General features: G+C 43.1%; 1 protein-coding gene across 5 annotated transcripts; it reads left to right on the top strand.

Annotated features, from left to right (window-relative positions):
* Positions 1-96,402: 96,402 nt before the first annotated feature.
* Positions 96,403-253,458, top strand: Dgkg (diacylglycerol kinase gamma). Of its 5 annotated transcripts, none has more exons than XM_076867243.2 (24): positions 96,403-96,469; positions 108,316-108,392; positions 116,014-116,170; positions 116,744-116,806; positions 125,947-126,117; positions 130,040-130,089; positions 133,599-133,673; positions 134,369-134,491; positions 139,483-139,600; positions 141,259-141,347; positions 144,286-144,402; positions 145,396-145,488; positions 147,467-147,526; positions 150,011-150,090; positions 151,210-151,284; positions 153,731-153,816; positions 159,274-159,363; positions 160,459-160,619; positions 169,456-169,520; positions 195,830-195,920; positions 216,494-216,671; positions 238,223-238,343; positions 241,149-241,209; positions 253,083-253,458. In XM_076867243.2, exons 1-24 carry the CDS (start codon positions 96,403-96,405, stop codon positions 253,179-253,181), a joined length of 2,367 nt encoding a protein of 788 aa, XP_076723358.1. In that variant the 3' UTR covers positions 253,182-253,458. The 5 variants fall into 5 exon arrangements, with proteins under 5 accessions (XP_076723358.1, XP_076723357.1, XP_076723361.1 ...); XM_076867242.2 differs by having other exon boundaries at positions 116,014-116,179; XM_076867246.2 differs by lacking the exon at positions 144,286-144,402.
* The last annotated feature ends 34,900 nt before the right edge of the window (positions 253,459-288,358 follow it).

The following is a 288,358-nucleotide window of genomic DNA, read 5'->3' as shown; positions in this document are numbered from 1 at the left end:
TGGCAACTGGAGTGTCTCTCTCTGCCTCCTGATCATCGTGATGTGAGCTGCTTTCCTCTGCCACCCTTTCCCGCCATGATGTTCAGCCTCACCTCAAGCCCCAAGGAATGGAGCTGGCCTTCTATGGACTGAGACCTCTGAAACTGTGAGCCCTCAAATAAACTTTTCCTCCTCTATAATTATGCTGGTCAGGTCCTTTAGTCACAGCAGCAAAAGACACAGTCACATATATAACCCCACCCCTTGATGGCAGGTCCATACCATGAAGAAGGCAAAACAAGATATTCTGGTAGAAGATAAGTGGCATGGGGATGCTTTAGCTACCACGGGACCCTTTGAGGAGGTGACATTTGAGCTGTGACCTCAGTGATGAGGAAGCAGCCATGTGTAGGTGTGGGGACAGGACAAAACAAGCAAGAACTACAAGGACAAAGATGACAGGTGGAGGACCGAACTTGGCAGGGAGGGGAGAGGAAGCCAACAGTGACTAGAACACAGGGGGGTGTGGACAGAGAGGCAGGCAGGAGCCAGATGGTGAGAACAGGGCTGGCAAATGGTTCCCATCAAGGGCCAGAAAGTTACTAGTTCAGGCTCAGTGTCTGCTGTGGCTACGCAATGCTGACCTACGGCGCTGCCAAAGGAGCCACGGATAATCCGTACCTAAATGGGTGTGGGGTGTTCAAGTGAGATTTTATTTACAAAAACAAACAAGGGAGGAAACATATTGGCTAGAGTTTGTCCATCTTCGATTTAGAGTTTTTGAAGACCTAGATGAAGAAAGTGGCCTTTATTCTCCATAAGGGCTTGAAGCAGAGGAGCGATAGGGTCTGACACGTCCAAAGGATTGCTCTCTTCTGTGGAGGATGGACGAGAGAGGCAAGTGGAAGCAGGGACCTGGGAAGAGGCGGCTGAGGTGGTTCAGTAGAGGTGACAGTAGTGCATAATGAGTGCAGCAGAGGGGCTGAGAAGTGAACCGATCTTCATTTTATATTGGATCAGAACCAACAAGATTAGGGATGAATTAGATGTGAAGATGGAAGGTGAAAGAGAAATAGAATGATTTGAGAATTTTGGCTTTGACCACCTGTAGCCAAAACCACATGCAGTGAGGGGGGACACTAGGGCAGAGATGTATCAGGAAGGAGAAACAGCAATAGCTCCGTTTTGCCCCTGTTGAGTTTGAGATGCTCATCAGACGTGCAGCTGGGGATGTGCAGCAGGCAGTGATGTGTGTCCAGCTAGGACTCAGGGAGAGCTCCAGCTGGAGATGGAAATGTGGGAGTCATCGGTGTGTGGGATCAGACAGCCCCCAGATCTATCTAGGAAGAAGGAAATGAGTCAGGAGGACCAGGGTAAAACTGTAGGTCCCTCCAGAGCATGGAAGTCTGGTAGAGGCAGCGAGAACAGCAGAGGAAGCTGGGAACTGGGGGGGGGGGGGCAAGACAGGTGAATGTGAGGGTCAAGGAATCATACCTGTCTCAAGAAGGATGCCCTGGGCCACTGCGCTGTACTCTGCCGAGTGATCCAGGTAAGAGGAGGTTTCTAAGATTCACACCTGGAGTCCCATAACTCCCATTGTGCTGTCTGGGATATTGAAAATATGATCCAATTTACAAATATACAAAAATTCAATTTACTCATGACTTCTCGGTGACATAAATCAGCTCAACCAGTGTTGAGTTACTACCATGACTCACCTTTCTGCTTAGAAATCATTGGAACAAAGGCAATATTACAAAATGTCTTAAATAAAGCAGCCTACACTTCGTGGGGGCAGATCATAATTTCCTGTACTTCTAGGGTTATAAAGGTAATAAGCAAAAAAAAAGAGCCTGTTTTCCATCACCTCTGCCAATCAGAAACATAGAAGGGAAGGAGAACCGAATCCATCAGTAATTCCCAAGGGCCACAGGTGATCTTTTTCAAGCAGTGGTTTTCATCTCTTCTACCACTGACATTCATCTTTAAATTACAGGCACTGAGAAGAAAGCCTAATTTGAGTTTCTCCACCCTTCTCCCTCTTCACTTTTAGGAACAGTTGATGATCTTAAGAAATGAACTGGCCAGTGTACATATACCAATATGAATCAACAAATCCCATCACCATGTACAACTATAATGCACCAATAATAACTGTGGAAAGAGAAAAACTAAATAAATCATATGTATTGAATTAAATATATACTTATACATACTGAATTGGATTAATATTATATATTATATTAATAATTATATATTAATTGAATTGAATTAAATGTATATATTATAGCCTGGCATGGTGATGCACACCTGGAATCCCAGCAGCTTGGGAGGCTGAGACAGGAGGATTGCGCGTTCAAAGCCAGCCTCAGGAAACGCAAGGCATTAAGCAACTCAGTGAGACCCTGTCTCTAAATAAAATACAAAATAGGGCTGGGGATGTGGCTCAGTGGTTGAGTGCCCCTGAGTTCAATCCCCAGTACCCACCCCCCCCCACCCCCCAAATAAAATAAAATAAATGAACTGGCCAAAGAGCACAGGGAAAGGAAGAATGATCAGAAGGCTTCTAGATGGCCATCCATCTTTGTTGTCCATCTTGTTCTCTGTTTTCTGCAGCAGCAGTGGGCACCTCAGCTACGATTGCTGGTGGAGATAACCCCCCAGGCAGGTCAGTGGCCCTATCCACATTTTCCAACTTGCATTCAAAGGGTGGTTCTCTTGGTCCTGTTGGGCCACTGGTCCACACACTCAACTGCCTCTTTAGTGGTTCCCTTTCTCATTTCAATCCCCTCCTTCCCCTGACTGCTTTTCTTATTCCTGCTCCAAGAAAAGTGGTAAGGTTTCTGGAGGCTGAAGGGGAGCAGAGTACCTGCTCTGTGAAAAGAATTCTGAAGCCTTCCCCAGCTTTGGCCTGAAAGCCTGAGCCCAGCAAGGCCCCCCAGGGATCCATGAACTAAAAAAATAGCCAGAGGCTTGTAAATGAAGGGGAACGGTTTCTGCTGCCTTCTTCGTCCTTCACAGAGTGCGAGGGCCACAGGGGAAGTGCACGACTCCAGCGCCTTTTATTTTTCTAGCCAGGCCTGTTGGAGCCAAGAGCCCTACCCCTGCTGCTTGGTGGATTAACGATGGCATTTCCACCCTCTCGCTTCCCAGTCTCCCTCCCATGAAGGTACAACTTGTCCTGTTCTGGGACACCACTTGGCAGTCCTCCTGGAGGAAGTGGATTTTCTGTTGCATTTCAAAAGAAATGTAATATCACACCAATGTGCTCTAAATGGAGCGCTCTCTTCACTGCCAGCAGAAATCCCGGTCCCCCAGCTCTGGTTCTTCTCCCTGAGGACACTCCCTGCTGAGCGCAGTGACAGTATCCACCCACCTATCTGCTGATATTTTCTGAAAGCCTGATAGGTGCTATATAGGATGCAAAATATTTCTGAGTACTATGCTAGATGCTCAGAATTCATACATGAATAAATGTGGTTTATTTATAATTTATCGTTTTCTCTGAGAGGCAAGGAGAAGGGGAAGGGTGTTCTCAGGGTCTGTCAATATGGCCCAAGAATTGGCAAGTTCAAGAGCACAGTGAGGAGGCGGCGGCCAAGGTCATCTCCAGGGTCTGGGGATGAGGAAGGGGTTTTCCTCAAGGTCCAAAGCCCCTAGCTATGGACTTGGTTGCCTTTATCTTATTGCCATATTTTGGAACCTAGTAGGGCTTCCACACATGGTTATAGAGTATAATGATTAAAGTTGTGGGGTTTTGGAATCTGATAGGACTTACACGCTTGCAGGGGACCTAACTTCTCTAGGCCTAAGTTTCCTCATCTGTAAAAAAGGGGTCATGATTAAATCTTCCTCGAAGGGTGGTTGTGAGGTTTGAGTGAGACTGTGGGACTAAATCAGTCATTCTCCTGCATGGCATAGAATAAACAACAAATGGTATTATTTTAAAATGTCGTGCATTAATAGAAATTTTGAGTTACAAACAGATGCAAACAGATCTGAAGATGACTGTCATTAAGAGGAGACTTTGCTACTCACAGTTTCCAAGAAGAGGGGCATGCTGCGCCATGAGTGCAGGACATGAGGAAGCTTAAAGTCAATCAGGATTCAGGAGGAGAAGGAGACAAGAACCTTTATTGTGGTTTCCACAAGAAGCAACAAGTGAGGCAAGGAAAGAAATCTTGTTAGCTAGTGTGAATAATTTCAGCAGGCTCTGGGATAAAGGGACTGTCTCTAATCATCTAATACCTCGTCAAATGATCAGGACAGGTGAATAGTACCTGAGTGTGAGAATGCTATGAAGGAGGAGTTTCGACGTGGAGAATCTGAATTGGTTAGTTTGCATTTGCAAGGGATAATCTCAGACAAATCATTTTCTGTCTCTAGGAATTGACTAAACTTCAGAGGGCAGACAGACCCTCAGAATATACTAATGTGTTAATCCTCTTTTCTTTGCTATGACCAAAATACATGACAAGAACAATTTAGAGAAGGGAAAGTTTACTTGGGATCATAATTTCAAAGGTTGAGTTCACGGTTGGCCAACTCCATCGCTCTGGGTCTGAGATGAGACAGGAATCATGGCTGAAGGGCACAGTAAAGGAAAGGTTCAGCTCATGGCATTTGGGAAGAGGAGTGGGCAACAGAGGGGTCAGTAATAAAATATAGTCCAAGGACATGTCCCCAGTTACTCACATCCTCTGGCCTCACCCCACCATCTGATTAGATCAGCTCATTCATTATCAATGGATTAAACACCAAACGGATTAACCCACTGATGAGATTATATAGTCATAATCTAATCATCCCTGCATTATCTAACATGTGAGTACATCCAGGAAGCCTCTCCAAATTTCTCCCCAAAATGTGAAGTAATAGTCTATGGGGAAAGGCCAAATAGGTGCCCCACAGACTGTTCCCTCTTTTACCTGTACATTCACCTAAACAGTATTTCTCAGCCTCACTTGGTGTTAGGTTGGTAATGTAACTAGATAATGGAATATTAGGTTAGTGGATGTGGTAAGGGCCACTCTCAGACTTGGCTTGTGAAAACCTCCCTTCTGTACTCTTGTCACACTCACAGACTGGATGCCTCATTTCCAGAGCAACCTCAGGGCCACATGTTGGAGATGGCAGAGGGTCTGGCTCACAGATGATCACACAGAACAGATTCCTCCCAATCCCACTGCATCCAGCCCCATATTGAACTGTTATGTGAGAGAAAGAAACTTCTATTATGCCAAACCGTTGCATTGATCTATTTGTTTCTTACTGGAGCCGATGTTACCTTAACAGATATGCCTTCCTTTGAGGATTTCCTTCATCCAAATACTTCATAATGGTTGATTTACATATTCATCAACTCCATAAGACACTCTCAGATCCCCAACACACACATGAGAGTGAACTGAATTAAGTTCCATTGAATCCCAAAGGCAATTTTGAAGGGGAAAAAAAATTACAAAAGGCAGCATGCAGGATACATACCCAAAAAGGGAAAGAGAGTGGAGTTTATAGGAGAATCAACTTTGCACTTTATTAACACTTAAACTACGGTGGCTTCATGGCTTTTGTCAAACATAATCTAGAAGCTTACTTCCCACCACTCAGCTGCTCTGGGGGCTTCAAAATCTAGGATGCATAAAAATTACTTGAGGACCTTATTCTATGACATATGTCTGAGGTCCGCTTCCCCCAGGTTCTAACTGAGCAAGTTGGTGCAGGGTCCAGACAAGCACATCTCTAATAAACCTTCCCCAGGTTCTCAAGGAAAGTTACTCATACCCAGATGAGACATTTGGACAAATGCTTCTCTAATGCCACTTCTGAGCCCCAGTTCTCCATAGGCTGCCAACAAGCTTGGAGTGGCCATCAGAGCCCACAGGTAGAATTCATGGGGCCCAGTAACTTTACCAGTTTGATTCTTGGCAACTATTTTATAAAAGATATGGTGTTTTATGCACTGGTCTAAAATTTAATTGCCAAGTATTTAGTAAATGTTTGGGAAAATGAATTCCAGTTTAATTAATTACAAGCTACCTTTGGAAATAAAAACCATTCTTAAGCGGAATCTGTCTTCACAGGTGAAGAAGGTACATCCAATGTTAGACAAATAAAAGTATTCTCTGAGTAAACACTAAAATTAGCTCATGGTAGATCTGGTGGGTGGTAGGAATATCCACCTTCAACAGACAACCCAGGGCTCTGGTCTGGCTGATTTGGTTGATACGCAACTGCCTCATCTTGTCCCATCTTCTCAATTCTTAACAAATCTGCCTTCCTTTTTTTTTTTTTTTTTCATTATTTACTTAATATTTCTCTTTAAACTGACACCTGCACACTTATAGGGTTTTTTAGTTTTTTTGTTTTGTTTTGTTTTGTTTTGATATTGAAAAAGAAACTCTTTTGTAAGGAGAAAATATGTATTTGAAAATTAGGAAGGATCCTGGACCCAGAAACAAAGTGATGCTCCAGAGTGAGAGGTCGGGATCATGCAGACCAGGAGCTGCAAGCACCTACAGCAGGCGGAGGAGGCAGAGAACAGGCCATGGGGCTGGGTAGCCCAGACCGGAAGAGAGAACTCGTGCAGGGGAGAGAAAGTTGGCTGGGAACACATGGAGGAAGACAGAGGGAGGTCAGCGAGGCCACATGTGGGAAAGGAACTCTGGAGACTGGGAGAGAGGTGCTAAGGGGTAGGGAAGGGAACTGGGGGAGAGCTGCCAGGCGTCCAAGGCCAGAGTCGACTCAGTCTGGGAGCTGAGGTTCCTGCAGGCTCAGGATATAGGGAGGAGCCATGGAGGGAGTTCCAGGGGAAGCTGAGGCCCAGTATGAGATGCTGGGGGAAGGTGTTAATGATATAGAGTTGGGGTGGAGGAGTTCAGAGAAAAAAGAGCTAAGGGACCACAGCAGGACACGTGGGCATGAGGAAGTGCTGGGGGCAGGTACAGAGTGTGCACCCCTCGGTGCTAGGCTGCAGGGGTTGTCATGGGCCCAAACTGGAGCAAGGTGATTCGGTCAGCAGCCAGAGAGAGAGATGGTGGATTTTCATCTGCATTTCCTCCTCAGGAAGAGACTATGTGAATTTGTCCTCTAAACAACATTCTGGTCACCAGAAGGAGGGCTGCTTGGTGTGAGAGGGCAAATGCCGGCCCTGCCCATTCTGAGCTCCATTGATGGGGTGGACTTGCTCTGTCTGGTGCTGGAAAGGAGATCCACTAGGGCAAGAATGGGTAATTTCCCATTGCCCCCGTGTGCCAGAGCAGTTCCTAGCCTACAGGAGCTCAAAAACATTTGTTGAATGAGTGAGTGCCTGTGTAGGTGGCAGGTGGCATTTACATATGTGGTGAAGGTGGCTGAGTCAGACTCAGCCCCATGTTATTCACCTTTGGATTTTGACAAGGAGCAGCTGCTAGGCCATCGAGCTCACAAGAACCCTTGATCCACCTGCCTGAGGGAGGGAAAACTTCCTCATGCCAGACCCAGGCTGCACTCTGCTTGGACAGTCCATGGTTCCTTGACCAATGCATAGCTCTCTTCTAACCCAAAGTATCAATTTTGGACACAAATTCATTCTCAGTATTTTGGAAAAAAACAACCTTCTGAGTCTGCCAGATGGATACCAGGCTCTGGATCCTGAACTTTATAAAAGTATCAGCAATAAAAAAGATAAAATTGCTGATCCTTATACCAGGCATCGTACCTTAACATACATTATCTGAGTTGGTCCTGACCACCCCATAAGGAGCATCCAGCAATGACCCTGTCGGAGAAGTGAGATTTTTGCCTAAGTATGAATGTACTAGCAAGTGGTAACAGCAATTAATTGCAGGCAGGGAGACACAGCATTCAGGAGTCAACCATGCTTCTTTTCACTGTCTGTTTTGAATTCCACCAGGGTCACCCCCTTTGCAGTGCCCCCGCCTCCACCTTAAAACTTTTGCAAGATAGTCTAAGAGCACTGGACTAGGAGACAGGGACTTGGATTTGACTTTTCTAAAATTTGCTGTCTATATAACTTTGAGAAACTGGGCACTCAAGTTTCTTTGAGTGAAGGAGGCAGAGAACATGCCATGGGGGTGGGCAGACCAGACAGGAAGAGAGACGAAATCTGCTCAATGCATGTAATCCCTTTTCAGTTAAATCAAGTAGGTAGCATAGATGGTCACTCTGCAAAATACACAATGCTGTGTTGAAGGGATGGTAATCATACAGATGATTAGAGCAGGTGGATGGGGACCCAGACCCAAGCTGTTACTGTGGTTATTTTGGTTCTAAGGGAACAGCATTGGCTTTTTACCCTTGCTCTGAGCCCTGACTTGGGATTGATCTTTCAAAGGAGTCTCCAGGGTAGTGGTTCTATCTCAGTGTGAAATCCAGGAGGTCAGGACAGCAGAGGACCAGAGATGGAGGAAAGGAGGGAGGGGATGTCCATTCTCCTTGAGATAAGGATAGAGAAATTGTTTCCAGGGATCTCTCCCTCACCTGACCCAATCGCATGTGTAAGTGCTGTCTGCTAGTGGTGATGGGACATCCTGATTCTGACCTGCTAAGGTTGCTGGCTGAGTAGGACAGTCTGGAATCTGCTTCCCAAAGTCTTCAAACTGTCCTTCAGTTTCCTGAAATGCTGGGCTCAGGGCCGAGTCTCAGAGCCTGATAGCTTCTCCGGAGTTGGAGGCCAGTCTACCCTCTTAATACCCTGGACGCCGTTCCAGCCTCTGGTCTCCTCCCATACATGCCCACAGGCCCAGGGGAGTCTGAGCGGTTCCCTGAAACACCCAGGCCTGAGGGTGGCAGCCTTCATCTGGGAGTGGGCACGGCCATTCCCCAGATGGACACCTCATCTGTTTGGACAGAAACTTCAGGCTTCTTAGAAGCTTAACTTCAGCTCTTGACCTCTCTGACTGTTTTCTTTTTCCACTTAAAGGGAAAAAAAAAAAAAAAATCTATTGGCCAGGCTATTTTAGGTGAACTCACTGAAAAGACAAAAAAATAAAAATTAAAAAATAAAAAGAAGATCAACGTGAGGACGTCACAGCTATTTTTAGCTGGATCTCCTCTCCCTCCAGGACTCAGGCTCTATTTGGGAACCTTGTGTCTTGGTGGGCAGCCAAGCTTGTGCTTTTTCACAGAGTAATCCCCTGGCATAGAGCAAAGGCTTCTGGTCCTTCTCACTGTTTTATGGACAGCCTTAGTCAGTGACAATTGTGGCTTCAAGCTCCCTGTCTCCCACAGCTAAGCGACTTTTCTAGGGTGCAGACCACTGAGCAATTAGGACCCAGGCTCTGCCCCTCCAGGCTGCAGACACTTGCCAGCAGAGCAACTTTCAACAAATGAATGAATTTGCATTCTGGGTCACGTATTGTTATGGAAAATCACTCATTACAGGATCCTTGTTAACTGGAGGCCTTGTGCCTAAATCCAGACCCAGAAATTCATGTGCACTTTTAACTCACTTAAAAGAAGTTACCTCGCTTTTGAGATGGATCACACTGAGAATTGGGGGAAAGAACAGACAGAAATAAATGGAACTGAAATCTACCTGGGACCAAACCTCAGGGAGCTGAGATGCTGGTCAGCATGGGCGGGGATGAGATTCCGTGTGACAGGCGATCGGTCATAGCACAAGATCTCAACAAAATGGACACGGGGTGCGGGGCACAGATTTGGTAATCTCACTCAGAGAAAGGGCCACTAAGAATGGCAAAGTCTTGGATCCCAATTTCTAGTTAGAAGCTGAAGGAGTGAGAGATTGCTGGGAATCCGATCTCTCTCAGCAGGTGGAAGGGGCAACAGATGGATTTCATCATCAGTAAGGCTGGATGGTCAGCCACAGAGGGTAGTATTTTGGGGGGGACACATGGATGATGTATTTATTTCTTCATAAGTGGAAGTGGCTTTTTGCTCTGAGCATAAATATAATTTATGTGCATTAATAATAATAATAATAAAAAAATCATCCCAGCACCACCACCCAGAGATCACCGTAGTGACCATTTCCGGGAATAACTTTCAGGCATGTGCTTAGATACACATGTACACAAACACACTGAAGCTCACAGAATTCTTGAGGCATGGTGGAATTTTGACTGTGGGAGTCCTGGTTATTTGCTTTTTTGTTTTGTTTTGTTTTGCTTTTTTGATTTTTATTTATTTATTTTTGGTACCAGGGTTTGAACTCATGGGCACTTCAACCACGGAGTCACGTCCCCAGCCCTGTTTTGGATTTTATTTAGAAACCGGGTCTCACTGAATTATCTAGCACATCACAGTTATTGAGGTTGGCTTTGAACTCGAGATCTCCTGCCTCAGCCTCCCAAACTGCTGGGATTATTTGTTTTTGACTCAATGAGAGAGGAAGAGAGGCCTAGGTTTCCTGGGAGTGGCAGGGGAATGAGATACTTACTCCCATCCTTCCTTTCTTCCTCCTCCTCCTCCTCCTCCTCCTCCTCCTCCTCCTCCTCCTCCTCCTCCTTCTTCTCTCTCTCTCTCTCTCTCTCTCTCTCTCTCTCTCTCTCTCTCTCTCTCTCTCTCTCCCCCCTTGCCCTCTTTCTTTCTAGTACTTGCAATTGATCTACCACTGGGTTGCATCCACAGCCCTTTTTATTCTTTATTTTGACATAGGGGTCTCACTAAGTGAATGAGGCTGGCCTTGAACTTGCAATCTTCCCATCTCAGCCTCCTAAGTCTCTGAATTCCAAGTGTGTGCCACTGTGTCCAGCTCTGGTTGCTTTTTCTTGACATCATCTACCATACTGCCAGTCTAGGCTCACCTGTCTGTCTGGAGGGAGCTGCCTTCCTCTGGAGATGCACTGACCCAGCTGGACCTCTCCCCATCCTGTCTCTGGCGAACCCTGCTCTGGAGCTGGTCACGGAGGACTTTTGTTAACTATTCCCAGAGCAGCCAGGAGACCCTTTCTCACTCAGAGACTGCAACCCCAGGTGGATGCCAGCCTGGAGGGGGTCAAGGGCTTCAGAAATGAAAGATCTGGATCCAAGGAATGGCCATGATTTAAAGGGCTTGTTTGACTGCTGACTCTAGTAGTCCTAGTAAGATTTGGGCTGGGGTTGTAGCTCAGTGGTAGAGCGCTTGCCTCGCCAGTGTAAGGCCCTGGGTTCAATCCTCAGCACCACATAAAAATAAATAAATAAAAATAAAGATATTATGTCCATCTACAACTAAAAAAAAAAAAAAGGAAAAAAAGCGGGGAAGATTCTCTGAACATGAACTCTGCTTTCTCAAGACCTGCTGCTCGCTTGTCTGAGTCATCCTCTGGCCCTGGGGTCATCCAGTAATGGTGATAGTTAACACTTGTTGACTACCAACTTCACCTAAAGTATGTCATTTAGTGTTATCCTCATTTCACAGCTAAGAAACAGGCCCAGAGAGGTTAAGTGGCTTGCCCAAAGTCACACAGAAGGGGAAGACGTGACCCCATGTCCATGTCTACTTGACTCCAGAGACTAAGTGCTTCATGTTATGTAGCTGCCTCAGCAGTGTCAGGTAGTACAGTTTGTGATGGTTAATTTATGCCAACTTGAGAAGGCCATGGGATGCCCAGATTAATCATTCTGAGTGTGTCTATGGGGGTGTTTCTGGATGAGATTAGCATTCTAATCAATGGCCTCAATGAATTGCCCTTCTCAGTGTGGCCCAGCCTCGCCCCAGCTATTGAGGCCTGTGTGGAACAGAAAGGCAGAGGAAGGCCGAATCCGCCCCTTTTTGCTTTCTGCCTCCAACCGGGACATTGGTCTCCTGTCCTCGGGCTGGATCTGCGCCAGCTCTCTGGCCTACAGTTGGGCTGGAGCTATGCCACTGGCTCTCCCGGGTCTTCTGCTCGCTGACTACAAATCTGAAGCTCAAACCAGTTTAAATTTGTCAGGGGGAGTTTCTTCGGTTTGGCTCCGAGTCCTTTTGACACCACCTTGGCCTGATAAGACGTCCCAGGCTGCTTTGGCATATCTCCTTCTGCAGACCTGTAACCTGTCATTTCTCAGAGGGGCCTTGGTTTCTTTGTATGACAAGTACTTTAGGGACATTAGAGATGCGTCCCATGTGACTTCTGACTTCACCTACAGAATCTCCTTTGGTGCTCCCGGCTCATCTGTTATTTCAGGCAGCTTTTCCACCGCTTTGACCCGACAAGAACAATTTTAAGGAGGAAATGTTTATTTGGGGCTCATGGTTTCAGAGGTCTCAGTCCATAGAGAGTTGACTCCATTCCTCCAGGCCTGAGGTGAGGGCAGGTCAGGGTGGAAGTGGGTGGCAGAAGAAAGCACCTGGGGACAGGGAGCGAGAGAGAGAGAGAGAGAGAGAGAGAGAGAGAGAGAGAGAGAACACCCTCATCAAGGGCACGCCCCCAATGACGGACCTCCTCCATCCATACCCTGCCTGCCTACAGTTACCACCCACTTAATCCCCATTAGGAGATTAATGTACTGATTAGGTTGAGGTTTTCATATTTCAATCACTTTACCTGGAAATTTCTTGGATTGTTTCACACATGAACTTTTGGGGCACACCTCATATCTAAACCATAACACCTGTGAACTTGTGTTATTCTCATTTGACAGCCAAGAAACTTAGGCCCAGAGAGATGGAGCATCTTGCCCAAAGCCACACAGCAGGGAGAAAGGTAACCTCAAGTCCATATCTACTTGACAGGCTGCTGGTTGGTGGTTGTTTGTAGTTCTTTTGGATGGACCAAGGAAATGTGGACTGTGAATAAATGCAGAATGAATTCATACTGATAATTTAATTTAATTTTAAGACTACTACTATATTGGGTGGAACCATCTGATATTGCCGTTTAAGTCACAAATACTTAAATATGGGGAGTTTGGATTGGTTCAGTCTGATATATTCATACCCCTCCTTTTTAAATAAATGGCAATATGTGACACCTACTTTTCTCCCCTGTGTTTTTTTTTCATGTAAAATAATAACCTTTGTTACTTTCTAGGCATCCTAGACAAAGTTCTAGTATTCCTAGAAATCAGTTTAAAAAAAATCAATAGAAAATACTCAAAGGTTATCATCTTAGCCAATTTGGACAACTATAACAAAGTATCACAGACTGGGAAGCTCATCAACAACAGAATTTACTTAAATTTATTCCTTACAGTTCTAGAAGCTGCGAAGTCAAGATTCAGTAAGATTCATCTGGTAAAGGCCTCTGGTTGGTAGATGGTGCCTCCCTCTGGCGTCCTCACACTGCCCAACGGAGGCAGGAAATCCCTGAGGTCCCTTCCACAATCCCATTCACAAGGGGTCTCCACTCCTTCCAAAGGCGCCACCTCCCAATACCATCACTGGTGATCAGGCTGCAGTACATGAAAGGCAGGAAGACTCTAGGGGCTGGGATGCAGCTCAGTGGTGGAGCAATTGCCTGACACGCTCAAGGCCCTGGGTTGGATCTTCAGACCCACATAAAAATAAATAAATAAAAGATTGCAGACTTATTCCCTTAAAAAAACATTCAGACTACAGCATTTATCGACATAGACTTTACATAAAGGAACAGATAAAAATATGCTCAGCTTTATTCAACTAAAAGAAATGTCAATGAAAACTACCAAAATATGCTATCTTTTCACAGTTGATAAGTGATACTCTTTGGGTAAGTCTATGGAGAAAGAATAACTCTCATCCATTGATGGTATAGAATGGAAGTTGGTATAACCACTATGGAGTACAATTTGGCAATATCTACCAAAATAAAATATTAAAAGTCAGCAATTCAACATCTAAGAATGTACCTTATGAACATTAATTACACAATCATAAAATGACACATGCATAAGGTTATTTACAGGTTATAACAGCATTGGTGTTTGTGATAGCAAATAAATGGAAGTGACCCAAATGTCCATCCGCAGAGGACTAGCTAAATAAAATGTAGTTTAAAGAGAATGATGAATCTATGTTCTGAAATGGAAAAGTCCCCAAGAAAATCAGAACTGTAAAATTATACTCTGAAACTTTTGTGTAAAAAATGTGGAAGGAAAAAATGGAATGTGCATTTGCATTTTGCTCATGTATACTAGGGAAATTTTAGAAGACCCCCCACCAAGCATTGATGACCGGGATTACTTGGAGCAGAGATGGGAATTGTGTGGATGTGGGCCAAGGATGGCAGACAGACTTTTACATATTCAAACTTTATAAACTGTGTGAACCATTACAGATTCAGAACTTTTATTTTTAAGAGGCAAGTAAAAAATCTAAAAAAAAAAAAAAAAAAAACTGATGCTCAGGCTCAGCTTCATTCCTGTAACCCGGTTAGCGTTCATCGTTGGCAAACTGGAGAACGAAACCTCTACAAACCACAGGCACTGAACCATGCCACACATGACTAACAGAAATAAATTAGATTTGTGAAAAAAATAATAACATAATTAAGAAGGGGGAGAACTTGAGGCTGACTTTTTGCAAAGGGAAATCATAAGCTCATTAATTTTTACAAGTTATTTGAGTGTTAATTAAGTATCCTGTCACTGAAGTAGAGTTTATCTTTTGAAAGAAAATTGCCAAGAGGAGAATAGGAAATAGTGTTTGCCCACTGCTATGGTTTAAATCCAGGTGGTGTCCCCTGAAGGGCCATATAAGAAGGCTTGGTCCCAGGGTGATAGTGTTGAGAGGTCCTGTGGACCTTCAAGAAGTGGGGCCTATCTGGGTGCAGTGCAGTGATACACACCTGTAATCCCAGTTACTCAGGAGGCTGAGGTAGGAGGATTGCAAGTTCAAGGCTAGCCTCAACAACTTAGTGAGACCCTGTCTCAAAACAAAAACAAATAAAAAGGTCTGGAGATTTTTAATACTGAGTCACAGACTCAGTAGTAGAGCCCCCTATTTAATCCCCAGTACCACAAAAAGGAAGGAAAGAGAAAGAAAGGAAAAGGAAGAAGGACAGGAGGGAAAGAAAGAGGACAAATGAAAAGAAAAAGTGGGGACTAGTGGGTGGTCCTTAGGTCATTGGAGGCATAACTTCAAAGTGGATGGTGGTACCCAAGTGTCCCTCTGTCTTTCCTTTCTAGCTCAAGATGTGAGTATTCCCTCCAACAGATACTTTTATCGCAATGTCCTGCCCTTGCCAGAAACATAAACCAACAGGGCTGCCTAATCTTGGACTTGAACCTCCAGAACATGATCCAAAAAAAACTTCTCTCTTTTTTTTCCATAAGTAGCTTGTGTCAGGTATTTCATTATAGTAATGAAAGGTCTACTACTACACCCACCATTCTTCTCAGTGAACATACTTTCTGCAAGATTTTTTTTTTAACCTTTTTTGTATCCTGTATATCCTGATGAGCTTCAGGTAGTTCTCCACCCCTTTCTCTATGTTTTGGACTCAAAACAATCAACTGGGAATCCCCCACATATCTCACAGGCTTCCCAAACTCGGCCTGCCCAGAGCTCAACTCAACACAGTAGTTTCCCCAATTTGTGGTTTTGCTTTCCATGGTTTTAGTTACCTGTGGTCAACAGTGGTCCAAAAATATTAAGTGGAAAATTTCAGAAAGAAATAATTCATAAATCTCAAAGTGTGCCCCATTCTGAGCAATGGGATGAGATCTCACACTGTCTGGCCCCTTTTCACCCTGAGTGAAAATCATCCCTTTGTCCACGATACCCATATTGTACGTACTACTCACCCATTTGTCACTTAGTAGTCTTCTCAGTTGCCAAATTGACTCCCTTGGTTTTGCAGTACTTGTGTTCAAATAATACTTATTTTACTCGACAATGGTTCCAAAGTACAAAAGTAGCAATAGTAGCAATTTGGATGTGCCAAAGAGAAGTCATGTTCTCTTTAAGTGCAAAGACAAGTTCTGTGCTTAGTAGGAAAAACATGGTAGACATAGGATTTAATACTATCTGTGGTTTCAGGTATTCTCTAGGATTCTTGGAATAGATTCCCACAGATAAGGGAGAACTATGGTATATGTCTACAAAGTCTGGTCTAGATGACTGTGGATGGTGCCTCTCCAGTATCATCTACCCTGTTCCCTAATTAGGAAAGTGAGGCTGTTTATTCTTCCTCTCTTCCAATTATAAAATCTCAAAGATCTTGCCTCCTCCATATATTTTTCACATTTTGATAAATCCTTTTCTTCTGTTTTTACCCATTACCACCACCACCTCCCTTCCAGTCCCACTCTATCTTGTGCTATCATAACAGCCTCCTAAGTGGTCTTCCAGCCACTGGCCTGTCCAATCCATTCCTCCAATGCATCTTCCATATTGGTGTCCAAATGACCTCCAAAAAAAGTAAGTCTAGCTTTGCCACCTCCCCGGCATGACTTTGTCATGTCTCCCCGTTGCACATAGGATGAGGTTCAGTTTCCTTAGTGTGGCCTCTAGGTGAAATTGACTATGCCTCCCCGTGAACCAGGACTATTCCAGGTTAATACGATCATCTTGAGATACTAGCTGGCTAATGGTCTCTCTTGCCCTCAAATTATCCTGACTTAGATAATAAATTATTTGGTCACCTTAAGCCTAAATTCTTCCATAGCATGATTTTTGTTTGCCTCTCCAGTATCATCTCTACTACTTTGCATTGCGAAACTAGAGAATTGTGAAACTAGAGATTTCCCACCTCATATTTCTCATCATTGGGCTTTTCTCCTTGTCTTTGTGTTGGTTAGTTTTCTGTTTCTGTAACAAAATACCCAAGACAAATCAATTTAAAAGTGGGAAAGGTTTATTTTACTTATGGTTTCAGAGATTTTAGTTGGAGATCACTTGGCTTCATTGCCTTTGGCCTGTGGTGATGCCATCCATCGTGGTAAGAGCCCGTGGTGGAGGAAACTGTTCACTTCATGGTAACCAGAAAATGAAGAAAGAAGAAGGGGAGAGGCCAGGGCCCCAATATCCCCTTCAAGATTATACCCCCAATGAGCTAACTTTTATCCACGAAGAGGTAGAGACCTAAAGGTTCCACCACCTCCCAAAGCACCATAGACTGGGAACAAAGCCTTAAACATGTGGACCCCTGGGGGAGGAATTAGCCAATCAGAGCAGTCTTCTCTGCCTGGAATGTTGGGACCCTCCTTCTTCCATACACTCATCTTTTCCTTTGAGACTAGCTCAGCTTTGCTCTGCACAAAGTTTTTCCTGAGTGTCTTCCTGGATCCGTGTGCTTGCACGCCTACACACACCACACACACCAAACAAACCCCATACACACATACACACCACACCCACATACCCACAAGTGGCTAGTTCATTTCTCTGTATCCATTGTGTCTTTAGCAATCTCTGTTCCTGATTTTAGTAGACTGCATTGTAATTGTCAATACATTCATCAATGTCAATGCTGATTGTCATGGCTTCCCCTCACCAGATGGAATATTCTTAAAGGAAAGGACTTTCTACCTCTAGAACTTGAAAAGTTCCTGGATTCCGGGCAGAGCAGGCCACAAGAGTGAAAGCACAGTGGTCGAAACCAGGAGAGGATGTTTGGGGAACAGAAAGAAAGGAGGTCTGTGTGGCTGGGGCAGAGTGAGGAGGAGAGTCTAGCACAGCATGGGGCCACTGGACTGGATAGCCAGACCAGGAAAAGGCCTCAGGGCTTGGTTGGCACCCTGGCCTCCAGACTACCCTGCACTGTGCTTGAGAGAATGCAGTGAAGGTGGGATTTGAAGTCCAACTGACTTGACTTTGGCAGCTGGGTCTCTTCCATATCAACTAGGTGAACGTTAATGTCTCCAAGTCTCAGTTTCCTTGTCTATAAGATGGACATCACAAAATTGTGGTGAGGAGGAAAAGAGGCAAAACCTATTAACCATCTGGCACAGAGTCTAGCATATCAATTTACTTCATTAAATTAGAGATACTACGGTTATTTCTCAGGAGAGGTTGCGGAAGTTCTGAATGTGGAGTCGATATTCTCAGGGATGAGAGAACTTTCTGTGCTCTGAGAAGGGCTGAGAGGTGACAGCAGTGAGAAGACCCCTCAAGGTCAGAAAAGTGGTGCAAGTTTAGATTCTGCAAAAAAAAAAAAACACTCCATTTTGCAAAAGCCAGGATGCTTTGTGCAAGGCCCATCCCAAGCTCTGCCTGATTAGAAGCAGGCCCTTGGTCCATCAATAACCAACTGACTGAGTATAACTCTCATATTTTTTTTATCATGAGACTCAGTAAGACAATCTGGTTCATTTGAAGAATCTCACCATATGTCTGCTTTTCCAGGCAGACATCCTTTCCGTATCATGAGAGATCCTTGAGCAAACCTTCACAGGTACTCAGTCCCCCTCCCTCTAGAAAGACTGCATCATCTGCAAGTTACCTCTGATGCAAGAGTATTCTTATTCCAACTCAGCATTTCAGATATTGCTTAGCTTCCAGGGCCCCATTCCACAGTTTTCATGAGCTCAAGCAGGAATGAAGCCAAACTACCCCATGACTGGTACAGCACAAGCAGAGACCCGGGAAGGCTCTGATGCCCAGTGATTGTCCTGCGGGGCTGTCCAGGGTGGCTGGGGTGCTAAGAAAGCACCCAGGTGGCATTGGGTACAAATCAGACCACATTTCTAGAGCCACCTCAGCTTTTCAGTGTGTATCTCCTGCGTGACAGATGGGGACAGGAGTTCATATGTAGGAAATCTATTCAGTGGTGATCATTGCTTTATTCCCCATGCATTTTCCACCCAGCAATATGGTGTGGTTGAAAGGTATTCAGATGGGAAGTTCAGCTCACGGGTCCTAATCTAGGCCTTGCTTGTTATTATCCGTGTGATAGTTGGCAAGTAAAGTCCTTCGTGTGTGAAATGGGCTGACAGGCTTGCTGACAGGGATAGTGTGAGAATCAAATATGATAATGCCTAACCCTAACCCTAACCCTAACCCTAACACTTAGTAGGTGCTCAATGCATGGCAGCTTTTTTCATTATTCTCTCCAATAGCTAAGAGGAAATTAGTTTTAGTCAAAGCCAGATTTGAGAGCAACTATTTTCAGGGTGCCACGGGACAAAGGAGACATCGATGCTGGTCTCAGAGTACCTTCAGTTGATTGTTGGATGAGCAGCTCCCAGGGAAGGCAAGACATTGACCAGAAGCTGGCTGAAGCAGATTCCTACAGCCTATCCTCCCAGCCCCCAAGGGAAGCACATGCGGAGTATCCAACTTTTGCCAGCCCTATGGTCTTGGTTTTTGTTTTGCAGGGTTGAGGATCAAACTCACGGCTTTGTGTATGCTGAGCAAGCACTCTGTCACCATGCCACATCCCCAGCCCTGAAGTCCCTTTTGAAGAAGGACTGCAGGGCACTGAGTAGGAGTGTCAATAGGGAGAGTGTAAGATGAACGGCTGCCTAGGACCATGAGGTAGGAGAGGGGTGGAGGGGTTGGTACCTGCCTTTCCCCATCCTGATTTTCTTCACCTCCTGCTCACCACTGTGTTTTGGCAGTTTAATAAGGTTGCCATGGGAACAACCTGCATGGTGGAAAGAACAGAAACAAGCAGTCTGAAGATTTGGGTCTAAATCCTGGCTCTGCTGTATTCTGGCCATATGACCTTGGCCATGCTATTGAATGCCCAACACTCTTCTTCCATGACCTCCACTTCTTGAAAAACAGAGATTCTGTGCATTCCCTGTCCATCTGGTACAGTTGTTGTGAGCTTTGAAAGACATGTATAGGCAATGAATTTTGTTAATTACTCTTCAAACTCAGCAAAAACTGAGTTTCCCTAGACCTACCAGCAAATAAGGCATCATTAACAGCTGCTAGTTTTATTTCACAGGCTGCTAGCCTTGCAACTCAAGACGGGCATTGACACCTATAAAGGGCCCCCTTAGGATTTCTCACATCCTGGGGATACCCCGCAGTCACCCACACAATCTGAGTCTCAACAGGTGCACAACTTCTGCACCTGTTCTCCTCAGTGGTTAAGCACCCCTGTGTTCAATCTCTGGTACCAAAAATAAATAAAATAAAATGCTGGTGACAACCCACTAAGCCAATTTCACAACACACTAATGAGGTCTGACTTATGGTTTAAGAAGTCATGACCTACATAAAAACCACCTGGTAATAAGCTCTCTGGACTTCCTAGCCCCTCCCTTTAATTTTAATTCAAATCCACTTGTAGTGAATATTGGGGCCTTGATGTCCTCCATTAGCATTTCAGCTAGAGCCCATCTGTTGCAGGCCCTGAGGACTGTGTTCTCCTCAGAGGTGTCTAGGACTGCCTCCGGGGTCATATCTGGGGTATAGGGGTACAGTGAGACCATCACCAGGGTCACTCCAATTAAATTTAAGATCACAGATGGGGTGTTGTTATTTGCAAGAATAAAAGTAGTGATTCATAGCACATAATATTGTAGTCAGCATACCACCTTTAGCCCAAAGACATCCAAATGTAGACAGCTCATGAAAGTGTTTTGTTTTGTTTTTCCCCCAAAATTCAATGCCTGAGGACTTTTGACTTTGGCTGTTTTGGATGAAGGCCTTGATGTGGAGAGAGACAGAGATGATGAACAGGAGAGATGGATACCTGTCTCCTGCTTGGCCTGGGGATTAGAATTCAAGCTCTAGGGAAAGAGGGGCTGCAGAAGATGTTCCTCTGCAAGTCTCTGTTGGCACCCCAAGGAACCCAGGGAATTGTGTGTGATGTGAGGTGGGGGCAGAAGAGAGGGTGCAGCACTGCCCCGGCTCTGAGGAGGTTCTTGGGCATTGGCAGCATGCCCCCCGGGCAACTCCAGAGCAAGTGAGGACCAAGGAGAACAGGTGCAGAAGTTGTGCACCTAGGACCATGAGGTGGTTGTCTCTAAATATTTTATTTAGAGACAGGGTCTCACTGAGTTGCTTTAGGACCTCACTAAGTTGCTAAGGCTGGCTTTGAACTTGTGATCCTCCTGCAATAATAAAAGTAGCCTCCTGAGCTTCTAGGATTATAGGAATGCACCACTTCATGTGGCTTGTCACCAGCATTTTAAAAGATGAAATAGGATAGGATTAAAATATTGGAGTGAATTACACATAATAAGACTGAGTATTGTTTCATGACATCTTTGTCTCTGTTGTAGAAATTGAACTATATGGAATTGCCATTTTTAGGTAAAAAAATCAGATATCTATAATTTCATATAGTTGATCTTAATAATATATGTGTTTATTTGGCCATAATATGAATTTTTTTTTTCTGTGAATCACAACTTCTAAAACCTTTTGAAAAAGACTATTGTTTTTGGAGTCCAAAGATGTGCATTTTGATTCTAGCGGAACTAGTTGCTCACTGTGCACTCTCAGCCTCGATTCTTTTTTTCTTTTTGTGCACAATAAGGATGTTCAGACTAGTGTTGAGAATTGTGGGAGAGAACACATGTGGCAGCACATAGTAAGTACTCGCTAAGCATGATTTAAATTTGGGAGAACAGTGGATACAAATATGTGGGAGTCAGGATTCTCAACCTGCAAGTAATAAACTGGATGCTGGGCAGCTGCCTTGGTCTGTTTTCCACTACTATAACAGAATACCACAATTGGGTAATTTATGATGAAAAGAGGTTTATTTATTCATAGTTCTAGAGGCTGGAGAAGTCCAAGGTTTATGGATCTACATCTGGCAAGGAACTTCTTGCTGTGTCATCCCATGGGGGAAGGCAGAAGGGCAAGCGATCAAACTTATAATGGACATCAATCCATTCCTGTGGGTGGAGCTCATGACTTAAACACTTCACACCGGACTCCTCTTTTCAACACTGTTATATTGTGGATTAAGTTTCCAAAACATGCTTTGCTGGGGGAACACTCAAACCACAGCAGCAGATACAGGAAAAAAAAAAAAAAAAAGTACCTTAGGAGCTGGGTGGCCTGAGAAATAACTAGATGGGGAGACTCAAGTCTCTGTCCCTCCTACTCCTTAGCTCTACTTTCCTTTAAGAATGGAGCTCTTATTCAGCAAGAGCAGAGGGGAGCATTGCTGCCCACAGATCAGGTCTGTATCATCCCTCTAGTGGCTCCCAGATGCTCCCAGAGGGGCACTGGGACCCAGATTGCTACACATGCTCATCTAGAAGTGTGTCTCTATGACAGAGAGACAGGATGAAATCGCCCGTGTGGCTCAGCCTCCCCTGTGGTCAGAGGGTAGGATTTTGCAATTGACCATCCCAGGAAAGACCTGGCAGGGCAGTTCCCAGAAGAAGAGGAAGTTGTTACCACCAGAAGCAAGAGAAAGGAAAGAACACTGGTCAGACCAAGATGAGTAAGAGGATTTGAGGTGCCAGCGTAGGGAACAGGGAACACTATAACTGATTATGGGTGTCTAAGATGTGTATCCACATAATATATACAGCTCACCCATGGGGCAGCTCATCTCTTATAAGCTCTCTGAACATGGCACTTGCCTGAAATCCCAATGGCTTGGGAGGCTAAGGCAGGAGGATTGCAAGTTCAAGCAACTTAGCAAAGTTGTAAGCAACTTGGTGAGAACCTGTCTCTGATAAAATAAAATATAAAAAGGGCTGGGGATGTGGCTCAGTGGTTAATCACCTCTGGGTTCAATCCCTGGTCACCCTCCCTCCCCGCAAAAAAAAAAAAGAAAAGGAAAATGCTTCTTTCTGGTCATGGCAATATGGACCTCAATGCTGAATTAGGCCAAGTGAAGGATGAGGACTTTCATAAAGAACATACCCTTTACCGAAAAGTGAGAGAAGAGATGGGAGCTGAGAAGATTTAAGGCTACCTGCAAGTTTATAATGCTCGTGACCGTGGCACCATGCAGACGAGTAAGTGAGTAACTCAAGAGGGGAGCAGACCTGGCAGAACCTGGGCAGAGGGAAGAAATGCAGGAGTGTCTGGTGCAGATCATAAACCTGGCCCAGGGAGAATACAGTCACACAGGGACTTGTGCCATTCATCCACTAGAGCATCATTTGGCTAATGGTTTCCCTTCCAGACTATTTTAGCTGCTAGGGAATAAAGGAAGTAGATAAATTTTCTAGACCAAATTCTAAACTATAAGGAAGTCGAGATGATGACGTGGTGGGAGGCCAGGAATGGGGTGGAAATGAACTTGGGGATAATGCTTCTGAGTAGTTCCTGATGACAGGGGAACGGACAGACACCTATATGAGCCAAAGATCCACCTGGGACTGGGACAAGCAGATATCAGAGTGTTTGCAAATATAGGCCTGATTTCATGACTGGGGGAAGCTGGAGGGGGTCGGGAGGCTCCCAGAAATACAGTCCTGATGGTGTAAGTACAAAAAATGAAGAGGTGGTGGTGTCTGAAAAAACAGAAATGGGGATAATTCACATAAATGACAGATGAGTTTTCTGTTTACAGTGGAAATAAGTTCTCTAAAAATCATTTTTAACTTCTTGTTAGTTTCCCAAATATCCATCTACAATCAGTGACCGTGCCGACAGTTTAATCTCTTTCTCTATCTCATACATATACAAACACACACAATTACTAGTTCTCCAACAACTAGATTCCCTATTTCTTTAACTTCCTCTTTTTCTACTATTGACAGGAAACTTGGGCGGTCACTACTTTTGCCGTCATCTTTGAGGTGCCATGCTATATTTGGAACATACACTAAGAAAGTCTATGTTATCTAAAATTCAAATTTAAACTGGACATCTTGGGTTTTGTTGTTGTTGTTGATGTGTTTTGTTTTTTGTGTTTCATTGTTTGTTGTGTTTTCTGTTTTGCATGTGTGTGTGTGCACACACAAAATCTGAAACCCTACTTCCCACCCCAGCCCCTCATTTTTGGAAGCTAAGATAATGGTAAGGAGTCTTGGCAGGGGGTGCATCTTGGGGTAGGGTGCTATGGTCAGATCTCACATCTGTGGGTTCTGGATCTGTGGATTCCACCAATGCAGATCAAACTATTAGGAAAAAAAATGCACCTGTATCCACCATGTACACACTGGGTTTTTTAGCTTTTTTTTCTTTTCTTTTTTCTTTTGGTCATTATTCCCTAAATTAACTACTGTTAGACTGTGAGTTGTGATCCACATTTTAAGAGATGAAATAGGATAGAATAGAAATATTAGAATGCATTACATGCAATAAGGTTAAGTATTGTTCTGTGGCATTTTACATACCATGCATTGTATTAGTTACTGTAAGTAATCCAAAGATGGCTTAAAGTATACAGGAGGTGTACTGTACGGAGGTTACATGTAGAGGACGTACAAAGGTTATATGCAATACTACACCATCTTATATAAAGGACTTAAGCACCCTTGGATTTGGATCCCTGGCGTAGTGGGCGGGTCTTGGACCTGTCTCCATGGATACCAGGGACAAATGTAACTCCAGGCTCCAGGGATTCCCCGGACTCCAAGAAGGGGAGGCTGCCGCTCCCACCCTCCCAGCCTCCTCATTCCACTTGGCAGTTCCTCTCCCACACTCTGAGCCCAGCCACCCACGAGGGAGGGGGACTTCTCAGTGCTGCTCTTTCAACTGCGCCACTCCTAGTAGGCTGGTTCCTTTTCTGTTTCACAAACAAAGAGCTGTGAGGAGCCAGTGCTTTCTCTCAGCACCCAAAGCAGGGGCATTGCTTCTCCTGAGGAGGCGCGTCCTTCTGTGGGAACCGTGCCTCTCCTGTCATTGGAGCCCCTCAGGATTCTCCAGGCTGGACCCTTCTTCTCTGCTTTGTCAGTGGTAACACTGCACCTCTGCCTCCTACCTCCTCTGGATGCTTGGTGGGGCCCCTCTCCCCTTCTTTCAGGCTTCTCTCCGTAGTCCATTAGATGGTTGCTGCAGGACACACTCCAATTTGCTGTGGTCTTCCAGAAACAAGCTGTGCACAACTAATCCCAGCATTGCAGGCTAGACTCTTGAGGAGGGGCCTCCAGGCCCATAGGGACAGGGTACAGGGGGCATCCTAGAAGGCCAAACACAGCCTCTGACCCTGGGTGTTAGGCTGCCTCACCTGTCCAACTCCCTTTTACCGAGTATCTATGAATTAGAATTATTTTATTTAGATATCTCTGTTCTCCCTCCCCCTAATCAAATATCCCTTAATTAGGATTAATGAATGCAACCATTTGGGTAACTGTGGAGTTCACATATACAGGTTCCATAGTTGCATGAACAGCATTCCATTTCCTTCTTGTATAAATTTTTCCAATTCAGAGCTAATAAAAAAGAATTGATCCCATGAAAAACAAATCAAGGAGATCTTATTATATACTAGCTTAATGAAATTGAGAAGTCATTTGCTCTTAGGAAAGCATCTTATGTGTCTGGAAGAAATACTTTGAAGATGATAAATAAGGTCAGTGGGGTGGATGGATGGACATTTTCCCCCAGAGGGCTACTCAAGGATCAACAGATTGTCATTAAATTACCTTTGAAGGAGAGTGGGTGGTGTCGGTGGTTAGAGACCTTTCATTTCCTTAATCCCAGGAGGAATCTAAGTCTGTGAAGGTGAGAACTCTTATAAGAGGAGGAAAAAAAAACATAATGGGGTGAGGATATCTAGGAAGAAGGAAAGAACTAAGAAAAGCAAACAAAAACTTCTGCCAGCACTCTAGCTACATGGGGGCTTCTGACTTAATGTAAATCAGAGGTGGTTAAGAGATGGGTTTTTGAAAGTAGCTTGGTACAGGATATACAAGGTAAATCTGGCTTGCGTCTTCTTATGAAACCTTCAGGAAGAGCCCACATTGCTCATTATGCTTTGGGTTGGACTAAGTCCTCTTAGAGAACCCAAAGAGATGCTGGGTTCTGCAAGTGGGTTGTACAGGGAACAAAGAAAACAAGACTGAACTGGAAGACAAAGGGCAAGCCAAAGTGAGGGCTGTACTTGTGAATTATTAGCACTACTAGGTTAAGGAATTTATGTATCCATTAAAAGTGATGCCCAAAAATCAGCTGGGGGGCAGGTGACTCAGAAGTACATGTTTGCCTAGCATGCTGAGGCCCTGGGTTCAATCCCCAGTCCTGGGCGGGGAGGGGAGAGGACTATATTGAAGAAACTTGCAGAAAAGTGATGTCTATAGAGAATTAAAAAAAATTTTTTTTTTTAGCTGTGGATGGACACAATACTTCTATTTATTTATTTTTATGTGGCATGGAGGATCAAACCCAGGGCCTCACATTTGCTCCACAAGTGTTCTACCACTGAGCCACAAACCCAGCCCTCTGGGGAATTTTTGATACTATGAGAAATGGTTATTGTTAAATGTTAAAATGAGAGTGCAAAGTTTCAATTATACATACTCTTTGATCTCAATTATGTGAAAATTATAGAAAAATGACCGGAAATAAATGTACCAGAAGGTTAACCTCTGAGAGGGTAGAATTACGATGACATTTTTCCAATACTTTATACTTGTATGTACTTTTCAAATTCTATGAAATGAAAATATACTACTGTAACAACAAAAACAGAAGAAAGAAAATAAGGCTTCTCAAAAACTCCATGTGATCAATAGAAACTTTGTATTTGACTCCCTCCCCCAGGAGTCTCTAATGGAACCCAGAAGAACCATGTTGGGACCCCAACAACCTGGGTAAAAGAAGAGGTGTGACTTAGTAGACAGAAATTGGAAAACCCTAATTCTGTTGCGATTGCTGCTCCTGAGATACAAATGAACCAGAAACAAGCTGTGCACAACTAATCCAGGACAGAGAGGACTGGCTGCTGTACCTGGAAGTCCAGGTGCGGAAAGTATCTGGAATCCACATGATTTTCCAAACAGGAAACCAATGGATTCAAGGAGAATCACCAACAGCACCTATGGGAGGCCATCCTCGCATGTGATATGAGTTTCCTCCCTGGCTGGGTGAGAGGCACTTAGGCCCAGCTGTGTCACAGCTTTAAGAAGCACCTTTTAGTATTAGACATGGTTCTTTGATGGTGAGTTTCTAAGAATTTTTCCCTGTCAAACTCGGAATAGAGTGTGTGAGGAGGGAGAGAGTGTGAGAGACAGAGAAATTGAAGAAAACTCAATTATATTAACAAGGACAATATTGGGGACTGTGAGAAAGTTGTAATTTGGAGGTCATGTGTACGCTCAGGCCTCATTCCTTTTAATTAATTAGATCATTTATTCATAGATCCATCCATTCCTCCATTCATTCACTAAATAAAGATTTTCTCCCATTCTGGAGTCTCTCTCTTTGCATTCTTGATTGCACAAAGCAGTGTTCATGAGCCATCAGACTCATGCCAAATCCTCTCTCCTTGCTGGTGCTAAGGTCATGAGCACACTAAGGATATTCATGATCTTCTCTAAGTCTGTGGATGATGCACATTGGTGACTTTAGAAGCTGGGAAGGAACTACCTCATAAACCCTCCTTTAAGTCATTTACACCTTGTCCCACTGCTTCCTGTTTCACAAAATTAGAGTTCAGCATTGGAGAAGGTTGGGACCACCAAGATCCACAGAAGTTTCTCCCGACCTGATTCTTCTTTGTATCTCCTAAGGACTGTATGTTGATATCAGTAGGAATCTGCTCAGGACTGAACCCAGGAATTTGATAAAAATAACAACTGATTCCTGACACATGCACAAAGCTTTAAAGGTGCCAATCGGCCTGTAAGTCCATTTTATAATGTAGTCCCAACATGACCGCGGTGAGCTAGTCAGAAACTACATGTTCCAATTTTTCGAATGAGAAAACCAGCTTGGGGAGGTGAAGTCCTCTGCTCACAAATGCTCACAAATAGTAACAGATGACCTTCAGTTCAAGTCTTTGACCTTCTTCCAAGTTCATGGCTTTTTGTGTTTTTGCTCATCCAAAGAGTTGAGGCTAACTCCAAGGGAACAGCAGGCCTGTGGCATACGCAGGTATGGGTGCAGATGTGTAGGAATCGGGGGCAGGATGAGGCTGGGTGTATCAGCTTCCTATGACAGCTCGAATAGATTACCACAAACTCAGTGTCTTAAAAATAACAGGAGTTCTTTGTATAATGGAAATTAATGGTCTATCTGAAGAGCAGGTGGCAAAGATTTTCTCCCATTCTGGAGTCTCTCTTTTTACATTCTTGATTGTTTCTTTTGCTGTGAAGAAGCTTTTCAGTTTGAATCCATCCCTTGTGGTGATTCTTGATTTTACTTCTTGTGCTTTAGGAGTCTTGTTATGGAAGTCAGATTCTAAGCCAACATGATGTAGATTTGGGCCCATTTTTTTTCTTCTATTAGGTGCAGGGTCTCTGGTCTAATGCCTAGGTCCTTGATCCACTTTGAGTTTTGTGCAGGGTAAGATGTAGGGGCTTAATTTCATTTTTCTACAGATGGATTTCCAGTTTTTCCAACACCATTTGTTGAAGAGGCTATCTTTTCTCCAATGTATGTTTTTGGCACCTTTGTCTAGTTTGAAATAACTGTATTTATGTGGTTTTGTCTCTGTCTTCTATTCTGTACCATTGGTCTATGTGTCTGTTTTAGTTCCCATATCTACAGACTTATAGAGATACTATAGACTTATAGTAACAATTTTTACTTACTATAAGTCTGTAGTATCTCTAGCATCTAGAGAGAAATGCAAATTAAAACTACACTGAGATTTTATCTCATTCCAGTCAGAATGGAAATTACCAAGAATACAAGTAACAACAAATGTTGGTGAGGATGTAGGGGAAAGGTATACTCATACATTGCTGGTGGGACTGCAAATTGATATAACCACTCTGGAAAGCAGTATGGAGATTCCTCAGAAAACTAAGAATGGAACCGACTCTTGAACATGTTATCCAACTGCTCGATTTATACCCAAAGGACTTAAAATCACATACTACCATGAAACAGCCAAAAATGAATGGATAAAGAAAATGTGGTCTATATACTGAATGGAATATTATTCAGCCATAAAGAAGAATGAAATTATGGCATTTGCCAATAAACGGATGGAACTGGAGATTATCATGCTAAGTGAAACATGCCAATCCCAAAGGCTGAATGCTTTCTCTGATATGGAGATGCAAACTTACAATAAGGGGGAAGAGGATAGGGAAGAATAGAAGTATTTTGTATTAGCCAAAGGGGAATGAAGGAAAGGGAAGAAGATGGGAAGAGGAAAGATAGTAGAATGAATTGGACATTACTATCCTATGTGCCTATTTTGACTACATGACCAATGTAATTCTATATCATGTACAATCAGAAGAATGAGAAATTATACTCCATATATGTATAATATGTCAAAATATATTCTACTGTCATATATAACTAATAAGAACAAGTAGAAAATGCAAGCACTTTCCCTCACAAATGTAAAGACAAGAAGTCCAAAATCAGCACTGTGGTGCAGAAATTAAGGTGTCCACAGGACCACACTGTCTCCGGAGGCTCCAGGGAAGAAGTTCTTCCATGCCTCTTCCAGCTTCCAGTGGCTGTTGGCATTCCTTGACTTGTGGCTACATCACTCGCTCCAATATCCAAGGCCAGCATATTCAAATGGCTTTCCTCTGTGTGACAAATCTGCTGTCTCCCCTAATTATATGTGATTGCATTTAGGGTCCTCCTGCATAATCTCCTCATTTCAGAATCCTTCATTTAATCACATTCACAAAGACCCTTTTTTTTCAAATAAGGTAACTTTTCCAGGTTCCAGAAATGAACCTGATATCTTTTCAGGATGGGTGGGGGGACTTTATTTAGCCTACTACCCTGGACTGAGGGCTTGCATGCTACGGTGACCTCTTCTGTCTCTGGGTAATTGCACAGTGAAAGCTGAATATACTTGTGAAAAAGGAAATGTGATATGGTGACAAAAGAATTCTGGGAAAACTATGTGGAAGAGGGCAAGACTAAGATAGCCTTCCTTAAATAGCATGTTTGGTCACTGCAGCCTCAAGGCGTCTATTGATTCTGTCTTAGATCTGCCCCTCCTGCCCATGCGCCTGCAGAGTTGGCCCAAGTTCCCAGGCTCTTAGCCTCTGTTCTCTCCAATCAAATTCAGGGAAGATGAGCTGGCTCTGCAATCCTGGAATGTCAGAGGCAGGCAGGTCCCTGGAGATCACACTGACCAGAATGGGGACTGGTGGAGAGTCTGATGCTTAGTGAATAACCTGGTTTACTGACCCCCCTTCCCCATAGACTGTACTAGCATTGAGTTTGCATTTTTAAAGGGCCAGCAGAGTATACCTAAAAAGGCCTCAGCTCTAGGAACGCCAGCATCAAGGCAGTAGTTACCAGGATCGACTGAATATGTGGAAATCATCTTGGGAGAAAGACAGCTGGGTGTCCGCTCCTTCTTTGTTCTTTCTGAGCCTGGCTGTGGTGCTTCTCGCTCATCCTTCCTGGGGCTCTGGGCGATCTGTCTTTCACTCTCCCATATCTGGTCCTCCTCATTTGCTGAAGTCTCTGCCTCAGCCTTAGCCTCTCCTCCCCGGCCTTAGCTCTCAGTCTGGAGGTCGAGGCAGGACTCCCTCTTACCCTCCCTCCCCTTCCCCCCTGGTGTTCTCAGCCTGCACTCTTAGGCCTCCTTGGCAGTAGCTCTTTGGTTAGTACGATGAAACAGAGAAGCACAGTGGCTTCCCAAGACAAAGAAAAACAATTTTCGGGGGGGGGGGGGCGGGGAAGGAGGGTGGTAAGTTTAAGGCCTCTAAAACAGAAAAATAATGAGGAAGGAAGGGGGGATTTGAGGGTGGAGGGTTTACCTTACCTTCTCTATTGTGGGTTTCACTTGCATGCATTTTTCTGTCACCAGAAGGATGAGCAGTGGTGTGAGCATCCACTTGTGTAACAGAAGCGTGAGCACAGGAGCAAGAGAGACCTCCATTCCTTGGGTGGCCAGACTGAGTTGTACTTCTATCAAGTTCCAACCTCATTTACTAGCCATGTGACCTTTGGAATGACCTGTCCTCGTCTTTGAAAATCATGAGGATAAGGATATCTGCTTCACAGGGTTTTTATGAAGCATAAATGAGATAATGCCTGTGAAATCCTCTGGCACAGAAATTAGTCCCAGTTGACAGTAAATATTCGTGGAATTGATATCCAGGTCATTTCCCCTGTGAAAACTTTTCTGATCTCCTACTTCAGGAGAACTGACCTGTCCTTAGTGACCCATTGGTACCTTATTTATGTCCCTGTCTTGGAACTGATCATACATCATTACCCTACTCTTCCCCCAGCTGCCTGCACCCTTACCTCTCTCCCCCAGCTCTGAGCCTGTGCATTGAAAGCGCATTTAGCTCATCTCTGTAATCCCAATGCCTAGTACAGCAACTGGCTCATGGGAGATGCCCTGTAAATACTGGTTGGACTGTCTTGAAAGGTTGAGGCTTTCTGAACTTAAGCCTTTCAGTCCGGGATTATTATTATTTTTTATTTATCATGTCCATTTTTTCCTCTTATTTATTAAGATCAATGGCAAAAGCCCATTGAAAGATATCTGGCTGTAGTAGCCCCAGGAGATTCTGCCAGCTCTGGTCCATCCCGGGCAGAAAGGCCTTATTAAGAGAGATCAAACTGTTTACTATGCTGGCAGTGCCTGGATTTGCTTCCCTCCCCAAGCTGGTACAGTTTCCCATTTGATGCAGTCACATTCTTGAGATGGCAAAGGCTCAATGAGAGCCACATACCTCTCCAACATTTCCCAAGGGACTGCCTCGTGGGCTCATGTTCCCTGAGAAGTCTCCTCTGGTTACAACCAGAGTCCTGTGTAGATGTGATGATGTATACTCAGGGAATCACATCTCAACTGGAAGCATCCTGGGGCCTGTAAGTGCCACAAGCCAGTCTCTCTCTCTCTCTCTCTCTCTCTCTCTCTCTCTCTCTCTCTCTCTCTCTCTCTCTTTCTCTCTCTCTCTCTTTCTCTCTCTCTTTCTCTTTTTAAATATTTTTATTTGTTCTTATTAGTTTTACATGACAGTAGTAGGTATTTTGATATATTATACATATATGGAGTAGAACTTCTCATCCTTCTGATTGTACATGACATAGAATTACACTGGTCATGTAATCATATATGGACTAAAAATTGGTGCAGCCAATCTGGAAATCAGTATGGAGATTCCTTGGAAAACTTGGAATAGAACCATCATTTGACCCAGCTATGCCACTCCTTGGTTAATACCCAAAGGACTTAAAAACAGCATTCTACAGGGACACAGCCATATCAATGTTTATAGCAGCACAGTTCACAATAGCTAAACTGTGGAAACAACCCAGATGCCCTTCAGTAGATGAATGGATAGGGAAACTTTGGTATATATACACAATGGAACACTAGTCAGCATTAGAAGAGAATAAAATCATGGCATTTGCCAGTAAATCGATGAAGTTGGAGAATATAATGCTAAGTAAAGCAAGCCAATCCCAAAGAACCAAAGGCCAAATGTTTTCTTTGATATGAGGATCTTGACTCATAATGGAGACATGGGGAGGGAGCATGGGAGGAACTTTAGATAGGGCAAAGGGGAGGGATGGATAAGTAGGAGGCAAGAGGGTAGGGAATGATGGTGGAATGAGTTAGACATCATTACCCTAAGTACATGTATGAAAACACGAATGGTGTGAAAATACTTTGTGTACAATCAGTGACTTGAAAAATTGAGCTCTGTATGTGTAATGTGAAATGAATTGCATTCTGCCATTGTGTATAACAAATTAGAATAAATAAATAATTTAATAAAAATTACTAAACAACCATTTTTAGAAACAAAAAAAGGTGATGAAGAGAAACCCAAAACCAGCACAAGGGAAAAAAATAAACACAAAGACTAACTTCAATGACACTGTACAGACTCGTACAATGTAGACGAAGTAGTAGTTTTCTGGAGAAGCAGGAGCTACCATAGGAACATTTAGATGGTTGGGTGACCATCAGGGAAATGAAGTTCCTAATAGGAAAAGCTCCAAAGAGATCTTCAGGTGTAGACCACATAACAGAGAATTCTACCACACTTTTGAAGAAGGGTTAATACGAACTGTATATAAACATTTCCAAAAAGTAGAAGCAGAGCAGACAATTCACAATGTATTTCATGAAGCTGGTATTACCTGGCCACGAAACCAGAAATGACGGTGTCAGAATAAAACTATGAAAGAAAACAAAATTTACAGACCCAATTCCATCGTGAATGTAGATACACATATCCCTGCACAAGGCACTTTATGGACAAGCTGAGGAAGACATATGATGGTATAGATTAATGTAGAATAATGATACAGCAAAATTCAACCCCCATTGATAAGAACTCTCAGGTAGCATCAGGGCGTGTTATGGAATAAATCATATCCCCCAAATACATGCGCAGGTTCAAAACTTCTCACCTAAGGATGGGGTCTTTTTTTCTGAAGTGGCATTATTATGATGTAGTTACTTATGATGGGGTCATAAGGGGCTAGGGTACGCTCTTGCTTCAGCCTGGCTTGTGTCCTTACAAGGAGAGCAGGTGGACTCTTGATTGAGTGTGGCCTGCTTCCACACCAAGAGCAGGGCAAGTTTTGATTCCGTACAACTTAAGCTGTTCTGTGACCATCTTCTCTCCTGTTTAGATGATGTTTGTGGTGAAACACTTTAGTATTTGCACCTCTCACTGGGGTCTGTCCTCTAGGTATTTCTCTGTAGCTCCCTTTCTTTGTGGTTCCATTTAACATGAGAAAGGGACATGACCCTGGTGTGAATCTGCAGCAGGGCAAATTCAGTCCTGTAGAGACTGCTACTGCTGTGCCTCTCCATCCCACACCCTCAGCTGCTGATGTCACAGTGGTTACCTGTGTAGACACTGTGTGTTCAATACCATAGAACACAGTTGGCATTTTCTGCCACACGAATCTGTTACATCTTGTAGAAAACAAAAGTGGCCCTAGTTTTAATTGTCGTGAATTTGCTTTACCAGAGATGTTTCTGTCTTCATGGAGATCTGAGTTTTTAATCTGGTGTCCTTCAGGTCAACCTGAAAGACTCCCCTCTGACAGGGGACATCTGGTGGGGACCAACTCCCTGGGCTCTTGTCTGTCTGATGCTGTGGTTGGAATGTGTGTGTCTGTCCAAAATTACTGTTGACCCTTCAGCCTCAACATGATGGAATTGAGAGGTGGGCCTGGAGGAGGCGGTTAGGCCATGGACTCCACCCATGGGATGGGATGTGTCCCTTAAGAGTGCTTCTCCAGCATGTGCAAGGACCTGGTTCACTTCCAAGCACATCCCCAACACACACACACACACACACACACACACACACACACACACAAGCTGGGAGCAGTGGCATATGGTGATGTTTTAATGAGCTTTTCCATTGCTGTGGTCAAGACATCCAACAAGAACAACATAGAGGAGGAAAAGTGAACCTGGGGATCACGGGTCCGAGGTCTGGGAGCACCATGGCCAGCTCCATTGTTCTGGGCCCAAGGTGAGGCAGCCCATCAGGGAAGACAGGCCCAGCAGAGGAGAGCTGCTCACCTGAGGGCACCAAAGAGGCAGAGAGAGAAAGAGGGTGGGGTAGGAGTCACAGGGAGTCACAGGCCCAGGGCATGGCCCCAGTGACCTACCTCCTCCAGCCATGCCCCACCTGCCTACAGTGACCAGCCAGTCCTTTCTATGTTGGAGGGACTGATAAAGTTACAGCTCTCCCACTCCCACTTTTTCACCTCTGAATATTCCTGCACTAGCACAGGAGCCTGTACAGGGGACACCTCACACCCAAACCATAATAGGCTGTAATGCTCTCAACTCAGGACACCGAGGCAGGAGGAACACACGTTGAAGCCCAACCTGAGGAACGTAGTGAGACACTGTCTTCCAAAAAATAAATAAATAAAATAAAAACAATAACAACAACAACAAAAAAAAAAACCCAGGAAAGTTGGGGGACTAGGGAAGTACTTCATCTGTGGAGCACTTTCCTGACATGCCCGAGGCCCTGGGTTAAATGGCCAGTATGTCCAAACAACACAAAACACAAAACAAAAAAGGCTTGAGAGAATGTGGTCAGCATGTCTGCCCCTCCCATCATGTGAGGATACAGCAACAAGGCACCTGACCTTGGACTTGCCAGTCTCCAGTGGTGGGAAGTGGATTTCTATTGCTAATAATCTAGTCTAAGGGGTTTTGTTAACAGCAGTGGAAAAGGACCCAGGAGTGTGGGAATGCCTCCATTTCTTCACCCAATGGGAAGGACATTTGCTGGTTCTAAGATTGTCGGCTTCTCTGTTTGATTTCTCATCACTTTGAACACACCAACCCACACCCTGCTGTGTTCCAGGGGATTCCAGTGAGAAATGTGATGAGAACCTTGTGGGGAAATGATGATGGACGCTCCCTCCCTCTCAACCCCACAGGTGTGAATGCCTAGTTCTAGAGCATCTCAGGGAGCAGAGCGTTTTGTTATAGCATCACGATGTGAGTGAAGCGCTCCCATCCCTTGGATCCTAATCACTGTGGGTTGGAAGAAAGGGGAATTGAATACTTTTGAGTGTAGATATGATGAGGTCTTTAAAAGCTGAAAGTTATTATGGATTTTCAGACTCCAGATGGAAAGACCATTGAGGCATCATACCGGTTTTCATGCCTAAACAGGTATATCAGTCTCCATAACCTACGGAAACAAAAAGCTTCTGGGGTTCTTTCTTCTTCTCCTCATGAAAGTCAAAAAGGTCCTAGAGGCCCCAAGTGAGATGAGCCCTGGGGGATAGGCCCAGGTGTGACTGGGTCATTTCTTGCTCTGACCTCACATGGAGCCACTGTGAGGGAATGTCCAACACCAGGTATATAAGAAAGTGGCCTTGAGTGGGTTTTTGTCCATAAGTACAGGAAGTTCTTGGTGGTGACCTGTCGGACTCCCAGCTAGTTAGTGCGTTTGGTGGTTGGTGTTTGTGGTGGTTTGCTGTTGGTTTTTTAATTTGGGTTTTTGTTTGTTTGTTTTGTGTTTTGCTTTTTGATTGTTGGTTTTGGTGTTTTGTTGGGGTTTGTTTTTTTTTTTTTTTTTTTTTTTAGTTAGCAACCTCAGTTGGTGTTCTAGCTTAGGGATGCGCAGAGAGCTTAGAGAGAGTAGTGTAGTGGCGCAGGGGAGCAGCTCCTGCTGCGAGAGGGCCCTCACAGACCATTATCAGGTCTTGAGGGCCATTGGGGAGGGGAGCTTTGGGAAGGTGGTACTAGCCCGCCATCTCCTGACTGGGGTAGAGGTGGCAGTGAAAGTTCTGCAGAAGGAGGAAGATGAGTCCCTGCTAAGCGAAAGGGATTCGTTGAAGGTCCTGGAACACCGAAGTGTGATCCAGCTCTTCCAGGTCATCGAGACTATGGACAACGTGTACCTCGTCATGGAGCGTGCACATGGAGGAGAGCTCCTGAGTCACATCCCACTGTCTTGTGGCATAAGGGAGGTGAAGGTCCGCAGGCTGTTCAGAGAATGGTGTGCATTGTGCAATATTGCCACCAGAAGGGCGTGGTGCCCCTGGACTTGAAACCAGAGAACTTCGTGGTGGATTCCAGGGCCCACCACCCCAAGCTCATCAACTTTGGCCTGAGCACCAGCTTCATGCCTGGGCAGAAGCTGGATGGGTTCAGGGGCACTCTACCATACTGTGCCCCTGAAATCATCCAGGGGAAGGAATGCAAGGGTCCCCCGGCGGATGTCTGGAGCTTGTGTTATGCCAGATGAAGGAGTGGGATAGCTGGGTGAAATGGTGGTTCCAATCCAGATTTTCTAAGGAGTCTCCATACTGCTTTCCATATTGGCTGCACCAATTTGCAGTCCCACCAGTAGTGTATGAGTGTGCCTTTTTCCCCACATCCTCGCCAACACTTTTTGTTGTTTGTAGTCTTGACAGCTGCCAATCTGACTGGAGTGAAATGAAGTCTTAGAGAATGAAGCAGTTAGAGAAATGCAAATCAAAACTATTCTAACTGCTAGAGATGTTGAACATTTTTCATATATTTCATTCTTCTTTAAGGCTGAGTAACATTCCATTGTGTATATATACCAGTTTCTTTATTCATTTATCTAGTGAAGAGTGTCTAGGTTGGTATTTTCATATATCTTCTGAGAAGTGTCTGTTCAGCTCCTTAGCACATTTGATTGGGTTATTTGGTTTTGTGTGTGTGTGTGTGTGTTAAGTTTTTTGAGTTCTTTACGTATCTTCGAGATTAGTGCTCTATCCCATTCTGTAGGTTTGATTGATACCATGTATTTCTAGGTCATTTTATATTTGATTCCTAATCTTTTCTGGAATCTCAGACGAAATGAAAGAAAGGAACAAAGAAGACATGCCTCCTGTGTCTACTGTGTGCCAGACACTCTTATGGGTTTTGCCATTTCTTTTTCACAGTTGTCCTTTAATAAAAAGAAGTCCTTGAAGCTCAGGGGAGTTAGATGAGTTGCCCACCCCTGCTCATCTGGGGTGGCAGTAGCAGAAGTCACACATTCTTTCAGATGTCATGGCCCAGATTCTTTCCACCTTGTTGCTTCTCCTCACAATCACCAGATGTTTCCAAAATCCAGAGAAATTGATGTCAAACTTTATTTTCTCCCCACAGATCAAGAAGGCTCCCCAGAGCTCCTTGGGTGAAGAAATGTCCAGGAGATGCCCTGCAGTCAACATCCTTGTAGAGCTGCGGGCACTGAGCCAGGGAGCCTTCCACAGGGGCAGGATTGTTCCTGTGGTTGCACAGCAGAGAAAACTTCCCCAAAGGTAGCAAGAACAAGGAAAATTGGAGGCAGTAGGAACAGAAAGCACCAGTAAAATGAACCCCTCAGCTTTTCTGCACAGGTCACCTTGAAGGGAAACCTGTGCAGAAAAGCTGAGGAGTTTTCTGATCCTGCAGAGAAGGAATTAATTTAAATATCTGACAAATGAAAAAACTGAGCCTCGGAGAGCGGAAGTGACTTGGCCAAGGCGACATAGCCAAGCTTTGTCCCAGGATTCAAACCAAAGACTCAGGGCTCTAAAACCAAATGGAGTCACATTAGTTTCTCATTATGAAGCCAGAAATAGATAGGCAGTGTAGATAAGTAAATCGAATCAGGAGGCCAATTTTGAGTGAGTCTGGGAAGTTGAAGACTGTCTCCTGCAGGTTACTGTTTACTCTAGTGTCAACCTTAGTAGGACCACTTGTGAACAAGCTAGTGGCTTTCATCAAGGACAGAGTAAACACAGTTCAGATGATGGTTCTGCGTACCTACTATCAAGCCCTAGACCCAGAAGGAGAATCTTACCAAGATGGTAAGGCCTGCCCATATAGACCCCCAACTGAGGGAACCATGATTGGTTCCCAAGTTTCCAGACAAAGGAGGGAATGAGAAACTAATGTGACTCCATTTTTGAGAAACCAGCCTGTACCTCAGAGCAAAGCCTGTCCAAGGAAGGGGGCGTGACCTTTGTCCTTGGAAAAACCCACAGAGCACTCCTAAGCACATACCCACCCTGCTGAGTTGTTTGTCTGTAAATAACAGGAGAGATCTGTGGTGCCAGGTGTCCCTGACTCAGGCTAGGTGAGGACCCATAGCAATCCCTCCAGCAACCTCCAATCAGCATGAGACAGGAAAAATACCTGGAATGCTAGATGACCCCCAAGTAGTTTATGGTGGTCGATAACATGATGGGAAACCATGTAGTTTAGCACATACACCCCTCCTGGTTTAAACCAGTCAGTTCAAATGAATCCCCCTCTTGTATTAACCAATCACCCTTACCCAACTTGTTCCCGCCATTGAATGTGCTAATCAATGTTAAGAGTTGTTTGATTTTCCCACGGTATGGAATGACTTGCTGTGTGATGTTGTGACGCACAGAGTATCCCCCCAAAACCTAAAAAATCTCACTGAACAAAGGACCGGGACGCTGCAACGGGATTGGTTGTGAGTCCAGGCTCGAGCTTGCAATAAAGACTCTTGTGTGATTCCATCCGATTCAGCTCCTGGAGGTCTATTGGGGTCTCACGAATCTAGCATAACACCTGGGCGTCACTCTTTATTTTATGTTGACAGGGAAAAGGCCATTCAGGGCGCTCACCAATAAGGGGTTGGAGCATCAGAACTTGAGGGCAAGGTACAATATCCCCAGGTATGTGTCTGAGGGAGCGCTCAGCCTCATCCAGCAAATCCTGATGGTGGACCCCACTGAGAGGCCCCCCCTAGAGCAGGTAATGGGGCACCTGTGGCTGAGCCAGGGCGAGGACTCCTCACCCAGCCCTCCCAGCCCTCTCAGCCAGCCACTCCCCAAGCGGTGGACCCCAGCATCATGACCTTGATGCTCAACATGTGTTACAACCCATACAAAGCCCGGTTGTCCCTGGCAAATCGTCAATTCGATGGGGCCATGGCTACCTACCTCCTCCTCCAGCACAAGAGAATCCAGGGGCCGGCCAGTGCGCTCTGGGCCAAGGTTGTGCATAATGGAATGGCTGGGCATCGCCAGGCCCATTATGGGGCGGATCCGTCCAGCGTCCACCCCAACAAGTGCCCCAGTGAGCCTGCCCTTGCCTTGCCCTGTGAGCAGCAACCGCCAGACAAAGCCACGTCCTCCGGGCAGAAGGGCACCGCATGTGCCAGCATGCCTGTCTGTCCTCTCCACCTTCTCCACGTGAAGACACCCCCTTCCAAGCCAGCCTCCCAGCAGGACCCTCTGGCCTTCCAGGATGGCTCCACAGGGCAGCCTGGTGAGAGAAGCAGGGACTGCAGGGGGGCCATCACCAGGCGGAAGGCCATCTGACTGCAACAACTGTGCTGCTGCCTGCCGTGCTACCGCGGCCTGCCTTCTGCAACAGAGTGGCTCCCAGGGGCGCAGGACACAGACCCCATAGGTTCCACAACAGAGTGGCTCCAGGGAACATGCCCATGTAAGACAGACCCATGGACAGCCAGAAGACCCCGGGCTCGGAGATCCGGACCTCATGGCGCCAGCACAGGTCAGGAAGCAGACTCCAACAGCTTCAGAAGTGAGGTCGCCAACTGGCTCAGGCTTCTCTGTGCAGATTCCAGCCAGGAGCGCATCGGATCCACCAGGACTCTCCTCTGCCCCCACCTGCCGGAGACATCAGAGACTCTTCCCTCAGACACTTCCCCCTGCCTGCTCTTCTCTGCCATAGCAGAGATGGTTCTTAATAATTTTCTTTCTCACAAATTGTATGATAAGATTGACGTTTCAATGATTTACTTAAAAAGTGAACATGTTTAAAGTAGGAGGAGGAAGAGAGAAAGAGGGAGGCCTCAGGGCAAGGGAGGAGTCCAGCCGCCATCATGCTCCCAAGGCCTGGACTGAGGTACCTCCCTCTTTTGTTCAGTGTAAATAGAGACCCCTGCCCCTTGAGCCAGGGCTCAATGGGACTCAAACACCTTGGGCCAGTGTAGATGGGGACTTTCTTGCCTTAAGTCTGTTTGAACTGATGGCTTTGGCCACAAAAAATCACTCTTGCGGGCATCAGGCCCCTCCCTGAGGTGTGTGGAGAGGGTGGTGGCAGCTGTTGGAGAAGACACATGTGTCAAGGCACTGGAGACTCCGGAGTGTTCTGTGGCATCATCTCCATGTTCCCATTTGCACGCAGGCAAGGGAGACTTAGGTCAGAGGGCAGGGGTGGGCCTGCCAGCAGCAGTGGCTGGATGCTTCACCACATGCCATGCAGCCACTGAAGCCCAAGTCTCCTCTTGGTCACTGCTAGAGGTCATGGGTGTGAGCACATGGGATTTGGGGACTGGAGGTGTTAAACCATCTCAGGGTTGCTACTTACATTAAAACCAAGTGCACCCACATGTAATTGCTCTTCTCTTTGGGTTCTAGGGACTTTGAATTTTGTAAAGAAGTACACACCAACAAAGAGTAAGAAACCCTCAGGTCACTCAGGATGGGAGGCTTCGTGCACTTTTAAGCCCTGGCATCTCCACAGGGCTGGGACTGGCAGAGCTGCTCTGGCAGTTTCTTCCTGCCTTTCCCCTTAATGGGCAGAAAAGGATACCAAACAAGAAAGTTTGCCATTTCCTAGGAGGGGGCTCTAGACTTGTAACATTATGAAGCTTAGAAGTTTCTAAAAGTAAAGTCTTTAATAGTTTTCTAAACAGAAAGAACATAAGAACATGGAAAATTCCCCTAAGGTTAATCCCCTTCCCAGCTTGAGGCAGGGCACACTGTGTGCAGCCTGGAAAGGGAAGAGTCTGAATCCAGCCTTGCCCTTGGGACTGGATCATCTAATCGCTGCCTGAAGGTTATAATGTGCGAAGGTTCTGGGAGGCAGGAGAGGTATGATGAGGGGAATGGGGCAGTGTGCCCAAGGAGGAAGCCCAGGGCCAGGCTCTCAGGGGGACAGCCGCAGTGGATATGCAGGAAGTCTGAGGAGGGAAGGGAGGCAGTGTAGAGGAGGAATGCCTCTGGTGCACCTTGTGTGCCGTCTAGGGGGTGGAAAGGAAGGGCTTCCTGGGCGCTCTCTAGACCTGGTGCTGGGCAGGTCTGGGACTTGTCTGATAGGTTTTCTGTCTGTTGCTCCTACAAGTGGAAACTGGCATTCTCATGGTGCACACAGTAAAACTCCCTGAGAGGTGTGGAGAAAGAAGGGCTATTTTACTTACTGCATGATATAGTTATGTGAAGGCTGAGCCCCTTCATGCTGAGGCCCTTCTGTCAGTAGCCCAAAACCATGGGCTCCATTCCTACAGCCAACACTCACTTTCCCACCATTGGCCCCAAATGTCTGTTCTCCCTGAGACCTCCTTTGGTTCACCACTTCCTAAGGCCTCTTCTTGGCTGTTGGTCTCAAGTGCAGCCAAGAGAGGATGGGTGTTTGGGTCAGTGCATGTCTGTAGGTCAGAGGAGTTTAGGGTTAGCAGTCCAAAAAGCCAGAAATAGCAACCATCTTCACAGACTCTGAACAGAAGCAGGCCTCAGTGATCAGTGAGAACAAGACTGCAGCCCTGAGAGCTGCCTGTGTGGGCACCCAGGAAGCCCCATGTAGGTGAACCTGAAGGATCAAGAGAGTTTGCTCCAAGCAAATAATGGAGAGAAGAAAGTTTGTAGCTGCTGCTGCTATGACTTTTAATAAGTAGAGCTTCAGGACCTATGACTTGGTCTATGGTTAATGTCATTAGAGATCCAAAATGAGAGTGTAGAGTATGGCACAGAAAGAAAGTAGGGCCTCATTTTCCAACTGTGGTGAAAGACATGATTCTGTAGACTTAAACAGCTCAGTAAACCTTGGTAGGATAAACCCAAAGAAGTCCATGCCCAGACGCATCGAGAACACTTACAAAGGAAAACACTTGAAGTCAATTGGAAAAAAATGATACCTTAATGTCAGACATGGAACCATTTAAGTGGTTATGGAATTCTTATTATAAATTAGGTAGGACAGAAGGCAGTGAAGTGACATTTTTAAAGTGCCCAAAGAAAAAACATAGGAAAACCAAAATCTTGTATAGCAAAATGTTCTTCAGAAAGGAAGGAAAAATAAATATATCTTCATACAAAGCAAAGCTAAGAGCCACCAAAGTTGTTAGCTAAAATAATCATTGGTCCTTCAGACAGACAGAAAATCATACTGGAAGGAAACCTGGGCATCAGGGATAAAAAGAAAAAAGAAAAACAAATAATTATACAGGTAAACAGAAGAGGCTATTTTTGTCTTTTTAAGGTCTTTAAGATATGTTTTGACTATTAAAAGGAAAAATTGAGAAAATATCTGAAACCAAACAAAAATTAAAATATGTCATATCATTGCACATGCAATGAAAACAATGCTTAGAGAGAGATTCCTAGCACCAAATGCTTACAGTAAGCAAGTTAAATGTTCTCAAATCAAATCAATAAATGGGATGGATTCCATTAAAAAGCTTCTTCTCAGCAAAGGAAACAATCAGTGAGGTGAATAGAGAGCCTACAGAATGGGAGGAAATCTTTACCACAAGCACATCAGATAGAGCACTAATCTCTAGGATATATAAAGCACTCAAAAACCTTAACACCAAAAAAAAAAAAAAAAAAAACAAATAACCCAGTCAATAAATGGGCCAAGGAACTGAACAGACACTTCTCAGAAGAGGATATACAACCAATCAACAAACATATGAAAAAAATCTTCAACATCTCTAGCAATTAGAGAAATGCAAATCAAAACTGCTCTAAGATTTCATCTCACTCCAGTCAGAATGGCAGCTATCATGAATACAAACAACAAGTGTTGGCGGGGATGTGGGGAAAAAAGCACTCTCATACATTGCTGGTGGGACTGAAAATTGGTGTAGCTAATCTGGAAAGCTGTATGGAGATTCCTTGGAAAACTTGGAATAGAACCACCATTTGACCCAGCTATCCCACTCCTCAGTTTATACCCAAAGGACTTAAAAACAGCATACTACAGGGACACAGCCACATCAATGCTTATAGCAGCACAATTCACAAGAGCTAAATTGTGGAAACAACACAAATGCCCTTCAGTTGATGAATGGATAGGGAAACTTTGGTATATATACACAATGGAACATTAGTCAGCATTAAAAGAGAATAAAATCATGGCATTTGCCAGTAAATCAATGAAGTTGGAGAATATAATGCTAAGTGAAGCAAGCTAATCCCAAAGAACCAAAGGCTGAATGTTTTCTTTGATATAAGGATCTTGACTCATAATGACGCTTGGAGAAGGGAGCATGGGAGGAATGGAGGAACTTTAGATAGGGCAAAGGGGAGGGAGGGGTAAGGAGGGGGCAAGAGGATAAGAATTAAGGTGGAATAAGTTGGACATCTTGACCTAAGTACATGTATAAGACACAAATTGTGTGAAAATATTTTGTGTACAATCAGTGTCTTGAAAAATTGTGCTCTATATGTGTAATATGAAATGAATTGATAAAATCAATAAAAAAGAAATTAATTGCATTATGCCACCATGTATGACAAATTAGAATAAATTTTTTAAAATGGCAATTTCTTTCAAACTAGCCTTCATTTCTATAGTTGGCTAGACTTGGGGTTTGTCTCCTAATAAATAGGCTGGTCCAGTCAGGGTGGCAGAGACCTGGTAGGCAGCTATATATGCCTAAGCCTTGTGTCCACAGATGACTTGGTATTGTGCATGGAAAATCTCTGGTCACTGTCCAGAATTTCAAGGGGCTATAGGTACCCCATGGGCATATCCGGTCCTAGTGGAGACAACCAGGGTATAAAAGAAGCCCTTAAAATTGAGTCTGGAGAACTGCCAGGGACCAAATTATGCCACTGTCTGTGCACACGCATGCAGGTGAACACTTTGTCTGGTGGCTGTCCTCATGGCCTGTGGCCTTTGGAAGTTCTGTGTGTGATCTGAAAATGCTGAGTTGGGCCCTGTTTTCCATGAGGCTGTCTGAGCCTTAGGCTGGCTCTTTCCCTGCACCATAGTTAATGTGGCCCAGAAAAAAAACTGAGGAGTTTCCACTCTGTATCACTCAGCCCTTGGGCCCTTCATTGAAGGCACTTTTTTTTTTTTTTTTTTAATACCTCCCCAAACCAGACACCAAAGAAGGAATGACATCTGCATGCTCTTCCTCCTCCTTGCCCTAGATATTATTACTCCCCACCCTGGTAGGAAATAAGGGACTCTGTTAAAGGCAGGTCCTTTAATAAGTTTATGGTTTGGGTGGTATTTCTTGGAGCATTTGGGGTGATGGCTGGAGGGGTGCATGCAGTGGAGAAGGAATATTGTGGAGCCTAATAAACAGCAGGTGTCATTATGGGTGCAGGCTACACAAAACCAGCCTTGCACATAGCCGCCTGCCAAGGAAGCGGGTGAGTCACACCAGTTAATATAGATAACACAGAAAGGGAGTTTCCTTCATCAAGCACCCCAAATATCATTCCTGACAGGTGAGAGGGCAATGGAACTAAACAGAAGGCAAGCCTGGAGTCAGCTGGGGGCCCAGCCATGGCTGCATCAAGGCCACTCTTTGTGACTTCATCTGGCACACTCTCACTTCACAGAGGCAAACAACATATTGCCTGTCTTCTCTGGTGATGTCTCAGCAGCTGAGTCAGTGGCAGAGCTGCCAGCACTTGTAACCACCCTGGATCAGGATGGTGGAGGTGGACATGCGGCACACTAAGCCACTCTCCATCCTCTCTCTACTGACTTTTAAAGACAAATACCATGAGCTTTTGCAGAAACTCTGTACAAGGGTTGGCTCATACGCATAAATGTTTGTGAGTATGTGTGTGCACATGAGTGTATGTGTAAGTTTGTCCGAACGTATGCAGTGTGTGAGCATATATGTGCCTATTAGAGAAAATGTGCCGATTAGAGAAAATGTGTAAGATTGTGTGGACCTGAATATGTTTCCATCATAAGCATCTCCACAGAGGCTTGAAAAACTCTGCCAGGCCTCACGGCGCTGTGGTCTGGCCATTTGGGAATGGAGGATACTGGCTGTGTCTGGCAGATTCCAAGAAGCATCCTGACCTGGATGGGCCAGGAGAGAACTATGGAGTTTTTCGTTCTCCTCTCAGGGATGAGCTACCCTGGAGCAGTTTGGGCAAGTGTTTGATGTTCTGAGAAGAATTTACCGCCCACCAATATGGATGCTGGGGCTTTCCCTGTGTGCACTGGCTCCTCCAGCGTTAGGGAGTCCAACTTGCACCAAACCGTAGACAGTGAAACATTCCCTCCAAGACCATTACCACCACCAGTTCTAAATTTATCCCCACTTCCTTCCTTAGGATCACCTCCGCCTCCCTCTCTAACCACCACCACTATCCCCACCCTACCCACCACCTCCACTTTCATCTTCAACCACTGCCACCACTTCCACCACCCTCTCCTCCACCAATCTTGCCTCTACCACCACTCTCACTGCTTCTACTGTCATTGTCACCACCACCTTCTATTACCACCAACACCACTACTATCACCTCCACTATTACCATTCTGGCCATCACCTTCCCCACTACTAAGATCATTATAATCTCCATCTCCAACACCACCTCCATCACCACTGCTAATACTACTACCACTACTGTTACCAACACCTCACCCTCTCCACCACGACCACACCCACCACATATTCTGGATGCTTATAGTATAAGCCTATGCATCTTTGAGGTTACACCTCACTTTTCTACCTCTTATGACAACCTCTCCCTTTATAAAAATCTATATAGTCTCTACAGTTCCAAGCACAGGCTAGAAAACTATTTACTTTTTGGATTATAACTTTAATCTATATCAGGGATTCAGATTAAATGATTTAGGGATTCTCTTTCAGTTCCAAGATTCTTTGTAGGTGTGTGTGTGCATGCATGAGGTGTGTGTGAATGCATAGAGGTGGCCAGTTCAGCCTGGTATTTGTCTTTCTATTAGAATTTCTGAACAAATCCTAGACTTCAGTCTGTAGGCTATGAAGCACAATGGCCCACTGTGCACACATAATCCCTTCCAAGATCACACTATTTGGCATTACCTTATAATCCAGTAATGTGTCTCAGAAATTCTGGTTTGTAGCAAAGATTGGTCACATGAAATAAAGAGTCATCATAGGGAATTAGAAAAGACTGGTTTTAAAATCTTTTAGGCCACTTACTCACTGAACAGCCCTTACTCACTTCATGTCCCTGAGCCTCAGTTTTCTCTACCTGTAAATTGGGATAATTTGGGCCACTTTCTAGCATTAGTGATAAGATTAAAGAAAAGACCACTTGTGAGATTATCTGATGCCAGGCCTGGAACACAAGGGGTGCTGGTTCCCTCCTCCCTCCCCCTCTGCTCTGAGACCCTGCAGCCTCCAGTTGCTGGGGGAGCACTGTTCTTGATGCAATCCTCTGAGACAGTGGGCTTCCTGTTCCCAGTTCTATCTTGTGTGGCTCTGAAGAAAGAACACAGTGATCCTGTAAAATGTCACTGAATCAGAAGCTCAGCAGCTTTGCCAACAATCTGGGGGAGAGGACTCCAGAGCAGCTTCAGGAAGAGTGAGAGGACAGTCCTGGGGCTGAGTCCCTGGTGGGTCTGGAGGGTAAGTCCTTCATCTCGTCGGTCTCTGAAGTATAGGGACACCACACACACACACACACACACACACACACACACGCACGCGCGCGCGCGCGTGCGCCAATCCTACTTTTGGGGCAGAGGACAAGACAAGCAGAGAGCGAGGATTAGAGACCCCAGAACCTCAGAACTGTGCTCATGAGGCCTGAATGCTTCCCAGCCTCCTCCCAGCAATGCTGCTGGACGGTGACTCCACAGCAGACTTCTGTAGGCAGCTTGGGAGCGCAGAGATGAGCAAGCTCCACTCAGCAGGTTTCCTTGCCCTGCCTCTCTTCCTCCTGACTCTGTGGGAGAGTGTCTCCAGCCCTCTGCCCATGGCTCTCCCTCTCCATCCCACCGACCTCAGCCAGGTTGGCAGGGCCTTCTTGTGGGAACTAGACAACGACTTTGTGACAATGACCTTCTCTCTGTTCCAGCTGCTAGCATTATCCTCGAAAGCAAGCCCAGGGTCATCTCCTGAAATTATAGCCAGGGAGCCAACTGCTCTGCCTACTCAGGGGCCATGCTGCATCCTGTGAGAGGCCTTCCTATTTCCTTTTTAGCTCACAGACCCTGCAGAGGGAATAAATGAGGACAAACCCTGGGGTTCATCCACCAGAGGTGGAAACTTCACTAATACCCTGAGCCCTGAACTTGATCCACTTGCTAGGCACAGGGTTTGGGGGAAGTTACTTATCCTCCTTCTTTTCTTCTTACTATCTTAATCTGTAGGATAAGAATAAATAACGACATCTGTTTAAGAGAATTGTGAATTTAAATGAGATTATTTAAATGAGTTGTTTCTGGGTTTTACAAACATTAGCTGATGCTGTTCTTACTATGGCTGCCTCCACCCTCCACCACTACCACCGTCACTGTCATTATCAACAGTTTGTTATCTGAATGAGCCCCAAGCCCCAAGAATCAGCCAAGTCCCAAGCCCCAAGAATCAGCCTCAGTTACCATTTAGTTAGCATCTACTGTGGGAACACATCAGTTTAACTCTTTTGACCTTCACAATTAGCCTGTGCAGCAATCATTTCCACCTTTTATAGATGAAAAATCTCAATAATAATAGGGAAATCTCCTAAGGTCTCAGGGGAGTAGGGCAAAAAAAACTGGGGTTCTGTACACTTCTGATCTGGGCATTTCTCTGGTTGTTTATGCCTTGCTTCATTCCAAAGAGGAGTTGAAGGCATCTCTAAGTCATCTGGGTGCTGGACAGTGGAGTGTCCTAGAAAATACAAAAGCATCAAAAGTGGTGAGACCTGGGTGGGAGTCTCAGCTCGATCCCTCAGTAGCCAAGGGACTTGGGCATGTAACATTGAAGTTCAGTTCAAGTTCAGCTCCTTGAGCTTCAGTTTCTGCCACCCACAGATGAGCTGTGCAAACTGAAAGGTAGTCATTATTGGCCCCAGGTTTCTGATGAGTAAATCAAGATTCAGAGATTTTGAAAGTCTATGAAGTTTACAAAGCTATTATGTAAGTAAATAGTGGAGCTATATATTGGCCTGCGGTTGATTTGATTGCAAATTCCAAAGTTCCTCCTCTTATTTCTGAGCTATCTGAATGATATCCTTCCTAAGTGCAGAAATGGAATTAAAAACAGTACAGGGTTTTCTATTACAACATGGTATTATTGGGGTTTTTTTTGGGTGGGGGAGGATCAGATTTAAGGGGAAAACTAAAACAGGTCAACAGCCATTCTGATTCTCTAGATATCTGCTTTTCTCCGCTCTATAGTGACCTCTTCCAAAAGATTAAGTTTCTTAACCCTTTCTTTCAAGAAAAATTCAAAGTAATAAATATGGGTGAAGAGAGAGAAGGTGAATCAAAAGAAACCAAAGTAGCCCAGATTGCAGTTTGAGTTACTGGTTGGTTTGTTCCCCCCCACCATCCTCTAAGCCACGTACCATTGCAACAGTCCATGAAAAAAATATTCTCCCAAGGTCACCACTGATCTCTCTGTGGCCAATATCAAGGGTCTTTAAAATATTTTCATCATTCTGAAATATAGTAACACATACTGTGTGAGTGCACTGTGATAGGGATAGGTGATTACAAGGGTGCCAAACACAAGCAGATTGCAGCTGTGGTGGAGAATGACAAGAAGGAATGTGGCTAGGATGCGACGTGGAGTAGAGACAGCTGGGAATGTCACCTTACCTATCATCTCTCCCACCCTCCTCCTTCTCACCCTACTCATCTTTTCTGTGTGATCTTCCCATCCCCATGAATGAAGCTACCTGCCTGGCAACCACTCCCCACTCTGCATCTCCAGCCCAGAATCGTTTCCCTAATTAAGCCCTAATCATTTAGTTGCCACTTTGATGGCTGTGACGGTTAATTTTATATGTCAACTTGACCGAAATAAGGAATGCCCAGATAGCTGGTAAAGTATTATTTCTGGGTGTGTCTATGAGGGCGTTTCCAAAAGATATTAGCATTTGAATCAGTAGAATGAGTAAAGAAGACCCACCCTCAGGGATGTGGGTGGGCATCATCCAATCCACAGGCAATCTGAACTGGAAAAAATTAAAAAAAAAAAATTGGAGGAAGGAAGAACTCTCTCTTCTCTTCCTGAGCTGGAGCACCCATTGTTTGCTCTTCTGGACACCAGAGATTCTAGTTCTTGGGTCTTTGATTTCAGTCTGAAATTATACCTCTGGCTTTCCTGGTTCTCCAGCTCACAGATGACAGATCGTGAGACTTCTCAGCCTCCATAATGGCATGAGCCAATTCCTCTAATAAATCCCTCTATAAACCTACCTTATATCATATTTCTATCCTACAGGTTCTGTTTCTCTGGAGAACCCCGACTAATACAATGGCCTTCAAAACCATTATGTTCACAATGACACTCACCACCATCTTGGCCACCAGCAACAACCTGTTGGTAGAAGGTGGCATTGTTTACTAGCTGCTCAAACAAAAAGCTTGAGCTCTCCTTAACATCTTTTGCTTCCTCATCCCCCAATTTAATCATAAACACTTTCAAATCTTCCTCCTGGATATTCTTTGAACATACATCTGCTTTTCTCATTGATACCTGGTTTAATTTGGGCTGCCCTGTCTCTTATCTGGATTGTTCAATCAACCTCCCAGCTGATCTCCTTGTCTCTACTTCAGTCCATCCCTGACCTGCCACCTACACTTTATAGAGTGACCTTTCTAAAAGCAAAAGATCTGATCTTTGCCTCTCATGCTTGAAATCCCCACTGCATTCAGTGTAAAGATCAAAACTCTCAGCCTGATCCATCTTGCTCTTCAAGGTCTGGCTCCGGTCTTCTCTCTCTCCTCCTTTCCTTCTCTCACTCCACATCCCATTATGGTCCATAATTAGGGTGATTGAATTTTTTTCATCCAAGTCAGGATACTTATGAGAATGAAATGAGGTCCTATTCACAATTATGCTGAGATAAATTGGGATTCTTCAGGGCAACCTAGGACATACAGTCATTCCATCCATAATGGCCATTCCAGCACCCAAATCTGTTTTTCTCTCTTCCCCAAAGCTTTCTGTGATTCCTGGATCAGGTCTTCAGGGCTAGAGAATCCTTTTTCCCAAACTCATCTTTTCAAGGCAAGCCCAGGTTAGAGCCCCTGGCCAAGCTCTGGATTGGTTAACTGGCCTATATCAGGTAGCGAGGATGGCCTAATTAGGAGTGTCAGTGTGGGGGCTGGTTTATGGTGTAATACACGGCCACTCACATGTTCACGGTCACTCACTGAAGCAAGGTGTCAGGTAGACACACCCCTTGAAGTGGAGGTAGACAAACAGTTACTCTGAAATATTTCTAGAGTCTTAGCAAGTATTTGTGGAATGAGTAGAGGAATGAATTTTAGTCTTTTGTTCCTAGTCTATTCCCAGCTCCACCTCAATATCTCTCGTGCTCATTCATTCTCCCTCCAAAACTTCATCATGCTAAGACTCCTTAGAATAAGTGTCAGTAAAATGTCAAACAGGCGGTAACTCTGGCCTAAAAACAAAAATCAGAAACAGGGTTGACCTTGGAGGCTGGATTTGAGAGGCAATATAAGACAATGGTCAATAACAAGGCTTTATAGGTTCAAATCTCAGCTCCACCACTTGTTAGCTGAGTAACCTTGATCAAATGACCTAATCTCTCTGGCTCTTCATTTCCTCATATGTAAAATGTGCTAAGACTTATCCTAAGGAGTTCATGCAAAGATTAAACTCAAGATAAGGATGAAATTAGTGCCATAACATTTACTAGCCATCATTATGATCATTACAATCAAACAAGGAGAGGCTCAGCCTAACATGAAGTTCCGACAAACATGGGCATTCCCCAAGCACATCATGCTTTTTGTACATCCCAAAACAAATTCTAGCCAGGCACAGTAGCACATGTCTGTAATCCCGGTTTCTTGGGAGGCTGAGGTAGATAGAAAATTTGAGCCCAGCACTGGCAACTTAGTGAGACCCTGACTAAAAAATAAAATAGAATAAAACAAAATAAAAAGAGCTGGAGATAGAACTCAGAGGTAGAGCACCCCTGGGTTCAATTCCCAGTACCAGGAAATTTTTTTTTTCCAAAAAATTTTCCTCAAATAAATGGGAAGCTCAGTTTGATTTGAATAAAATGTGAAGAAATCATGTAATAGATGTATTAAATTCTGCAGCCTGGGCAACTCAGCAATAAAATAAAAAGGGCAAGGAATGTTGCTCAGTGGTAGAGCACCCATGGGTTCAATCCTCAGTACCACACACAAAAAAAAAAAAAAGAGAGAGAAAGAAAGAAATGTATTGAATTCTGTTTAGAAACAGGAGGAAAAGCATTTTTCATATTGTACAACTTGATACTAGAAACAGGATTGGAGAATAATTAACTTGTGTTGTAAGCGAGTTCAAACTCCATTCAAACTCTTGATGTTGGGGTTTCCCATACAGCACTACCAATCAAAGAGCAGTGGCCTCACCACTACCTAGGTGATTCACTACTTGCTGAAGCAGCTCCTTTTATCTTTATCATCTTTGATCATTAGGACTTGGTTTCTTATTTGAGCCAAAATGTATCTCCCTCTGAATTTTGGCCTGTTGTCCTTGGTTCCAGCCCTTGGCTCCCTAAGGGAGTTCAGAGGAACTTATCTTTGTGTTCAAACCCCATAGATCCTGGAGGACCTATGATTGCATCCCTCACCTAGGCCATTGCTGATTGGTCCAAGGATGGGAATCTGACTCAAGTGAGGCCAATCAAAATTCTTCCCTGGGATTTTAAAAGTTGGAAGCAAAGCTAAATTTCATTGTCTTCTGCCACCTAGAGAAAGTCAGTCTGAAATGTGAGAGGATGAGGCAGAAGTTCAGAAAGAAGCCGGGATAAAATTGGGTTTTAGAGGTGAGAGAGAAGGAGAGGAGAGAGATTGGGAGAGAACAAGGCCTTACGGCATCCAATCCCTGGGTTCAGTTGCTCATGATCCATTTGTTTCTCTAGTTTTTCCACAAGTTGGTGATTCAGAGGTTTGGGGTATTTCCTGCTATTTGGACCACAATGGATAGGTCAGACTTTCTTTCCCAGGACCCCAAATCTTTGAAGACAGTCCTTAGGTCCTTTCCCCTTCATCATCCCTGCTTCCAGCAGGGTCCACTCATCTCTGTGCAGCTGTGGTGCTCAGAGGAGCCAGATGAAGGGCCACACAGAGCTTTGCCTTGTTTTACTATTGGGCTTATCTATAAGACTCAGTTTGAATTCAAGATTCTGTGGTTAAAAAAAAAAAAAAAAAAAACTTGAAAAAAATGCCTTTAATTTAAAATTATTCAAGTCAGAGCCTATTTGGGATTCACCCTTATATTTTCAGGGCTTAGAATAGACCATGGCATGACGTGGTATCAATAAATGTTAGATGAATGAATGTATTATTGGGTTCAAGTTCCTTTATCACCCTGGCTATTTTCCTCTGAAAGCATTGGCCTGGAGGTCACCCAGAACTGTCTTTATCTACACTATAAAACCTCCTCCCTCCCTTGGGAACATTTGCCTTGCAGCAGGCCTTGACTAGACACCCCTGAGGTCCCACACAGCTCCTCCTCCACACCCCAGCCACTCTGCCCCACACCCACCAGCACAGCCAACTCGTCAGCTGGCTAACTTGGAGGATGTCCTTCCTTCTCAGCCGAATTTTCTTCTCTCTTCCTTTCAAATCCTGCTGTGCTGTTATTCAGTAATGAAAACAGCAGAAATCATTTTAGAAAGGAAGCCAGCTGGTTCATTAGTCTGATTAAGCTCAAGCAATGGGATCCGAGCACAGTTCACATGATAAATAGTGTGCCCTCCCCCAGGCCATAGTTAGTTTTACAGTGATTATTAATCTTGGGGCTCAGTCACCCCTTGCATCTGCAAAATCATGTAGGTCAGAAAGAAAAGACAGGGCTACAGCAAGATGATGTCAGGGCTTTCTGAATCAAAGTGATTCAGTCTCCCCTCTCCTCACTGCATACCTGGCCAACTCTACAAAGTTTACTAGGCTCCCCAAGTCTTCTGGAAAGACCCTGGCCCTCAGAACCAGTGAGAATTGTCTTTAAATCTGATTTTGCAATGTGCCAACCATATGATTTGAGACATCTCAAGTGGGGGATAAAAATACATATTTTTAGGAAAGTCAGAAAGACTGATAACTACTTAAAGTTCCAAAGGCAGTGGTTCAGAATGTGTGGAGTTTAGGGAGGCATGGGGAGATGTGAGAAATGAGTCTGAATAAGGTTAAGAGGGAAGCCAAATCACAAAATGTCCTATAGGTTGAACAAGGAGGTTTGAATTTTATAATAAAAGTACTTGGGAGATTATAAACATATAAAATCATAGGAAACTGATGTGATGAGAACTGCTTTGGGAAGCTCTGGCTGCAGGTTAGACATAGGCTGGGACTGCTACTGTACTGACAGGAAGGAAGGAGAACAATTAGGAATCTCCCTTTCTTGCAGCAGATTTGGAAATCAGAAAGGAAGCAAAGTGAATGGTCATTGCTGAAGGATAGAAGGTGGAAGGGCACCAGGAGAAGAGGAGAGAAGAAGTTTTAGCTGATCCCTGAAGTTTCCAACTTGGATAGCTTTACAGAGTGAAACATTTTCTAAGGCAAAAAACAGTGGAGAAACTAATTTGTGGCAGATTGAGTCTGGGACATGTTGAGTTTGAAGTACTCTTTTCAAATTTTCCAATTTATAGTATAGAATCCAATTTGATGGGGACAAAACTAGACTGAGTTTGTCTGAAGCTAATAGGACCTAATAGGTCCTATTCCCCCGGGTCCTAGCTGAACTAGCCCAAACCAATTTTTGTTCATCCCTCAAATTTGAATGTTTTTGGGGGAAAGTTTTTGGAGGCCAGGATTGTGGCTGGGTTTAGACATGCTTCTAGGTTTTCTGCCAAGTGATCTCAACCCCCATGAAGAACACCTAAATCCACCATTTCTTATTTTCCCCTCACCTTCCAGGGATGCCCGCTACACATAAGCATTTTCTCTGCTGGTTTGGAAAGGAGCGGGAAGCAGCTCCACCAGAAGGGAACATAAGCAGGTTTGTCCCTTGCAGAAGAGGTCAAAGACAACCCCAGATAATTGTTGTTACTTGGGGGAAAAAAATAGAATGATGGTCAAATGTCAGGGACAAGCCTAAAGATAAACGATAAGCAGGGACAATGGAAAAGAAAAAAAAAATGTGGCAACCTATATCTAAAGGAATCCCCCAAGTGATCTACAATGGAAGAGAAAAAGAAAATTGACCTCAAGGAGGCCTGTCTGGAATGGCTTGGCACAGTGGAAAGAAACCTGGTTTTAGAGCCCTGAGTCTTTGGTTTGAATCCTGAGACAAAGCTTGGCTATGTCAATGTTTATAGCAGTTCAATTCACCATAGCTAAACTGTAGAACCAACCTAGATGCTCGTCAATAGATGAATGGATAAAGAAACCATGGTATATATACACAATGGAATGTTACTCAGCCTTAAAGAAGAATGAAATTATGGCATTTGCAGGTGAATGGATGGAGTTGGAGAATAGCATGGTAAGTGAAATAAGCCAATCCCCCCAAATCAAAGGCCAAATGTTTTCACTGATATGTGGATGCTTATCCATAATGGGGTGGAGTGGGGAGGAAAGAATGAAGGAACTTTGGATTGGGCAGAGGGGAGTGAGGGGAAGGGAGGGAGTATGGAGGTGGGAAAGAGGTGGAACGAGACAGACATTATTACCCTATGTACATGTATGATTGCATGAATGGTGTGGCTCTGCATCATGTATAACCAGAGAAATGAAAAGTTGTGTTCCATTTGTATACAATGAGTTGAAATGCATCCAGCTATCATGTATAACTAACTGAAACAAATTTTTAAAAAGTAATTGTCAGCAGAAGGGAACAGAAAAAAAAAATCCAAAAAAATAAGCCAATGCTGACTTTGTGAATTGATGGCAAATTGGCCAAGTTGCTACTTCTCCGTGTTTTTAAAGCTAGAGGGGAGGTAACCCCAGTACCCAGGCTGCAGAAGATGTCTCTGTGTGTTTACATTTTGAGTTTAATTCTTTTCAAATACAAGAAGCCAATAGTCATCTAGAACAAACTAGGCCAATGAGGTTTTGTATTGTCAGCAGCTCAGCTTTAAGAGTTCAATTACGGGGACTCTTCTCCATCTCCATTCACTACCCAAAAGCAAGAGGATAAGTAGCATATTTCTGCTGCTTGTTACTATATTACGGAATCATGAAAAGTCAAGGAGTTGAAGCTAAAATTTCTATTAGTGGTAATGATCAAACATGGGGCAGTGAAGAAATAAAGCATGCATTGATGTATTTCAAGCTTCAATACAGTGGTGTATTTCAGCAACATTTCTGGGGGAAATGTTTGAGAAGACCTGGGTGTCCCTACCTGTGCCCTTATCACCCTTGGGAAAATGCACCAGCTAAAACCAGCACTATGTGCTTCTCTGCAAAGTGCTATAACCCCTCACTTCTAGAGAATTTGTAGGGCTTCAGTTGAGGGATCCAGGGAAGGACAGAGTGAATCTAAGAGTCCTGAGGGAGTGTTTACTCAAGAGCTTCCTGGAGTTAGGGACAGAAAGACTAGGCAGATCATCCACATGTTAGAACAAGAAGCTAAGTTATGTCTCCATCTCGTCCCAGCGTAAGTTTCTAACATGGTATGAGGGTAAAATGGTACAGCAGGTCTGATGTGTACTGGTAAATATTTAACAACCTGGCAAGGTTGGGGAAGGGGACCCCTGATCTATGGCATTTGCATATTGCCATGGCTTAAACACTCCTGCTGTTGCTGATTTGAAACTACTAATAGATACCACTGAATGCAGAATCAGGAAGAGACAAGGGCCATCATTTCTAGCATCCCGGTGGGTTAGGCCCTGAGGCTATCACCCTTTGCAGTTGTCAATAGGTCCTGTCATGTCACAGAAGGGCAAGTGGCGGACACAGACTAGCCCTGGGGACACAGATAAGGCATCAACATCTGCTCTGCGAAGTACCTCCCCGTACCAGCTGGATGCCTGCATCTGTCTCTCCCTCCTAGATCACCTATGAGGCCACAGTGTCGCCATCTGTCCACATGCCAGTCCTCCCACGTAAACACAGGGTCCTTTCTTCATTTCCATTCCCCCAGCACCTAGCAGAGTGCCTGGGAAAAAGTAACATATAAAGAATGTTTGCTAAATAAATGTGTATTGAATGCATCCCAGAATAACACAAGTGAATGCTCCAGGAGAGGGGAGGGAAGAGGAGGGAAAAGAACACAGAAACTGCTTGAAGCATCCACAGAGATGTCTTATAAAAAAGGGATTTGATGTATTTTTAGGAATGACAGTGGGTGAAACCAGAGCCAACAAGAGGAAGTGGCAGGGAAGTCGGTTTAGGGTCTCTCTGAGAAAATAAATGGAATTCCCAGCTCCTATAGAGGCATAGGATACAGGATATTCCCTAACTTCCACCTTCCTGTTAGCATCTTGAGTTTATTCCCAGCCTCCAGCCCCACCTCTCACTCTAGCCCAGAGAAAGGAAATTTTGCTATTGCCATTAATACTGAGGGCACATCTACTGGTATGCAACCCTAGTCCAGCAGAGTTTGGGGTCATTCAAAGTAATAGAGATCACAGTTGTGAATATCTCTCCCAGTAAATATGAAAAGATCTCCTGGCAAGTGCTCAGGGTTTCTCTCCCACCCTTCCTCCACAGACTGCTTGACTCTCTCTGCCTTAGATCATTACCCACAGCCTCTTTCTTACCAGCACTTCCCTGTGTAGTCTATAATTTATGTTTCACCTACAAAGCCATAAGCCCCTCTGGGACAGAAAACAACACCCTGTCCGAATCCCCAGTGTCTAACAGCATCAGGTGCATGTGAAGTGCCCGAGAAGCACTTGTTAGATAAACATACAAATGAGAAAGAAAGTCCATTTTCTACACCTCTAATTTTGATATCCCAAATTGGCTAAACTCCCAGAAACATCTAGAAACAATTTGCAGAATCAAGTAAGCTATGAAGTTAGCCAGCGATTGTGAGAAGGCAATTCAGGAAAACCCAGAGTCCCCGGTCCACATCCTTGCAGGGCCAATTGTAAAAATCTTTTTCTCAGACACAAATTACTACCAAAAACTTAAAACACATACAGTTCCCTACTTAGGAACATGTTGTATTCTGAAATTCTATTTATGAAACTGTTGTTTGAAAAATCAGAATATGCTCTCTTAAACCATGCTCAGAAGGGGAGCTGACAACGTAGCTCTAACGCCAGACATTTGCAGAGGAAAACAGTAGGAAGCCAATAAAGCTATACGGTGGAGTCAACTTTCTTTTTTTTTTTTTTGCCATCATAAAATAAACATAAAATATGCAGAACTACACAGGAGCCTCCATTCAAGGGGCCACACTGCTAAGCAATAAAACTAGAGTTTACATGGCTTTTTGTTAATAGATGCTGATACTTAGAGAAACAAAGCTGGTTTCTTTGGAGCAGTACAGAGGTTGAAAGAGACACCCAAGCATATTCTCAGCCCAGGCTCAGGTACTCAGGCTTCCAGAGGTACTCTACTTCTGAGCCACATTCTCAGTCCTCCCCACCCCCTTTTTGTACCAAGTGTTGAACCCAGGGGCGCTTAACCACTGAAACACATCCCCAGCCCTTTTAATTTTTAATTTTGAGACCAAGTCTTGCTACGTTTCTAAGGGCCTCACTAAGTTCTGAGGCTGGCTTTGAACTCTTGATCCTCCTGTCTTAGTCTCCTGATACCCAGTCCTTTTTATTTTTTTATTTTGAGACAGAGTCTCACTAAGTTGCTCAGGCTGGCCTCAAGCTTCCAGTCGTTAGGCGTCAGCCTCCTGAGTAGCAGGTAACAGGCATACAACTGCCTCTGGAGGAATATGCCTTTTAACAAGCATGCAGGAGAGTGACCAGGGGGTGTGAGGACCACGTCCCCAAGTGGGGAGAGCACCACCTCCACTTGGGCTGCAGCGTCCTCTCCTGAGATGTCCTCTGTCTTTGGTAGAGAGCTACACCTTTCTTTTCCTCCTGTTTCCTTCCCTAGTGGGAGAAGGCGGAAATAACCATCTGTCATTTCACAGGATGTATATGAATCCACAATTGAGGGTTAAGAACACAGGTCAACCATGAAAGAGGCCTCATAATTCATTTAACAAGCACTGAGGACTGCAATTGGACTGGTATGTTGGTGATTAGAATAATCTCAGCGCTGAGTCCTCCTTCCTTCAGTAGTACTCCCCTGCTGGTACCTACCAGTTGCTCTCTGAAGAATGGGATTACTGTAATATATCTTCTTTGTGGTGTGTGTGTGTGTGTGTGTGTGTGTGTGTGTGTGTATTGCTAAATACCTAAGTGCTTAATAAATGGCTATTTATTATTATTATTATTATAAAACTTTATTTTATTTATTTATTTTTATATGGTGCTAAGGATCGAACCCAGTGCTTCATACAAGCTAGGCAGGCACTCTACCACTGAGCTACAACCCCAGCCCCTATTTTTATTATTATATCGCTCTACAAGTAATAATAAAATCCAGTTGTAGGAAAAAAACAAAAATATCAAAAAATTACAGCCAGGCAACCATAAGCCAGTTTTGTATAATATGGTTCAATTTGTTCACAAGTGCCATAGAAGGGAAATTAAGGCAAGCCCAGGTGGGAGCAACTTCCTTAGAGGAAGAAAGGACTACCCCAAGGCTTCTGGTTTCTGGCACCAGCTCCACCACTTACTGGCTGGGAGATCCTGAGCCATCAATCCCTTCACATGGGAGACCGATGATTCTCTCTTCACAGGACCAGGACATTTTACACAAAGTCTGCATATTCCTGGCACATAGTAGGTGCTCAGTGGATAGGTAGTTCTTTTTGCAAGTTTTGAACATGGGGTTAAACTTGAACTCAATTGTGGAATCTCAGGGCAAACTGAGACCTTTAGCTGCCTTTTAAAAGTTCAGTTTGATATGATTGACCTCCCTACTGTGTGCAGTAGTAGGAGGGTGGTAAGAAAATGATTAAGATTTGATGTAAGGAAGACAGATGGCTACCCCAGGGAGGGGGCAGGGCAGTGGGTAGGAAGTAACCATAATACAGGGAGCCTGTTGTAGGCACTAGAAGAAATTATAAATGAATTTCAATGGGGGCATAGGAGAAAATATAATTAACTTCAATGGGGTGGATTTAAGAGGCAAATTGTAGAAAAAACATACGAGAGATGGAAGGCAGTTCTCCTGGCCGTGGGAGCAGCCTGAGCAGAAGAGGGAGAAGGATGGGTGCACCGTGTTTAGAAGATGAAGTTGGTGGCTCACCAGAAGTGTGAGTGGATGAGTAGCCCGGGACCACTTCATGGAGGGCCCTGAAGGCCATTTTGGGGAATATTTAACTTTCCTGTAAAGCAGTAACAACAATAATTCCATTCATCAGGAACCTGCTATGTGACTGACACTGTGCCCAACTGTTTATAAATATTTCTTCTAAACCTGGCCAAAGTCTGTGCATAAATGTTACGATATCCATCTCATGGACAAGGAACCTGAGGCTTTGAGGCTTTGGAACAAAGGGAGGGCTCTGGGATCTGTACTTCCAGAAAGCAACCGAACAAGAAGAACAGAGGAGAGAAGTGGGGACATTTAGGGGCTCTCTCGATTTCTTATATGCTGTGACTTTTTGTCCCCCCAAAATTGGTTAACAGGAGAATAAATGGCCAGTATTTCTAAAAATGGACTGATCCTCTCAAAAAATTTTGTGGGTTGGGCAGGCTTTGAAGCCTGTGGTCATTTATGGAATTAGAACCTTTTCCTTCCTGTGGTCCTTCCCAGCGTTCCCCATGAAAAGCATCCCCCCCCAGGGACCACAGTGAAGAATTCCACAGCAGTGTCTCCTGACCAGGCAGAGCAGAAAACAAACCCGGAGTAATGTAGTGAACCAAAATTAGCTTCTTTACAAGCACATTAAAGCATAAAGATAGAGTCCATTGCCCAAAATATAACAGGAAGGCAAAAGCTTTTCTCTTCCATTTTCTCCCTCCTCCCTCACACCTCCCTTCCCTTCTTTTCACCATGCTTCTCTCAATAGGCAAGAATGCAGGGTCTTGGATGAGTAGAGTCCCCTTCATTTTCAAGTAAACTCAATCAACATTCCCAAGAAAACCACTGTGTGCAACTTCAGTGACATTGCCGAGTTCCGGGCAGGGACAGGTTTGCCGTCTGTTTATTAGTCAGTCCTGAAGTCGGCCAGCTTCTTTATTAAGTTTTTATGTTAAGATACTACTATCTTTAGGAGCACGGAGACAGGGATGCTGACCTGAATCGCATTGCTGCTTCTTAGGAAGCAGACAATTGAGCAAGTACTATGATAATTGAGCTAAAAAAAAAAAAGATTGTCTTTGGGGAACAGATTATCTTTAATAGCAATACTTTACATTTTTGCATAGCATTTCTAAAATTGACAAAGCATTTTCACATATGCTTCTTCATTTAATCATTACCCCACCCACTGATGTAGATATTACTATACCCTTACAACAGAAGAGGAAACTGGGACTTGAAGACACCCACCTAGATCTTTCAACTCCATATAAATGACCTATTTATTACTCTTAACATCACAGTGTCTCTTTTGTGTGTTTTAAAAAAGCCTATCAGCTGGTATTGTAGGGATTTTCCCAGCTTGCTTTATGGAGGAATCCCACCCAGGGGCAGTACTTAAAAGTTGGATGGTGGACAGTACATAGCACAGTATCAGAGCTAGAAAGATAAGTGGGGGAACCTGCCTATAATCTCAGGACTGGATCCACAAATTCCTTTCATGACAAAATTATAACAATTCTGTCCCTATTCCAGTCTCACAAGCCTCCTTAAACATAACTTTAACAATCAAAGCCAAGAGGAAAGCTAAGGTTGGGACCTGGATAACAGCAGTTCCCAACCTGTCTTGCCTGATAAAATGAAAGATCTCACTGTGAAATCGTGAATCACTAGGTGGGAGGGAACTTGCCCACAATCTGGTGTAATCCTTTGCTTTTGTGTATAAGGAAGGTGAGACTAACAGAGACAAGCAGAGCCCCCAAAGCCTGAACTCAGCTCTCTTGGTCCCAAGCCACCAAGCCTACCTTGTGCTTGGTAGTCCTGTTCTCAGCTGTGCTCAAAGAGTCAAGTGCCACCCAGCTGGTCAGAGATAGTGGGACTGAAAGATTTCCAGGCACAGGTACCTGTCTCAGCTTTGGCTTTGCCTTGGCAGTAAAGACCAGGCATCAGCTGCTGGCTTGGCTGATGTGTTCCCAGAGCAACAGGGTGAGTGTTGGCTGCCAACATTGAAATCTCAGGGAATGTAAAGTGTTGAGCCAGTTAAACATCCCAAACTACCCTGTCTCTCAAAAACAAGGGTGACTCATCATAGCACTTCTGTGACTGGGAGGGTGTTAGGGAAGCCACAGGGCCTAAAATCCCACACTCAGAAGCCCCCAAATCCCCTCCCTTGGCCTTTTGCTCACAACTCTTTCCTCTAACTTAGAACCAACACATGTACTACAGCCCTCCTCCCTGAAGCTCACCTGAACTCTTCAATCCCAGAGGAGGTTTGTCTTCACACCCGGAGTCTGCTGTATGTAGTTTGGCACTTGATTCTATACTTCTTTTACTGCTTCTTAGCCATTTTGAGTGTTTTGTTGTTGACCTAGATTGTAAATGATCTGAGAAGCCGAGTTTCCTCCTCTGCACCCTACAGCATGTGTCAGAGTGTCACCCAAGAGCAGAAATGTGTGCAGGCTCACAGACAGTCCTGACTTCAAGAGCCTTTACATACCTACCATATAGCAGACGCTCAATAAATTTTAATTTGCTTCACAGTGGCTTCTGACTTTTCAAAAAAAGGGCCCATGAGCCAGGCCTCTGCATAGGTAGAAAAAAGATACCCCTCCCCTGGGCAGACCCAGCCCTGCCAGGTTGCATGGCTGAGCCAGTGGAGTATGGGCTAGAATCCAGTCCCCCAGCTGGGTGCCCTGTGCCGTGAGCTCCTATACCACCTGAGCTGTAGCTCTTTGCAAGGGCAGCAACAATATCTTTCTCTCCACAACCCTCCTCAGCTCTCCATTCTGATGGGGAAGGTCTACCCTGGGAAAGCTGCATTGAACACTTCCCAACATATTTCCCAGCATCTTTCCTGTTATAAACAAATGAAAACCAATAATAATAATAATAATAATAATAATAATAATAATAATAATAATAAAAGATACACCTGCAATAATTCTTTGCCACGTCTAAGCTCCCAGCAAGATATTGGAAGGCCCTCTGCAACACTGTCGCAACCTTCTTTTCTTCTACTGGGAAGACCCAGAACCTACCATGAGTTGTCCTAATTTTCTGTTTTTGCTTTACCTCAGTGCCCCTTTCCTGTTGCTCTTTGGGTCATGTCCCTTTGCCTCTTTCAAATCCCTCCCAAAACCCAGTCTTCTCCATGTTGCTTCAAAGAGAACTACCCATTCTTCTTGGTACCATTCCCATTCCACTTTGCCTTCCATTTACTTAGATCTCTCTTGAAACTCTATTCCTCCATGTTAGCACGTAACCCAGTGGTGAGTGGGTTAGCCCTCTGTCCACAGAAGATTCTGGGTACTCATCCTGCATCAACCCAGATGCTTAATTAACTACACACTATCCTGAGCTTCCCCAAAAGGACTCATTCACAAACAATCTGGTGAACAATCTTGACTTTACAAGAGATTTATTTTATAGGAACAGGTACTTTCATAGTCCATCCTACAGAAAACTATTTACCAATCTTTGCAAGCAATGCCATTTTCCAAGTGCTTACTTGGCAGCCTTGTCCTGAGAGTTTCTCATCACTTAATGTGCTCCCAGCCACAGTGAATCTCTAAACTGTCTCTGCATGTCTTTCCCATTTTCAGATCAAACTCATTGTCTTTCCATCCTAACAGGCAGAAAAGCCCGATGTTGCCTCAACTCCCAACTGCTCTCATGCATCCTCCAGTCTATCATGACACTCAGCCAAATATAGGCTCTTTTTCAGTTTAACCTTCTTTAGAACAAATCAGGAACAGACAAGCCTAGAATATTTTTTCTGTTGACATGCATTTGAGTATGCTTTCCTCCTTGGAGGATAAAGCTCGGATGACAAGGACTGAGTTTTCTATATCCATGCAACCTATATAGTAAAGATGCATATAGTAAGCCTGTGACCAGGGTTTCCTCTACCCAAAACAGGAACAGAACAGTTCCAAGTCTTTTCTGTCTCTCCATTCTTCTTTCCTCCCAAGTAAGACCCAGAACTAGAGTCAGGGGGAAATGCCTGAAGATGAAGTAGACACTTCATAAATAGTTGTGAAATGAATGAGTCAGTGAGTAAAGAGGAAACAGGAGCAAATAAAAGAGCACCGTCACCAACAATATTTCAGACTAGCTAAAGGGAGCTTTGAAAACCAAATCAGGGGGATAGGATGAAGTGTGAATGCTGAATGGTATCAGCTCTGCTTTCATCACCATTTGGAACCTCAGGAACATCTTTGGGTCTCAGATCCTCATCATTCCATCCCATCCACCTGCCTGTGCATTGCTCAGAGTCCTCAGGGTAATTTGACATTCATGCATGCAGTGTCTTTCCCCAAATGTCCAGCCACCCAGTGCCCCTCGGTGCCTCTGCACTCTGCAGAAAGCTTTTCTTGGCTGCAGTCCTGGACCAGGGACCTTCATCGCCCGTTAGCAGAAAAGAATTCTCAGCTGTGGAAACTGGTAAACTCCACATATTTTACAGATGACAGTCTAAACTCCTGGTGATTCTAAATGTGGTGTGAAATGGACAGAAGTCATCCTTCTGGTGTGATATGGCTGAAATAGCATCACTACCACCGTCACCCCCCATGTACACATGCGCGTCATGGAAAGAGGAGACGCAACAAGTTACAGGGCCTTGGCCATTGGGGCCTCTCTCCATCATTCACAGCCCCTTTTCTGGGGTTTTCTGTTTTTAAAAAAATGTGGTCCATTTGTTCTGCAAGAAAATAGTTCAAGGTCACCTAAAAGCAAAAGAGGGGATTTATAAACCACACTCCTGAGACCTGATCCATCCATCAGAGTCCAGCTCTGAAAGGCTGCACAGCACCCCCACCATATATACCTGGGGAGGAGAAAATCTTTTCCGGTTGAGCAGCCACCTATCCACTGCCACCAGGGTCAGAGTTGTGAGAAATGTCCAGGGGCATAATTTGGATACTAACAATATTGAGCTCTTGGGAAACAGAAAACTTGTTGAATTTTTAAATATTTATTTTCTCTAATTTGGTTAAGATATTAAAGCAACTTGAGCTCTAGGTTTCTAGGCTGAGAAAAGGAAGAAATTCCCAGTGGATATTTGATTTAACAATCGTCCTCCACCACCTGGTCAGCTGGCCTCTGATGCCCATCACTGTTACATCCTTTTTGCACCTCTAAGCCTGTAACTCCTCCTACCAAGCCAAAGCCCTGCGGGTAAGAGGCGCCCCAACCTGCTGGCACTCAAGTTACATCAAAGGGGCGCAGGTTCCCACTGAACGCATCCGCATTTATGTGTGTGCGTGTGCGCGCGCATGTGTATGTATATGCGCGCGTGTTTGTGTGTGGAGCGTGTGTATGCGCGCGCCCGGGTCCTTGGAGGGGGCGGGCTCTGAGCCCGGGGGCAGGGCTCCGCAGTGAAGAGTGGCAGCTGGACTTGCCAGGCTGCGAGGGACAGGGTGCAGAGCCGCAGTGCCGTAGTAGCGGGCAGGCGAGATAGACTGCTTTCAAGCTGCGGATCCCCCAGCAGAGGTGGAAGACCCTGGGAGCTGCCTAACCGCAGGCGGGTCGCTTTATCTCCGAGCACGCACTGGAGCCGCCATCCCCCTCCCCCGAGAGGGCTGCGCGGGCGGGAAGACGCCGAGACGCCAGCTTCGGTCCCCTTTCTGTCTCTCGGTTCCTCTTTCCTCCCAAGTAAGGGAATAAGATTCGAGAAAGGAGCGCCCCAGGCAACCGCGCAACCAAGTGTTGCATAGTGAGGTAAGACCGCTGCCGTCGTAAAGGAGGGGGTCTCTAGCTCCGGAGGCGCGGGGTGTAGCAACTTGGAAAAACGAGGGCAAAGCGGGAGCTGGTCCCATAGTCAGGGAAGAGGCTGCAGACAAGGCCACTGCACCCGCCCTGGCAGTGCCACCTGCCACAAAGCTGCAGGAGGGGATGCTCCACGGGAGGGGTGCAGGGTGGGGCGCCGGCTCTCTCTGTGATTGGGAGGTCCCCAAACCGAAGGGCTTGCGAAGAAAGGCAGCCTTGCTACAGGCAGGTTGGTTAAGCAACTGGTCGAATTTCTAACCTTCTGGACTTACCTTGACTCCTTGGAATCCAGTTTGCGCTCCTGGGAGCACAGAGCTGCGAAGAGCACGGGGCGCTTTTCCTACTGTCTGGCCGCCAGTGCCTTCTACAGTCCCGCGGCCAGACTTTGAGGCACTCCACAAAGCCTCTGGGTTGGTGGGCTTAACAGGGAAGCTGAAGAGAACACGGACAACTTGGCAGATAAAGAAAGGGGAGGATCAGGAAGAAAATTTAACGCTAACCTGTGTAGTCTCAGAGCAAGCTGTGTCCGCGTGTGTTTGTGTCTTGAGGGGCGCGCATTCAGAATCACCTGTGGGGCTTTCACAAACTCCATCAGTCCACCTCTCCCTCCATATTCTTAGATCTTTCACTTCCAACGAGTGGAGTAGAATTTGGGGAGGGGGCTGTGGAGCTCCACAAAGCCCCTCAAGTGATTCTGCTATGTCGCCTCCATCCCCGCCATCACTGCAGTGGAAAGCACGGGACGAGGCAGAGGAGACATTTCCCAGACGTGAGCGATCCAGCTGTGGAACTCTGGGTGGCATTGAAGACCCTTCCCCCAATCGCCCCAGGCGGCAGGAGGGTCTGATGCAAAGCAAGGTGATTTGTGGCTGCGCCGCAGTGGCGCGCGGGAGCGCTGTGAACCCGTGGTCTCCCAGGTCGGTGCTGAGCGGTTATCTCCCCAGGCCTCATTAGCATACGTTGTCCTCTCTGTGGGGAGGAAGGCCCAGGAGGGCTGTTTGTCATGCTTTCATTTCAGGGGGTCTTGCATCTAAAGGTGCACAGAGGTCACCTCTAGACATGTTGAGGAATAGTGATCAAGTCACAGGACCAGAAACTGCCCTTCTGGTCCAGATGAGGGCATCAACTTGGTTATTTCTGTGCTGGGATTCTGTTATAAAATACAGCTTGCAGAGCCACTTGCTGGAGCACAGGGCACCTTCGTTGTCAATGAAGGACATTAGATCATAGGGCTCAAATGTCAAGATCTGGTCACAAACCGGGTGCACACACATGCACATACACACCCTTTTATGCTTTATTGCCCTTCTCATTCCAGGGATATGGCCTAATGTGGGAAGGTATTTCCACATTTGTCATGTTAGAAAGGACTATATTTGCCAGAAATTCCACTCTGAATATAAATTGTACTTACTAAATAAAGTGGCTGCAACTAAGCTAACTTTTTGTTTTACTCCTGATCTAAGTGGAGTTTTGTTATTTTGTTTTGTTTGTTTTGCCAGTTGTCTTTAGTGTGTTTAAGTCCAGCATTATAGGCGCTATGACAGGTATTTTTTCTGAGAGGGGTTTTGGTGGGAAGCTGGTAGATGAGTCCTTCCTACCTTACGTTATTATGTGATGTTTGGTTCAGATCAACCAAGACTGGGGGGAGGGTGTGATAAGGTGATAAACATCAGAGTATCTTGGAATGTAGCTTCTCAGAGATAGGAGAGGCTACTAAGATATTTATTCTAGCTTCCCCTCAACTTCCCACACAATACTACAAAAAAGTGTCAAGGATCCCTTCAGCCCTGACACTCCCAGAGGCCCAGACCCTGCATGTGTGAGGCTCTGCCAGGGCTGGCCCCCAGCTCCTTTGGGGAAGGGAAAGAGGAAGAAGGAAGAGAAATACTTTCATTGTGGTAAAATTCTTTTTTAAAAATATCTGACTGTATGACAACCCTATGTTATACTCTTAGTATAAAAGTAAGCTGAGTCTATTGCAGAAAATTTTGGAAGTTGAAAACTGCAAAGAAACAAATCACTCATGATTTTGCCACCCAGGCCTCGCACTATTCATATATTGACATATTTCTTTTCCATCTATTTTTTTAATATTTATTTTTTAGTTGTAGTTGGACGCAATACCTTTATTTTATTTATTTATTTTTATGTGGTGCTAAGGATCGAACCCAGGGCCTTGCATGTGCTAGGTGAGCACTCTACCGCTGAGTCACAACCCCAGCCTCTCCATCTATTTTTATGACTTGAAATTATACAGTCTATAGAGGGCCAACATTTATAGGTAACCTAGTAAATGTACTTTGCATGGTTTTAAGCATTTTATACTCATTATGTCATTTACTCCTCAGAAGTCCCTCTGAGATAGATAGTATTATTATCAACCCCATTTCTCTAGGATTGCATAAAGTTCAGGTGACTTGCTAAAGTCAGGCAGCTAGTAAGCAATGGAGCCAGAATTCAAATCCAAGCTGCCTGACCCCACAACGTGGATGCTTCACCTCTGTAGCTATTCTCTACTTTTCTTCTTAATTGGTGTTGCAGCAAAAGTCTTTCATGAACATCATTATCCTGGCTGCATATTATCACACTGTTAGTCATGTAAGTTGTTTCCTATTATTAACAACTACAAATAACTCTGGGCAAAGTCTTTACTGCACACATTTCCAATTATTTCCTTTGGATAGATTCCCAGAAGTAGAATCACTGGGCCAAAGGGCACAACTGTTTGAAAGCTCCTAACATATATCAGAAGTCACTTTTCAAAAGGGCTACACCAAGTTATACTTCCATTCACCAGAGGCAACTTTGTTATAGTCAAAGCAGGTGACATTGTTCAGGGCCTCACAAGACCAAACCACACCACAGAAACATTCCCTAACCCGATAGGAGAAGGAACCACACACATCACCATACTTTATATACTCAATTGTGATTATAGAAATCAAATAAAGATATGTAGAATTCTTTTCACTGTTAAGTTTAAACAAATAAACTATTGTGAAAATATATAAATGTGCATAACATAACATTCACTTTTTCACGCAAGTAACTATTAATAACCCTCACTTATGAATGTATAGAATTCCATCATAATAGGAGTTGATATTACATCAGAAGTAACAGAGTTTGGCTAAACACACATACATACAATTTTGAAAGAAAGCAAATTGACTGTAGCTATGAGTTTTCTCTAGATCTGTATTTGCCCCCTAGTCACTCTGCTACTAGCAGTAGGCTTAGCCCTGGGGTACAATTTACTATTGCACATGGAGTAACTACAGTTGAGCCCCACTCTAAGATTTACTTTTGCAAGACTCAGCTAATGACTTAAAATGTCCTTCCGAGAAGCCCTCCCTTGCTGTTCACTGGAGTTGGGACTCTCAACCACCCACAGCACCTGTACATACATTTACCTCACTGTGGTGAAATCAATTATTTGCATATCCCCCTCTAAACTGTGAGTTCCCTGAGAACAGAGACCATGTCTAATTCTTTCCTATATTCCCCAGCACCTGAGATTGTTTCAGTGCATAATTGACAATTAAATGTGAGGAATGAACAAATAAAGATTTCCAGGCACTGTATTGGGTTCTTTATGTGCATTTTTCTTTCAGTGCATATTTATTCTGTAAGCCTGGTCAGCCTTAGAAAGGTCCCTGTCTATTTTCATATAACATTCTTTCCATGTTCATTTAAATCTTTGAAATGAAATAAAATTAAAAATCCAGTCTTTAGTCATGTTAGTCACATTTCTAGTGCTTAATAAACATCACATATGGCTTTTGGTTACCAAATTGGAGAACAGACAGAACATTTCATCACTGCAAAAAGTTCAACTGAACTATGCTGGTTAGAGTGTAAACTTAGTGCAGGCAAGGAGTGTCTATGTCCACTTTATTTTCTACACCATATCATCTTCCCTGGCATCAGGCCTAGCCCAGAGGAGATGAGGGGAAGGAAGAAAAAAGAGGGAAGGTGGTAATAAATGTCATAATAATACTAGTTATAGCATTTACTCGGCATCTACTTTGTGTCTTATATTGTGCTATATTTGAACGTGGGTTGTCTCCTCTTAATATTTGCATTACTGCAAACCTGAGTTAATGCCTTCTCACAGACAAGAAACTGAGTCTCAGAAAATTTGAGTAACTTGCCTGTGTTTGGCAAGCCCGTAGGAGAGGCTGAGTTTTGAACTTAGGTCCATATGATTTCAAAGTCTTAATGTGTGTGGTGATGTTGATGTGAATTATCACCATCTTGGCTTCTCAGGAAGTCAGAGAAGGTCTGTTTTTGAAGGTGTTCCAAGGGAATTGCTATCATTTTTGAACAGCATTTCAACAGTGCAAATTTGTGCTCAGGGACTCAGGAGGCCTTGTCCCTGGCTGGGATTTAGAAACATACCCATAATGTGGCCTGAGTAGAGGACCAAAACCTTAGAGAGAAAGCCAGCTGCCACCATCTTCTCCTTGGGGAGTCCTGTTACAAGCTCCCAAGAGGAATATTGGCTTGGCCAGAATCTTGAAGCCCATTAACAAAGTCATCTGGCTCCTATTCCCTGGCCTTAGTCCTTTCCACTACCCCATCCTGCCTTGTAGGCCACTTACTGCACCATCCCTTACTGTCATCATCACTCATGTCTCAGTTTTCTCTAATATATATATATTTGTACCAGGTATTGAACCCAGGGTTGATTAATGACTGAGCCAAATCCCCAGCCCTTTTTTCTATTTTATTTTGAGTCAGGGTCTCGCTAAGTTGCTTAGGGCCTCACTAAATTTCTAAGTTTGACTTTGAACCTGTGATCCTCTTGAGCCGCTGGGATTACAATCATGCACCACCATGCCCAACTAATTTCTTTTTCTTGAAGAATAAAATGCAGATTTTTCAAGGGAGGACTAATCGGCACCGTGAAGAGTGAGATTATCACTTCTTCATTCCACATTTCTATTTTTTGTTAAAATCCTCTAAGGTCTAAAAAAAGAGCTCTCATTCTTTAAGCTGTATGTGTATGTAGGAGGGTTGGGTGAAAATTCTGCAGATGACTGAGATAGTAATTTTATTAGTTGTCGCCCGCCTAGGACATAACACCTACCATCAGAGTAGGCAGGACAGAGTAAGTGTAAATATTAAATTACTTAAAATTTTCTTTCCCATAAACTGTCACTAAAATTTGGCTAAAGAATATTCCTTTGTAGAAAATAAACTTTGTGGTGAATATGTCAATCGTTGTAAGTAATGCTATTGTGCTTGCAAAGGTTCTTTTTAATGTTTTAGACTATCCAGCTTCATTATTGCACAAGTAAATTGCTTAATCTGTGAATAAAGGATTTCCAAAGCAAACAAAAAAATCCTCTAAGGTCCAATTATGAATCTATACCATTGACACCTATTGCTCTTAGTATCAACTGAAATAACCCAACTCTCCTTAAAACTCGCCATTGAATTATTTCACCCACCCCCTGACTCCCTCTCCATACAGGTACAGATGATATTTGGAGTACAGATAAGGACCCACTACACTCATTCCTCATTTTGTCTTATTCAGCTCTGTCTGTCTTGCTGGCTTGCCCAGATACTTCTGTGATTATTATCCAGTGTTCAGTGGCCCCTTCCAGCCATGCCCCAATCTCATGTGCATGGCTGCTTTTTCTAAGTCATCAATAAAAATAACGAACATTACAGGTTCTGAGGCATTTCACTATAGGCTCTATAAAGATAGATACTAATCCAAGCCACTTATTTAGAACATGTATTCAACTTGCATTACCATTAGTCTATATTTCTCTATCTTTTTCAAAAGATTATCAGAGTAATCTTATCAACGTTCTTGGTAAAGACCAGATTCCCCATTACTGGTATTTCCTTGACCTGCTGTTCAAGCAGGCAGAGGTCAGCAAGGCCACTTTGATCCTCAGATGCTGAAATGCTTGAAATGTTTTGGCCTAAATGTTTTCATTCCTTGATGCTTTTCTCCACCTTTCTGCTTTGGGACAACAACCCACAGCACTTCACCAGTTGCCTCAGTCTCCCCACATTTGGTGAAAGTAAATGAAGTAGAGAAAGCTGTCTCCATCTATAAGAGGTTCAGGTTCTCTTTCCAATTGAGAATCACACAAAGTGGGTATTCTCATCCAGTCCTCCTTATGACCCATCCTAAAGTCCCATCAGCAAGGATGTTCATGACACCCCAGAAACTGACCCCAGGAAACCTAGTGGTGGGAGTCCAGTGTCTTCTCTTTTCTTGTGCCATGATGTCCAACTATTCACAAAGTGACTTTTCTCAAATATTAGGAAGCCAGTAGCCATATGTTCCTATAGCCAGATTAAGGTCCTTTGTTCCCCAAAGTACATACTGACTCAAATCCATAAGTCTCACAAATCAAAACAAATGCTCTCCCTGAGAAGACTTGCTCAACCATGAAATCAATATTAAATCAGCAAATACGTATTGAGCACCCATCTCGGTGTTAGGCATAGAACTAATTTCTGGGGAGTACCAAAAGGGTTTCTAGCAACAACCAGAAATAGACATGATGTGGAGTTATCATCTTTAGATGAGAGTCAAGGGGACGTCTCCTCTACAACCTGTGAAGTAATCAGACCAAGAAAGAAGGTCAGGTAATACTCTCTAGAGTAAATGAGCTTGATCTGAAACTTAAAGGTGGAGGGAACAGTCTGAGCAAAGGCAGCTCTTGTTGTCTATGGTTCACTGTAGCTAGAGCAGAATCTACAAATCAGGAAGTGATGGGAGATGAGTCTGGAAACGTAGGTAGGAGTTGGACCCTCATCTTGCCCAACACATTCAAGAGTTGTTTTGTGTTGATTTATTTGTCAGTGGACCTTTATTTTATTTATTTATATGCGGTGCTGAGAATTGAACCCAGTGCCTCACACATATTAGGCAAGTTCTCTACCACTGAGCCACAACACTAGCCCTGTAGGGTTTTTTTTCTCCTTTAAATTATTCCAGAGGGCACTGAAAACTTTTAAGTGGGCACTGACATGGTCAGATTTTAATGTTAGAGCAATCCCTTAAACTGTAGTGTGGGGAGGATAATAGAGAGGAAGGAAACAGGACGACTGCCCATGGGTAGCTCTGGGTATGGATGTAGGGACAAAATCAGGAAAGAACTTGTAAATGAGTGAATGTGAGTGGAATGAGTGGGAGAGGAATTGAGGGTATCTTACAGGCTCCTACCCTGTGCACCTGGGAGAATGGTGATTACATCTACCAGGAGAAATGGGGAACAAGAGCAGAGTGGCATTAGATAATGAGTTCAGCTCAGGGCAGGTTTAATTTGAGGTGTCAGAGAGACAGAGGAGATCCAGGTGGAGATACATTTGGATAGACAAACCATTTTGCAGAATTAAAATCATGCAATGGAAGCATGAACATTAGAACAATGCAGAAAACTCAAGATGAATGTACTTCCTCATAGTACTGATGAAAAACACGTGAAGCAATGGAATAATGAGTGAGAAACATGGAGGCTGCAGTTCAGTCCACTAAATACACAAACACAGAATTTTTCTAGAAAGGGAAACAGGAAAGGGAAGAAAAGTTGCAATAAAAATATAAAAACATTTCCCTGAGTTTTGTTCAAAATTGTTCATGGTGTACCAGAGGAAATTAAAAGTATATTCTGATGAAAGTTATTAATTATAAGAACAAAAATCCACTTGTATGAAATCAGAACAATATCTTATTTCCAAAGAAAAAATAAACAAGTGTCAAATATTCTGCAATATTTAAATATCTGTAGGAAGTTGCCTTATATGACTACAGAGTTTTGAGGTCGTAAGATTATGACCCAGAATATGTTTAAGAATTTTCTTCAGGAATATGTGAAGAAAAAAAATACCCATAAAGTAAACCACTGAAATTGTGTACTGAAAAAAAAAGTTTTTTACTCAAAATATTAATGAATTTGGAACAGAAGATGTGCAATATTAAAGATAAGAAATAAACAATCAAAGCCACTTGAACATGGACTTAAAACTCAGGTTAAATCCTGTCATTTGTGCATGGATAGAACTGGAGATCACTGTGTGAAGTGAAATAAACCAGGTACAAAAAGACAGATACCACATCTCACTTGTATGTAGAATCTAAAGAAGTTGAAATCATGATGGAATTTGAGAGTAGATGGGGATTCCCAGAGGCAGGGACAATGACAATGGAGGGACAGAAAGAATGGGAAAAGGATAATTAATGTGTATACTAAGTTACAGTTGGATAGGAGCAAGAAGCTATGGTGTGTTGTTGTACAATAATGACTACTAATAACGATGTGTTCTGTATATTTGAGAAATCTAGAAGAAAGATTTTGAAAGTTTTCACCATAAAGAAATGATAACCATTTGAGGAGATGAATATGTTTAACCTGACTTAGACATTACATGATACATATATCAAAACATTACATGGTACCTCATTAATACAATTTTTATGTTTTTAATGTATCAATTAAAAAATTAATTTTTGAAAATTCAGGGTCCTAAAAAATTTAATAGAAGTGCTAAACTTCTAATTTCAAACTGTAGGAAACATTGAATAATTTTTCATTGTTGACAAAGAAATTTAAAGAGTATAGACAAATGTAAAATAAAAAATGCCATGTTTCACTTCAAAATCAGAAGGAAAAGGAAAATGTTGAACATTATAGCCAATATTTAAAACTAAAGAAGTAAATATAAAAATAAAAGTATAAAGTGATAGATAGGTCAAACATATTAATTATAACATTAAGTGTGAGTTGTTTAATCATTTCTATTAAAAGATGAAGAGCCAAAATCAATTCTAAATATATGTTATTTTAAACAAAATGGGAAGATAGAAAGGGCATAGGTATACCAGGAAAATGCAAACAAAAGAAAGGAGAACCATATTAATATTAAACAAAGTAGACTTTAATACAGAAAACATTAGATATGGCTGAAAGATATAGTCTTTTAGAAGTCATAATATTCATGAATATATTATTCTGATTAACAACTATCAAATTTTATAAAATAAAATTAGCAAAACCCAACTGCAGAGGAACTTCAATCTATTTCTATCAATCTTTAGCAGATTGAATGATCAAAATAAATGAGCATAAAAAGTATGTTAAGGAAATAAGCAACTCGATGAAATGGACATATATGGGACTTTACATTAAAAAATGAAAGCATAAAATGTTTTTAAATATTGAGATCTTTTGATCCCATCAAAGAGAAAATCATGATGCATTCCAAAGAATAGAAATTGTTTTGGCATTAAGAAGAAAATAAAATGGAAGTATAATTACTCTAGGATAATATATTCTCAAAACTCGGCAAAGGCCTGGGATGTGCACACATTCACTTGCCACTATTGATTTCAGCATTCGGAGGGAATAAAACCAAAGACTTGTTATTTGACAAACACCAAGTCTGTAGAATACTTCCCTCTTTATGAATGAGCAAAGAGTAAAGCATGAGGAAAATGCAAAACAAGGGAGCAAAGAATAGCATACAGTATGAAAATGAGCCACTCCAGCTGGACCTGAAAGAACATTTCAAGAGACTAGAGTCCTCATAAGAGGGCAGAAAGGCATGGCTTTTACAAGGCAGAAGAGAACAAGAATAGGGCTGAGATTAAAATGAAACATGGTATTCAAAATATGAATGAAATACGGAGGAATCGCAAGGAAATGAAAAAATCTTAATTGCAGAATTAAAATGTGCTAGTGGGAATTAGTAAGCAGAGTATTCTATCGAAAATCACGTATGAGGAGGATGTAGAGTGGAAAGAATAAGCAATTAGTACTGAAGCCAATTAAAAATACGAGATGTCTAAATAATCATTGTAAATCCAGTTTAAAAATTTTGTGCACAAAAGGAAAATCTGTTCAAAGAGCAGGTATGCAAAGTTACAAAAAATTCTGAAATAACAAACTGGGTTTGATACACCACATAACTTTTTTTTCAAGCTTGAAAATGTTTGTCTAGGTCAATAGGGAAGGATGGGAAAAGGAAAAAAAAAAAAAGTTCTCAATTCCTGGGTTCAATTCTGAGAGTCTGAGGGTCATTTCAAGCTTGACACTTAAATTTAGAAAATAATAGTTTTAGAATTTCTTTTTCCACTAATTCACTTTCCAAACCAAGAGGCAAACTCTACATAGGTAAAGAAAATAAAGGCACAGCAAACCCTAAAAATAGTAGTAATAGGAACAGGGAAATGATGACACCAAACACCTTAGTTATAACAATGCATATAAATGACCTAAATCACCCACTTTAAATAAAAGCTTCATATTGGATCAAAAACTAAAATTCAACTGTATGTTGTTTGCATAGACAACCTTAAAACAAGATTATGAACAAAAATTAAAAGCAAGATGCCAAGAAAAAGTGTAGTTGAGAGATACAAACAAAAACTAAAGCAGAATCATGAAATTAATATTAGACAGAATGGAGCTGGGGTTGTGGCTCAGCCGTAGAGTGCGCACCTTGCACGTGCGAGGCGCTGGTTCAATCCTCAGCACTACATAAAAATAAATAAACAAAAATAAAGGTATTGTGTCCAACTACAACTAATTTATATATATATATATATATATATATATATATATATATATATATATGTAAATCTTAAAAAATATTAGACAGAATGCAGTTCAAGACAAATATCATTAAATCATACAGTAAGGATTGACTTAACATAAATAGAAGAGGCCAGTCACAGAGACCATGTAGCTATCAAGGAAGTGGATGCATTGATTAATATTGCAGCCCAAACTGAGAGAAACACAAAAGTGGTGGAAGATTTCAAAATGCCACTCTCAGGCTTTTTCATGTCAAGTAAGCAAACAAGACAGAAACAAAAAATACAGAAACTTTGTCATTTAATTAATATTATTTTAAAAATATGCTGTTTAGTACCCAAAATACAGAGATGAAACTTATTTTTTAGAATTCATGGAACATTTGCAAAAATTAATTATGTATTAGGTCACAAATAAAACCTCAGCAACTTCTTTAAAGCAAAAATAGGAAAGCCATAGTTTCTAATTATTGGAAATGAGTTTTTAAAACAAACAACAGTGAGTTAGGAGTAGTGACACAAACAGTGTAATCCAAGCCACTGCAGAGGCTGAGGCAGGAGGGTTGCAATTTCAAGGCCAGCCTCAGCAACTTAGTGAGACTCTGTCTCAAAATAAAAACCCAAAGGGCTGGGGATGTAGCTCAGTGGCACAGCACCTCTGGGTTCAACTCCCAGTATTGAAAACGAAAACATAGCCACTCCTAAAACAAAGTGATGTGCAAAAATTAGAAGTAAAATACTGAGAAAAGGGAACTGGAAATAATTTATGGTCTATTTATGTAATAAAATAATATGTAGCCATGGGAAATAATATTGTATATAGAAAAATGTAACAAATAATGGTCATCATGGAGTGAAAAAAATAGAAAAGAGATAAATGAAGTTAAAAGTAAAAAAAATGTATACCCCTACAGGAAAAATTCTAGAATTTATAGCAAAATGTTAATTGTGGTTATAATTGGGTAATGAGAGTATGAGCAATTTTTTTAAAAAAATTTTAATTGTAGATGAACATGATACCTTTATTTTATTTAATTTTTTTTTATGTGGTGTTGAGGCTTGAACCCAGTGCCTCATGCATACTAGGCAAGTGTTCTACCACTGAGCTACAAACCCAGCCCATGATATTTACTTTAAAGTAATTTAAAAATATGATTTGGATTTTCAGCTAAGATTAATATTGGGTCCACAACTGAAATCTATCTTCTTCCATTTTTTGACAGTGACGTTAATATTAGATTTACTCATTTCTAGTCCTTTTGCTTTTTTTAAATTTGTTTTTTATTTTTTAATTGATTTTATTATTATTATTATTATTATTATTGTTATTGTTATTATTATTAAATACACGACAACTGTGGAATGGTCCTTTAGCTTTTTGCTGGTGTTCTTTTCCAAAAATTTTCAAAGACCAGTGAAAGTTGTTCAGAAGTCTCCACTGGAAGTTCTCTGGGACATCTTTATTCCCAAGCAGTAGACCAGGCCATTCTTTGCTCTTTTTGCTCTAAAATTAACCAGCTCATTTCCCGAACTTCCTCCAGCTTTTTTTAGCCTGTAGTGGTGTTTGTCATTTAGAATTTCCAGATCATTTCAAGCTATTTTTAATGGCAAAAAATGATATTTTATTTCTTTATTTCATGTTTATAAAGTAAGCACTAAGGCATATGAAGTTAAAAAGCACTAAACAACTTCATTTTAAGCTATTTTTTTAATGAAACGATTTTCATGTATACGTTTGTGGCATATTCTTCCATATGCCTTTGTTTTCCTTTTTTCTGAATTTTTTTTTTCCAAATATGAACCTATGGGTTCATCCTGCAGGACTGTTTTTAAGAACCATTTCTTTTTTCTTCGTTATTGGATTTTTTTAAAATGTCTCCCCATTTGGGAGAATTTCAATTTGATTCCATTCCAGAATGTTTTACCATCAAAGCTATCTTTGTTTAAATTTAAAAAAAAAAAAACCTATATGGAAATATGTCTGCCTAAGATTTCTGGTTGTTTATTACTACCAGGCTCCTTCGTTCTCCTGAGAGGTCTCTCGTGCTGCTTCACCAAGCAGCATCTTTCTGTTGGTTAATGAGGGCCAGAGGAGTTCATCCAGTTCAGCTTCTCTACTCTGCATCAACAAGAGAAACAAGATGCATCTGATGTGCTTCTTTTAGCAGAATGAGGCTTTCTGCAAATGTTTTGCTGCTGCAAGTTCACTTTCACTGCTCTGACTTCCTTTGTGCCAGAATAGTGGTAGTGAGGAATGCATCAGCTGTTTCCTCCTTGTGGCCTACAGAAAGTGCTCACAGTGCTATCACATGTGTCCCTTACCTCTTTCTGTCCCACTCGTGTGATGTTCTAGGTGCTTCATCCTTAGGGTCATGAATTCTCATAAAAAAAACCAGTGTTTGGTCTAAAGCCATGTTGCCATGGAGACACACCAGTCCACAAATAGTTTATAATATTCTTTGTAATTATGTTGACATTGTGTGTATGCGAGTGTGTCACTAGGCACATCCCCTCTCGTGTTGTTTTGCTAGCATTCCTATGATTCTAGTTCTTTGATGCTTTTTCTTGGAGACTATAGACAATACTGTATCCCACATGTCCACAAGATGCATGTCCTTCATGACTAGACATGAAGTTATGCTTCCAGCAAATGGAAAATTATGGCCCAGAAATCAAAGCCAGTTATCAGCATCATTTTTTTTTTTTTCTTTTTGTCCCGGAATCTCAACTGTCAGCAGATGGAATGGATGACACCCATCTCTGTTCCAAAGTCCTTCACCATTTTGTCCAAAACTAGTGGGAGATCAAGTGAGACAAGATAATAATAGACTTGAATACCTGGAAAAATAATTTGACACAAACTAATAGTTTAGTTTTTGAGCTAGGAAATTGCACCTAGTAGTTTCTGTAAAGTGCTCCCATGGCAGAGCAGACTGAAATGCAGGAAGGTAGTTATGGGGACTAGAAGCAGATGCTGTCACCCAGAACAGCGTGGGACAGAAGTGTTGTTCCAAGGAATAAAATGCAAAGAAAGAAACAAAGCTGAGAAATAATCTAAAACAAAACTGAAGAGTTGGTTTCTGACTTAATATTGACATTTTGGGAAAGGAGGAGACCATAGGTAAATGAAGCCAGTGTATCAAGCCCAGTGAACGTGGAAAATGACATTTCCATTGAAAAAGGTATTGAGTTTTGGAGATCAAGGTGAGAGGAAAATAAGTTTAAGAGGAGAGCTATTTGTGTTTTTAAGTCACACCTAGTAGAAGGATGGAGGAATGAATAAATGCATGTGATTCCATCAGCAACAGGGTGTCTCTCTGAATCAACTAAAGTCAGTGTGTGATTTCACACTATGATCAAAACAATGTCAGTCAAATAAAATGGTATTTTCTTTTTTCTTTAGTGGGGGCTGGTTTCTGTTGGCTATTTTTGCCTAGTCCAAAATGATTCACCCAGGGAGTCCATTCCCTCCAATTGGATTGAAATTTATTAAATGCATTCAGCCAAATGACTAAAGGCTCATGTCTCAAACCCTCCAGTGTCCTAATCTAGCCCACACATCCAGCCACTCCTACTCCTTATAAGCAGATATTGCCACAAAATTCATGGTTTTCTGCTTTGTTCATTAATCGCCTCAAGGAGCTAAGGTGAAAATTTATACTCTTCCATCTTTTACAACTGGTGTGAAAAGTATCTTCTTTCTTTCCCATTCCCTTCCTTAAACTGAAGCCTAAGGTTTTTCATCTCTAAATTCATAACTTCTCTCATTTAAACCCTTCTCCCTATGAGGGCACTCAAGGTATCGGGAAATGTGAAATATTTACCTATATCTGATAAAGAAGGGACGGCAACTAACATCCACTCTACCCTCTGTGCCAGGCACTGTGCTAGGAAATCTGTATTTATTATCTTTAGTCCTGAAACTTAGGCTCAAGAGGTAAAGCACGAGTATGGTGCTCAGGACTACAAATTGAGTAAATGTCATGGATGAGATGCTGACTCAGGTTTGTTAGACACCAGAATTATCCTCTTTTTCTGTTTCCTGACAGAAACAGATTTCTGGGTGTAGGTGACTGTTGGCACATTTTTCTCCACATTGGAAACCAGTGGTACAAAGGAGCAGTTAAAATGAGGGCTTCTATATCTCATGTCCCAGTGTAAAGATGTCCAAACACACTTGAATAAATTGGACTCCTTAGTATGGAATTTGGGAGAAATGAAATGGTGCATTCCTAATTGGTTTGCACTGAGGAATCCATTAGCTATATTTTCATTGAAATTGAAAATATAAGAAATAATCTCATAGCATGAAAAAAACTCTTTTTAAATGAAACCCAATTTAGGAGTCTTAAAGTTTTGATTTTAGCAGTTCCCCTCTCCAGTGCAAGTATGTAAAACAAGACAGTAAGTAAACCCAGGTCTTTTCTTCTTATTTGACCATATCAACATCACAGCACACTGAGCTCTCCTTTCTCTGAGACTCACAAGCCTTCACACACATTGCCCATGCTGCAGCGTTTGTGGAAGCTTTGTGGTGTTCCCAGTGGGCTGTTAGTTCACTGAGGGCTGAAATCAATCATAATCCATCTGTGCATCCCCATAGCTCCTAGCAGAGCAGTGTACACATACTAAGAGCTTGGTAAATGTACAGGCATAATTGTCCTTAGAATGTTATTTCTTTAACCAAACTTTATAGGAAAGGATAGGATAAATAGAAGAGTGAATAGGATTTCAAGTTAGAAAAAGTGTTCTATGATGCATAAAATAGCCATTCTGGTGTAAGAGAACTGTAGGTGTAGGCAATTTATTTATTTAACTATGATATACATTCCTGCAAAGTCCAAAAATATTAAATTCATATATAACAAATAGTATAAAGTACAGAAAGACATAGTACACATTGTCCATACTGTAAGCACACACACAACACACGTTCATATGTAGTACTTTCAAATGAAAGTACACATAAGGCTCAGTCTCTAACCTGTGTAGGTAAACCATGAGAAACTAGATTTGAGTTGTGCCAGGAAAAAAATAGAAGAAGATCCAGATGGTAGAAATAAGGAATTCTCTTTAAGTTTTTGAAAAGAATATAAATAATACATTAATACATTTCCTTTTTAAAAACAATTAAACCACTACAAATAATAGAACGGTAGCTTCTAATCTCTATGTATATCTTGGAGTTAATCTTTTTATTTTGTGCATGTTTCTATTCATGTTTCTATTTTTTTACAGTTAAATACATGTTTGTACCATTAATAATATTGCACTTAATTTTGAGCTTTTTAAACATGCCATTTAGTTCTACTAGTTCTAACAGTCAAACACACATACAAACATACACACACACACACAAAAAGAAAAAGAAAAAAAACTCCACAAAAGAGAGTCCATTCTTATGAGAAAACTAAGGCCACATACTTGTAAATACCAGTGCTAAAGTATGCCTTCCTAACCATGAATAAGATATTTTACCATTTATCCAGTCTTCCCTTTATGTTCTTCTGTAAAGTTCATAGGTTTTTCTATAAACATCTTACACATGGTTTGCTAGATTTATTCCAGGGCACTTTATAGCTTCCATTAAAATTTTGAAATAGCTGTATTATGCCATATTTCCTAATCGACACTTGCTAGTATAGAAGATCGTTAATTTTTAATATTGGTTTGGAATCAGCCTCTTTTCTGATACCCCTTAATTACTTGTATTTATTGTATTCTCCTGATTTTTCTAGGTATGCTATTATATCACTTTTTAAATGTGAGAGTTTTACCTTTTCTATTCAAATTTCTGTATACTTTACTTTTCCTTATTTAGTTGCATTGGCTAGGACGTCTAGTAAGATTGTCAATTAGTACAGGTTATAACTTGCATCCTTTTCCTGTCCTTGATTTTTGTTTCCTAATAATGGGATGCTTCTAGTATTTTCCATTTAAATATGAAGTTTGCTGTGGGGTTTTGGTTCATAGCCATTATAAAGTAAAAGATGCTCCATTTATCTTCTAATGTACTTAGAGGTTTTGTTTGCATTTTGTTTTTCATTATTCTTGGGTGTTAAATTGAACCTTTTTTCTACATATTGAGGCAGTCACATAAATTTCTATTTTATTATGTTGATAGTATATTTGATAGGTTTATCAATGATTACTTCAATCTTGCTTTCTAGAATCAAATCTATATATTGTTTTTGTTTGGTTGTTTATTTTTTTGGCTTTTGTTTGTTTGTTTTGCCTTGGCAGTGTTAAGAATCAAACCCATGCCTTACATGCTAGGTAAGCACTCTGAGCTACTTCCTCAGTCCCCTGTGTATTGTTCTTTTAATGTAATACTGGATTTTACTTTTTTTTATGTGAGGTTTTATTTCATTTAATAGGTGAGGTTGGTCTTTAATTTTTGTTTATGCTCTTCTTATTCAATTTTTGTAACCAGGAAATCTGACTTCATAAAATAAATGTAATTCAACATGTTTTTCTGTGCACTGTGCAGTTTGTGCAAGAGGAGAATTATCTGCTCCTTGGCTATTGTTAGAAGTGGCCTGTAATATTTATTATCTGGACCAGGGGAGTGGGGCAAGTAAATCTTTGAATATGGATTCAATCTCATCTGTTGTTTTGATAGTTTATATTTTCTCAAAAAATTCCATTTCAACTAGGTTTTCAAATGTATTGTTATAAAGTTGAATATTCTCTCATAATTTAACAGAAGTTCTTACAGTTGTGTCTCCTACTTCATTTCTAATATTGCTGCTCATGCTCTCATTCTTCTCTCTCTCCCTCCCTCCATTCACCCCCTCCCTCCATCCCTTCTCTCTGTCATCTGCCAGAAGAATTGTCTAGTTTATTGGGTTTCCCCACCAGTAATATCATCAACAAAAAGAGCTTTTGGGCCAGGCATGTGGTGCACACCTGTATTTCTAGCAGCTTTGGAGGCTGAGGTAGGAGGATCGAGAGTTCAAAGCCAGCCTCAGCAAAAGTGAGGTGCTAAACAACTCATTGAGACCCTGTCTCTAAATAAAACACAAAATAGAGCTGGGGATGTGGCTCAGTGGTTGAGTGCCCCTGAGTTCAATCCCTGGTACCCTGCCCCCCCCCAAAAAAAAGAGCTTTTTTGTTTTATTTACTTTCCCATTGTTGCATTTGTTTTTTGGTTACTAGTCTCTAATTTCTGATTCACTGCTGCCTTTTTTTTTTTGGCTTTATTTGGATTTCTCTTGTGTTCCTTTTTCTACCTTCCTGAGTTGGAAGCTGGATTCACTTTGGATTTGTTTGTTTTCTCATCTGCCTTGTTTTCTGAAAAGTTCATCTAAAGGTCTGAGTGTTCTTTAAGCACTGTTGGAGTCAAACTGCACATCTACTAAATCAATACGTAATGCTTCCATGTTTACATTTTCTTTTTAAACAAGAAATTCCTAGAGAATGTGTGGGGCATTTTCTTAATTTCAACATTGCCACAGATCAGAATTCCTGGATCCCAGACTCTGAGTTGGATATCACTGTGCAGGAGGGTTGGTTTTACTAAGGAATGCTTAGGGGAATCACCACATAGAAAGGAAGGGACAGAGAAGCACCTGGCAAAGGAAGAAGTTGGACGGGGATAGTCCTGTGGAGTGTTCCCAGTTAGGAAGAGGGGGCCAGGCCTTTGGACTTAAGGCCTTGGTATCAGTGGGTCACCCAGAAAGGGGCCATGACCTTGGGAAAGACAGCTTTTTTTTTTTTTCCAGCTGAGACTATTTCTGAAAAGCATTAACAACTGAGAATTGACTGCCAGCTGCATTTCTAAGTAACTGAGGGAATAAATCCTTCTTTGTAAGGAGGATCTGGTTTGAGCAGTTCATTACCTGATATGAATATTCACAGTTTAATATTTTAACTAACTTTTGTTGTTGACTTTTAATCTATATAAGACATTTCCCTATGAATTTGAAAAATTTTTAAAGCATGTGTTTTAGTGATTTTAGAATATTTTGCTAGATGTATGTAATAAAACATTTCTAATGAACCCATGTTGTATTTCCTTTAAATTGTTTGGATTTTTGGCTGGTATTAAACAATGCTGCCACTAATATACTTGTAGTTGAAACCCTGCAGAAGTAGCAACAGTAGTTGCAGAAATAGTGCTGTTCACCAGGCATGGTGGTGCATGTCTGTATTCCCAGTGGCGGATAGCATGTTTGAGGCCAGCTGCAGCAAATTAGCAAGACTCTGAGCAACTTAGCAATATCCTATCTCAAAATAAAAATAAAAGGGCTGGGATGTGGTTGAGTGGCTAAGCACCCTGGGTTTAATTCTGATTTAAAAAAAAAAAAAAAAACTGAAAAAACTGGTGCTCTTCTCATTGTCCATAGTTACTTCATAGGATAAACTTACAGAAGGAAAATGGAATTACTGTTAGAGGAAATCTTAAATATGTTTACTCCACTCTCCACAATTATCAAATGAGAAACTTGAAATCTAGAGAGTGAAAGTGACTATTCAAAATCACCTAACTACTGAATGTCAATACTGAGATCAGACACAAGGGCTCCAAGCCACTACAATACCCTCTCTGGTTTTCTTGGGAAATAAATTTGTTCTTCCTTCCCATTTTCCAAAACCCATCAAACTGTGGTTTCTCAAAGGGGATTCATGAGCTTTCTGGGATGTGTTTTTGATTTTGTGTTTTATTCAAATGACAGTATTTAAAATTATTGTGATTATATTTGTATTTTCTTGATGACTATCTTTTGTCAAGTTTTATCCTGTGATTTCAATGCCACTGGTTATCTTTGTGACCTGCTTCAGAGTCAGATCACCTGGATTGAATTTTGGGTCCATCAGTTAATAGCTACATGACCTAAGAAAAGTGACTTAATCTCTGTGCTTCAGTTTCCTCATCTTTAAAATGGGCATAATACTTGTGTCTACCTCACAGAGGAGTTATGTGGAGTAAACCAGATAACAGTAATTCACACAAATGGTTTAGGACGGTCCAGCACATTGTTAAGGTTATCTGTTATTAACGAGGTGCTATTCCAAACTGGATTCTAGATACCTCTGGAGTGGAAGGGGGTATCCAGAGGTATATTGGCGGGGGTAGGGGGTTGGGGGATGAAGTGTTGGTACCCCGGGTGCTGTTGTCCATGGTGCTGAATTGTTACTTCATGGTTGTCCACTAAAATATTGTTGGTTCTGTGAAGTTTGTGGGGGAAGAGGCACTCTGGCTACCCAGTGCCTTCTACAAATAAATGCTAGAATGACCCAGGGGATCCATCCTCAGGGAGTTTATAATCTAGAGGTGATATTAATAACCTTTCTACAGCAGCAAACCAATCCAGCTGCTAGGGGAATGTGAGCTTTACCTTCAGGCAGACATGAGTTTGAACAATGGCTCAGTTGTAGGGAGTTGGTCCTGGGTACCCTGGTATAGTAATACTTACCTAGAAAGGTTATTTTGAGCAGTGCACTCATGTAGAGCCAGTAGGTGCTCATTAAATGGTTGCTGTTGTTCATATTGTTCTGAGAAGCAGGAAAGGGAGGAAGAAAAGGAAAGGAGATTAGAGAACAGGAAATGGGAGAGGCTAAGGGAAAGGGAGGGAGAATGTGAGGTTCCTGAAGTGGAGAATGGGGATGGGCCAGCTGACCACAAGTTCCTCCTGGTCCATGAAGCTCAGTGTGGTTTCACATACTGTTCTGAACTTGAATGTTGTCCCTCTGGTGTGGTTTTTTTGTGGTTATTGTGAACACACACACACACACACACACACACACACACACATCACCAAATTACCTGGTGCTCTTTGTAGGCTCACCCAAGAGCCATACTCACACTTTTGAACCAGAACTTTGTGGAGTCTCTTCTCAACATTTCTGTTTCTGAGTTGTGGATGAGCTGCCAACATTAATGGAGCTGTCATTGTCTTACCTTTCAGGTTTCTTTGTTTCTGCTTCTTGTCCTTTCACTTTCTGGTAAGAAACTTATAATCCATTCTGTGCCCTCCATAGATGACATATTTGGCACAAAATGTCACTAAAGGAGTATGATAAACAGATATGGATTGGAAAGAAAGGGAAAACTCTGCAGGGAACATAAGTCATAACATGAGAATTTTAGGAGTGTGGCAGAATGACAGGTTTCTGGCAGTCTTAGAGCCCTGGCTTCCTTCTAATGTTTTCTTGCCTCAAGAATGTGGGACTGACATGAGAGATCCAGAATCTGTCTGCTTGAGGGCTCCTTAAGGAAAAGGAATAGCTCAGGTACTCCAAGGTCCAATTCTTTGTCCCCGCCCCCGCTCCCATGTTAATGGAAACCAGTGGTCACAGAACACTTGTTCCTTGCTGAGCCACCCTGAGTTTCTGTAGGTCAGGGGTGGGTTCCAAGAATTTTTTTTTTAAACATTTAACTCAGGTGATGCTGTTCTGCTGGTGTGGGAACCACAGTTTAAAAACCATTGAGATATATATATATATATAAGTTCTACTTACTTACTACTAACATTATGCTAATAATTTTGTAAAGCATGTACTAATACTATTATTATCCCTGTTTAGAAATAAAGAACAATTTCTTTCATATCACGTAGCTGTGTGTGGTAAAACTAAGATTTGAATTCTGATATCTCTAATTATAAGGCTAAACTTGTTCTTGATGATTTGGGCAGAAGTCTTCCTGATACCAGGTCTGAGTCTAGGAAATAAATTTTCCCCAGATAATAATCTCAAGAAAGGGACCTTCCATTACCCGCTCAGCCCTGGAGTGGCATCGGACCTTCCTGTTGCTATGTGCAACCTTCCATTTACATTTCCCCTGTCACACCCCTAGTAGCAAAGAAGAGCAAACATCCTCGTGGTTTCACAAACTGGTGGCCCCAGAGCAAGATTTTGTTGAAGTCTCATGTTTTTGCCTCCAAACTTCCTCCATATTTTGCATTCTATTCCATTCTATGTTCATATTTAATATAGTCTATTTCCCCTCAACAAATATTGGAACAAATATGTTCCTGTAAGGAACATGCTATGCCTTCTTGTTTACCTTCCATTTGAGGATGAGGGTATAGGATCTCTAATTCTGGCTTATTGATTGATTATATTAGCACCTTGCACAGGGCCAGGCACTTAGGTACTTAATATTTTTCACCCAGAAGTAGTATGGTGGAGGGAAAACCTAAATAGACTGGGTCCAAATACCACCCTGTCACTAGTGGAAAAATCACTCTGGGTCCGTTTTTACAGTTGTAAAATGGGCATAAAAAATACCTTCCTCACAGGGTTTGATGAATATACAGATGTGGTGAGTAAAGTACCAGATGTGCCCTAGTCTATAAATGAAGGTTGCTCTTATTATTGCTGGCTATGGCAAATTTTCTTGATTAGGTGAACACATAAATGAATTAATGATTCATCCTTGAGCTATTATCCTCAAGAGACTCCCCAAATCAACCCTCAGCCCCCCGAAGTATCAGGTCTCAACTTCCCCTAAGAGCCTAAAAGCCTCTGATGGACACCAACCCTCCTGATCTCTGCCCCCTGCACATGAGAAGCTCAATTGAGCCTGACATTTTTGTGACTCCCCTGGAGCAGACTCTCATCTTCATTCTCAGGCCACTAAAGGGGTACAAAGTGTTCCTCAAATGGAAGTCCTCTCTGAATTCTTATGAGTGGCATGTCATATCAAGACTAATTTTTATGTTTAAGGACTACGGACCATATGCTGCTAATCTACTAAATGAGTTATTAGGTATTACTCATATTTGCTATTCATAAACTCAAATTAGCTCATTACCAAGTTCCCTGAAGGCTCTAATTCAGTTATCTGTGAAGTCAGCCTGCCTCTAAAGGCTCAGCAGCTACTGCCCCCGCACTTAAGCAGATGGTTAGAATCCTGTGACCTGGGGGAGGGACACGTTGTTATCATTGCAATGTCAGTCTTGTTTTGAGTTGGTTGTGGTTTTTCAGCTACTGCTATACTTTCTTTTTTAATTAGAAATTATAGTTCATTTGACTTCAGCATTATCATATTAGTCTGTGGAGGATATTTGGTTAACCCTACAGCATGCAGTGGTACATATTTGCATCAAATGTATTTTTAGTCTACAATTTTCCAATTACTAGATTTTAAGATATGAACAAGTTGTAGTTCAAGAATGAATCATGCATATCCTGTTGCTAAACAGATACATATGTAATCTGAACCGAAAAGTGCTTATACAGTTGTTTTGGTTATCTATGACTACATAACTAAGTACTCCAAAACATACTAGCTCAACACTCATTTTATTATTTGCATGATTGTGCACACAGGAATCCAGATCAGGCTCAGCATGAATAAGTTATTTCTATTCTGCATGATGTTAATGAAGGCTGGAAAATCCAAGATGGTATGCCCAGCATGATGGAGTTCTGGCTGAAATGTCCGACTGGGTCTTATATGTGGGGTTTCAGGTCTTGTCAGTAGCTGGGTTGCTCAGTTCTCCTCCAAGTGATGTTAACCTCTCTTTGTCTGTCTGGCCTTTCCACGTGGTCTCTCTGTGATCTTTCCAGCAAAGTGGCTGAAATTCATATCAGGCAGTTCATTGTTCCCAAGAACACAAAAATGGAAGCTACCAGGACTTTTCAAGGCTTGGGCCTGACAGGCACAGCATCATGTCCGTCCACTGCATCTCTGTAATTAAGACAAGTCACAGGCATAGTAGGAAATATGGTTTCTTGAGGACCACCAATATAATGGGCTGTGACAATTCATTAATAGATTCAAGGAACTTAATAACTTGAATCTACTATCAGATTAAGCATAATAAAGTGGCCATGTTATAAGTTTGTAGGTTAGAGTTCATAATCCTGATAGCCTTTAAATTTATAGGTCATATTTTATATTAAAAGGTATGTGTCAATCCATATTTTATTATAAAGTCAGCAACTAATAAGGATACTATCAACCATTTTATTCCAACTTGAGGATTTTGTTCTCCAATTCTTTATTATCACTCTGTTCTTTCTCTACACGGACATGCAGTCAGATGTGGTAAGATCTTTTGTTCCATGCAAATGATCTCTGCCAAAAAAGGTCAAGCATGACTTTTCTAGTGGTCAAGAAATGAACCTTCAGAGACCTTATAATGACTAGAGCTGTGAAGTAGATGGAACACTTTTTTCTGCCCAAAAGGAGTTCAGAGTTCAATAGGAAAGAGAGTTGGTATTTAAGTCAGCTTTTTTTTTGTCACTGTGATCAGAAGCTCTGACAAGAACAATTAGAGAAGGAACAGTTTATTTGGCTCACATTTTCAGAAGTTTTGGTCCATAGACTGCCGACTCCATAGCTCTGGGCCTGGGGTGAGACCGAATATCATAGTGGAAGGGTGTAGCAGAGGAAGGCAGCTCAGGACATGGCAGTAAGGAAGCAGAGAGAGTTCTGCTGGACAGAGATACGCCCCCAGTGACCCACTTCCTCCAGCAATACCCTACTTGCCTACAGCCCAGTTAATCCATATCAGGTGATTAATCCATTAATTAAGTGAGGATCTCATAACCCAATCATTTCACCTCTGAACTTCCTCATATTGTCTTACACATGGGCTTTTGGGGGACACCTAATATCCAAACTCTAACAATTGGCAAGTCCATATAGTGTTGTAAGTGTCATAATGAAGAAAAGCCCAAAGTGCTATTGGAGAATAGAGAAGCCATGCCCAGACTAGGCTGGGCAATGTACGAGAACTTCTTAAAGTAGGTGATATTTGAACTGAAATGCAAAGGCCACATAAGTGTCACGGGATCGAAGAAGGAATAATGGGAATAAATGCCAGAGATGGGACAGTTGTCAAGAGGTGACTTGTCCCAAGTCTGGGAAGAGAAAGGACTCTTTTTAGCTTCTAGACATTCTTCTTTTATTAAAAAAAAAAAAAAATGGGTGCCTTATGGCTTTGTTATCTATCTTCAGATGCATATAAATAAGCTCCCCCAATCTGATGTCATATTCATGAATTAATGTTTTTAGGAGAGCAAAGAGGAGATGAAAAGGTGTTTGTTCCTGGATAATTGGGTATGGATGATTCATTCAAATGAATAGAGAGACCTGGGGTGCAATTCAATACTCATTGAATTTGCCATCTCCTTCTGACTTGTGATTTCCATGCTGACATCTGTACAGAACAAATAGAGTTCGATCCAGTATACAAAATTGCAGAGCTAGAAAATGTGTCAGAAACCATTATTCCCACCCCCTCATTTTATAGGCAAGGAAACTGAGGCCCAGGGAGCTGAAGCCATTGCTCAGAGTGGCATAGCTTTAGTGACATCAAATACTCTTCTCCCATCCAAGTCAGACAATATCCAATCTGAGTTTTATTTAGAAAACCCTATTAAATTTTGTCCTGTCAGGAAAGATGCTCAGGGTGGTAATAAGAAGATTGTTTACACTGAAAGGAGCCTCTGAGAGGAAAGTGATTGGGCTGGCTGCTGAGAGGAAAAGCCCGCTGATGGGAGCTCCAGCAGCCCTCTTGTGTGAGAGCTGTCATCCCTATCAAAGGGCAGAAAGGCTGAGGTGGGCTGTCGTGTGGGATCCATTTACAGAATCAAGCAGTGTTTCAGCCCCTGTTTTCTCCTGGCAGAAATAAAGAACAGTGCCACTCCTTCCCCTGTGAAGCCAAGGCCTGAGCTACAATGGAACAATGATGGTAATAATAAGAGCATTTGTTGAGTTATTACAACAGACACCTCTTCCCCTCCTTACCCCTCCTCACCAGGTGCATCAGCTCTTTCAGGAAGCTTCCTGACCTCTATGGCTGCTCAATTCTATAATGCCCTGGCCATATCTGTACCACTACCCTTGCAGCTTGTGACTGTGTTTGTTTTTTTTAATTGTATATGGAGTCAATGCCTTTATTTGTTTTTATGTGGTGCTAGGATTGAACCCAGTGCCTCACACTTGCGAGGCAAGTGCTCTACCTCTGAGCTACAACTCCAGCCCCATGGCTTGTGTGTTAATTAGCTGTTTAAGTATTTGTCTCCCACACGGGACTGTCAATGTCAATACAGAAACATGTGGAGTTCTATGGAACACAACTAGAAGAGCAGATAAATTTGCTCAAAGAGTTCCAAAAAGGAAAGAAGCAACTTTTTATATGGAAGCAGAGAGATGAGTAGCAAGTGGTTTGTTATAGGAAGGAAGTAATAAAGGGCATCCCAGGTCGATTAAAGGCATGGCGTATTTCTGAGGTCCTGCCATGTGTCAGGCACTTTGCTAGTGCTAGAAGTAGACAGAAGGTCCATCTGGCTAAAGCATAAAATGTGTGGGGGAGGAGGTAATTGGGGTGAGAATGGGGAAGTGAATTATCACCATGGGTAAAGGACCTCTGGAACTGGCTGAGGAGTTGGCCCATTAAGCCCCAAGAAGCCTCTGAAATGGAATTGTTAGAGTCACATTTGGTTCCAAATGAGGAAGATCTCTATGAATAGATATGGAGTGATTCATAGACTACATTGTTAACTGAAAAAAACAATGCAAACAACCATCTATCATGTGCTGTCTTTTGTGGAAGGAGGAAAGGGAAATAAAGTGTCCATGTGTCTGCTCGCTGTGCAACAATTAACACAGGAAAGATTGACAAGAAACTTTCAGGGGTGAGTGGGAATAAGATGGAAAAAAGAGGGATAGGAACAGAGAAAAAAGAATGGGGGGGGAAACAATGCTTCCCTGGGTGTACCCTTTAATATGATTCAGGCGTTTGGAACCACACTGAAAAGAAACCCTGGGAATGGAGAAAACACCCTAAAGTGAAATTCAAACAGAAAGTAATGGGGGTGGGAAAGAACTGACGCAAGCAGCTTTGGAAAATAATCTTTTGAGGAGAGACGGTTGCCTGAAAATCAAAGAACCTGAAAGCAAATTGTGAACTCTTTTTCACAGAGGTGTGAACTAGCGGTTCCAAAATTTCTGTGTATGGTAAGGTTGAACAAATAAGTATCTTGTCAATAACGGAAACAAAGTTTGTTGGAGAAGAGGGCTTAAAAATATGGAACAAGGGGAAGGCTAAAATGGACATTGTTGGACTGGAGTTGGAGGCATGAGCATGAAGTCAGGGTGATAGATGGATGGAGAGGCAGACAGAGATGAGATGTCTGTGTGCATGTGCATGTATTTCCTAGATCTGTAGGGAATATGTTAAAAAATAAGGAACCTCCTCTTAATCTTGTTCCAGGTGGTTGGAATGAGCTTCTGATGTTCAAATCTGGGATAATTTGAGAATCCAAACAAATAAAGATAGCAATGGATTATAACCCACTGGATAAAATAAGAATCCATGAATATAATTGAATATATATTATATATTACATATAACATAATATATATAATAAATATAATATCTATATTAAAGCTACATATTTTATACTTATTTATATGTGTTCATTATTTATGTTTACTTTATATAATTTGTATTTATTATATATGTACTTTTCATTGTACATATATACTGACATAATAATTTATATATATATATATATATATATATATATATATATATATCTGATATAAATAAATAAAAGAGAAGGGAAAGCTCCTTCTTGCAATAGATTCTCAACTAATAAATATATAGAGAATGATGGAATTAGAAAATCACTATCATAGTAATAATTAAACTAGTGGATAAAACTTTGACAGTAATTACAAAATTCAACCACCTGGAACAAGATTAAGAGGAGGTTTCGAAGTCTGTGACACACCGCAGACCTTCCTTCCAACTGCTGTCAGCTGACTGCTACGCACTGTGTCAGTAGTGGGTAAGAAGAGTAAGTATTCATTGAGTGTTCACTACATGACAGGCATTGTGCTAAGTGGGAATTTGGGGGCTTAGTATTCTGCGTATATTAACTCACTTATTCCTGACACCAACTCAGTGAGCCTTTTTTCAAAATCGATATCCTCACCAATTTTTGTTTTCCTAGTACCAGGGATTAAACCCAGAGGCACTTAACCACTCAGCCATAGCCACAGCCCTTTTTATTTTTTATTTTGAGACAGGGTCTTGCTAAGTTGCTCAGAGCCTCACTAAGTTGCTGAGGCTAGCCTTAAACTTGTGATCCTCCTGCCTCAGTCTCTTGAGCCACTGGGATTATGGATATGTACCACCACACCCTGCTGGTATCCTCATTTTTAAGAGGAAAAAGCTGAAGTTGAAGTAATGAAAGATTTATCTAGAATCAAATCAACAAGAGACAGAGCCTCAGATTCCAATTCCCTGCCTTTGGCATTGAGTCCAATGTTGCCCTATCATGCGGTATGTCTCTGGGTCTTCTTAGAATTCTGCTTACGAAAATGTGAAGAATAATTAGACCATTGAGGCATTCTTAAACCAAAGCAGTAGTGGCTGCCTTTTTCTCCTTTTTCTGCCTCCTCATTTTCCTCACCTGCAAGATAGAGACAGCAATACAGTCATTTTTCATTTAATGGCAGGGATGTGTTCTAACAGCTGCATTGTTAGGCAATTTTGGTTTTGTGTGAACAACATAGAGTTACACAAACTTAAGTGGTATTAGGTCCAACACTCAACACAGTCTCTTGATGTGAATGAGGGATGTGGTTACATGGGGTGTATGAGGCCACTGTCATCATAGCATGGCCTATTAGTTTAGTAAGCCTTTTGTTTAATAAGTAGGAGAACACGTAAAACAATGATAAAAAGTATTGCGTAGTATATACATAAACCCGTAACTTATTCATTTACTATCAAGTATGACATGTTGTTTGTAGTGTATGTGCTATTCTTTCATATTACTGGCAGTGTAGTAGGTTTGTTTATACTAGTATTACCACCAACACGAGTAATGTGTGGAGCTATGACATGATAGCGAGAATATCACTAGGCCATAGGAATTTTCCAGCTCCATTATATCTTTTGGGACCACTATCGCATATGAGGTCTATAGTCTGTGTTGACCAAAGTCATTTTGCAGTTCATGACTATACTTAATGTACGTGTTCTTATGAGGACTAAATTAGATAAGGTACATAAAGCATATAGCACAGTGTGAAATGAGTGTCCATTAAACGATAGCAGCAGCATTGGTAATTGCGGTTGTAATGTTGAACTCCCTAGTAAGATGGAAAACATTTCTAAAAGACATCTCTTGCTTTGGGACTGAATTGATGATCTGGGACTAGATCATAAAGAGCTCGTGTATCATGAAAAGAAGATTACATCTTATTCTATAAGCAATAGAAAGCACTGAAAAATTCTGTTACTTGGAGAGATGTGATCTGGTTGGCAATTTGCAGAGCAGACCAAGGGGAAGAGAGAAAAACTTAAAGACTAGGAGACAGAGGAGGCTGTTGTCAAAGACAAGGCAGAAGATGATGGGGGCCTGGTGCTGGTGAGGAGGGGATATGGAGAGACAGCCACACTCCTGAATGGGTGCTTGGACTTAGCAGGAGAGAAAGGGGAGGAGCTTAGGTGAACCTTCAGCCTCAGGCCTGGGTGTAGACCTGGTAAGGCTTGATCAGCATGCAGAGTAGGATCAGGCTGGAGACCTGGAAGGTGCCAGCTTAAGGTGGTTTGGAACAATCAGCAAAGTCAAGGTAGAAACTTGGATAATTACATCTGGGTGGAAGACTCTGAAGATCCAAATATTCAGATCCACATCGGGAAAGAACTTAGCCCCTGAGAGTAAGTGAAGCTGTGGAGACAGATGAGGTCCCTCGGGGAAGGGAGGGAGGTAGAGTGAGGAGACAGCTGAAGATAGAATTTTGGAAACACCAATGTTTACAGAGAAGAAATTCAAGAAATTCACTCTTAAATGCTCCCAGCGATGCAGGCATCTCACCTGCCAGCCATGCACTCCCATCTACTGCCCTTCCTTACAGAGCTGGAGTCCCTCTCCCCCCTACCCCCGCATCTGGTCAGCCCCCATCTGCCCACCTATTCACTTCTCCAGAGAATTCCCCACATATGCCTGCCCACTGGGACCTCCACCCTACATTGCTTGTTTGCTCCAGGATCCCCAAACCTGCTTTGAAGTTGGTTCCCAGGATGGATACTATTTTATTAGAACCATTTTTTTTTTTTTTTTGTACTGGGGATTGAACTCAGGGGTACTCGACCACTGAGCCACATCCCCAGCCCTATTTTATTTAGAGACAGGGTCTCACTGAGTTGCTTAGCACCTCACTTTTGCTGAGGCTGGCTTTGAACTCACGATTCTCCTGGCTTCAGCCTTCCAAGCCTCTGGGATTACAGGCATGTACCACCGTGCCCGGCAATGGCTTATTCTTTAGTAACGTAAGATCCTGTGTCTTTATTTCTCCTCCTATTGGGTCGATGGTTTCCAACCAAATTTTTTAAATCTCAAACAGAACAAGAAATATACTCCTAATTATGATCAGTCTACACATACATGTATAACTGAAAGGCAAGTCCCCAGGCAAGGCATACTTTTACTATGGTAGCTGCACAGTAATATGTTCAACTCCATTTCATTCTACTCTGTTCTATTTCATGTTTTTAAGTGCTGGTCCTGGCCTACTACATTAATTTTATATCCCACAGAACTGATTTACCGTAATACGCCGTGCTAGGAGGGGATAAAAGAAAAAGACTCCATTTTTCTAAGTCCATTCCCTTTCCCTTCATTTAGGCCCCTCAGCACTGAGGCCAGCAGGCCTTCCCTCTTACCTCCTTTTTATGGATCTGAGAGGACACAGAACTGCTTCTATCACTAGATTTTAGCCAATCTTGGGATTATATGAATTTTCAAAATGGCTCACTAGGGGAAGGTAAGCAGCTATAATAGTAGAATTTAGAAATCAGTGAAGGAGAGAATGGCTCACCTTTCAAATCTCCCCTTATATATTACTGTTCCTGTAATTACTCATGAGGCATCCTAAGGCGTTTTCATTCCATGCAGATTCCTTTAGGTAGCCCTAATACTACCACTCACCTGAACCAGTTAAACTTTCCCAGTACGTCCTACCTATACAGGACTTCCCTGCATGGCCTACCTATATTCATACAGGCTACAGATTGCCACCTGACACCCACCCGCAGCTAAACAACAAACGGCAGTTGTGTTGCTTTGGTTTCTATGCCCTCTCCAGCCCTTTCGAAAGGGAGATTGCTCCCTGAAAACCCTCTGAACCATTACCTTCTGTGGATCTTTCTGCAAAGAACTTTTGGGATTTTCTTTTTTTTTTTAATTCTAACATTCTCATTTACAATGTCTTTTCTGCTTCTACCTAGGAAAAGCTAAAATTTGTGAATTCACCTTGACTACAAACAGGAGAATGTTACCTGAGGAATAGCAGAGGACTTTTCACAACTTCAGAGACGTGCCTGCCACTACCAGAGGCACTTGAGTCCCTTGAGAAGTATCCTGAAGGGTTCATTTGTTGCACACCTGCAATGAGCCAGTCCCTGTGCTGGGCCTCAGCTTCACCCTGGTGAACACAGTTCCATCCCTGGCTTCAACGTGCTCACACCCAGTTTAAAGATGAGCGAAGAGCAATGGGTCTCTCTCACTCCCGAAGAATTTGACCAACTTCAGAAATACTCTGAATGTAAGTAAATGGATGAATGGACAGACATGGGATGGGATTTCATCTTGCCTGGAGAGGGTATTTCTGGAGAACAGAGCAATACAATCATTACAAAGCCACAGAGAGCAAGGTCAGGCCTGACAGTTTCTATTGCCTTATAAACACAGAATTAGGGTCTTTAATATAAAAACAAGATATTTTTAAAAATATATAAGAAATTACCTTTAGGCTCTATAAGTAATACATGCTCACCACAGAATTTGGGATATTCATTGAAGAAAACAGAGTGGGTTAAAAATCGCTGGTCAACCCTATGATCGTCTCAGATCACTCTCTTCCTGTAATTACTCATGAGGCATCCTAAGGCATTTTCATTCCATGCAGATTCCTTTAGGTAGCCCTAATACTACCACTCACCTGAACCAGTTAAACTTTCCCAGTACGTCCTACCTATACAGGACTTCCCTGCATGGCCTACCTATATTCATACAGGCTACAGATTGCCACCTGACACCCACCCACAGCTAAACAACAAACGGCAGTTGTGCTGGTCTGGTTTCTATGTTGCTTTATATAATTGAATTCTAACAGTGTACCTTGTTTTTGAAACCTGAGCTTTTCACCCAACACCATCATAAGCATTTGGTCAAATCAGTTAAACCTCTTCATTGCATAATTTTGAAGTGCTGCAATTTGTATGGTTTCCGTGTTACTCATTGACTGACTTGAACACTTTTGCATTTGGACCCAAAAACCTTCTTTCAGTTAGGGACTGAACTCTGATGTGTGAATCTCTCTTGACTTTGATCTGGGAAGTCTTGGGCTTTTGCTTGGACTCTTGGTTTCCCATTCATTGTGCCCAGGAACCATTTCAATGCATTAAGTCAGCAGTGGAGAGATCCCTTGACACATGGGCATTTAGCTGTGCCTGCCATGGGTCACTGCTAATCCGGACTGGTGACAGGAATCTGCTTAGGCTGAGGCAGAAGCCTGTGTGATCACTTCCCTCTGCACAGAGTGGCCTTCATTGATTGTGCCATGGCACTGATTTTCTTGAGTGCTTTGTCATGCAGAGTGGCCCCACCCACCCAATTTCCTCTCCCTTCCTTTTAATTATAATGGCAGCTTTGTAGATCTTTGGGCCTGTAGCAAGTTGACCACCTGCCTGCTGAGGTGGTACAGGTCCCCTCCAATTGCCCTTTTGGTGGCCCCTCCCTCTCCCTCAGGCAGCCCTTGTCCATACCACTGATCTGAAAGTAAACCAGGCCCCCCACAATTACCAGCTCTGCTTCTTGAGACAGTCCTTAATACCCCAAGCCTCCATGTCCTCTTCTGTACAATAAGAGGACCCAACGAGGTGTTCTAAACCTGTGGTACCATCTGGAACTAACATCCTGTGACGTCACATGGTCCCGAGGTCAACAAGAGCCTCATTGGATCCTGATCGTTCTCCCTCTTGGTACTGTGGGGCCTGTGCTTTCTTGTCTAACCTTGATGAGTTTAAAGAAACTCTACAATGTATTGACAGGGAACAAGGAATCACCCCCTGGGGTAGCTTGAATTTAATTTAGCCTGCTCCATAGGTCAGCAAAGTATCAGCCCGACAAGGATGAAAAAGAAGCATATAGAAGAGTCCTACCCTAGAGGGATCAGAATCTTGTTAGGGTGTCAGAAATGTGCTCCTGACATAAACAGAGAATTGCTCTAGGGCATCAGGAAGGAGGTGTTGGCTAAATGGAGCTTATAAAGGCACAAGGTATAAGGAATTCAAGGGCAGGGAAATCAATACGGGAGAGCGTGTACCACACATAGGGGGATTCAAGAAATTTATTGTCTTCAATCAGTGGGGACTAGAAATCTAAAATCAAGGAGTTGGTAGGGGTGGTTCCTTCTGAAGACTGTGAGAGAAGGACCTATCCCAGGCCTGTTTCCTCAGCTTGTCATTGGCCATGTTCTCCCTGAATCCCTTCACATGGTCCCTGTGTGCCTGACTCTGTCTAAATTCTCCCTTTTTATAAGGACATGGTTTTATTGAATTGGACTCAGCCTATTCCAGTATGACCTCAGCTCAATTAATCTGCATCCGCCCTATATAAAGTCGCATTCTGAGGTACTGGGGATTGGGACTTTAATATATGAATGGGGGGGATACAATTGAACCCATATCAAATGATTTAGCTGAGTGAACTCTAAGGGAGAAAGATTTAAAATGCAGATAGTAGATGATAAATGCAAAGGCAGAGGGTCCCAGAGGGAGAGGGTGCCCAGGGGGTGGTGAGCAGAGGTCTGGGCTGGATTGAGAAAAGGAGCAGGAGGATGAGGTTGGGAATCTGAGGAGGGACAGGGATAGTAGAGGCCTTGGTCTTGCATGTCAGGTGTGTGCCTTGGATGGAAGTGACTAACAGAGTTGTGAAATGGAGGGTGTGAGCAGGTGACTCGGATCAAGGAACTGGCAGGTTAGGGAATCGGGCAGAGTCCTTTGGGCAAATCTAGTTTGAGCTAAGGGACGAGGCTGGGATGGCAAGTGTCATAATGAAGAAATGCTGATTTGTGGGAAATTGCAGTGGATTCCCCAATAAGGAGCCATTGAAGACACCTCAAAGGCTGAATCTGTAGAAAATGGCAATAGTGGGCCACAGGGCTGGTGGAGACCATTTAGGAATGTTGACTTTGAGAGGCTGATGACACGTCCACTTATGCATTCATGTGCCAGGCTCCAGGGAACCAAAGGATGAGATGCAGTTCCTGTTCCCAGAGAGCTCACATCCTTATGGGGGAAGACAGGACCCAAACAATGATGTCACACTATGGCAGGTGCTGAGAAGTAGGGAGCCTGGAGTAGGAGACCTAGACTGGCCCAGCGGAGGGCTTCCTGATGCAGAAACAGACTGAGAGCCTGGAGCACATGAGATGGGGTGAAGTGGAGGAAGAACTAGAAGGCAAGTAGGACCCCATCACAAGGATTCTGCCTTCTAAGTGAGAGATCCTGTGTGTGGTGGGTGTGAATGGGAATGAGGGGTTAGGCTACATCTCTGACTTGTGACTCATGTGTGGAGACAAGAAAAAAATCAGAATGAAGACACCTTAGAGAACCAGAATGTTGGAGAAAAACCAAGAGGCTGGAGAATATAGCTGAGGGTATATCCCCCGCTGGGGGTCAGTGAAGTAAAGGAGTCAGAAGACACAGAGAGGCAAATGGGTAAGAAGGAGCCCAGGATGTAGGGAGTGAAGGGAAGGGGGGTTCCAGATGTGGCAGAGCAGTTGAGGAGCAGAGGGAAGGGAGAAACCAGAGTATTTAGTAATAAGTGGCTCTTCCCTAGCTTGGATTTTTTTTCTTCAGCCATCATCTTTGTCCTGTGACCCTTTCTCACCCTTTCTATGTTCCAGGACTAGACAAGGTACTCCATTCCTGTTGTTATAATAGGAGAGGGAAAAAAAGATAAAATTCTTGGAAAATGATTAGTCCTGAGAGGAAACCCTGAAAAAGTCACTTTTAGATGCATTCTGGTATTCAGTCAGATCACATTGCCATAGCAACTGCTCTTCCACAACCACATAAACAGGAGCTTTACAATAGCGAAATAATGATGTGTACAGCCGGAGAACTGAGAACTTCCTCCCATGAAGTTACCAAGTGGGAGGGGTTCTTGGAGTGCTCCATTTATGTAGCATAAACCTGCATATTCTCTGGTGGCTTTCTGGGAGAGGAAAATCCATTCTAAAACTGCTCTTGGAAAAAATCAACCAAGTTATATTGTTAAATTTTGTGCCTCTACAAATATGTAAAAACAAATTCCACTATTACATATAATTATAATGCAATGAAAAGAAAAAAATGATAAAAACTGCTTGTGGAGGCATAAACTTGGGAATATACATCCAATACTATTTTGTATGCTGTTTTCTTCACTCTAACAGTATTCCAATTATCTATTGCTGCATCAAAACCACTTCAAAACTTGTCGGTTTGAATAACAAGTTGTGAATCTGCACAGGACACAGTGGGCATGATGAGTCTCTGGTCCACATGTTTGAGGCTTTAAGTGGAACAACTCAAAATGACTAGACCATTGCGTGGTGGTTCCTAGGTGGAGCCTCTGTCCAGCACCTCCTCATCTTCCAGGACCTCTGCATGTGGTCTGCTTCTAGCAGGACTTTTAACATGATGGCTCAAGACTCCAAGAGCAAAAAGGCAGCAGCTGCCAGACCTTTTAAACACCTTGGCTCAGAGGTCCTAGAATGGACCTTCTACATTCCATGGTTTAAAGCCATTCCAGGCCTGACCCAGATTCCACGGGGTGGGGGAATGGACTCCATATCTCATAGACAGTGGCTCACAGTGAGAGATGGGGATGGCAGGGATGGACAACCACCATCTTTAGAGACCATGATTCCATCATTCAACGAGCTCTGGGAGCATGACTTTTAGTGGTTGCAGAGACTTCTTTTGAATACATTTAAGTATTTCATTTCACCAAACAAGTTATTACAATCTTAGAATACATTAACACACTCATTGTGTTTAGTAAGGCAAATTGGGGTCCCCTCCCGCCCTACCCTGATCATGCCTCTCTGGACATAAAACATGTATTTATGGGTACTACAGTTTACAGTGGTTGATGGATAAACCACATTTGTTTAAGAAATGTTGCTGGCAGAGTGAGGGCCTCCCAGCCTGATTGTGGAGAAATAATGTGTGCTTTTGCTGGGGAAGAAAAGGAAAAACTGCTTGTTTATTAAAATATGTCAGTGCTATTTGGGGAAGAGGTGATAAATTAATTATGAATGGTTTCAAGATGGTAGCCCTGGGGCTAGATGGTAGCCCTGGGACTAGTGGAAGGAAATCATAGGTCACGCCTGTACAAGGTAGAAGATTGGATTTCAAGGGTTGAGTTTCCTTTCCCTGGAACTATGTGGCAGAGTTGGCCAAGGCACCATAAGAAAGATATGAACCTGGGCTGGGGATGTGGCTCAAGCGGTAACACGCTTGCCTGGCATGCGTGCGGCCCGGGTTCGATCCTCAGCACCACATACAAACAAAGATGTTGTGTCCGCCTAAAAATAAACAAATAAATATTAAAAGAATTTGTTTACTATTTAAAAAAAAAAAAAAGAAAGATATGAACCTTAGTCGTCTGGTTGATTCAGTGACCTTCAGGAGCCTTTCCGGGATTTAGTTTCTGTGTTTATAGCAAGTTTCTTTTTCACTTTAGAGAGAATTGCACATGGGGACCCCGATGATTGCGCATCTTTCTGAGAATACTGTTGTTTTGTTGGGATGGGGGAAATTTTTTCCAGGATTTATTTGTTTGTTATTTAAAAGTTCCGTGATTTGTCAATGATAGAAACTATTAGTTTTTTTCAGAAAGGAAAATAGTCGGTGAAGCCTCAGTTTGACTTTTAATTCTATAACATTTCCTTCATCAGCTAGTAGTTTCTTAGATCATGAAGAATTTTTAAAGCTGGAAGAGATCTTACTCATCATTAATTCTAATTCCTACCCATCTTATGAATGAAAGCACTGAAACCAGAAGCCCAAGGTCACACAGAAGGTCAATGATAGCATAGGAATTAGAACCAAAGTCTCTCAATTCTAACGCAAGTTCAGTTTGTTTCAATATCATTTCAAGAAATTAAAAAAATGTCCAAAGGAGTTCAACTTTCAACCATACCTTAGTAAATAGATGATAGATAGCCCAATTATATTATAATAGAGCAAAATTTTTTAAGTATATTTAAAAATAATGGATCAGTACATTGTGCCATTAGGATATATGTTTTGTTAGAGTCCAGTGAAGGCGAAGTTTCTGACTTTAATGTGTAGATAGAGTTAGAATCCAAACCTGTCAATGTGAATAGGGGAGCCAGAGAAAATGTTTAAGGCTGATAAATTAGAACAATGTAAGGGTCTGAATACGCATTGTTGAAACCTGCATCCGAGGCCCACAAGGGTCATCTCTCATTGCTTCTTAGAAGAAAGAACCATGACTATTTCTCATCCATATCTCTTTTTGAGTACAACTGGTCTTTTTCCTTAGTGAGGACCAGGACTCTGCCCACAAGGAGTTCCAGAATCCTATGGATGGGGAGAAATTCTAATGGAACAGTGGCTCTCCAAGTTTGGTTTAGCTCTCCTGGAGAGCTTGTTTAAATGCAGATTCTGAATCACATGCAAAGCTTTGATCATTTTCAATTCCACCCTGGACCATTTACTAATAATCTGGAGGCATGGGACCCAGGCATCAGTATTTTTTAAAGCTGACCAGGTGATTCCAACATGCAGCCAAGGTTGAGAACACCTGGTTTACTTGTTCCCCCTATGCTCCTGGGAATTATAGGGCACATGGCACAAGCAAGACCAGATCAATCCCTTTTCTAGCCCTTGTTGTTCAATAGATCTTTATTGAGTATCTGTTTGTGCCAGGCAAAGAGCTACACGCTGAGGATAAACAGTGATCAGGAAAAGAAGCCTAGCTGGGAGAGTGGGATATAAAGTGAGTCAATGCTTATGAAGCTGGTCTTCTTGTAGGTGCTTCCACATCCTGCTCTGGGGCCCAATTCCTTCTGACTGAAGAGATGGGACTTTCAATGCAGTGCTCTTGGTCCTGGCTCCTCTGTTTGGATATCATCCTCTCTCTTTCAAGGGTCTCTTTTAGGACCCTCACAATTTTTTTTGTGTGTGTATCTATCTCACTGTGTTCTTTACTCCTTGAAAAAATTAGAAAATTTATTCGTACATTCCAGCTTTATTCGAATATAGAAAATTTATATTTTATTTCTTTCCTCATGTATCAACTTTCCCCCCCCCCTTTTCTCTGCATCTCCACCTTTCCTTGTCTTTGGAATATGTCCCTGTAGCCTCAGCATCATGGTCTTTTCTGGTTTGTGACAGGCAAGCCTCAATGGTCAGCCCACAGATCTGCAGGAATGCTGCCTGGGTCACCAAAAGTGAGGTCCATGAACTGCATAAATGAGTGCATCTGGATCTAATTCAAAATGCAGAATCTCAGGCCTTGGTCCAGTTCTGCTGTTAGAATCTGCATTTTCACCTGATCCCAGGCAATTCGTATGCTTGTTATAATTCAAGAAGCTCTTCAAGAACTTTGAGGAATGAAAAGTTAGGCACCTTGGATTTTCACTCTTATATGTGGGTTTTGAGGTTCACTTTCAGACATGTTGACTTATGATTACTTTAAAGTTTAAAGTTCAATAACCTGGTGCTCAAATACTCAGTGTTCTTAACTGGAAGACAATGTATAAAACTCTGGGTTCTGGTCCAGACAGCACAGCTGATGTTCTTCTATGAACACAAATCTCTGATTTGTCTGTTTATATGGAGGGCATTTCTGCTCCATACCAACATGGCATCCTCAACTGTTTGTGAGCAGAGCCAAATTTTTTCCTTATATAGGTTTTTAAAATTTTTTTTAATTGTTTAGAACATTATAGTTATGCAAAATAGTTGGGTTCATTTTGACAAAATCATACATGCATGGAATTTGATTTACTCCATTTCAGTTCCCAGTTCCATCCCCTTCTCCCTCCCCCTCTTCATCTTTCTCCCTTATATAGGCTTTGAACTTGCTCAAAAGCTAGGAACAAATGCTTGATTAAGGACCCAGAGTTCTCGGTACATAGAGCATAAATAAATAATTTTGGATTGAACAACTTAGTGCAGTTGTTACCACTAGCAACCTTCACAGAAAAGAGCCTTCTAAACAACAGATTTGAGGTAGAACTATGGATTGATGGTTAATGCAAAACATACCCCTGCTTTGTCAACCAGGTGAATAAGTTGACCCACTGGGTGTAATTCTTTAACGTTTTCTTAAACAATGGAGCATGTCTGCCATGCATAGCAATTTTAGATTTGTTGGAGTATGTGCTTTTTTTTTTTGGCAATAATTATTCAACAAGTTCAGCTGCTTCTTAAGACAGTCTTTGCTTATTAAGAATAAAATCACATCAGAGAGCAGAAGTTCTCAACTTTGAACATTTGAATCCCACAGGAAGGTTTAATATGTATGAATTCCTAGGTTTTCCAATAGATGTTGGCTTAATTAGCTTAGGGTGAGGCCTGAGTTTCAGTGTGTACAGAGTTTCCCATATGATTCCAACACACAGTCAGGCTTGAGAGTAACTGTCACAGAGGAAGGGTCTTGTCTTCTGATTTGCCAGTGTTTGTGTATCCAGTGAATCTCAGAGCTGTGTCATATTATTCAGATATGTTAAAAATAAGAGTGACTCACTCACTAGCTTTGAGCCCTTGAAGGAATCACTTGAATCCCACAAACCTCAATTTTCTCCTCTCTAAAAGAGGGCTAATTCTCTTCTCTAAATTGGGGATAATTGTTACATTAAAGGGGAGTTATGGAGATTTAAATAAAATATTAAGGCTACTAGGTCAGTGCCTAGTATATAATAAGCACTCAACAAAATGGGAGTTGTTACAAATAATGGTGGCCATGGCCCTGTTTTGTATACTCAGAAATGGAACTCAATGTCCTCTGAGTCTGGTGGTAGCCTCATGATACAGGCTTTGACCACAGAGTTCTCTACTGAGGTTATGCTACTAGGAATCTGAAATAAGATCAGAGAATGCTCCAAAGAAGTTCTTCATTGTTCTTCACTGTCTTAAGATGAAACAAAATGGAGCAGTGATCAGGGAAGTGGATTAGTCATGCATAATACCCACTCATTCCTCATGGAAAGAGAAACCCAGCCCAGAAACCCTCTGAGAAGAAAACTGCCATAAAATATCAGGGGACATCCAAAGAGAAAGTAATGAGTTTCAAATTTGACAATTAGGTTTTTTGAGGTTTTTTTGGAAAAAAAAAAAAAGCCTATAAAAGCCCATAAAACAAATTTAGGTAAATCATGATGAGGAATATCCTTCATAGAAATTTAGTCAGAAGTCTTTTGGATTGTATTGTTTTTTTAAAAAAAAATTTAGACTATTCATCAGATATCTTAGAATAAATGACTTCAGTTTTTTTCTTTTTAAAATATCTTGTTAAATGCAAATTTGATAAATATGTATGTCTATACATATCCTAACTAAATATAAAGCAGTATTTTTAAAAATAGAGTCATAGCACTTTAGGGCCAAATGATTTTTGCTGGGGTGAACTGTAGAATCTCCCAAATGTGATGTGATAAATGTGATGATAACATCAAAAGAGTATCACTCCCTTGGTTCTTAGACGGAAATGCTCACTTTATACTACTATTGCAGAAAGAATACCAGGGTTTTTATGTGCTCAAATTTGCATTTTTGAAATCTGATCACTTTGGTTGAACTGAAAACCTCCCATTAAAATAGATTCTAAAATATGTGAGTGGGGGGGGGTGTTTCTAAATAGTCTAACAGCTTGTAGAATAATTAGAATATACATAGCATGGAACTGAGCTCTGACCTAATTCTGAACTCTATTCCATTCTGATTCCTGAGTGGCCGTAGAAAACAAAGACCTTGTTATGTTATTCCACAATCCAAAAAAATCTTTAACAATTCAAATCAATAACCTTAACTCAGCATTAAAGATCCCTATAAAGCTGGCCCTAAAATGTTATCTGATTCTAACTTTTTAAAAATGTTCTGAGGTGCCCAGAACAACTGCATCAATTGCTTGTTCTGTCTCTTCTGAGAATACTCCTTCCACTTTATGTCTGCCTTTCAAAACTTGACTCATTCTTTATGCCCCAGCTCAAATGCTATCCTTTTGAGAAGATAGACTCAGTCTCGGCCTCAATCTTAATTTTACTACTTTCTTGCTCTGTGTTTCATGGAGCTTCATATCCTTTCTACAGCATTAATTATACTTTTTGTTTTGTTAAAAATTATTTGGAAAGCCATAGTGAATGACATATAAGGGAAAAGAACATAGACTTTGAGCAGGAGAAGACCTGAGCTAAAACTCTGGCTCTTGGGCAAATCACTTAATTTCTCTGAATTTCAACTCCCTCATTTTTAAACTGAAAAAAAATTGCTAAATTTGTGTGGATTAGTAGGGGATATCTTATGAGAATACACAGGTAAACATCCTCAATAAGGGGTAGCTAATATTATCACGGTTATTCAGATCCTCTTCCCACTAGTTCATTAACAGTACCTTATAGCATCTGACACTCCATAGTGATTTCTGAGTTGAATGGAAGCAACCCAAATTGTTGGCATCTGCTGCCAGGATCTTACTGAGCTATTAGTTTTTCAACATCTGTTTTGAATTTCAGAAAGAAATTTCCATTTTTAGACAACAGCAGCATTTTCCTGTGGCATTTCAAATGTCTCAATACTGCAATGATTATAACTTCTGCTTGATAGAATCCAAGTCAGCAAAACCAGGGTGAAAGCCCAGCCTACAAGTATGTCTACTTTACTTAGGCCCACAAGACCATAATTCTCTGTACAAAGAGCCCAAACAACAAGGAACACTGTGTGAGCTTTTAATGACATTGCCCTTTGCTCAGATGTTTAAATAGCAGCAATAATGGAGCTTGAGAAGCTCTTAATTATCCACAATACTTGGAGACAGAGGAAGCAGGTCATAGAAAACCCTGGTTTTCTTTGATATCTAAAGTGCTGATAACTATACGGGATGCACTCACAATGTGTTTTTAATGATAGTTATTGAATCCCTTTTCTTGACTCCCAATTCCTTTATAAACCTCCCCAAAGAAGTCTGCAGTAGTTTCTGAATTATTTCCTGTAGAAAGCAGAATTTTCTCACTTACCATGATTCCTGAATAATCTAAGTATTTTTTCTTTTTCTTTTTTTTTTTTTTACTCTTTCAATTCAATATATATATAACATATAGGGGATGCTGAGGGGAAAGCATGAGGAGCAGGGGAAGGCTTAACTTCCAGAGGAAAAAGTTTTGGCTGTCAGAAATATAATAGAACTGCCATAAGAATATTAAATCAGTCATGCTAATTATGAAACATAATTGAGGTTATGTATTTGTGTCAGGATGAATAGATCAAACTCCGCCCCCCATCAAGATAGAAAATAAAAATCAAGAAAAGAGAGGTAGAGATATTAGGATCCCAGAATTAGAAGAAACCAACATGCCCTAGTGGGTAATGATGTTTCAGCACCAAGGACAGAGACAAGGGCCTTAATACTCACCCATCCTATAAAATTAGCAAAGTTTTTAGTGTTTTAAAATCTCCACTCAAATGATTGTATACTCATCTATATATTGTTTTTCTGAACATTGATTATATTTTAGATCTTGGTCTGATATATAAAGACGCCAGCCAACTGCAGCTCCCAAAGTAAAACTAGGCAACAGATGAACAAGATAAATTTATAGTTATAATACTGTAAGTGCTATTACACAGTTGTGTACAAGTTGTGGGGGACCTGGAGGAGGGAATGATTACTCTGACTAGTGCAAAGAAAGACCTTACAAAGGAGTAGACCTGTGAACTGGATATTGAAAATTGAGTTTGCAAGAAAGAGAAGTAAGACCTTGAAAGTACCCAGTACATTCAGAGATTTCTGAAAATGTGATTAGAGGTGACTGAAAAGTAGGCTGAATGGGAGAAAAGGATTAGGCTTGAGCACATCACCAAATGTTGAACTCAAGCTAAGGGGGTTAGGCTTTATCCTGGGAAAAGGGAAATTCACTGTTTCCGTTTTAGAAAGAAAAGTTCAGAAAGATAGTTCAGACATCAGAGGGGAGAATAAACTAAAAAAACTTAAGGAATGAGAGGGTAGAAGGTTGAATAAGGGATGTGTGTCCATCTTGTCCTGGGATTGAAGGCTGCTCCATCATAACCATGCTTAGACAGTGAGAATTTACTTGGCTCAGTTTTCATTAGCTGCTCACAAGAGTTTCATATGTGGATTGTGTCTCTCCAGATTCCTCCAAGAAGATAAAGGATGTCTTGACTGAATTTAATGAGGGCGGAAGCCTCCAACAGTATGGCCCACATGAGGTAAGAACATTTCCATTCTAAGCCTTTTTAAAATCCCCATGTTCCAGGCTTTCCATAATCTATTTTCCTCTTAGAGGCTTAGCTTGCCTTGAAGACCTTGCTCCTTGATCTTTTTTTTTTTTTTTCTTTTTCGCCCTCAAGTCTCAAGTGACCCATCAGTGCAATCTGGCATTGTTTCAAAAATCCATTCATCCCTCCGATTTTCCTGCAGACCACATCACACCTTCTCCTCTGTGCCCAGTATTTCATTCCTCCTACTCCCCTTATTCTCAGCTAATAACTGAGAAAATTAAAGCAGTCAGAAAAGATCTTCACAAGCTACTGACCCATGCACCATATTCTCCTGTTACTAGGAGAATATGGTTCCTCTTGTGCATTCAATCCCACCCTCTTTTGGCCTGTCTTCAGGCACTGCTTTAAACATCTTCCCCAGTTCCTTTCCCATTCTCTCTCTCTATTTCTGTTTTTCATACCAACTTTCCTACATATATTAGAATTTTCCCATTAACATATAAACAGAATTACTTTTCCTATATTAAAAAGTGTTCTCTTGACTCCACTTCTCCCCTCTAGCTACCATTTCTCTCATGTCCTTGATAGCAACGCTATGGAAAAGATTTGCCTATACTCATCTCCAACTTCTTTTCTCTCTACTTTCTTGAAAGTTCTTTTTTCAGTGTGTAACTCCTGTTCCTCCACGAAAACCCCTGGTCCAGATGGCCAGAGACCTCCACGTGGCTAAATCCAATAGCAGTTTTGCCCAGTGGACTTGGCCACTGTGAGTCAAATCCTCCCCCAACATTCATTGTGTTTCAGGATCCCACACTCTCCTGGTTTTCCCCTTACCCCTACACTTGACATTTTCCACTTAAAAAAACAAATGGGAATCTCAAACTTACCATGAGCTAAATTAGTATCTTTAATCTTCCCCCATAAAACTTGTTTTCCCAGCAGTCTTTCAGTCAATGTCACTTCCACTCTTCAAATTATTCAGCTAAAACTGTGGAATCATCATTGGCTTTTTCTTTTGCTCTTATAGCCCCCATCAAATACATCTTCAAAATTTACCTTCAGAATATATCCGTAATCCAGCCACATCTCACCACCGGCACCACAACCATCCTTACCTATATTATCATGGTAGTTTGCGCAGATTATCCCAAGAGTCTTGTAACTGGACTTCCTGCTTCTTCCCTTTTCCTTTAACATCTATTCTTCATACACATCCAGAGCAATCTGTTAAATTATGTCAGAGCCTGTCACTACTCTTCTGACAATCTCCCAGAGTTCCCTCACCCCCTATTCGGAGTAAAGGTCAGGTCAAGGTCATTACAATCTGCACTTCCTCACCTTTTACTTCTCTCCTCCTTCTTGTTCCTTTCCGGCCAGCTTAGCCTCCCAGGTGCTGTCCAGCAGGTCAGTGTTGATGTAGCCCCAGTACCATTGCATTTATTGTGGCTTCTTCTTAGAATGTTCCTCCCCAACATCTCCACGAGGTTCATTCCCTCACCTCAACTCTTTCACATCTACACTCAAGTCATTTTCTTGGTGATTGTCCCCTTCTTTACCCAAAATTTGAAGCCCTCTTCCCTGACCCTTCCTGTCCAACTGCTTTGCTTTATTTTCTTCCTTAGTGCTTCTCACCATCTGTCACACCATATCAGTTACTTAATTAATTGTTTGTCTCTCCTACTAGAATATATTTGTTCATTGCTGTGTCTCCGGTGCCCAGAAGAGTATCTGACTCATAACAGTCATTTGACAAATATTTGTTGAATGAATAAATGAATGCAAGACCACTTCTATTTCCAAATTCAATGCACATTTCTTGGGTGCCCAGGCACTATACTGGGAACTACAGAAGATAAAAAGATGAAGAAGCACAGTTTCTTCCTTCCAGAACTTACTCTTTACCGACAGGGTCAAATTCAAAAGACATGACCCCAGAGTCATGTAGTCTTAGGTTAAACTTCTACTTCTGCCATCAACCAGAACAAGATCTTATAAGAGCTTTCACCCCTTTGAGCCTTACTTTCCTCATCTGTGAACTGAAGATAACAAAACATAAAAATCTTTAAGTTTGAGCATGAGGCAATTTTTGCAGTGTCACTTTACAGGACACTTTAAAAAATTGCACTCTTTACTACTCCTCTTCTATCACCCTTTCGCCAGGATGCTTTAAACTCAGCTATCTTTTCCCTGCTCCTGGGTTTTTTTATGAGGGCCAGAAAAGGGACGGATCAGAAGGACTAACTTGGGGAGAGGCTGGCCACTTACTTATTCACATTGTCATCCATTCAACAAACCTGAGTCAATGCCTTCTCTGCTGGACCCTGGGAGTGAATCAACAGAGCCCGTGCTCTCTTGGGGGGCACCTGAGAGGAGTTAAAAGACACTAATTGCTGGGAGAATGAAGCAGAAGGGAGGTTGCCAGAACAGGGGAGAGAATGAGAATACACCATTTCAAAGAACATTCCTGAGGAGAAGCCATGCAGAGAAGATGGCAGAGCCAGCAAAGAACTCACTGCCCCACACCTTCCACCCCCAATGCCGAAAGCATGGGAACAAAGGCTGGCGGGGGCTGCTAATCAGCCTGTTTTCTCCAGGGACTGATGCATGGGAGGAACAATTTGGTCAGGGCCACCGCGGGTGTGAACACCACGGGAGCTTTCGGAAGTGGGGGCAGCTTTTTTGTTGAGAGCACGTGGCCACCCCCGCCTCCATCACACCTGGCCCCCATTCTTTGTAGGCCTGGCACTGCTGCATCCCAAGGGAGCTCTGTCACTCTGATTTCATTCTTTCACAAAGAGCACCTGACTTCTGGTAGGTGTAATGTCATGGCATGGGATTAGGAAAACAAGAAGGGTTTAATTTCTCCTGAGCTTGATGGCTTGCTGCTGCTAAAATGTCTCAACAAGAAAAGAATTAGCTGTGGGAAGGGGCAGATTGCTAGGAAAGCTGGGACAGGAATCCAAGTTTACAGAATAGTGAGGCTGTATCTGGCCATCATGAATGTACCCTTGCCTATCAGCACCATAGATCCTCTGGAGGCTAAACCAGTGACAGACAGCTAGGGAGGGCTCAAAACCAGCAGAGCAAAATAGGCAAGTGGCTTGGTGATACTGTGAGCCTAGACTCAAGACACACCAGAGCCCAAATTTCAGCTCTGTCACATATTTGTGATCTTGACCAAGTTATTTATGTTGTCAGAATTTGTGGGGTTTTAAAAAAAATTTTTTTAGTTGTAGATGGACACAATATCTTTATTTACTTTTATGTGGTGCTGAGGATCAAACCCAGTGCCTCACATATGCAAGGCAGGTGCTCTACCACTGAGCTACAGCCCCAGCCTTCAGAATTTGTTTTATCCAAAAAATTATAATAAGAGTCTGGCTGGCATGTCATCCTGAGAATTCAAATCCCATGCTTGGTGAGCCCTCTCTCTCAGTTTCCTCCCTTCTTCACCTGGGTAAGATGAACCTGTTCTCTTGGAAATAGGTTGCAACAGCTGCAATTGCCCAGCTGCTTCCTGCATGGAATTTGCTGCTGCTGGGGGGAAAACGGAGTTCCTTGGACCTGACAAAGAGGGTGTAGTAACATTCCCATGGCACTCCAAGAATTGCCAGTGGACCTCCTAGTGGTTGTTAGGTAGTTTGGGTATAATACCAAGCTACCCCCTCCCACTCACACATTCTGCATTTACTAAGTAGCTACTCTGCCCCTAGCCTGTGCTTATCAACAATTTTCTTGTAACCCAGATATCCTTTGAGGATGGCATGCAGTGACTTACTGAACTTATGGTTCTTGCGGGGAATGACAAGTAGAACTTTGCCAACCCTGGAATCTGTAACAGAGACAGTAAAGATCTGGCTTCAGGTTTTACTCTGCCACTAACTAGCTGGGGCAAATCACTGAATCTCCTGAGCCTGCATGGCATGAGGAGTCCCAGTCCCCTCTGAGCCTTTTCTGGTTTGAATGTTCTGTGTTCCCCCATTTATTCGATGCCATTCTGATCCCCGGGATAGGGACATGAATAAATGGGCATGAGTTTCATTATTATTGTTTTCTCAGTTCTCATGGAACTCACCACTTCTGACTATATATTATTATTTCAATATCTTTCTGGTATATGTAACACCGGGTCTCTTGAAGGTGTGAACCTATGTCTGATTCAATGGTGTGTTCTGCACTGGTGCTCAGCCCAGGCACAAGGCCATTCCTGAAGTGCACCAACTAGGAACCCATCATCCATTCAAAAACCTATCAAGGCACCATGATTGGTGGTTTAGGGAATATAAAAATGTAATACAACAGATACCTCAGCATCTCTACCTTCTAGGAACTCTATATCTAGTACAAAAAGTAAGATATGTCACAGATAACTAGATTAATCAGAGCAGTATATACAAGTGTCACAAAATAGGAACCAGGGTTCAAAGTGTAGGAATTCAGGTACAGGAGAGCCTGTCAGGCTTCCTGGAGGAAGTGGTAGCTGGATTGGACCTTAAAGCCTGGCTAAAATGATGATAGATGGAGAAGGAAGTGGTTTATGCTGAGTGAAGTTCACAGAGGCTTGGCCAGGAAAGAACCCCGAGACCAGCATGAACAGAGTGCATAATTACACATAGGGAATGACAGGAGAAAATACCAGAATTGTCTGAGAGCTTGAAGTAGCTACAAATTCTGATTGGAGTGGATTATACAGGAGGCTGTGAATCCCAAGTTCTCAGAAACTCCACAGAATGATCCATTGGATCATAGAAACACTACATATCAGATCTCCTATTTATATTCATTTTTATTTCATCTAGTTTCTTTTTGCATGTATTTTATGATGTGTAGTACAGACATACAGTACTACATCCATGGATTGCAACACTTTCTTGGGCAATTAGAAGTCATAGAAAATTTGGGGGGCTGGGGCTGTAGCTCAGTGGTAGATCACTTGCCTAGCTTTCGTAAGGCACTGGGTTCCATCCTCAGCACCACAAAAAAATAAACAAATAAAATAAAGGCATTCTGTCCATCTACAACTACAAAAAAATAAAAATTAAAAAAAAGAAGTCATGGAAAATTTTTGAGTGGGGAAGCAATCTTATCAGAATCACACTTTAGGAAGTCAACCTGGCAAGCATGGATAGACAGATGGGAGGACCAACAGATGGAGGTGAGGAAGGAAGCCCTGGAGAGGTATTGCAGCGGTCCCAATGAGGTTCATGAAACAAGTCAGAAACTGGTGATGGCAGCAGGAGCAACAGACATGGAAAAGGTTCAGATATGACAGACATTACCAAGGAACAGTGGACAGAAGGAAGGGACAATAAATAGTCTTTGGTCATTGAGAGTTCAAAGCTGAGTCTAGAATGTTGGGAGAATTTCTGTTGTTGGCTAGTTTAGGGAGGAAGCTAAAGTTTAAAACTTGAGATCTTCTAGCCAGCCACCTTACCTTGTTGAAAAGAGAAACTGGGGCTCAAAGAATGTGATAGATCTGAGACCATCAGCAGATATCCTGAGTCTCACACTTATTTTGTTTTTTACAGCCTAATGTTAGAATTTGTCTAACCAAACTAGCTTTTTGTTAAATCATTTAGTAAATCTGTTTTCCAGAAATACATCATTTCAATAGTTCTCAAAACTATTAACCAAGAAATTAACAGTACATTTTGGGATTCAAAACTACAGCTTAAAACAGTCCTGTCAATTAAAATAGTTTGAAAAGACAATGCAAAAGAGCTTTTTGAAACAAGTTAATGAACGCCATTAGCAAATATTCCATCAAATCAAAATAGAGAATGAAGAGAACCAAAATAGAACAGAAAACAGAGTTTCAACAAGGAAGACTGAAATGCTGTCAAGAAGCCAAAAAATTAGAAAGTCTAAAAAGAGATGTTTGCATATACAACCTTCAAGACAGCAGGTTCAGAGGTAAAGGGCTAGTGCCCAAACTGAATGGGATGAAAGCGGTAAGGGGGGCTAACATGGTCTCTTTGGGAAATGGGAAGGAAAGGGTAAGAAGGATGCTCTACTAGTTCCAGCAGACAGCGATTGCTTCAGAACGGTGACCATGGAGCAAACTTGCTGGTAGAAGTCAAGCAAATGCTGGAAGATGCAACCAGAGACGGACATGCAACCAGTGGAAGCAGGGGTCACCATGGGTGGGTCACATTCAGAAGTAGGAGGAGAAGATTTTGTACTGGAAAAAAGGAGAAGGATGTGTGAAGAAGGGTCATTCTGAGGTGATGTGGTTGTGAGATAGAGAGGCACAGAAAGAACGTGAACCAGGGAGACACAGACTCCAGAAAAGAAAAGGGACAGAGATGGATAATTGTCACAATAAATGCAAATCTGCATGTGCTTGGTTTCCTTATTCTTTATCTAAAACAGTCAGATTTCTTCCCCCCAGCAAAGGAGATCTCTAGAACAGTCCTGCCTGGAGCTAGACACAAATTGCTTGATGAGCTCCTAGTGGGGTAGGTAGGGATCATTGGATTGTAGGGCCAAGACTTGGAACCTAAACTTAACCATTCACATGCAAGTCTGCTCCTGGTTCTGAGAAGGCTCCCAGAGCTCCCAGGGTGGACAAGGGGTCAACTTTTGGATGGGAGCACCAAGTAGGCTCCCCGCAAGGGGATTTTGTTCTCATGGCTGTTATTATTCACAAAAACCAGCACAGCAGATTTTGAAGTAGTGCTTCCTAGGCTGATTTCCAGGAGCATCTGCCGATTTGATGAAGAATCTGATGCCATGAAAGCACAGCTAGTGATGACTCACTGCACACTGTTGTTGTCGTTGTTGTCGAGTGTTTGCTGAGTGCAGCAGCTCTTTCTGGCACGGATGCTCTCAGCCTGGGACCAGAAGCCAGGCGGTACCGGGAGAGACGCAGCAGGGAAAGGGTCTAGTTTTTGGCATGTCTCTTGGTTCTACCTTCTGTCCTTGGCTTCCTACTCTTCTCCTGGTGCCCAAAACCTTCCCAAGGACATGTTTCGAGAAGCAGCTGAGCCAGACACACACAATCCCCTGTCATCTTGGGATCTGTCCAGGGAAGATCAGAAGGATGAAAGTAATGAAGGGTGGAGCTTGTCCTTTTCTCTTCCTGGTCTCTCCTATTTTCTGAAACCTGAATACTGAGGAATCACATCCTTTAGGGCACAAGAAGAAAATCGAGATACCACAGAGGAACCATTTCTTTTCATCGTGTTTTCAACTGTGTCCTTCTTCCTTTCAGCTGGATTCCAGGGCACTAATCGAGACCCTGTTCTCTAAAGCCATACTCCTCCCAGACAAAGGCAGAGCCCTCCACCTCCACAGCTCACTCGATTACCCACTTTTTATCCAAATTTAGGCCACATCCTATCTTGTTACATAATCCCACTCTGGTTTGGCGCCCCGTTGAGCCCCGATATGCAACTGCCCGTGTTTTCTTACATTCCCACCTCCGGCTCCCTAGGCCTGTCATTCTCTGTCACCTCCCTGGCCCTTTCACTCCTGTCCCCATCACCTCTACTTCCTTCGCTTCCTTCTCCATTTGTCTCACCGACCATTTTCCTGCTTCCTTTTCCATCTTTCCTTCCTCCCTGTTCCTTCACTTCCCTCCACTGACTTTTCTTTCTGTCCTTCTCAGCCAGTTAGCTATGATGTCTTCAAGCTGTTCATGAGAGCATACCTGGAGGTAGACCTTCCTCAGCCCCTGAGCACACACCTCTTCCTGGCCTTCAGCCAGAAGCCCGGACATGAAACTCCTGACCACCCAAAGGAGGGAGCCAGCAGCAGCGAGCCCAGTGGCCCAGGTACGTGGACCAGTTTTCCCCAAGGTGGGAGGATGTGAAGCAGCTCCAAAGACCTTGTCACAAACACAAGCTGTATTTCGAGAGGGTGTCCTGTGCATAGTAACTTCCCCATGGGGTGAGAATGAGGATCGAGGGACCAGGACTCCTTTCTTGTAGGACCTTACAGGAAGTCCTGTTTGATGACTCCCTTGTTAAGAGAATAAAGATGAGAATAATTCCTGCCCCTTAGGATTGGAGGGTAGGATGCAGGGAAGAGAGAACACAGACTAACAAGTGGCAGTAGGAAAAAAGCCCTCAGCAAAGATTCTAGTTTATAAATAGAGCATATTCAGCCCATGTCCAGGGAGGACTAGCGTAGGAAGGAGAAGGCATGGCTACTATCTTCCTGGAGCTTGGGCTGCAAGAGGAGAGACAGCCCACCTCAATCAGTGAGCATGAACCAAACTGAAAGTAACCCAGGAACAGAGACACAATCTGAATGAACATTTCACGTGGGAAGGTCCCTTACCTCTCGGTACGAAGCTGGAAGGCATAAGGTGACCTTTAACTCTCTTTGTTTCCCAGATTCTAATGTACAGAATGCAGATAATGCTGCTAAAGCAGACGAGGCCTGTGCCCCTGATACTGGTGAGTCTTTGGAATATAAGATTTGGGGAAGATATGGGGAGTACTCATCCTTGGGGAGAGCAAGGATACCTAACTGCCAGTTTTGTCTCCACACAATTGTATAGCTAAAAGAGATCTTTCCTTATGTTGCCTTCAGAACCTTCATCTCTGGGGCTCTTGCCATTTGAATGTTCTGCCATTCCAAGATTAGGTAAAGGTTCTTGTTTCACTTGTCCTGGATCAAATGTTACCTCTGACAGGTCTGCCTGCCCAGAGACAGCAAGCATTCTCAGGAGAAGGGTGGGTGTGCTTTCCTGGGTGTGCACACACACACAGGGTTGGCTCAAAGGCTGAGATACAGGTGATTCTATCAATGGATGGATGAAGAGGGTATAGCAAGAGTAGAAGTATGCCCTGATTGACTTTTTTAAAAATATTTTTTTAGTGGTAGATGGACACAATACCTTTATTTTATTTATTTATTTTTATGTGGTGCTGAGGATTGAACCCAGTGCCTCATACGTGCAAGACAAGCACTCTGCCACTGAGCCACAACCCCAGCCCAAGATTGACTTTTGACAATAAATAATTTACACATTTGGTTATATAAATTGGAGAGTTGCTAATAAATTTAACAAGAGGAAGCCAGCTACAATCGTTTTGAAGATATATTTGCCATATACCTTTTTATTACATATTCCTCTAATCATCATAATCATAGCACTTCACACATGAGGAACAGAGGCTCTAAGAGATTATATATGAGAAGATTATATAAGAGAGAGGAAGCAGTGGTTTCTCTTGAGGTGCCTAATGTTTGTTTTACTACTATGTAAAGGTGCCAATTTTTTTAGTACCTGGAAGAACAATGAGGGCTATATGCTTAATGGGGCTATTGTAGTGCCTGCTGTTCACAGGCCCTCCCCTGGGCTGTGACAGATGTGGAACCTTCCTTGATACACTTATCAGTAGAAAGCCATTTCTCTGTGCTATTAACAGGCCCAGACCCAAGGCAAGAAGCTCCTGAGAAAACTGGAAGAAGCAAAGATTACCATCTTTGACTTCCATCCTCATGTCCAATACAAATTTCCTGGTCATTGCCAACCTAAGTTTTATCAGGCAATAGAGCCTATTGGTCAAGAATCTGGACTTCAGAGTTAGACTGCCTGTGTTTGATTCCCAGCTCTGACATTACCTAACTCTGAAACTGGGCGGGGGTGGGGGGGGCATGTTTGAACAATGTCTTTATGCTTTGGTGTCCCATTTGTAAAATGAAATGATAATATGAAGTTATATGCAGATTAAGTGAGTTAGATACGTGAATGCTTTGAACAGTGCCTGACACATATAACATTAGTCTTCAGTTCAACAGTATTAGCCATTATGATTCAGACCGCCTTACAGAAGTATATTCTATTCTTAACTCATCATGGTCTGCCAAACTCTCCTTCAGTCTGCATCCTCAGTCCACCAGTGTGTCAGCTGGGCATCCTGTTCTCATGGATTCTTTCTCCCAGGTTGCTCCTGAAGCTACAAATATAAACCTAAGAGAGTTGAACCTTGTTTGCTATACATTTTATTTTATAGAAAATATAGGTACATGATGGTGAATTCAAGCACTTGGGATGTGCCTAGGGAATAAGAATGTGGTTTTATTATATTCTTCATATATATATGAAGAATATATATATGCAAGACAGATAAGAGATACTACAACTGAAGGAGAAAGAGAACTAATTGTTACAGAGATCCTGGAATATAGTTTCTTTAAGTGGACTAAGTATAGTTTTAGTCTTTATTCCAGTCACACCTAAAAGGAAAACTAGAAGGATTCTGGAATTTTCATTGTAACACTAAAGGAGAGATGAGATTTTTAAAACTTCACTATTAATGGGAGTAGAGCATGGTTTGGAAAGGAGAGTGGCCTCTGCGACTGTATGCTTTTTAAATTGCAGGCTGCTCATGGAGCCTCAGAGAGCAAGGATGAAGAGCATGAGTGTTTCCTGATGCCTTTGGGGACCACAATAGAATAAGACCTTATAAAAGTGTAGTCTCAAACATGCCTGCTCAGCATTCTACCTTCTCCCACCCGTGCTCAGGCCAGAGACCCTTGATAAAATGGATTTAAGACATAAATAAGTCTTACATGGAATAGAGAAGACATATTCTGACAGAAATCATCCTCATAGTAAGAAAAAAGGGGAAAAATAAAAGTTTTGGGATTTTAAACTCCTAAAAAGAAAATCAATAGTGAAAAACACCCTGCCCCAAGCTCTTTACCCAGAGACTTTCTTAGTCCAAGTATCTGGTACCTCAAGAGGAATAGGGGAGAAACTACATTTCATTCTTGAAGTTTGTTTTAGATATGTTTTAGTGGCTGAAGATTTTGAGGTATCAAGGAAGAACTTACAGCAGAGAAGCCATTATGTGATATTTGAGAAAAGACAGTGGATAACCATAATGGAAGTTGGCTGATTTATGGACCACCATGCTTATTTTAAATAGCTACATCATTATAGAGCTAAAAGAGAAACTTCCAAAGATTTCTCCTGGAGAAGTGATTTGTGATGCGCCATTTTCCTGGCTTATGAAGAAAATCATGTGGTCAAATCATGAAAGGCCAATTATCTGATTTCTTGGCCCAGGGGGAATATATAACATTGGTTTTTTTGGTTGTTGTTGTTTGTTTTGGTTTTTTTTTTTTTTTCATCTTTTTTTCTGAGACTTGAGGATTAAAGGAGAAAATTGTTTTTCTGCTAGGCCCCCTTCAATAGATGTCTTAATTAAATGCCCCTATTCTTCAGAAACAAGAATCATGGCCAGGCAGATGCCACACAGAGGGCCTCTGCCAGCAGGGAGGAGCCAAGTCCTGGAATCACCAGAGATTAGACCATCTGTTGAAAATCCCAGCCCTTTCCTGGTTCCCAGGCAGAAGCCAGAAGAAGAAACTAGATTCTCATTTGATATGACCTCTCACCTCTCAGATCAGTCTGCAAGCTCAGGTCTAGCACAACCCTCTTCAGGTTATTCATTCCAGAGCTAGTGAGTGCATGTTTGTCTCTATAAAGCACTTAGGATGGCCTTTCACAGAGTCCAGTCATTGGCTCAATCTGTCATTGTCATGATGTCAGCTCAGGAAGGACCTGGGCAAAATGAAGAGCTATAGTTTCCTGGGTTGTATTTCGTTTCTTATGCTGTTGAGATATTTCAGCAATTCAGAATGTTGAAGTCTCAGGGAAAGCCCTATTTTGGAGAGTTTCTGTTCTATTGTTTTTAGTTTTCCTCAATTATAAAAATAGTTTACTTACATTATAGAAAATTTGAAGAGTATGAAAAAAGAAAAGAGAACAACAAAGATCAGTGATTGTTAGAGGTTGGAGAGGAAGGGATAAATAGGCAAAGCACAAAGGAATTTTAAGGCAGTGAAACTATCCCATCTGATGTGACAACGTGACAATACATGTCATTACACATTTATCTAAATCCGCAGTATGTACAACAACAGGAGTGAACCCTAATGCAAACAAACTATCGATTTCAGATGATAATGATGTGTCAATATAGGTTCATCGACAAATGTTCCAGCCACTCTGGTGAGGGACCTGGATACATGGGAGGGAGGCTACACATGTGTGGGAGCAGGGAGTGTGCAAAGAATTTCTGTACCTTCCTCAATTTCACTGTGAACTGAAGCTTCTCTTAAAATTTGTCTTAAAAATAAACGAAAAGAAGCAACAAAAATACAACGATGCAATTGTGTGTGTGTGTGTGTGTGTGTGTGTGTGTGTGTGTGTGAGATTTCCTTGTAGGATTTTTCCACTTATTTTTTTACAGAATCAGGATCAGACTGTGTGTATAATTTTGGATCAAGATTTGTTTTTCACTTAACATTGTATTCAAAAAAATTTCTGTCACTCAAGACTTAAGAGAAGCATCAGTTTAATGCAAGCGTCTCCTCTGATAGATGAAGATAGCAAGGTTGGCTGTAAGAAGTAAGCTTATTTGTGCAAGATCATACAAAAGTTAGCAGAAATGCAGTACAAGTGTGCCTGTCCTGCTTCCTACCTGGTTCTATTTTCATTATGTTACATCTCCAAATGGAAGGAAATAAATAATACAGAGATTAGGGAAGAAAGTGGAACCAGGCAGGGCCACCCAAGAACCTTCACATGAAAGGATTTATGATGGCACCAGGAAAGAACCTCTGTGATCTGGAAAAGGACTTTGACTGTTTTTTACTGGTGGGACCTGAGGGATGTATTCAGGTGGACATAGGTTAGGGATATTTCATAAAAGGTGACATAAGGAGGAAGGAGAGCAATGGGACAGTGTCACAGCATCTCCATACAGGAGTGAACACTAAACTCAATGAAAACTAGAACAATGGCTCAAGATCCACGCATAGCTCTAGTGATGCAAGGATCTTCAGGAAAGGCTGTAATCAAGTTAAAAAAAAGTTTTATTAAAGTAAAATTGGCATAAAATAAATTGCACATGTATATATATATTGCACATGAATAAATTGACACGTATTGTAAAAATCAGTACAATCATCAATATAATGAATATATCCATGATCTCCAAAAGTTTTCTTTATAATTTCTTTCTCCCACCTTCCCACCTCTGAGCTGCTCTCTGCCACTGTGTTTTAGATTGCATCATCTGGATTTTATATAAAGTGAATTCTATACCATTACTTTTGTTGGTCTGCCTTGTTTCACTCAGCATTATAATTTAGAGCTTTATCCATTTGTGTGTATGAATATTTTAGTTGCTAACTAGTACTCTAGCATATAGATGTTCCACAATTTGTTTATCCACTCATCTATGGATGGACATTTTTCTTTCTTATTACATATAAAATTGTTATGAATATTCTTGTACAAGTCTTTGTTAGGATAACTTGCATTTTTCTTGAATAGAAATAGAATGAATAGTCTAATATAGTAGGTATTGCTATACATTTAACTTTATAGGAAACTTTCAGACTCTTTCCAAAGTGGTCAAACAATTTTGCATATCTAATAGCCATATGTGAGAATTTCTGTTGCTCCATATCCTCAACAGCCAATGACAGTCTTTTTATTTTTAGCTATTTCTGTGCATGTGGTGGTATCCCATGGTGGTTTTTGTTTACATTTCCCTAATGACCAATGATGTTGCACATCTCTTTATATGTTTAATTGCCGGCTGTATATCTTCTTTAATAAAGTGTTCAAATCTTTTCCCCATTTTTAAATTGGACTTCATTGAGTTTTAAGAGTTCTTTACATATTGTGGATACAAGTTCTTTACCAGGTATTGTGACTTGCTAATATTTCCTCCCTCTCAGTGACTTGTCTTCTCATTCTCTGTCTTTGAAGGAAAAATAGTTAATTTTTATGAAACCCAATTCATAATTTTCTGTCTTTTTTATACATTGAGCTTCTGGTATCATATCTTAGAAATCTTTTCCTAACTCAAGATCAAAAAGAACTAACATTTAACATAACGGGGGTTCCAATCCTTTAACATAACCTATCTCCTTATTTCTTTGGTCTCATTTAATTTCTTTGGCTTCAATTTGCTAAAACTGTATTAAGAACTTTGTACTTATGTTCATTGATATGCATGTTCTTTTCTTGTATCCTCTTCAATTTTGGCTTTAGAATAATGCTGGTCTAATAAAGTGGGTAGAATTTCTACCTCTTAAATTTTCTAGGAGAATTTCTGCAGAATTCATGTTATTCCTTCTCTAAATGTTAGGTACTATGTATTTTTGCATTTTGACAGATTTGTTTTGGGGTATAGTTAGGTTACTTGAAAATAATTTGATAGGGGAGGTCTAGCTTTTAAGTTTCTTGGGCAGAAACAGAAAGGCCAATATTGCTTCACTATTAAGGAAAAACTCTTGAGTCCTCTGCTGATGATTTGGGGGTTACAGGGATTATCTACCTAGATGACAGGAATAGACATTATTCCTGATTCTCCTTGCATTGCAGAGCTTGTTTTTCTAATCCTGGTTCTTTCCCCTCCCCAGGTAACTAGCAAGCTTCCTCACACCATAGCGCTAACTACCACCACTCAGCTGAAAAATTGAGAGTAACAATGCTGTTCTACAAAGGGGACCTTCTATATATGTCTGAAATTCTCTCTTGTGAAGTTTCCTCTGCTCCAACGCTCTGCTGTATGACCTCTGCCACTTTGGGCTCCCCATTCTCCCAACCCCATCTCAGCTCAGAGAGACAGCCAGGTCTGCCTGGGTTTCCCCTCCCCTAATACAGCCCAGGAATTCTTTCCAAATAGTAAGATGTGACAATTGTAGGGCTCATTTCATTTGTTTTCCATCTTCTCAGGAATCACTATTTACTGTTACATGTTATTAATGCCCTAGGAATTATTGTTTCATGTTTTCTGTCCAATTTTTAGATGTTTAAGGTGGGACTTCTCCAGCAGGTATCACTATCAAGGCACTCTCTCTCTCTCTCTCGCTCTCTCTCTCTCTCTCTCTCTCGCTCTCTCTCTCTCTCTCTCTCTCTCTCTCTTTCTGTGTGTGTGTGTGTGTGTGTGTGTCCATGTTAGTCAAAGTTGAAATCATTGATAACATTCTAATGGATGAATAATCTGAGGATATAGCAAAAACTTGGGATATAAGTAACGACTCAGAATAAAGGACTTCTCTCATTTGTCTTCTACATTATTGCTATATTTTTCCATGACTTTTCCTTCACTGGTGGTTTTAATATTTCTGTTTATATATAATTTTATTATAATCCTCCCCTATCTCACTATATATCGACTCCGACCAGCAGAGTCGAACAAAAGAAAGACAAGGACCCGGCAGAACTGTGACAGGTTTTATTGAAGGCGCAACAAGAGGAACACGGTACCAAGAAAGTGCGTAGTATATATAGGACATAGGAGCCAATCACAGAGGAGGTCACATCTCAACCTTGTGGACACATAATAGGAAAGACAGGAAGCATTTACTGGGCCCGAGCTCTTGTGGTTTCTACCGGCCAATGGGGTGGACTTCCTGGTACAGGCACAAACTTGTTTACGCCAAAGGTGGCTGATTTGGCCCAAAACCAAGCCCCATCTTTCCTTGGGCAGGGGACAGCCCTAGGCCACAGGAACTGTCCCCGACAACTATCCCAGTTTTTATCTCATCCAGTTGTAGTTCCATCTCACCCCTGAGGCTTTCCACTCTAGTTTCATAAAGGTTGTATCTCTCTATACCTATTGAGGGTCCTGTCCAGTAGGAAATTATGTTCAAAGATCTGATCCCCTGAGACTTCAGAATGAAACATCCTTTCCTTATTTTGTAACTGTTACAAGCTCCATCTTGGTCTCTTCCTGGAGTCCTTTATAGCACACAGAGTGCATCTGTCTCCCCTACTATCCCTTTGACTCCCTTCAGACTCACAGTCTAAGCCCCAAGACCTGGTAGGCTTCCATCTAACACAGCTCTTCTGGCCTGATATGGAACGTTGACCCCCATTACTTGGCTCTTTGGTTCTCTGAATGAAGACAGTACAGGCCACATGGACTTCTCCCACAGGTATCACTATCAAGGCGGTCTCTCTCTCTCTCTCTCTCTCTCTCTCTCTCTGCACACCTGTGTGCATCTTCAGCACTCATTACTTGCTAATGTTGTATTATTTGGTGGTTTTACGACACACAACATGTATTTCCCACTGCCAGTCTTCTTTTTCTTCCCAGTTGTTTTCTGGGATCTGCTGGGTATAAAGTGAATCATTTCTGATGGGTATCATTTCTGAAAGGCTGAGGAACAAGAGAAGACACTCAAGGTACCTCAAAAAGTAGAATTCACGTTGGATGAAGTGACACATGCCTGTAATCCCAGCGACTGGGAGGCTGAGCCAAGAGATCACAAGTTGGAGGCCATCCTCAGCAACTTATCAAGCCCCTGTCTCAAAATAAAAAGGGGCTGGAGATGTAGTTCAGTGGTAAAGTGCCCCTGGGTTCAATTCCTAGTACCCTCCCCCAAAAAAGTAAAAAAAAAAAATAGAATTAACACAGTAAAATATCGCTGCTTGATTTTCTTATTAGTATTAGATCTTATATTTCTGAACTAGAACACAGTATGGAGGAAACAAAGAATTCTAAGAGGGAAAATTTTAGAGGGAAAACTTACTGTATTCTTGGGTTACAATAAGTGTATTAGTCAGCTTTCCATTGTTGTGACAAAAATACCTGAGAAGAAAAACAAAAGAGGAAGGATTTATTTTGATCCACAGAGGTTTCAGTCCATAGTTGCCTGGCCCTGTTGCTTTTGGGCCCGTGGTGAGGTGGAACATCATCTCAGAGAAGAACTGGAACAGATGGCCTCACCTCCTTGAAGTGAGAAGTGAGGTTGGTGGATGAAATATAGTCCCCAAGGCATGACTCCCAAGGACTCACTCCTTGCAAAGAGGCTCCACCTCTTCCAGTTTCTGTCACCTTCCTTTCAATTATGAACCCACCAATAGACTGACTAGTCCACTGATGGCATTAGAGACTTCATGATCCAGTCACTGTCCCAAAGCCCCACCTGTTGACATTGCTGCATTGTGGACCAAGTCCTCAACACACGAGCCTTTGGGAGACATTCCAGATCCAAACTAACAATAAGTCATGTTCTACATTTTCTTTATTCAACTAATTAGGCTTGCAATTAGTCAGAGTTCTTCCTAGTGTCTGGAAATTATTCGACTTTCAATTCTACCATTCTCTATTGAATATTTATCTCTTTGTCTTTAAATGAGTTTAAGAATAAAAGTATGAGTATATTGATAAGTGACTACTGATGACTTGCCATCTTGAAATGCCAAAATTACTTCTACAAGTTGAGTGTGTTCTCCAAAAGTAAACTAAATGACACTCACCTATAGACTATTAATATTATCAAGAGTCTCTATCATCTTTTCTGAAGAGTTCCCAAGAATAGATGGATTTCTTACAAGGAAATAGACTCTTAAAAGGGTCAGAATAAGGTCCAGAGAGTATGACCTCCACTTACTGGATCTCTAGGACCACTGATTTGATCATGTTTATGTAACTCAAGCTTTTGAGACACCAATATTAAATTCTTAACCTCTACCATAAAGAGACTGGTGAAACAAAGAGGGTTAGTACTAAATAGAAAGTGTCCTTGAATGCTCTCCTTTTTCCCATTGCAGACTTGAAAACGGTGGAGAAGCAAGCACCATCTAAAAACCAAGTGGCTGCAACCCCCCTGGGAGCACCAGCTGCTCCATCTTCAAGCCCAGAATCCCCCGTAGTGTACCTGAAGGATGTGGTGTGTTACCTCTCCCTGCTGGAGACGGGGAGACCTCAAGATAAACTAGAGTGTAAGTATTCACCCTCTCAAGGGAGCTTTGGTTATTTCCTAGAGGAGGATCTGGGATCCTGTCAATCATTCTTGAACACACTGAAGATTGATCTAGGCTCATGGATATGGGTCCTACCTCTTTGGGGGAGGTTCCTCTGTCCTTCTGCCAGCAGGGATAGGAACATTTCCTAAAACCCACCCTAAGACACAGTGTCACTTCTATATAGGGTAGGAAGGGCATCTAAGTCGTTGGCTGTGAGAACCAGAATTTGGAAAGGGGAGAAGTGCTCATCCAGGGGTCAAGACTCCTTTGCTTGGCTGGCAGGGCCTTCTGAAAGCCTCTAACTCAAAAGCTGCTGCCTTTTCTGATGGATTTTTCAAGGAAAAATCTTCAATATCTGACCTCCTTTCCTCCCCTAATTCATGAGGAATTCCCCCCTCTCCCTCGGGCTCTAACCGACCTCTGTCATGGTAAGGTTTATTTCCATTTCTCCCCCACTCTCTACCCACAAGCTCTTTGGTCTCTGGAGAAAGGGGATTAATTAATTGGAATTGAACTTGATTTCATGGTGCTACAAAGATGGTTTCAAAAACAGATCTTCAGGAAGAGAGTAAGAGCTGGGGCAGAGAGAGCCTGCAGATTGAAGAGGACTCGGCCCAGGAGTTGTTTTCACTGGCCTCTGGAGCCTGCGGGCATGCTTTTTAGATCAGGGGAGGATGGGACCTTGTTAAAAAGTACCTATTGTCTTTGCTTCTCTTGGGACCTTAAGTAGACAGGAAGGAAAAAACATATACTTTATAGCAAATGTCGAAATTCCATTTAGTAATGAGACTAGCCAACCAAACTTAAACATTAGCACAGGAAGTCTGCCAAAGGTTAACCCTGCCAAAAACAAAATGAAACAGTTTGCTCATTAGCCCAGCTTAAAATCTCCCCCATAGGTTTGAGGTGTTAACAATTGCAAGTCTTAAGTGCTAATTTGGTAGCAAATGTAGCAGATTTCTGTTTTCTGCTGGCTAGTGTTAAAAGTGAAATGTCAAATTATTTTCAACATTGAGCTAGATTTTGACTTTTAGGCATTATGTTTATTAATAACCAAAGTGAAGGTAGCAAATTCTTCATATTAGTGACTCTCAGTCTGAGTCTTGAAATGGCAATGTAAAGAAACTTCAAAGTTTCTATTATAAAAAATATTTTTAAACAATATTTATTTTTTTAGTTGCAGTGGACACAATATCTTTATTTTATTTATTTATTTTTATGTGGTGCTGAGGATCAAACTCAGGGCCTTGCACATGCTAGATGAGTGTTCTACCTCTGTGTGTTCTACCAGCCCTATTATAAAAAATCTTGAAGATAGATATAGGTAAAGAGTAGTGAACACACACATAGGTCTTACTGAGCTCCAACAAGGATCAACTTCTAGTCGTTCTTGTTTTGTTAATACCTCCCAACCTTTCCCTCTGCTTCAAATTATTTCCAAGCAAATTTCTGGAATCATACAATTTCATCTGTAAATATTTCAGCATATGCCTCTAAAATCACTGTTTTAGTTCCTTCTTAAATAGAACCACATCACTATTATCACATCTAAAGACAGTGATTCCTTGCTATTGTCAAATATTCAGCCAGGATTCACATTTTCTGAATTATGTATGTATTTTTAATTATTTATTTGAATCCAAATCTAAAGAAAGTCCGTATGTTGCCATTGGTTATTATGTCTCTTTCTTCTCTTTTAATTTCTTGTTTCCCTCTCCATTTTGCCGATTTTTTTCCTTGCAAATTTGGGTTATAGTAATTTGGCCACATATTCTGTAGAGTTTTTTCATTTTCATTTTTAATTTAAAGACATCAGTTCAAATCTTTCCCTGAGAACAAGCTTTCTTTTAAAAACCCAAGCATGTGCCTTTTGGGAAGTAATAATCTGAAATCTCAGCTATTACCAATACAGTAATACTCTCATCCCTAAACACCTTATATTTGCTACTTAGTTTAAGTGCATTTTGTCATTTTCATCTCACAGTAACCCTAGAAGGTTGATAGGATTATTCTCGTTTTACATGTAAGCACAGGAAGGTTGAAAGACTTGCCCGATGGCCCATCATTGAAGGTGGGGCTGTTCCCTCAGCTCCTTCTAGTTCTATGGTTCATACCCAGTAGGACCCTAAAGAGGTGCTTGTTAGACAGTCACCTGGGCCCAGAGTCCAGCACAAGGTTAATGGGAAGCTCCATCCTTCTGTTATTCGACCATCTGCACAGGGAGTAAGCAGCATGCACCGCATGCCGCTGACCAGGACATTCTGACCAGGACAGAGGAGTCACAAAGAATCAGAAGCCCATGGTTCTACTTTCAAAGAACCTAGTCTCCATCGGTACATACCACTGAAAAAGAGACAAAATGCAGGAACCTACTAAAACATCTAGAGGGCAACTCGGGGTGACCAGCATGTATGAAGGGGTTACCTGAGAACAGGGTCACCTGGGGGAGTTTCCACAGAGAAAGCAGGCATGATGAGGAGCTTAAAGAATAAGAGGAAGAAGAAAAACTGTTTAGCCCTGTTTCCTACCGTGCATACTTCAGAGGCCACAGGGAGCCCATCTCTGTCCTTTGGGTGAATAAAATATAGGTTTCCAGGTTCTATAAATGAACTTTTAGTCTTTAATTCAAAGTTCCTTCCCAGATTTTCACATATATATGTGTAGACACAATACCTTTATTTTATTTGTTCCTATTTTTAATGTGGTACCAGAGACTGAACCCAGGACCTCAGGCATACTAGGCAAGCACTGTATCACTGAGCCACAACCCCAGCTCCCCAGATTTTCTTTATATACATCACCTCCCTACAGCTGGAACATAACTGAAGACATATGTTTCCAAATAATGCCTTGACATTCAAAAACAAAACAGACATTCAGATTGAGCATTCCCAACCTGAAAATCCAAAATCTAAAACGCTCCAACATCCAAAACATTTTGTGTCTCAATATTATGTTACAAGAGGAAAATTCCACACCTGGCCTCAGATAATAGGTCACAGTCAAAACACAAGTACACAAAAAAATATATAACATTACTTTCAGGTGATGTATCATGAAATATGAATGAATTTTGTGTTAAATTTGGGTTCTTTTCACAAAATATTTCATTGTGAGTATGCACATATTGTAATTTAAAAAAATCCAAAACCCAAACTTTTCTTGTTCCAAGCATGTCAGATAAGGAATCCTCAACCTGAAATAGCTTCTGGAGTAGTATTTACCTTTTAAGATTTTTTCTGAGGATTAAGTAATAATGATAAAGTACATGTAACAGTACCTGGTTCATATTAAATGCAATATATAAATGTTCGTTAATAAAATAAATAGCGTCCATTGAGCACATTCTAAGCACTGTCAGTATGGTATATCAATTATATTCTAATCCTCAAAATAACTCTAGGAGGAAGAAATTACTATAATTCACATTTTACAAATAAGGAGACTGAGCCCAAAGATGTGATAACTGATTTGAAACTCCAGAAGTGGTGGGACACACCAGCATTTAAAATCTTCTTAATTCCACATTCTTTTTAAGTACAATGGAAACAAAGGCCATCTATAATGCTGATACCTCTGCCCCACAACCACCTGGGCATCTGCTTTGAGTGGGTTCCAGTGATGCCGAGGGTGTGCTTGCCCTCCAGAGGTCACATCTGTGACCTGAATCTCATCAGCCACAGAGTTAATGCCCAGACAGATCCAAACCCAAGTAGCTTGTTTCTCCTTCCTCATGTCCCCTATGTAAGAGAGCCAGACTGTGCACTTTGGAGGGTGGGTGAACTGACTACAACAGCTTCATCCTAGTGATGGCCAGCCAGAACTGACCCAAAAAACTTGGTAGCCCATCCCAAGTTCCTGGAGGACACTTCAAGCCTGACTTCTGTGTTTCTTGCAGTCATGTTTCGTCTCTATGACTCAGATGAGAACGGACTCCTGGACCAAGCGGTAAGCTCTCACTCCAAATATCCCTGCTGGATCTGAGAAAGGGTGGGGTATCGGGGAGCAGGTGGAGGAAGAATCTGAAAATTCTCCATTCCATCTTTACGGGAATTACAGTGTCTTAATAATGGCTGCAGAAATCTGAGCAGAACCCCTGCTTTTACTTCCAAAGAGCCAGCCTCGCAGAGGGTGAAGCCCAATTTATCTTTTCATTGCAGAAGCTTGGGATCATAAAATCTCGGACTGCAGAGATGTTTTAGTATTTCATCTAATCTAACTTCCCCATTCACGAGCTTCCCCTGAAATTTTCTGCAGCCAAGAGGAGCAGGCCAGTGAGGCAACAAGCCCAGGGCAAGAAAGAGAGGAAGGGAGGTGACCACTGGTGTGCTTTGCTGTCACCCTTGCTTTCCTCTCATTCCCCAGTGCTGAGAGCCTGGTTCTGCCTGCTCTGAGCACTTGATCCCATCCCACTGCACCTGAGAAAGGTTGTGGCTCACCTCGCCCCTTCAGCAAGTGTCAGGGACAGCTCAGGGACCATAAAGTAAGAGAAAGAATAGAAAAGGAAGAAGGTAGAATGAGAAGGAGGTTCACAACATCAGATAGACCCTATGGCCATGACTGACACCTCGAATCAGGGCCTAGTAATGGGAAGGCTGTGAGGTTGAAATGCAAGGGGCCAAGTCAGACCAGAGACAGGATGGAAGAGAACAAGTTCACCTGACCAACAGAATTATCTCCACTCCCTTGAAACCCAGGTGCCTGTGTGGGACTCCTCCAGCCACATGGCAGTGTTGTGGGTTGAGGCATTTGAGGGAACAACCAGAGAGCTCCAGACTAGCAAGCATTTGGTCACTGAGTGTCCTGGATGACAGGCACTATTCTAAGCACTGGAGATACATCAATGTCTCTAACGGACAAAATTTCATCTCCTCGGGCAGCTTTCAGTCAGGTGCAAGCATTGACATTAAACAGCATAGGAAGGATCTGTGCTACAAAAAAAATAAAAGCAGGAGAGGAAGCTAATGGAGGGAGTTGCACCTTTGGCTAAGGTTGTCAAGGGGCCTTTCTGGGGAGGAGGTTCTGAACAGAGACTAGAGGAGGTGAGGGAGTCAGTCATGAGGCCATCTAGGTGAGGAGCCTCCAGGCAGAGGGGACAGCCAGTGCAAAAGTCCTAAGAGGTGCTTGGGTATTAGAGGACTCACTGGAGGCCTGTGTGACTGGACCAGAGTGAGTGAACAGATGAGTCAGAGTAAGGAAGTAATAGAAGATAGGATCAGAGAAGATATGGAATGGTGCTGGGGGGACTTTACCGAGTCTATCAGGCTTTCTGGGTAATTAGAGGGTGTATCTTTTACTCTGGGGAAATGGAAAACCATTGAGGATTTTGAGCAGAATGACATGATTGACTTCTATTTTAGCAGGCTTGCTTGAGCTATTGTGTTGAGTATAGACTGTAGGGGTTGCAAGCAAGGGTACCAGTTAGGAGGTGATGAAAATAATTAAGGCATGAAATCATGGCAACCGTGCACGGAGTGGAAGCACTGTCAGTGGTCAAGAGTGGTTCAATTCCTAATGTATTATTTTCTCCTCCCCTGTCCCCAGTACCAGGGATTGAACTAGGAGCACTTTACCACTAAGCCACATCCCAACCCTTTTTATTTTGAGAGAGGTTCTCACTCGATTGATTAGGGCCTCGCTAAATTGCTGAGACTGGCCTAGAACTTGTGATCCTCCTGCCTCAGCCTTCTGAGTCACTGGGATTACAGGTGGGCACCACCACGCCCAGCCCAGATATATTTTCCAGGTGACATTTGTGGACTGAAATAAGTCTGAAAAGAATTGTCATGTTGAACTTCCCACCTCGAATCCCTGGCCAATGGACTTCCATCTTCTTTTTGAACCATCCCAATGATGGGACTCAAGACAGCCTTTCACTGCTGGGGTGACTGTTAGAGCTACCTTCCTGCACACAAGGCATCTCTCTGTCTCTCTGCTAGGACCTGATGCTCTTCACACTTCCCCAGCCCGACAGGGAGGCCAAAGTATAGTCTGATCCTGGAGTTCTTCCTTTTCTCCATCCTTCAGCTTCCCTCTACCCTCTGTAGCTGACCAAGACAAGTGGAAATCAGTTCCATACAACAGGCTTTTGAAGTGCTGTCGCATCTCCCCAACATCTCCTCCAAGCTAAGAGTGTCCCTGTTCATACATTGTTTCTCATGAGGCAATTGTAAACGCCTGCCCCACACAAACTCCAGTTTGTCAATGCCATTCTTAAAATATGACACACAACAGACCCTACCACTCTATGACCCTTTATCCAACTGTGGCCTGACCAGGGTAGGCATTGGAGAACCAGTTCTTCCCGAAATTCACCCACTCTCTTATTTACACAGCCCACAACTGGATCTATTCCTCACTTTCTGAATCATATTTTCTCACTGAATCTTGGACCTGAGTAGATTCACAAGTTATTTTCCTTTGGAACTTCTGCCAATCCCTGACCTCACCTTTGTACCCACTTCCTTGCCTTTACCTAATGCCCTATCCTGTAGTTTTCCTATAGATTACTCTTTTAATTTAAGTGAAATGTAATTTTTAAATCCCTAATGGGGTTTAGCTTGCTTGTTTTGATCTGACGTTCAACCTGATGGAGGTAATACTTTTCAACCTTGCTTGAGTCCACCCACACATCCCCCCAGAACAATCTTACTACAAACATCTTAGATGATGCCTACGCATAAGATGCTAACTTTGACACCAAATAATTTCTCAGTCTGATATGTTCCAGTGGGGCTTTCTGTACACTGACTCATTAGCACTGAACAAATCTTTTAGATGAAGTATGGCCTTGGTACCAAAAAGCTTACTTACCAGGCAAACATATCCCTCAATAACTTCCTATTTATAGAGTCCTGGGTTCAGGGCTGGACCATGATGCAAAGGATGAATCTAAATTTCAGTTCATAGTAATCAAATGAAACTGACCCCTGAGAGAGGGGAGATGGATCCCAAGTTGCTAATGATAAGGTGTGACAACCTCTTGGTTTATATTTGTAGGAGAAAGCAGGTGGACTCTCTATGCCTTTCTAGTTAAAGGACAAGGGAAGGAAGGTGGCCTAGGAGAAGTCAGTGCTGAGAGTGCTTTCTGCATACCATGTCCTGTGCTTCTTGTAAGCATCTATTGGCTTTGTGGTCAAGGCAGAAACAAACAATAAGCTCCTCATGAAATACCAGTTTCTGGGCTGGAGATGTAGGTCAGTGGTAGAGTACTTGCCTAGCACGCATGAGGCCCTGGGTTCAATCCCCAGCACTACAATCAATCAATCATGTATCATGCCCTCTTAGATGGTGATTGGAAGTGTATATTGGGACAACTTTTAAAAAAGAAAAGAAACACTGGTTTCTTCTCATACTCTGTCCTGCCCATCTTCCCACTCGACTCACTTTTGAGTTTTGCTCTTAATAACACCTCTTTGGGATCTTCCCTTGATATTTTCTCCCCTGATTTTTTCTAGGAGATGGATCGCATTGTCAACCAAATGCTGCATATTGCCCAGTATCTGGAGTGGGATCCCACGGAGCTAAGGCCTGTGAGTTTCTGTAAGCAGGGGGTGACTTTGGAGTGAGCTTTCAAAATAAGAGTGGGACCTACTCAGGACATGGGTGCCAGTGTTGGCTGTGCAAGTGCTTCCTTACTGACAGCTTCTTTGGGGTCCTATGCTGTGACCTGCTGCTTCTCTGATAAGAAAAATGTAGGTGGCAGCAGAAAAAGTGTAGAAATAAAAGAAATAATAACTGCCTCTAACCTTTCCACCAGTGCTAAAAGTCTTATAGCAAGAATTCATAGATCAGAGAATTTGAGCCAGAAATAATTTTAGAGATTTTTCTCAATCACCAGGTAATATTAATAACAACAATTAACTCCATGTGGGGGTTTCTTATGGACCAGGAATTATATTAGATGCCTTGTACATATTTTCTCTAATCCTTCCTACACTGCTGCAATGATAGTGTTATTTCCATTTTGCAGATGAGCAAACCTGAACCCAAAGAGGTGGGTGATGTGCCCAAGGCCATACCGTCAGGTCAAGACAGAGTCGGACCTAGGACCCTGGTCCCCTCACTTCTAGTCTTGTCCCTCCCTGCTCTACTCATTTTGAATAAGAGGGGAAAGGGATAAAACAGAAAATGGGTGATGTAGAACGAAAGAGAAAGCAGTGGCCAGAGGGAGGTAGAAAAATCAAGGATGAAAATGGACATGTTTGTCACTTTCTGGATTCCACAGATATTGAAAGAGATGTTGCAAGGGATGGACTACGACCGGGATGGCTTTGTGTCTCTACAGGAGTGGGTCCATGGAGGGATGACCACTATCCCCCTGCTGGTCCTCTTGGGAATGGATGACTCTGTAAGTCGATAAGCTGGAGTTCAAAGGTCCTTGCCATCTTGGAACATTGGAATCCTTGTTAATATATATGATATCTAAGCCAGACTTCCCAGTGGGCTTGTCACACCCTCGGATTGGCTCAAAAGTCCTTTCTATTCTCAGTTCTTTACCTATCTTCATACCGCAAATACATTCATCCTTCAGGAAACATTTGCTAAGTTGTTAATAAATTTAAAAACATTGTTCTGCATGCTGTGAGGGCACAGATATGATATTTGCCTGCAAAAAGCTTATGCTCAACCAGGAAAAGAAGAAGAGAAACTTTAAGAAAGATGTCAGGTGCTGTGGTACATGCCTGTAGTCCCAGCAGCTTAGGAGGCTGAGACAGGAGGATCATGAGTTCAAGGTCAGCCCCAGCAACTTAGCAAGGCCTTGAGCAACTCAGTGAGACTCTGTCTCTAAATATAATATAAAAAAGGGTTTGAGATGTGACTCTGGGTTGAGTGCCCCTGGGTTCAACCTCTTGTACCAAGCAAACAAAACCTCAGGGAAGATTCCCATCTTTTCAACAAATTATATTTTTAAATGGTAAGAATTAGAGAAGGATAGAAGAAAGGAAGAGAAAGAGAAGGAGGGAAAGAGGAAAAAGAATGATGATCTGCTACAGGGTGGGTTTCATGAATAATCTCTTATTTAACAGAACATCCAGATAAGGTAGGTATTTTTATCCCAATTTGTGTAGATGGGAAACTGAGGTTCTGATCCTAAGAAGCAAAGGAAGAACCAGGATTTGTCACTGACTCCAGAGACCCTGCACTTTCTAATTCCCCACACATAAGTGTAAAAACAATAGGAAGAAACTGGGGGTGGGGGGAGTGTTGACCAAGAAGAATGTGTGAGATTTTGAAAACACATTCTTGAGAGTAATGATCAGGTGGAAGGCCCTAGGAGGAGGTTTGATCTTGCTGTCAAGATTGGGTGTGATGAGGCTGGTAGAAGATGGTAGAAGAGAAAGCTTATGCAGGCAGAACAACTTGATCAAAGATTCAGATGGAAGAAAAGTCAGGGAAATCTCCCAGTTGGATCATAGGAGGGGATTCATGTAATGGCTTAATGTGAAATCAATGGTTATAATAGCCTGCATCTGACCCAGTGGGTTACTGTATTTTTTTGCTTATTTACCAAGTACACTAACTTCCATACCTAAGGGAGGAAAATTACCCTGCAGAAGGGTAAATGGTGACATTAAGGATTTACCAGAACAGTCAAACAGGTTGTGTGACCACTCCTTTGTGATTTCTGAAGTATCATAGAGAGAAATAAAATAGAAAGTGAAGTTGGGTTAGACTCAAGCTGACTATCATGGCCCATAACTCCATACCACAGGCCTGCAACTCAGGACTAGAGTAGAGCCTTTATTTCCAAAGCTCAGGAGCTAAGAGTCCTGCCCTATCTTGCAGCATGTCCAGTTTTTCCCAAGTGCTAAGTGGTGATCAAGGAACCAGGATCTACACAACTCCTTTCTTAATCCTTAGAGCCCTAGAGGCAGAAAAGACCTTGTCATTCCTGGTTTGTCCCTTCCATTTTAGAAACTAAGGTCTAGAAAGGTAAAGGACTCACCCAAGGGCACACACCAGGTCTGCACCAGAGGCCACCTGCCACATTCCATAACATCAGACCCCGCATGAAACAATATGTATAAGAACCCACATGAGCTGGATGCTCAAATGAGTAAGCTTTTTCTATCAATACTTCCATCAAAATGGAAGTTCTGCCTGGGTGCTTTCCCAACTCCATTGTTTGGTTTTCCTCATTTGGGAAATGGAGATAGGACATTTTCATCACAATGAACCCATTTCTGTTTTCTGCCCTATTTGGACTTGGTTAGGTTCAAAATACCACCGTCTCTGCATGAGAGGACTCACTATTTTCTGGCTAGAGGAGAGAGAAACTGACTATTTCTTCAACATTCTTCCAAATGCTAAATCAGCCTTGTAGAGGATCATAATTTGTATCAGCAAAAATGGCAAAGTGAAAATAAAAGCAAATTTGATTCAAAAGCTTTTATGCTTTCTTTTTCTTTTTTCTTTTTCTTTCTTTTTTCTTTTCTTTTTTTTTTTTTTTTTTTTTTTTTTTTTTTGATACAGGGGATTGAACTCAGGGACACTCAACCACTGAGCCACATCCCCAGCCCTATTTTGTGTTTTATTTAGAGAAAGGGTCTCACTGAGTTGCTTAGCACCTTAGCTAAGGCTGGCTTTGAACTCACAATCCTCCTGTCTCAGCCTCCATAGCTGCTGGGATTACAGGTGTGAGCCACCTCGCCTGGCCTGCATTCATTTTTAAATATATACTTTAAATAAAAAAAAAAAATTTAAGGCAATGACTACATCTTTTTCCTTTTACCTCTATTTTGCTTATTTCTTTTTATGTGGTGCTGAGGATCAAACCAGGCCTAGCACTTGCTAGGCAAGTGCTCTACCACAGAGTCCACAGCCCCAGTCCCTTAAGTAAATTTTTAACATGCATCAATGTCTTTAATGTCCTATTGCTTGTTTGGCCTCCTCCAACCCCACAGATGATCACTGAGGAGTCTGGGGATCCGTGAACAGGACATATATAAAAACAGTCTCTCTCTCTCTCTCTCTGGATGAAATTGTAGCAGTGGCATAAAACCTGAAGGCTACTGCCACATTCTGCAGCCTCCCATGTGCAGAAATGAAAAAACCACATGATGGTGCTGTAACCTAAGCAGAAACATTTCCTGGCTCCAAGTCATTGTCCATTGGCTTCTTGTATCTAGAAAAGCAGCAGCTGAGAAAGCCGAGCCAGCTGATTGACTTAGCGAATAACGGTATTTTTCAGATGAAATGATAGTCCTTTTAGATGCATGGAGAAGCTGGATCTTCTGAAAAGGGCTGTAATTTCTTTTCTGTCCATGAAGGGAAATCCTGGGTGGTGGAGGTAGGAGAGAGGCCTGGAAGGAGCTTGGGCTCTGAGACCAGCTGGACCCCCCAGTTCAACTGCTGACCCCATCACTTATTCTCTAGATGGTCTTGGGCTAGTTATAGTCCAGGAGTCTCTATTTCTCCTCTGTAGATTAGGAATCAATCTAATCTCCTTACTCCTAAATATGCACTCTGTTTATTTTCATGTCTCCAGTAGCTATTGCCGAGTAGGAACAGTAAAAATTTTAATGTACTTGGCAGTGGATTATGAGCTTCACTTACATTATTTAATTTAATTCTTGCAAAAATAAAAAATAAAACCTTGAGATAGATGTTTGCTGATGAATGAATGAATCAGTCATCTGGTAAATCATTATCCATTTGTATCTCTTTCCTGAAGTGGAGCATTAATTCTGTAAAAGGAGCATTAATTCTGTAAAACTCAGGTCTGGAAGAAGCGGGGTTTTGAGGTGGTGAGAAGGAATGAGCTTCACCTGGACCAGGGGAAGAGACCAGCATTTGGAAAAGAATGTGGGCTGCTGCAGAGACCATAAGCAGGAGTGTGGGGCCAGAAGTAGGACTGACCACAGTGACCAGTACAAAGGCACAAGTGGCCAGAAGTAAGGTCTGGACTTGCGTCCTGCACATTGGACTGTATGTCCCTGACTGTGGGTCCCCATCACCTTATTACCTACCATACTTTTTCCCTTCAGACCAGTCCCAGAGATACTCTTGTGATGGAGTCTTCAGAACTAGTATATGTGGGGAGGGGTGTCCTGAAGCCACAGCCTGGAGCCACACTGAGCTCCCAGGGCCACAAGGTGGGAGACTTGGTGTTCCCCAGAAGATGTGTGATTGTGTGGAACGTGGTCTGTGTAGTGGGTAAAGATGATTTCACCTCTGAGCCAAATCTGGAGGAGATGATCCCTCTCTTTCTGTGTCTTGCTCTTTACTATTTTTTTCTGTGTGCAGAAAGTTTGTACAAGAAGCACATTATTTTTACTAAACTATTTTTTTCTCTATTCGAATACTAGTATATAGAGTGGAAAATTTGGAAAATATAGAAGAGAAATTAGATAATAAAATTAATGCACAATGCTGTCAGCTATAGCTAACCTTTGTTGACAGATCAGTGAAACTCCTTTCCAACAAAGATCTTAGTTCACAAAGACTGAAATCAGAATATATCATCAAGCGGGTGCAGTGGCGCATGTGGTGACCTGTAATCCCAGCAGCTCTGGAAGCTGAGGCAGGAGGATAGCAAATTCAAAGCTGGCCTCAGCAACTTAGTGAGACCCTAAGCAACTTTGCAAGACCCTGTCTCTAAATAAAATATTTTTTTAAAGGGCTGGGGATGTGGTTCAGTGGCTGAATGTCCCTGGGTTCAATCCCTGCTACAAAAAAAAAAAAATTATATATATATATATATAATGAAATTTACCTTCTGGTTTTTTTCACTCAGCAATATATCATGAACACATTCTCATGCCATTAGATAATTCTTTAAATGACTTTTTGGTTGCCCTCTAACATGAAGTCATATCAGTGTACTACCATTAATCTTTTAGTAATTTGGAGACTTTAGAACATTCCAGTTTTTCATTATTTTAAGTAATGCTGGGTTAAACACTCAGCAGAGCACAAAAATGCTCATCTGTCTTTCTTTAGGAGAGAGACCCAGAAGGGAAATTTTCAAGTCAAAAGTTGTAAACATTTAACAGATCTTTAGATAGACAGGTGATAGAGATAGACATGGAGAGAAGATAGGTAGGTAAGTATGTAGATCGATCAAATTGTTCCAATTTACACTTCCACTGCCCATTTGAGAAGAGCTTATTTAATTCCCCCACATTCCCATTTAGGTATTCTTATTTTTAATGTTTGCTAATTTTACAAAGCACAAAAAGAACTTTTTATTTGAATCTAAAACAGTTTTAAAAACAAGTGACTTACCTTCCATATACAAGAGTCCTGTTTAGAAAATAGAACATGCAGGAGGCACCCTCACCCACTTCCTCTAGCTGGGGCTACAAGCTCAGGGTCTCACCTCCTGTACCCCTACAGGGCTCAAAAGGGGATGGGAGGCATGCCTGGACCATGAAGCATTTTAAGAAGCCAACCTACTGCAACTTCTGCCACATCATGCTGATGGGGGTGCGGAAGCAAGGCCTCTGCTGCATTTGTGAGTAAACTTCCCCTAAGCCTCTTCCCCACTTCACTGTGCTGCTGTGTGCATGGTTGATCAGGCCATTCTAGGGAAAATCGAGATCTGTTTGCTTCTGAGCTTGAGGGACTACCCTTCTTGTTCCAGCAACAGGGGTAAAGAAGGCCTCTATGTGCTATCCTCAAGTCAAATGGACGAGACCTGTAGTATGGTTGGAGTCAATAGGCCACTGATCCCCTAGAAAAAATAAGTTCATATGTAATTCAAAAGCATCTCATACTGATTTTCATTGGGTTTTCTAGTCAATGTTTATGTTCAAAGGAACCTGTTTTGTTTTTGCGTAGCTTTGAGTCAGTGAAGCAATGCATTCTAGATTCTGTAAATACAATCAGAATTAAAGCAAGACATTTGTTTCACTTGACAACCCAATTAGTAAAGAAAAAACCTCAAGTGAGAGATGAGAGAAAAAGGGGAATGAGAGACTGGAAAGATGAGCAGGAGAACCAGGTGAATAAGAAGGAGAAAGAAAGGGTGACAGGGAAGAAGGGGATATGGGGAGCAGGGAGGAAAGGGGCTCCCACAAGAAGTCTTTGAAGGGGTCACACAGTCCTACCAACCACAAGGACATCAATAGAGCTTAAATCTACCAAAGGCTGTGCAGAGCTGGATGAGGCGGTGCACACCTGTAATTCCAGCAGTTCAGGAGGCTGAAGCAGGAGGATCACAAGTTCAACGCCAGCCTCAGCAACCTAACAAAACCCTGTCTCAAACTAAAAACTGTCTTAAAGGGTCTAGGGAAGTTTCTCAGTGGTTAAGCACCCCTGGGTTCAATCCCTGGAACCAAAAAGGGAAAAAAAAGACTGAGTAAGGAAGTCCCTTCATGTGGTCCAGATCCTCTAACCTGCACATGTGACCTCAGCAAAAGGTCATCTTAGTGGAGTTGGGTCTGCTGTCCATCAAGATCAGGCCTCAGCAAATTAAAGAAGGTGTCCAGTGACCTTTTGCCCCATTCAAATCCCCCTTCTTGACACTTTGCATTGACCAGTTCTCATTCCTCTTAAGTTCCAGGCCTGTGGACCTCTGCCATTTGCATAATAGTAGAAATGACAGTGGTAATTTGGAATAGCTATTCTCACCCAGCCACATGGTGCCTCACGTAAATTATGTCATTTAATGCTGCCAAAATCCCTACAAAGAAAAAGACTATTTATGCCCATTTTGCAGAAAACCCTCAATTTCAGAGAGATAAAACAATTTACCCAATATCACGTGGACTTACAAATGGCAGAGCCAGAGATGAAGCCTGGCCTGCCTTCCCAGAGACCCTTGGTCTTTCTGTCCACTCCCCAACTTCCCTGACATGGGCACAGTAAGCAGGATGATATTTCACTCTCCCCTTTCTGGGGACATTTCCCTGCTGCATTCACTGCTCACAGAGAAAGGCCTAGGTGCCTAGGTGGAGGCACAGGAGCAGAACTGGAAGATGACTGGGGACTCTGCTCAAGGAACAGTAGGAGGCTGTTGAAAGTCCATTAGGCGAGGCCAGCTCCACATGTCCCCAGCCCTTCACAGGAGGAGATCCAGCAGGAGATACAGGCCTTGGCTGGGAGGTTGGGGGATGGCTCTTCCTTAGATAGTCACTCAAATATCTTTCTTATTATTTTTTTTCTTTGTAGATTGTAAATACACTGTCCATGAGCGCTGTGTATCCAAAAACATTCCTGGGTGTGTCAAAACGTGCTCAAAAGCCAAAAGGAGCGGCGAGGTTGGTGACACCTGGTGCCTTGTTCTACTGCATGCTGCATCTGGGGCAACATGTCCATCACACAGAGTCCTGGGCAGGAGGGGCTTTGGGAGCTTTCTCCCATCCCTTCTCTGCTTTGAGGATCACCCTTAAATCATCCCATTCATCCATCAATCCATTCAGCATCTCCCCGGGGCCCACCACTTGCCTGGCACTGTGCTAGGGGGCACGCAGGTTATAAGAGGAAGTCCCCAGACTGCTCAAGCACTGCCCAGTGTACAGGGAAGGACAGACATGTCAGCAAGTGCACAGTAGTGAGGTGTGCCATCATAATAAGGCTCTGTGGAACATACGATTGAGGCACAGATGAGGAGCCAGGGAAAGTTTCACAAAGGAGGTGGCATTTGAGTTGTGCCCTAAAGCTATTATCAGGAGGACTTCAAGAGGTATTGAAGAGTAAAAGCAGTCCAGGCAGAAAGAGTGTGTAAAGGCCCAGGACATGACTTATTCTGGGATCTGTACTTAGTTTGGTGGGGCTGGAACTGAGGGTGCTTAAAGCGAAGTGACAGGAGATGTTATTCAGAAAGAGATCCCACCCGGAAGTGGTCTTGTAAGGTCAGCTCAGGAATTGGAAAGGAGTTTTCTGTGCAGCCACAGGGTCCTCAAAGAGCTTCAATCAAGGAGTGATTGAATTTGCAAGTCAGGTAAATTGTTCTGAGTATGGTGTAAGAAAGAAATCCCAGCGGGGGAAATTCTTGGCATAATTAAAGCAAAAGGCAGTGTTGCATTGAGGGCCCCTCTGGGTGGGGTCTGCATGGCTGAGGCCCTGTCTGTGCTGACATCCCTGGGGCCATGCAGATCATTGAGTATTGACTGTTCCATTGACTAAGGAGGAGAGACCGAGGGAGAGGTAATTTGGAGGTAACCAGGACTTGGTGATGTGATGAGAGAATGAAAGAGGGAAAGAGGTAGGGCTCCCAGGTTTCTTTCTTGGCCATTGAGTGGTGCCATTTGCTGAGTCTGGAAATTGAGTGTCCTTAAAATTAAGGGCAGGGCACTCTGCGTTGCTGCAAAAGGAAGATTCCATTGAGGAAGCTGAGTTGGGAGATGTTTAGCAGGTGGGAGTGGTACCCACCCCTCCCACAGAAGTACTCCTGAGAGAGAAGGGCACCTCCAGGGACTCCTTTGCATGCCTCATGGACACCGCATGGCCTTTTGTCTACTCCCTTCACACCACCCCATGTACACCCCTTTCCATGCCCATGCCTTCCACCGGGGCACTTGGCGTGCCTCCTGGGCTCAGGCCCTGTGCCTGCACTCTGGCTGCCTGCCACTCAAAATAGAGTGAGGTCACTGAGAGGCCAACAGGGCACATTCACAATTTTCTGAGTCTGCAGGGACACCCGGAGTCCCTCACCATCTCTTCAGATCCCAGAGAGGCTGGAGAAGGCAACATGGCACTGGGGAGACAACCCTGGACTTGGAGTCAGAGACCTGGCTGTGGGTCCCTGCTTGGCCAATTACCAGCCTAGGAACCTGGGGCCAATCACTTAACCTCCCTGAAGCCTTGCCTTTTTCTCTCTGCAAAATAGAAATAACAATGATCTGAGAGCAAATTCAATGTGATCATGTAGATGACACATCCATTTACCAACCTAGCTCTATCAACCACCAATAATGCATGGCAGAAGATGAGAAGCTACAAACTAAGTGTGACACAACTTTTGGAACTGTGATCTTTACCAAAAAACATTCCAGAGTGGGAGCCATCAAGCAATTTAATTGCTAAGTAATTTAAAACATTTATTTTTATTTAATACAAACATGGGATAGTCTCGTACAAACATTTCATATATTTTTAATACTGTGCTTGAAGTTGGGCACTCAGTGCTGCACTCCTATCTTCCCCCAGGGTTCACATCCACTTCTTTCTGCAGCTCAGGGTACCTTGATGGAAATCTGAGAAGTCCTGTGGCATTGCAAGGAGAGCCAGCTGGTAATGCTGGCTCTTGGATGGTGGTATCACAGGTCAGGGGCCATCGCTTTAGCAGTACCTACACATGCACATACACCTACAGACATTCTCTCCTGCTTCCCAAGATGCTAACCTCCCCCGGTTACACTTCCTGGGCAGGAAGCAGATTACAGCCAGCTCTCCAGGAAATGGTGTGAAAGTAGGACCCTCACTAGTTTCCTTGGACTTTTTGTCTAAGCTTCATCTAGAGTTCATTTCAACCGTGGCCACACGTTATGACCACTCAGAACACTTTAGAACATATTAATGATAAGAAGAGACTAATTCATTCAGAATGTGGGGTGGGCACTATGACTTCTAGAAAATTCCTAAATGGTTCTGATGAGCAGCTCAGACTGAGCAGGGGGGAAGGAATTAGATATCCAACAGTGGGCACCTTCAAAAGATGGGGACTGTTGTAGGGAGGCCCTTCCAAGTGTGTTTTCTTATTGTATCCTCCCAACAACCCAGGAGTGGGACGTATCATACCAATTTGTACAGATGAAGCACCTGAGACTCAGAAAGGTCTAGGAACTGGTCAACAGTCATCCTGCTGTGAAGTTCAAAATCAGTGACTCCAACCAGTTTTGTCTGCAGCCCAGGCCCTCCCATGTTCCCTGCTCTGTGCTGCCTTCCAGAAAAGGGTCCATGCAAGCACATCACTCTGCGAGGAATTCTGCAAGACAGACAGATGGACTTCCAGATGAGATGCTGCTCACTCTGGCTGCTTGCCAGGGCAAATGAGCAATTCAAAAGACGCAGTGATTTTTCATCTACTTTGATTAGCACAATGGTGGTCAGGCAGAGAGGGAACCAGCATCCTATGAACATCTAAATAGGAAAGAGCCTTCCCCCCTCCTGGACTCCTCCCACACCCTCCTGCAGCCCCGGTCCAGGGTCATGGTTCTGCTGCCTTCCCTGGTATCCTTCGCTTCCCTCCCACAGGTGATGCAGCACGCGTGGGTGGAAGGGAACTCCTCCGTCAAGTGTGACCGGTGCCACAAAAGTATCAAGTGCTACCAGAGTGTCACCGCGCGGCACTGCGTGTGGTGCCGGATGACGGTGGGTTGGTGCCCAGGTGGCCCTGCTTCTTTTCCGTGTGATTTTTTTTTTGCTCAAGCTGCAGCCTGGGAGCAGTGAACATCCCGCCAGAGAACAATGGAGTTAGGCTAATAAGGCTAGGAAGGCCCCAGAGCCTCTGTTTCATGCCCTCAGTCTAATGGTGCTCCCATCAATTACCAAGCTGCCCAGAGAGAGGGGACACCCCCAGAATCTTGAGAGTAAGGGCTGCTTAAGAAGCTGCCCAGCCCATTGCCTGCATGCCCAGGCAGCTGGGAACAATAGGCTGGATCACACACTTCCCTCACCTATGTGAGGCCAGGGCACTGCCAGAGTGGGAGAAGAATTAGCCACTAGAGTGCCTGCCCCTTGAGGCACCAGAGGAAGGGGCACCTTCCCCTCAGACACTTTCCTTGCAGCAACCTCACTGCCTGGTCCAGGGGCCTCCGCCTGCCGCCACCAACCACAGCATAAGATAGAGTCCACAGCCCTTCTGGAGCCCCTCTAGAAGCCACTGAGCTGCCCAACCTGCCTGCCACATCCAACTCAGAGCCATGTCTTGTCCCCTGACCAGGTTACAAGAGGAGGTGTCTCCAAACCAGACTGCAGAACTCAGAATGCAGAGGATGAGTTGCAGGGTTTACTTACAAGTTTGCTCACTGAGATCTCCCTTCCAGAGTCTTTAAGCCTGGGGAGCAGAAATCCAAGGAGGGCTCTGGAATCAACAGGGAGAGCAGGGCATAGGCCCGCTCATGACCATTTTGCTCCAGTAGCCACGGGCGGGCGGCTCTTGGTCTCCTCTCTCTGCCCATGGCAGACCTGGCACCCCTCAACACACCTATATACACACGCTCAGCAGTCCTTCCAGAGCCAGCACTGCTCACCGTTCAGGGGGCATTAGACAGCTTGCCTCCCAGCAAACCTCTGCACCCTCCGAGCTGCTGGTTCCTCGATCACCTTACTCATTCTCACTCTCCTCTCCCTTTTGTCCTCCAGTTTCACCGCAAATGTGAATTATCGACGTTGTGTGATGGTGGGGAGCTCAGAGACCATATTTTGCTGCCCACCTCGATATGTCCTGTCACCAGGGTAAGTCCTCCTGCCCAGCCAGAGCTCTGTTTCTCTGAGTTCGTGGTTCAGATGTAGGCAGCACTCTGACCTTCCTGCCCTGCAGAGGGCTTCCCCAGCCACTCTTAGGGTTTGTGTTTTGGGTGTGCATTTGAAAGGGTCAGGGATGTGCCAGCCAGATTGTGAGAGAAAACTCCTCAGATGCAACTGGTTCCAGCTGCTGGGTCCAGATGGACCATGGAGTAAACACGTTCACCCTACGCACCTTGAGGGCAGACTACAGCTAAAGCAGGGTGAGGTCTCTCTCCTTCCTTACCCCCACGGGCCTCTCTGCTATGTCCAAACACGGATCACCCCTACCTTGACGCCTTTCACTGGGGTGTGTTAACACTCCAGAGAAAAGAAAGAGAGAAGCAAAATTAAACTCCTTTAATACTCATAATACTCACCTGTATTGAAGACTCCTCTCTCTTTTCTATCTTTTTCTTTTTCTTTTCTTTTCTTTTCTTTTTTTTTTTTTTTTTTTTTTTGGAACTGGGGATTGAACCAGGAGCATTCTATCACTGAGCTACAACCCTAGCCCTTTTTATTTTTTATTTCTCATAGGCATATGGTATTCATGTAATGGAATACCACATTGCAGTGGGAAAGAACTTGTGATCCTCCTGCCCCCAGCCCTACTGAGTTGCTGGGATTACAGGAGTGCACACCACCAGGCCAACAAGATTCCTCTTTAAAACAAGCACCAATTTAACTCCTCTTCTCATCTTAAAATTGTGCCACATCCCACAGATTCCTCACTTCTTGCCCTTGACTTAACCAGTTATTTTTTTTTTTCACTAAAAATCTACAAATTTTCCTTTTGAACACCATTTGGCAGTATCAGACATACAAACTCCATAACCCAACAATTCCCCTTCTGTGGATCTTTCTGAGAAGTACAAGCATTTACTCCATGTGTGTAAGACATGTATGAGAATGTTTGTGACAACTTTATTCATAGCAGTCAAAACTGGAAGAAATCTAAATGACAATAAACAGGAGGATAGACAAATAATTTGAGACCCATAGGCATATGGTATTCATGTAATGGAATACCACATTGCAGTGGGAAAGAACAAATTGTGCTCCCATGCAAAAACAGTATTTTAAAGAAATAATGCTGAATTAAAGAACTTGACTCAAAAAAACAAAGCACTCTCTCTGATTCCCTCTCTATAAAATCCAAAAGTCAATCAAAACCAATGTGATCTTGGAGCCACACAGGGCTATGCTTGGAGGGGCGGCAGTTCTAAGGACTCATACATATGCAAAAATTCATCAAACTGTCCAATTTCAAATTGAGCATTTTGCTGTAAGCTAAGTAAACCTCAATAAAATAATAAACACTGAAAATACAAAACCAAGAACCACGACTAAATGCTGTATCATTAGATAATGCTAAGCAGAGAAGCTTAGTGTGAGACCTTGCTTTTTGTAGTCCAAGCTTCTCCATCAACAAATTAGATTTCTGCCAATTCTAGTAAAGTCTCCTGTGTCCCTTGCCTGTGTCTCAAGGTTAAAGTCAGATCAAGTAGTGAGGGGGTCCTGGAGAGTCCCAGAGAAACTCATAGGTTTGTGTTCCTTGAAATCCAAAGTCCCACATTGAAAAACTACTCACACTGACCTGGCTTTGCTGATACTAGCCATTTGTTGTTGTTTTGGGGTTTTCCTTTTTGTTTTTATGGTACCAGGGATTGAACTCAGGGGTGCACAACCACTGAGTCACAGCCCCAGCGCTTTATTTATTTATTTATTTGTTTATTTGTATTTTATTTATAGACAGGGTCTCATTGAGTTGCTCAGGGCCTCACTAAGTTGCTGAGGCTGGCTTTGAACTTGCCATCCTCCTACCTCAGCCTCCAGAGCTGATAGCCATTTGTTTTCATCGGATCTCTTCCCTTATATTAGGTTTTTATTTTTCTTTCAATAGATGCTTGTCTTTCCTCTCTCCTCACAGGACAGACAAGGTGGAAAGTCTGATGGCAGTGTGGCAGCCAAGGGCGAGCTGGTGATGCAGGTACCTCACGGGTTGCAGTCCAATTGCTCATTCCAAATGAGTCCAAGGCAGTGGCCGGGAGGCCGGGGTTTGGGTTCTAAGGAAATGTACTCAACGTTTGCTTTCTCATCTGATCAATTCTGTCACGCAGGAGGACACTTTATTCCGGGCCTCTGGAGTTACCTTTGACCGCCACACTGTAGGCAAGTGGTGAGAAGGGAGGTTGGCTGATCCCATCGCTGGTCTAATTGGCTTGATCACCTCTGTAGGAGCAAATTACATAAGCCTTCAGTATGCAGACCTCCTAAACCATAACAAAAGTGTGGCCTAGAAGTAGACAATAGGTTTTCCAAGATTGCCAATCTGTCTCCAGAACACAAGTGTCAAAACGTAGTTTGCCAAATCCAAAAGTTCTTAATCCTTCAATGTATGTTTAAGAATTCGTTTTTACTCAGGCTCACTAGTGAACACCTTTTCTTTCTGCCTTCCACAAAAGAAATGCAAGCAAGGCATCCTGAAGAGGTACAAAGATCCAGAAAAGGAAATAGGAAAGTTAGGGCCTCCTCTTCCACCCTGGACCTAAGTCTCCTTTTGAAAAGGGTCATGGAAATCCTTGTACTCCTCACCTCCTGGAGGTGCTGCGAGATTAAATGAGAGTGTGCAGATTCGTTTGTTTTAAAAATTAAGATGAAACAATGGAGATGAGAAAGCTCTAGACACCCAGAAGGGCAGCAAGTCAAGTGGAACACACACACACACACACACACACATATACACACACACACACACAAGCATGCAAGTATAACAGTTGTTAGACATGGATTCTTCTGCTTGTCCTGCATCAGTTCTGATCGGGCAGGACCCTTGCTGTATAGATTGCTGAATACTTCTAAAACTTCCAGAAGTTAAGGGCTTATTCCTCAGGCTCCAAGATGATTCTGGGCATCACAAGTCCTTGAGCAGATAAGAGAATTATTAAAAATCACAAACAGTGCTACTGTTCTCTTCAAACCACATGGCACGCTGTGTTTGCTGGCTTTTTAGTTTAAGATCAGAGAGAGCAGGCGTTAGATGTTGAACATGGAGCAGAGCTGCCTCTGTGTCAGAATGTCATTCGGCTGAATCCACAAGTGCTTATTGATTGCCTGCTGCTGTGTCTGGTGCCGGGGGCCCTTGGGAAGAGGGTTATACACACACCCTGCCCTGCTCCTGAGCATTGAAAATCCATCCTTGATGCCAGGTTCAGAGATACCTCAAGGTAATGCCTTGAGACATTTACCTAAGACAGTAAAAGACAAAGACAAAGACAAATAAACAACAAAAGAAACTCCAAAAGATATGACATGTTTTAAATGTAAAAGCTTCAGTTGCCATGATTGAGGGGAATTTCATAGAGGAGATGGCTCTGAAGTTGGGTCCTAAGGATGAAAAGTCGTTTGGATTTTTTTTTTTTTAATTTTAAGATGTCACAAAGAAGGAAATGAGCATTTCAGGGTAGAGAACAGGAGGAGAATGGTGATCAGATGCATGGGAGAGAATTTAGGAGACACTCCCTGAAGGGTGCAAGCAGGGTTGGGCTGGAACTGCAAGCTGGGGTTAGAAGAAATGAGACCACAGCAGTGGAATGGGGCGAGATCCAGAAGGCCTTGATGCCAGGTTCAGAGATACAGATGTTATCCCCTGGGCAGTGAGGTGTCACTAAAGGTGTTTGCCCAGGAGAGGTGTGCCTGACATGGTGTTCTGGGAAGGGGGCAACATACAGGACTTCCCTGGGATGGAAAACACCCAAGCAGCATGGGTTCTGTGACAGCTGCTAGAGATGAAAGGACATTCCAGGGGAAGACTTGGCAGATTAGGATCTTCCCTGAAACACTGGATGAATAACAGTACCTTTATCAGGAGCACAGAACCAGGAGAAGATCAGTTTGATGGGAAGAGAAGAAGTCAGGTTGGGGCATGTTGACCTGGTTGTGATGGGAAACATCCACTTGAAGGCAGCCATGCAGGACAGTCAGAAATGCAGGACAAGCTCAAAAGGAAAATTGGGTTTGGAAATGCAGATCTAGAAGGTGCCAGAGTGGAAGTGATTTTTTTTCACTCCATGAGTGTTATTTTATTTATGTGTGTGACCAGATGGTCACACGTTCTAGGATTGTGTTCAGTTGTGTCCCTCACAGAATTTAATCGTGTGATGTGGGCACAATGCCACACCGTTGTTGAATGACTTGAAGCTACAGTGCCATTGCCCCATCTCTGATCCCAATCTCAAACCCTCATTGCCATTAGCACCCTTGAAAGGCCACTTGAGCTGGAAACACGTAGCCGCTTGGCCCCTCAGAAAACTCAGCCAGTGGACAAAGACCTGCCTCCCCGATCACCTCTCCTCCATGCCTGGGCCTGCTTCCTATCCACCTTTCCGAAGCTGTCTAAGCATCAAGCTCTCTTCTCCCCCGCCCCGCTCTCTGGAAAAGCAGACCTAATTTTTTTTTTCTTTTGCCTTTTAAGTATAAGATCATCCCCACCCCGGGCACCCACCCACTGCTGGTCTTGGTGAATCCCAAGAGTGGAGGGAGACAAGGAGAAAGGTACGTTCTCTTCTCTTTCAAAGTGGAATGGCTAAGACAAGCCCCTTCCTCCCCTTGACCACAGCAGATTGGAGACCCAGGCTCGCATCCCAGCACCACCACTGGGCCTTCATCTCCTGGCCCCCGGGCCTTAGGAAGATAACAAGATCTCCTCTCCTAGGTTATTTTAAGAATTAGGATAGCCCAGTGCTTAACGCAAGGTCTCTCTCATGAGCCACTGCAGAGTTCAGACTGAATCCTGAGAAGCCTCTTCCTTCCGAGTCTCACATGTCTTTTCTTGGTTAGGACTCACCTGACCTGTTCTCATCCCTGAGAATGCAGAGCACCCACCTCAGGAGTGAAGAAAATGCCCCCTTGTCTGGAAACTGGGGATTGCTAAGCAGAGTGGGAAGAGAGAGCCACTTCTGCCTTGGAGGCTGTTCAGTTCCAGGGTGATGAGCAGATGACAGTGATCTGGAATCCATGTTATGAAATAAGAATAAGTAGAGCTAAACAAGAACTTACGAGGACCCCCGTTCTAGTCCAAGGGACCTGATTAGTCTCCAACTAGAGCCCTGAGATCAGGCCCAGACGTGATCGCTGCCCTTCAGGTGTCCAAGCCCAGCTCCTCCTGCATTTGCTCCTGATTGGGGGCTGTAGGGGCCTTTCCCTAGGGGGTCCTTTGATACCTCCAGACATCACACTGCCAGAGCCACACAGAACATTTGGGAGAACGTCTCCTTGGGGAAGAAATTCTGGGTTTCTCTGCCCTGTTCTCTGCAAAGAAGGGGTGAGGCTCCTGGGGTGGGAGTTGGAATCTTAGATGTAGGGGCAGCCTTGGACCAGGGGGTGAGGATGTGGTGATGCCAGATAGACCTGGGATATACCAGGTCTGCAGGCACTCTTCTCCTATTTCACATTTAAAAGGGTGTTCAATCTGACTACTGATTTCTTTTTCTTTTGCCTTTTAAGTATAAGATCATCCCCACCCCGGGCACCCACCCACTGCTGGTCTTGGTGAATCCCAAGAGTGGAGGAAGACAAGGAGAAAGGGGGTCACCCTAATGTGACTTTTTGCAATGACATTTTCCTCCCCTACCCTCTAAATTTTTTTTTTCTCTCTCTTTTTCTCCCCCATAGAATTCTTCGGAAATTCCACTACCTGCTCAACCCCAATCAAGTTTTCAACCTGGACAATGGGGGACCTACTCCAGGGTATGGAGACAATAATCTTTATTTCTTATTCCTCTCTTCTAACCTCTGCAGAAGATACCTTCTTTCGTCACCTTTTTAATGTGTTTCATCCCTGAAAAGACCATTGGATACCTTTTATCTTTCTCACATCACACTCTTCTGGATGTGTTCAGAATCACCCCTTATGGCTAACTCTGAAAAGTGGCTTCCTACCTTGTCCCCCAAAGAAAGGAGTTGGTCTATAAGATGGGGAAATTGCATATACCATTCCTTTGATTGCTAGGAAGGCGACTGGGGAAATATTTTAACTTGATGGTAAAGCTGTGCTAGCAGGCATCTTCCTAGTCAACCCCAGGTAGGAGAAAGTGTTCTTATCACTAGCATTTTGGAAATCTATATGGCTACTCAGAGGTCTACCCTCTGTTCCACTATGGGGGCATTTGAGGATCAAGACACTTGGTTATACAATGAAATCATTGTTTTTCTGGATGATCAATTTTTGAGGTGATTACACTCCCTGTGGCCCTTCTCCTGCTACTCCTCTTGCTGTTTCCCTGCTCTTTAGCAGAAGGTTGGAGAAAAGGAAGTGCTTTATATTTTGACTGAAGTTCTGATAGGAGGAGCTGGACCCAGTGCAGCAGCTACTATGAGGAATTTCCAGACCCTGTAACTGGAGGGCTCCCCAGCATGGGGCCGGAAGGCACGGAAAGACTGGGCTCTTCCCAGTCAGAATAGGTACTCTAGCACCACCTGCTGGCCAGTCTCAGCCTGGAGCTGTGCACAACTAGCTGGGTTTTCCCACATCTTAACCTGCAGTTCTAACTCTGAGTTCCAGGAGACCCCTCAAAGGGGCTGGGCTGGAGAAAAGACCAAAAAATAGAATCCGTCCCTGTCTTTGATCGTCTGACACAAAGCTGTTATTTATAGCACTGGCAGGACAAAATCAAGTTAAAATTAGAAATGTGCAGCAGATTCAGTACTCCTACCACAATTTAACTATAAAACTAATTTGAAAGCAGAATCCATCTAGACTGCTGAGGTTTCTGCCTTGGTTGCCATAATTGCCCATTTTTGTTGGATAGCTGCAGCCCACAAGTGCCTTCACCAGCCCACCCTCCTCTTGGGTATTGCAATACTGGAATGCAGTCCTCTGGCTTAACCTTTTTGATATTCAACTGTTTTACCATGGGTAACAGGTCAGGGGCCAACTCTCAGTGCTGGTGGGTCCCGAATGTCTCTGATGTGTGTATCTATCTGTAATCAGACAGGCCATCTAGCTGAAGGGAGCCTCCACATTCAGAATTCACTTCTTGTAGGAAAACAGAGTTCTGCAAGAGAGATGGAAAAGAAGAAATGTTAATTTGCCTACACAGGCATCCATGACTCAGAGAGCCCCAGGGGTCTTCTCAGACCACCAGGATGGCAGAAAAGAAGTATAACCTTAGATTCTGAGTCTCACCCAAGGTGTTCACAGGTCACTTCTGTTCTAAAACAGGATTTCTTAACCATGTTATGTCAGACACCCCTTTGCCAGTCTAGTAAAGACTATGGATCCCTCCTTGGAATATTATTTCCTAATACACAAAATGAAATAATACAAGATTACTGGAGAAGATAATTATGTTGAAAAATATGTATCGATACACTAAAAAATAAATTAGTGGTATGGGTCTACATATGCTTTACCAACACATTAAACAGAACATCCATAGCCAGGTCAAATAACTATTGCAAATTCAAAGCAGCAATGAACATACATGATAGGTTGAGATATGTGCCACACTGTAAAAATATCTGTGATTTTGATTGCTGCCAAAGTCACAGGTATTGTTAATAACTCTGTGGTTTGTTGCCTACAGTCATAATTTAAGGAAATACTAAATTTCAGTGAGAGGTTAGGGAAGACATGGATGTAAGATATTCTTCTTCAAGTTCATGACCTTCTGAATTCTATCCATAGACCCCTTGGAGATTGATGGACCCGTAGTTGAGAAGCCTGCTCTAAATTAGAGTTAAAACTTCTAGGGAAAACTGGGTGATTTCTCCACTTCGCTCTGGATCCATAAAATTGCAAAATGAATTCAGCTGATTCAGCGCATCTCCCTTAAAGGGGAGGTTGCAAGGACATAACAAACAGGAGAATTCAAAAAGAGTCAAAATATTGGGGGTTATTTGTATTGTGCAAACTGTGGCTTTCTCTGCCCAAATCATAGAGAATTTCTAGAAAACTGCTTTCTATTTATGTTGAATGTTGAGTCAGATTCTCCTTATACAAGGATAGCTCTCTGGGATTTTTCTACATACTCAGTGGCAATGCATAATAATTTCTAGTTTCAGAACATTGAGTGACCCTTTCAACTCCAAAAAAGAATCCAGATCTTAACATACTCCCGGGGAACAGAGAGACTCTAACTCAAAAAGTCAAGCTTAGTGACAAGACTAACATGGACTTTCTTCTATTTCCCAGCTTGAACTTCTTCCGTGATACTCCAGACTTCCGTGTTCTGGCCTGTGGAGGAGATGGGACAGTTGGCTGGATCTTGGATTGCATTGGTAAGAATGGGTTGGAGGAGGGCCTTTGCTGGTTATTTATAGGGAGTATATTTAAAGTTAGCAGAAGGCAGCGGGGCGTGGTAGCACACGCCTGTAACCCCAGTGGCTGGGGAGACTGAGGCAGGAGGATCATGAGTTCAAGGCCAATCTCAGCAACAGTGAGGCCCTAGGCAACTCAGTGAGACCCTGTCTCTACATAAAATACAAAATAGGGCTGAGGATGTGGCTCAGTGGTTGAGTGCCCTGGAGTTCAATCCCAGGTACCCAAAATAAGTAAATAAATAAAGTTAGCAGAAGGCAATAACAAGAAGAGAGAAATGTAGCCATACTTTGTTCATCCTTATATTTACTCTTGAACTGATGCTTAACTAAATATCTACTTTGGATTAAAAAAAAAGAAATTAAAATAATGAAAGTACTTCCAAAGACATGAAGATAACAGTTCAGTTTCAGGTCTTTTCTCAAAAACATGTCATGGCCAGGGTTGAGGAGTATCACAGGTCAGATTTTGAGGGGAAGGAAGAGGGGGATTGGGACTCAAGGCAGATGCCTGGTGGACAGTAGAAACCAGAGCACTAAGCATAGCTGCATACGCAGGGGAAATCATCAGGAGATGAACATCTGGAGCCTGGGTCCAGAAAGCACATCTGGACCCAGATGTGGCTCCATGCAAGCAAAGAAAGATCACGCTGGGCTGTGTCCTGTATGCCCTGACCAACAGGGCATTGGAGAGGCCCAGGCTGCGAATCTGGAGGCCAGGGTTGTGGCTCACCCACACCTGGATCAGTGGAGACAGCACCCGCAAGAAATGATGAAAACTGGCTGTGAAATTCTGCCATGGGGCATAGCCAAGATCTGACCCCAAAGGACCCAGAGAAACACTGCAATATGGAACATAAGGACAGGAAAGCCACCAGAGGAAGTGCTGGGGAGTGCAGTCGTCAGAGTCAGGGAGGCTCAGAGCCAGGAGCCTGCTTCAGGTTTCCCATCAGTCCTTCAACAAATGCCTCCTGCATGCCTCTATGTGCCAGGCCCTCCTGGAGGATGTGGAAGTGCCACCTGAAGAAACAGGTGAGCATCCTGCCCTGCTGGAGCCCACCTTCCAGAGGCCAGAACCAGGCAACACAGAAATATGTGAAATATATAGAATATCAGAAGATGAGAAAAAAAATATAACCAGGAAGGAGCAAAGGAAGCGCACAGGTTAGGTGGAGTTGCAATCTAAAACTGAGGGGTCAGGGAAGACCTCGTAGAGGAGAACTTGTTTGTAGGGACACCTGGATAAGGGTGAGCCTCATGGATGCCTTAGGGAAGAGTAATCCAGGTAGAAGGAACAGCAGGTGCAAAGGCTGGGCTCTTGAAGACAAACCAGAACAGAGGACATACAGGGAGCATTAGAGAATGTGACGCAGAAGTCATGAGGGAGCAGGTCACGAGGACACGTAGGACATAACACGGAACATGGCTTTTAACTTGGGGAGTCCTAAGACATCAGGTAGTTTTGAGTAAAGGAGGAACCAGCAGGAAGACTACTTAGGACAGTACTGCAGTGACCCAAGTGAGATGTGACCAGAACTGGCCACAGTGGAAAGAGGAGATGGTGAGAAGTGACCAGAGTCTTTGGAAGATAGAAGAAACAGGATTTGTGGGCAAACTGGATGTGGGGGATGAAAGGAATCCAGGATGGCCAGGACCAGGTGCTGAGCTGTGCAGTGGTGCAGAGGCTCCAGGAGTTGTCACAGGCCTCCCAGGGAGGGTGCCAAGGCACACCTGCCTCCTGCTGCTCCCCCACCAGCGCAGTGGTTTCCATGGACACAGCCCTGCTGAGCAGCCACCCACGCTCTGCTGTCACCTCGGGCTCTGGAGTTGTTTGTGGGAGGAGGGAGGAGTTCTCTGGGGGCCCAGGAAGAACAGTTGATATGAAAAAGGCAGGCGGCCGTGGTACTGGGCTACCTGCAGGGTCCCCTATCTGTCATGAGGGAGAAAAACAGGCTTTGGGGAAAAGTTGCAGAAGATTTATTTATCTGCAGAGAACACAGGTGCCAGAAGCTGTTCGGAACAAGGAACGAAAGATCATGTGAGATGGGAAAAAAAAGTGTTAGGTTATTTTCCACAGATGAGAAGACCAAAGAGAAAAATCAGAGGCAAAGGGATTCATTGCTTAAGGTGCTCCCTCCTTCCCTGGAGCCGCGTTCAGGCATCCTTCAGTGGTCTCCACTGTCCCCCATGGTCCCCTCTCTGGTCTGTTCCCCCACCTTCAGCCAGGGAGTGGATTTTTCCTGAATGCCAGTGGATTCAGGACGTGAGTGAAATCCATCAGCACCTTCCCTCTATCCTCAGGATGAAGGACAAAACCCTTCAGGTGACCTGCAGGGCCCTGGGTGGCCCAGCCTCCACCCACCCTTCCAGCCTCCTGTAACTTGTCTGTCCCTCCCCCTTGGGACTTCCGCCACCCAGCCCTTCTCTCAGACCTCTGGACGTGCCAGTCCCCTCCCCACACAGGCCATTGCCTAGAATGCTCCCCAGCCTCTGCCCATGGACTTCTGCCTCAGATCTTAGCCTCCCCTGACACCCTGCCAGCCTCAGTCACCTCATTGCAGAATCGAGCTCCTTTCCTTTCTGATATGAATGTGAAATTGTGCTTTCTGTGTGTGAGGACCCTGGAGTGTATGGTAAGCACCAGCACCAGGGTTTTTCCCGCCATCAGAGCCACAGCGCCTCGCCCAGCGTGTGGCGTGTAGTAGGCCTCCAGAAACTCGTGGAGAAGCCGATGCCAGTGAGACATATTCCCCTGGGGGCGGGGCTGCCGTCCATCCAGAGGACCAATGAGTGGGCGATTGCCAGAGAGTGTGATGAGGTCATCCCTGGGGCTAAGAAAACAGCCTGAGGTGGCACCAGGTCTAGGCCAGGGGAACCAGGGAGGGCCTCCCGGAGGTGGCTTCTGAGCTGAGCCGCAGAGAGCTCTATGATTTGTTTCAGGATGGTCGACCAGTGGAGTGGGCGGCCAGGCATGCAGACAGACGAGCCTAGGGAGAAGGCAGAGCCGGGGCCTGGTGCCGCAGAAGGAAAGCTGAGGTGATGGGGCCGGAGCCCAAGGGTTGTCTGCCTCAACAGAAATGTGGAGAAGACACTAGGAGGTAGAACTGGAGGCAGAGGGGACAGGGAGGAGGCTGTTGCAGCGGTATCAGTGGGAAGGGATCATCCCTGCACCCAGGCATTACCGTGGGGATGGAGAGAAGAGATCACTGAGAGTCTGTTTCGCATCACTGACAAAATATCCGAGAAAAACAGATTAGAGGAGGAAAGATGTATTTTGGCTCACAGTTTCAGAGGTCTCAGGCTGTGGTGGGTGGGCTCTGTTGCTCTGGGCCTGAGGCGAGGCAGAACATCATGGCGGAAGCTGTGGCAGAGGAAAGCTGTTCAGCTCCTGGCAACTGGGAAGCAGAGACAGAGAGAGACGAAGAGGCTGGGACAAGAATACCCTCCTAGAGCTGGTAGTGGTGGCACACACTGTGATCCCAGGGACTCAGAAGGCTGAGGCAGGAGGATCGCAAGTTCAAAGCTAGCACCAGCAACTTAGTGAGGCCCTAAGCAACTTAGCAAGACCCTGTCTTTAAATAAAATATTTTTTAAAAGGCTGGGAATATGGCTAAGTGGTTAAGCATCCCTGGGTTCAATCCCTGATAGAAAAAAAGAGGGGGTAAGGGGAGGGGAAATACCCTTCCAGGCCACGCCCCCAGTGATCTACTTCTTCCAACCAGGCCCCACCTCCCAAAGCTTCATGTCATCAACCAGGAATTCATCAACTGATGAATGCAGAGCCCCATAATCCAATCACTTCCCAGGAACCCCACCTCTGAACACTGCTGTGCTGAGGAACAAACCTTTAACACCCGAGTCTTTGGGGAACATTCCAGATCCAAACCACAGCAGATGACAGGGGTTTCCAGGCTCAGTGCCAGGAGGATGGCAGACCTGCCAAGATGGGGACTCCAGAAGAAGGGGCGGACGAGGAAACAAAAGCCTTCCAGGCAAAGGGGACAGCATGAGCAGAGGCAGGAAGGCATCAGCTTGAGTCCCAGGACCAGGATGGATGAGTGAATGGCCCCATCTTCCATCTCAACAGTGGCAGGCATGCAGCCCCAGCTTGAGCCTCCGCTGCTGAATCCTGCCATTCCTGCACCCCGAGTCGCATTGCTTACATCCAAGGGCACCGTGACACAGGGTCTGTCAGTGTGCCCCTCTGGAGTTCAGTGGGTGCCTACACCTCCCTCTTCAACCTGCCTTGCCTATGAACAGGCTGCTATGCATTCTTTGATGGTTCTGTTCAGTGTTCATTCACAACCAGCAAGGGAGAAAAGAGTAGGAATCTGTGTGTTCCAAATTCTGGAAAGTGGTAGAAATAATAAACTGGTATGGGGTGTCCGTAGCACCTGGAGATTTTGCTTGTTTAACACAAGGGGTTTGTTTGTTTGTTTGTTTTCTGAGGGTGGGCGGTGCTAAGGGTTGAACTCAGGGGCACTTGACCACTGAGCCACATCCCCAGTCCTGTTTTGTATTTTATTTAGAGACAGGGTCTCACTGAGCTGCTTAGCACCTCACTTTTGCTGAGGCTGCCTTTGAACTCATGATCCTCCTGCCTTAGTCTCCTGAGCCACTGGGATTACAGGCATGTGTCACCTTGCCCAGCTAATACAAGATTATTTTTTAAACTTTTAATTTTTTTAAATGCCCCAAATTTTCAGTTTTCCAAATGCCCCACTATTCCTTAATGTTTTAGACCTACCCATTTTATTAACCTCTGCACCTGCCAAGCTCCTGAAAAGAGGAGAATGGACTTGGAGCCATAAAGATCTGGGATTGGATTCTGGCTCTGGATTTATTTTCCCTTGGTGAATTTCCATTTCTTCATCTTCAAAGAGAATATCTTGCAGGCTTGGTGTCAGAGATGAATGGGAACAAGTGCTGGTTATCATTAGGATTGAAAAAAAAGGCAAACTAGGCTGAGGCAGGAGGATTGCAAATTCAACTCAGCAAGACTGTGTCTCAAAAAAATAAAAATAAAAAGGGCTGGGCGTATAGCTCAGTGGTAAAGCACCCCTTGGTTCAATCATTGGAACCCAAAAACAAACAAAAATACAAACCAATGTTTTTGAGGGGCATACTGTTATCTCAAAGAACAGAATTAAGATGAAATTTGGACCAACAGGTACAGGTTACAGGGAAACAGCTTTAGCTCAACATGAATTGCACATTGACAGATGTGGCACAATTTGTAGTGGTTAACACACTGCAGATGGAAGAAATGGCTTTAGGAAGTAGTGTGTTCTCCATCATGGGAGGTGTCAAACAGATTGCTGTGGAAGGGTTCATGCATCAGATCAAGGATAGCAAAATAACCCAAGAATTCTGTAATCCAATGGTATATGGTTCTCTGTTTCTTTGCATGGATTGCAGATAAGGCAAATTTTGCAAAGCATCCACCAGTGGCTGTCCTGCCTCTTGGAACAGGAAATGACCTTGCCCGATGTCTCCGTTGGGGAGGAGGTGAGTATATGATGCTACCCTGGGGACCAGAGCTCTGCTTACAGGGATGCTCTACAGAGGTGATCTGTGACCCTTTCGCTGCCTTCTGTTCCCTGTGGGTCTCAAATAGAAGCCCCTCTCCTGGGCTCTGAGAACCCTGTGCTCACCTCCCTATAATTACTATCATCCTGAAGCCATCAGCTTAGAGCCAATAGAACATATTCAACTTTAGGATAAAGACCAAATCTCATTTGTCCCTTCCCAGTGCCCCTTCCAATAGGAGTTCACATAGACAAGTGTTTTTTATGTAAAATTCCCTGTCCCCCAAACAATGATCTTCTGAATTAGGACTCAGAATGCAGACAAAAATACTACATCCCCAGTTAGAGTCATTAGGAACATTCAGATTATCCCAGGTGCCCAGGGCTGTGGGCTCTCTTTTTGAAATTCCCCTAAAGCGGGTCACAGAGTGGTAATCGGTTTACAGTGCAAAGAGCAGGCACTAAGGAGAATTTTACATATGGCCACAGTCCCCGTGGAACTGGGCAAGCTGCAGAGGAAGTTCAGCTTACCGCAGAGTGGACAGATCGGTCCAGCAGGCAGAAGAGCTGCAGGGACTCCAGATGGCTGATCAATTCAAGGAGTGATTGTAGACCAGTCAGGGTGTATTAGGATTCAGAGACTGGTTCTTTCTTGGTGGGCAGGTCAGAGGAAGCAGGAGCCCGCCCTACAGGCCAGGTTAACATTCTGCCTACCACCCTGTCCACCTCCCACATGACGCAGTCCTGGCATGGATCCGTTATCTCCCCCACACAACTTCCCAACCATCCAGCCCACCAATTCAATAGGGCTCCCTTCAGCTCCACAGACCCACCCACCTTTAGCCAGCACCCACCCCCACCTCGGACTTTCAAATCACTCCAGCCTCTTCCTAATTACTCTCTATTGTCCTTCCCTTCTCTGTGGTTCAAGGAACATAAGAGTCTCCCCCACAGACACACTGGAAGTTACCTGGTCCCAGATGCCCGTAGGGTCACCTGTCCTGACAGCTACCTGGGCATCAGCAATAACTTAGCCTTTCTGCTCTGGTGGCAAATGCAATGCCATCATCCACAGGTTATGAAGGGGGCAGCTTGACAAAAATCCTGAAGGACATCGAGCAGAGCCCCTTGGTGATGCTGGACCGTTGGTATCTGGAAGTCATCCCCAGAGAGGAGGTGGAGAACGGGGACCAGGTTCCATACAGCATCATGAACAATTATTTTTCCATTGGCGTGGTGAGTTGTTCAGGGGTCACCTTTCTGCATAGTAGAAAAATGCCCAAGAAGGGCTCCAGTTTTCCACTGTCCCCTCTGGGTCTGTCCTGCCCTGCCTCAGTCTTGACTTGTGTCTGAGCATCCTGAAATCTGGTATAGGTGTGGACACCCTCATGACACAGCCCTTCCATCCCTTGATTATGGAGGAAATTGTTTTCTCTATTATGTTAACTAACACACAGTGAAAGATTGGAAATTTTTCAAAAGACATATTTACCCTTTAGGTAATTTGAAGCAGTTCAAGAAAACTAACATGGAGAAATATCCAAGGGGCTCTGGAACAGGAGGAAACATTCACATAGGCTTCAGGAACTGGGAATTCTGATCCTCAAGGGAGGACCCTAGGGGTCACCTGGCTTGGTGGGCTTAGCACTCAGGATTTCTTCCTCTCCTCTCCTCAGTGCTCCAAGTGCTTCATAAACCTCTGCGAGGAGGCGTTTCCTCCTGGCTGACCACCCCCTGGCTCTCGTGGTCTTTGATGCTCACCCGTTAGCACACTCTGCATTGACTGAAAGACCTAGCTTGATGTGCCTGACTCACCAGTGCAAGAGCACATGCCCTCCTGAACACACACACCCACCCACACACACACACACACACACACAAACACACATATAGCACAAGGACAGCAACGTGTTACCTGGCATCCCAAGCCCTCAGAACAGCTAGTTGTAGCTCAGTCACCTTGTTTACTAAACTTTGCTTCTGATCCAAAGAACATTGAATGGGCACTGCTTTCTATACTGCTGGGGACAGGATGGTGGGGAGGGGACAGTGAAAGGATGGCTCATGTTCACAAATACAGCCGAGGTTTGGGAGAGGACTTACAGCCAGGACACTAACACTTATGGAGCATCTACTATAGGCTTTCCACATTGCTAGGCTTAATGGGGTCTAGTCCTCACAGCAGTGCTGCAGATACCCTTGTTCCCATCATCCCCATTTTACAGAAGAGCCTTCAGGATTCTTGACTCATAAGAGGCAGAACTAGGACACAAACAGCTGTACTCACCCTGAGCCCAGGGTCCTTCCTCTCTGTTTCCCCATTTTGGGAATTATGCTACCAGGTTTTATGTGCATACAAATCCCTTCACCCAGTCCTCTGGCCCCAGGCTGAGTGGCATCTGCACTCCACAAACTCTTTTGAAAAATTTGGTGGTTAAAAAAATATAACAGTGAGGAAACACAAAGGAACTGATGGGTAGCTTGAGGGCACGGCAGGTTGAAGGAAAGTGTTTTATTTTTTACTAAGAAGGCAAAAGGTGAAGCACGGGAGAGGAAAGGATTACATATAATAATATCTTCTATTTGCAGAAGGATTTAAAGTTTACTATATATTCAGTTACTTTTTATTCTCATGACTACTTGGAAGGGAATTATCATCTCTATTTTATGAATGAGGGGAACAGAGACTTGGATTTAGGGACTCACCTTCACTTTTTTCACATTTTTAATCATACATGATAGTTGTACATAATGATGGGATTGTTGTTACGTATTCATACCTGCATTCAATATAACAATATGATTTGGTCAATATCACACCCCAGCACTTCCCACCTCCCACCCTGGTCCCTTTCCACTACTGATCTCCTTTCAATTTTCGTGAGATTCCCACACACACTTTTTCCTTTCTCCTCCCTAGCTTACACATAGGGCTCTTGACCTTTTTTTTTTATTATTTTTTTGTATTTGTTCTTTTTAGTTATACATGACAATAGGGATGTATTTTGACATATCACACATACATGGTGTATAACTTCCAATTCTTGTGATTGTACATGATGTGGAGTTTCCCTGGTCGAGTATTCATATATGATCATAGGAAAGTTATGTCTGATTCATTCTACTGTCTTTCCCATTCCCATCCCCCCTCTCTTCCCCCATTACTCCCTGTCCAATTTGGTGAGCCTCCAATACTTCTCCCACCACTGTGAGTCAGAATCCCTATATCAGAGAAAACATTCAGCCTTTGGTTGGGGGGATTGTCTTGTTTCCCTTAGCATGATAGTCTCCGGATCCATCCATTTACTGGCAAATGCCATAATTTCATTCTTCTTTATGGCTGAGTAATATTCCATTGTGTATATGTTCCACCCGTCTTAATTTTTGATTCTTAATCCAGAGCTCTTTTTCTATGGCCAAAACAGAAGACAGAAGCTTTGCTGAGCCCATTATCAGGTTCTGAGAGGCTGGAGATAATGGACTAGGAACAAGTTTAGAGGTTCCTGTGCCCCAAACTAGTTTATCCCCCAGGCCTCCAGCCTCAGGTGGGAGGGACATCTTCCCCTAGTGCCCCCTTCCTGGTCCCCCATCCAGTGACCAATGCAGACACCCTCCCTCCTCTCCTTGCTCTAAGAACCTTCCCCTTTTCATACCTACTACCCTGGTTCCACTTCCCCCGACTGGAGCACTGCCATCTTCAGCTCCCAACAGTCAGATGTGACCAGTGTCTGGTGTCCAGAGGGCTCCTGGAACATGGACTCCCAATCATTAGTTTTGCCAAACCTTGGGTCTTCCCAACAGAAACCAGAGTACAGCTTGTTAACATTTATTGAGTACCTATTAAGCACACCAGGTCCAGTTTCCATGTTGGTACATGAAGTCATCATGCAATTTTTACTGTGTTTTATAAGAGGGAGTGATAGCTTAGAGAGCTGCAGAAGGAGTCCAAGCCCCTGGGTGGTGGAGCCTGGAACCCTCAGCATTGAGCTCCGGGCCCGCTGAGCTGCGGCCTCTGCACAGCCCCTTCCATCTTCTTGCTGCCAACACTGTGGGTGTATTTGGTGGTTTGGGGGGAATGTACCTCAAAATAGCTTACAGGGCCCCTTATCAGAAATGCAGATTCTGCTCACAACAGATTCTGATTCATATTCTGACTCAGGAAGTCTGGGAATTTGCTTGCGTGCGTGCGTGCGTGCGTGTGTTTTGCTGGGAATGGAACCCAGGGCCTCACACATGCTTAGGCGAGTGCTCTGTCACTGAGCTACATCCCCAGCCATTTTTATTTTCACATAGGAATGGCCTTGAACTTGCATCCTCCCAGCTGGGATTACAAGGCATGTGCTAGTGGGAATTCGCATTTTTAACAAGCTTCTAAGATCATTCTGATGCAGATGATCCTGACCAGGGCTTCAGAGAGGGAAGACAGCCCTCAGAACAGAAAAGAATGATCAAAGGGAAGTGGTTCTTCAGGACACAGAAATCAGAACTGAATTAAATGAAGGAGAGGGAATGTAGAAAGCAGGAAGTGTTAGCCCATATAAGCAATGAGCAGGGAGACTGGGTGGGCTGCCTGGAAGATTCCAGATGGAAAGGTACAGTCATGGCTGCCTTCAGAATCTTCAGCCCCAAGTCTTCCCACACACTCAGCTCTAGCTGACAAAAACATGATTCCCAGCATCTCCTTGTCTGTCTCTGTCGATTTAGTGGCTGCATAAAGTGGACTTCTCTTAGTATTTTTTTCCCCAAATAAATGGATACACAAAAAGAAATAGACAACCTTCTCTAAACTAAATAGCTGGACCCTAAAGCCAAGAGCCAAGCCTGATCAGTAATCATTCTTGAAATTACAAATTATAACTCATTCTTGAAAATATAAATGGAAGGAAGGAAGGGTGAGCCAGCTAATCATCCTCCAAGAAAACATAGAAACATTCTCCATCATCCTCAAAGGTCAAAATATTTTTCTGTCCTGAGATGACTGATAATAATCCAATGTGTTCATTTTTCAAATTACAAAGACCCACACAATTTCTTCCTCATGAATTTTTTTTCTTATACATTGGATTTGTGCATGTATTGCACAGGAGTGAGGGACTAGAAATTCCTATCTCATTTTGGTGCACCCTTAGCCTTCTCTCAACAAAACGTTTGCATCATTTGTGTGCTCGCTCTTTAAAAGTTGGAAAGAGGAAATCTTGAGAAAACAAGTAACCAACACACAATCCTGACAGAGTCTGGGGCTGACATTTGCAGAAGGTCTTGCTCCCTATTTGACTTCCCCAACTTCGTAAAAGGAGAAGTAGGTATGTAAACCAACCCAGTTTTACCTCCTGATGATGATTAAATAGAGTCGAACTCCTTTGGCAAAGAGATTTCTGCAAGGTCTATGCCTCTTCTGAAGGACATGGAATAGCTTATTGATACCAAGTGGCTGCTGCCTTGCATCCTAAAGATGATGACAGTCACCATTGCTATGGTACCCTGGGTGCTGTAGATGGGAATTTGCCCTGATGAGTTCACACAGTCCCTTTGGTACTTACAGGACCTATTTAATAGATGGAGGATTAAATAAGACACCAGGGAATGACTGTGGCCTCATTGCCACCACATCTCCATTCACAGGCCAGCTATAAGGACCTAAGAAAATTGGCCTTATTGATCCTTCTTACTGAGAATATCCACTGGCAAGAGATTTTTAGCATAGCCATATCCAAGACACCACTTCCTCTGGCTTCCTCCTCCCTCCTATCTATTTTTGGATTAGGCAGATATGTCAGGACAGCCAGGTATCAGTGACAGGAAGTTTGGAACTACAAAATAATTCCTGGAGAATGCGTAACTCTGAACTCCTCAAAGGCTCTGCTTTCACTGAGCCTTAACTGTATGGGTGAACAGCTAATCCCTTGATTCAATGAATCTATTTCAGATGCTAGGGGAGCCTAGGGGCCAAGGAAAAACCACAGTCATCACACCAACCCATGTGGCATGTTCCACCTTACAGATTGTTTTAGAGTTCACCAACCAAGTTTTCCACAATCGAGCCTCCTGCCCATTAGGGAATTTGTGAACAAGAAATCAGTTGCCTGCAAACTTATGGAATCAATCAGCTTCAGGTGTTTTTTTGTTTCTTTGTTTTTGTTGGTTTAGTACTGGAGTTAGCCCGAGGGTTCTTAACCACTGAGCCACATCCCCAGCCCCTTTTACTTTTTATTTTGAGACAGGTTCTGACTAAGCTGCTTAGAGTCTTGCTAAATGGCTAAAGCTGGACTCGAACTTGCAACCCTCCTGTCTCTGAGTCACTGAGATTACAGGCATGAGCCATCATGCCCGGCTCAGCATCAGGTTTTTATCTGTTGCCAGGAAAGGTACTAAGTCGATGGAAATCACTGAGGGGTGACAAGGGGTCTACACTTTTCCATTCCTCAATCTGGCATAAGTTTTGAGAACAATCTGAATTTCAAATAACCTGTCCTATTGTCTCTTTCTGTCTTCTTATCTCCCTAAATTGCCAGAGTGACTTGGCCCTGCCTTGTCCAATATGGCAGCTGTGAGCCACATGTCACTATTGTGCACTTGAAATGAGGCTTGTCTAAATTGAGATGTGCTGTAACTGTAAAATACACACCACATTTCAGAAATGTGCTATAAAGAAAATAACTTAAAATATCCCTGGGGCTGGGGATATAGCTCAGTTGGTAAAGTGCTTACCTCACATGCATAAGGCCCTGGGTTCCATCCCCAGCACCTTAAAAAAATAAATAAATAAAATAATAATAATAATAATAATTTTTAATATTGATTACACATTGAAATGATAATATTTGGGAACTATTAGGTTAATTAAAATGTTACTAAAATTAATTTTACCTTTATGTTGATATGTGAAAATATTTTCAAAATATTAATTTCATCTGCTTCTTTTTTACTTTTTTATGTAACTACAAGAAAATCTTAAGTTACATATATGGCATACACTAAATATCTACTAGACAGCACTGGCCTAGATGTTCCAATATCTCAAAGTCCAAATAACAGCTGCTTACATTAAAAGGGGCCCAAAATTGTTGGTCCAACCGTGTGCTTAAGAGTTTTACTTGAGGAAAAAACAGCCCCACGTCCACACCTTTCTTGGTCTCCTCTTCACCCCATGCTGCATCCAAAAAGACTCTGGATAGTGAGGTCATCAGAACTGCATCATGGCTACCATGAGTTTGCAATTCCCAGTACTTGGCGTCATCACGGAAGTGTCATTTTACTGTAACCATCACCAAGAAAAGATTTGGTGTAGCCTTGATTTCCAAAATCCAAATGAAATCATTATTGATTGTCAATATGCCAAGATCAGCCCTTGACTCAGAGATGCTCAAGAGAGCAAAAGAGAATCTCGACTCTTCTTTTTCATCTCCAGATAGAGACACACGGTCAGGGTCCTGATGATCCATCACCTTTTCAGGACTTGAGAGCAAAGGAGCCACTTAGCTCTCCCTGGCTACTTTATTTGTCAAGGAATGACACTGGCAAATTAGGAACCACATGCTAAACTAATAATATGTTAAAGTCTAGTCTTTGCAAATTCTTGTTATGGAAAAACAAAGGACGATGAGAACTATACAAAGGGAGGGGCCTGTGCAAATATCCCAGAGAAATACAAACCAGGAACCAGTCCCAGCTGTACTGGAGGAAGGGATAGTGAAGTACAAACTGTGCCAAGCAGTATTGCTTTTTTCTTTTTTTTTTTTTTTAATTTTTCTGACAGAGGAAAATTAGTGCTTCAGAGGAACACAAGTAGATGGAATGTTCTCTTGAAATCTAGAGAAGCACTTGACCATGTCACATGAATCTTATTGAGCATGTTCACTGAAACTTGCTCCGAGCTAGGGAGGTGATGTGGAGCCTGGGAGCATGAAATGCTGTTGCCCAAAGAAGCCACTTGGGCCAAGCTGTGTGGGTCCAGGGGGTGGGAAGGAGGCCTCCTTGGGGTTTGCACACTTCCCACCACTTGCACAGAGGGACCTCACCCAGACTTTAACTCTTGATGTGTCTTAAGCTAAAAATAAAATCAGTATGTAAAGTTTAATTGTTAAACTCCCAAGACATTATTTCAGCAAGGAATGTTTGCCACACATAAAATAAGCTCTTTTTTTTTTTTCTTTTTTACTGGTGGTGTTTAACCAGTGAGCCTCATTCCCTATTTTTTTTTCCTGAAAAAAAATGTTTTTTATCTAGAGGCAGGGTCTCAACTGAGTTGTTTTTGGACCTCGCTAAGTTGCTGAGGCTAGCTTTAAACTTGCAACCCTCCTGTCTCAGCCTCCAGAGCTGATAGAATTATAGGCACGTGCCGCTGCCCAGCAAACTCATCTTCTTGATGTGCTTGCTCTCTCCATTTATCAGATAGTGGCTGCTGGCTGGGGTCACTCTGATTCCAAGTGCAACTCACTACACACACTACATGCTCAAAAATGCTTCTTCACTGAACTATACCTCCTGACGTTTTTTGTTTTTTGTTTTTTTAATCAGCATTCACAAATGATCTTTTGTAGAGTTTTCTTATAGAGAAATGGAATATGCATTAGCTAAAAATCTGCTGGATGGAATTTCAGGCATTTTTTTAGCCACATATTCCATCAAATCGGTTTCTGAAGTTTTTGTTGTTGTTGTTCCTGAACAAATCTGAATCAGCTCCCTTGTTTCTGGGTCACCCCATCTCCAGCCCAATTAGCCTGCTTGTTTCTGAAGCCCAGCACCTGCACCCAGTGTGCTGGCATGGGGCCTGGGTGGTGGTGGTTGGGGGGCGGGGCAGTACACATTCTTTTGCTAAAAAACAAGACAATTAATGAGGGTGGAAGAACAGGTTTGAAGAGGAAAGTTGAGTCCATTTTTAGGACTGAAGCTCAGGGTTGATTCTAGAGCTATACATTGTGGAGCTACCAGCATCTAGATGCTAGAAACAACCATGAGAAACAACTCATGAGACTACCCACAATGGGATTGTGGGCTGCACATAAAATTCAGGGCTTAGAAGTTTGGATCAGAGGTTAGAGAGCCTGGAAGCATGGGGTCATGACAGCCATCCTTGTGGGGAGTTCTGAGGTACCAGTGGCCAAGAGTGCACCAAAGGATATGCCAATAGGGAGTATAAGAAAATGTCAGTAGGATGTGTTTTAACATTCTCCTTGACCTTGGAAGCAGTCCTTTAGATGGAATCATCAAGAAGCAAAAGCCAGTCTGTTTTCTAATTATCTACCAGATATATTATCCATTGTCATTTGTTATTTCTACTAACATGAATGGTTAAGAATTAATATATAAACCATTCAGTGACACATGCCTGTAATCCCAGCAGCTCAGGAAGCTGAGGCAGGAGAACTGTGAGTTCAAAGCCAGTTTTAGCAAAAAAGATGCTAAGGAATTCAGTGAGACCCTCTAAATAAAATACAGAATAGGGCTGGGGATGTGGCTTAGTGGTCAAGTGCCCCCGAGTTCAATACCCAGTACAGGAAAAAAAAAAAAAAAGAAGAAGAAGAAGAGTTAATACCAACCAACATGAACTTTCTGGTTTTTGCAATGTACTGTAGTTATGTAAGATGTTTTCCTTGGGGAATGCTGGGTGAAAGGGACATAAGAACTCTGAACTATTTTTGCAACTTCTTGTGAGTCAAAATATTCCAAAATAAAAATATTTTACAAAACCATTTAATATGGCAAGGCATACCCAAAGAATCACTCCCAGCCTCCCACATGGCTACTTCTGTCTACCTGCTCACAGACCCTCATTCTCCTCAAAGAATTGGGCTTTCCCCTTCACTCATCCCTTAACTATCTGCTTCTCACTGGGCCAGGGATGGAGTGCTCACTGCAAGGGCCCTGGAGTGGACCAGGGCACCTCTAAGAGTGTTGGCGGCACTAACTGTACCCTTGGACTTGGTGTTGGGCCTCTGGGATCTGGAGCCTCCCCTGTGAGATGGAATCTCAGGGTTGGGGATCCAGTGAAGGCATGTGTGCAATCCCTTCCGCCACACAGCACCATTAGAAGCACTAACCAGGCTTCTGCCTTCTTCTCTTTCGCTTTCAGGATGCTTCCATTGCGCACAGATTCCACATGATGAGAGAGAAACACCCTGAAAAGTTCAACAGCAGGTAAGAGGCTGCGAGCCGGCTGCTCCGCTGCCCCGCCCAGCCGCCCTGCCCAGTGCAGCCAGCCAGACCCAGGCCTCCCACCTGCTCCTACGGAAATGTTCTTGGCCTGGCCGCCCCGGGACTTCGCTTCCCTGCCACGTTGCCGGAAGGAGGGTTTCCATTTCCAAGAAAAAGAAAAAAAAAAAAAAAGTCAGAAACCTGCCGCAGTCTGGCAGCCTGTCCCTCAGTCCCTCCCAGAGGATCTGTGCAGAGGGAGGGATGTGGAGGAGGTGGAAGGGGCGTGGGGTGCCCGCCTTTGCGGGTAGTGGGAGGAGTCTGTCCTTGGCTAACTGGAGCCCCCGTGGGGACTTGGCTGCTTCCTCAAAAGGTGCAGCACCCCCACCCAAACCCTACTGCGGCCCCGCATTTTTTTTTTCTGGAAAGGGTGGAAGGGACTCAGCTTCTCTAGGTCCTACATGGGAGGTGGTGGCAGCCCTGGGGTTTGGACCTAGAGTGCCAGGAGGGCATCGCCTCTTCCTTCCCCGACAGCAGAGGGCAGCAGCAGAGTGGCACGTGCAAAGGCAATAGACCTGGAGCCCACCAGGCCCCACCTGAGCCTGGGCACCCTGTGGGCAGTCTAGATGTTAGATTCAAAAATGAAAGGGAAGAGAAAACCAGGTCTTTTGCAAAGGAAACCAAACCCTTCTTGCATGCCAGAGGGAATTTACCAGAACTGAGTTCTGACTGGGCACATAGCTACCCCTGGGATTGTCAAAATTGCCTTTCGCCCTTCTTATTTCTTTCTCTTCTTCTTCTCATTAGCTGACTTCTATTCTTTCTCTTTCCATTTTATTGTACTATTTCAAGATGACCACAGGCCCCCACCCCAACCTCAGGCAGGTGGGGAGTAGGGTGGATAATACTTTGGAATTGATCTTTGAACATGAGGGGATTGACATTTATTTACCCCACAGAATTCTCTTCAAAGCAGAGGTTAAAGGGTCTGAAGACATTCATTTAAAGCCCTGACCCCACAGCCTGGCGGGGCGGGGGGGGGGGGGGGGGGGGGTGTTGAGGGGCTAACCAAGGAAAAGCAAGCCTTTTTAAGGATCAGAAACTAAACATAATGAAGCTACTTCCTCCTCTGGAAGAGCGATCTGTGGGATCTAATCACAGCTGAAGTAACTTTATTAGGATGTGTATTCTGTCACAGCCTATTCCTTCTCACTCCTAACACTCACAGATCCTACACACTCACTCCACACCGCTAAACGTCCGTACTTCCAGCCCCTACCACTGTAGTCTCAAACTTGCAATTCTGTTGATTCTCCTCTCAATCTTCTTCACTCCCAAATATCTACACAGTTTTTTTAAAATACTCTTCTTCCACCCATTCCACAGGATTCACACAAGTACCCTGACACATGCTCACACTCATGTGTCTGAACATTCCATCTGCTTGTGAAATCTGTACGTTCTGTTCATTCATTCATTTATCCAACAGTATTTTTTGGAAACATTCTATCTACCAGACACTATTCTAGAGGTGTTTTGGATGGACTGGTGCAGGGCACTCCCAGCCCTTTGGGGGAAACAGAATGGAAAGCAGATGTGCATCATGATCTGTTAAGTGATGTGGATAGACGTGACCAATGGCAATACAAAGCAAGAGTGTGGAACTTGGCATGGAGGGTTTTGTAATGAGAGAAATGCCCCATCCAAGACACAGAAAACAGTGTTTTCCAGATTGGCAAAATGAGAAGGGTTACTCTGAGAGAAGGAACCCAATGTAGGAAAAAATACAGAGGAGTGAGGGTGCAGCATGCTTGGGGGAAAGGAAGTCATTCACTGCAGCTGGTTGTATGGTGTCTTGGCATGGGAAACAAGCAAAATCTCTGTAATTTGTAGAGAACGAGGAAAGAGGGGGAGAGAAATTTCTCTATATTCCAAAAAATCAGTAGGTCAGCATATGACATGAACAGAGCAATCATCAGCCATCCACACGATTAAATACAATTAGAAAGATACATCTGTCAGGAAAAAAAAATGTACTGTGCAAAACACAGTATGAACAAAGCTACTGTGATCTGGATAAACCATTTTCTTTCCCACTTCGAAGACTTCTCAGAGGTTAGGTTCATGCCTCACTCTTCACCTGGTTGAGGTCAAGGTGTTGTGGTACAGTCACCATGGGTGACAGACACCTATATTTGCATTTAAAGAAATGATGACATAGGATGTTGCCTCTATTTCACAAGGTCACCAAACTCTTCCTATTAAGAACTTTGGGTCCATACTGCTTCTTTTCTGCCTGCTTGCCCATGTCCAAAATACCCAGGAGTGCTCAGTTTGTCCACCGAGAGGCAGGCAAGCAGCCATTTTCTCTAGGCTTCCTTATTTAGCATTGGAGATGGTTTTAAATAGGCAGGTGGTTGTTGCCATGGTTACCCCATTACACCAGCAGCTAAACTTAGGAAGGGCCACAAGGGATAGGAAGAAAGCTTGATACCCAGGATTTGGAAATGTAAACGATATTATCAAATAGGCTTCATTTTACTGAGCTGAACTTGAGTTCTCCAAAGAGCAGCCACAGCTTGGCTAGAAATCTTTACCATTACTGCCTGGAACTGGGCCCTCAGGGATAACCTTGAGGTTAAATACAGAGAGTTATGATTGTTTTGTTTCATTTTGTTTGGTTTTGTTTTCAGCAAGGGAATGTGACTAGTCAGGGCTGGAACTCATCAGGAAAGTTGACTCTTTCCCATCTCCAGTTCATATTCCTGAGCTATTCTAATAAGAATTCTTAACCCAGGGTTCAGGGGCTTTGGGGATTCTCAGAACACCTTGAAATTGAACCTAAGATCTTAGATATATTTTTCTGTAGAGAATCTCCATAACTAACAGAATTTCTTAAAAGGACCTAAAACCTCCAAATGGTGAAAAATCACAGTTCCAAGGCTTCTTTGATTCTTAAGGGGCATCAAATATGACTCAGCTGTTAGGGTTTCAGGAAATTTTTCCCCCAGTGGTCTCTTTGTATAGGTTGCTGCCAAGAAAGGTGGTGGGTTGCATGAAATTGTTTCCCTAATGAAATAGCTTTGTTAATGAAGCAAGAACCAGACTTAAGGAGGTAGCAATACGGGCCATGTGTGATGGTGCTATTTTTGATCCCTTCTACTACCTAGTCTTTGAATTGCTAGGTTCATAGTCTAGCAAAGAAGAAAAAACATTCCTCAAATATTTTTATAAAACTATTTTAACATACAAAAATGTTACAGGAAGAGTATACAGGAAGTCATAGAGTATATAGCACATTTTAACAGTTATATCCCAAGCATCATTCACAAGTGGATCATTTTTGAGTGTAGCAACAGTGTTACAAGGGACCCAAAGAATTATTGTCCACTTTTGAACTCCTACAAGATGCCAGGTAGTACATTAGTTTTTTAAAAAAATATATTAAACTATTTAAATCTCAAAACAATTATATAAGGTAAATATTATCATTTTCATGTTACAGATACAGAAACTGAGGCTGGGAAAAACTAAGTTACCTAGCTGAGATCACAGGTTTTGGGGGGTTTTTTTAAGCAGTGAGATTAATTTGATTTCTGACTTATCTTAGTTGAAGACCTTTTGCTGCACCTGCTGTGACCCCCAGATTTCCTTTAGCAAATACCTACTATGTACCAGGTGCTCTGATAGGTAGTTTTTTGGGGGGAACTTGAGTTCCAATTCAAGAATACTTAACTATAGAGCTAAATCTCCAACACTTTTTATTTTTTATTTTGAAACAGGGTCTCCCTAAGTTGCTTAGGGCCTCACTAAGTTGCTAAGGCCAGCTTTGCACTCCTGAATTACCGGGATTACAGGTGTGCACCACCACACCCAGCTCTAGTAGGTACTTTATACACAATCCCACTCAGTACTCATAACTTGCAGGTGTTATTGTCCCTTTTTTAGAGAGAAAGAAACTGAGGCTAAAGAGGGTGGATTTCTCATGGGCTCATCCAACTATATGAATCGCCTCAATGAGAAAATGCTTGCTGAGTGTAGAAGGAGGAGACCAATTATATCTTGTGTGTAATAAGTCTTCTCCCTATCTCAATCTGCACAGCAGGGAGCAGGCATGGCTATATGATTTTGTGTGACCCAGAACAAAATTGAAATGTGCCTTCCCTTGTTCTATTAAGAATTTAAAGTTGGTGAGCCTTCCAAAGTGTGAGGCATAAATCTCACACTGATGAGTGAGATGAGGGAAAGGAAATAAGAGAAAGAAGGCGCATTTTCCAGGTCTTGATGAGGGGAGAGTTTACAATAGAGGCAAAATAATGGAGGAAAGAGAGTATTTTAACTAGGGGATAAGGAGAGGGATTATCCATCCTTCAAAGGGACAGCAGTCAGTACTAGCAGGACTTCCATGAAGAATGCTATCCAGTCCTTTATGAAGTGTCCAGATTAAGTCTCTGTGAAGGATTTTGTACCTATGAAATCTACAGCGAAAAACTATCTAATTCCAGTGTCCCTGGCAGTGAGAATCCAAAAAGAGAAGTCTAACTACGGAGGTTTTTTTTATTGTTGGTCAGAAACTCAGAGCACTTGAGGAATGTGTTATTCAAACCTGCTGAGTGTCATCCACTTGAATATGTCCTTCAGCAGTTGAGACTGAAGCAAGATATTTCCTGTCGGGCCTTTCAAAGGGACCGCAGCCGTGCTTCATTCCTTACCCAAGGCTGACCACCTTTCTCAAAAGCCCTCGAGTAATTAACAGGCTCTGGAGTGTTGGCTTTCTTGGAGCCAGGCCCATGGAGTAGCTGACGAGGGGTTCCCCAGAAGCCCTAATGTAGCTTGAGTCCTTAATAGGTTGCAAATAAACTTGCAAAGAACTAAGCACTTCGTAGATATTTATAGAAGGAGGCAGCAGGGTATAGCCGAAGCTGGCATCCAAACCTGGCTCTGCAACTTGCTAGCTGTGTGACCTTGGGCAAGTTAATCCTTTTAATCCTTTACTTCCTCCCTTGAAAATCTTGCAAGGTTGTTGTAAGATGTAGTCAGTTCATGGCACACAATAGGTTCTCAATAAATATTTCCTGTTGAATATCATTGACTGGCAAAACGAGGAAAGCATTGGTGAAATTGCCATAAAGCATTAACAATCAAATACTCTTTTGATGGAGTGGCAGGTGGAATTCAGTTCTCATTCTCACAGGATCTTTGGTCTATAGGCAGAGTCCTTTAAAAGAAAAGTTTGAGAACAACCAAAAGTTGGAGGACACCCCAGAAATGATGCATTGAATCTGACTTAATCCCTCTCTTAGAGGATGGGAAAATGGCACCAATTATCTATGCAGTGTTGACTTAGGTTTTCCAGGGTGGGTGCCGTGGAGGAAATTCCTCCTCCTGGCTCCATGTGGGTTCAAGAAGCAGAGGTTTGGGGTCTGAACATCATAGATTCTAAGTCCAGAATCTAAAGACAGAATCAAAGTGGGGAGTCCAAGACCCCAGCTGAAATGGTACCAGAAGAAGCAGAGTAGGGGTGAGAGAGGGAGAGTTGCAGGGCAGGTGTCATGTGGTTTACCAGCTGGATCCATGGAATGCCCAGCTGGTGGCTAGGCAGGTGGCCTGGAGAAGTCAGGTGCTGGAAGATGTGATTATTCTCCCCATCACTGATGCTCGCCCCTCTCACCAGCCCCCAACCTTAGCTGAACTCAGAGATGTTCAGTGGGAGGAGGAGCAACAGAAGCTAGCAAAGCTCTAGGCACATAGTTCTAAAAATGAAAGTGCCTCCTCTCTTGAATACCATGGTATGCTTTGCAGTCCCAGCATGCAGTGTATCCCCATATTCGTAAGGTAGTCTTCTTTTATCTAAAAATAAAACCATCTTAAGTTATTTTTTTTCCAGAAGCACTATGAAATAACCAGATATCACAGCCCAGATGTTTGGTTTTCCCAAAGCAAAGGATTAAAAATCGTCACACTGGAGTCTGCATTCTGTGCCCTAACTTGGGCTTTAGCCCTTCTCATCCAGCAGCACTCAGCACCCCAAAATAGACATACCCTGGGTACCCAGTACTCCAAACTGTCTGCATCTATTTCCCCCAATAGGTCAAATTCTTTTTTTTTTTTTTAATAGTCAGGATTCTGAAAAGCCCCCAACATAAATGATTGTGGCATTTTCTATTTCCTTCCCCTATAGGCATTCATTCATCAAGGAAATGTTTGGTGCTGTGTGCTCAAGTATCTTTGGCTCTTGACATCAGTCCTGACGGAGCAACTTACTTCATTATTTGACCATTCAGATACTAACCTACAAAAATGCTTTAGCCCCCACCCAACCCCATCTCTACTTGGAAGAGGCACAGCAACTAAAATGAATGAAATATGGGTTCATGTTTTTTCTCCAGGCTCTCATCATTACGCAACTGCAGAAGCCCATGCTTTTTTGACTGGATTATTTGTTTACAGTCAGCCCTCAATGATTTGCAGAAATGCAGGAGCAGCCACATGGATCATCTAAAGCTGTGGATGATCAAAGATTTTAGGAGGCTGCTATTAATATTTGTGCAGTTCTCTCCACCCTGACATTCACAGTATTTTAAATAATATGATGAAATCAATATTAACTCTTAGCATTGCCTTCCTTTTCCTGCCTGGCTTCCCAGTCAGTGTGGAACTGGCAAGAAAAACTCTCAGAACATGCACAGGGGCAGCCTATGGGACCTTGGGGCTCTCTCCAAAGTTGCCATTTGAACAGATCAATTCCTTATTGCAGCTTAACAGGCCTTTTCTCCTAGTCCCTGCCAGGCTAGAGTAAGAAAGGTATTATTCATGTCAACAAAGAGCAGAATCAGTTGGTGATAATGTCAGAAGGAACTTGAAAGCAAGCTGTTTTCAAGACTTTTGGCCAAGTAATCCAAAAGATATCAGTATTTCTCGATTGATTGGTTTTTAGAAGCATTTGCATCAAAGAGCTCAAGGTATAGCATGTTCAGAAGGTGAGGGTTAACATGATAACCTCATGAAAGAAAGAGTACACAAAGTAGAAGCAAGGTGGGAACTGCCGGGGCCCTTAGAGGTGTTGATGGTCTGGATGCTTTCCAGAAGGGAGAGGTCAAGAAGGTACGGGAACTTTAAACCATGATTTATAGGAAAGACTGACTCTGAGCTTGTTTTACCCAAAAAAGAGGTTTAGGGAAAAGTGATTATTGGCCTCAAATATTTAAGAGGGTTTCCTCATAAGAGAGGAATTGGGTTATTTGGCATGATAAATCATAAAGAAAGTAACTGGAAAGACCAATCTGAGCCCCAAACTAGGACATCACTTCTACCAGTTAGAGCCATCCTCAAGTATAGTGGGTCATTAGGTACAATGGTGGGTTTTCACATTTTCTGTGCAAGCAAGTTGCTAGATAAACGTTTTGGACTCCAATGGAGCTAAAGGTCCAAGAGAATAGGTTCTGTTATCAGACAACCTGGATTCAAGTCCTGCAGTTGTCACTACTTTTGTGTGACCTTGACCAAATTGCTCTTCCTAAACTTCAATCTTCTGACCTTGAGAATGGAATATGTCTCCATATGTGTTTTGTGTGGCTGCTGTCTCCAATTACCACTAACTTTGTAGCTTAAAACAATACTACTTTATCATATGACCATTCTGGAAGTCAGAAGTCTCAACTAAGTGACACCGGGCCAAACCAAAGTGTCATCAGGGTTGCATCCTTTCTGCATGCTCCAGGGAAGAATCTGTTTCCTTGTCTTTTCCACTGGAGCTGTCCCCAGTCCTGTGCTGTGGCCTCTTTCCATTCTTATAGCCAGCAATGGCCAGTGGGGTCTTTTTCACATTACATTCCTCCAACAGGCTTTCTTCTGCTTCTTTTCCACATATCCAGGCCCTTAAGATTGCACTGGAACCATACAGAAAAATCCAGAATAACTACCCCACCTCAAGGTCAGCAGATAAACACCTTTATTTTTTTATGTGGTGCTGAGGATCAAACCCAGTACCTCACACATGCTAGGCAAGTGCTCTTCCCCTGAGCCACAACCCCAGCCCTCACAATTTAAATTTTATCTGCACCCTTCTTTCCCCTTTGCCATAAAACATAACATATTCACAGTTTCTAGGAACTAGAACATGCATCTTTAGGGCATTGTTCTTTTTACCACAAGTACCTTACCTTGTGCGTTTATTCGGGGGATCCAATGAAAGAATGCATTTAAGGGCTTATTATAGAGTCTGGCATATCAATGGTGCCTATTATTATGGTTATTAATATTCTTATAATTACAAAGACAGACTCTGCATCAGATAATAGTCACATTTGATGACTCAGGCACTCTTAAAACTGAGATTTAATGATTCTCTATGATGGTCATAGAGTATAGAGTAATCAATGTAGAAACATATGGCATTTTTTTCCTTTTCACACATCTTGATTTGAAGTTTTTTTAATAAAATATCAATATATTTGTCATTATACGATTTAATAATACATCACATAGTATTATTACATAGTACATTGAAACATCATTATAAAAAAATTGAAAAGCTCAAAAATTAAAGAAAAAAAACAAATCAATCATCATTCATAGTTCCATCATTCAGAAACATAATATTGACTTTTGATGATCTCAGCGGTTTCCTTGATATGCATATCCTAAAATATTTATGACAACATGTTATTATAAAATTTTATGTACCATTTTTAAATAATTTTTTTTCATAAAAGTCATTCGGGCTCATTATAGACAAATTAGTCATATTGCACCCATTCCCCCCCTCCCCCGAAATAAACCCTGTCCACATTAAAAAATATTTTCTTACAGCACTTTCATTGCACTGTTTCATTTACTTGAGCTCACACTGTATACACGGGTTCAAAACACGATTAACACAGCATTGCTTATAAGTTTTGAAAGGAAGTGATAGAAAGCAGCTGATTGGAGTGCATTTAACTGCAGCAGAAGTTTTATTAGACTTTTCTAATTAAAAACTCCTAACGCACTTGTTCAGTCAATATGAGAGTTTTAAAGCTATTATTCAACTCCCTTTGCATTGGAAATAACTATCTGATATGTTCTGCAGTTCTACTTTTGTGGAGGGTAAATTAAAAAGATCTTATTCTCTTTGCACTGTTTCAGGATCTGTGCATAATTTTACAGTATCTCAGGAGGGCCATTTTCTATGTTATTTTACTTTAGCAAGAGTTGCCTTCAGAACTTTGCAGTGGTGTAGTTTTTAAACACAAGTGAATAAGAGTGTATTTATTAAAGTGTTTAGAATTCAGTCCTACTGCATCCCATACTAACAATAGTAGTTATCATTTGCTGAGAACCTTCAAGAATCTCATGTATATTATTTTTAGTTGGCACAACTTTCCAAGTAAAAGGTCAATATTAAGGATCCATTTTACAGATGAGAAAACTGAGGCTCAGAGAGAGACTATGCAAGTTGTTCCAAACCCCATGAGTTAATAGAGGAGCTGCTGTTTAAATCTAGGTCTGTCTGACTCCACAGCCTCCATTTATCCCATCACATTTTCCTGCCTCTCTTTGGGCCCAGTTTGATGCCTCCTGACCAAAGAAGCACCCAAGAAAGAGATTAGAGAATAACTTGAATCAATGAAAGGACCTACATAAAAACCATAAATAAACCCAAATCACTTTTCTTGGGGAAAAATAGAGAATGTATTGGGAACAGACCTCAAGCGAAGGATTCATGGTAGTAAATGGCAGACCCACTTCCTTACTCTTCATCTCAGCTCAGGAAACAATGTGGAGGGGCAGGGGTTTGGGAATGTGCTTGTGCTTTAGAGGTGAGGTATTGTTTGGGATGGGAACAGGAATCTTCTAGCCTGGAGACATATTAAAAGCTGAAATGAATTCCTGAGAGAAGTTGTAGAATCCTTTCACGGGTTTCCCAAAGCAGAACATTTCATTCATCTGGGGTCACAAACTTTATCTTCTTTGAGCCCAGGGGTGTGCTTGTTATACCACTAGACCCCCTCCCAGCCGGAGCTCTCCACCCACCACTCTTCAGCAGGTCTCCTGTGAGACCTCTTTCCTCCTATGCTCCTCAGCTGCCCAGTGGTCCCCAAGACCACATGCCCACATGCCAACCTTGGGATTAGTCACTTCTAATCAATCATGTCACCCTCCCTGGGTCGGCCCACCCCATCTGGAGCTGCCTGGTAGTCACCCTGAGATGTGATTCATATCCTGTTGCTGCTACACATAATCTGCCATCACAACTGTGTCCATTTTATAGAATTTAAGCTCCCTTGTATTTGCGTAAAATCCTCCTCAGATGCCAGTCCAACCTTCTCCTTGACTTGCATTGGTTCTCTCACCTTCCCTCACACCTGCCCTTGTGTTTTTAATTCTTCTGACTAGTGTGACATCCCCAATTTTGATTTAATCATTATCTATTACTTGTTTCAAGATGCTGCCCCCAAATTCCTCCCTCACTGACCAACCCTGCCCTGGCCTTCATGTTTGCACTCAACTTTCTCTTAGAATTCATCTTCAAGGTTTTTGACACTTTTCCCCACTTTGATTTTTCTTCTTGGTTTGTTAGAATCTGTTTATAATCTGCTAGCTTTTCAGCACATTCATAAGCTTTCACTCAGAAAGAGTCTGACCCTGTTTGGGACCCACTAAACTAAAACTATAAGGGTGGGACTGAGCATCTTTCTTCATTTAGCCACAATGCATTAAGCATGATTTTGTTTTAGCTTCCTGCTAGAGCTGAGAGGAAAGGTGGACTGCCATAACCACTTCTTTCCGGCAGTGGATGGGTCTTGCTGGGATGATGAACACGTTCAGAAGCTATAACAACTGTATCAGTATCTGAGGGCTGCTGTAACAAAAAGATCACTTAACAACAGGGAATTTATTCTCTCACAGTTCTGGAAGTTACAAGTCTGAGAGCAAGGTGTCAGCAAGGTCTGTTCCTTCCCTAGGATCCAAGAGAGAATGCATTCCATGTCTATCCCCTTGCTTCTACTAGCTGCTAGCAATCCTTGGCTTATAGATGCATCACTGCATCTCTGTGTCCTTCATCACATGACATTCCCCCAATGTGTCTCTCTATTTCCAAGTAAGGTCTCATTCACAGGTATGGGGAGTTAGGATTTCAGCATATCTTTTTTTCACAGGGATACAATTCAACTCACAACATCAGCCCTCCCCCAATCCCTGGGGGAGGAGGAATATAATATAATATGTTGATCTTTGTTTCAAAGGGGGGACATGAACAATGAGGGAATTGTGTTGCTGAAGCACCTAACTGTGAAAGTGAGATTAGACTTAAAAAAAGAAGGTAACTTTTGAGTGAGAGCTTGGGAAATAGAAATGGGACTTCACTGAGGGTAGAAGGAACCAGAGGCAAGCTAGGAGGAGAGAGGCAGCCTGGACAAAGGACATAACGTGTGGAAGGTCCCTGGCAGGAGAGGAAAGGTAAGAGATTCCAAGTGAGGAGGAAAGGCAGGTGGGAGAGAGGTGGGATGAAGCTCCTGTGGCAAGATGGTGGTGGTCTTTGGAGAAGTTCCCACTTTATCCTAAACATGGGCACGTGAACAGTGCTTACATGCTGTCATCCAGTGTCTTTTGAATGGATCAATGAAAAAATGACTTCCTGTCAAAATTTGCAGAACAAAGATTCCAGAGCTTCTCCTAGAAACATCTTTAAATATTGAGCCTTGCTGCAGTCTTACTACAGTGCAGGACGTTAGGCTAGACCCAGGAAATAGAGAAAAAGAGAGGAAGAGGTAACTCCTGGAGTAGGGTGTCAGGAGAGAGCTGGGGGAAGCCAGCTCTGCTGACCTCCAGGAGCTGGGTAAACTATGGCAACCAACCACAGAGCTTTCTTACAAACCCTGAGCTTTAAAGCAAACTGTCAGGTTGTGGAATTAGAAATTCATATTGGGGGGGAAAAATTCCAAAGTTTCTCTCTTCCTTTCCACCACAATTCAGATTCCTTCATGCGGAAGTCAATTCAGGTGGCTGTGAAAATTAGTTTAACATATCTTTTTGTTTGTTTCTTGCTTACTTGCTTGTTTTTAGTTACAAAAAGAATGACAAAGTTCATTAACCTTCTATTGGGCTTTATTAATTAGAACTTTGGAAAATTGTTACTATTTTGTTTATGAGTATTTTATGATATAACATAGTCCATCTTTATATTTAGAGCTGGTGTGATTAGCATCACATCTCATTCTGACATGTTTCCTTTAAAATGTTCATAATTGTCCACATTTTATTAAGAAGAAATTTAAAAACAAGGTGAAGGGATAGTAGATGTTCTCCAGAGTGAGTCAAGGGATTAATTTTAATTCTTCATTTAAATCAACATTTCCTACGGAAATTTTTAATGCACTTACTATTTGACCAAAGGACATTTTGAAAGCAGCCTTTCACTAAAATTACCAGGAAACTCAGTAACTCTATTTAGCAAAAATAAAAATAAATAAATAAATAAGAAACCCAGGAAAAAATCACTTCATAACTCTGTTATGTCAGGCCCCGTGAAATGTAGATATGATTCCCAAGGCTCATTGCATCCAGCATCTGAAGAGCTGAGTTTCAGCCCTTTTTCTTGTTTACTGTGTGCCTTTGGGAAGTTACTCATTTCTCTGATTCTTAATGTTCTGCTGTGTAAAATGGAAATCACAACTATCCCACATGATGTTTACTAGATTAGAGTAGATAAATACATGGATTGGAAATTTTGAGGGGGTTGGTTACAATGCTGTTGATTGCCATAGGAATTTGTAAGGAGGACATGCAGCAAGGTATATATGAATCCATTGAAAATCTCTAATCCAAATACATGGTGTCGTGGCTTTTATCTGTAATAACTTATAGAATCTTAGCTTTAGACAGAACTTGAGATTTCAATTGGCATAAGTTTCCTCTCTATAAATACCCCTGTTGAGGGTCATCAGATTTCTACTTTGAAGACTGTAGAAGTGTTTAAATTTTGGAGTTGCAGGAAAGGGGGTCTTACCACTTCACATTTTACTAAGAAGGCATTTTCCCAATCTTCGAATGCCCTTCAACGAAAGAAAGACTCTCCTTAGTTCAAGAATGTACTCTATGCTCTCAAATTACTAAAGTGTCAGGGACTTTTGTAATCACTGAATATTCGTGTTATTTGAACCTACACTTAAATCGAAATTCCTCGTTGTCTAGTAGAAGACGTCTTCTCTTCTATTGAATGGAGAGTCCCTTTAATCTTGGAAGTGGGCCCTTTTGGAGAACATTCCAAAGTGCCAATCAAGACAAGTACTCTACCTTGCCTTTGAACTCAATGAGCTGAAAGTGTGTCAGTAAACTCCAGCTTTGGGTTACTATAGAGTAAGAGGTGGCGGGAAGATCCTGGATAAATTAAAATCTCACCCCGTTTATCTTGGCTTTTGTTGGAGCTGTCAACACAGAGCGTTCCAATGAGTCAGGTTCTCTCTTTCCTCTTCTGTATCACTTTCTCCCTGAACTGGGGTGGGGGGAGGGACAAGCTACTCATAATCAGGGTTTCTGTGGATATGCACAGGGTTGGGATGAAGATAACGTAACAGGACACCCTCCGAACTGAGCTGATGGCCTGGTTCAGATTTTATATACTGCCTTTTCCTCCACTTAACTGATCATAAGAATATGGGTAGGCAGGAGTGGAGGATGAGATAGTCAACAATAGGCCAGTGGGGTAGAAAAGAAGAGATTTGAAGAACTAGAGAACCTGCTTTTCTAGTAATTAAAAGTCAAGTTTATTACTCAAGTGTTTCATGATTGTGGAATAGTCAGTTACTTACCAGATTGTGCCCTAACTTATAAACATAGATCAACAGAAAATATTTTCTCCCAGAAGATGTAGAGGTGGATATTTTGCTTCTGTGCATTTGGGCTTAAACACCAGCAGCTTCAACTCTCATCCATCTGCAGCCAGTCAGCCCTTGAAATCAGACACACATTAGGACCCAAGTGCCAGATAGGAAGGAAGGGTCCAATTGGGAAGGATAGAGATAGGAAGGAAGGGTCCAATTGGGAAGGATAGAGATAGGAAGGAAGGGTCCAATTGGGAAGGATAGAGAGTCCAGCGCCCCGCACACCCACACATGCCACATCCCCAGCCTGGGGGGAGACATTTTTGATTCAGCTTCCAAGAAAATTTCCAGGAGGAAAAAAATAAAATAAAATAATTATATATATATAAATGAGGGGTCATAAATCCATATGCCAATAGAAGCCTGGAAGTTAATGTAAATGAGAGAGTGGATGGATATGAGACTTTGGGTACAGTGGGGGATCCTGTAAACTGGAGAACATAAGAGAGTGCTTAAAGGAATCAGCCAATTCCAATCAACTGTAGTCAGGTTGAAAAGGAACCCAGTATTAATGGACTGATTTCCTAAGAGAATCTGGACTCCAAGTGTTCATGTACAATATTCCAATTGAAAAAAAATCACTGTGTAAGCCAAATCAGCACATCCCTGGGCCCATAACGTGCTTGGACTTCCAAGTTGCCATGTTGATCCCAGGAATTAAAAAACATAAGGACGAGGTGGGGACCAATTATTTATTTTTCTTGCTTGACTTTGGTCACAAATTATTGATGTTGTAGATATAAACTAATCCTTTACCAAAAATTGAAAATGAATGGGCTTTAGGAAAATTTAAGAGGTCAGTGTATTTGCATCAGTAAAGGGTTCCTAGATGTCATAAAAGAGATGATTCAAAAAGAAAAGGAACTCAGAAGGTCAGAGAGACCATAAATCAGAGTCTGATTTAAGAAATAGATAGAACATGGAAAAAAAGAGCAAGTGCCCAATCTCCGTTTGGAGGCAGGGGAAGGGGTGGAGAATGAAGCAAACGTATGAGGCTCTGACCAAAGAGGGTAGATTTGGGCCTTCTGGAAAAGAAGAAGAGAATAGTTAACACGCTCATCATGAGAGTCAACTCATGATAAGCCTGTGGAGGTAGTTACCTAAATTGTCTTCTTCCAGCACGTGTTATAGTAAGTCGCATTGTTGATGTGCATTCCCTAGGATGACAAGAGAAAATTAACAGGAATATGATGGAGGTGGGTAATCATTAAATACACCTGGGAAAGCCTAAATTAAATTTATTTCTATTCTGTACAATGTTATAGAGACTTTAATATAGATTCTAACCTACTGAAATCATTTAAAAGCAGAATAAAGTATTTTAGAAGAAATAGGCACCAGTGGGGAAATGCAGAGCTGTTCTGTAGCTAATCTGAGAACAACTGTTCTTCTGGACCATGGATTTTGATGCTGGAATGAGAGACCCTTGGCAAGGAATCGGGAGCTTGTCACATAAACCAAGAGGAATATTTTGGGCCAGAGACTTGAAGACCAAACAGGAGAGCTTTAAAATGAGATTTAAGGGGGATAAAGTAGAGAATGTTCAAATGAAACTCTACAATCACAGCCCACGGAGGGGCAGCAGGTGTAGGCTAGAAATAAGGGGCACAGCAGAGGTGGTGCCAAGCAGTTCTCCTGAGGAACTGGAAGGGAGGAACATCGGGGCCACACCTACAGCTGGGGCACGTTTGCCAAGGGCACAGAGAGAGGGGGCAAACTGAATGAGTCACGTTCTTAGGGGAGACAGCTGGACCTTAGAGAGAGCAGGTAATGATAGGGTGGGGTGGAGCACACATCCACAGAGCAGGGATAGGTACTGACGGAGGATGACAGGTTCACATAAATCACAGTCACTGAAATGGGTGTTAAGAACGCACACACAAGTGTAAGAAGTCACACACGTCAGAGTGGAAGCAAAGCACAGAGCATATGGCTGAGATTTGCAAAAGGACGAAATCAAAAAGATTTTGCTGGCAGTATATACTACAGCTTCTCAGGCAGAGCAAGGCTCTGGCTGATGCTTTTCTATTTAAGATTTTTAGAACTGGCACAGGAGGGAGGTAGGATAGGGAAGGGAGTCGGTATTTATTTATCCAGGCATCTGCCCCATCTAATGAATTTTTTACTTGCCTTGCTAGTGGTTTCATGACTTGAGAGGTAAGGGAAACCGAAGAAAGGACTTTCTCTGGACTTCATCTGACCAGGAGGCATCAAGCTGGTCGATGGTGTGGAAGGCACAGGAAGCTTAGGGGGAGGTCACCAGACCGTGCTGGAGTTTTGTGATAGCAAAAGAAAGAAACATGATACCTAGCTAAGTGTGTGCCCTCTACTACCCTTCCTGCTCCCTCTGTTCTCACTTTCCTTCTAGCATCTCCAGCCCTATCCTAGCAATATCCCAGCCCAGACTTCAGGGTCACCACCAGAGACCTCAAGTGGTGAAAAGCAAAGATCACCAATCCAAAATAAGCAGGAAAGATATGCTGCTTGTATTTCAAGGAACAGAGAATTCATGGCCACAAAGCCAATTTCATATAAGGAATTCTATTTTGGCTTTATGCGAGTGTATATCATGTATGATGTATACGCACTCAATATTCCCAATAACCCCAGCAAGGAAGGTGATATTATCCCAAATGAACCATGAAGAAACTAAGAGACAGAGACTAAATGACTTACCCAAGCCCATAGAGGAAGTAAATGACTGAACTACAGCTTGAACCCAGGCCTTTCTGTCTTCTAACCAGAGCTCCTTTAGCTCCTCCAACTTGCCTCCAAAACTAGAAGGGGTTAATTGGCTTTTGTGGGCAAGTGTGGGAACCCAACCTCAACATAATATTGTTTCTATGGGGAAATGTGCTCAGAGTGACAAACAACTGGCTTAACCAAGGAACTTTTGTAACCTGACCTATCATAAGTTGGGCACTGCCTCATATTCAGAAAGGCTGGTTGTGGGAGAGAGGGGATCAGGCACATTCAGCCTCCGTCCCCTGATTCCATGATATCATTCCCCATCTAGCTGTGCATCTGTCTCTGTCACATCTACAAATAGCCCTAGCAGTACCTTCTGCAGAAGGTAGCTGTCAGGATCAGACAAGGGGGACCCTTGGGTGTGTAAGGCAGCTAGCGTAATTCAGGCTTGCAGTCAACACGTGAGACTGGGGTCAGAGATTCATCCCGACAGCTGAGGGCCAGGTTGAGTTGGAGAAAAAGAGATGCAGAGAGCCAAGGCAGAGCTCTGTAGGCCCTGCTTGGGGTCCACCTGGCAATCTCAGCAGGGTGAAGTATGGACCTGCTTCCTGACTTTGCCTCTGCCCCCGGCAGGCAGTTCCCCTTTATAGCCTTGGTTGGCCAGGACACAGAAAGCGGCCTTCCTCTGCAAGAGGCTCAGTTCTAGCAAAAAGCCACTTTCTCAGGCCTTTGGGGCTTATGTTCCAATAAGTTGTCCTCACCTAACTGTGTCTTAACTGTCCCCATACGCCTTCAGGTCCTGGACTGAGCAATACTGCAGACATTCCTCTCTGCCCTCCGCCTCCCCTTCCAGGCAGGGATTTCTTTTTGTCCCAGTATTTGACTTTTCTCACTGATAAATGCTCCAGCCAAACTGGCCTAAAGGGGATTTTCTTTCCATGAATAACTGAATAACTCTTAAAAAGGAGGGATTACCAAGAAAGAGCCAAACTCTGAATTTTTTTGTCTTTTTTCCTTTTGGATGGGGGAAGGGAGCTACTTTTTCCTGGCAAGGACAGATACTCACTAGGAAAACCCCCTAGAGACTCAGACTCTCCAGAGATTGTTTTCTCTCCTGACAAGGTGTTGCCCACCTTGCCTGCCTCCCAGAGGTCCCTCCCAAGACTCCCAAAGTGGTGGCATTTATACCATTATGGCAATTCTCTGGTCCGGCTGCAGGGTCTGTATCCACAGAGAAGCAGTGTCTGTGAGCATGTTGGGTAATCTCAGATCATGAGTCTCGGAGAAGCCTTCCCATGTGGCTCTGCATGTGCCCACACGTGCACACGCATATCTTCATGTGCTGCATTGGGGGAGGATCCAATTTCAGACTCTGGCAGTCTTCATCATGCTTGGAGTCCTTAGGAGGAGGTATTGTCAGGTGCCAGACAGAATTCGGGAGAGCCTATCAAAGGAGGCTGTGTGGGTAAATGTGTCCATACTCCACAGAAACAAACTTGCATGGAAAAGAGAGTCACGGCTCTGGGGTCATTCATTCTCTAATGCCTGGACTTACCCTGAAAGTTGGGAGAAAATGCTATAGACAACAGGTTTGTAGGTTTGGCCCTTTGTTTACTTTGGACCAAGTGTAGATAGAGTTGAAAGACCAACTGGGAGGCCAAGACAACAGACTCTCTGATGAGTGTCATAGAATTCCAAGCAATCAGAGAGCCTCCAACCCTGAATTGGGATCTGTGACCATGCATGGAATCTGGGTAGTAAATGTGCTCAAACCCAGCCCAAAGCTTTGAGTCACGATCTTTTGGGACTTGGGTTGATTCTCTCGTTTCTGCCAGATGCCTCTAGGGCATAGTAGTGGAAGCTGGGCATGGAGGAGGTTGAAGGGGCAAAGGATTAGGACTGGAAGTCAGGAGCTGGCATTTTTATTCCAGCTCTCTACCTCCTAGCTGCACCATCAAGGAGTGATCTCAGTTCCTAACAGTTACCATGAGGATGCCATGACTTAGAAGAGAACCACCATCCAGTCCTGGTGGAGAGTAGTTCTGTACTATCAAGTATTTCTGTTCATCACGCATAACTCCCCACCATAGAGGCCATATTGAGTAAGATGTTTGTCATTCATAAAGCTGTTTTTAGTAGTAGTTTTCCCATTATTTAAAACAATTTTTTAAGTTATTAATAGACCTTCATTTTATTTATTTATACACAGGGTTGAGAATCGAACCCAGTGCCTCACACATGCCAGGCAAGTGTGCTACCACTCAGCCCCAGCCTCAGCCCCGCTAGTTTTCCCATTTTTATTATTCAACATCTATTTACTATTCAATCAGTATCTCTGGCTACCAAGCAATGTAATTGATTTAATTATATATAAAAAAGGAATTTAACCCATTAGTCAGCCTATGTCACCTTTTATTATTAAGTAATAATAATTATTATTATTGTTATTTAATAAAAAATAACAAAGTTATTTCTATTCTATGTGAAGACATGTTGACAACAACTCACAGATTTTATTTATATTTTAAAAGACTCTTTGGAACCTGTGATCCCTTGACTGGGAATCCCTGAATCCCAAGAGCACTTAAAATGTAAACAATCTGTCATCTGTGATTTTACAGGTAATTTTTCACATATGCAAATGACTTAAGAAGTGTCTTCATAGGTTAAGAGGATTTCATACTTAAACAATAAATTACATCCTGAGCAAGTTTCTCCCTCCAGTATCAGCCTTTTTTTTTCCCCTCTTAGGCCCTTTCTTGAGCTCTCCCCGCTTTCTTGCTCCCTGTGTTTCTGCCCACTCCCTCCTGATCTCTGGTCATCATTCATCACCCTAGATTTTCCTGAGTGCCATGAACACCCGTCTTGTCTCAAGTATGGAACAAAGCCAGAGAATACCTTGCTCCTTGAAGCTGAAATACACTGAGCCAACACAAATCTGTTGGCAGGAGCAGCAGGCACAAGAGTCCGATTCAGAGTACAAGAACAGCTATTTATAAAGCCTCCTTCCTGATTGCTGGGTTTTCACTTTCCCTTGAACCGACGGGCCACTGCTGCGCCTTGGGAAAGATTATTCTATCCGCAGCTCCGTGCCTGAGGGTCACCAAGAGCCCATAATGATGAGCAGTGAGGACAGAGGATAGCATGCAGGGTGGATTAGAGGTGGTGATAAGCCCTCTGATGGCCCGGGGCAGCTGAGTGTGCGGGTGATACAGATGGCCTCTGCAGCACCTGTGAGGTGACAGTCACAGGCCCCTTCCTGGCCTTAGAGTCCACCTGCCTTGTTTTGATTTGTTTGAATTCTTGATGTAAACTTGGGTTAAAACAATTACTAAACTTCCAAAGTCACTGGGGATTCAAATAACATAGGATCTGGCAGGTAAAATGCTCTCAATATTATCACTAACATTTATCATTCAGTTATATATAATTCAGCTGTAGTTGCAGTTGCTCTTTTAGTGTTTTTGCGATGCCTGCTTAATATGCTAGATTAGGATTTACCTTAAAAATCTGATCCTAGTTTCTTCAGTGATAGTAGCAATAACACCACCAATAACCCAGCAAACCCAAAAGGATATTATGTGAGGTCATTTGTTTTGCTTTTTCATTGATCTGAATCTTATGAAAATTTATAGTTAATGTATAGAAATGGCCTGTTGGCTAGGTATAGTTTTCCCAGATGTGTAGGGTTTGTCCTATACAATGTTCTCTTAAAAAGTTGAATTAGTTTCCAACACTAATATTCAAGAGGTTTTACATTAAAAAATACACATTTCTGGATTCTCTTTTAAAAATGGCAGCTCTGGTCATTCTTGTGCCACAGGGTGACCATTGTGCAGCCCCTGGGTCTTCCCACCCTATCCTGTGTGGTGTTGCCTTAGACTGCTTAATGAACTTAGAGAAACCTTAGAAATCAGAAAAGTTAATGAAACTGAGGCCTGGAAATCATAAGTGACTCTAGTGGTGTCGCATGATGGTGCGTATGAGAACAGAGGCTGGAAGGCAGCCTCTTGCCTGCCAGTCCAGCATAGCCTCTACCACCTGGTTCTGCCCCTATACACACCACCATCCCATGGGCAGCATGTGTCCCTGCAGGTCTCCAAACCTGACACTGACTGACATTGAGGGCCCAACTAACTATTTGAGTCATGAGCTACTCAGGGAACCTGATTATCAAAGCCCAAACCACAAAAAGGAACACCTTCACTTCAAGGGATTCTATTTCTAGAACTAACTATAGTGTTCTCTGTGTAAACTTCTGAGCCCAAAGAAATGTTTTCATGTTTTGACTTCTGACAACTTCAAAAGTCCATTGCCTTTAAAACTTCCTTGATTCTCAGAAAAGGGCCACTAGGAGCTCATGTTGGTGGGGAGAGCTAAATGCATTGCCTCTGCTGGTACAGATGCCCAGCAGCTAGCTTGGTTTCACTTATGGGCACCCTTGAAACCAGGCTATTCATAGCTGTCACGATGATGACTGATTCCAGCCTGAAATGGCTGACAAACATAAAAGAACATTTTTAATTAGTCTCATTTTTTCCCCTCATCTGTCAAATGAAAAGATTCAACTAACTAGTGTGCAATTGATGTTATTTTCTTATAAACCACGGGGAAATTAAGACAACCGAGGAACAGAGTCAATCTATGGTGTCACTACTGTTATTTCTCATCCCTCTACATGGCTGAGAGTCCCTTCGAGCCCAGAAGAGGATCTTCTGCCTCAAGAATGAGTTCACCTGGGTAGATTGGAGCCTGACCGGGCACCTAGCAGTCTTGTGGATCTGGGAATCAACCTCAGGACAACTGGTTCAGGATTAGTCACCTCCAGCTGAAAGGTGATTATGAGAGGGAAAGAAAGAGTGGCCAAAGTAAACTCAGGAAGAGAGATGCGGAGGACGCGTTCCAGCAGCCATTAAAAACATTGTTAGTTTTATTTTCTTCAGAAAATATTGGCCACCTGGGATAGACCCCCACACTGCTCCTGCCCTTGTCCCTGTGGCTTAGGGGAATGAGTCCTCCAGAGACTGGGACTCCTAGCAACAAGGGAGGAGAGTCATGGGGCACTTCCCCAGCCTTCCACACCTCCTTCGAGCTTTGCAACCTTCACAACTTTGTAGAAAATAGTGTCCCTATTTTGTATAAGAAGAAATGAAGAGTCAAAGAACTTAAATAATTTACACAGTCAGGAAGTGACAAAGTCAGGCCTAAACTCTGGCCTTGCAGCTTCCAAACGCCATGTTCTCGTTCAATGAAAGATGAAATAGACAGAAGCCCAAGGCCACGTTCAGGAGCAGTCTTCAATGAGGGCGGGAAAGTGGCTGGGAAATCGTCTTCAAAAAAGACAGAACGTCTGGGGCTCAGGCTGTCTGGCTGGCAGGGAGGCAAGAGCTGTGTCTCCTGCCTCGAACTGTAGGATATCCCCTGCCTCCAGGCTCTCACCAGAGGCTTTGGAAAGGTGATGGTGTCGGTGCCATGCTGCTGGTGGGAGAGGAAAAGGAGGAAAGGAAGCAAGGCAGAGGAGGATCCAATATTGAATTTATCGGTAGCAAGAGTATCTACCTCCCAGGGTTCTTCTGAGAAATAAATGGGGTAAGACATGAAAATTTTTTAACAAAATACAAAACCAAAGGGCCCAATGGCAGGCATGGTGGCACATGCCTATAATTTCAGTGGCTCAGGAGAATGAGGCAGAAGGATGGAGATTTCAAAGCCAGCCTCAGCAACTTAGCAAGGCCCTAATAAACTCAGGGAAACCCTGTCACTAAATAAAATATTTAAAAAGGGCTGGGGATGTGACTCAGTGATTAAGTAATCCCCAGTTTGAAAAAAAAAAAAAAGCTGGGGCTGGAGTTGTGGCTCAGTAGTAGAGCGCTTGACTAGCATGTGTGAGGCACTGGGTTTGAGCCTCAGCACCACATGAAAATAAAGATATTGTGTCTATCTACAACTAAAAATCTTAAAAAAAAAAAAAAAAAAAAAAAAAGGTCATGAGACCTTATAAGGGATCCATCTTTATGAAAAAATTAATGTAGTTCCCTTGAGAGTGGGTTGTTGTAAGGCACACTCAGCTTCCTTAATTTGTTCTTTCTTTTTCCTTGATTTATTCTTGCTTCCTCTCAAACACGTGTTCCTTCCACACACACCCACTTCCCCTTTTTGCTTTCCCACCATGATTGTTGCAGAAGCCAAGCCAGCACCATGCTCTTGGAACTATGAGCTAAATAAACCTTTCTTTACAAGTTACCCAGTGTCGGGTATTTTGTTAAAGTAATGGAAAACAAACACCTGGACTTCTTCCTCTTCCTGGAATGCTTATCCTGCGCCTTCTCTGCTTTCCTTGCACATCCTACTGACCTCTACCTGGCATCCTGCATAGGATGCTTGCTGCAACTTCCCCTGACCCATCTAAGATTTGATCTATGCACTGGGGTATATCCCTCCTCTGTTATACCCCAGTGCATAGTACTCAGTGCATCACAAAATGGTCTGCTTCCTTATCTGTCCTTTCAGATGCCTGTTTTGTGGAATGCTGCATTTGTTCTGGATAACATCTAGTACACCCTTTCTTGGTCCCTGGCTCAATGAATGTTTGTTGAATTATAAATATTTTGTCTCACATCAAATGTGCACTTTCTCAGAAGCATATTTGCAATCACATCATATCTTTGGCTAATCATGTGACTAGTCAAGATAATGAACCAAGAATTTGAGTGTGGTCTATGACTCTAGAAAAAATTCTATTAGTCACGAGGGGGAACATATATTTTAGCCAAAAGTCATGACACTTGATCTAACAAATATAATTACATGTTTTTCTTGCTTAGAAAATTATATCTATATTATATCTATAGCTATACAATAAGATCTATCATTTTTGCTCTACTGTTATACAAATATGTCAACTCAAAAGAACTGAACTAATACTAGCTAATAGTAAGTAGCTAACGTTCTTGGTAAGCAACAAGTATTATGTGTGGCACTTTGCTATTATTTAATCTTCTCAACTATCCTTTGAAGCAGATCTTATTATCTCCATTTCACAGATGAGAAAACTGAGGTTTAAAGAGATCAAACAACTTTCCAGAGGTAGCACAGTAGAAGAGTAGTGCAATTGATCCCCTCTGTCCTTCTGCAATACTGACCTACCCATGACTTCTTTCACTTTATTAGATCATCAGGAGAACCATGTGTGGGCAAAAAAAAAAAAAAAAATAGCTGTGGCTTCCGGAAATTTTTATTAAAACTCTAAATCTCCTGGCAATAACTTTCAAAAACCATAATTCAGACCAGCAGTGGTACTTGAAAATGGAATCACAGTACAAGTCTTATGGCCACAGAGATGCTCTTGCTGCCGGAGAGGGATGCTCGACCTCGGTGTTATGATGATCTGTGTTGTTCCCGTTACTTGGTCTCTTCCACCATTGACTGTTGAAAGGCAACTGACTCTCGTTCTCTCCTCCCTGAGAAGTCCACTCCTTTAGGCCTAATGAGTTCTGTTCTTGTCTATGGTGTTCATGCACTGGGAGCTACAGCAATGTTTCTCAAAGTCCTGTCCACTGACCACACACATAAGGATCACCAGGACATTCATAAAAATGCATATTCTTGGGCTCCACCCCACAACACCACAGAGTCCCCACAGATTGGAGCCCTGGAAACAGTGTTTTAATCACATTCCCTAGGAGATTTGTATGCATACTAATATTTGAGAACTATGGGTGGAGTCTCCATATCCTTATAACCAGCAGTGTTATAAAATGATCAGATGCTCCAACCCTGAACTACCAAATCGGAATCTGCGTTTTCACACATTTCTGTTCAGAGAATCCCTAATCCCTTGCCCATGTTTTTTAACAACAGAGCATGCCTAAAAAATGGAAAATATTTATTCCTGACATTGAGAATACAGATGAGAATGTTTTTTGGGGCTCAGCCTGCCCCAGTCCCTACCTGCCACCCTGGAGGCAGAGGAGAGCCGTATATCAGGCACACACATCATGGCACAGTAGATGAGAAGCACTGGTCTAAATTACTCCCAGTCCTTTCAACTTTTTTATGAGACTTAATTCCCTACACCTTACTTACTCTTATTTCCTTCTTCATTTATCAGGTATTTTTATGCACACTAATGGTCAAAAAGTATACTTCCCAGCTGGGTGTGGTGGTACACACCCCTAATCACAGTGGCTCAGGAGGCTGAGGCAAGAGGATTGCAAGTTTAAGGCCAGCCTCAGCAACTTAGCAAGGTCCTAAGTTTTTTGTGTTTTGTTTTGGTGCTGGGAATTGAACTCAGGGCCTTGTGCATGCAAGCCAAGCATTCTACCAACTGAGCTATATCCCTAGCCCAAGGTCCTAAGCATCTTAGTGAGACCCTGTCTCAAAAAAACATAAGGACTGAGGATGTGGATCAGTGGTAAAGCAGCCCTGGGTTCCATCCCTGGTACAAAAAAAAAAAAAAAAATGTGCTAATTCCCAACCAGTAAGATCTTAGAAATCTTCATACAAATGGAAGAATACAGTCTCACCTCCAAGTTCTGGGTAGACTGTTGAAGAAATGCAGAGAAAATGTCTGTCATTCTGATGAGTCATCTGCTATGGCCAAAGGAAAACCTGAAAGAAATAAGAGCCTTCCTCCCTCTGGAGAATGCTCCTTCCCTTGGTCCACAAATCTGAGGACAGAGGATTAGCAACATTCAAGGTGGCTTCCTCTCCCCTGAGTGCCAGGAGGAATGTGATTTTGTTTAATCCTTCCTTAGCAAAATCTGTCAGCTTGTAAACTGGACAGGTGTCCCTTCTCTTAGCCAGACCCTGATAATGGGGTGACAATTGGGGTGGAAGGAATGGAATACCTTCAGAAACACTTCCTGGTGAGACCATCTGATCAAAACCACCAAGTGTCAGGCACACCATCTGACTTTGCAAAGCCCCAGCTACATGGGGACCCCATTGATTGCGCGCGCGGGCTCTCTCTCTCTCTCTCTCTCTCTCTCTCTCTCTCTCTCTCTCTCCCTCTCCCCCTCCCTCCCTCCCTCCCTTCCTCCCTGTCTTACCCTTAAAGAAAATGTCAAAAATTTTTAAAGCTTAAAATGGTGAGCTCCTACTTTGAAGCAAATTCAACATCTACCTCTAAATGAATGGTCACCATGGTCTAAGCAAATAAAATTGGGCAGGGGGTGGCTACTGCCACCAAACAACTCTTCTGCAAATCTATTGCTTCTCTCTGCTTCCCCCAATCAGAGCACAAAGCAGCACATATTTTGGCTATGTAAGTGTGGATCTATCCCTCCTCTGTCCTGATTGCACACCCTAAGTCTCAAAAGGCTTCCCTTTGTACCCCACCATACTCAAAAGAGGTATGCCTAAAGTCCCTCTGAATTAGTAGTAGAAAAGACAGAACATATTGTCATTTGCCACCTCTGGTTGATTTCCCATGGAACTCTCTTGATGTACTTCAAAACAAGCAGGACTTTCTCCTGCTTGCTTCAAGTTGCATCATGAAAAGTTCAGAGAAGTTCAGTGAGCAGTTACCAGTTCACCCAGAGTCGTCCTGATGTATAAGAAATGAGTGGGTTTTCTCTAAGTTCCTGGCAAAAACACTTGGTAAATGTTGTTTCAATTCCTTGATCATCTGATTAACAAGTGCTAAAAATGTAAGGTTAGGGTATGCTGGGAACTTGGACCTCCTGGACCAAATAACCTAACTCTGTTCTTTGACCAGTTCAAGTACAGAATATTGAGCCATCTCTCTGCTCTACGTTCCAGGATGAAGAACAAGCTTTGGTACTTTGAATTTGGTACCTCGGAGACCTTTGCAGCCACCTGCAAGAAACTTCACGACCACATTGAGTTGGAGGTAAGCTCCAAGTGGAGAGAAGGTTTCTTGAACTGGTTTCTGCTCCTGGAATATCATATGTGCATTCTCAAGAATATATCCTCTCGGGTCCTTAAAAGGAGAGCCAGAGTGCAGTCTATTTTTGGTGCTCTGTCCTGTCCCTACACACATCCACGACCTTGCCCAGAGGCCTCTGGTTGTTGGGCCTGTCCAGAGAATCATTGGAGCTCTGGGACCCTCAGTCCATTCTGGTCCTCAGCCATCTTTCAATGTCACCCCACTGCCTCCCTCCCCCAAAAAAGATAAGGACAATTACTACCATCACAGGGTGAGGGGCTGCTGTGTGGTAGAGGCAGTGTCCCAGTCTGGAACTGGTGGCTGTGAAGCAGCAGAGGTGAGGGGTTTGGGGGTTGAGCTTTGACCAAACAGCCCCCAGCTCACCCACTGGCTTCAAGGAGCAATTCCCAGATGTGCAGCATCAGCCTGATGAAGTGCAAGCTGAGCCCCCTGTGTTCAGAAGGGTCCTTGTTCCAGTGCTTTCTGGTTTTTGTTTTTTTGTTTTTTGGGTTTTTTTTGTTGTTGTTGTTCATTTTGTTTTGTTTTTCACAAAATTCCTGTTCAGAGAACCCCTATTTTTAGTTATATATGGACACAATACCTTTATTTTGTTTATTTAATTTTTTTATGTATTGCTCGATATCGAACCCAGTGCCTCACCTGTGCTAGGCAAGCGCTCCATCACTGAGCCACAACTCCAGGCTGCTCTTCTGTCTTTGTCCTGAAATTCTTCATAATTTTTAAACAAAGCATTCTGCATTTTCACTTTGAGCTGAGCCCCACAAATTACGCAGCTGATCTCGTGGGTGCTCTGGTGTGTTCCTAATTCCTCCAGCACTTGTTGCAGCCTGCCTCAGATGGTTTGCCTGTCGGCGCCCCTCCCCTGGTAGATAAGCAGCCTGCTTCTCACCCCCACCCCTCTCCAGGCCTGCTCTCCCCAAGTCTCTCATGAGATCTCTCCTTAGTCTCTGGCTACCCGAAAGCTCAAACTTCTGTGCACACCCACTGTCTTCATGCTGGGGCACCTCAGGCTCCTGAGTCCTTAGCTTTCCGTGGGATTCAGGCCTGTAGACTCCTCTCCACTTGAGAAAAAAAAAGAAGTGAGAGGCACCCAGAGAATTCAGCCACCCTGGGCTCCCCTGGCCTGGTCTCGAAGCCTCCCTAAGGGGTACTCCGAGCTTGGGGCCTGGACATCCCTTGGAGAGGAGCATTAGGCCAGAAGCACTGTGGGAAAGCCCAGCCGCTGCCACTCCCTGCCGGAAGGGAGGCTGTGTGCACACTCCCAGGGAGTTTTCACAAACAAACACTAAGCCAGAGGTTCTGAGCAGCTCTATTTGACTCATCTGCCTGCCTGCCTCTCCCCTTTGGTTGCTAGGTTACTGACACCAGGGTGGGAGGCACGAATCCTTGGCTAATCCCCTGTACTTCTGCCAGCTCAGTCAGTGGGCACAGAGGCCCAGGAGCCAGGGGCCTGTGTCCCCAGGTGGTAGATGGCTGAAGTCACCTACACCTGGGAGAGGCTGAGAAGCCAGCCCTCCTCTATTTACACACAAACACACCACCAGGGAAATGTGGCCAAAGGAGGAGGCTTTGGCCAGGGTACTGAGTGTGGCTGACAGAGATCTGTATGCATTTTTCCTGTTGGCACGATCGCCTGGTGGGATCTCTTTAAATATACCACAAGTGAGGGACAGCCCTGGCCTAACCGCGACCAGCTGCACACAGCGACTGCCTGTTCTCCCTGCAGCTGGCCTTGACCTTGTGCCCAGAATACAGCAGCTCAGCTCCCCTGCCTCTGTGACCCGCCCTCCTGGCTCCAGGCTGGCTTTGCCCCACTGTCCCCTCTAGGTCTAAGACATAGCAGCACTTCCTCAACCACACAGGGGGCTGGTGGCTTAGTAGCAGAAGACACTGGTGGCCTCTGGGGGAGTGGGGGTTGTTCGCACTGTGGGTTGTTGGGACTTTTCAAAACACTTCCTGTTTTCCTTATCTCCCTATAATGAGTCTTTTTAGTATTTATTCATGAGGGTAAGCTGGAGGAAGGGGGGGGGGGGTGAGGTTGTCATGTGATGGTGGCTTCTGACAGCCCAAGAGATTGGGGCAGGCACCATTTCTGCATTCAAAGAATAGTGAATGTTCGGTCCACCCACTATTGTGTGATTCAGATGGAAACTGCAGTTAGGGGACAAGGCATTTGAGTGACAGGTGTAGAGAGAATGCAAAGCATAGCAGGTAGTTGTGAGAGCATCAAGGACCTCAGGAAAAGCAGGTAAAAGAATCTGTTAGATGACCGTCTAAACGTGGCTGCTGCAGCACACAACAGGCCAGGCCTGTGGGAACCAACATACGACTTACCAGCTCCAGGTCAGTGAGTCCCAGAACACCTCATGCAGATATTTCTACCTCATTTCACTGTTTTTCAAAACCCTGCTACTGCTTTTATCCCAAGTCACTCCATGGCCCTGTGAACTAAGTAGGCCAAGGATTCTTATATTATCACCTCCATTTTATGAAAAAGCAAAACAAGGCAGCGACAGTTAGAAGGGTAAATAGAAGGAAGAGAAAAAAATAAAAAGGGACAAAGTCACATGCTTTAACTGCCTACCCTGACACATCCTCATTTGATAGGAAAACCAGCAAGGCAAGTATTGCCACATTTTTAAGATGATGCTGAGATACATTCAATACTTGACCAAGACTTCTTTGCTGGAAACTGGGAAGAGAAGATTCCAGGTCTTCTGGAGGGAGTTGAGCAGAGATTTACCTACCAAGTGTCAAAACCCAGCAAATCTGTCAGCCTGGATTCACAGTTCTTCCTCCTTGTTCTGTGGGACTATTGGATTCTCTCTCAGTTCAGGCAGCTACACAACTCTGCTGAGAAAAGATTCGCAAAGATCAGAGGACACACTCCTACTGCTCATTTGAGGAAGGAATCAGAGATTCAGGTGAACAGCAGGAGCGAGTCAGAGACAAAAACTGCCCTAAAGCTTACAAAAGATTTTTCCACACAGCATCTCATTTTATCTTGACCCACAGGACACGCTGCGCAGATTTTCACATCCTCACCCTGCAGATGAGGAAACTGCGGCTGAGGGGTTTGGTGACCTGAGAAAGGGCACAACTGTAAGGAACTCAGGGAACAGATAGTGAAGTCCATTATTTGTTTTTGATCACTCTAGTCAAAGACTGGTTGGTGAGACTAAAGCCCAGATGAGACTGTGCAGGGAAGTTCTCCGTTGATGAAAGCCATTCACGTGGTTTACAGACTCTCTGAGGTGAGTGGCTGGCTGAGAAGAAATAGGAGACTTGATCCCAACTCCGAAATAAAGCTCATAGCCCAGCTGACAAGAGAAAATGGCCCAGGAAACACAAGAGGACTGGTTAATATAGTGTTCACTTAACTAATAAGAGGAAACTAGATCCAAAGAGTCTCAGGCAGCCACTTGGGTGATCCCAGTCAGATCACTCTGAACTCCGTTTTGGCAGCCCGATGACTCAAGCAGGGAAGAAGGTGACCTCAGATCTGCTGCTCACATGCAGACAACCTGGCCAGGGCTGGCACAGTGAAGGGGCCCCAACTCACAAGGCCTGGGATTAGCTTTGTTCTGTTCTTGGGATAGGTGATTCACTAAACTATGTCTGAGTCTCAATTCACATCTGTCAAATGGGGTAGAAGGGAAGTGACCTATCTCACAAGACCATTATTTTGAATTAAAGTTTTCAGGGGTTGGGTTTTTTTTTTAAATTAATTATTTAATTAATTTTATTTAATAATTGATAGGGAACTTTACTTATTTATTTTTAGTACTGGGGATTGAACCCAGGGGCTCTTTGCCACTGAGCTACATCCCCAGCCCATCTTATTTTTTTTTATTTTGAGATAGGTTCTCACTAAGTTGCCTATCTCAACTTATCTCAAATAGGCTGGCTTTGAACTTGGAATCCTCCTGCCTCAGCCTCCAGAGCTACTAAGATTACAGGCATGTACCATGGCACCTAGCTTGGGGTTGTTGTTTTATTTTGTGTTTATTTAACTGGCAGTAGTGCTAAACATCTCCCTAAATCTGCAAATCAGCCGTAAGTGGCAAGTGTCCTAATCACCTTTCCAGAGCAGGGGGACAGGAGGCTAAGAGAAAGTAAGGAGCTCACCTGAGGTTCATGATCTATGAGTGGTCAGGTCAGACTTCCATCCCAATTTGCCAGAAACCCAAGAGTGTCAGGGTAGTAAAGGCCCTTGAGAAGCTCGGTCTGGAGCAGATATTCTCAACCTCATATAGGACCTATCCAGCCTGCTAATTATTCACAGTCTCATTCATTGTGACATTTCAGATAATGTTAAAATCAGGCATGAGATTTTTATCTTTATCAGGAAGGGAAAATTAAAAATATTGCAAATGGTCTCCATAGAAAGAGTGGGTATTAGGGCTCTACCTGAAACAGGTGCTGGATGCTTTGCTTCCAAGACCTCCTCTCAGGGTGCTCTCCAATGCCTCTTTGTTTCCAAAGAGGCCCTTTATATTTATCCTAACCTGATTTCACCTGCATAAACAGGTGAGGAAGGCTCATAGTGAGTCACCTCCCCCACCCCAGGCTCAGAATAGCCTTGCAAAGATTTTTAGATGTGATCACAGTTAGGTAGAATAAACCAGGCAGACTTCAATTTGAACATACATTTTACATTCTGCAGAAATAGTTCATTTTTCTGCCTAAAAATAAGAACTCCCCCAATTCCTTGATATTTAATCTAATCTTTAAAACAATGTTCACAAGAGAAGGCTAGCCAGTTCCACTAAAATGAACCTAATACTGGGAAACATAAATGCAAATCTAGAAGCTGTTCCAAAAAAACCCCAGCCTATTTGGGGATCGCTGTATATCAGTTACCCCTTTTGAGGATTTAAAAAATAACAGAAAACAATTGAGGACAGTTTTATCAAAAAGTCCCACTTCCCCCTCACTCAGAATTGATTTTTCAGTATTGTATCTTTATTTCCTTTTGGTATTTTTCACCAAAAAAATAAAATGCTACAGGTAAACCTGAAGTCACACACACACACACACACACACACACACTCCCTTCCTGCGCTACAGCCTGCATTTTTCACTCACCATTGGTCCCTGAACTCTCTTCACACTGATATTGCTAAAATTGGTTCCTTACTTTTACCTGTTCTCTAGTGCTACATGGATTTCCCGGCCACTGTTGGCAAGGAGGAGCGGAAATGGGAACTCTCAGAAATTGCTGGTGGGAACCTGTGTGGTAAACCCCCTTGGAGAGAAGTTGGGCAATCCACACTAAATGCATTCATAGACTGTCTGACTCCACGGTGCTTCTCACCCTAGAGCTGGAGAATTCCCTGCATCTGAGCCTGAGATTAGCATGGGAGTGCAGTGCAGGATTTTTTTTTTTTTTTTTTTTTTTTTTTTTTAAATAACAAGACAGAACCGACCAGGCCCGGCCTGATGGTGCACGCCTGTAATCCCTGTGACTCAGGAGGCTGAGGCAGGAGGATTGCAAGTTCAAAGCCAGCCTCAGCAACTTAGTGAGCCCCTAAGCAACTAGGTCCCTAAGCAACTAGATCCTCTCTCTACATACTCTATCTAAATAAACTACAAAAAAGGGCTCCTGGTGTGGCTTAGTGCCCCTGGATTCAATCCCAAGTACCAAAAAAAAAAAAAAAGAACCAACCCAATTGACTGTGCTAACCTAACACCTTAAAAAGACATTGAGTGACTCTACCAAATGCCATTGAATTCTACACTTCAAAATGATTAGTTATATGTTCTGTGAATTTTACCTCCACCAAAAAAAAAAAAAAAAATGGTTTAAAAAACAGGAGTGAACCAGGTACCATATCATGATCTGGGTGGGTCTCACCTATGAGAATCCTAAAACCTAAAGTAACATTAAGCATAGGTATGTGTGCATAAAGAAGCTTCATAAAAAATGAGTCAGGCCAGACACAGAGGCACAGGCCTGTAATTCCAGCCACTCTCGAGGCTGAGGCAGAAGGATCACAAGTTCAAGGCCAGCCTCAGCAACTATCAAGACAGTACCTCAAATTTATAAAAGGCCAGGGATGTTGATCAGTAGAGCAGCCCCTCTCCATTCAATCCCCAGTACTAGAGGGGAAGGAGTTTAAGATTAGGCAGATTTCTTGAGCTGCTCCAATCCAATTCAGCGCCATTATTTTTCAAAAGAGAGAAATGAAGGACTTTATAGGTTAAGTAGCATGACCAAGTTCACTTAGCCAGAATGTGACAGAAAAAGAACCCACAGCTTTCAAGCTGTAAGAGGGCCATTCTCTTATTCTGCCTTGGCATCCACACACTGGATTGCACACTCTTAAATCAAAGGGGAAGAGATCTTTAAGCCTGGGTGTCTTCTGTAGGGCTATGAACCTTCTTAGCCTGGGCAGGTAGAGCCTGTCAGAGCTTGGAGTAAAGAAAGCAAAAAGTGACCCCTCAACCTATCCACCCCACCACAGTGAATAAATGGAAGGGAAACCTGAGAAAATAAAAGGGGTGACCAGATGGTGCATCAAACCCTAGAGGCAAAAGTAGGACTAGAATGGTCTTGATAGAGAGATCCTCCTTCTAGTCTATTCCCTTCCCACTCAAGTCCAGGGCTCTGATGTCTCTACCTGGCTTTCTTCCTGCTCCCTACTAATATGTGATCTAACCTCTTTCCCTTGCTTTGAAAAGTAATGCAAATGCCTGGTTAGAATATCCTGAAATACAGAGGGGCAAAAAAGAAAAGTAACCACAATCTCACCAATTGATCAGCACCACTGGAATGTTGGCCGCATTACAATCCCATAATAACATTAGCCCTCTCCCCTCTGTCTTTCACATCAGGCCTCCAGAGAATCTCTGTGATTGATTCTTTGGTTCTGTCAAATCGTCATCCATTTTTAAAGGCAACCCATCACCCCATCTCTCCATTTCTTTCAACCATGCATTTGCTACCAGTTTCCTTGGCTGATGCTTAGAATTGTTCCGCTGACCAAGGAGAAATTGTTTCTGTCAATTTTCCCTTAGAAAATCCCATTGTTCACTTGCATCTCTGATACATAACTTTTTTTCTCTCAAAAGACCTTCTTTTTTATTTCTTACAAATGTGTACCCTATAGTTCACTTCAAGTCTCTATTCATCCATATGCTTTTATTTTTTAGTTCTTTCCCATTTCCTTTGTTCCTGGTGAATTGCTTTGATTTTCTTTTGTCTTTAGATTCCTGGCAATATATACTTTTGTCTTCCAAAGACTTAGGAATAACTTTTTAAAAGATGAAGTCTAATGTTCACACTTTCTCAAAGAAGTTGGTTAATACATGGTAGGTATGATAGACAGGGCCCCAGGAAATCTCAGAGGACCAAGGCTGGAGGTCACATGTTTTACAAGCTATGTAAGAACCCAACAGGTTTCTGGAAGATGCTCTCAGCTAACCTCTGCCCCAGAGGGCTTAGCTTTTTAGCCAACAAGGTTTCTTGGTAAAAGAATAACTTTTCCCAAGCAATGACTACCAAACAAATACATCTTTTAAGTAATAATGGACTATGAGGCCCCATCAGTAGGAAATGTATTCATTCTCTGAGACATTTTAGAATATTGAAAAGAATCCATGATCCCCATCACCATCTCCAGAGACTTGGGGACCTCAGGGAGGAAAACACTTCAATTTTTTTTTTTCCTTCTACAAGTGAACTGTTAGAGAATAGTATATACAAATATGTCCCGTTGGCTAGAGCAGATAAGTCTGTTTTCTTAACTCAGTATGTGGGGCCATAAACTTGCTGATCCTAGTGTTCGTTGGAAAAGGAATGAAGAAAGTAGGAGAACTTACTCTTAAGGAGAGAGCACCCTCTCTTAAAGAGCTAGGTACCTTCAGTAAGAGATGTCCTCTGCATTAAACTTCTGCTTTCCACCTAATACATGTATCTGCTGAGTTGATGAAAGGCTTCCCATCCAGGACTTGGCATGGAGATTAGGCAGTCAGCTTTCTGAAGCAAGGTCTTTCTTATTCATTCTGTATTCCCAGGCCCATCACAGAGGCTGAAGTGAAGTACTTCCTCCGGAGTTACTTGTTGATTGTAAAATTAAACCAGAGTGTGAAAATCCCATAGTCAGTGTGAACATTAATAGAGATTGCCACTTGACCAGCTTTAAGTCACACCTTTCTGTTGGAAGCCACTAGCATAAAAGGGACTCTCCTGCTCCATTTGTAACACAAAGTAGGGGGTGGCAGAGCTTGCTGCCTGGCACCTGGGCCTACTCCTAACCCTGCACCAAGTGGAAAGACCTCCCACGCCCTGTTCTGAGCTGTCACTGGGACCTTTGAAAGTAGCAGAGGGTCTGGGACAACTGAGAACGAGGACAGGAAATGCCAGGGTTCTCCCACCTCTTTCCCACCAAAATTAAGACTGTGAGTGGGCAGAGCCCATATGGCAGCAAGGGTGCCGGGCAGTTGTGGGGTTGCAGGACATCATCCTGCAGGGCAGAAGAAAGGTCTCCATTCTGAGCCCTTTAGATTGCCCAGAGGCCTAACTGCCTTTGAGCCCTGCAGGTCCCTAAGGCCACCAGCTTTACTCTGCCTGCAGGAGAATTGGGCTCCTCAGGAAACCTCCTCCAGCCCAGATTGGTCTCAGCTCCTCAGACAGGCTGCAAAACCTATTAATCTGCACCCAGAGCAAGAATGCCTTAACACACCAGGGTTTTTCTAAGCTAGGGGAGGGCAGAGTGGTGGATAGGAAAAGACTTTGCCCTCTGTCCAACTCTGAGGCAACCCACCACCGTGAGCTCTGAGAAACAGCAGTTCTGTTTTGGAAACTGGCACCCAGTGCCGGCTCACTCCTGGAAATGAATTAGGGCCCCCCACCCCCAGCTGCAATGTTCTACTTCCAGTGCCTCTGCCAACAACCCCCTTCCAGCTGCCCCTCTCAAAGGCACCATTGTGCCTGCCTGGCACAGCAACAGAGGAGGGCGAAAGAGGAAGAAAACATTTTCTGCCCATGGGATGTTCTTAAGCAGGTTGTGTGTACATGGCTTCCAGGCCGCATTCCTTGAGCCCACACAAACCCGCCAGAACTCCATCATCCCTGTCACAGATGGCAGCCTCTTTCCAGTGTAACTGGCCCTCCATGGCTCACTTCGAATCAGAGAACTCAAAGCACACAGCTGGATGGACAGGGCTGGGCAGAAGGGGGGAGGGGAGCGTCACTGTGACACTTTCTCAATCCAGCACACTCTAGCCTGCCAAAGCACATTCTGAACTCGGAATCTCTGAACTGGAAGGGGTAAGTCCCACTTACTACTCAACAAAAGATTCATTCTAGTACATTCTGATAAGTGGGCCTCCAGCCTCCTGAATACTCTAAAGATAGGAAGAGGAGGCTCACTGCTTCTCAATAAGCCTGTTCCATTGTTGGACAGCGTTGATTTTCAGAAAGTTCTTCCTAATGTTGAACAAGAGTTGTTCCTCGCCCTCTGCTTCCCTCGTGGGCACTTGGTACAACACTTGGAACAAACTAGGTACACGGTAAGTGTTTGTGCATTGAACTGAGTGGATTCCTCACTCATTGGACCTCTTTTCATCCTCCACAGTCACACAAAACTTCCTTCCTTGGTCGTCTACATGACCCCTCTTCCTAGGCTGAAGAAGTGTCTTCCACACTGCTTCCCATTAATCTTCACTACACATCCCCAATTCCTTATATGACTGCATTTATAGACCTATAACTATCCCGACCACTCTTCTCTTGAAGGACTCCATTTTTTTTTCAATGTCTTCCTTAAAATGAAAAATTGAGGGCTGGGGATATAGCTCAGTTGATAGAGTTCTTGCCTAGCATGCAAAGGCCCTGGGTTCAATTCCCAGCACCATAAAAAAAAAATAAAATAAATTGAGCCAAATGTGGTGGCACACACCTGTAATCCCAGCAGTTTGGGCCTGAGGCAGGAGGATCACGAGTTCAAAGCAAGGCTCAGCAACTTAGTGAGGCTGAAAGCAACCTAGTGAGATCCTGTCTCTAATAAAAAAATAAAAAGGACTGCTGACGTGGCTCAATGGTTAAGTGCCCTTGGGTTCAATCCCTGGTACCAAAAAGATTAAATCTCTTGTATTTAGAATATTCCCAACGTGGTCTCATAGGTAACAAAGCACACGATTTATAGGCATCCTAAATTGGACTGGCTTCTTGGTCATGCAGGAAATCTGCAGGCTGTCAAAGATAACCAGAAACCCTGGTAAATATGGAGAAGGAGCTTCCTTAGTTTCAGTGTTTCCTCATCTACAAAAATGAGGATACAAAACTGACATTTCAAGGTTGTAAGGATTAGACATAAAATACATGAAGTGCCTGGGTCCTAACAGTTACTCAATAAATCATGTCAATTAATATTATATAACATATATGTGTATTAGTATTATTATCTAACTGCTCACAACAGACATCAGCTCCTAAAACAATATAAAACAACCTCTCTGAATATAGAATGACCTACATGCCAGGCCAATTTTTGTATGTAGATAGTACTAGACTATTTTTCCAATAAGGCTGTCACCCCTCACTAGCGGCTCTCAATATAGTGCCTTTTCTTCCCTGACAAAATCAGATTATTAACACTAAAAGCATTCTCTCTAGTTCTTCTCTAGGGAAAACAGATATCATTGTTTGAAAAAAATCCTGGCTGCTTTTCTTTCACTCTCAGTAAATTTCTCTATTCTTGCCACATATCTTACAGATCTGAAAATATCTACTTCCTTTTCTGCTTTGTTGCCTCCAGTCAGTGGGGTCCTAGATTGTGGGTACATCTTTTCTCAATTTTCCTTTGGATGATGCCTTCTGGTCCCTTGAAATTTACAATAGTGGGAGTATTTACACCATAGAACACAATAGTCAGGGTTATTTTTTTTTCCTAGAGAGCCTGTTATTAAGCATTTAGCATCAAAAGTCTGCTTCCAGCACTGAACTGCAATGAGCACATTGAGGACAGGGACTCTCCATCCCCAAGGTCCAGTAGAGAATAAGTAGGCTCTCATTATTGATGGATGGATGAACGCTTTTGTCATCTGTCTCTTAATGCCTCTCTTACATGAAATGTGCCTTCTGTGCCCTGTTCTTGCTACCAGGTCTTTGAGCATGGGTGTCCTTTAGCTATTGATCAGAGGACCACTTCATGCAGACTGGATTAACCATCCATAGCTCTTTCTATCTGGGACATTCATCCACTATATTTGATCACTCTCTTCATCCAGAGAGGCTTGGGGGATTCATCTGGAAGGAAGGAAATCTTGCCAGATTTCTTCAAGGAACACCTTGGTTTCCATATTAGGATTTCTCCACACATTCTTCCTTTCAATTCACAAATATATTGGACACCTGATATGGGCAAGACACGCTAGGATCTATGGAGAACACAGAGCTGCATATGCTATGGTTCCCACCTTCCAGGAGCTTCAAATTTCCTCAGGTACAGGAAATTTCCAAAGATGAGGGAAAGTAAAGCAACGCAACTTTAGAGAAGGGGGAGATCATTTTCTTAATGATTTATTAACACTAGAACACTCGGAACTGCTTCCTAGAGGAGATGCTTCTCTGCTGGCAGGGTAGGATTTTACTAGGAATAAAAGAACAGATGGACAACTTAGGCAGTTTGCAATAGCAGAAAGAGAAGTAGGCCCAAACTCTGTGGGACCCAGCTAGCAGTCTTCCTTATCTACTCTCCTCTTTCCAAGCCAAAGGAGACTTTCCTGGGTTAGCACTCCCAGTGACTTACACTCCAGCCTGCCAAGCCAACCAGAGGGCACCTCCTCTCCTCCCATCCTGGCTCTTTTATGCTTCCACTCTAAAGGAGCATCACCACCCCATCCTTTCCAAGCTCTACAGGCCCCTGAGGATGCTTGGGAAGTTCATTGATGCTGTCTGCCTAATATCTCTGTGTCCTGTTCCTTCGAAAAAGGAGTAGGGAGGGGAGAGGTAGTCAGGTGTATGCTAGTTACCTCTCTGCCCTTCAGTGACTATCTGAGGCTCTAACATGGAGCCCAGGCCTCCAGGGAGGCTACCCTCAGTTCCTGCTCACTGCCACCCCCAGCCCAATATAACCCCTGTTCAAGTGTGTCCAGACACAGTCCACTCCTTCCCCTCTGAAACAGAAATATTGTTTTTGCTAGAAATGGGTCCAGTATTTCCTCTTTCCTCTTCAAGAAAGCTATGTTCTGCCCAAGTCTCTGACACACTGAGAAAAGAAAGGACACCAGTATCATTCCCCAGACCAACATCATACTACTCGGTTTAGCATCTTCTCTTTCATTCTGTTTACATCCTGTCCTAGTATCTCCAACTTCTTCTGTCTATGCATTCCTTCATCCCACAAGTATTAATGGAGTATCTTCTCTGCTTCAGACATCTAGGAAAGCCTTATCCTCAATCACATCATCCTTTTAGAACCCATCTTCCCTCTCCAGTCCCACGTCGCCATCAAACTACAATGCTTCTCTGACCATCTGACCATGTCCCTTTACCGTCACCATCCCTACTCCTCTTGGAGTCCCTGGTTAAGCCCTAGCTCTTCCTTGAGGGAGCTGTGTGATCTCAGAAGGGCACTTAACCAACTTTTGACCTCAATGATTTATTTTGGTAATTCAGAGTGATCTCCAATGTTCCATCTGCCCTTATCATTCTGATATTCTGTGCTTGGCCTTCATCCAATGACAGAATTCCTCTTTGAAAAGTCACTCTCAACTTCGTGGTTGTCAATTCAAATGACCACAGGTCTAGTTCTAGATCATCTGACCCTCATGGCCATTGTACCATTGGGACATTCCCTCGGCCTCTGTAGCCTTTGTTTTTCTCATCCATAAAATGAGGTAGTTGGACTGGGTGATGTTGCAAGATGCTTCCGGTCTTGGATTCTGTGAAAGTACAGAATAGAGAAAAGAGAGAGAGAGAAAAAAAAATAAGCAACTCTTTTGGGAAAGTGGACAGGAAGGAACTCATAGAGAAAGTGGCTTCTGTAGAGTTTTGAAAGAAAGGTAGAGAGGGATGGCAATGGAAAGTACAGGTGTCCTCAAGGGCATTTTGCCATTTTGGGACTGTGACAAGGAGTCTAAGCAAGGATCATCACTGGCTGATGAAGGACTATGAAGGGAGGTTTAGGCTGGCAACACCTGATCCCACTGATCCATCTAAACCTCACAAAAATACAGACAACCCAACCTGGGCCTGCTAATGAGATGTAATAGGAAGTAAAAAGCCCCACTAATGAAGTGTTCTTTCCAAAAAGCCAACTCTGTTCCAGTTTTTAGTGTAAAAAGACTAATTTAGTAAAATGCATGGGATAAATTAGGAATAATTTTTTTTAAAGGCATCTCAGAGATGCAGTTAGCAAAGTCCAGAATCTGGAAACACTATATTCAGCCTTACTCCTCAGAATGTGGTCCATGGATGTGAAGCATTAGCATCATCAGGAAATGTGTTACAAATGCAGAATCTCAGGCCTAACCAGACTTCCTGAATCTGAATCCTCATTTTAATAAGACAACACCCCCCTCTGCATGATTTGCATGTATATTAGTGCTTGAACATCACTGCTTTCCAGGACAAATGACCCATTGTCTTCCAAAGAAAGTTAAAGAAAGACAGGGGGAAGGAAGTCAAAGAGGCAAACCAAGGGAAAAGTAGAGGATTTATAGATGAAAAGAAACCCAAGAGCCAGATGTGATGGCTTGGGCAGCTGAGGCAGGAGGACGACGAGTTCAAAGCCAATCTCAGCAACAGTGAGATGCTAAGCAACTCAGTGAGACCATGTCTCTAAATAAAATATAAAATAGGGCTGAGGATGTGGCTCAGTGGTTGAGTACCCCTGAGTTCAATCTTCTGTACCACCAAAAAAAAAAAAAAACCAAGAGATGTATCACTAAATGCAATATGTAGACCTTTCAGACAACTAGCTATTTTAAAAAATGAGACTACTAAGGAAATTTGAACAATTACGAGATGTTTATTGATACTAAGGAACAGTGACAATAATATTGGGCTAATTTTTAAAGTCATCATTTAAAGATATACAGTATTTATGGATAAAATGATAGAAAATCAGAGATTTGCTAAAAAGTAGTTCAGTAGAATGGTGTGCAAAGAGAGCCCAGTTTGATTTAAAACAGTATTAGCTGCAAGTTACTAATTGTTGCAACTGAGTTTTGGGATATATGGGGGATTATCATACTCTCTACTTTCCTGTGTGTTTGGAAATACCCATAATAAAAAAGATTTAAAAGAAAGACCAAGGCAGAGTCCCTTGAGGCCTGAGTTTCAACCCTAAACCAGCCTGCAGGAGGTCATTACCCAGAGGAGCCAGCCCAGCGTGGGCTGAGAAACACGTGTGCACTCCAAACCAGAGAAAATCTTGCCTGATCTATAGCATGGAGAATTGAGGTTAGTTAGAAGGGAGAATTTCCTAGTTGCTAAAAACTGAAACAGGTCATCAAATAAATTGTGGGATCTCCTGCCCTGAGGACCTTCAGAATAGGATCAACATGGAGGAGGCTGCTTCCGCACTGTCTTTTCAGGTCACTAAGGTGGGCGGGCAGGAGGAGCACGAAAAAACCCACATCGGGGCCGGGGAAGCATCAATGCCCTCCCTCCTTCACCTCTTCTGCTCTCTGTCCCTCCGAGGACAGAGAGTTGGGCGAGTCCAGGTTCTGCCCAGAATTATGGGATTGTAGGGATCTAAGACGTCAAGGGCAGGGTGGGGGTGGAGATGAATATGAATTCCCAGTGGTTTCATTGGCACATACTTACGCATTCCCCTCCTAACCTAGGGTCTAGTTACCTACGCATTGGCCCAACCGCCAAACAAGCCGACCATCCCAGACTCCTAGAGAAACCCAAACTGGAGGTATAGTCTTGGCCAGGGGACCAAAGATGAACGTGGCCGACAGCTGCGGGCGAGCTCCGCGGGGCCTGGGAGGAGGCGCGCGGGCCGCTCCGGCCTGCGCCCCGAAAGATTCCAGAACTGCTACCATGTGGACAGGAGTGGGGTCGGCCTTCGTGTACCCCGACTCCCACCTCCTGCCCGAAGATCCTCCCCGGACCTAGGCCACCCGACGTCGGGTACCTGGCAGCCGGCGCACACCCGAAGCACGATTCGAGCGTGTGCGCGCTGGCTGCTCGGGACAAGAGCCCTCTGTTCAGCTGCACACGCGGCTATAAATACCTGGTGCCGCCGCAGCGCTGCCTCTGCTTGGAGCCGGGCCTGGGCTAGGATGGCTAGTGGCGCGCGCGGGGACCGCCGCCCTCTTTGCTGTGTCCCCAGGAGACGCCTCGGTAGGAGCAGGGGGAGGGGGCCGGATGACGTCATGGAACAGTTGGAGGATTTAGCTCAGGAACCCGCGGGGACCGGCGTTCCATTTAGGCTGACTGTGTTCCACTCTGGGCTCCACTTTCTCAGATTGAGCACTCAGCCTTCCACCTTTCCCGAAAGCTGGGGTTCTGAAGGAAATCAGTGTACGATGGCCAGGCCCGAGAACTCCGGAAAACAGGCACACAGGCGTGGGCTGGCAAGGCTGCCACCAGCACAGCCGGTTAAAATGCTTCCAGCAAAGCCTCAAGTAGTGACGAACTGATTTCAGGGAAGAACTATGCCTCAAGGCACAGGGATGGAGGATACTGTAATAATAATGCAGATAGTTATGGAGTGTCGCTGCCTTCCCGAGACCAGTCAATCCTCCTCCCCATTTTACAGATAACAAATTAAAGCTCAGAGAGGTTAAGAAACCCATCTGGAATCACACAACTGTCAATTGACAGAGCCAAAATGTAACCCATGTCTCTGCCTCCAGCCCATATATATACTTTTCCAGATACTACATTGTTTCTCACTTTTCAAGTGGGTGCATTTCAAGGGCTGCAACATGAGCCATCAAACAGACCCCAAGTTCCTACTGCTTGCTCTGATTGCCTCATTACAGAGCAAGACCCAATAAGAATAATGAGAGAAGTGGGTAGATTTATCAGAAAGCAGAGTGAGGACTGTCTCCTTTCCCAAGAAGAGGTTAACAGTTGACCAGGTTAATAGCTAGCACTCCTAGTTGGTTGTGATTAAAGGTGGAAGAGACAGAGTATATTTTTAAATAGAGTAGGGAAGGAAGGTGACTGGAATTTCTTTTGCCAAGGAGTGTGGTATGGTTTTTTCTTTTCTTTCTTTCTTTCTTTTTTTTTTTTTTTTAACAAACCTGGCTCAGAGACAAGATATAATAATACTAATATCCAACACTGATGTGCCAGGCACAGCTCTAAGCACTTACAAGATAGAGCAGTAGTGGGAGATTTCAATTATTCAAACAACAGCTGGAAGTTTAATTTTGCTATAAGTCTAGCATCAGCACAAATCCCGATTTGCCTCACTGACTCATCTCCAGAGTAGGATCTGGCATCTGATGCCTGGGTTTGCATCCTAGCTCGGCTGGCTGTACAGTGGCAAGTTCTGTGGCCTTGAGCAAGCACCTTTGTCCCAGGAGACCTGTCTCTTGAGGGTAGCAATAGTGACTCACTCCTTCATTGTGTTCATGGGAGGATTCCAAGGGGTATTGTAGGTGAAGGGCCAGCCCCGCACCCAAGGAAGCTGTCACCATGCATGAGCTGCTGATGTTACGTCTTCCAAGTAAGGGTGCTGTTTCAACCAACATAAATTGAGGTGATGTGGAAGTAATGATGACTAAGAGACGACTTCTGGTCTAGGAGAAGATAAGGAAAAGGAGACAATGCTGGGCTCATTTCAAGAGTGTGGAGAAAAGTGTGACTTCATGAACTCTAGCCTAAATTCCTAACTAGGAATATGTGTATGAAGGATAGAAGGGTAGAGGGCATTCCAAAATAAATTTCCAACTAGTCATTAATCATATTGAGAAGAAAAAGGAAAGGAGTTTGCTTTGGGTTTTTAAGTCACTGTGACAACAGCAGGGAGCTCTAGCTGAACCCATCCTCTAAGGGAACTTGTGCACATACACGCAGAAACAGGGTGTGTGCAAGCACCTGGGTGTGACCACACAAAAGCAACTCACATCTCTGAGCCTGGCTCAGGCAAACTGAAGGCCAAGCAGAATGACAATGTTCAAAGCAAAACAATAACAAAAACGTGGAAAGCAACACTCAATAAGGACTCTGCCGGTATGGAAGAGTTCTGTCTTTTCCAGAGTAGTAGCCCTAAACTAAAAATGAAAGAACAGATGCTGAAGCCCAGTGTAAATCAACAGAGACTTAACTGACCTTGGGAAATACACATACATTTGAATCCAAGTTGCTGGACAATCCTCTAGATGTTATTCAGGGCCCGGGAATAACAATTCTAGAAAATGGAGTTGATTCTATCTAATGAGAAGCAAATAGACATGTCCCAGTTTTCAAAAATAAGAAAAGGGAATATTCTGGAAACACATGGATATATTTCATTCCTATCCCTGGCAAGATTCTAGAATATGTAATTAACACAGATATTAGTGTGTTAATATGAGTTCTCTTATTTCTTTCCTTTTAGAGGTCGTAAGGGAGTCATTTAGAAAATCTTATTTGATCTCAGCATAATGTCTTATGCTTTGATGGAAAGAACACTGACTTGAGGTCTGGAGACCTGGATTTTAATCTGTTCTACCATTAATTAATTAGATAACCACAGGGAAGTTTCTTTCCCTCACCAGGTCTCATTTATGAAATATGGGACATGTTCTCTTAGGTCCTGCTCACTAAGTTCCTTGATTCCACTGTGTAATGAAAACTGGGCTGGTTAGATACAGTTCAATCAGAATGTGCAGCCCCGATAGAACAGTCACATTCTAAGGACTGCCCGTGTACCATGAATGGGACCAAGGAAAGGAACTGGTCCCTGGTTTTGCCTTATGTACTCATGTTAATGACTTAATCCCCAAATGATAAGAGAGCTAGGACCAAGGGTCACAAAATGAAGATTTGATTGGACTGGAAGAGTTTGGGACCTTTTAAATTATCCAAGTGTCTGGAGGTCTGGAGTTGAGAGGCTGCATCCGATAAAAGTCAGATGAAATTAATTAACATAAATGAAAAGTTCTATGTCGAAGCTATTTTTTTTAAAGACTGCACAACTGGGCATGGTGGCCTACCTCTGTAAGCCCAGCTACTTGGAAGGCTGAGGCAGGAGGATCACAAGTTCAGGCCCAACCTGGGAAATTTAGCAAGACCTTGTATCAAAATAAAAAAGGCTGGGAGCTTAGCTTAGTGCTAGAGCATCCCTGGGTTACATCCCCAGCACCCTCTGCCCCAGGGGAAAAAAATCCTATACAAGTGCAACTTAGGGAAGAGCTGGCTTAGAAATAGATCATGGGATAAAGGTTCAGGTGACTGAGATGACTACCCATTTAAACTGAACGGATGCCTTCATCTAGCTGTTAATGAAAGGGCTAGCATAGCTATCTTTGTGGGTAATGATACGGGTAATGGTACGGGTATTGAGCTCTGACATGGGCTTTACACATTGTCTCATTTCTGGGGCATGACAGTGTCATAGAATTCCAGCCCTGGTCAGGGCTGGTCTCATTGCCGCCTGCCCCATCAGTCCTGTTTTGGGTGTTATTCTCAGTGCTCAGGGTCTTACCAAGTCGGTTGACAACAAACTGGAGCATGTACAAAATAGGACAGCCAAAATGAGAAAGGGTCTGAAAACCAAGTCCGGCAGGAAAGGGTTAGGAGAGTGGACAGACTCAATTGGACAGGCTGCACAACTGCTGTGGTGTGGAGGGAGGAGGCAGAAAGGAGTCCTCCAGCTTAGGCTCCGACTGCCTGCTGTCAGATCTGTGTGTTTCCACGGTCAGTCATGTGCTGTTGAGCAAGTGACTTAGCTTCTTCTGTGCCTCGGTTTCCCCATACATAAAGAGAGGTTAGTCATTGTAGTTTATCATGAAGATAATCAAGGAGATGTGTATAAAAGCTAATGTGGCACATGGCAATGCTTCGTCCATATGCACAGTGATGGTGGTCGATCATCAGTGTGGCTGCTGGGCTGCCCCTATGGAGGAGAAAGGACGTCATTCCACCTGGCTTCAGAAAGAAGAACAGGACCAGTGAGCAGAAGCAAGAAAAAAAGAGAGAATCTGGGTCCATATAAAGAGACCTTTCAAATTATCCACATGTCTGGAGGTCTGGAGTTGAGGGGCTGCATCTGATAAAGAGTGGGAACTCTCTGCAGCCCAAAGGCAGCACCATGGATCTCTTTTTCTTCCTTCAAAGCTACTAATAACATCATAGGGCCCCACCCTCATGACCTCATCTCATCCTGGTTACCTTCTCAAGTCCCCACCTCTTAATTCTGTTACAGTGGCAAATAACTTTCAACATGAGTTTTGGAGGAGACCTTCAAACTTTAGTAGTCAGCAAACTTTACAGTGTATAGTAGATTTTTTTGTCATATGATTTTGACTTTACTTTTCTCACAATAATCAAGATAAAGGGTATGGACTTTGTAGTCAAATTCTCCACATTTGAATCCCTGCTCTGTTATTTCTTAGTTGTAAACTTGGATATTGGATAATATAGTTCATCCAGTTGGTTCTTCCAAAACATAGTAAATTACCCACAGTCCTAAGGAATGAGGATCAGAGCTAATGAGGCTATATATATGAGACATACAAGTTCAAGCCTTCTGGCCTTTCATGCCTGGTGAGAAATCTAGTGGTAGAGATTGGTTGAATAAAGAAACTCTGCAAGTTTATGTGTCAAATTTATACTTACAATTCAGATATGAAAGACAGGCAAATTCTTAAAGACTTCCAAAGACAGGCAGGATAAAATAAGAGGGAACAGAGGAAATAATAATTTTTATTCTTGTCTTTTTTTTTTTTTTTTGTACCAGGAATTGAACCAAAGGGCACTTAACCATTAAAGCCCTTTTGTGTGTGTGTGTGTGTGTGTGTGTGTGTGTGTGTGTGTGTTGCTGGGGCTTGAACTCAGGGTCTTGTGCATGCGAGGCAAGCACTTCACCAACTGAGCTATATATCCCCAGCCCAAGCCTTTTTTACTTTTTATTTTGAGACAGGGTCTCTCAAAGTTGCTGAGGCTGACCTTGAACTTGCAATCCTCCTGTCTCAGTCTCCCAAGCTGTTGGGATTATAGGCACGCACCATTAAGCTGGGCTTTTTTTTTTTTTTCCTTCTGCTTTTGTTTGTTGAATATATACTCTGTGTTAATTTCTGGAATCGATATTCCTATACATATTTATAGTGATTAGGAAGGGGCAGAATTGATGATAATGAGGTTGAAATGGAGAACTGTTTGGCAATTAACTTGGGAACTATCCCTAGAGCATTTCTAGACCCACTGAAGTCTTGTGCTGTCTTCCCCAGAGCTGACTCAGGACTGGCTCCCCATCTCACTATAGTGGTTAAAGCATTAGACCTACTTAAGATTTGGTTTCTGACAATGGCAGGGTGGTAGCTAAAAAGACCCCCCTCCCCCACACACACTTCTAGAACACCTTAGGTTGAAGTCCACTGGCTTTTCTGTCTGTCCCCAGTGTGACGGAGTGGAGGTGGACCTGAGCAACATCTTCCTTGAAGGCATTGCCATTCTCAACATTCCCAGCATGTATGGAGGCACCAATCTCTGGGGAGAAACCAAGAAGAACAGGGCTGTGATCCGGGAAAGCAGAAAGAGCATCACTGACCCTAAGGAACTGAAATTCTGTGTCCAAGGTAAGCCAGACATGAGGACAGTTGTTCTAGACCATGTCCCTGTGGAAGGTGGGCCAGCAAAGCATCTCAGGACCTATAGCAGGCTCTTCTGTAAGGTCTGACAGCCCTCCAAGGACCTGGTGCCCTGGGAGTGTGGTGACCCATCATCCCTGGTGTTGCAAAGCTTACAACCTAATTGAGAAAACAAAATTTCTAATAAGTGGGGGACTGATAGTTATCAAACCAGGGGACTCCATAAGATTAGATGTCAAACGCTGCTCCTGTGGTTATCAGAGTTCTCCAATGTCCATATCCAAAAGTCAATTCTCAGCCCTCATTTCACTTCACCTTCATTCAGACCCCACGGATCACCCCCTTGTCCTGGAAACACTTAGTATACTTGGCTTCGAGGACTCCACTTACTAGTCCCTCCTCTTCATTCCCTGTTCTCTTGGCCTTTTGATGCTAGAGGGTCCCCAGGCAGGATCCTAGATCCTCTTTTCTGTCTGTACTTGTTTCCTTGGTGATTTCATCCAGTTGTGAGGCTCTATTTAAATATCCCATGTGAGCCCATGATGACTCCAAGCCAGTCTGGCCTCCTGATGTGTCCCACATCCTTTCCTGCACTTCCCTGGAGAGGATAACGGACATAGCAAGCTCCATGTGTTCGAGGCTGAACTCCTCTCTCCAGCCCATCCTGGGGTAACTCCAGCCTCCATAGCCCTCTAGTCAAAGCATTGGCACCACCTTCCATGCCTCTTTTGTGTGTGTGTGCATGTGTGTGTGTGTATGGTGCTGGAGATTGAACCCAGGGCCTTTGCATGCTAAGCAAGCAGTCTACCAACTGAGCTATATCCCCAGCCCCCTCCACACCTCTTTTTACCTCACATCTCACACCCAGTCCATGAGAAAACCTACGAGCTCAACTTTTCAAAAACATCAGGGTCCAGCCACTTCTGAGCCACTAACCTTCTGTGTCCTGTATGACTGACTGCAGGTCCTCTGCTCCTCCCTGAGCTGAACACAGTCTGTTCTCACCACCACACCAGAGATCCCTGTAAAAACATTAGATTAGGACACTCATCTGCTCAAAATCATGCTGTGGCTGAATAAAAGGCTAAGGTCCTGCAGTGGCCAATAGCCCCATATTGTCCGGCCTTCCGCCACCTCCCAGACCCCATCTTCTGGGACTCCTTCCTTCACTTTCCCTGGCTCCTATACACAGTGGGTTGCTTCCATGAACCCATTATTCATTCACTCTAGAAAAACCAGGCAGTATACCTCAGGGGCCACCTGCTGGGCCCTTTGATTGTAACCCACCAGAATATAGAAAGTGCCCTTAAGATGACTTTCACTCCAACCCCTTATGGGCTACCTCCACAAAGATCTGAACAGAGATTCAGGCTAAACTTCTGGCACCTTGGTTCCTCTGTCAACTGTTGGATCTTCCTGGGTTCTCAGTGGCCTGGCGAGCCCCAGGAAAGAGACCATGTTGCTGGTGTTCTTTGCCAGCAGCCATGGAACTGGGTTCTAATCCAAGTGTGGCTACCAGTCTAGTTCTTGGCATCTCAGATTTCTTTGCTGTGAAATCTACATCTCGGGGCTGGGGATGTGGCTCAAGCGGTAGCGCGCTCGCCTGGCATGTGTGCCGCCCGGGTTCGATCCTCAGCACCACATACAAACAAAGATGTTGTGTCCGCCAAATACTAAAAAAATAAATATTAAAAAATTCTCTCTCCTCTCTCTCCTCTCTCTCACTCTTTCTTTAAAAAAAAAAAAAAAATCTACATCTCATGTAAACCTTTGATAGCTGGGTGGATGGGGTTGAACTAGATCATCAGTTCTTAATCCCGGCCTGCCTGTTGAAAATGACCTTATCCATCTCTGGGTTGGTTCCTAGGAAGCTAGGTTTGTCTTGTGCTCCCTGGATGACCCTGGTGGGCTGCCAGGTTTGAGAACCACTTATAGAGACAGACACATACCCAGAGTGTCTTCTAGCGTTCTGTGTTCTCTGATGTCCCAGGATATAATTGCTAAGATTGGATGTAATCCCACCAGTAGGAGACAAAGCTTGGCTGACCCTCGGAGGGCGGGGTTCCTTGCTTCACACCCATCTTAGACAATCAGGTTGTTATATTCCAGGGCGAGGTCATCAAGAAAGATCATCTCCACACTTTGTCCTTTAAGAAGACTCAGGAATTTTTGTGTCTGTTGCCCTCTTAAGGCCCTTTTCTTTGGCAAAATGAACTTTTCAATTTGTATAAATTATTAAACGGAATAATGCATTCTTCCTTCCTCCCTTGGCAGGGGAAGTTGTGGGTGCTAGCAGAGGGTGGGGGAAGCACTGGAGATTGTAAAACGTTCCTGCAAATTTTCCCACCCTGGTGATCTCAACCCCCATCCTGGCGTCCAGCCCTGTCAGAACAGAGAAGGGAGTGAGCATAGCAGAGCCCTCCCCTCTTCCCACCCCAGGGCTTGGGGAAGCTACTGAGGTCAGGTTCTGGTTAGGACTCAAGGTCAGCCTTCATCTTCCCCTTAAATGTCTGATCTTTAAGTGTCTGATCTTCATCTTCCCCTTCTTCAAGAGAGAGTGAAGTATCTGCTGATCATTCTTGACCGTTATGTACAGGAACTCTCTTCCACAAATCCCCCTTTCCTACCCCCAAAAATGTGCTTTCAGGGCTAAAAATGAAGCCACTTCCTGTTCTTTAGATGAGGACATGAGCTGATCAAAGTGGAGGCCAAGGAGGGGCCCTGGCTTCTGGGCTTTGCAGAGACACCAACCCTAAGCTTCCTTCTTATAAGGGCCACCATCTCATATAAGTTGAGTTGCTAATGGGAAAAGCTAACAGCACCTATTTTAGTGGAAAAGCATTGACCTGGGAGTTGGGAGATCCAGGTTCCAATCCAGACTCTGCCTCTTACCATTGTGTGTGACCTTGGGTGCATCCCTTCACCTTCTTGGATCTCAGTCTTCCTTCTCTGTGAAATAAGTCTAGCAATCACTGTATACCTCATCAGAATTGAAGTATAGTCATATTTTGGTCAAATGGATTTGGGGGACAGAAGTGTATACAATTTTTTTTTTTCTTTTTTCCATGACTTTTACCCCAGGATTTATAGGCTGGGAGGGAGCTGTCTCTCTCTCTGCAGGGTCTTCATTTGTTAGGATTTCTTCCTCCTTGGAAGTTTCCCTGGGACTGGAGGAGAGGGAGAAGTCAGGAGAGAATAATGGGAGTGAAGGATGTGCACACAGGAGGTAGAAGAGGGAATGGCCATAGAACAGGTTGCGGTCAGGTCTCTGATAGTAGATTCGTCTTTCTCGGAAAAAAAACATTCGAGTAAGAAAGTCATGGAATGCGTTCTGTAAACTCATTGGCTGGTGGAAAAGCAATAATGCACACAGAGAAGCACCCGGCTTGCAGCTGGATAACCTGGGTTTAATTTTTGGCTTTATGCTTTCTAATTTTATAAAAGCTTGGAAAGTTAAATTACATCCCTGAGTCTCAGCTTTGTCATCTATAAAATAACCATGAAAATATCTAGCTTGTTATGAAGCTGATACATGTAAAAGCCTGGACCACAGTATAAGCTCAAACTTTGGGGAAAAAAAAAATTTCTCTTCCTCTTTAATTCCACTTTATTTTTTTAATGAATTAATTTATTTAAAAAATATATATGTATATGTATATACACCACAAACACACACCACACACACACACACACACACACACACACACACACACACACGAGGTTTAACCCAGGTATGCTTTAGCACTAAGTCACATCCCCAGCCCTTATTTATTTATTTTTTAATTTTGAGATAGGGTCCCACTAAGTTGCTTAGGGCCTCACTAAGTTGCTGAGGCTGGCTTCAAACTTGTGATCCTTCACATCAGCCTCCCAATTCCACGGGATTATAGGCATGCACCCAGCTTTAATTCCATGTTAGGAATTTTACCTGGCTTTAATTCCATGTTAGGCTGAAGCATGCCAGTCAATTTCTGGCTTTGAAGTTCATGTCTTTAGCATTATAATCTACCTACATTGCCACTAGGAAACAGCAGAGCTCCTGCAAACCAACCCAACTTTTGTCCTAGCTTATTAAACTTATACCATCAATTGTAATTACTGTTTCCTTTTCTAGACTTTTCAGATTCCAAAGATGGAGGCCTGGGGCATTAATCTTTGTCTCTCCAGTGGCTACCCCCAAGCAGTTACTCAAAAAAAGAAAGAATATTAGATGAGTGAGCACATGACATGGGTTATTTTTAGTTTTTGTAACAACAAAAATAGTGTGAAGTAATCTTTTGTTTTTATATTCCATTGTGGCTTGCAAATAATTTTGCATGAATTAGTTTAATATAATCCTAACCAGAAGCCCATGAGTAATGTCATACCCAGCCAATTTCATATCCCATTTCGTAATTGGGAAAAAACAGAAGCCCAGAGAAAGGGCAGGACATATGTAATTTATGTCCAGGGATAGAATCAGAACCAAGACCCTAGCCTAACCTCCAGTGGCTAGTATCCATCTAGAAAATTTATTAGGCTACTGAGTGTAACGCAAACACCAGGCTCTCAGAAATAGGAAGCATTTAGACCCTGTCCAAAGAAAGATTCTGCATTTATTTTTTGAAATTCTACTCCTCTTGCAAGGCGAGGTTTAAGGGCCATCTCCTCCTGGAGCCCCAGAAGTGAAACCAGCCTCTAAATTCTTACAGCCCTTGCTTTTGCCTTTTATCTCACCAGCACACTGATCATGGGTTGCCCTGTATCAGAGGCAGGAAGAGATGTGTATCCTCACACTTCTCCCCAACCCATCCCTAGAAAAGGTGTTTGTCACCTGTGTCTCTTTCCAAGCCTACCACCCCGGGCTCACAGTGCTCTATAGAAATGTCTGTTGGAGGGAGGGAGAAAAGGGAAGGACTCTTCCCTTCCTTCGGCCAGCACTGTGCGCATGCGTACAGTAGATCTGGAGCAGGACAGGAAAAACATGAAATGAAAATTTGGGAGGAAAAGAAGTCTTAGAAAGAGTTAACCTGTGCATATTTGTGAGGTTAAGAATTCAGTTTTGTTACCGCTGTTGACCGGTGACGAGTCCTTGCTTCCCCAATGTTGAAGAATAACACCAGAGAAGCAAGCCGAGAGGCAAGGTCAGAGTGGAAAATTAGAAGTTTATTCAAGGACAGCAGAAAAGACTTCTCCCGGAGGAAGAAGGGGACCCAAGAGATGGAATCCAGGGAAGTGCGGTTGTCTCTCCATTCTATAGTTTTCGGTGATGGAATGTAGGTGGGAAGGCCTGAAGGGCTGGGACACAGATGGGCCAAAGAAGTAATCTGGGCACTTCCAAGTCAGCATCTTCAGGTTTGCTGTTCATTAACATTTCTTTAGGATGGGCTATCTTCAGATCTGTTGGGGGCTGTTTCCTGGACTTCATTAACATTCCGAGAGTTGCTAAACTTTTCCTTTCCGGGAATTCATTCTCAACATGGCCTCCATTTTAGATTTCACACGATATTAGACCCGATTTACCTAACTACACTGACTACCTAATTTTAAATCTGGCTTCAGTTTCACGGAGCCATTAGAAACTCATTTGATGAGTAAGATATGCTAACCATCTTCTCATAAGTAATTCAGATAGAGCTCAAAGGACCTGCGTGTGAGGAAGAGACTCACCACTGAGAGTTCAAGCCCCAGGCCTCCCTGCAAGCTACAGAACCTGGAATAAGCCAGGACCCTCTCCAGGTCTCTTCAACATTTACCAAATGGAAGAATTCAGCATTGTTTTGAGGGTTAAATGAGATCATCCTTGTAGAGCACTTAGAAGAGTGCCTGGAACTTGATGAGCTCTTAATCAACAGTAATCAGAATTATTGTTTGATAATTAGCATGTGACCCCATTTAGAACTTTACTCTTTTGACTTCTGCTATGGGAATTGGTCTAGAATAACCATAACCTACCAGTGGCTAGAACAGCCTGTAATCCTAGGGCTCTTTAACTGGCACTGCACTCAACTGTGTCTGGTGTTGCTGCCAGGGTGGGGATGACTCCTGAGCTGCTGTCCAGAGAAGTAAGGTGAAACCAGAGAGAGCCACGCCTTGAATCCAGGTGAAGCCCTAAGCTGGACCAGTCCCCAGGAGGTTGAGTGAACCTGGGAGCTCTGCCATTGTTCCTCTGTGGCTCCAGCCCAAAATGTAAATGCAAGACCTCCTACATATTTTCTCCAGTTCTTCATTGAGCTTCACACCTGCTGAAGCCAGCCTCCATGCTGTGCTCCCCACACCTGGCCCCTCTGGTTACCACAGATGTCATTTCTTGTCATCCTGTTTGAACTGCAAATGAGTGTCCTGAACACAATTCTAAACCAGTAGGGCAGCATCTCCCTAGACTGTCACTAAATAGTGTTTGCAATTGTTCTTAAGCAAAGACAAGGAGACAGACACTTTGGGTATAGGGTTCACTTTGAGTCATTTTTCCAGTGGTAGAAACAGGTTTTCTGTCAGTTCATTCAATATATACTTAGGAAGTACCTAACAAATGCTAGGCACCAGGTTTGGTAAACAGGGTTCCCCTGTAAACACAGGGAAATGTCAAACCTGGCTTTAATAAAATAATTCCATAGATAGGCATATGATTAGGGACTGTGGTAAGTGCTAAGAAGAGTCACATGGCTACCCAGGAATGGCAAGGCTAGCCAGCCTATGTGTAGCTTGCAGGTATCCTGTGGCCACACTAACCTGGCACAAACCAACTGACACAGGTATTCTCCAGGCACATGCCTGCAGCTATCAGATCTGCCCTCCCAGATGTGGAAGCTCTGTCTGGGAAGGGGGAAACCTTTCCATTGCAAAGCCCATTGACTCTGCTACTGTGCAAGGTCGTGTAGTTTTATCACCAGCACTCTGTGCCCACACAGATTTTAAAAATTGCATGAACTATGCCCTCCATCCTAAAGCAAGGGAATGGGATGCCAACCAACCATCTCTCAGTATCACACTCCACAGCAAAGAAGGAGAGAGAGCTCAGCTGAGACACCCCAAATAATTTTGAGCACAAGGGTTCATTGTTTCTTGTGTCTTTCTTGTCACTTTTATAAAGCCATAACAGAAGGTGCTCTTGGGGGTTCAGGAGCTGTCCAGGGTTGTTCCCAATTTTCCCATGCAATGAGGTCATATAGGGAGCAATGGTTAGCCAATACCCTTTGGGGTTGAGAGAAAATTAAAATGTTCCTAAGTTGTGCACTTAACAGAGGTCACTCTGCCCAGGTCTCTCTTGTGGATTGAGACAGATCAAGGCAAGTGACTCCTAAAAAGTCTCAGGGGTCTGGGGGTATACACTAGAACTCCCCTCAACGCTGGGAAGTAACCATGGCAACATACGTGTCATTCCTGCTAAATATTTGCAGACCTATAGAGAGGTTGCTTTGCTTTTCATAGGAAGTCACAGCTTGGTCATTCAGTCCGTCAAGCAGCCCACACTGTAATCAATATGCCCCAAACTTGTCATCATCCCCTCCCTCTTTACAAACCCTCTCCCTCTCCTATCCCCCACTGGCTCCCCCACAGCCACATTTTCCCTGTGGTTCAGGCTAAAGACCCAGGGTCATGCATTTCCCCTCACGTGGTGTCTTTTCACCAGACTGTGAGCTCCTAATGGAGCTCAGATGTCACAGTGCTTCTGTACCCCTGTGCCTGCCAGTCTCTGAGACCTCAAAGGGGTTTACAAATATCAATTGACCAAAAGCACCCAGTCAGGAGCACATGGAGCGGTGAGGTAGGGAATTTTTTTGAGTTGGTCTCGCAGCAGAATGGAATTTGTGTGAGCAATGCTGTCATGTCGTATCCCAGTGCCTCTCTGCCAGCATCAGCCTATGTGGCAACTCGGCGGGGGTGGCGGGGAGGGATGCCTCCCATCCTCCCTCTCCCCTTCCCTGAAGCCCCTCTTGATCCCGGCTAACTCTACATCAAGCAGTAGCTGTGGTCTGTTTCCACAGACATCTCGTGGCATCAGGCAGGAGCTGCCCTGCTAGACTCTGCAGGGTTAGGCCAGGTATGTTTTTACAGCTTCCAAATGAAGGCCACACAAAATGGTTCTCAGACGCCAGTTACTATAGAAACGGTGATGTTTTCTATGTAGTATTGAAACACCAGAGTCATAGGCCTCTCAAAGATTTGGAGATCATTTTGTCCTCTAGATAAGGAAAGAGAACCTGCAAGATGAAGAGGCTTGCCCATGGCCACATCCAGACTGAAACGTAGGTCTTTTAGCTCAGAACGGTCCTCAGACCTCTCAAGCAGGAGCCAGCAAAATTTTTCTTTTTTTAAAAAAAGAGAGAGAGAGAGAATTTTAATATTTATTTTTTTAGTTTTCAGTGGACACAACATCTTTGTTTGTATGTGGTGCTGAGGATCGAACCCGGGCCGCACGCATGCCAGGCGAGCGCGCTACCGCTTGAGCCACATCCCCAGCCCAGCAAAATTTTTCTGTAAAGGAATATGTTAGCACAAATGACGGACACTCATGAAGGCAAGAGATGGGAAGCAAACCTCAGGTCAGCAAGCTTTGCTTTATTCAAGATTCAGCGGCTGAGTTAATTGGTGGAACCTGGCGCATAGGACTGAAGCAAGGGTCTGGGTTATTTAGGCTTAGTGAAAGGTGCAATAGGAGGGTGATTCCTGGGGTTCATTGTAATAGGGTCCGCAGGGACAGGAATGCGAGTAGGGAATTTGTTGTAATGGGATCAGCTGACCCATTAGGGTGGCGGTTCAGGTGCCAGTCAGGCGCAGCTCCTTTTGTGTTCCTTCACTCTGGCTGAGGTCTGGGCCTTTAAATGACAAAAGCTTAGGGAAAAGATCCTTGGACTTATTTTCTATAGTAACTATTAAAATAATTAGGTTTTGTGTACCATACAGTCTTTGATGCATCTACCCAACTCTGTTCACTTAGCATGAAAGCAGCTCTAGACAATCTATAAATGAATGGGAAAGGCTGTATTCCAATAAAACTTTATTGACAAAGACAAGTAGCAGGGTGGATTTGGTCCTCAAGCCATGATTGACCATTTCCTGCACTAGATCTTCAAATGGCCTGTGAACCAGGAGCACAGGCTTTGCCTGGGTGTATGTCAAAATGTGAACTCCCAAGGCCCACAGAGTAGATTCTGCATTTCCACAAGATCTCCCGGTGGCCGGTGGACACTGATATATGAGAAACACTGTGCTATTGGGCCTGGCTACACTTCCTATGAATACCAAGAAAGAAATTTTATATATCAGAAAAATGAAGCCCAGGCAGGTTTTAATTGACCTACCCCAGGTCAGTTGGTAGATCTGGGACTAGAGCCCAAATCCTAGTATTCCACACATGGAATTTCTTCTACACACACCAGAGTACCCGCCCTGACCCCACCCCAACCTCCCCATTTCTGGCTGGCCCTGACCCAACTCAAATTCACTGGGAATCCAAGGGAAGCAGTGGGGCATTCTTCCCCAGGTGACTTATGAATGAAAAGGACTGCAACTCCAGCTGTGTCTCCTCTCCAAGCCCAGGGAGGGGCGGACCTGGTTGAAATGTGCCTCTTGAGGCTGCTCACCACCTGCAGAGGGAAACTTGCTCACACAGGTTCAAGCCAGAGTGAGCTCCAATTTTATTCCTGCCTCCGGAGGTCTGATGCTCAAAATAGAACCACAGAGCCAAGGAAGCTTCCACTTTTCACACAAAGAAGAAAATTCTAGATTAGGCTCCTTAACAAGACTAGACACCTCAGTTTTCCCTCTTCTGCTTGACTGCTCTTGGTTCTCAAGCCAGTCCCTCTTCTCCTATAGCAGCTCTTGGTGCATTTAACATTGGGCACCTCCTAGATCCGTCCCATGGCAAAACACCATTCTGGCCACAATTTCTGCTGTCTGAATACTGGGTTTCTCTTTCTTTCTCTTACTGGAGGCAGGAGGATCTTGAGTTCATAGCTAGCCCAACTCAGTGAGACCCTGTCTCTAAATAAAATACAAAAAAGGGCTGGGGATGTGGCTCAGTTGTTGAATGTCCCTGAGTTCAATCCCTGGTACTTCCCTTCCTCCGCAAAAAAATTTTTTGACTTAAGTCAGTTTGGGCTACCATAAACTAAGTGACTTAAACCACAGAAATTGATTTCTCACAGTTCTGGTAGCTGAGAAGTCCAAAATCAAAATGCCAATTTGGTTCTTGGGGAGGGCCTGCTTCCTTGTTTGTAAGCAGACTCTTTTCCTGCATACTCACACAGAAGGATCATCTCTGTCTCTTATAAGGGCACTAATCCCTTTCACAAGAGCTTCATCCCCAGGACTTAATTACCTTCCAAAGGTCCCCAAATTGGGAGCCAGGGCTTCAAATATGAATTTGGAACTGCTATTCAGTCCCTAGAAGTATTTAATCTTCTTTACCTCACACCAAATAGTTAATCAACCTACAAATAAGTACTGGTATTGTTCATTGAATACCTAGTTATGGGACAAAACTATTGCATATTTAATTATTTAATTCATTTTATGTCTGAGGACATAGGTTCAGTGGAGTTAAGGGATTAGACTGAAATCACACAAATAATGTGATAGAGCCAGACTCACACCTGTTTTTAAGTACCCTAAGATGCCCCAGGTGCTGCAGAGATGAAGCCTGAATACCACGTGGTCCAGTGCTCAATAAGTTCACAATCCGCTTGTGGCCAGCACAGTGTTTTGCTGTGGGATGGGCCTCAGGTAGTGCCTACCGATTGTTAATACAGGCCAGTGGAGTAAGAGAGTCAGTGCACACCATAGGAGCGTGAGTTTTAAGAAAACGTGTTTCTCCTTTAGAACTTGATCCCCAGTTACTGAGGACTGTGCCATGCACCTCATAAGCAACCAAATATTTGATTGAATGAATGAACAAGATAGAATGTATGTGTGCTAGTAGTTAGAGTTGGAAAGGATTTGAAAAGAGAGTGAATGAGAAAAAAATGGAGCATGGGCTGGGACACTAGCCCCCAGAAGTGGTGCAAGTTCAGAAGACTAGGAAGACGGACTGTTGAGTAATGGCATAGAGTTTGTGCACAATCCTGTGAATCCTAGGAGGCTAATGCAGAATGTACATTGACAATTCTAAAGATTTGATTTGGGAGTCAATGGTCCAAAAGGAAGAAAGGACAGAAGACATCAGTAAGTGAGGGATAGACAAAGAGGATACTGCTGCCTGCATATCAATTCCTCCCTCCCCACAAAGCACCCAATAGAATCTCTGCTTCTTTGGTGTGCAAGTTCAGCCTTCTGCCAGCCTCCCGGGCTAGGGCACACCCTATTGCCAGAGCCTCCTGTTGGCAGAATGGATGCCTTCAGTAGGGACCTGTGTTTCTTTCTACCTGCAGTACACTGCCAACACAATCTCTTCCCATTTTGGTGCGTGTACCCACTAACCCCAGAGAGTCATAGGAGACTCATCACAGGTATTTCTCCAGTTGTTGGATCAGGATCAGCCAGAAATGGAGAGGTAGGGGAAGGTACTGTGTGTAGGAACAGAAAAAAATTCCTAGGTTTGGAAACTAGCACTTGGGCTATAGTCCCAGATCTACCAATTAATGTGACCTTGAACAGATCAGTTAACCTCTCTGGGCCTCATTATTCTGAACTATAAAGAGTCTCTCAGTGGTCCCTATGGTTTGAATATTTATCCTTGCCAAAACTCATGCTGGGATTTAATTGCCATTGTAACAGTATTAGGAGGCGGAGTCTAATGCGAGATGTTGGTGTTAGGTGCTTAGGTCATTAGGGTCCCACCCTCATGAATGAATTAATGCTATTATCAGGGGAGTGTTATCTTTGACCTATGATTGATTTGGTCAGATCCCTGCAAAGTATATATAAGCTCTGCCTGACATCAGATTTAAGTTGAATTGGAAAGCTCATCACTAATTGATTTATTATATACACTATACCTGGGATTGAAGCTTCTTCAGCTGAGTGGGTAAAGTAATTCCAGATAACACATCAGCTAGCATTTTATCTTCAAGCCAAAGAACTCAGCCTTCCTTTTAAGATCATGTTGCCACAACGTCTTCCTGAGAGGAGTGGAGAACAGGCTCACCCCACTCCACACTCACCTCCCAGTCTGCAGATGTCCTGTCATCCTAAGGCACTTTGTCTCTGCCTCCTGACCTTTAATCTGAGTCTCTTCTTTGAGTCAGACAGTCTGGGTTTGAATTCTGGCTTTACCCCACACCAAATGTGTGATATTAGGCAAGATTCTTGGCCTCCCCTGGACTTCGAGGTTTGTTTTTATGTTGAGAGAGTAGTTTCTAACAGTGTTGCCATAAGAATCAAAAACAAATAAAAACTTTGCCAAGCTCCAGACCTGCCCCAGAGTCTGTGCCCAGCAGTTGTCCTCACTGGAACCACTAGGTCAAATTCCTGTAGCTCCACAGCCTCCGAGCCTCACCAGACATCTCACCCTTGGATTCTCCCACAGGCATGATGAAATCAGACCCTTGGTGCACAGCCATATCCAGCAGAGCCTTTCTTCCTGAGAAATTTTCTACCATGCAGCTCTTTAGACACACACCCCCTCCCTTCTGAAGCACCTGACTCCTCCACAGAGGTTTAGAAGCCCTCCTCCCCCATATTCTGCTCCTTCATCAGAGGCCTGGCCAACCCCAGAGGATGAAGCCACATGGAATGGGGTGGGGTTCACAACTTTCCCAACCCACTCCCACACAAGCAGGCCTGGGGGAACCAAGGACAATATGGCAGTCACGTGCCGCACTGAACTTGCTGGGGATTTCTCCTCCCTCCGTGTAAGGTTGCACGAGTGTTCAGTCTTCTGCTCAGCGTGAGGACTGCTGCCAATCTGCTCTCAACCCAGACAGTCAGGAAACCAACCCCACCTTGGCTGGAAAAACTCAAATACCCTTAATGATAGAGTGTGTTTACCCCCAGTGGAGGGAAACTGAGGCTCTGAGGAGGGAAGGGGTTGTATTTGCTCAAGGTCACATGACTAGACAAAGCCAAAACAGAGTCCAAAATTCCAGCCCCTGCCTGCAGAGTCAGCCGTTGGTTCCCTCTCTCTCCATCCCTGCCGTTGCTCTCTCCCCAGAAAACTCTTGGCTGCTTCTGCTTCCTACCCATCTGCAGCAGGATCATGCAGAGTCAAAGCCCACTTGAAGCCCTCAGGTCACCTTTAGGCCTTGACCCTGAGAGTAGAAGAAACCTTAGTTCCCATGCAACAAAGGGTCGATGCCCAGCAGGACCAGGGATATTAAATCCATGCATAAAAGTTTTCCAGAGCCCACTCTGCTCCTTGTTTCTCTCAGGAACAACCCCACCCTCACCACAAAACGCACGCGCGCACAAGCACACACACACACACACACACACACAGCAGCAGCACAGAAAGTAAGGAACTCATTTTTCAAGCAAATGACTGGGCTTTCTTCATGTTTTCGATTAAAAAAAAAGTAGGGGCACTTCACTTGCTAGGAGGGGCAGTCACCCTCAAGTCTCAACATCTCAGTGTCTTTTGCCCTTTACAATGTCTCTGCTTTTTCTCTTCCTCAGAGCCCTCTCCTCCTTGTCCTACCCATCCCTCCTCCCCCATGCCCTCCTCCTCCTCCTTCTCTGTTACCTTCTGTGAGTTACATTAATTACCATCTACGGAAGGCCATGCACTCACCCCATGTAGCAAAGACAGAACTTCCTGAGGACATCCCTTTCTAAGGAAACATAAAATCACAATGACAGCAACTGTTTCCTGGGGGCCTTCCCCATGCAGCTCCAGTGGGATCCAGCCCGGGCGCTGATAGCACCACTTCTAAACTCACATCGACCCTGTCAGTGAGTGATTATCTCTACATTCATATAAAGGGCAGATTCAAAGAAGTTAAGCAATTTCCCCCGAATGACCAGTGAGTGGCCTAGGAATAGGATTCAGATCCAAGTCTGTCCAGGGCTCACACTCTTTGCTTTGCGAATTGCTGTAAGGGTGCCTTGCGCACTGGTTTACAGAATGCCAAGGAAGGAACCCATTGGCCTGTTTGTTGCCAGCAAGGGGCCCTCTGCCTCTGTCCTTGTGCCTGCCCCAGGATCTCTAAAGGAAACATCAGTTGCAAATTATTCTTCAGGTTAGTTATGGTTGGGATACCTGAAGGCCTGCTGCCTTGAGAGCCAGATGGGAACATGGTGGCAAGAAGGATCCAGTTTGGCCAGTTACAGTCTCCCTTACTTTTTATGCCCAAGGAACCCCAGAGCCACCTCCCCTGAAAAAGATCAGGAAACAGTCTTTGGGGTTCTTTCCAGTTCTCCAACCTGGGCCTTTTCAGACTGCAGTGTTTCTAAATTGTGCTTTAGCCAAGAGCCGTGTTTCATCTGTGTGACCAATCCCAGCGGAGCGCTTAGAAGAACTGATCAGTGCCCGGCTTTGTTGGACTTAGGGTGCCTGAGCCGCCAAGGGCACATGGCCCATGTACATGGAAATTTGGAGGCAAGAGAGGAGGCCTGAGGCGATGCCCATTGCAGCCTTGGCGGGCCCAGTCTACAGGGAGGCCTGCCAGCAATCGCTCACCTGTCTAGACTGTGGGGACTGACCCAGCCCCACTGCAGAGCAGAACAAGTTGTGTCTTTTCCTTCCGAGGAGGGTAACAAGGTTCTACACACCTCCAGCACACACCAGCTCCTCAGTAGCAATGATCACAGACATTTCTGTTTACAGAACACCTTCACACTCTTTATCTCTTTTGTTCTCAAAATAACCCAGTGAAGTAGGTTTTATTATTATCTCTCTTATGGACAGAATTGGGTCACTCCCCAAATTCATAGAATGAAGCCTTAGACCCTGGGACCTGGAGTGTGACTGTATTTGTAGACAGGGTCTTTCAAAAAGTGATTAAGTAATAATGAGACCATTGGGGTCAATTCAATCTGACTGGTGTTTTTCGAAGAAGATAAAATTTGTACACACATTGAGATGCACTAGGAATGTGTGCACACGTGCACAGAGGGACATCCATGTAAGAGGCAGAAAGAGAGTGACCAAGGGAAGGTCTTAGAAGACACCAATCCTTTGGCACCTTGATACTTTTTTTCTATACCAGAGATTGAACCCAGGGGTGTTTAACCACTGAGCCACATCCCCAGCCCTTTTATTTATTTATTTATTTATTTATTTATTTATTATTTTATTTTTAATATTTATTTTTTAGTTATTGGCAGACACAACATCCTTGTTTGTATGTGGTGCTGAGGATCGAACCAGGGCCACACACATGCCAGGCGAGCGCGCTACCGCTTAAGCCATATCCCCAGCCCTTTTTTTCTTATTTTGATACAGAGTCTCACTAAATGGCTGAGGGCCTCGCTAAATTACTGAGGCTGACCTCAAACTTTTGTTTTTATTTTTAAATAGTTTTTTTTAAATTTGTTGATGAATATTTATTTTTATTTATTTATGTGAGGTGCTGAGAATCAAGTGCTCTACCACTGAACAACAACCCCAGCCCCTGTTTTTTGTTTTGTTTTTCTTTTTCATAGTGCTGGGGATTGAACTCAGGGTCTTGTGCATGCAAGGTAAGCACTCTACCAACTGAGCCCTGGCCTCAACCTTTTGATTCTCCTGCTTTAGCTTCCCAAGTCTCTGGGATTCCAGGTGTGTGCCTCTATACCCGGCTGGCACCTTGGTCTTAGACTCAGATATGGTCCCTTTGGCTTCCAGAGATAAAACAAAAGGTCTGAAGGAAGGAGTGGACAGTCAGATGTGCCACTTAAATACAGATGTTTTTCCAGCCTTTCCCTGTCAGTGTTGACTTCTGGTCCCTCCTCCCGACAGGGGACTGGACTGAGGAAATAAGAACAAGATGGAGCATTGGCATAAAAGAAGTAGAAAAGGGATCAAAGTCAGGGAAGAGATGAAAGAAGGAAAAATCCACCCAAGTGAGATGCCCACTCAATCTAATCCAAATCAACGGAGAATGTGGCTGTATTGGTAGAAAGGCCTTTAAAGAAGCAATTAAGTAAAAATGAGGCCGTTGGGGTGGACCCTAATCCAATCTGACTGTTGTTCTTAGGAGAATTTCCAGCCTCTGTGTGGAAGTGAAAAACTGTGAGGAACATTGAAGACTTATGAAAATGTTTTTAAGTCTAATGAAAATGTTATGGTTTGGGGACTCTTATACATTGCTTAAAGAAGGTAAATAAGCAGATGGTTGGGAGTTGTCGGAGTGAAGGTGGAGAAAGTGGAGTGAAACGAATATATTTTGAGTACCTACACCGTGTGGGGCACTTTCACATACTACTCTGCCATTTAAATCTCATCACTAAATGTTTAGTTCAATATTATTGTCCCTGATTTTCAACTGAGGAAGCTCTAGATCAAAGCTATCAGGCAGTAACTTACTTGTATTCTTCACTGTAACTCCTGCATACATTTTGGGCAACTTTATTGCCTCGGGCTCAAGTTCTTGGAACTTGAATGTATCTTAGAATCTTCCAGAGGGCTTGTTAGAACAGATTGCTAAAGTCAACCCCCACCCCCAGCATCTGATTCAGGAGGTCTGGGGTGGGGCCCAAGAATTTGCATCTCTGACAAGTTCCCAGATGATGCTGCAGCTACACTCTGAGAACTTGGCTCTGAGAAGCCAACAAGCCAATCACAGCCCAGTGGTCCCAAACTGTGCTGCAGTTTGGAATTACCCAGGGATCTTGAAAACAACTGCTGATGCTTAGCTCCCATGCCCACACATTCTAGTTAACTGCTTTAGGGTGCAACCTGGGCATTGTTGTTTTTAAAAGCTCCCAGGTAACCCTCACACAAAGCAAGGTTAGGAACCACTGATCTAGGTTCATTTCCAATACTCTGATCCTCATCACTGCCGTCCCCTTCAGCTGCTCATTATTGGGGCCACAAGTGGAATCTGTCATCAGTTGGCACTGTTCACAGCTCCTCTTCCCAACCTTCTCTTTCCCACCATCTCCCAACACCTGTTCTAGAACTTCTCAAATTTCTACTTATCTTCTCCTTTTTCATTCATTCTTCATTTCCTTCTCTACTCAACCAGACTCTGTGGCACAATAATGGCACCTGTCTCCTGCCCACAATGAGCCACGATTCCCTTGTTCTTTCTTTGATCATATCTACCAGGGAGAATGTGACAAGTATCTAAGCAAACTTCAGGCATGATGCTTCATGACACTTTGCCTTTATTACCATGAAAAATAACTGGTCGGTTTCTTCAATGATTTTTTAAGTTATAATATTTATGTACACTTAAAGAGAGTAGGAAACACCTCAGAAGAAAGCATAAAAAAGAAAATAGCAATCACCTTTAATTTCATTTAATTCAGAACACACCTCTGTTACAATTTTGCTGGGATGTGTTCTTTTCTTCCATGCACATTCTTACCTAGTCAAGAACATGCTATATAGGTAAACTTATATCCTAACTTCCCACTTAACCATGTAACATAAATATATTTAATATTATTGAAACTTTGTAAATATTTTAATGACAGCAAAAAATTCCATCATTTGAATACCATATCATTTATTTAACTGATCCCATACCAGTGGAAATGGGGGAGGAAATTTTACTATTTTATAATTTATATGATGACACAATGTATGTATTTGTACAAACTTGGGTTCTGTCAATGATTTACCATAAATCCCAGGAAAGAAAAATCATGAATTAAACAGTCTGAAAAGTTTAGACTCATTACAATTGGCCAAAATCTTTCTAAAAGATCTTCTCCTGATTTATATCATCAGTTTAAGGAATGCAAATTGTTTCTCCTCTTGCCCAGCATTTGGTGTACTGCTCCATGCCACTGAGGATTTTTGGTATAAAATGACATGATCAAATTTGTATTTCTAAAATTGTATAGTGGAGGCTGAATCAAATGGGCTGAATCGGAACTTATATTATTGACCTTGGTGTTGCTCCTTTGCTTCCATAGTCTCCCTCCTCTGCTTTGCCATACCTTATCTTCTCTCTTTCCTGGAGAGTTTATATTAAGTGTTGTATACAAAACACTGAGCAAAGCTTTCTTACCAAAGAATAACAAGAACCATGTTGAAGAGCCTAGCTCCATGGTTGTCTAAGCTTGGCCTAGAGACCCTTTTCTCTAGCTCTGGCCAAAAAGAGTCTCTGGACAGTAATTCTCCTTAGAGAAAAAAAATTTTAAATATATATTTTCTAATGAAATTGCAAATAGGATTCTTGCTAAATTAATTTTTTCTCCAACCTGCGCTTGTCCAGCCCCACACATGACCATTATTCCTACTCCTAGAATATCCTCCTTCTTTCCTCTTAACCCAGCAAACTACCTTGGCATTCAGCCTTCAACATCTTTTTTAAATATCTGTGACACCTACCTTCTATACCTTGTCCAGTCATAATCAGCCACTTGGGCTTCCTTGTTCCCACAATTCAATTATGGCATTTTTACACCTAATTCTATTTCTCTTTCTTGGCCAAGAGTCCTTCAAGAGGAGAACATTTTGTATCAACAATTCTTAACATAGTTTCTGGAACTTGGTTGATATTTTACAACTGTTGAATGAATGAGTGAGTGAATGAATTTCTGTTATACTAGGGTATATTCATATTAAATACTAACAAGATGAGTAGTATAAAGGCAATATGGAAAGGATGTGAATTGCCAAAATCATATTCAGAATTATTGGTGCCTATGGGAAAAAAGACGCTGTTTCAACCAGCTGTTTCAACCCTGGATTCTGTGTTCTAACACTAACTGTTGTATGTTGTATGTGCCTAGACTCTAACTCCATTCTGTTCCTTTTTTTTTTTTTTTTTTTTTTTTGTTACTGGGCATTGAAACCAGAAGGGCTTACAATCACTGAGCAACATGTCCACATCCACATTTTTTTGAAACAAAGCCTTCCTAAGTTGCTGAGGCTGGCTTTGAACTTGTGACCCTCCAACCTGAACCTCTAGAGTGCGCCACCACGCCTGGCCTTTTCTTTCTTGGTATTAGGGATCCAACCCAGGGCCTCATACATGCTAGACAAGCACTCTACCACTGAACTACATCCCCAACCACCCTGTTCTTTTCATTTTAACACCAGAGTTAATGTGCACCTAAATATTTCTGGGATAAAGGAAGTAAGATGATTAGGTGATGCCAGAATTTCCAAAAATGTATTGCAAAAAAAAAAAAAAAAAAAAAATTACTACCATGAGCTGTGTATAGGTAGCACATAAAAAGAAGGGTATTGTTATTTAGTAAGTTTGGAAAACAAAGTTAAATGGGTTTAACTAACAATTTCTTTGTAAAAAGTTGAAAGTAGGATCAGATAGGCAATAATAGAGAAGGAGAAGAGCAATTGGATCTTGCTTCACCCAGCAGACAGGAGTCATCCTTACCTCTTTATGCCAGGGAAGATTCTCAGATTACAAATCCAAAGGCAGAGTGGGGGAAAATATAGCAAGATCCTAGCCCCTTCCCCTGAGTTCTCTCCTGGGTCACACATCTGTGTAAGCCCCTGCCCCCACCCACCCACTCCTGCTGATGAGCTCAGCCTTCATTACTTCTCCTCTTGAGCTAGGAAGCAAGGTAATGTGTGGGAAGTGAGAGCTACAAGGTAATGTGTGGGAAGTGATAACAACTTTAAAGCCATTCAACAGGAAAATTTGTTAAAAGACCAAGACATTGTAAAGCTGAAATGCTTGAGTCTATTAAGTCCCCTGCTTCTTAGAACATTTTGTTACCACGGGATGTTTCAAGGAGGGAAAACATTGAACTATCACAGCACTGTCAGATACCAAATGCTGGTACAAAGAGCAGCATTTTTAAGACATCTGTCTCTGCCACTAGAGAAACTTCTAAAAAGTTCTCCTTCTCTCCTACCCCAACATAACTCCCCCACCCTCCTCACCCCTAGAAGCACTCTATTCATTTCTTTCTTCCTCCTGCCTCCTCCTCTTCCTGCCTCCTCCCCCTCCTCTCTCCTCCCCCCTCCCCATCCACTGCCCATGTTGTTTTCACAGACACTATTAGATTAGCACAGTAGGCTAAGACTATCCAATGGTTATTCTACCCTCTTTGGTAAGAAGGGAACTAATTAAGTGACTAGAGGTTTAGACATTCATTGTTTATTAGCTCCAAACTCCTTCAGAGAGCCTGGAGCATTCTCCTGAACAAACATTGCCCTTTTATGGCTTCTTGTCCCAAATCCAAATGAGATGGAGAGCTTAAGGAGACAGCATCTTTTCATGGAGGTGTGGTAAGGAGTAATTGGGAAGGCGAGTGGAGTGTCGATGGATATAGAGGAGAAAGCTAAGCGCCTGTCTCAGAAAGACTACTATAATTTGTGTATCTGCTGGCAGCTGATGTCCATTAGTGATCATCAGGAGTTTAAACTGTGCAATGCTGACACATCTGTGGTCAGCCCCCTGCTTTGTTTAGCTGTCTTCATTAGAAATACATCCATCAAGACCATGTTTTTTAAACAATAGTTAGTCTTCCAAACAAAAGAATAAAGACCAACCCAAATATCTCCTCTCCAATCTTAAACACTGTTCCACTTATCAGAAGGCACTTCAGAGGACAGAAACCATCCGTTCAATAAACAAAAGCCTCAAGGTAGACACAGTTTTCTGGTCTGTGAATATTAACAGCCGATGGGTGGTGAGTTACAACCTGTGAGAAAGGTACTTTTACCTGGGTAGGCAAAGGAATAGAAGCTTTTTAAAACCCTGCTTTTTAATTTTGTTTCTGTTTTAAATACATAAAAGTTGCATTGTAAAGTGAGTCAATATCAATAGCCAACATCAGTCCTGTCATCGCATTCACAAGGGAAATTAGGAAGCAAAATCCAAGCCTCAGGAACTGTGACAAATGGACCACTTCCAGATTCTGAATCAGAAGCAACTGCCACCACCACAGGAGGCCACTGATCCTGGGAGACTCTGAGCCTGAGACTTGGGTTTTCTACCCTTCCTTTTCACTCTGGGTCCACAGTAATCTGGTATAGGTGAAATATTATTTTCCTTGGCTTAGATTAGGTACCTGGTGCCCTCAAAGAGGTCACTGATTTTCCTAAGGATGTCCAAGAAGGTTTGGCTCACGGGTGGCTTACCACAGGCCAAATTTGAGGTTGATTAACCATCACCCCTTGTCAAGAAGGCCAAGATGTTGTTCACACATTAAGAAAAGAGTAGATAATGGCCTTGATCAACATTTCTTCTCTCCTGGTCCCAAGTCAATGCGCCTTTTTCTGCTGGGGGTGGCGTTGAAGATTATCTCAGAAACAGCTGGTTCATCCTCTATGTCACTCAACATTTGAAGAGGCCTCATGATACACCAACCTATTCACTGGATGCAAATACGTGTTCTGTATCCAAACCTCTTTACACTAGAACTGGGCTTTTGCTTATGAAAGGGTACATTTATTGACCTTTGGAGAAAGTGGAGCAAGTATAAGAAAGCCACTTGGTGGAGATGAAGGGATGCTGACAGATCTGGGTTGTCCATCTAGGGACCTTCTGGCTTGAGCCAGTCTGAGAAACAAACAGATGCATATGTCCTGCTTTTGCTATCTCACCCTGCAGACCTCAGTGACCAGCTCCTTGAAGTGGTGGGGCTTGAGGGAGCCATGGAGATGGGGCAGATCTACACCGGCCTGAAGAGTGCGGGCAGGAGGTTGGCCCAGTGTTCCTCTGTCACCATCAGGTATGCTCCTTGTCACCGTATGGCCTCCAAGTCTCCTCATCTTTCTAAACATTCTTGCAGATAATAATGAGGAAGCTATTTCTGGATTTCAGAGCAGGGAAAGTGGAGGACAGAAGCTTGGTTCTGTTTGTAAAGAACATCTTTGTAGACCATTCTCCATACAGGATAGGAGACTACCATCCAAGACAGCACCTAGAGGGTTCACCACAAAACCAGTTGGCTGTTTTCTTAAAATGTCCTGGTGAAATTCTCTAAACAGGAGTACAAGATTATGAAGTCCAAAGAACCAGAGGTCCAATTCTTTACCTTTTTTATCTTTACAAATTAAAATGTTAGATTTATGCCAGGAAGCACGCTGATAAAAACCAGGTGCCCCGCTCTGCTCTGCTGTGTTGGATAGTGGCCTTGGAAATGCTATTTCCTGTACACCTCTGCACGCGAAGCCATCGCCATCAGCAAACTGGTCATAATTGACTAAGAAGATAACAGCTTTTCAGGGTATGGGCCACTCAGCCTGCCACTGCAGGTTCTGGAAGATACGGGGTCTACTAGAAGGGATCCTCTGACTTCAGTTACCTCTGTTTGATCAATGCAACTAGTCACATTTTTTCCTGATATTTCTTCCCCATCTGATTACTTCAAAAGTCTTTGTTTCTTTCCTTTTTTCACTCACTTGTTACAATCAGATCTATTAGTATTGCCCAGGCATGTCCTAGAGGGGTCACAGCATGCAGGGTTTCCCAAAGGTCTTTGATTTTTTTCCTCCCAGAACCCCTTGGGCGAGTGTCATCAGAGCATATTTGGGGGAACTCTGATGGTGGCCCTACCTTGAATCTCTCCGCTGCTTCCCTGATTTTCTTAGCTGAGGGTCTGTTCCATTTTCCCCTTTTCTTTTTTTTTAATATTTATTTTTTTAGGTGTAGATGGACACAACACAATGCCTTTATTTTTTTGTGGTACTGAGGATCGAACCCGGATCCCGCCCGTGCTAGGCGAGCACTCTACCACTGAGCCACCACACCACCCCACACTTTCCCCTTTTCTTCATGCTTATCTTTGTCTTCCCTTTCTGTTACCCCAGAGATTTACCCCTCTTTTGAGCTGTTGTCCTATTGGGAACCCTGTTTTCCAGACTAATCTCTGTAGCCCTGTCCACTCTCTGGGTCTCTAACACTGAGTGGGTCCAGTCTGTCAACTCATCGAGGTCATGACTTATGTAGACCACTGAGAATACTTGATCCCTGGAGAATAAAAAAGTGTGAAGGTTTTTCTTCATATTTAGTAGATCTATTTCCAGATAGAAACAGAGAGGGCAAGGCAGGAGCCCCCATCCTCCTACGCATTTCCCAGCTCCCCTCTTAAACCTGAAGTGCCAAAGTGCCACTCTTTCCTCAGATTATTTTTGGGAGGGGTGGCGAACAGGGGTACCAGGGATGGAACTCGGGGCACTTGACCACTGAGTCACATCCCCAGCCCTATTTTATATCTTATTTAGAGACAGGGTCTCACTGAGTTGCTTAATGCTTCACTTTTGCTGAGGCTGGCTTTGAATTCACAATCTTCCTGTCTCAGCCTCTTGAACCACTGGGGTTACAGGCTGACTATTTGTTTTTACTATTATATTTATTGTTTTTATTATTAAATATCCTCAAGGCCAGTCAGAGAGTCATTACACCAAAATGCCTTTGCCCCTCTCATTTCCTAATTTGAAAAACAAGACAGATGCCAAATCCAGGTGAGGGCTTCCTAGAGAGTGGGGGTTATCTGATCTCATCACCCCAACCAATGGCCTCAAAAGGGCCACCTTTCCTCCCAAAGGTAATGGAGTTTGAGTTCAGAGCCTTACAGGATAAGTGAGAGGATCTCATATCTGTCTTTCAAGAATCACCGGGCACGGTGGTATACGCCTCTAATCCCAGCAGCTCAGGAGGCTGAGACAGGAGGATCTCAAGTTCAAAGCCAGCCTCGGCAAAGCAACTCAGTGAGAACCCTGTCTCTAAATAAAATACAAAATAGGGCTGGGGATGTGGCTCAGTGACCGAGGGTCCCTGAGTTAAATCCCTGGAACCTACCCCCACAAAATAAAAAAGAATCTATATACCAAAAAAGCCTTGTGCTAAGCAAGAAAGCAACACTCCCCCTAACCCCCACCCCCACCTACCTCTATCCTCTCTCTACTTCTATCCTTGGGAACCATATTCCTGGATGCCTCTGTTCCAGTTAAGCCAGATCCACATTCCATGGCAACCCCAGGTCATATTGTTGTTCAGGATCAAATACAAGGCAGTACACACTCAGGCCTGAGCTGTGTCCTGTGCAGCTTGGAGACGTTACCTCATGGACATGATGCAACCACTCACTCAGCATAGAAACCAGGCCTTTCCATTTCCAGAGCCGGGTCTCTTGGCATGCAGTGCTGGTCCTCTGGTTGACTGCTGGACTGAGGAGGGTCTACTACCTAGCATTGGTTCTGCTCTGTTTCTGGCCACTGTTTCCCAGACTTCCGTGGCTTTTATTGCTCATGCATGTCAGTGTTTCTCAAAGTGGGTTCCTATGACCAAGGCAACAGAATCACCCACTAGTGCTTCTTAAAGCGAGGACCTCTTCACCTGGCCCCAGACCTGCCAAAAAAATCCCTGAGTGGAGCTCAGGGTTCCATTTTAACAAGTTGCTTCAGAGAGTCTTAGAAAACCACTGGTAGGTGGACCAATAAAGGTCTTCCCACTTCTTTTTCCCCTATGGGAACCACACTGATTCTCCAGCTCTGAGAATCTCACTGTGTTATCTTGGTTTTCGGGATTCTAGGACTAACAAGCTGCTGCCCATGCAAGTGGATGGAGAGCCCTGGATGCAGCCATGTTGCACGGTGAGTTTTGCCAGTCTTGGAGACAGGGGTGTGAGCTTGATTTTTGACCCCCATTTGGGCAATGACTTGGTATAAAATCACTGCATCTCAGAGTTGAGGGGACTTTGGAAAACCTAGTGTAGCCCTTTTTCCACTTTATTCACCCATCCACTCATCATCTGCCAAACATTTACTGAATGCCTGGCGTGCGCCAGGCACTGTGAGGCACAGTGATACAAAACAGAACAAGATGCAGACCCATCTCCAAGAAGGTCACAGATCTACATGACAAATCTTGAGGCTTCACCCATGGTACCTTGACAGCCTCAGCTTGAACTGTCCCAGTGGCAGGGAACTTACCTGGGGATTGTCCTGCTGGCAGGAAGGTCTGATTGTTAGAAAGACTCTTAGGTAGAAGCTCAATCTGCACTCTTGCCCTGGGACTTTCCCCCAGTCTCTGTGACCAGTGGGGAGAATCCTCACAGTGACAGTGCACAGGTGTGCTTCCCCACAGGTGCACCTACCACCTTGAGGACCTTCCTGGAAACTCCACCAAAAGGTCACCTACAAGTTACCTACTTTGTTTATGGCATGGTCACCTAACCCCTAGCAGAGTGCCTGATATGTAATAGCTGCACAATAATGCATTGAATGATCAATAAAGGGCACCACAAATGAACAGAGGGAGCAGCCCCCTTCCCTGGCTGTACCCCCCCGGGAGCTCTCCATGCAGCACTTCTGCATGAGCCAGGCCTCCTTCCTTCTTGGTTCATTCTCCACTGGAGACTGTTGGAAATTCCATGGGGGAAGAGAAACCATTGTCCCGGTCTTCAGGGCCTCTGTTGCCTATTATTAACCTCAGTATGATCACAAATATGCAACTCTCATGAAAGACAAAACATGTGTTTCTAAGCTTCCTCAGATACCTTGGTAACTCCCTTTGAGCCCTTCAGAACACTGGGTTGTCGTCTTCTTCTAGAGAGAGGGTTTTCATGAGCCAACTGAAAAGAAATAGCATCTCCTGGAAAGGTTTAAAATAGAAATTTCTACAAAAATAGAACATTCTTTGCACAATCTTGCCTCAGTCTTATGAAGACTAACAAAAAAGATGAAAACACATAGCAAAAACTAATAATAGCAATAATAGCATCCCACCTTGCTGGAATGGAAAGGATAGAGGGAATTTTACTATTTATTATTATGATGGAGTTGAGTTTTTTTGTTGTTGTTTTGTTTTGTTTTTTTGTGGTGCTGGGGATTGAACCCAGGGCTCTACCAACTGAACTATATCCCTAGTCCTGGAGTTAAGTTTAAAACAATTTATTCAAGCTTTTCCTGATTCCTCCTGAAGAAAACAGAAGGAAAGAAAAAAAAAAGAAAGAAAGAAATCAAACCCTCTCCCACTTGGTTCAATGATATCTGAAAACTGAGTTGTCATTCCTCTGAATCCAAGACTGTTTTTTTTTTGTTTGTTTGTTTTGTTTTTTTTTAATGGCCAAACACATCTCCCATCCCCATCCCAATCCCTGCGCTCCCTCCATGCCACTCTTAACCCTTGAGCAAGCACAGCTCACTGTGAAAACAATCGTGATTCTGTGATGGTATGGTGTGAAGTCCAGAAATCCATGTGTGAAAACATGTTAGTCTGCTCCAGTGGCCCCAGCAGAATACCATGAACAGGTGCATTAAATGACAGAAATGTACTTTCTCACAGTTGTGGAGTTTGGAAAGCCAAGGTTAAGTTACAGGCAGGTTGATTTCTGTTGGGGTGTCTGTCCCTGACTTGCAGCAGCTGCCTGTATCTTGATGCAGCCTTTCCTCTGTGCATACTCTGTCATCTCTTCCTCTTCTCATAAGGACACCAGTTTTATTGGATTGGGGCCCCATGCTTGTGACCTCATTTAACATTAGTTACCTCCTTAAAGGCCTTGTGTACAAATACAGTTACACTGGGGGTAAGAGCTTCAACATTGTAATTTGAGGGGGACACAGTTGAGTTCATAACAAAGGATAACAAAGTCATTCTGATTATTGAAAGGTTCAAACAAATGCATCCCTTGTTGAAACATTTTCTTGAAGGCTCACACCAGCAAAGAAGTGATTCAAAATGAAAAGTTTAACATGAGAACATCACAGCACAAAAGAAATTTTGGCTCTTTGAAACAGGTTAAGTTGAAATTAAGTCTAAAAAAACAAATATGGTCATGCTCATGAATGCAGACAGCAAAACTCATTCCTCAAAGAGAAGATGCATAATGTAAACATTAATAACCTGCATCCCAAACCTAGGGTTATAGTAAAAAAAAGTCCATGGGTGACATTGTTAAAAGGACAGTGAAAATATGCTCAATTTCTCATTGTCTCTTTTTACTTTGGTAATTAAATATATAAATCAGAAAGAAAATTTAATAACTAGATATGCACTAATGAAACTAAAAACAGAGCATACACCTTTCAAAGCTGAGAGAATTTAAAATATAAAAGCCCTATCAATATAGCAAAACATAGAAACCAGATAACAAACATATAAATTTTTTTGAAGTAAGATGAAAGAGATTAAGATTAAATATATCAATATTGATTTTTTTTAAAAAAAGGTTAAGGTCCCCTATTAATAGACTAATATCTTTACTTTGGGTTGAAAATTAACATCCAAGTCAAATACCATAGTACACACCTGTAATCCCCATGATTCTGGAGGCCAAGGCAGGAAGATTGAAAGTTCTAGGCCAGCCTCAGCAACTTAACAATTCCCTGTCTCAAAATAAAATACAAAAAGGGTAGGGGATGTAGCTCAGTGGTGGAGTGCTTGTCTAACATGTGAAAAGCTCTGGGTTCAACCCCCAATACCACAATAAAATAAAATCCAAATGAATTTCCCTACAACAGATATACCCAAAACAAAAGGGGACACACACACACACACACACACACACACACACACACACACACATCCTTTATCAAGTGTAGAGAAATTAAATATAAGAACTATTGATGTTTCCAACATGCCAAAAACATTAAATGGAATAATAAAAGACTTTATTTATTTGTTTAAAAAAATACATTGAAAAAAAATTGGAGCAGGGTGCTGTAAGGCTATAGTTCCAGCTACTCAGGAAGCTGAGGTGAGAGAATCACTTGAGCCCAGAAGTTTGACAACATCATGAGAAACATAATGAGAGCCTTTCTCAAAACAAAGAAACTCAATTACGAGATATAGTGGTCCTAAAATCTTAGATATTTAACCACAGAATTAAAATATATACTGCTAAAAAAAAGATATAAGGAGAAATTGAGAGCAATAAAGTTATTAAGAGAATTTAAAACATTTATTTGTCTCTAAGTTAAAATAGCTAAAATACATAATACATACTTTGAATAAAATAACTCTGTAACCTATAATTTAAATGACATAGTTTTTCAAGGATAGATAGACTATTTGCCAAATAGATCACAAACTAGTTTACCAGCATCCCAACCCCCCCTCGCCCCCCAAAAACTATGAAATCCAGGGACAGAAATTATGAAGGTCATTTTCTTTGATCAAAAAGCAATAAAGCTGGAGATTACTAATAGAGGATTAAATGAACAAACAATTTCCAGTCTTGCGGAAACTTAAAATTCTTCTAAAGAACAATAGGTTCGACGGATTTCATTATTAACTATAAAAAAAATTATAAAAATAAGAAGGCTATTGTTCAAACCTTATAGAACATAGCCTAAACTATATCTGGTAGTAAATTCAAAGCCTCATCTACTTTTATCATATAAAAAGAAAAAATATGATGAATAGTCCCCAAATTAGAATAACAATAATAAAACAAAATTAAGAAAAGCAGAAGAAAGAAAATGACAAGATAAAAATGGAAATTAAATAATTTTAAAAATAGGAAAACCAACTGGTTACACACCTTGTAATCCCAGCAATTTGGGAGGCCGACACAGGAGGATCACAAGTTCAAAGCCAGCCTCAGTGAGGCCCTAAGAAACTTAGCAAGACCCTATCTCTAAATAAAATATATAAAGCTTTTGAGCATGAGAAAAAAAATATATATATATATAAAGGGCTGGGATACGGCTCAGTGGTTGAGTGCCCCCGCATTCAATCCCTGGTATGGGAAAAAAGAAAAGAAAGTCTTTTTAAGTCTTTAAGGAGTTAAACATGTCAAATATTTGAAAATCTAATTTTTTAAAAAAGAAAAATCAGAGAGCAGAGATATTCAAATGTAAAAAAAAATCAATGTAATATAAAATCTAACTATAAATGGGGCAAAGGCTCTATTTAAAAATAATGTATATAATCACCCTTTTTTTTGGCACTAGGGATTGAACACAGGGGTGCTCAACCACTGAGCCCTTTCTTATATTTTATTTAGAGACATGGTATCACTAAGTTGCTTAGGGCCTCACTAAGTTGCTGAGGCTGGCTTTGAACTTGTGATCCTCCTGCCTCAGCCTCCCAAGTCACTGGCATTATAGCCATGCACCACCAGCTAATCACCTTAATTCTAATGACTATGAACATCTTAACAAAATGAAGGAAAATCTTGGTAACCATTAAAAAAATGGGAAATGCTTTCAAAGAATTACATATAAAATGATCTCAAATACCCTTACTGTTGAACTCCATTAGGAAATACGTGTATTTAAGTAAAGTATCCCAGAGTACAGTACAAAGACAGAAAGCTATCCATTCCATTGTATGAAATGGAGACAGATACAATCACCCAACAAAAATTATATTTAAAAACAGAAAACTACAGACAAATCTCAGGTATGAATGTGATATAAAAATGCTAGTACACATGTTGATAGATAGAACTAAACAATATTTTAAAAGAATCATTCGCCCCTCAGAGCATATTTTTAATGTATATTTTTTAGTTGTTGATGGACCTTTATTCCAATTATTTGTTTATATGCAGTGCTGAGAATCAAACCCAGTGCCTCACACATACTACTAGTCAAGCACTCTGCAACTAAACCACACCCCTAACCCCCCTCAAAGCATTTTAAAGGAATAAAGGAAGTCTTCTATTAGTTTAGATAGAAAAATTACATGATAATATAAATAGATGACCCAAAGCTATTCAATTATATTCAACATTTCTGATTTTTTTTTAGAGAGAGAGAGAGAGAAATTTTAATATTTATTTTTTAGTTTTCGGCGGACACAACATCTTTGTTTGTATGTGATGCTGAGGATCAAACCCGGGCCACAAGCATGTCAGGCGAGCGCGCTACCGCTTGAGCCACATCCCCAGCCCAACATTTCTGATTTTTAATCTTTTAAAATCAGAGTCTCAGTGCCAAATATGTATATATCTAGATATTTTTAACCAATATACATTTATTTTACTTCCTAATAAAACAATAGACAAAATCATGGATAAGATATGTATGCTAATGTTGTTTGGAAGTTGTAACCAATGCAATGTATATGAAGTTGAAAAGAAATATAACTATTTGAAAAAGAGCAAAACCTGACATCATTTGTAAGTGATATGTGTATGAATATAGAAATCTGATAGAATCAACCAAAAACCTATCAGGATAAATTATTTTGATGAAGTTTTATAGAAAAAATAGACAAAATTAATATTTTTCCTATACACCAGCAATAACCAATCCAAAGAATATAACAGAAAAAGCTTAAAATATCACAATAGCAACAACAAAGACCTAAAGTATTAAATTGAATTGTGGAAAGTGGATGAAGACACTTAAAAAACTCAACTAATAATAAAAAGAAAAGAACATATAAACAACTTAGACCCCTAAACAGAGATTCCAATGTTTTTTAAAATTTTATTTATTTATTTATTCTAATTTGTTATATATGACAGCAGAATGCATTTCAATTCATAATACACATATAGAGCACAATTTTCATGTCTCTGGGGATACACAAAGTAGAGTCACATCATTCGTGTCTTCATACATGTACTTGGGGTAATGGTGTCCATTTCATTCCACCGTCTTTCCTACCCCCTGCCCCCTCCCTTTCCCTTCCTCCGCTTTGCCCTATCTGAAATTCCTCCATTCCTCCAACATTTTTTGAATTTGACAGATCCTAAGGCATTTGATAAAAGAACTTCAAGAAAAGACTTCTAGTAAGATATTAAAATAATTATAAAGTCATAATAATTTGAATAATATACTCTTGTTACTAGATTGTGTGGGGAAATTAATAATATAGAAGAAACTCTAAGAAGTCCTATACATATAAAACCAATGAAGAAAAAAATAAAGATCACGGAACTAATTGGAAGGGAATGACTGTTTCAACATGATTTTCAAGCAATTGCCTGTTTGTGAAAATGTTATTATGTGCCAACCATTCACTTCAAATTATATTTGAAAAACAAAAAAAAGTTTCTAAGTCAAAGAATAAAATGTTACTAGCTATGGGGACAATATATATGATCATAATTATTCCATGGACATGGCCTTTGTAAGGAAAAAGTGGCTTTTTTATTATTATTAACCAGTTTTCAATTCTACACATCAAGAATCAGTATAAATATTTAAAAGACTAAGAACAAAATGTTTGCAATAGCAATATCAAAGAGCAGATCAATTTCTATAAGGTATAAAGAAACCAATGCTTAGAAGGAAAAAAAAATACTAACAATGCAGTTGTGAACTAATAATTCACGAAAGAAGTATCATGGGCTATTAAATCAATGAAGTAAAATTTAGCATCACAAAGAAAGAATGATTTTCAAATTAACAGTGAGGAAAGTCATGCCATGTTTCACTTACTACTTAGCAAGAAATAAGAATAGTAAGTTTCACTTACTATTCACTTACTATTTAGTAAGAAAATATTCATTGTTATCAAAGGTGTGGTAAGACCAATACACTCAGTTAGCAAGAGTACAAACTGGTGCTGCCATTCTAAAAAGTATCTGGAGCCATGCATCAAGAACAACCATAACAAACCAGGTACAGTGGTGCTCACCTGTAATCCCAGCAGCTTGGGAAGCTGAGGCAGGAGGATGGGGAGTTCAAAGCCAGCCTCAGCAATTTAGCAAGACTATAAGCAACCTTGTGAGACCTTGTCTCAAAATAAAAAATAAAAAGGGCTGGTGATGTGGCTCAGTAATTAAGCACCCCTGGTTAAAACCCTAGTATGAGGAGGAGGAAGAAGAGGGGAGAGAGATGAGGAGGGGAAGAAGGAGAAGAAGAAGAACCATTAAACCATTATAAATAGTAATGCATACTGAGTCTGTTCATTTACTTTCACCCTTTAAAAATTGTTCATATATTTGTAGGAATTTAGTCTAAATGTAATACAGACATTGATGTATGTAAATTTCTATTTCATGCATCATAGCAAAAAAAAGGAAATTACCTAAAAGCCCAATATTCAAAGAAGAGGTTTAAATAAGCTATGTGAGATTCATCAAATGGAATTATTTTCAGCTGTTGAAAATTCATATTTAATAAATAACTCAGTGGTAGAGCACATGCTTAGTATATGAAAGCCCTGGGTTTATTCTCTAGCACCACAAAAATACATATATACATAAAGTATGAATAAAATCTTTAAAATTAAATATCCACTGATATTGGAAATGCTTAAAAAATAGTGTTAAGTAAAAATGCAATTAAGAAACTGATTTCAGTTTTATTAAAAACACATAGGCGAAAGGCAGCAGAACACAACAGACACTAGTACGGCAATATGTAAATCAATGGATGTGTAACTGATGTGATTCTGCAATCTGTATACGGGGTAAAAATGGGAGTTCATATCCCACTTGAATCAAAGTGTGAAATATGATATATCAAGAACTATGTAATGTTTTGAACAACCAACAATAAAAATTAATTTAAAAAAACACATAGGCATAGAAACTAAAAACAATATACAAAAAAGTTAATAATTATTACCTCTGATTTTTAAACTTTTTCCATATTTCCTAAAGTCTTTAAAAAATCTGTTTATACATAGAAATATATGGACATAATATATATTTATTAAGACAATTTGTCTTACAATTGCAGTACTGTAAGATTATCTCTTCACTATTATCTCTTCACCATCACAGTTAGGTGGCATAGTTTGAGTCTCAAATATAGAATCTCTTCCCAGTGTTGGATGACAGTAGAACCTCTAAGCTGAAAGTGCCTGCAGTTATTCAGTCCACTGATTCCCAAAGTTCAGTAAGCACCTGTATAACCTGAAGGGTTTTAATGTACACATTACTGGATTACTTTCCAATTTTTTTTTTTTTTCTGTACCAGGGATTGAACTCGACCACTGACCCACATCCCCGCCCTGTTTTGTATTTTATTTAGAGACAGGGTCTCACTGAGTTACTTAGTGCCTCACTGTTACTGAGGCTGGCTTTGAACTCATAATCCTCCTGCCTCAGCCTCCCAAACTACTGGGATAACCAGCATGTGCCACCACGTGTTTGGTTGGGCTACATTCCAGATTTGTGTTTTAATCCAGGAGTCTAGATGACTGAGAATTTGCATTTCTAACACATTCCAAGGCAATGGAGATGCTGTTGGTCTAGGGAACACACTTGGAAAACCTCTAATCTAGTTGAAATTACTGACTTAATAAATCCCATGCTTCTTCTCCACCTCTTGTGAAACCTGATTGTCCAGCTGCATTTGAAGGCCTCTGGTGGCAGCAGACACTCTCATGAAGCAGGATGTTCTAAGATCTTGGAGAACCCAGAAATAGCCAAAACCTGGAAGATGATACCAACCCTTTCCTCCTCCCCTAGACCTACTTTAAGAAGAAATATTACCTTAACTTTTTAAAATATCACAAAGGTTATTTCAAATCCTTCAAGATTTTTTTTGGTGCCTTCTAATTATCTCCAGCAGAAATCAGGGCAGACATAGGACACTTGCCAGCCTGATTTGGGAAGGATCCACACTTAGGGTTATTGGCCATTTTATTAGGTGTGATCTGAATCATTCACCCCAAGAGGGCAACATTCAGGAAGAGGCCCTTAGTTTATTGCTTCTTCTGAAGTAATAAAAATGTGTTGATTTATAGAAAATGCTCCCCCCACCAAGTCAACTTCCAACACTTGTGAGGTTTGAAATTCTACTCTATTATAGGCTGAGGTAATTTTGTGAATTTTTATCATGCAAGAATCTGCTGGATCAATTCTCTCTGTAATAGAGCAGAAAACTAGCAACATGGGGGTGCTGTCCTTAGGGCTTGTCTGAGGCTGTGAGTGCTATGAATGACTCTTTAGAAAATCATGGAGATTATTTTCCTGACCCGACCAATTACCAAAGAGGTTTGGGTTTTAACTCCAAAAATGTGGGCTGCTCTTTTTCTGTCATGGGTTGAATAGTTTAACCATGCCAAACTGCCTCTTAAAGTGGGATCTGATCTGTTTTACCCACTAGCCCTTCCTAATTGGGAGTAAAAGACTAACATCTCTTTGACCCAAAACGAGGATACGTTCTCATCCTTCTCTCAGTTATCTATACTAATAGAATCCACAAATGGGACCAAAATATCACTGTTACCCAAGAAGTACAAACACCTACCCTATCAAAACGTTTGTCAACGCTGCTGAAAAACCAAATGGGAGGGATTTGAGTTTCATTTCCCCCTCTTTGCCTTAGAGGTGCTAACAAGCAAGCACATAGCTTAGCTATAGGCACAGAAAGGAGAAGCAAAGTTCTTCTATCATCTAAAAAAAAATGGACTCCACCAGCAGGACATGTCGGCAGTGCACCAGCAGCTGCCCTGGCCCCAAGCAGAGCTCTCTCCAGGACACACCATTTTTCCTGGTCCGGTTCATCAGTCAGGACTTGCACAGCCTGTTCTCTGAGCAGGCTCTGCCCTGGCTTAGGGAATGACAAGGCATGAAAGCTGAAGTCCTTCCCTTCAAGGGGCACAGGAGCCCAAAAATGAGAGACCCCCCAAGGGAATGTGCTACAAATCACTATCATCTGGAATTGCTAAATTACATGCCTCCGATAAGTGTTGTGGGAATTCCTCTTATATGCCTCATTTCCATGAATTCTAGAACAATCATAATGCCCATAATGAGACATACAACACAAAATGGTGCTGGGTGGATTCTTGATTTGCTCCTCGGGTGACTGCTACAGAACAGGACTCGCTCCCCTTTGAAGTCTCCGGGTTGGGGAAGCCAACCCCAGAGGACCACTTTCCATTTCCATCACCAGGCTGTGCTAGTGTCCGCCATGCCTTTGGTTCCATCCTTTCCTTCTCTGCCTGGGGACTTATAAACATAAACCTGGCTTAGCCAGACATTCCCACTTGAGCTCTTTCTGACAACAGCTGTTGAAAATTTCCCTTGAACCCTTTTCTCATCATGTTCTTATTCATCTGTCTTTCATGTTTTCTTATTACCTCACGTGAACCCAACCCTGCCACCTCACCTTTAAAATCCTCTCCCAACTGCCTGCCCCACTGTATCCCTGACCACATTTCCCATGCTCTGGCCCCTACTCAACCTGTTCACAGGTGGTTTCTCTACCCAGTGCCTCTCTTTCTCTTTTCACCAATTCATTTCCTTCCCTTCCTTCAAATAGTACAGTTTCTCCCTAATTGTTCCTATCAGACTCCCTCTCATTCCTCCCCTAACTTCTTTTTGACATAGCTTGGTTTATCCTACATTAATTGAAGCTTATTGACAGATTGTCTCTGACTTCAAGAATTCTGTTTCTGTGGTCACACTGTCATTTCCACTAATGTGGTAAAAAAAAACCCACAAGATTGGGTTCATAGATTCACGGGCTCATAGATTCCGTTTCTTTTGACGTCCATTTTTCTCCTTCTTCACCAACACACGACAATATGTATTTAACTAACCACTGCTTTCCATTTTAAAGTTTACAATGGACTTTCATTGACAGTCTATCCTATGATCTTTGTGGGAAAAAAATAGGACAAATGGTTTAGCCTCATTTTAGAGTTCAGCAAGCATTGGCTCTGATGGTTAAAGGATTTGTCTCAAGTTTTACAGCAAAGAAGTAGAACTTCTGGGACCCAAACACAGGTCTTTGAATTCTAAGTTGTTTCCTGTCCCCATGTCATCTGCTCACTCTGAATATGTGTCATACTTGATAAATGTTGTTGATGGACTAATAATGTAGATAAATAAGGTAGCAGTGTCACAAGGCCACATTCAAATAGGGATTAAACATTTTGAAGCCATGCCCTGAGGATAAGGGTGAGAAGAAAGACACAAATGAGAATCAATCTTTTACTTCTGATTGACTTACAGTTTATACCGGAGGGAAAAAAAAGTATAAATCCTAAAAATTTTTAAAAATATTTTTAAAAGAGTAGGGTCTTCCCCAGAGGCTATGAGAAAAACACCTGAGAACTCACTTGGGAACTTGTCCATATGGTGTGGCTTGGTCAGAGGTCAAACGGAAGCCTCCAGGTCAGCTGGCGGAGTCTGTCCGCTGCCCAGGCAGGAGTGGAGGCTGGGAATTCGAAGAATTGGGCTTTGGCTGTTCTGCTCCTCCATGCATGAACTTAGGCTAATCTAAGACCCCATGAAGTCTTGGGCTCCCATTTCTTATCTGTCCAACAGAGGGGTTGAATGAGAAGGTCCCTCAGGTCTCCTCCGGCTGTGACATTCTGACAGTCTATGAATAGAAAGGACACAAGACAGGTGCGAGCTGATCACCACGTGGGAAGCTCACACCTGTCTCTCCCCAGTGTTTCCGCCCCTCACTTCCAGCAGTGCCAAGCTCCAGGCCCAGTCAGGGTCAAGTTGCCAATTTTGAAGCCGTTCAAGGACAGTTGTCCTTCTGCATGGGGCTCCTTCCAGTCCAAAGCTGGCCTCCTTTCCTCTCTGCAACTCGTTCTCCCTTAGGCTGCTAGAATTTGCATTGCCACTAATTCTTTTCTGCCTCTTTGCTTTTAGATTAAAATTACTCACAAGAACCAAGCACCCATGATGATGGGGCCTCCCCAGAAGAGCAGCTTCTTTTCACTGAGGAGGAAGAGCCGTTCAAAAGACTAAACAGTGTGCCAAACGCCAGCTAACCCAAGAGAGAAAACAAGACTGTAACTACATGCACACACACACACACACACACACACTTACACAAACATGCACACACACACACACACACTTCTCTAATTAGTGGAAGCAAAACTACCCTTCTGGAAGAAAATTTCACCTTCCATACAGTTTATTTCAAAAAATGGATACGTCCCTAACAGAGCCAGTGCCCAGAACATTTTGAAAAGACTTAGGCCCACCAGGGTGGGTTGGCTCATGCAGCGACCTCCAAATTCCCACAGGCCTTGGGGACAACTTTCTGAGACTGAAGGAGAAATCTCTTTTCACCAGCTCTACAAGTTTCCTCACAGTAGCTTGCTGCTCGTGAGGAGCAGGCTGCAGGTTTCCTGCTATGGTGAGATGAGATCGGATGTGGTCGAGGGAAAGAGCTCCGTTCCAGAGAACTTGCACAAAGGTCCTTCTGTACAGAGCCACATCAGCCTGGAGCTCTCTGCGCATAATCCTTGGCAGGGCTCAGCAGGCGCTCCATGGTTGTCCTTTGAGCGACAGCTTCTCCCCAGACTTGCTGAGAAGGCAGAAAGGCTGTGGAAAGCTGTGTTTCCATTCCTGGGTTCTCTACCCCATCGGTGGGCACTTGTTCATTTCCCCAAGCCTTCTCCTGGTGGCTGGGTGTTTGTTTAGAGACGGCTCCAAGAGCCCCCTGAGCTGCCTGTGCAGCGCGCCTTAGATGTGGTATTTATTTTCTTAGTTCTGTGAACACCTGGGAGGGAAAGTGGAGAAACTGGGATTTATTTTTTAAACTGGTGTCATAATATTGTGTAAAAAGGGAAAGAAAAAAAAAACACCCCCAGTTTCTTTTCTTCCTGAGCCAAAGCGTGTTTCCTGTTGAGTTCCGAGCCCTGGTGGCGGACTGTTTCCCGAAGGCAGAGAAGATGACAGGACTGTGCTGGGGACAGGAAGACAGTCCATCAGGCAGTTCCCATCACCTCTCCGTGCTTCCCACCCTCAGATTCTGACCTGAAGGACCTTCTGATGGTCTTATGTGTGTATATATGTAGCATATATATTTATATATAACATATAAATATTTATTTACGGCTGGACTTTTTCTGATTGGAAATAAACACAGGTAATATGGGAGTAGAAAGCAGGAAAGGAACCTTCCACCATTTCATTGTCAACACCTTTCCTCGTGCTGATCATAATGTTCAAGGAAGGATGTCCCTTATCGTGAAGAGAACTCCTATTCTGGATCATCAAAACAGCCATGAAAGATATGCTGGGCAGGTTTACTCTCCCATTTGTGAGATAAGGAAATAGAGAAAAGTGAAGAGACAGCTCCATGGTCTCTTGGCTAATGTGTTTTGAGAGTAGGTGCCACTAAGAAGACAATTACTAGAGGAAAGAACCCACACAGCTGGGAATAGGGTCATTTCTGGTCTCTTGGATCCAGGGTGCCAGGGGAAAATGAGCATGCAGCATATGTGTGGATGGGACAACCCCAGGTGAGAGATCTGGGCCTTGGTGTGCTTCCAAAAGTTCTCTCTGACCTAACCTGGAGAGAAGTTGGTCTGAAGTGGAAGACATAAGACAGATCATCACATTGAACCCTCCACGTATCTCCTCATCATGGTCACCAGAATCCCTTCATTTGGAAACACTTTGGCTGCAGGAAAAGCCACAGTGAAAAGTCACAAGCAGGACTGAGGCACCTTCTGCAAGGTGCTGCCATCCAGGACAGAGGGGTGTCAGCAGAGCTCAGTTGGCTTCATTCACCTGGCTCTGGCATTACCTCCCCTTCCTGAGGGCAACTATGCAGCACTTCATCGGTGGAAAACAACAGTTCCTCTACCCATTAGCTCACTGGGACTTCCATTCTCTCAGATTTCTCAAGAGAAAACATGAGCTACTTGACATCATTCCAATGAGCTGCTTTTAATCTCCTTGCATTGGGCCAGGAGCTTTGGACAAGGAAGACAATGTTAAGATTGTGTGCACAAATGGAGCCCACCTCTGAAGGAAGTAATCTTCTAAGACCATATTGGACTGAGATATGAGACCATCCTGCTCAAATAACAGTGCAGAAATGCTGAGCAAGGGGAAGAGCAGGTCACCTGAAGAATATCCTTACTGATGGAATCCTATGTGGTGTGACCAACAAGCTCCAGAATGACTACAGGTACTATCTTGGAAGCAACTTGATTCTGAAAGTGAGGCAGGTTCAGGTTTAGGGTCACTGATTCTGAGACATTTACAAAAGTTTTTGTGTATGTTTCAGCCCTCATTCCCCAAGATTGAGGCTGTTGAGACATGGCACCATCGACAGGTGAAATTGATTCTCAGAGTCTCACAAGTCACAAAGGGAACATGCAGAATTGGCTCCTACCTGCTTTACCCTAGTGCACAGGACTTTAATGTTGCTTGAGAGATGTACCCCAATCCTCCTTAGAGGCACAGAGTATAAAGAACTTGAGTGGAATTGCGCTTCTGATGTGGTAGCCTTAGCAATTGTGTTGCTGTTGAATCTTGCCTTGCAAATCATCTTTTAAACAACACGATTGGTTTCTTATTGTGGAGTAGTGCCTCATTGTAGCAACCCCCACAGAAAATTCCGAGGTTAGCAGAGAAGGTATTATTATCTCAATCCTAATGAGGAGAAGGAGGCTTGATGAGGTTTAGTGACTTCCAAAGCCATACAGGTAGTCAGGGAAGAGCCCAGTCTCTTATTTCTTGTCTTATTCTGATTCTTACCATGCTACAGACATGTTCTCACCTGCCTTCATGCTTCCACCCCACTGGCAATAAAAACAGTGAAACAGGAAATCGTCAGTACTTTGTGTTATCCCTGGACCAGTGGGCTGGGAGCTGCATCTCATTATGCCTTGGTCTTTGTGGGGTTTCCCCAGTGAATTGAAAGTGGAGATAGACTTAGCAGGATGATTATATTCAGGTCAGAGACCAGTTCCTTTTAAGAGAGTTCTTTCCACAGATGGAAAAGATACGTTAAAATTGCCAAATAAATTAGGAAATACTTGGCAGAACCGGGAAGAGCCTCCAGACTGGCGTTACATAACATGCATATACATTATACATATGCACATTATATAAGGTGACATAGTACTTAATGTGCTGTATATATTATGTAAATTACATATTTGTGAGTAATCATGATAAATATAGAGACCCACTAATCACTTTTTTACACATACTCAGTGACAGATTAGGAAGTTACTTTGCCAGAGAGGCTTAAAACTTACACTCTCCTGCTGCTTTGGTTCCAACTCCTGCCAAAAATAATTGCATCAACTTTTCCCATCTCTAGCCCCCTCTCTTCTTGGCCAAAATTCTCAGTTACCTCCTGTCCCAACGAGGCTGTGCCTTCCATACAACACTGCCACAATCGGGATCCACAAAAATAGAATCCTGGGGAGGGGAAATATCTGGATTCCCAGATTCCCTATGTCACAGACCTATGTTCCTCAACACTCCCAGGCAGGTTGGTGCCTGATGCTAACCTTAAGGGGAAGGAAGAAGAGCCTACCAACTCTCCAAGGAAGGAGAGTCCATATGAGCCACCAATTTCAGTATCCAACAGTAATCAGTCAGTCTAGCCTAAGATTGAAGTCATGTCAAACATCTAGTTTCAGTCCTTACAGTATATCTGAAACCATAATTTCCTAGAATGCATCTCAAAACACTAGTATCCATAAAGTGTTCCATGAAGAAAGAGGTCTATGGTCAATACTAAATCCCTTCCAGGAGATACAGAGAGATATGTTGAGAATTCACAGGAAAGACCAGGACATTCTTTTACTCTCAACATCTGTAGAGTAGAAAACACCACCATTTTTCACTGGTAGTGGTAGTAGTATTGTTAGTTCTCAGTGGAAATGGGCACATGCAAGTACTTTTCCAGTACAAGAAGTCTTCATCAAAGACACTGGGTACTTTGTGTTTGCTTGCTTGTTTGTTTGCTTGTTTGAGATGTTTATCACTACATTTCCAGGCTTGGTCTCCCACACTGGGAGTACAGGCAAGTGTCACTACACCCAGCTAAGACCTCTTCCTTGTTTGTTTCTTTGTTTGTTTAAGGTGGATACATTAGTTTGTTTTTATGTGGTGCCAAGGATCGAACCCAGTGCCTCAAGCATGCTAGGTGAGCACTCTACCACTGAGCCACCACCTCAGCCCCTCTTCCTTGTTTTTTTCTATGTGATTGTCTATATTTTTATTGTTACTCTCTACACATCTCTAAGCAAGAATGATGAATCTGGATATTTTGTTCCCTAAGTGGGGAAAAGACTGCAGAGAGAGGGACAGAAGGTGGGGGTAGGGGAGCATTAAAGGGGATACGTGACAACTGCGACATCTGTATAGCTCCAGAGAACAGAACCACATCTAAAGAATCCAGGTATAGAAGGTGAAATTTTGTTCCATTGAATGACTGCTCTTGGGGCTGGCTGAGGTGAAAGGTCTGCCTTTAAGTGGGAATGAGCAGCCACATGCTCTTACAAGAAAAGCCTTGACCTGATTGAGTGGGGAGCAAGCAGTAATTGTCCTAATCTTGCCCCAAAAGCTGTTGAAACTGTTTCTGTAGGTTAGGTCAGTGTTAAGTCTATTAATTCCTTTTAAATAGCATTTCTTGGTATCACCTATCTGAAATAATAAAAAAAATTATCTCAAGAAATATTTCTAAATCAGTGGGTACTGACAGTTAGACCAGGCTTATATATGGCAGGACTGATCAGACTTTGGTACCCTCAAGGACAGCTGGTGATAGCTGTGATCTCTCCTTGATAGCTCTAAGAGTTGAGGAATGGATTATAATATTAAGACAAAAAAAAGGTTTTATATTCCTAATTGGAGATCCATATGAGCAATTTGAAAGTCTTTTCCCCCTCACAAATATAAGACCTAGATCAGACTTGCAGTGGCAAGGACAGAGAAACTCTTCCACACCTCAAATAGTAACCAAGTTTTAAAATAAACTTGGATTGCCCAGTCACACAGACATTCACATGGAGCCATTGTTTTTAGTTCAACTTCATGTTCTACCGTATTGGAGAATGTATTTGGACATTTTGTTATAGAGATAAAACAGGAAAGGGAGATAAGAAAGGGAATTCCTGGGGCTGGGGATATAGCTCAGTTGGTAGAGTGCTTGCCTTGCATGTTCAAGGCCCTAGGCTCAATCCCCAGCACCCCCCTCTCATTAAAAAAAAAAAGAAAAAACAAAGGGAATTCCCATTCATTGCTTTCTAGGTGTCAGTTACTATGTCAAGGTCTTTTCATGTACTATCCCTTTTAATTCTCAGAACAGCCTACTGTACTTATTTCATAGATAAAGGAATTAATGCATAGGAAGGGGAAATATCTTGTCCAACAGAGAGCAAGCAGTACGATCAGGACTTGACACATCTTTCTGGCATCAAAATCTATTTTTTTCTACTATACTTTGGAGCCATTAACATTCTTATATAATTTTTTCCAACCCTACTAACATCCTAGGTGAAGTTACATGGCGTAGACAATCGATATCCTATCTGTTCCACCTCTGTGGAGTCATCTAATCATCTTCCTACTGAAGAACTTCCAGTGCTTGTTCATATTTAAACTCAACAGCCTCCATGGACAGCTGGATCCCCAAACCTCACCCTTGCTATCCAGTTGGCAGCTATCCCTTAATCTTCAGTGTCTTCACGTTCTGCCAGAGTGGGACCTATTTCCCCAGCACCTACCTAATACATTTTGTTGTTGTTGTTCAGCTCTGTGAGTGGGAGAACAGCCAACAGTCTTCTCTGGCTTAAATACCATGGTCAACAGTGACCAGCCAGCTTGGGGAAGGAGCTCTGGGTTGTTGAAGGGAGTCTCCAGCAAGGAGGCTTTGCATGTGATCCTCATTAGTGATAGGCGTGGGCTGGGCCATCTGTGTTCCACTGGAGAACAGAATGGGAGGCTGCCTTTCAGATGCCAAGAGATGCTATCTAATGGAAGATTCAGAGAGCTCAAAAAGCAGAGCAGCATCATTCCACATGGGCATCTCTGGGGAACCAGGGACACAGAAAACTTAAGAGGTATTGGGAATTACCTACTTAGCTTGCTGGGCATTCTACCCTTGCCACCATTTTGTCAAGCAAAGTCCTGCAGCCTCATCTGATAATTAAATTGCCTTAGAACCATGAGGCACCTAGATTGTCCTGAAGTCTGCAGATGTAACAGCAGGTGCTTTATAGCAAGGCATTAGAGTTTACCATTAAGCCGCCAAGTCTCCCAGGGGTCAGGAAACACTGCAGATAGAAAAGACTGTTTCATTGAATGTTAATTGGAGATTCTAGAAGAATAAACAGAAACTATGAAGGACTATTACAAATGGGTCAAATTAGAAAAATGCAATTTGGAAGCAAAAGAGGAAAACATCTAGCCCAGAATCAAGCATGTAGTAGGTAGCAAGTAAATATTTGCTAAATGACCAAATGAATGAATAGCTAAAGCAGGTATCTGTCCTTCCACCCTGAATGGGTGGGGGAGCAGGGGGATGAAAGCTTTTAACTAACAACTCAGGAACTTGAAACCACAGGATGTAGAGGGAGCTCACGGGGGCCTTTACCCAGACATCTGTTGAGTGATGGATACAGCTAAATATGGATCATCAAAGGGCTTTCTAGGTCACATGGAGGGCAGCTTCATGATTCAGAAAATATGAAATTCAGCTTATACAGAAAGGCAGAAATATATTTGCCTTCCACTTCTTACAGATCAGGTCAGAAATGACAAAGAGAAAAAGGGCAGTACAGAAGTGGAGTAGCAACACAGTAAGAGATCAGCATAATAAGGTACAGATTCATGAGATGAAAAGAGAGAGAGAACTGGATGGTTTAGAAGATTGATTTGGACAAGGAAGGTGAACATGAGCACTACGTCCAAAATTGCGAGGTGGGAGTTGGGGGGGGGGGGAAGGACTGAGAAATCCAGAAGAAAGATCTTACAGTTGAGCTGATGGCAAAACAGAAACGTCCAGGTATTCATGAAATTGTTATTAAATTAACAGCTATCATTTAGTATCTAGTTAAAGTCCATTCCTTTTATAACCACTGTGGAACTTCACAAGAACCTTGTGAAGTTGGTTGGTGCTATATGGCTCCCTATTTGACAAGGGAGGACACAGAGAGAAACAGGGCACATCTCATAGTAGCAGATCCAGGATTCAGGTCTGTCAGTAGCTGTCTTCAAAGCCTGTGTTCGTGCCTGCGGTGCCATTAATGATTCTCCTGAGCTTCAAGCACCGTGACAGGTTTACGACCCCAAAAGCATAACCCTGTGTGTGGCTTACTTTCTCTCAAACTTGACACCCAAGTCCCTCTCTTCCCTCTTCCATGGACCTGGAGAGGGAAAAATAGCACTCTTGTGAGTGGATGCAGGGGCACCCAGGAGCAGGAGAAAAGCAGTGATGGGCATCAGAAGGCCCAGGTGCACCTTCTCTCCTCCCTTCCTCCTAGGTCCTCACTCCCAGACACCAACTGGAGTGTGTCCTAAGACTACTCAGAGAAGAAATGGCCAAGAATGGACACCCAGTGAAGAACTCATCTGGATCAAGTATTCACACAGCATTAAAGATTCACGGAGATGTAGTAAAGATCAAGGGCAATGAAAAGAGTTCAGGCAGTCAGACATTAGAATTCAGTAACTGATATCTAAAGGTGGAATGAAGATTTGAAGTGTCCTTTTACAAATCTGTTGGGTGAGTCATGATTTGGGATTAAAAAAAGACTGCCTCTGGAGCAATGCGAAAAATTGAACATTTTTTCCTCTCGAAACAATGAAATTCTTTTAAAAATGGAGGCTTAGGAAGAATGACAAAAGGAGAGGGGTGATAAAAATGGTAATTCTTTTTACCTTAGATAATAGAAAAGGAATTTTAAACCCTACAATAAATAAATGGCAATCCAGAAGAAATTTCCAGAAAGTCTACATTTTCTGTTGAGGGGCTGGCTACACAATAGTACCTGCCAAGTGATTAATGAACTTTTTTTTTTGTCTTTTTTTATTTTTTTAAAGAAAACTGATACCACCAATCAGTAGCCAAAATATGACATGATCTTCAAGAAAAGTTTTCCTGGTGAAAATTTCCTCTCTCCCCAACATCCCTGAGGTAAAAGGATTGAGCACTAGATCTTTTAACTCAGAGGACCAAATGTTCATGAGGTGTTAATAATAGAGGGTGTCACTGACCTGCTATTTGGGATTCACTACCTTCATACCCTTCTGCTCCTAGGCATTAAGGTAATCTTCATCAACCTTCACCCCCACATCTACTCCCTGTCTGCCTCTTAACGGCTCTACAGGCTGAACATACGCCTTGGAACTAGAACATCTGGAAATAATTTCTTTTTTTATGAACAAGTTCAAATATACTAAAAAGTAGAACCTTGAGTATGTACCCATCATTTAGATTTAACAATTATTAACATTTGCCATACCTGTTTCATCTTTTATGTTTTTCTGACTGAAAATTTTGAAGGTAAATGATAGGTATCATGACATCTCACACCAAAATATTCCAGCATGCCTCTCACCATGAGAGATTCTTTCCTTTTTAAAGTAATTTTTATGAGTTCATTTTAGTTATAAATAATATTAGAGTTCATTTTCACATAATTAATGCAAGCCATGGAATATAATTTGTTCCACTTCAGTCCCCAATACTTTGCCTTTTCCTTCCCTCCTCCCTTCCTCTCTTCCTTTCCTCTATTCTAGTGATTTTTCTTCTATTTATGTTTTTTTAAATTAGTGCATTATGGATATACATAAAGGTGTGATTCACCTTGGTGTTTTGATATTTGAACACAGGGAAGTTTGGTCAGATTTATTCCACCATTCCTCATGGGCGGGGAAGATCCTTTCTTAAGCTTTAAAAGATTGTATGTATCATCCGTGTTGCTAGAGGAGACTTCAAGGTGTTGTGCATATGAGCTCAGTTATTTCCCAACTGACCGAATCAAGTTGGGAATGAAATAAATAGATACTGATCAAGGCATCACCCAATCATTCATGAGGAGAAAGTTTTGAGTGGAACCCAAGGAAGATCTTAGCTGTATTCAAAACAGTCCTGGTTGAGCTAGAAAGAGGAAAGTAAATGGCATATTAACTAAATTCTCAAAAATCATTAGACAATGTTATAAGCATTAATCATGCCAAGAGGAAAATGTGAAACACTTAAAGGCGTTACAAATTCACCTGAAAAAAAAATCACGTTCTTATTTCTGAAATAAAAATTGCTTACAGTGTTAGGTACTGAGTGACTGGGCACCATATTATTTTGAAAAGCTTAGAACAATAGAACATCATATCTACAGGTTCATTTATTCATATAAAACACAGATAGTTATCACCTCATCATGTGAAGATTATGAAACTAGACTGGGGGAGGGAGTCGGCTGCTGAGAGATACAGACAGAGCCTCCCCCTCCACTGGGGCACAGCTGAACTAGAAGTGTGTCAACCCCCGAGAGAATGTCTGGGAAGCCTGGTTGAAAAGTCTTGGCTCCTTTATGCAGAGATGATTTTCAGTACACAAAGTATAAGCCATTCTTGCCCCAGGGACCAGAGTGAGCTGACTGCAGGTGTTCTGGACAAGATGGTGGGTAAGGTGGATGGTTAGTTTGTTCTCAGAGATCTAATGGCTTAGTGATTCTGCCCATGAAAGGGAAGCAGGTGACACCAGTGACAGGAGGTTCCAAAATGTCCAGCCTGCCTCAGTCAATAAATGAAATAAAAGTTTCCCATTTGAGCATAGCCTAGGTAGCACCATCAACTGGAGACCAAGGCCTGATACTCAATCAAAGCCTGACTCTCAGCCTGTGAATGGTGGACCTCACTAGGCCCATCTGATTCCTCAAACATAAGGAGGAAACCTTTCTCATCCATACCCCAAGTGCACATCTGCATTCCTTTTCCCATTAAACACCCCACTTCCCCCACTGCTGCCTCCACACCATGGGGTTCATGAGATCCAGCACTCTTTGCTTTCCTCACATGGACACCATGAGGAATCTAAGTCTACACTGACTGGCACAGAGAGGAAAATCGCTTTCATTATCCTGAGTGTGATAACATGTTTTCTTCCCAGAGCACCCCCTCTTCATAAGAACACATCTCTTCTAAGCTCCCTCCTCCTATCTAACCCCTGCCCCTGAAGCTCAGGATCCGCTGATGGGCGTGAAAACACATGAGCTCACTGGAGCTTATATAAGAGCTCTTGGCAGGTCTTCCCGAGACGGATGGCAGGCTGGGTCTCCGCACACTTGCATTTGCCTTGCTTAGGCAGTGTGATTCTTTTTTTTTTTTTTTCTCTCTATCTGTTTAGAACAGAGAGGCCTATTTGCACCCGTGCTCATCAGTCATTTTGTAGCAGAAAGGAGAAAGCACAGTGTTTCCTCCTATTTCCCAGTGATTCCATTGGGCACAACTTCCTGAGGGGGAAATTAGGAACTCAAAACACAAAATTCATTTGCATGTGTCAAGCCCCCACCTTTAGTCAGCTGTTGTCCATCACAGGGCCATCCCTTTTGCGGTCACCACAGAGAAGCAATGAGAGAAAAGAGAGGGAAACGGGGAGCCTGAAGGCCAAGGCTCCTTAGCATCTCAGAGGACTCCAGCTCCAGGGTCCTTTCCAAGATGTCTGTCAGCAGGACTAAGGCAAAGGGAAAAGCAAAATAGATGGGAATTTCAGTCTTTCCACAGAGGAAGAAATGTCTCAAAGGCAGGTTCTCTGCAGGAAATGGATCCTGCCTCCAGTTGATTTGGTGAGAATTCCCATGCATTCCCAAACTACATTTTCTTGAAGGAGGAAAGAAATTTCTGGAAACTACTCAGGAAACTCAGAGAGGTGCAGAATAAGAGAAAGCAAGGAATCCATGAGCCAACCTCCAAATTCAGGGGATATTTTCACATGGCCTCCAAGAAGAGAAGGAGCAGTTTTGTGTCAGGATTTGACTCTTCTGCCACTGGAGAAAGGAAAGGAAGCAGGAAGGCCTTGAGGCCCTGTTCAGTGCTGTATGACCCACTCAGTTACCTTGGGCCTGGCAGCCCTGCCACTCTGTCAAGGAGGACACAAGGTCACAGCCTTCACCCTTTCTCCTTCCTCAGTTTCACAGCTGTGTTCTGAGGGCACTTCCCACCCACAGCAGTGGGTGGGGAAACCTGTCCTTCTCCCTCTGCTCAGAATTGCACTTCTTGAGTAGGGCCAACTCTAGTTTCTACAATGACACCAATTAACAATAGGGACTTGGGCCACTAAGACTACATTGTGCTTTTTCCATATGTAGAATGAGGCTGGATAGAATGATGCATGCATGCACTCATTGATTCATCAACAGATAATTTGTTTTTAAACAATGTTTTTTGCCAGGCACTGTGTCCTAATCTCTTAACATGTCTCATCTCTTCTCTATCTTTTCCCACCCTTACCCACCCAGAAAAATGATTTCTTCCACTTTTCCTTTTATTTCATGATGTTTCTCTTCACTCTTCGTAGCCCCCATGATTTTTTGTTTGTTTGTTTAGAGTGTTCACACAAAACAAAACAAAACAAAAATTCAGAAGATCAGAAGGGATTTTAAAGAAACATCTGCCCACTTTGCTACCTCCAGCATACCTGTGCTTAAAAGGCCCAGGAAGGATCAGAGGACACTCCAGAGCCCAGCTTCAGGATGTATCTCGCAGCTTCTCCCATAGACAGCTGTCCTCAGTGTCCAGCTGAAATCCCTCTGTTCACTAGTATTCTCCTTCTCTACCTCTTGAGTCACATCACAGGCATAGGGTACTTTATGGGTACAGCAGGGTTGGAAATTTTAATGACATAGTTGAATATCTCATACCACGAGGATATTAGTATAAAAATAATAGACTCAGTGTGTTTGGTTTCTGTAAAATAACAAAACAAATGAAAGCTCATTAGTAGAGTCCTACTGCAGTCACAGTTTAACAGACCATCTCAATTAAGGTGAAAAGTCCAATGATCAGGGAGTTCTGGAATCTGTCCCCTAGGGTTGGAAAGGCCCTTACTTACATATCAGTCCAACCCTTCACGTGGATTTGGTAGCCAGCACAGCGCAAGGCCTGCTCTTTTTTGATTGTTGCATGACAAGTGCTCACTTGGCCCTTGTTCCTGCATAATACAGAGAGTTACTCTCCAAAGCCATTTCCCCAGGCCCCTGGATAGGAATCGAGTGAAGTATATGCCTGGACAGAGCCTGATGCTCCATATGTTGTCCTTTTTGATCAGTGCCAACCTGCCAAGGTAGTCTACAGTCTTGAGAGAGACAGTGTGACCTAGTGTGTCAGTTACCCAATAAAAAGGCTGACTTCAAAATCTACAGCATTGTGTTTCTTTCTTCTCCAGATGGCAAGAAGCTGGTGACCCAGCTACAGAGAAGAGGCTTCATAGCAAGTTGCTGACCCAGCTTCCAGCACAGCTGTCCTCCTCCATAGAATGGGAAGAAGTAACCTTTCATGCTTCTCTGTGCCATTGACCTTAAGGCTTGGTGGGTATCTGAGGGAAAGAGTTCTTGTTGGCAAATAACACAATTCTGAGAAGCCTGCTTACAGTGTTCTGATGGGTGCTTTTCTCTCTCTGCAGAAAACAAGTGAGAGCCTTCTATCTTGGAAAAGTTGGGCAAATGGTCCATGGAGGTTGTTGGGGAAAGGAGCCAATCCGCGTCCCATGAGGGGATGAGGGATGAAGCCCTGCCTAGAAAAACAACAGCATCATGGGGAGTGGGCTACAGTCCTGTCTCAGCCTTGTGGTCTTGGACATGACCTTTAGCCTTCTGGGACCTCTCTTTCTACCACCTATTAAGTGAGGGAGCTCTAAAGACCATCCTGCATCAGTGATTTTGCCTCCCCCTGGGGTAAATGCTGCAGCCATAGGAGAGAAGGCAGGTTCCTTGTCCTCTTGGGTTTCCCACCAGACCCAAGGCTTCCCCCAGCCCTGCTGACACTGAAGGGCTCCTCCTAGCAATCGATTATATTTGGAAACCAGTTCATTTTGGAGGCCCATCATGAAACACCATAAAGAAACTCTTTAGTAAGCCCTCCACCTATACACACAGACACACACAGACACAGACACACACACACACACACACATACACACACCAACCCTGAAATGTAAGTGTTTTCCCTTCTGTGTACCAAACTTCTTTTGGCCCTTTCTACTTGCCAACAAGTTGGGAGAGAGTTCAATCCCACAAGGAAACTCATTGCTCCCATTAGGGAACTCACAAATCCCACATGTTTGGGGGTGACCCTGGGCACAGGCTGAAGCTAAAGATCCTAACACACTTCAACTGCAATCTATAAATGCAGACTTTACCAGCCAAGACTGCAGCAGAAACTAATTAGCACAGTGCCAGGGTCCTTCCCTCCCTGCTCTCCCACCTCCACTGCCTCCCCCACCATGGACATGTTGTTCCCTAACAGCGGTTGCCTGCTCAAGCCTGCCTGTCTGCCTGCACAGAGTGCTGTGGACTTGTTCTGTAATGCACTGTGTGTGTGTGTGTGTGTGTGTGTGTGTGTGTGTGTGTGTCCTGACTCTGTGGTTTACTGTGTGTGTGTGTGTGTGTCCTGACTCTGTGGTTTACTGCAAATAAAAATGACAGCAGATGACTGGCCCCTGACCTCCTGATGGTTTCTTTCCATGTCATTTCTTGAGAAACCAGAATTGGCTGATCTGCTACAGAACTCTGGGGATGTGCATGCCTGCCCGGACTCTTCTGTAACCTTTTCACAGTTGCACACTGCCAGGAAGGTACCTCTGATATGCCATGGCTGAGAGGAATTGAAATTCTCTGTTGCCACTTTCTTGGTGTTGAAGGAGAGAGAAAGGAAGCCAAAAACCCTATTTAATAAGCCCCGCTAAACACTTTATATACATCATCACATTGACATCTGAAAACTCCCTCGTGAAGTGGTGAGCATTTTATAGATGGTGAAACAGAAGTTTAAAACGATGATTAACTTGCTCAGCAAGTAACACAAGTAACCCAGTTCTCTCTCATACCCCCAAATTCAAGGTCTTTCCTCAAAACTAGTGTATCTCCAAGCATGGCCCATGGACTGCTTAGATCAGAAATACCTGGGCTCCAGATTCCTGCGTCCCACCCAGACCTCCTGAGGCATGACATTTTTAAGAGTGGGACTCTGAAACCTGATATTTTATAAGCTGGGGCTCCAGATGGACATTGTGCCTATGAAAGTTGGCACCCACTGCACCATGCACTGCTGGAGGGCAGGGCTGTTCTCAGAGGACCAGATAAGTCCCAGCTTTAGAGCAGCTCAGAACCTAGAGTCTACCCATAAGTGCCTGTAGGCAGAAGAGGTCTGGTGAGGAAGCAGGTCTGGAATGAAAAAAGAGAATGGGAAGCTAGGCAGGCTGGGGTCTTCCCTTCAGAATTAGCTGGGCCCTCACCCCAGAATTCAGACCCAGGAGCAAATCCACCCACTAGTCTACAGGCTGCGGTTGTCCTGAGCCAAGGGTTCAAAGTTTCACCTGGGTAGGGCTGGACAAGGAGAAGTGGGCTCCACATGGCAGCCTCAGGGGCTGGACCTGCTGTGGGTAGCCAGCCTTGGAGGATAACTATGGTTGCAGTGCTGTTGGCCCGTCTCCTGGACCTGAAGAGCCATTACTGTTGTCTCTCCGAGCTCTTTCTACCACAGTTGACCAACAAGGCTCCAGAAGCCTCAGAACTCATGCCCTGAATCCTCAGACTCCTCCATGTCCTTGCTGTCCTTTTTAGAGCTGGACAAAGACTCTGACCTCAGGGAAGCTGACCAAGATGTTACTCTTTTCTGCCCATTTCCCCCTCCTTCCATCTGGATGTGCCAAGTCTTATTTTGACTAGGTGGAGGTTTCTGAAATGATGGTTGGGAAGTCCAAGGTGGGGCACTGTAAAACACATCCATAATTGCTACACGGGGCAGAAAAAAATACTAGAAATAGCTCAGCTACCCACTCATCTGCAGAGATCCAGCGAGCTTCACACTCGTCCTGCTGCAACACTAACTATGCATGAAAAATATTTCTTTCTGGAAAATGGTTTTTCTTATGTCAAGAAATCAAGAAAACACCTCTTGGTCAGAATAGGCTATCACCAAATCAGCAAAACACTTAGGACGGTAAAAAGTAGTTCACGATAGAGAATTCTTAGAGTGATATTTTTCTTGAATCTCTGTAGCTAACAAAAGAATTAAGTAAACAAGAAAAATGTCAGTCCATTCAAAAGCAAAAGCCTTTAGTGGTTGTGTTTGCATTTTGAACTATAGCTAAGAATAAATGATGCCTATTCATTCGCTGTAGTATTTACAGGAGTCTCCAACTCATATGATCGTGTTCCTGTTCCATCCCCCACTGAACAGGTTACTGTGCACCCTTTGGAATAACAAAACTGCCTTTGTTTTTAATGTTCCTCCCTCCTACTTTTCATTAACCAGACTATCAATTATTACGGAAATATTTCTGAATCTAAAACCCCAAAGTAATTCACAGAGGGTGCAGAAAGTCAACAAAGGCATCAGAAAAGGAGAGGGAAGCAGATCAGAAAGAAAGATCAGAGAGATCAGAAGAACATTGAGGTCTTTGAATTGGAAGGATCACTTGATCCAACTTCTTACCCAAAACAGAACTCCTGTAAACAGCCCCTTGTCCCATACATAGCCCCTGTGCTTAAAGACTTCCACCATGGGTGAATTGCTACCTTCTCAGGAAGTTCACTTAGGAGCAGCTCTCTGAGCTTTAGATAGGCTCCTATTGCACCCAAACCTACCTCCCAGAAATTTCCACCATTAGGTCCTGGCTTGGCCATTTGCAACAGAGAAGAAACTTCTCTTGTGCAGAACAGCCTTCAGATATTTAGAAAGAGCTACCTTGTCCTAGCTAAGACTTTTTACATTTTTTCCACCAGACTAAACATCCTCCAAATCCTTAAATCATTTCTTATATGTTATAACTCTCAAACCCTAAGCTACTCTCGCAACTTTCTCTGGAACAACAACAGTTTGCCAACGTCCCTCTTAAAATGAGATTCCCAGAATTGAACATAACACAGTGCCCCAGAAACAGATGGATAATTACAGAGCCACATCCCTTGCTCTAGATACTACATTAGCTTTCTTTAGCAACCATATCACCCTGTTAATTCATCTTGCTCTCAAATTTGACAAAAATCTTCTATACTCTTATGAATGACAATAACTACCACTGGTGTCTTAGTCAGTTTTCTGTTGCTATAACAAAATTCCTGAGGCTGGATACTTATAAAGAAAAGAGATTTATTTACCTTGCAATTCTGGAGGTTCAAGAACATGGCACTGGCTACTGCTAGGCTCTGGTGAGGGTCTTATTGTAAATGACATCACAATGGTAGGAATGTGTATGGAAAACATTTCATGGTGAGACAGGTCATCAGAGAGATTTGAGGGATCAAACTTGCTCTTTTATAACAATTCACTTTTGTGGGAACTAATCAGGGTCTCATGAAAGCTACCTTAATCTCTTCCAAGGGCAACACCCCCAATGACCTAACCACTCCTATTAGACTCCATCTTTTAAAGGTCCACAATCTCTATACCACACACTGAAGACCAAGCAACACCTGAAACCTTGGGGCACAGACTACATTCCAACCATAGCAATTGCTATGATGCTTCCAGATGACAAAGTCCTTTCAGAAGCATGCTCTCCTTTGCTCTTGACAACCACCCAGTGGGGCTGATTAAAAATGAAGGAACAGGGCTGGGGTTGTGGCTCAGCATTAGAGGGCTCACCTAGCACATGTGAGGCTCTGGGTTTGATCCTTAGCACCACATAAAAATAAACAAATAAAATAAATGTATTGTGTCCACCTACAACTAAAAAATAAATATTAAAAAAAAATGAAGGAACTAAGCCTGGTATGGTGACACATGGCTGTAATCCCAGCAGCTTTCGAGGCTGAGGCAGGAGAATTGCAAGTTTAAAGCTAGCCTGGACAACTTAGCAAGAACCCTTCTCAAAATAAAAATGAAAATGGGCTGGGGATGTGACTCAGTGATTATGCACACCTGGGTTCAATCCCAGGTACAAAAAAAAAAAAAAACAACAGAAGGAACTAAGGTTTTCCCAAGGTCACACAATCAGGCCTCAGCCCTGAACCTGCAATTCCAAGTACTCCTCCAAACACACCCATGCTGCTTTTTTCACTTAAAGTACTATTTGACCAGAAAGTTCTCCCTGGTTTCATTTCTTAAGTGTCTATTTAAATTTGTTTTTCTGTTCTATTTTGTTTTGTTGATATCTGCTCATCCTTTAATCTGTCAATGTCTTTTTGATTTCCATTTCTGTTACCAGAAAAGACACTGGGTCAGAGAGAGCCAATAGCAGAAGAGGAATAGATACCAAGCAGGAGGAGCTGCTGGGAGGGAGGAGTGGGGAAAGGAGCATCTCAGACAAGAACAGGCAATGTGGTGCGGAGATGCACGTGGAATGAGGGGATCTGGAGGAGGGGGTCTAGGCCTGCCTGCTTTGGTTGACTCTGCTACCCTAGGCTAGCCCAGAGCGGGCATCCGAGTAGAACTACTCAAATCCCAAGACCCTTCCTAGTTCCATGAATCTAATAGCCTTACCATTAATTCAAAGTTCTCTTTTAACCCAATAAAGATATAGAAAAGTAGACTTTACTAGATATTTAATATGACTTTCTTTTGCTAAAACAAGGAAAAGTAAGGATGGCTAGCAACCATGGCAACAAGCAACAATTATTACAACTGATAGCCAGACCTAGTTTTCTTTTTTCTTTCTTTTTTTCCCCTTTTCTTTCTCTTTCTTTCTTCCTTTTTTTTGGCGGGGGGTGTTACAAAAATAACCTGTGAAGATGTAGAATCCAGAAGGTCAGAAATCCTCAAAGAGGCTAAACAAGGTGCTGTTCTCCAGCCATGTCACCTTCTCCAGAGCATCAGAGAAGTGAGGTTCTCACAGTGAACAACCCTCCCAACAGTGGCCACTTAGGTGATGTGTGGAGGGAGAGAAGCTCCTGCACATCAAGCGTTTCTTATGTGCCTTCCTGGGGAAGTCACAGGACAAACATTCTTGAATCATTTCATTACATGGGAAATATCCCAATTTTTTATTTTTCTGAAGCAACGCATTCAATAGAAATACAATGCAAATCCCAAGTTCAAATTTTCTAGTAGCCACATACAAAGAGTAAAAAAGAACAGAAGAAATTAGTTTAAGTAAAATATTTTTAAGCTCAACATAGTCCAAACACTATCATTTCAACATGTAATTAATTAAAGTATTATTAATGAGATACTTCACATTTTTCGGGAAGTACTAGGTCTTCAGAATCCAGTGGAGTTTACACTTGCAGCACTGGCCTCTGGTTAGCAGCTCCTATATTGAACAGGGATCACGCAGAGGTGATCCCATAGCAGCTGCTGCTTCCTGTCATAGCACTTCTCAAACTACGTTGTAATTGTCTCTTTCATGGTCTGCATTTTCTAACAGACAATGGGTGTCCTGGGAACACAGGAGTTAACTGGTGTGTTCCTCGACTTGAGCTTAGCTTGACATGGATGTCATAGGCCTTTGATGAACATTTGACTAGGAAGTAAGGAAGGGAGGAATACCAGGTAATATACATTACCAGTACAAGGGAGAGCTTGGATTTGAACCTAGGCCTGCCTGATGATCAAATCCACTTCATTTCTCTGTCCCAGGCTGCCTCCTAAACTTCAGGAAGCACATTAAAAAGTGCCAAACAGACTTGGGTTCAAAATTTCAGTGGGTGGCCATTAATGGGGAACTCACCACTGAGGTTATGGCCATGGTTTGATTACTTCTCTTAGCCTTATTTCTTCATTTGCAAACTACAAATAATGATATTTTGCTCAAAGGGAACTATGAAAATAACATGTGATAATATGAATAGCGCAGTACCTGGCAAACATTAGACTTTCTATAAATGTTGGTTTCTTTCCCTGTCAGATAAAATAGAAATAAATAATTCTTATCTGGCCAAGGTTTAATTACGAAGTAGCTTTGACCCTATCTAAAAAGGGGAAAGTAATACGAAGCAAACCAAAATTTGAGAAAGGGAGCCAGCTCCCACCATCTGCCTCGTTATTTGTTTCTTTAAAAAGCTCCACAAAATTGCAGACCCAGCCAGGGCAACCCATGCATTGTAAGGAAGCCAGAGATCTCCTTGCTTTGCCGGTAGGTAGATGCACGGGCAGATATTTCCAACATTTGCCTCAGGCATTCTGGCAGGTAAGCCTCCTATGTTCCAATTCCAGTAGAATCAAACTTTGCTATTCTGAGAGCTGTAGAGGTTGGAGACTCAGAACCATTCCTGGCACAGCAGCCTAGGTGGAGAAGGAGCCAGTAAGTGCTCAGAGATTCAGTTATCTATGGCGGAGTCCCCAGTCCATGCTGGGCTTTGATCTTCAGAAAAGGCAACAGCTCTTCTAACAAGATCCTCACTGGAGCTTAGGATGCCGGACAGAGTAGGGCTGAAAAGGTGCCATTGTGTGGATCAGAAAGTACTGATCAAAATGTTAACTCTTTCCCAGCTTATTTACTTGCCCTTGTCTCTCCCTTTGCTCATAACCTCTAGAATTTTCCCCTCTCTGCACCTTTGCTGGCCCAGTGCCTACTGGGCCCTCCACCTACCCTGACACCACTATCCCTCCTCATTGATGTTGGCAGTACAGTTTTCCTCTCTCATTTCTATCACCATAATGACTAATGGAAACATGTGCCTGTGCACACACATACACTCACACAACAACCACAGCCATCACTGCCACACTCACATTCACCACTGCCACCACTTACTATAGACACATACACACACATTTACTACCATCTCCCACACTCATAACCCCCCAGAGGCATATATACCCCACCATCATACTGCATACCCTACCCTCTCCCCGCTCCCACTCAACCCTCAACACACCAACAGAATAATTGCCCATCTCAACACTTTTTTCTACTGAGTTCTGAAGACTCTTATCTTTGGCTCCTTGATTAAAGTAATTAATACCAAACATCTCTTATCTCCCTACTTGACTTTGAGCCCCTTCGGGACAGACTCTTATTTCTCTGTTTATTTCTGTAACCTGCATAGCACTTGCTTAGTACATGGTTGGGGCTCAAGAAATATTTCTGAATGAACAAATGACTTAATTAATTAATTCATATGTGTCTATATGGTCAAATGAAGTGACCCGGGAGAACTGATCCTGTGCGGCCTTGCAGCCATCTTTGGTGGCTGGTCCTGATCCAATGCCTCAGTCTCATTCCAAGGGAAATATTTGTTCTGTGAGCAAATAAAACATGAATATGTTCTAATCTGTTGAAAAGATATAAGAGCCGCCTTCGGCCTCATGCTTAAGTCTCTGAGGGCACTTCAAAGAACTGCGAAAATAGAATGTCCAGTGGTGGGGTAGGAAAGATGTAACTCTTTCCTTCCTAGAGAGAAGGGCAAATGAAGACTGTCTAGCAAATTTCCCCTTCAACCTTGGTAAATAATTCCTGCTGTGGGCCTGTAAGGACCCCAGTCACCACAGGCCTCTCTTCCCTGTCATTCCTCATACTCAGAAGTGCTAAACCACTGCAAATTGGTAAACCAGTCTGGAAAGCAGTGTGGAGATTCCTTAGAAAACTTGGAATGGAACCACCATTTGACCCAGCTATCCCACGCCTTGATCTGTACCCAAAGGACTTAAAATCAGCTTACCATAGTAACACAGCCACATCAATGTTTATAGCAGCTCAATTCACAATAGCTAAACTGTGGAAGCAACCTAGATGCCCTTCAATAGATGAATGCATAAAGAAACTGTGGTATAGATACACAATGGAATATTACTCAGCATTAAAAGAGAATAAAATTATGGCATTTGCAGGTAAATGGATGGAGTTGGAGAATATCATGCTAAGCGAAGTAAGCCAATCCTAAAAGACCAAAGGCCAAATGTTCTCTCTGATAATTGGATGCTGATACATAATGGGGGGATGGAAGAATTTTGATGAGGCAAAGGGGAAGGAGGGGTGGGGAGAGGGCATGGGGGCAAGAAAGATGGTGGCATGAGATGGGCATCATTACCCTAGGTATATGTATGACTGCACATATGGTGTGATGCTACATTGTCTACAACCAGAGAAATGAAAAGTTGTGCTGCAATTGTGTACAATGAATCAAAATGCACTCTGCTGTCATATACACCTAATTAAAATAAATCAATTCATTAATTTAAAAAATAAATAAAAGGGATGATAAAAAAAAAGAAGTGCCAAACCCATGACTTGAAAACATGTAGACACACACTCACACCAGAAACCTTTACTTCTTGTCCATGTTTAACTAACGGGGAGAAGTCCAGCTCCCAGAGATGTGTGTTGAAACTCACTGTCCCCCAACTTGCAAGGATTACATGCTAATGGATTTTGTGTGCCTACATGTGAACAAACATGCAGAATGAAGTCAGGAAGAACAAAAAAATCCTAGTTATAAAAAATTAGGAAGAGAACTTTGTGTTTTGTTTGTTTCCTACTTAGGAATTCTTAGAAGTTCAGAACCTTCTGTAATAAGCTGTCATCGGATACACTTGTTTCTGAATCTGGCCTCAGGTTTGATTGCAGAGTTTTCCAGCTTCTGAGAGAGGAATGCAGTGTTCCCTTAGCCCTCCCTGGCCTTTATAAGCAGGGGCTAAAAAAAAAAAAAAAAAAAAAAAAAGTTATGGAAAGCTGATGTGTACAAATTAAACCATTTATTAAATGCCTAAAGAGAGATGGTTTTAGATCCCTGTAGTGGGTTCTGAAAATATAGCCCAGGATTTCCCCTTCATGTCCTTGTTCTGTAAATCCAAGTGTTCTGCATCAAGCTATCCTGAAGTCAGGAACACCTATTTAGAATTCTAGGTTAAGAACAAGCCTCAGGGATTTGGGGGTACAGCTCAGTCAGTGGTAGAGTGCTCACCTAGCATGCTGCCATTTACTAATCCTTAGTTTGTGTTTGAATCCTCTCAATGAGTTGCAGGTGTGGAATATTAGTGTCATCTTCCGCTCTGTTTTTTAAATGATGCATCATACAAAGTGAGACTCAGAGAAGTCAAGGAGGACAGCCTGCATGGAACTTCATGAATGATATTCCTATTATTTTGTTATTCAAAGTAACTGCTATTCTCTACCTCATTAGATCCTCTATTTTTATACATGTGATTTAATTTTAAAAACCACACAATACTAACCCAGTCAATTCAAAAGACTTTTTGAAAACCTCTTTTTCCTTTGAAAATAGATTGTCTCTTAGATTCTTCCATTACAAAGTGGAATTGCCAAACCTCTTTAATGCGTTCACAACATTCCTGTGCTGAGAGTTTTCTCCAGGAGCCAGAGTGACAGTCTCTAACTCATCCCTCCCTTTGACTGACAGCTGTCATCCACAATGGGAAAGCTACAATCCTCATCTAAATAGGCAATAGCATCTGGCCAGATCTCCTATAGTCATATCTATGCTAACACACTCATACACACACACACACACACACATATACTCACATGGACAGAAAGATATTCATTGTAGCAAATTGGGAACAGTCTAATACTCAACTCTAGGGAAACGATTAAGTAAATGATATTATAGCCAAAAGAAGGCATATTAGGCAAATCTTAAAAATGGAATTTACAAAGAGTGTTTAATGCCCTGGAGGCATGCCTATAATATAATGCAAGGAAAAAATGCAAAGTTATATATTAAAAAATATCTCCATTATGTAAAACACCCAAGAAAAAAGACAGGGAGGAAATATGTTTAAATGTTAACAGTATTCATTTTTAAGATGATGGATGCTTGCTAGTTTATTTTTAATCATTTAACAAATTTTTCCTAATTGTACACAATTGGGCATGTAATGTTTTGTAATTTGCAATGGTTTTAAAACTTTTCAAAGATCAAACTCTTCATTTATGTGAAACAAGAAAACTATTTAAAACAAAACAAAAAACCAATTTTGGAGGAACTGCAAACAAGTAAGATTATTAAATATCTGAAACCACTCTGATTGGGATTAGGCCATAAATTCAAATTTTTTAAAAGTACCATGATAGATAAGCATGCGTGCCAGTTGAAAGAACAATTTTCACTTCCGATCCGACTCCCTTACAAGTACTGTACCACATCTTTTAAAATAACAAATGTAACAGCCTGCAGGATTCTGTTACTTGGTCTGCTGTGGACTTGAACTTGGATTGTGTCTCACTTGGATTGTGTCTCTACCTTTCATGTTCAGCTCTGATGAAGGACTCTTGGGAGAAAATCCTGGTGGGGATCAGGGGAAAGGGTTGGCAGAGGAGAAAATATGAGCTTCCACTGCTCTCCACTCCCCCCTTCCCCACCCATGCCACTGATGTGGAGTTTAGTCAATTACTCACTGAAGGAACTTAAAGCTTTGTTCTTTCTCCTATCTCTCTGCCAGTGCACAGAAAGCAGCAGCAGAAGGACTTACTGGGTTGATTCCAACCATTCTGAGGCACTCGAGAGAATTGGTAGCCCACAGACAGCCGTCCCAGTTCTTCCTGTGGCCTAGTCCTGTTCTCTGCACTGTGAGGTGTTTTGGGCCAGGACAAGGAGGCGAATGAGGAAGGCTTTTTCTATTTCCTCTAGTCTGCAGGTTCTGTACTATCTGCTTCTCATCCTCTGCTCTGATGTACTTCAACCCCCCCTTTGCACTCATCAGATTTGTTTTTCTCAAACAACCCTTTTCCACTTGTCACTCCACTACATTAGAACTTACTGAGGTTCCCTCTTGCTGGAAGAACCAGACCAAAATTCCTTGTGTCCAATATGCAGTCCTAGTCCACGAGACTCACCTTCTTCTGCCCTAGCACAACCTCATTCCCAACCCTGTCCCTCTTACCCCCACCCCCAGCTTCCAGCCCAGCCCTCCCTGTCCTGTAGGCTACATATCAGAGACCTACAGAATTTCCATCAGCTGGAAAGAAATGTTCCCTTACTAGAAGAGAATAATGGAACCTTGTCCAAAATGTGCTCAAAGATACAATTTTGCTAATATTAAGTTTTTCCCATCAATTTTTGTTAAACCTTTGGCAACAACAGCTCTGCCTATCTCTTGTGAGAACCCACAGATGGCGAAGTGAAGGAACAAGTCCCTGGTAAATAATGATGGAAAAGCCTCAGGGACAGCCCATCATGTGTCCTTCCACAGCTTGTTTATTTCACAGACACGTGCTCATGGTTGAGGTTTTGTATGTACTTGTAAAATAAATTCCCATTTTCTACTAATAAAATTATGCTTGGTTGGTATAACAATTAAATACCATAGTCATATATATGGCATTATGATTGCTATGAGAAAAGGCACTCTGTTAACTTTGCAAACAATTGTGTCAGACACATTACACACCAATGTGTCACATACTCACCCATTTGTGACTTTATGATACCATTCATAATCTCCCTGCCCCCCTCTTTGCCAACAAATACTTGAGCATTCTGCAACATCCTATCTTTCTGCCCTCTGTATTGAGATCTTACAGAACTCCTTTAGTTTCATTGGAAATCAGTGAAGAGACACTAGACATCAGAGAAAAGCAGCTAAGAAGAAACCTATAGAAGCTAAGTAAAACCTATAGAAGAGGAAATAACAAATTGAGAAGAAAGTTATGGGAACTGCTTAATATATTATAGAGGATATTATTGTGGGTCTTATTAAAAAGGTCGGTGGTGGTCATGAAAGGTTTGTACATAGTGGTTAGGTTCAACCAGTCAAAAAGCAAGGGAACAGATGCATTATGTTCCTACTCTATGCCAGACACTTAGCTAGATGAGTCTTAAATATTCAATTTATTCTCCTCAGGAACTCTAAGGTTTGCTTTATAATCCTTATTTTATAATGATAAAACTGAGGCTCTGAGAAATTAAATAAAATTAAATAAATTCATCCACTAAGCATGATGGATGCTTAGTTTGGATCCATCTGAGAGGAATAATCCTGAGAGGAAATGAACGTCATTGTATACACTATCTCACTGAACAGTCCAACAGCTCTGTGAGGCAGAAGTATTATTCTCATTTTTCAGATAGGAAACTTATGTGCAGAGGAATAAAATGTCCTACATCAAGGGTCACCTAGTAAGTAATGATGGAGTTGAGATATAAAGTGGGGCTCTGGCTCAAGTTCATGGTCTGTTCTCCACATCCCAGATGCCACAGAGAAACACAGAGAGAATATAGCAGCTTCTAGAGAAGGTGATAAATCTGGGAAACAGAGAGTTAACTTAACCCACAGAAAGTCTTTGCATTAGGAGCTGCTTCCAGAGCTATTATCATATTACTATATGGATTACCTAGTTACCTTTTCAAGGTGTACACATAGTTGTGTTTGAAATGTACCCACATTCCAGTCAGGAATGTGTGGGTTGGAACAAGTAAAACATGGATCCTGTAATGAAAAATTATATCTTGTCACTGAAGGCAGTTTAACATATAGGGAGGAAGAGGAAGACCATATTTAGTTTTTATATTCTATTGTGACACAGAGAAACCCTGTCAGAGCAGGCCCTGAGATCAGCTTTCAGATTTAAGATGAACATTCCTAAGTGGGAAGGTCCAGATGAAACCCAGATAAATATACAGAGCAATTAGGTTATGCAGCAAGGAGCAACAAGAGTGTGGAAAGATTTCAAAGGTGGTTCAAGCCAGAGGATATGTGAAATTCTCCCAACCAAGATGCTACTTGGGGAAGAAAATTCCTCAATAGTAAACCAGAAGTGAAAGTTCATCTTTCTCAGCTTGCCTAAAGGAGCCCCTCCAGGCACACCAGGGTCTATCCCAGAAAAACCAGCAGGCCAGATGAAAAGTACACAACCCAGGAATGAAGCCGATGCTCTTCTTTTGGAATCTGAAGCTCCCCATTCTTTCCAAGCCAGAGGAGAAATGGAAATTATCCGTCTAACGTCTTCAACGTTGCCCAATCCCAGTGGGTGAGGGGGACCCTGTTGGAGAGAAAATGGGGGACACAGGTCAAATGAGACAATGAAGGAGCAGAACTATTCCCTCCAAACAAGGCTGAGATTCCAAACAGGAAAATGGGAGATTGGGGTATTTTGGTGCATGTGAATTCCAGTTGAGGCTCAAAACCCCATTAAGCTCCAGGCCATCCCAAGTCTAACCAAAATGAAATTCAGTGTCCCAGGGCCCAGGTTCTGCTGCTAAGAATGTAAAGCACTTCCCTTAGCACACACCTGAGCCATTGCAGAGGCCAGGTTACCAGCTCATTTCTTCCCTGACACGTGGGCACTGCAGGAGCTATGTACCTGTGAAACTAAGTCCACAAAGGATTACCCAGCTGCCCCTTTTCTCAGTCACAGTGTTTTGCTGTGTAGTAAAAATTGCTCATCCATTCACATACTTATTCAATCTTTGGTGACCACCTGCTAAGTACCAAGTGATGTGTTCAGGGATGAAGACTTCAGACAAGAATCCAACAGTGTTCCTATTAAAGGAATTTGTCCCATGGGTAACACAGATGTATGAACAATGTAGTATGTGCTTGAATCAGGAGCACCACAAAGGAAAGGATGTTTGAAGCATCTTTGGGTTGAATTTTTAAAAAAGTTTTAATTTTTAGTTGTAGATGGACACGGTACCTTTATTTCATTTATTTATGTGGTGTTGAGGATTGAACCCAGTGCCCCACGAATGCGAGGAAACCACTCTACTACTAAGCTACAATCCCAGCCTTGGTTGATTATTTTTAAGCATCTGTGAGATGTATCCAACAGGTTAGCAAGCCATTGACATTCCCCTGGACATGCCAACTATTGCCAAGCTTGTGTGTGTTTGATGTGCTATTACCTCTACACGGAAAGCCCTTCTTACCTTAATCTGCTCTGCAAGATTCCAGTAATCTATCATTCAAGGGCTGACCCAAATGTCAGTTCTCTTTGGAGTCTTCCTTGAACCTACAGAAAGTACTCACTGCTTCTTCATTGTACCCCCAGGACCATTCACACACCTCTATTGCAACATGTGTAAACTTTGTACAATAGCTACTTGTTCCTGTGCCCTTCTCCCTCCTCCCATCAGACTGTGAGCTCTTCTCCAGCTAAGCCCCAACCTGAGGACAGCAGCCACTCAACAAATGTTTATGGAAGTGGAAATGAAATTTACTGCTCTGTAAACTCTCATGTGTCTTACCTTCAAAGGGACCTATTATAAATGCTAGCCCAGCCCCCTCTGAAAGGAGAAAGGTCTATTCACCCTGCACTGACCACATGCTCTTTACCCACTTATTGTTGGGATCCTGTAGTGTTATAGTCAGGGAACAAGGGGACCAGGAGGAAGACATACAGTGTATAATAAAATCCAATTTGTGGCTTTTTAAAGTGCTATCATGCATACACCCAAATATGATTATCTTGGCAATAGAAAATACTTAGAATAATGTATAAGAAACCATTGGTAATGTATGATTTTGGAGAATGGGTCCAGGCTAGGAGATGGAGATTTGATTTTCCATTGTATACCTTTTAATGATATTGAAATTTTTGTCATGAGTCCCTACCACTTTTCAAAAAGATAAGCCTTTAAAAATGAGTCTTGTGCTTATATGTGTGCTATATGCCAATGAAAGTAAACAACACACAAAATAGGTCAAAATTGAGATGCCTGAGCATTACCTCACACTAAGCTGATAATCCCTCTTGGGAGTTGGATGCCGACCTCTCAGCCTCCTAGACATTCAGCAATGGGACAGCATGGAGATGGAGCCAAAATGTGGTTTCTGATGGCTTTGTGAGCACCTGTATCCTGCCATGGGGCAGGGAAAAACAGACAAGGATCTGAGCACCTCCACAGTGCCAAGAAGCCAGGGCTGACCTCAAATGGGATACTGCTCTCATATTTTGCATATTTAAGCATTGTTTGGCTTCTCAATGGAAGAGAGTGCAAAGAAGACAGAAAAGCAAGGAGTGGGAATAATGAGAGGTTTTCAAATGGTTCCGGTTTAAATCAAGGTTGCCTTCTGTCCCCAGAGTGAAGGGCCACACAGACAGACCATCAGCAACATGATCAGAAGAGGGATGAGGATGTACTTGTTTATGAACACAGTGGAGGTCAGACTGCCTTGGGTTAAAAAAAGTAGTCTGGATGCCCCCACTGGAAGACAAATGATCAAATCCACTGATGGGATATTTCATCCGGGGGTTCAACTACCAGTTGGCCATTGTTGATCTTCCTACTGCCCAACTCAAAATAAATACAACATCCTCCATAGAACCTTGGAAGAGGTAGGGCACTTACAGACCAAGCCAAGAGCTGAAACGTCCTGCCTTGCCAGTCTCTCCAGCTGCCACACTGAAGAAGGCCCATGAGGAGAAAAGCACATGCCAGCTCTTCCAGCTCCTTCCAGTGGGACTGCTGGGAGAGGCCAAAGTAAGGCCTTTCAAAGTGGACAAATTCTGAATTAGCCTACTCCTGTGTTGGAAGTAAAGTCTGAAGATGTCACAGCAAGGGTTAACCCCAGGTCATAGGAAACTTGCCACCAAAAGCAAAAAAGAGGTCCCTGAGCCATCAAAATAGATTTTGCCAAGTCTACACATTTAAGTTCTTCCGCTTCCTCCCTGGAGTGAGCACTTCAGCTCTTACTCAGAATCTGTGGTCTCTTTCTCTAGGCCCCATTTCAAACTCATCTGGTTTCTGGTTTTCAAGCTGGCAAGATCAGAGGCAGAAAATTACTGTGGCTATGAGGAGCTGGAGAAACCATGTCTTTAATGCACTGAGAAGTTCTGATTGACAATCCAAGATAGAGAAGAAGCAGGAAAACTCTGAAGATCAGACATAGGGCCCCCCAACAGCCCAGTGGCCTGAGGATCCTTGATGTGAGGCAGGTAGTTCTTCTTGGGCCTCAGAGGTAGAGCAGGATACTGGCACATGACTGGCCAGGAACAGGCAGCTCTTTCCCTGTATGACCGGATCAAAGGTCCCAGGGAGCTCTGGAGAGATGCTGGTGATTGGAATGTTACGAAGCTCCTAGTGCAGAGCAGGACTGGCTCTGAAAGCAACGGGAAACCATGAGAAGTTTTCAGATATTTCCATCCTATTTGTTTTTGTTTATTTGTTTGTTGTTTTTTAAGGTTTGGGGCTTAAGGAAGAAATCCTTTAGTCATCAGGAATCCAAATTCCTCAAGCTCCTCCAGGTTTTCTTGATATTTGTGGATGTTTCATAATCTCTAACAACTGAGAGAAGACATAAGAGAGAATGTCTTAGATCAGGAAAGGAATTGAGATCCACATCCCCCTCCCTGCCCCAGGCTCTAAGGGTCAAAGGTCAAGAACATGCATTTAACCTGACTTGATCCTTCATGAGGAGTCTCAGACATGTTTTTAAACCTCTGACTTTCAACCTCAGTGTTCATATCAGCACACTGGGTACTATCACCACCTCTGAGAGGAATCAGAAGACATTAAATAAGATATTGTATGTTAAGTATCTAGCCCAGAATCTAGTATATAGGGATGCTTAGTAAATGCGATTTCCATTTTCTTTCTAAAGTAGCTTTCATGAGCCAGGCACAGTGCTACATGCCTGTAACACCAATGACTCAGGAGGCTGAAGTAGGAGGATCGTAAGTTTGAGGCTAGCCTCAGTCATTTAGCAAGACCCTGTCTTAAAAAATAAAAAGTGATGGGAACGTAGCTCAGCGGTAAAAGGTTCCTGGGCTAAATCTCCAATATCAGAAGAAGAAAAGAAACAAAAATACAAACAAACCAAAACTGCTCTTTGAACACAAATCCTTGCTAGCCCAGGATAATTCAGAAGTTTGTCTGGAGTTGCTGGAGCAAGTTTCTAAGGATATACTCTCATCTGGAGTGGCAGGTAAGCAGCCATCCCCAAAGGCAAGATGAGACAAGACGATAAAGTGAGAGATTGCAGGAAATAAGGCAATGCAGCAAAGTATTAAAGAGCAAAATCTCTGTTCAAGATCTGCATTGAACTCCTTATTTCAGCTCCAACTAGCTGAAATCCTTGGGCAAGTTTCCTAACTTCTCTGTGTCGCAGTTTTCTCATCTATAAAATGGGGATAATAAGCTGGACACAGTGGTGCACACAAATAGTCCCAGCAATTCAGGAGGCTGAGGCAGAAGGATGTTAAATTGGAGGTCAACCTAGACAATTTAGTGAGACCCTATCTTTTTTTTTTTTTTTTTAAGAGAGAAAGAGAGAGAAATTTTTTAATATTTATTTTTTAGTTTTCGGCGGACACAACCTCTTTGTTTGTACGTGGTGCTGAGGATCGAACCCGGGCCACACACATGCCAGGCAAGCACGCTACCGCTTGAGCCACATCCCCAGCCCAAGACCCTATCTTAAAATAAAAAAAAAATATAAAGGGCTGGGAATGTAGCTCAGTGGTAAAACACTCCTGGGTTCAATTCCCAGTACCAAAAAAATAACAAAAATAAATAAAATAAATGAGGTAATAATAGGATCTACATCATAGTGTTATTAAGAGGACCAAATGGGTTAATCAATACAGAGCCCCAACACAGGGTTTGGCAGAGTGAGGTGCTTGCTCTTTCAAGACTGGTTGTTGTCATTAAGCACCCACCACTTCCACAGGACTGAGAAAGCACAGTGGAGCAGTTGACAGCAAAGTCTGGGAGAGATCTACTTTCTACATTTCTCCTACTATGTGCTAGCTATGCAAGCTGGAGCAATTTATTGAATCTTTCTATGGCTAAGCTTCCTCACCAGTGAAAAGTTGAGGTGATAATAATATACCTCATTCAGAGGGCCGTTGTTGGAACTAAGTGTTCTAACACATGTGAAGTGTTTAGCACAATGTCTGACTCCTGTGAAGTCCCCGGGCATGTGAGCTATTACTATTCCCTGGCTATGAGAACCCTGGAGGCAACACGGCCCCTGTTTATTTAAAGAGATTTTGAACCTATAAGATTTTATTTTCTTCTTTCATTTTTTAGGGTATTTATTTCTGATTTTTTGGGGGGGCGGGGGGCGGAGGGGACTATGGATTGAACCCAGGGGCACTTAACCACTGAACCACATCCCCAGCCTTTTAAAAATATTTTATTTAGAGACACGGTCTCACTGGGTTGCTTAGGACCTTGCTAAATTGCTGAGTCTGGCTTTGAACTCAACAATCCTCCTGCCTCAGCCTCCCAAACTGCTGGGATTATAGCTGTGCACCACTGCACCCGGCTTTATTTCTGAATTTAAAAAAGGAAGATAGACTTCTTTATCTTTCTCTCAAAGACAAGAAAATATTTTCGCACCTTTTGTGCCCTGTCTGCAAGTCCCATTCTCCTATGTATAAGAATGGAAAAGAATCTTGGGGTCCATGTGCTTGCACCCCAGCCACTAGGGAGGCACACACTCACTGCAACATTCTAACAGAGGAAAAGGAGGCCTGCTCTCAAGATGAGGGCCCAAGATCATGATGTGGCCACATTTCCCATCACACTGGTGAACACTCAAGGCAGGGTTGCTTTCTGGTCTTATATGTAACTTGCTTTGGCATTTTAGGGGAAACTTTAAAAGTAGCCTTCTAGATGGAAATGGAAGCTGTCAGACAATATAATTTTTTTGGAGGCAATAAACCTTTTCTTTTTCTTTCTATTCTTCCACATTGTTTCCCTAAAGACACAGTGTAAACTGAGTGTAAAGAATAAGAGTCTAGGCTGGGTATGGTGGCACATCCCTATAGTTCCAGGGACTCAAGAGGCTGAGGCAGGAGGATTACAAGTTTGAAGCCAGCCTCAGCAATTTAGGGAGACCCTCAGCCTCTTAGTGAGAACTTACCTCAAAATACAAAACAAAAAGGACTGGGGATGTAGCTCCCTGGTAAAGGACCTCTGGGTTTAATCCAGAATAACAACATAACAAAAACAAATAAACAAAAAGCTAAGGGTCTAGTTTTCTTATTGTGATTAAATGAGTTGCTATAACAAAAGACAAAGGCCAGATTGACACTAGATGAAAGTTCCAGAGGAGATAGTCTCTCTTTTTGTTTTCTTTTCCAGTTCTCTCTCTCTTTTCTGGAGGAGGAGGAATGATAATTAGGACATGAGCTCTACAAACCCTCCAATGTAAGTAATGGTCTTAGGAAGAAAGCCTAAATGTACTAGACAAAGAACTTCTAAATACTGACCCTTAACTCTTATAAGGCAAAGATAACAAGAGAAGGAGGGTGGAATAAGAATGGTTGTGGAAGCAGTAAATCATAAAGAGGAGAAGAAAAGAAGGAAGAGGTGTGAAGGGAAGACAGTTAATGATAAGGAACCAATCGTGGGACCAGAAGTTGGTCTGGTGTGATAGGTCATCATGTGCTGTACCTCCATTTCCCATGCTAGAGCCAAGATGGCTGTCCAGGTCCAGACATCCTGGTCCAATACAAGGCTCTGAATTCCCAGAATCATAGCCTTTGAGAGCTGGTACAATCCCCCAAGTTTATCTGTCCTGGCCAGTACAATAGTCCCTCTGTACTACCCCAGATTTTTTTGTGGAAATGTTTTCTTTGATGAGAGATTCATTTATTACTGCCTATGGGTTTCTGTTGTTGGACCATTCCAAACATTCCCAAGATCTTCTTAACACTATACTGAGCTCCCCTATGTCCTCTACAACTCTGGGTTTAAATAATATTTTCTGGTGGCCTACTCAGCAATAAAAGGGATATATGGGCTCTGGAGTGTGATCACCTTGATTTTACCCAGGGTCAGCAACTTATGCACTAGCTCTGTGACCATTAACAAATTAATCTTTCTGTACTTCAGCTTCTCATCTATAGAATTGAGTTATTAATAGTACTGACCGAAATTAGATGATCTGGGGAGAATTATGTATGGCACAAACAGATCATATGTTCATGCTCAGTAAACTAGAGAACTGTAGCTACTGAAATTATACACTAGATCATGGGGTTATCCAAGGCAAAAACTGGGCCTTATTTATCTCTGTAACTTTTTTTTTGTGATAAGCACAGGGTTTGGCTGAATATTTTATAAAAAAAAATAAATGATACTGGATGACTAAACAATTAAACAGCAGTAGCTGTATTCAAGCATAAATCCCTGTACATCATCCTGGGTCTATGACAACCTTCTTTTCTAAAAATCTATCACTGAATTCTTTCCCTGTCCTCAATTTAGCTACTGTTTATTGCTCCTCAATCTAGAAATTCCCATCTTCTCTTCCCAAGGTGGGATGGAGAGCCTTGGCTCAAGGCAAATGTCACAAGAGCCACCCTTCAGACATCAAGTCCAATCCTGTAGAGAAAGTCACTGTGAAGTGTCTTGCCCTGTTTTCTTGTAGCTAAAGTTATAAATTGGGATTAATTTGTCCTGGTTTTTGTGGTGATCACATGTGGCCCCATGGGCTACAAGCCTTCTGAAAGCCTGGGGCCTAAAGGAAGAGGAATAAGAAAATTCTGGGAGAATCAAGATCACAGAAGGCTGAGAGGGAGTGAGATAGAGGAGTGGCAGGAGTGGGGAGTAGACAAAGTAGGAAAGGAAGAGGATCTGGGAGCTAAGGGACCCTGCATCTAGCCCAGGAGAGGGAGCCTACAGGAATGTCAGCAACAAGCTGGAAGGTCCAGCTGCCAAACTGAAATGGCGGTGCCTGTGGAACAAATAAAAGTACTAAGAGAAAGCTGGAGGAGGAAGCACGACGCTCAACCAAGAAATTAAATATCAAGGAACTGCTCCTTAAAAGTTCAGGCACTTTCCCATACATCAACTCCTGCCTATCCGGGTCTCTGGCAAAGTCAGCCTGGTGGCTGCTGGGCTCCCATCTCATCCCACTCCACTGTTCCTTAGGACACAAACATTTTAAGGGCTATAATCAACACACTAAATGTCCACACTGTTTGATATACCAGTGAAGGTAGAAAAAAAAAGTGGGCAAATCTGGACTTAAAAAAAAAAAAAAAAATCCCCCTAAACATCCACACTGCATTACCCACCGTGGGGGATGGGGGGCGGGCAACTCCAGATTTGGCTACCCTAGGACTTCCTTTACTAGGGGCTCTCTCCTAACCTGTGGTACCTTTCTTCCCCCACCTCTGACACACAGGGTGAATGGCAGGGCACGCAACCGAACAAGAACAGAAGTGCTCCCTCTTAAGCCCCCAGTATCCTGGGGAAGAGGCCCCAAGCCTTCACGGGAGGGGGTGGAGGGGGCGGGGAGGGGGCGGTTGTAGAAGATTGCTTGTTTATTTGTTTCCTGGAACACCCTGTTAAGAATCTCAGCAACTGCAGTTAGTGCCCTATAGTTTGGCAAGCAGAGCTGTTTCTCGTCGTTCCCAGCTGCACGGGATCTAATTCGCAAATACACCATCTTGTGTTCAACACTTAAATGGAAAACAAGCAGCCCGGGGAGGAAAGCAAGTGGTCTAACTCTGCATGCCCCTTTCGGAGGAATTTATATTTCTAGGTTCTTTGACTAGCTGGTGTCGGTTGCGGAGAAGATTTCATTGGCCGCGACCCTCATCTCGCCTCCTGAGCCCACTCCCTCAAAGATTATGGAGCTGCAATTAAGCATAAAGAGAGAACGGTATTTGGCTGGGCCTTAGGCCTTGCCAGTATAAAACAGCAGCTAAAAGCTGTGAGAGCTCAGATTTTAAAGGGAGATAAGTGCTTATTCTTCCCACTGGAAACCTGGTTAAAAGAAATTAGGGCCTCTCTTAAAGGTAACTAAGATTAGAAGGCTCGATTTCCGTTTTCTGTGTTTCTGTGGGCCGAACGCCCAGGTCGGTCAGCGAGTTTCTCTGTGTGGAATGACGAATTCCTCTCGTCTGAATTCTAAAAAGATAACTTTGCCTGGTGCTGCAGCTGCGAACGTCTGGCGCCAAGCGACCCAATCCTGGCCGTGGCGTAGCTGAGGGAGGAGTGGGGGAGAGGGGAAAAGGGGGAAGAGCCGAGCCTTGGTGAAAAGTCCCGAGAGCTGCAAGAGGGGAAGTAACGGCGGCTCCTCCCGGCTTCTGCCCCTTTAAGTGCTTCACTGACTCAGCTAAGCTTCCCCCTCAGGTCGCGTTTTTTATGAATGAAAAACGTCCTTACATTCATTATATAAACAAGCCAATGCTGATTGGC

This window comes from Callospermophilus lateralis, chromosome 10 (assembly GCF_048772815.1).
Source record: "Callospermophilus lateralis isolate mCalLat2 chromosome 10, mCalLat2.hap1, whole genome shotgun sequence".
Lineage (NCBI taxonomy): Eukaryota > Metazoa > Chordata > Mammalia > Rodentia > Sciuridae > Callospermophilus > Callospermophilus lateralis.
The sequence above is the reverse complement of the archived record's forward strand: the minus strand, read 5'-3'. Positions and strand labels throughout refer to the sequence as shown.

Excerpts from the sequence above, each read along its gene's own strand:
- Dgkg (XM_076867242.2), top strand. The coding sequence starts at position 96,403 with ATGAGCGAAGAGCAATGGGTCTCTCTCACTCCCGAAGAATTTGACCAA. Across the intron at positions 141,348-144,285 it reads AAGCCAAAAGGAGCGGCGAG|GTGATGCAGCACGCGTGGGT; the intron begins GTTGGTGACACC and ends TCCCTCCCACAG. Across the intron at positions 160,620-169,455 it reads ATTATTTTTCCATTGGCGTG|GATGCTTCCATTGCGCACAG; the intron begins GTGAGTTGTTCA and ends TTTCGCTTTCAG.